The 288,358-nt window shown below is 43.0% G+C and overlaps 2 long non-coding RNA genes across 2 annotated transcripts; one reads left to right on the top strand and one right to left on the bottom strand.

The window, feature by feature from the left end:
• Positions 1–6,609: 6,609 nt before the first annotated feature.
• LOC132402443 (uncharacterized) lies at positions 6,610–29,560 on the bottom strand. Its single transcript, XR_009514899.1, has 3 exons — positions 29,405–29,560; positions 7,528–7,716; positions 6,610–6,823 (listed from the first exon to the last, which is right to left on the bottom strand). It is a non-coding gene; the product is annotated as an uncharacterized LOC132402443 (long non-coding RNA).
• Positions 20,853–197,074, top strand: LOC132402444 (uncharacterized). Its single transcript, XR_009514900.1, has 3 exons — positions 20,853–21,110; positions 188,846–189,025; positions 195,637–197,074. It is a non-coding gene; the product is annotated as an uncharacterized LOC132402444 (long non-coding RNA).
• Positions 197,075–288,358: the final 91,284 nt, after the last annotated feature.

Genomic DNA, 288,358 nt, shown 5'->3' on the forward strand with positions numbered 1-288,358 from the left:
AACTTCCTAAAAGCTGGTCGAATATATTTTATAAAGACACAAAATCTTCAGATGCTGGAAATCCAGAGCAATGCACAGAAAATGCTGGAGGAACTCAACAGGTCAGGCAGCATTTATGGGAATGAACAGTTGATGTTTTGGCCAAGACCCTTCTTCAGAACCGGAGAGGAAGGGGGAAGACGCCAGAATAAAAAGGTGAGGTGGAGGGAAGGAGGATAGCTGGAAGGTGATAGATAAAGCCAGGTAGGTGGGGAAAGGTAAAGGACTGGAGAAGAATGAATCTGACAGGAGAGGAGACTAGACCATAGGAAAAGGGGCACCAGAGGGAGGTGATAGACAGGTCAGGAGAAGAGGTAAGTGGCCATAGAGGGGACACGAAGTGTCAGAAATAAGGCGGATGAGCTTGAAGCCAAGGTGCAAATGGGTAACTATGATGTTGTTGGGTTAACGGAGACATGGCTGCAGGGAGAACAGACCTGGGAAATAATGTACAAGGGTATACGTGCTATCATACAGACAGAAACGTGGGCAGAGGGGGTGGGGTGGCCCTGTTGGTGAGGAATGAGATTCAGTCCTTTGCAAGGGGGGGACATAGGGTCAGGAAAACTGTGTAGATAGAACTGAGGAACAGTAAGGGCAAAAGGACCCAAATGGGTGTTGTCTACAGGCCACCAAACAGTAGCATGGATATTGGGTGCAAGTGGAATAGGGAGTTAACATTGGCATGTGGTAAAGGTAATGTCGCAGTAGTTATGGGGGATTTCAACATGCAGGTGAACTGGGAGAATCAGGTTGGTGCTGGACCCCAGGACAGGGAGTTTGTAGAGTACTTACGGGATGCATTCTTGGAACAGCTTGTATGAGAGCCAACCAGCGACAAGATTATTCTGGATTTAGTGTTATGTAATGAACAGGATTTGATAAGTGATCTTGCAGTAAAGGAGCCATTAGGAGGTAGTGATCATAATATGATAAGTTTTTATCTGCAATTTGAGAAGGATAAGGGCAGCTCGGAGGTGCCAGTGTTGCAGTTGAACAGGGGAAACTATGGAGCCATGAGGGAGGAGCTGGCCAAAGTTGACTGGACGGATAGCCTAGCAGAAAAGACAGTGGAACAGCAATGGCAGGTATTCTTGGAAATAATGCACAAGGTGCAAAATCAGTTCATCCCCCAGAGAAGGAAGTATTCAAAGGGGGGGAAAGGGGCCACAGTGGTTGACAAAGGAAGTCAGAGATTGCATAGCATTAAAAAAAAAGCAAGTATGACAGAGCTAAGGTGAGTGGGAGAACAGATGATTGGGAAGTTTTTAAGGAACAACAGAACTTAACTAAAATGACAATATGGGGAGAAAAAATGAGGTACGAACGCAAGCTAACCAGGAACATAAAGGAAGATAGCAAAAGCTTTTTTAGGTATGTGAAGAGAAAGAAGATAGTTAAGAGCAATGTTGGGCCCTTGAAGAATGAATTGGGTGAAATTGTTATGGGAAACAGAAATGGCAGAAGAATTTAATGAGTACTTTAGATCTGTTTTCACTAAGGAAGACACAAACAATCTCCCAGATGTATGGATGGGCCAAGGACATAGGGTAACAAAGGAAATGAAACAGTTTGATATTAGGAAGGAAACGGTGATGAGTAGACTGATGGGACTGAAGGCTGACAAATCCCCAGGTCCAGATGATCTGCATCCTAGGGTACTAAAGGAGGTGGCCCTGGAAATTGCAGATGCATTGGTAATCATTTTCCAATGTTCCTTAGATTCAGGATCAGTTCCTGAGGATTGGAGAATGGCTAATGTTATCCCACTTTTTAAGAAAGGAGGGAGGGAGAAAACAGAGAACTATCAACCTGTCAGCCTGACATTGGTGGTGGGGAAGATGCTAGAGTCCATTATTAAGGATGGAATATCCAGATAGCAGTGATAGGATTGGACCGAGAAAGTATGGATTTACCAAGGGTAAATCATGCTTGACTAATCTGTTGGAGATTTTCGAGGATGTAACCAGGAAGTTAGACGAGGGAGAGCCAGTGGATGTAGTGTACCTCAATTTTCAGAAGGCATTTGATAAGGTCCCACATAGGAGATTGGTGGGTAAAATCAAAGCTCAGGGCATTGGGGGGAAGACATTGACATGGATAGAAAACTGGTTGGCAGATTGAAAGCAAAGGGTAGCGGTGAATGGGTGTTTCTCGGAATGGCAGGTGGTGACTAGTGGGGTGCCACAGGGCTCAGTATTGGGACCACAGCTGTTTATGATTTATCAATGATTTTGATGAAGGCATTGAAAATAACATCAGCAAATTTGCTGATGATACTAAGCTGGGTGGCAGCGTGACATGTGATGAGGATGTTAGGAGAATTCAGGGCTGGGTGAGTGGGCAGATACTTGGCAGATGACGTTTAATGTCAATAAGTGTGAGGTTATCCACTTTGGGAGTAAGAACAGGAAGGCAGATTATTATCTGAATGGTGTAGAGTTAGGTAAGGGAGAAATACAAAGAGGTCTAGGAGTCCTTGTTCATCAGTCACTGAAGGTGAATGAGCAAGTGCAGCAGGCAGTGAAGAAGGCTAATGGAATGTTGGCCTTTATTACAAAGGGAATTGAGTACAAGAGCAAGGAAATCCTCTTGCATTTGTACAGAGCCCTGGTGAGACCACACCTGGAGTATTGTGTACAGTTTTGGTCTCCAGGGTTAAGGAAGGACATCCTAGCTGTAGAGGAAGTGCAGCGTAGATTCACGAGGTTAATTCCTGGGATGTCTGGACTGTCTTACACAGACTGGTTAGAGAGACTGGGCTTGTTCACGCTGGAATTAAGGAGATTGAGAGGGGATCTGCTTGAAACATATAAGATTATTAAGGGACTGGACAAGATAGAGGCAGGGAATATGTTCCAGATGCTGAGAGAGTCCAGTACCAGAGGGCATGGTTTGAGAATAAGGGGTAGGTCATTTAGGACAGAGTTAAGGAAAAACTTCTTCTCCCAGAGAGTTGTGGGGGTCTGGAATGCACTGCCTCGGAAGGTAGTGGAAGCCAATTCTCTGGATGCTTTCAAGAAGGAGCTAGATAGGTATCTTATGGATAGGGGAATCAAGGGATATGGGGATAAGGTAGGAACCGGGTATTAATAGTAGTTGATCAGCCATGATCTCAAAATGGTGGTGCAGGCTCGAAGGGCCAAATGGTCTACTTGTGCACCTATTGCCTATTGTCTAAGAGGGAGGGGGGAGGGAAAAATACAGGAAGGAGAAATCAAAGTTCATGCCATCAGGTTTGAGGCTACCTAGATGAAATATGAAGTGTTACTCCACTCTGAGGGTGGCCTCTTTGTGGGGATTGGCATTAATATGTTTGGCCACCGGAAAATTTCACTTTTGGCAGATGGAGTGAAGGTGCTTGACAAAACATCCCCCCCAATTTAGGTTGGGTGAATCATCATTCAGTTAGCCCTCTTTATAAATCATCTTCTGATTCAAGCCTATGGTCAGATACTCATTTATCTTCTCTAAATTTTACCCTCGTTCCGCACAACTGGGCAGTAAAGTGGTTAGCACAACACTATTACAGGTCGGGGTATGGGAGTTTGGAGTTCAATTCCAATGTCCTCTCTAAAGAGTCTGCACATATACATCTTATGGAATGTGTAGGCTTTCTTTGGGACCTCCAGCTTCTACCCACAATCCAGGGATGTGCCAGGTGGGTTAATTGGTCATTGTAAATTGTCCTACGATTAGGTTAGGATTAATCAGGGTTGTGAGGGGTTACTGGAGTAGTATGGCTTGAAGGGCCTATTCTGAGCTGTATCTCCAAATAAAAAAAAACAGGTTTTAGCTTCTAAACTTTAGAACAAGTACCAAACATTGAAGTAGCTCCAACAGAAATTATCACTCACAGAAGCTACTTGTTCCAATGGGAAGATCCTTTAAGAGTGCTCAATTTTATTTTACGTAGCAAACATGAAACAGACTTTTTTCAAACAACAATGGCATAAAAGGAAGGCAAGATCACTTGGTTATTATATGTTAATATGTCATGCCAAGTAATATGGTGGAAGAGAATTATAAACTCTTCATTGAACGCCCTCCCCCATACAGATATTTTGTTAATAATGAAGAGGCCAGTGTGGTATTTAAATGAACCAATCAGCTAACTGGGTGCTGTGGTAGCGTAGCAGTTAGTGTGACACTCTAACAGAGAGAGGGGTTGGAGGTCAGAGTTCAATTCTGATGTCATCTGTTAGGAGTCTGTACATTCTCTCTCTGCAACGCATGAGCTTTCCCTGGGTGCTCTGGTTTCCTCCCACAGTCCAAAGATGGATAGAAAGTTAATTGGCCACTGTAAATTGTCCTGTGATTAGGCTCGGGTTAAATTGGGGGTTGCTGGTTGGCCTGGCTTAAAGGGCCAGAAGGACCTGGTCAATCTGTAGGTAGAGGTAGATAGATAATCAAATAATTAATTAATCAATCTAGGACAGAATCTCTTTCTCCAGTTACCTTTTGGGAATATCATAGAGCAATCACGTGGAATGAGGCTTATTTTCCCCTGATGGGATTCCATTGAGACTTAGCAATAATCTCTGGGAATCCATGAAGAAGGCCGTAACTTTTTAAGAGGGGCAAGCCACGATGTCATCATTAAGTGACGAGAAGGCTAAAGAGTCAAGGTACAGTGCAGCTCGACTTCCTCCCACTATCTCCCTGGTGATCAGGACATAGAAGGCCCGGATGCACAAAGCCTAACAAATCTGAGCTTGGTCCTGGGAAACCCTGTCCATGCCAAATCTGGATCATTGTGCTCTCCTGACAAGGGCCTCAGTGTTCATTCAAAGACAGGCCTCAGACCAATTACCTGACTGGCCCCGACACAGGATGAGATATTGACCAATAACCTCCTGTCGTGTGCAAGGTAACACAATCTAACCAATTTCTCATAACTGAAATGCTTCAGTGCAGGCAGCATTCTGGTGAATCTTCTCTGCACCCTCTCCCCACACTATCACATCCTTCCTGTGCAATGGCCCCCAAAAACATAGCATGCAATAGTCCAAGTGTGGCTTAACCAATCAGAGAGCGACCTCACAAGTTGCACCACTGCTTCGTATGGACGTTGCTCCATGGCAGATGGGAAGGCTCTGCAATGGGCCGTCAAAACTGCCCAATGCATCACTGGCACCAGCCCACCTACCACCTGGTGCCGGGAAAGGGCCGGTATGAATGATCCCACCCACATGAACTGTTGTCCCACTCCCTTCAGGGAGGAGGCGACACAACATCCACGCCAGGACCACCAGACTTAAAAGCTGTTTTTTTCCCCAAGCAGTAAGGCTGATCAACACCACAACTACTTCATTATTTCCTGTTAGTCACCCTGTGTACAGCCCCTCATCACGTTATGGACAAAAATCAGATTCAGGATCTGTGAAATACAGTAGAACTGATCGTGGTTCCAAGCCAAGCATAAAGCACAGGAGAATACCATTACAGACAACACAACAGCACCCAACAATTTAGAAGACAACAGTGCAAACGGCCATGAGCAATCAACAATTCACATGTGAAAACATCAATAATCCAACTTAAGTAAATGTGAACAGATGAACAGACTCAATAACTATCACAGAACACGGAGAGCAGGAAAGACTGTCCAACGGGTGTTGTGCCGGGGCAGTTGGGGGTATTACACCTGAGTGAAGAACACCAGCTTCTTAGTTGAGAAGCTGCATAGCGACTGGAAAGAAGCTTTGGAGATGACGTGGAGTCCTGGTGGTGAAGGATTGTAAGCAATTTTGGTGAATAGGTGACTGCTAAGGTGGGTGGAGTCAACAGTAATTTTCCAGCTCCTGTCTTGGCTCTGGCGATGAACAGTGATTTTAACGTCTGTAGCTGTCAGACAGTGATCTTCTCCACTGAGTGGACCACTCACTGCTATGTATTTATAAACATTGTGTTTTAAAACATATTATTATTTGTTCTTCTGGGTAGTGGGGTGGGGATATGTCTCTACCAACGGAGGTGTAAAGCACTCCTTCCTTCTGCTAGCCTTAGGCCACCCTCGGGCAAGGTGTAGCACCTACTTACCCCCGATCAGGGTCATGTGAAGCCATGGGAACATGGTCGCGTGAGCGGCCGGTACATATCACAAGTCCTGATTATGTGACCACTATTTTACAATAGCCCCCTAATCACTGAGGTAGGGTATACAGGTCTGCAATCATATGGCTTATCCCTGCTGCCCTCTTGAATAAGTGAACAAGTTTACTCTTTCCAATCACGTGTATTTAATGTAGATGTTAAAATCTCCAGAGCCCCAACTCTTGCTACCCATAGAAGCCCAGGACATGTTTCATCAAGCCCTCAGTGATTTATCTATCTTTAGGATTCAAAAACATCTATCATCTCCTCTTTTTTTTAATGCTAATATGCTCTCAAACAGACGTTCCCACCGCAGACATGGACCACCTGGTTAATGGTGTAACCTTCAGGTTCCATTGGCTGTGTAAGCCTGGGGAAGGCAATCTCTGGCCCCGCCAAACGGGTGAGATTGAAATGTGAGTCCACCCCAAAACCCCTCTGTTTGTGTGGATGCTGTGAGATTTGTCACCCAGTTACAAATCAGTACCACAAAATAACAGACAGTACGCTGCATACAATTAAAGGATTTGGCTTTATAATTCTTAATTTGATTGCAGGGTTAGTGAAGAAAAAGCAAAAAAAAACAGTCTAACGTGCACAAGTTGAGCCTCACGGTTTCCCCTTCACCGATCCTCCATCGATTTCCACGGCCTTCGTCGGGTCACAGCCCTGTTCTGGCATCTTCTCTCTTCATCACCCAACAAACCAAAGACTCAGATTACCCTGGGGTCAGGCACACGGCACAAAAACCACCCTCCTCACATTCCAAAGCACCCGTTATATCTAACCATAACCCAAACACTGCTTCTACAGAAATACTATTACATTAACAGTGAAACCTTCCCCAGGGTGTTATGATGGTAAGACTCCCTGGCATACAAAAAGTTGAAATCCCTGCTCTAGAACATCACTGTCTCTCACTCTGAACTTTCTGTCCATTTACTGTTTCCTTACACACAATAATTTTGTTTCCCCACTGGACACTCAGTTCTCACCTGCAGCTCCAAGCAGCAGCTATACCCTGGCGTGTTGCCATGACAGGCAGGCTAAACCAGGTGAGGCTGGTCGGTGACCTCATAGAGTTAGAGATATGTCTGACGCAGACTGAGAAGTCAGCTTCCGGCCACCTGGGTGGCTGGGATCCGATGACCAAGGTGGTACTGCAACACTCCACGGAGAGCAAAGGGGCAGAAAACAACATGCTCATCCACAGCAACCAAGGAAGACCTCAGATTGTGATGCCAGCTCGTACCACGGCACCTGAACAGAGTAGAACTGCCCCAGTGCACCAGCTTTTCCACTTGAAACACTCACCAGTGCACAGTAGCATAGCAGTTGGCATGTCACTATTACAGACCGAGGCGTCAGAGTTCACAGTTCAATATTGCCTACCTGTAAGGAGTCTAGACGTCCTCCCCATGGAATGTGTGGGTTTCCTCCAGTTTCCTCCCACAGTCCAAACGCATAGCGGTGGGTAAGTTGATTGATCGTTGTAAATTGTCCCATGACAGGGCGAGGGTTAAATCGGGGTTGCCGGATGGTGCGGTTCAAAAGGGTAGACTGGCCTGTTCCATGTTGTATCTTTAAATAATAGATGATTAATTGATTAAAGTAAACAAGGCATCAAGACCAGATCAGTTAAATTCAGTACTTAATGCAAGAGCACAATTTGATCTATGCTTGTCACAACCAATGACACTGCCGTGGAGACAGGGCTCTCTCGCAGGTGGGCCACTGAAAGAAGATGGCAATCTCGCGCGTGAGAATCGCCACATTCCAGCCAAATAGAGTTTCTTGGTAATTGCATTTCCTTCCTTCCAATGATTTCAATCTTGAAATTTCAATCTTCATTGAAGCCTGCAAGAACAACACTCACTGCTTACCTTCATCTGTATTCCAGGAATCAAGATTAGTGATTCAGATAGACACTGTTAAAGGAGCAGTATTAATTTAATTCTTGGATACTGCTTTCAAGCTGCAGTGATGGTGTTAGTTTTCAAAGAATTTAGTTAGCTGACCTGTTGGCCTAACATTTATTATTTTCCTTTGTTATGTACGTTTCTAATTAAATCTCAGCGAACTGTTCATTCCATCTCTGTTTCTCTGTCTGCACTTGCAGCATCACTGTACTCCTGCCAATGCTGTTCGTAAATTCAACACAAGCATCTGATTGCTTGTGCATCTGAATTTCACTTCACTTTCTTTGAAATCATTTTCCCTTTAAACTCATATTAAATTGATTTTTTTTGAACACAAAGCATCCATTTTAGTTAAGCAACTTTTCAAAGTTCCGAATCAGAATTAATATCCATTATGTGGCCGCAGTACATTGCAATACAACAAATTTCCACAAGTATCCAATAAATATGATCTAGGTTAAGAGTTTACATCTGTGCTTCAAACATTTCTAATTTTAACATTTATCTGAGGGTAGGAAACAAGAGTCAAGTGATCTATTAAACCTTGGCATAAAGGAAATCCTTTAAAAATTAAGTAATCATATGAAGACCTTTGCAAAGATGGTACATACTTAGTTAGAAAACAAAGTAGGTATATGGAACTGATAGCAACGAATTGCATCTACTGATAGCTTATCAGGCCAAAGCAAAATACAGTGGAATCCAGTTAATTCGACATGTCGTGACTAATACATTTTGGCCCAGCTATCCCAATTAATGGAAGCTTCATGGAAATAATTAAAAAGGTATAAAAAAATAAAAGCTACCATTTAACTGAGTAACAAATTAAGTACTTAAATGAAATAGGAGAATTTGTGGGGAAGATCGGGAGTCTCGGATGGCATGTTGCTTCCCTGGTGCCGGGGTCCGAGACATCTCAGATCGGGTGCAGGTTATTCTTGAGAGGGAGGGCAAGAATCCAGATGTTGTGGTCCATGTAGGGACCAATGATGTGGGTTGGATGAGTGAGGGGGTCGAGTTTAGGGAGTTCAGGGAGTTAGGTGCAAAGCTGAAGAGCAGGACCTCTAGGGTAACAATCTCAGGATTGCTACCTGTGCCACATGTGAGTGAGGCAAGGAACAGAAAGATTATACAGATATACAGATTAATACGTGGCTGAGAGGCTGGTGAAGGAGGGAGGGCTTCAGGTTTTTAGATAATTGGGCTTTGTTCCTGGGAAGGTGGGATCTGTTCTGACGGGACGGTTTACAACTGAACTGGAGCGGTACTAACATTCTTGCAGGAAAGTTTGCTAGTGCTTCTTGGGGCGGGGGGGGGGGGGGGGTTTAAACTAAATTTGCAGGGGGCAGGGATCCAGAATGTGAGAGAGGATAGCGAGAGGAAGAAAAAAAGGACAGGTGGGGACTACACAGCTCCAGAATATTAAGTGTGTAGTAGAGAAAGGTGAGAAGGAACAAGTGATAAGGAGGCCACATATACAGAGGAATGGTCTGACAGAACATGGAGTTAAATGTGCAGAAAGAATAAGTAAATTTAGGAAGGACAACAAAATTCTAGGGGTGTATAGCCTGATGGGAGTTTGGGGAGCTGGGTTAAGCACAATAAGCAGCGATTCAAACAGAGAGAGGAGAAATGGGCTAAAAATTCTATATCTGAATGCACGAAATGTCAGAAATAAGGTGGATGAGCTTGAAGCTCACGTGCGAATGGGTAACTATGATGTTGTTGGGATAACGGAGACATGGCTGCAGGGAGATCAGACCTGGGAAATGAATGTACAAGGGTATACGTGCTATCGTAGGGACAGAAATGTGGGGTGGCCCTGTTGGTGAGGAATGAGATTCAGTCCTTTGCAAGGGGGGGACATAGGATCAGGAGAAGTAGAGTCTGTGTGGATAGAACTGAGGAACAGTAAGGGCAAAAGGACCCTAATGGGTGTTGTCTACAGGCCACCAAACAGTAGCATGGATATTGGGTGCAAGTTGAATAGGGAGTTAACACTGGCACGTGGCAAAGATAATGTCGCAGCAGTTATGGGGGATTTCAACATGCAGGTAAACTGGGAGAATCAGGTTGGTGCTGGACCCCAGGATAGGGAGTTTGTAGAGTGCCTACGGGATGCATTCTTGGAACAGCTTGTACGAGAGCCGACCAGGGACAAAGCTATTCTGGGTTTAGTGTTATGTAATGAACAGGATTTGATAAGTGATCTTGCAGTAAAGGAGCCATTAGGAGGTAGTGACCATAATATGATAAGTTTTTATCTGCAATTTGAGAAGGATAAGGGCAGCTCGGAGGTGACAGTGTTGCAGTTGAACAGGGGAAACTATGGAGCCATGAGGGAGGAGCTGGCCAAAGTTGACTGAACAGATATCCTAGCAGAAAAGACAGTGGAACAACAATGGCAGGTATTCTTGGAAATAATGCACAAGGTGCAAAATCAGTTCATCCCCCAGAGAAGGAAGGATTCAAAGGGGGGGGGGGAAGGGGCCACAGTGGTTGACAAAGGAAGTCAGAGATTGCATAGCATTAAAAAAAAGAACAAGTATGACAGAGCTAAGGTGAGTGGGAGAACAGATGATTGGGAAGTTTTTAAGGAACAACAGAACTTAACTAAAAAGACAATACGGGGAGAAAAAATGAGGTACGAACGCAAGCTAGCCAGGAATATAAAGGAGGATAACAAAAGCTTTTTTAGTTATGTGAAGAGAAAGAAGATAGTTAAGAACAATGTTGAGCCTTTGAAGAATGAATTGGGTGAAATTGTTATGGGAAACAGAAATGGCAGAAGAAATTAATGAGTACTTTAGATCTGTTTTCACTAAGGAAGACACAAGCAATCTCCCAGATGTATGGATGGGCCAAGGACATAGGATAACAGGGGAAATGAAACAGATTGACATTAGGAAGGAAACGGTGATGAGTAGACTGATGGGACTGAAGGCTGACAAATCCCCAGGTCCAGATGGTCTGCATCCTAGGGTACTAAAGGAGGTGGCCCTGGAAATTGCAGATGCATTGGTAATCATTTTCCAATGTTCCTTAGATTCAGGATCAGTTCCTGAGGATTGGAGAATGGCTAATGTTATCCCATTTTTTATGAAAGGAGGGAGGGAGAAAACAGAGAACTATCAACCTGTCAGCCTGACATCGGTGGTGGAGAAGATGCTAGAGTCCATTATTAAAGATGAAATAGTGGCATATCCAGATAGCAGAGAGAGGATTGGGCCAAGCCAGCATGGATTTACCAAGGGTAAATCATGCTTGACTAATCTATTGGAGTTTTTCGAGAATGTAACCAGGAAGTTAGACGGGGGAGATCTAGTTGATGTAGTGTACCTCGATTTTCAGAAGGCATTTGATAAGGTCCCACATTGGAGATTGGTGGGTAAAATCAAAGCTCATGGCATTGGGGGGGAAGACATTGCCATGGATAGAAAACTGGTTGGCAGATGGAAAGCAAAGGGTAGCAGTGAATGGTTGTTTCTCGGAATGGCAGGTGGTGACTAGTGGGGTGCCACAGGGCTCAGTATTGGGACCACAGCTGTTTACGATTTATGTCAACGATTTAGATGAAGGCATTAAGAATACCATCAGCAAATTTGCTGATGATACTAAGCTGGGTGGCAGTGTGACATGTGTTGAGGATGTTAGAAGAATTCAGGGTGACTTGGATAGGCTGGGTGAGTGGGCTGATACTTGGCAGATGACATTTAATGTGAATAAGTGTGAGGTTATCCACTTTTGGAGTAAGAACAGGAAGGCAGATTATTATCTGAACAATAGAGTTAGGTAAGGGAGAAATACAAAGAGGTCTAGGAGTCCTTGTTCATCAGTCACTGAAGGTGAATGAACAAGTGCAGCAGGCAGTAAAGAAAGCTAATGGAATGTTGGCCTTTATTACAAAGGGAATTGAGTACAAGAGCAAGGAAATCCTCTTGCATTTGTACAGAGCCCTGGTGAGACCACACCTGGAGTATTGTGTACAGTTTTGGTCTCCAGGGTTAAGGAAGGACATCCTAGCTGTAGAGGAAGTGCAGCGTAGATTCACGAGGTTAATTCCTGGGATGTCTGGACTGTCTTACACAGACTGGTTAGAGAGACTGGGCTTGTACACACTGGAATTAAGGAGATTGAGAGGGGATCTGATTGAAACATATAAGATTATTAAGGGACTGGACAAGATAGAGGCAGGGAATATGTTCCAGATGCTGGGAGAGTCCAGTACCAGAGGGCATGGTTTAAGAATAAGGGGTAGGTCATTTAGGACAGAGTTAAGGAAAAACTTCTTCTCCCAGAGAGTTGTGGGGGTCTGGAATGCACTGCCTCGGAAGGCAGTGGAGGCCAATTCTCTGGATGCTTTCACGAAGGAGCTAGATAGATATCTTATGGATAGGGGAATCAAGGGATATGGGGACAAGGCAGGAACCGGGTATTGATAGTAGATGATCAGCCATGATCTCAAAATGGTGGTGCAGGTTCGAAGGGCCGAATGGTCTACTTCTGCACCTACTGTCTATTGAAATATAGAACACTAGTTAATAGCTCCTTATAGTTATCGACAGAGGAATTCATCCAGTGCATGTGTTCCTTTGTTTGGCTATAAATGAACAAAATTAATGCAGACTCCTAGTGTAGATAATGGACTGCCTTCACATAATGCACCCTCCAAATCATCATTTTCATTGTAACATCTAAGATGATTGTCAACCCCTTCAAATTATTAGTTTCCAACTTCCTGAAACAGTGAAATTGTTTCATTTTCACTCCCGGTCATTTCTGATTGCTGAATGCTTGAAAACGCAGTGAGAGTCAACAGTTCCCAATTATATTACTGGTTATTTCTCGCCTAAAATCAGTGACAAAAAACACTTATCTTTGAACAAAAGCACATGCAACTGGCATAATTTTAAAACTGTTCACTCTAAACACAGTTCAGCATCAAATGGCCGCACAAGGGCACGTGTCCAACAGAAGTCAGAAACTGTTTGGCAACATTTGCCAGTCCCACCTAAGTGGTATAGTGTCCCAAATAAACAAGGAATCCCAGCTATTTTTCCTATGGTTCAATTAACTGGAATCCACTGTGGAGTCAATTTTGGGCTGGGATGCTCTGATGTTGGGTGTTGCAGGGATCACTGCTGTGAAACAATCATTAGTGATTTGAATACAGGGACTAGAAATAATATATCTGATGCTGATGACAGAAAGTTGCTTGGCACTGGAAGTTGTGAATATGATCCAAAGAGACATCAGGAGCGTATATACGGGCTATGAGAATAGGCGAGGACAAGGCAGATGGAATATAATGAGAAGAAATGAGGTCATCCCCTTTAGAAAGGAACAATGCCAAGGTTTTTCACTTCTATACCTTCTATGAGAAAAGAGCTGAAAACTGTCTGGATTGATTGTGAATATCATTTAAGTCCTTTTGAGAAATTTCAAGCCAATTTTCTAGCACTTATTTCTAACATTATTTAAGTATAAACCAGTAAACAGAGAAAACCTCGTTAGAAAATGAAGGAAAAAAGTGAAGATGGATGTATTCCTCCTTTCCTTTCTCCTATGGTCCACAGTCCTCTCCTGTCAGATTCTTTCTTCAGCCCTTTACCTTTCCCACCCATCACCTTGCCCAGGTGTCCCTCCTCCTTCCCTTTCTCCTATGGTCCACTCTCCTGTCCTGTCAGATTCCTTCCTCTCTAGCCCTTTACCTTTCCCACCCACCTGGCTTCACCTATCAATTTCTTACCCCCCCCCACCACCCTTTCATTTTGGGGTCTTCCCTCTTCCTTTCCAATCCTAATGAAGGGTCTTAGCCCGAAACACAGAAAAACTACAGGATCTTCGGCCCACCAAGCAATACCAAACATGTCCTTACCTTAGAAATTACCTAGTGCTACTCATACCTCTTTATTTTTCTAAGCTCTATGTACCTGTCCAGGAGTCTCTTAAAAGACCCTATCGAATAGATTTACAAGGATGTTGCCTGGATTGGGGAGCATGCCTTATGAGAATAGGTCAAGTGAACGCTGTCTTTTCTCCTTGGAGTGACGGAGGATCAGAGGTGACTTGAGAGAGGTGTACAAGATGATGAGAGGCATTGATAGTGTGGATAGTCAGAGCTTGTCCCCTGAAATGGCTAGCATGAGAGGGTATAGTTTTAAGGTGCTTGGAAGTAGGTACAGAGGAGATATCAGGGGTAAGTTTTTTTTTACACAGAGAGTGGTGAGTGAGTGGAATGGGCTGCCGGTGGCAGTGGTGGAGGTGGAAACGATAGGGTCTTTTAAGAGATTCCTGGATGGCTACATGGAGCTTAAAAAAATAGTGGGCTCTGGGTAAAGCCTAGGTAGTTCTAGGTAGGGACATGTTTGGCACAGCTTTGTGGGCTGAAGGGTCTGTATTGTGCTGTAGGTTTTCTTTGTTTCTATGAATCCACCTCCACCTTCATTGCTGGCAGCCCATTCCACACACTAACCACTCTCTGCGTTAAAAACCTACCCCTGACATCTCCTCTGTACCTACTTCCAAGCACCTTAAAACTGTGCCCTCTTGTGGTAACCATCTCAGCCCTGGGAAAATGCCTCTGACTATCCACGTGGTCAGTGCCTGTCATCATAATAAATAATAAATAAACATTGACTGTTTATTTATCTCCATTAATGTTGCCTGATCTGCTGGGTTCCTCCAGCTTTTTGTGTGTTCTGCTTTGAAGATGTACAGATTTTAACTACATATATTGCTCCAGGTTCCTAAACTCCTACTACCTGTAATGTGCTCCAAATGGCGTGTGTAGCTACTAGGCCTGGCGGAATTTTTTCTACTGACAAGAGAAGGGGCAAAGGCAGACTATTTGCTTTGGGCAGGTGGGGTGCACCAGCTCATCAGCCTTGCACAGCAGCTCGCCAAGGAGAAGGTAAACTGATTTTAAAGCGGCGCTGCCTTGCGGCCATACCCAACCATGGGAAGGGCTTTGGGAATAAACCCTGAGGAAGAAATCCAGAGCCGGGGTCCCTAAGGCAGTTTGACATTGTTCACAACTTCACTCTGGCAACCTCTGCGATGACATTGGTGCCAGGCTGTATTGGCACTTGCCCTTTCCTTGGACTACATCAGTGACGTGGACAGGGGAACCTGCTGCATGGGCACCAACTGGATCTTCAAATCTTCCTGCCCAGGCTTGCACCACCAGGGGTGTAAACCCATGATTTCCTGGGATTGATGGCTGCCTATTACTTTGCCTTGAATGAATTCAGTGATTCCACCTGCACAATCCTACAGGATGGAGAATTCTAAGACACAACTCTAAAAGTCAAAAAATTCTCCTTAACTCCACCTTATATTTTGAAAATATGCCCTCAAGCTCTAGAAATACTTGGCGGTCACTTTATGAGGTACACCCGAAGACCTGCTTATTAATGCAAATATCTAATTAGCCAATCACTTGGCAGCAACTCAGTGCATAAAAGCATGCAGACACGGTCAAGAGGTTCAGTTGTTGTTCAGACCAACCATCAGGATGGGAAAGGAATGTGATTAAGTGGCTTTCACCTGGAATGATTGCTGGTGCCAGATGGAGTGGTTTGCATATTTAGGAAACAGTTGAACTCCTGGAATTTTCACACATAACAATGTTTCGAGTTTATAAAGAATGGTGCGATAAACAAAATAAACTCCAGTGAGCAGCAATTCAGTGGGAAAAAAGGCCTTGTAAATGGAAGAGGTCTGAGGAGAAGGGCCAGACCAATTCAAGTAGATAGGAAGGCAACAGTAACTCAAATAAGCACACATTGCAGAAGAGCATCTACAAATGCACAGAACCTCAAACCCTGAGGCAGAGGGGCTTCAGCAACAGAAGGCCAGATTGGGTTTCATTCCTGTGCCTAATAAACTGGCCATTAAGTGTATACTTAATAGAGAAAACATCCTGTCAGCTTCTAGCTGTTGGATCTTGGGATCTACGATGCCAGGAATGAACAGTGAGGCTATGAACTCTTTGTGGGGGCTTTGAGGTTCATGTGTATCTGGATTACGGTTACTTTTCCTGCTGTTTTTGAGCACTTTAATGCAGACTGGCATGCTGCAGTGCAGAATGGCTCTGCGTGCGGCCTGCTTTGCTAAGTAGCGTGGTGCTGAAATGAATTAAACTGAATGCCACTGGACTCCTGGTTTGATGATTGATATACTATCTGTCGTTCATCACTTTTTGCCATTTGCGCAATTAGTTCTTTTTCTCATGCTTTCTTGAATGGGTCCTGTGGCGTTTCTTTGTTTTGTGACTGCCTGCGGGAGGGTGAATCCCAGAGTCGTATTCTGTATACATATTTCGAAAATAAATTTACTTTGAATCTTTGAATTTACCTTGGGATCTTCAGAAAATAGCTATCAAGAACATCACGTCTTCGTCCTCAACTCTATTGTAAATACCCCCCCAACCTTAATATCACAAGACACAGGAGCAGAGTTATGCCATTTGGCCCTTCAAGTTTGCACTGCCATTTGATCATCCTTCTCATTCACTTTTCATCTTAGGAATCAACTAATTGAACCTTCTTTAACTTACCCTCAATGAAAATTTATTCATCCACGAAGGTGGAAACCAAACCTATCCACAGTACTCCAGGTGCAGTCATTTTCCATCAGTAAGACAACGTTAAAAGATTCCCACCAATACACTAAGTTAAAATTATATTTATTATCACAGTATGTATACATTATACAAACTTGAGATTCATCACCTTACAGGCAAGGCAGCCACAATCAAAGGAGCCCAAAAGAACCCACTAAAAACAAAAGAAGATTGCCAAACACACAATGTGTAGAGAGAAAGCACAGATCATGCAAATAATAAAAGTAAACAAATAGCATTTAGAACAAAAGTGAATCCACAGACATGAATCCTGGAGTGGCCAAAGCAGGCCCACAGCCACAGTTCCACGTTGAGCCAAGTAATCATTGTGGAACAGCTGTTAGAACCAACCAGACCCTCAACATGCCTTTACAATTATACTGGCTCAGTGTTTAAACCAACCAAACATTGGGTCATTCCTTGCATTAGGACCTGGGCCCTGTTGCGTCAATATGCTTTATGCCTGGATACAGCTTCCACTTCTAGGCCTGTATCTGAACTTTCCAAATCAGCCTAGCACTTAAGTCAATCAAACCTCGTGCTCGGTTTAGGTGGACACGCCTTAAATCTGCCTCACCTCCATTCTATTCGGCACAACCTTTCCTCGAAATGCATTGACCCCGCCTTGACTTTGCCTCGAACAGTCCTTCACCTTGCCTCGACTTCGTCTCACACTTCCATGCTTCAACCCTCAACTCAGCCGCGTCTTTGCCTGGGGATTGTAGTCTGTGCTACAACTGAGGCTGCGCAGCTCCCTTGCTATCGGTGTTGCCAATGAAGCAATGAATTGTTTGTGCAGTATTCTACATTACCAATGTCCAACAGGTTCCAAGGCAGTCACTCGCTCTGTTTGTTGGTGGGCACACCGCCTTTGTGAACCAACTCTGATCACTTCCTGTAGCATGTCTGCCTTGAGCCCAGCTTCATCGCTGATAGGGTATACCTGTAGAACTGGATGTTCTTGATAACCAGCAGTGTCTTGTGATTGTAAAAAAAAAAGACATAACAGATGAACAATTGTAGCTTTGATTGGACCTGAAGTGACCGTTGTGACTGTGCACACTGCCATCCTACAAGAAAGAAAACAGCCCTCCTCACCATCCATCACACCTACAAAAAATGTTGCCAGAAGAAAGCAGCATCCATCATCAAAGGCACTCTCTCCATGCATATGATGAAACCAAAGGAATAGCAGAGACCGATACAAGTTGGCAGCAGCAGTGTCACAGGAGTTACCAGTCAGTGTTGAACTCAATGTAGGACTGTCTTAGGGACTCCAGCTCTGGATTTTTCCCTTGGGGTTTTCTCCTGAAGCATTCCCCATGAGTGGGTATAGCCACAAGGTAGCAGAGGTTTGAGATTAGCATAATCCTTCTAAATGAGCTGCCAAACATGGGTGGAGTCCCATCTGCCCGAAGGGACAGGTTTTAAGTCACCAGTAACCCGCCATTTCCCCTTCTCCTGTCAGCAGAAACAGTTCTACTGGGCTTAACAGCAAAGCCACACTTGAAGGCCAGGATTTGGACTTGGTTGTCAGAGGTTATTTCAGTCGCACGCTATTGGGAGCATTTAATAGGTGGTGGGAGATTACCCCCACTACAACAATCTTAAGGAACACAACATCAGTCAGTGATAATAAAGCCAATTCTTGTTCTGATTCATCTTTCATTCTGGTCATTTTATCTGCTAGATAAATCAATACAGGAAGGATGCAATGCAAATAGAAGCACAGATGTACAGAAGAGATCGTCATGAATGTTTTATAGGGCTGGATGCATGAAACAGCTAAGTATTACCAGAAGTGTTTCTAACTTATATCTCAGTGTTTCATTCCCAACAATGTACTTTAGTACAGTCTATACATAGATAGATAACACGAGCAACAAGAGATTCTGCAGACGCTGGAAATTCTGAGCAACACACACAAAATGCTGGAGGAACTCAGAAGGTCAGGAAACATCTATGGATGGGAATAAACAGTCAATGTTTTGGGCTAAGACCCTTCATCAGGACTGCAAAGAAATGGGTAAGAAGCCAGAATTTTGTGGAAGATTGAAGGACGGGCAGGGGTACAAGCAGGAAGATAAGATGTAATGGGAGATCATCCCCATTACCAGCCCTGGCTATAACAATCTAAAGGGATTTTTCTTTCTATAAATGTTTAAAATACACACAGATTTCATGCCATGTAAGTATTTCCTGCTCAGTGCAATGGCTGGTCCATGCAGCTGTACAAAAAGTATTGGAAATGCTGCTATTTAATTACTTGTTTATTATTGCTTGTTTCTTTTTGCATCTGCACAATGTAAGCTTTTCTGTGTGTAGTTTTTTATTAATTCTATTTTACTTCCTTGTCTTACTGTAAATGCCTGGAAGAAAATGAATCTGACGGTAGTATGTGGGGTGTGTACATCAGTCAATGACAGCAAGCATGCAGGTACAGCAGGCAGTGAAGAAAGCTAATGACATGCTGGCCTTTATAACAAGAGGAATTGAGTATAGGAGTAAAGAGGTCGTTCTGCAGCTGTACAGGGCCCTGGTGAGACCCCACCTGCAGTATTGTGTGCAGTTTTGGTCTCCAAATTTGAAGGAGGACATTCTTGCTATTGAGGGAGTGCAGCGTAGGTTCATAAGGTTAATTCCCGGAATGGTGGGACTGTCATATGTTGAAAGATTGGAGCGACTGGGCTTGTATACACTGGAATTTAGAAGGATGAGAGGGGATCTGATTGAAACATATAAGATTATTAAGGGATTGGACACACTGGAGGCAGGAAGCATGTTCCCGCTGATGGGTGAGTCCAGAACTAGAGGCCACAGTTTAAGAATAAGGTGTAGGCCATTTAGAACAGAGATGTGGAAAAGCTTTTTCACCCAGAGAGTGGTGGATATGTGGAATGCTCTGCCCCAGAAGGCAGCAGAGGCCAAGTCTCTAAATGCATTCAAGAGAGAATTAGATAGAGCTCTTATAGATAGCGGTGTCAAGGGATATGCAGAGAGGGCAGGAACGGGGTACTGATTGTGTATGATCAGCCATGATCACATTGAATGGTGGTGCTGGCTAGAAGGGCTGAATGACCTACTCCTGCACCTACTATCTAGTGTGTGTGTGTGTGTGTGTGTGCGTGTGTGCGCGCGCGTGCTTGCGTACGTACATATACATACATACACACACAGACACACACACCATAGAACTTGAATGGAATCAGCTCATTCTCCAGTCTGAGGAAGAGCTTAAGAAGAGGGTACAGAGGATATTTAAGAATATGTCACTGTAACTGTATCAGGATTGGGATGGTACAGTAGCGTAGTAATCAGTGTTACGCTATTGAAGACCAGCCGTCCAGGCTCAATTCTGCCGCTGACTGTAAAGAATTTACATTCTCCCCGTGATCGGGTGGGTTTCCTCCCATATTCCAAACAAGTACCAGTCAGTAGGTTAATTGGCCACCTGGGTATAATTGGGCAGCGTAGGCTTGTTGGGTTTGGAGAGCCTGTTGCTATGCTGCGTCTCTAAATCGGTGTTTCCCGACCATTTTTTATGCCATGGATACTTACCATTAACTGAAGGTTCCATGGACCCCAGGATGGGAACCTCCGCAAATTAAAACAAAAATAGAAAGGAGCATAAAATTATTAGAGGCCTTGATAGATTAAAAAGGAAAGATCTATTTCCATAAAAATGTGGTTATAGCCAGGGGCATTGTATTATGTAACTCACAGGACAATTAAAAAGTGATGTAGACAATATGTTTTCATGCAAAGGGTTGTATGGAGTATTGAAATGGAAAGTTGAAAGGGAGAGACACCACATGTAAACAATACTTGGATGTATACTCAAAGTCTCTTTTGAATATTGGACCTAGTGCTGGGATTATTTTGGATAGTACTTTTTCAACATCCAAGACATAAATATCTTACGGTTTGACAAAACTGGCTCAGTTCTGAACAGGGGACCAGAACGGAAAGCCTGGGTGTGCATTCACACACATCTTCAAAGGCAGCAGGGCCTGTAAAGCCGGTGATTAATAATGCACGTGGAGCCCTGAACTCATAACAGAAGGAGCAAGTGTAAAAACAAAGTAGTGAATCCAGATCAAGCAATGATTAACCATCCTACTCCGGTCACCACACTTGGGGAAGTATGTAAGGGGCCCAGAGAGGGTGCGGAAGAGATTTATGGAGAATGATGGAATTCAGCTGTAAAGTTAGTCTGAAAAAAAAAAATGGTTTGCTCCCTTGGAGAAAAATAGTTTGAGAAGAGATTTAGCAGAGATGTAGAAGATCAGAACTAATTTGGATAGAAGCTGTTCCCATTCATGGATGGCTTATAACCCAATGGATATGTAGAACAAATGAAGACAGTTGTTTTAACAGAGGGATGAACTCTAGATCTGCTTGCCTGCAAGGAGGTGAAATCAAAGTTCAAGGTAAGTTGTATTATCTATATTTCCATAAGCAACCCTGAGATTAATTTTCTTGTGGGCATACTCAATAAATCTATAGAAAAATAACCACAGCAGAATTAATGAACAATCATCCAACCAGGGCTTTAGTGCAGAAGACAGCAAACTGTGCAAATGCAAAAAGTAGTAAAAAATAATAAGTAAATCAGTAATGAATATCAAGAACATGAGACAAAGAGTCCTTGAAAGTGAGTCCATAGGTTGTGGGAATGGGGCAAGTGAAGTTGAGTGAAGTTATACCCCTTGGTTCAGGAGCCTGATGGTTGAGGGATAATAACTGTTCCTGAACATGGTGGTGTGAAATCAGAGCTTATTAGGAATGATCAAAAAAATTGTATCAGTATTAAGGGAAAATAATATGTCATGCTATGAGAAAGAGTGGTGGAATAAGTTAAGGTTAACTTATCAAGTGTACATTAAAACACACAGTGAAATGTGTTTTTTGCATCAAATCAGCTCTGCAAGGATTGTGCTGGGTGCAGTCTGCAAGTTTTGCCACACTTCCAGCACCAGCTTAGCAATGCCCACAACTCACTAACTCCAACACATGCATCCTTGGAATGTGTGCACGACTGTTGTAACATATGGTTATTTGAGGTAAAGTCGTCTTCCTGCCAGCTTGAACCAGTCTGGCCAGTCTCCTCTGACCTCTCTCTTTAACAAGGAGTTTTGACCTACAGAGCTGCCACTCACTGGATGTCTTGGTTTCCTCGCACCATTCTGTGAGCAGGGGACCCAATCTGGGGTCCATGGACTCCTCGGTTAATGGTAATACTCCACATCATAAAAAAAGTTTGGGAACCCCTGCTCTAGAGACTGTTGTGTGAGAAAGTCATAGGAGATTAGCAGTTTCTGAGATACTCACACCACCCCGTGTGGCACCATTCCACGGTCAAAGTCACATACATCACTTCTCTTCCCCATTCTGACTTATGGCCTGAACAACAACTGAACCTCTTGACCATGTCTGTATGCTTTTATGCACTGATTGTTGCCACATGCTTGGCTGATGAAGTATTTTCATTAAAAAACAGGTATACAGGTGGTACTTACTAAGGCGGCTGCTGAATGTAGTTGAGTTTCACACTATAAATTTGATCAACAAACGACAAGTTTCTAGTTATTAAAACTGTTTAAAATGATTTCCTGCTTACAAGGCCACTTTATATAGGTTAAGCAGAAAAAGTGAATGAATAAACCATCAGTTCACAGTAGAACGGGAACTCCTGCTGTCTATGTCACATTAAGTTGCCTAGTAATTTAAAACAGTAAAACACCCTAATTGTAAGATTAAAGTCCAAGTCCATCTTTTATGTCGTGAATAATAGGTCCATCTGAACTTCATTGTAAAATGCCAAGGGCAAATCCACACATTTGCAATGCAGGGATTCAAATAAATCTTGCTAGCTGGAACTTAGTGATGAATTCAAGGACTTTTTTGGAAAGCGCAGTTCAATCTTCGGTGCAGTATTTCCATTTTTGGAAGCATGTAGTTCTGAAATCTGGAAGCAGTTTATTACCAAGCCTCTCTGTTTTCTTGTTTATTGTCACCTAGCGTGCACATTAAAATATTTTCTGAATCTTGTGAGAGAAGCTTTTATTCAGGCACTTTGGGAGAATGTTTTGTGCATGAGCTTCAAGCCTGGGTGACAGAAAGTGTCAACAGCAAGGAAACAGATACAGCCCTAAATGTAAATCAAATGTGTTTTGGAAAGTCAAGATCTATGATCGAGACAGAAATTCAAGGTCATAAGACCATAGGAAAAAGGCCATTTGGCTCAGCGTTTGTTCCTCCATTCCATCATGGCTGATTTATTTTCTCTCTCAATCCCATTCTCCTGCCTTCTCTCAGTAACTGTTGACACCCTGACTACTCAAGAACCCATCAAACTCAACTTTAAATATACTCAATCAATTGGCCTCCACTGCTGTCTGTGGGAATGAATTCCACAGATTCACCACCTTCTGGCTAAAGAAATTCCTACTCATCTCTGTTCTATGGAGATGCCGTTCTATTCTGAGGCTGTGCCCTCAGCTCCTAGACTCTCCCAGAATTAAAAACGTCCTCTTCAATTCCATTTTATCAAGGCAAGTAGTTAATGTTGTTCAATTATTCATGACTCTGGAATCTACCGACCAGTGAGTCAGTGCTAGGGAAGTTACTGGAGAGACTTCTTAGAGATAGGATTTATAAGCATTTGGAAAGCTATATCCTAATTAGGGAGAGCCAGCATGGCTTTGTGCGGGTAAGTCGTGTCTTACTAACTTGATTGAGTTTTTTGACAAGGTGCTAAGGGTGGTTGATGGAAGTTGAACTGTAGATGTTGTCTATGTGGATTGTAGCAAAGGTGTTCGACAAGGTCCCTCATGGGAAGCTCATCCAGTGGACTGAGATTCATTGGATTCATAATGAATTGGGCACTTGGATCCAGAACTGCGTTGCACATAGAAGACGGAGGTTGGTGGTCAAAGGGACGTATTCTAGTTGGAGGTCTGTGATTAGCGGTCACAAGGATCTGTACTGGGACTTCTGCTTTTTGTGATGTATGTAAATAACCTGGATGAACATGTAGATGGGTGGGTTAGTAAGTCTGCAGAGGATATGAAGATCGATGGTGGTGTGAATAGCGTAAATGACTGGCAATGAATAGAGTGCGATATAAATCTGTTGCAGATGTGAGTGAAGAACTCACAGATGCAACTTAACCCCCTCAGATGTGAAGTGTTGTACCTTGATAGATCAAATGTAAAGAGACAGTACACTGTTAGGGATAAGATCCTCAGCTGTGTGGATGAAAAGAAAGATCACATTCCTACTTCATTATAACTTACATTAAATGCTTGCTCAAATATCAGGCAGCATCCATGGTGATGAATAAACAGCCAAGAACACTTGTAGCAGTGGTCTAGGCTGTTTATTCATTACCATGGATGCTGCCTGATTCCCCTGGAGGTACACATAATGGATAACATCACCTGATCCCTCACCACCACTTCTTTAGTCAAGAAAGCACAGCAGCACTTCCACTTCCTGAGGAGACTGAAGTGATCAAGTCTTTCCCACCTTCTAACCAATTGCTACAAGACCACCATTGAGGGTGTCCTGACCAGCTGCATCGTCGTCAGTTGTCCTGACAAATCGCATTATCGACTGGTACGGGAACTGCAAGGCTTGACAAAAGGATTGTGAGGACTGTTGAGAAGATCGCCCCATTAGAGATATTTACCAGGAGCGCTGCGTAGGGGTGGCACACTAGTCCAGTGGTCACCACAACAATTCCCGGTGCGGCCGTAAGGAGTCTGTGCATTCTCCCAGTGACCGTGTGCGGTTCATCCGTGTGCTCTGGTTTTCTCCCACAATCCAAAGCCACACCAGTTAGTAGGTTAATTGGTCATCGTAAATTGTCCGTCATTAGACAGGGACAACATCAGGGGGTTGCTGGGCGGCACAGCTTGAAGGGCTGGAAGGGCCTATTCCATGTTGTATCTCAATAAAAGAAAACAATGAATATAAAAAAAACACGAAAAGACCTCAGCACTGTCAGTAATTTCTCCCATCAGTCCAATAACTCTTTGACCCTACCATCAGGCAGGAGGAGGGACAAGAACTGTTAGAATGGGTAACAGCCTCTTCCCACAGGCTGTGAGACTACTGAACTCTCTGCCACCACCCCGGTCTCGTCACATATGAAGCACCAGTAACGTTATACTGCCTACTTTTTAACTTGTGTCATAAATGCACCTTATTGTTTGCTAACATGAGGAAATCTGCAGATGCTGGAAATTCAAGCAAAACACACAAAGTGCTGGTGGAACGCATCAGGCCAGGCAGCTTCTATAGGAAGAAGCACTGTCAACGTTTCGGGCCGAGACCCTTCATCAGGACTAACCAACAGGAAAGATAGTAAGAGATTTGAAAGTAGTCGGGGGAGGGGGAAATGCGAAATGATAGAAGACCGGAGGGGGTGGGATGAAGCTAAGAGCTGGAAAGGTGATTGGCAAAAGGGATACAGAGCTGGAGAAGGGAAAGGATCATGGGATGGGAGGCCTAGGGAGAAAGAAAGGGGGAGGGGAGCAGCAGAGGGAGATGGAGAGCAGGCAAAGAGTGATTAGCAGAGAGAGAAAAAAGGGGGAAGGGGGGAATAAATAAATAAGGGATGGGGTAAGAAGGGGAGGAGGGTCATTAACAGAAGTTAGAGAAGTCAATGTTCATGCCATCAGGTTGGAGGCTACCCAGCCAGTATATAAGGTGTTGTTCCTCCAACCTGAGTGTGGCTTCATCTTGACAGTAGAGGAGGCCATGGATAGACGTATCAGAATGGGAAATGGAATTAAAATGTGTGGCCACTGGGAGATCCTGCTTTCTCTGGCGGACTGAGCGTAGGTGTTCAGCGAAACAGTCTCCCAGTCTGCGTCGGGTCTCACTAATATACAAAAGGCCGCACCGGGAGCAACAAATGCAGTATACCGCACCAGCCGACTCACAGTTGGTCTCACTAACTGGATCCGACTACCAAGCACATCTTTCCCTCCCCCCACTTTCTGCTTTCTGCAGGGATCGCTCCCTACGCAACTCACTTGTCCATTTGTCCCCCCATCCCTTCCCACTAATCTCCCTCCTGGCACTTATCCTTGTAAGCGGAACAAGTGCTACACCTGCCCTTACACTTCCTCCCTCACCACCATTCAGGGCCCCAGACATCCCTTCCAGGTGAGGAGACACTTCACCTGTGAGTCGGCTGGTGTGGTATACTGCGTCCGGTGCTCCCGGTGTGGCCTTTTATATATTGGTGAGACCCGACGCAGACTGGGAGACCGTTTCGCTGAACACCTACGCTCGGTCCACCAGGGAAAGCAGGATCTCCCAGTGGTCACACACTTTAATTCCACGTCCCATTTCCATTCTGATAGGTCTATCTATGGCCTCCTCTACTGTCAAGATGAAGCCACATTCATGTTGGAGGAACGACACCTTATATACTGGCTGGGTAGCCTCCAACCGGATGGCATGAACATTGATTTCTCTAACTTTCGTTAATGCCCCTCCTCCCCTTCTTGCCCCATCCCTTATTTATTCCCCCCTTTCTATTCTCTCTCTGCTCATCACTCTTTGTCTGTTCTCCATCTCCCTATGGTGCTTCCCCCAACCCTTTCTTTCTCCTGAGGTCTCCCGTCCCATGATCCTTTCCCTTCTCCAGCTCTGTATCACTTTCGCCAATCACCTTTCCAGATCTTAGCTTCATCCCACCCCCTCCGGTCTTCTCCGATCATTTCGCATTCCCCCCCACCCCTCCACTACTTTCAAACCTCTTACTATCTTTTCTTCCAGTCAGTCCTGACGAAGGGTCTCGGCTCAAAACGCCGGCAGTGCTTCTCCCTGTCGATGCTGCCTGGTCTGCCAGCATTTTGTGTGTGTTATTATTTGTTAAATTATTTGTGTTAGTATTACTTTGTATGCTGTGTGTGAGTTGCATGTAGAGTGCTGCGCACCTTCACAATTAATTAACTGGAGGTACAGCACAGAATAAGCCCGTCCTGCCCCCCAGCAACCCCCACCTCAACACAGGACAATTTACAATGACTAATTCACCTACCTGGTACATCCTTGCACTATGGGAGGACACCAGAGCCCCTGGGGGATATCAGCATGTTCTACAGGGAGGACATACAGAGACTTCTTACAGGGGATGCTGGGATTCAACTCTGAACTCCAGCGCCCCAAGCTGTAATAGCATTGTGCTTACCACTATGCTACTGTGGTTCAACATGTACGCATTTCAACCTGTACACAGCTGAAAGGACAATAAACTTGAACTTGATTTGTTATATACACAATATATTGTGTGCATACTGCATATCCAGATAACGTAACACAGAATGGCAATGAAGATATATATATATTAGGGTTCAGTTCAATCACGCAGCCTATAATACTCCTTTCTCAACCATATCTCAACCGATAATGAACCCAAGAACTCTACTTCTTTTGCACTACTTCTTTAATTAATTAAAAAAAATATAATTATTGTAATTTATTGTTTCTATTATTGTGTATTGCAATGTACTGCTGCTGCAAAACAACAAATTTCACGTTGCTGCAGGCTTCGTGTCTACAGACACTTTTCCTCTGAATGCTATTTACTTACTTTTATTGTTGGCGCGATTTTGTTTTTTTTCTCTCTCTTTCTCTACACTGGCTGTTTGTCACTCTTTCTTAAAAATGGGTTCTTTTGGGTTGCCTTGTTTTATGGCTGCTTGTAAGAGATGAATCTCAAGGCTGTGTGATAAGTTTCTAGAGTCATATAGAGGTGCAACACAGGAGAAGGCCCATTGGCCCAGCTAGCCCATGCCAAAACCACTTGAACTGACTACTCCCCTAGATCTGCACCAGGACCATAGCCCTCCATACCCCTACCATCCATGTACCTGCCCAAACTTCACCTAATTGTTGGCATCATGCTCACAGTATGCATACTTTGATAATAAATGTACTTTGAACTTTGATACTAAACCTGATTCTGTTATTTTGATAATTGGCAAATTGAGAGCTACTCATGAATGATTAACTTTTTAGCTTAAGTGGAACTAGAGAATTGGATATTATAGTCTGGCAGATGGCTGACATTGGTCCTTGTTATTCCTAAATACTTGTCTTTTGAAGGAGATATGCGGAGGATAAGAGCAGGTCACAGTGACATTGACTATTATTTTTTGTTGAAACTTATTGGTGAATTCCAGCTGCTGTGCCTTGATAGAATACAAAACAAAACCTTTAAGAATATAAAAGTTACTTTTTCTTTCTTGTTTTGGATTTTAAAACAAGAGCCACTACAAAACAATTTGAGCTGGCACCCCCCCCCCCCCCACCACCGAAAACCTTGTAGGTTCTGCAAGGAGCATGTCCAATCTATCCTCAAATTTGGTTTTATTTATTACATGTATATCGAAACATACAGTGAACTGTGTCATTTGCACTAACACCACATACAACCAGGGGGGTGCTGGGTGTGGCCTACAAATGTCACCACACCAAGCAGCACCAGCATAGCATGTCCACAATGCTCAGAAAATGGCACAGAACAGAAGGAAACAGAACATACCGAGCAACAAATCAACATCAGCAAAAGAAACCCATATATATATATAATATATATACACACATGCACACACACCCACACATACACAAACATCACATATACACCAAACACACATACACAGAACACTACAGCAGAGTGCTGGCCTTTCAACCTGTTTTGTTGTGCTGACCTTTAATTACAAACTTTCTTACGGAGGATGCCAGAATTGAACTCTGTACACTGAGGCCTTGAAGTGTAATATCGTCATGCTAATCTTCTCCAAGATCAATCTACTTCCTCCCTCCTATATAGGCCTCCATTTTTGTATCATCCGTGTGCTTATCTAAGAGCTTCATAAATATTCTTAATGTGTCTGCCTCTGTCACCTCAACTGCCAGTGCGTTCCATGCACGCATCATACTCTGTGTAAAAAAAACTTACCTCTATACCTTTATCCAGTCACATTCAAATGATGACCTCTTGTATTAGGTTTTCCTGCCTTGGGAAAGTGTCTCTGCTGTTCAAAGCTTCTTATCATCTTGTACATCTCTGTCAAGAGACCTCTTATCTTCATTCCAAAGAGAAGATTAGAGGAGAGAGATCTGAAAGATTCCTGAGAGATAATTTCTTCACACAGAGGGTAGAGAGAAGCTGGAATATGTTGCCAAGCTGGATACATTCGTAACATTTAAACAGTGTTTGGAAACTCCTCATTATATTGTATGCCAATGGTTTGGATGACAAAGTTGATGGCTTTGTGGCTGAGTATGTGGATAGGTAGAGGGACAGGGAGCTTCGAGGAAGTAGAGAGGCTGCAGAGGCACTTAGACAGGTTAGGAGAATGGGCAAAGAAGTGGCAGATGGAGTACAGTGTCGGGAAGTGTGTGGTCATGCACTTTGGTAGGAGGAATAAAAGCATTGTCTATTTTCTAAATGTGGAGGAGAAAATTAAAGCAGTCTGAGGTGTAAAGGGAAATAGGAGTCCTCATGTAGAATTCCCTAAAGCAGGGCATGGCCAACCTTTTACATTCCATGCATCAATTTTTTTCACGCACGAGTTCAGATGCGCCATGCAACCCTTGTATCTCATTCAATTCTTGTAAAAATATGTTAATATAAACATATGTAGCATTTTTACATGATGTATTGATTTAGTATAAAAACAAGATAAGCATTATTTACCTTAATGAGAGTTTTGAGTCTGTTTTGATTTCACCAAGCTTTTAATGTTTGGAGTTAAATTAGTTACTGAGAGCAGAAGAGAATTCTTCAAATTTGAATCAGTCAATCGCGACCTCGTTTTGCTTTTAAGTCAATTTTGTGGCTGAAAATGCTTGTTCACATCTGTACGTCGTTCCGAAATGACAGATATAATTCTGGGCAAATTTTCTTAGCTCTGGAAAATGTTCACAGGGTAATGATTGCCAGAAGTTAATCATGTCAGAAGCATTTGGGACTGAGGGATGCTCATCAAATTTCATGTTCAATAATGAATTTGTTTTCAGGTCAATAAGTTTCATTTGTATGTTACTATCCATCTTCATGATTTTTTGTTCACTAAGTGAAAATGGGTTTATAAATGCAGGTATGCAGTCTTCTTCTTTAGCAAAATCATGAAAACAACTTTCAAATGACTTTTGCAATAACTTGATTTTTTCAATATATTTTGTAAAATTGCAATTATCTTCAGCACATTCACTCTACTCTTTTAAGTGCGGGAACTGGCTCAAATCCTCATTTTCTAACTGAGAGGTGAACAGTTTTAACTTCATCTTGAATGCATTGATATCATTTTTCTAAGCCAGGAAACAGTATGTTCTTGCCTTGGAGTTTCAAATTTAGATCATTGAGATAGCTGGTAACATCAACTAAAAATGCTAAATCAAATAGCCAATTGTTATCACATAAAAGGGTTGTTTTCTCAGGGAGCTTATTTTTCTCTTCTAGAAAATTATGAACAGTATTTTTCAGTTTCCAGAGTCTACTCAGAACCTGTCCTCCAGAAAGCCAGCGCACCGCACAATGAAGGACAAGATCGCCGTATTCCAAATCTAACATCTCACAATATTCTCTGAATTCACCTCTGTTTAATCCTCTTGCGCTAATCTTATTCACGCATTTCACAACCTGTAACATAACATAACGTTAACTGTTAACATAACATAACTGTTTTTCCACACAGTGACTCTTGGTGTATAATGCAGTGATGTTTTAGTAGAGGACGACCTAAAGTTGTCAAGCAAAATTGCAGTCCCAGCAGCTTTACCTATCATTAACAACACTCTGTCAGTACAAACATCAATGAGTTTATTAGAATCTAGTTATAGATTTTCTAGGCATGATTTTACTTTGTCAAATACGTTTGGTCCTCTTGTTTTTCTGTGAAGCAACAAGACTGATAAGTTCTTCAAAGATGCTAAAATTATCATCAATTCCTCTTTTAAAAATGCTTAACTGGCTACATTACATACGTCAGCAGATTTGTCCAAAGCTGAAGAAAAGAAAGTATAAGCATGGACAAGGTCTTTCAGTTACTCATGATACTCATGATCTCAGATACATCATGACGGAGTTCTTCGGTTTGTCTCGTAACTGGTGATTTGACAGAGCAATTTCGTCTACTATCCTAATATTTTTATCACCAAGACATCTTGCAAATATTTGGAGACAAGGCTTAACAATTTCTTCTCCATCAGAGAAAGACTTCCATTTTTTGGCCAACACTAAAGCAATTTCGTAGGATGCTTCTGTCATCCCCAAACTTTCACAACTTCTTTTAACAAATATATTTTGTTTCTTTTGATTTCTTCCTTTTTCTTAACTCAGACCCAAGCACTAGCTTCAGTTTTCCTACTATTTCAGTCTGATGTTGTGTTTTATAGTGTCTATTAAGATCATGTCTTCTTTTATGTGAGGAAGTGTTTTCACAAACAATGCACAATGGTTTTCCTGACGGACCTGCTATAAATAAGAACTCATTTTCCCACTGTTCATTGAATTCACACTTACTATCACTTTCTGCTTTCCTTTTGATCATTTTCTTTTGCACTGTGATGGCTGGCTGAACGTAAAAACAAGATGTAATTTTCGAAAAAGTACAAAACTGCAAATGTTCACAAAGGACGAACAAAGCACAACTCCATTGCGCACGAGTGTTAATTGTAAACTGACTGGCAAAAACCTGCGATGCACCGCTGGTGCAGGCACCTGGCACCTCAGGATCAAACAAATATCAAATGTGTATTGAACAGTTATGGAGCGACTGCAGAACAAGAGTCCTTCTTTCCTAGTTTGACTCACTGAACATATTTTAAAATTGAAAACAGATTAATGTGAAAGAAGATAACATTCACCAAAAGATGTGCACAAAATAATAAAATCGCTAAAAATAATTACTAAGTTTTAGATTTATTCTCAGTAAAACCCGTTTCTAGCTCTAAGCTACTTGAATTCTTGTTATAGATTTTTTTCCTACAAATTGGTTTTTGGTTAATACTTTTTGCATGAGTAGGCTTACTTTTTTTTATTATTATCGCTGGCATGCAATGCGCCACTTCTAATCATCCAATGCACCACTTTTGGCACATGCACCATAGGTTGGCCATCCCTGTCCTAAAGGTTTACTTGCAGGTTGAGTTGGTGATGAGGAAGGCAAATGCAATGTTAGCATTCACTTTGAGAGGATTAGGATACAAGAGGAAGGATGTGATGTTGAGGCTTTATAAGGCTCCAGTGTGACCTCACTTGAAAAACTGTGAACAGCTTTAGGCCCCTTATCTAAGGAAGGACTAGAGAGCCCTCAAAGGAGGTTCACAAAAATGACTCTGGGATTGAAAGGCTTTTCATATGTGGAGTGTTTGATGGCTCTGGGCCTTTACTTTCTGGAATTTAGAAGAACGAATGGGGATCATTTTGAAATCTATTGAATGTTGAAATTTTGAGATAGAGTGCACGTAGAGAGGATGTTTCCTATAGAACAGGGGGATGCCCATTTAGAACAGAGACTAGGAGGAATTTCTTTACCCAGAGGGAGGTAGATCTGTGGAATTCATTGCCACTGATGGTCAAGGAGGACAAGTCATATAGTGTACTTAAAGCAGAGGTTAATAGATTCCTGGTAACTCAGGACATGAAAGGTGATGGGGAGAAAGCAGGAGAATGGGGCAGAGAGAGAATTGGATTTGGCATAATGAAATTGCAGAGCAGATTCAATGGGCTGAATAGCCTAATTCTGCTCCAATGTCTTATGGTTTAAGATTCAATGATTCAAAGTACATTTATTATCAAGGTATGTATACAATATACATCCTTGAGATGTGTCCCCCTGCAGGCAACTGTGAGACAATAAAACAGCATGGTACCCATTCAAGAAAACATCAACCACCCAAAGTGTGGGGAAAAAAAAGACCAAATTGCAGAAACGGCTCAAAGCACATCAACAACAAAAATAGCAAATATCAAACCAGGAGTCAATTGGTATTCAGTATAGTTCAGTTCAGTGACGCCAAAAGAGTAACCAGAATCCAGGAGCTCACATATAACACAGTGCCATGTTAACGATGTATGCCATTCATGCACTTCTAACAGATGACTCAGAATGAAATATTGAACTAAATCATGCTTAATCAAACAATATATTCACAATATTACTCAAATATTAGTAAATTATTAAATACACCACACTCTCTGCCCACAGCCGCAGTTGTATAACCCTATTGACACGACGGCAGCTGCCTCTCGGAACATGCTCCAGTTTACCCTGCAGTGCAGTTATCCTGTTAGTGATTAGGCAAACCAAAGCCCTTAAGTTCAAATGTCTCCAAATTATAAAAATGAATTCAACAAATTTGAAAATTTTGAAGATAGTGGTAGAGGGATAAAAAAAAAGGCAGATGGGATTAATTAGATTAGGTAGGCTCCAAGCCCATAAGACAGGGGAGCAGAATTCAGCCATTCAGCCCATCGAGTCTGCTCCACAGTTCCATCATGGCTGATCTGCTATCCCTTTCAACCCCATTTTCCTGCTTTCTCCCTGTAACCTCTGATGCCCGGACTAATCAAGAACCTATCAACCTCTGCTTTAAATACACCCAATGACTTGGTCACAATACAGTGTGGAGTAGGCCTTTCAAGCCGTGACACCCCAGCAACCACTGACAACCCCGTTGAGCCCTGATCTAATCCTGGGACAATTGACATTGACCAATTAACCTACCTGGTAAATATTTGGACTGTGGAGGGAAACCAAGCATTGGGGGGGGGGGGACCCATGCATTCCACAGAGAGGAGGTACAGAGACTCTATACAGAACTTGCCAAAATTGAACTCCGAACTCCGAACTCCGATGCCCCAAGCTGTAATAGCTTCACACTAATTGCTGTGTTACCATAGTAATAACCACTCTCTCAACTGCTTAGTCCATCTGGACAAATTCAAGCCTAGAACATACGGCTAACTCTCTGCCTTCAGGAGCTGCCTTCCAGCTATGTAAATATTCAGCAAAGAAATCCGGCAAAACTGGGATGAAGGGTATCCTTAAATTTAAATAAGATATGTCATCAAATCATTTAGAATGCTGGGGTTAGTAATGTTCCTCAGAATTTGAGTGCAGACCAAAATGGCATCATATTCACTCCATATCTCTTCACTTGACTCACATCCAAAACCAGCATCTTTATCTATATGTCATCACTCAAATGAATTCCAGACAGAAATAAGATTCTTTTCAGTTCTTGCCAGCTGCTATGTTTAACTGCTCAGTAGTGTAAGTGGCAGAATGGTAATTTCCCCTTCCACACCTAACCATAATAGATTGAGATAATGTCTCCCTCAAGATTTATTATGTTATTGATACTGTTGGTAACTTCCATGAGCCTGCCGACTTCTGCACACTTGACCAAGGATCAAAGCTGTAAGTGGGGGTTGGATCTGAAATGATAGATAAGATAGGACATTCAGTGCAAATGTTGCAGCATAGGATTTCACTCTGGTAAAATCCAGAATGAAAAATTGTAAATGAGATTAAGTGCTCATGATTCAGTTGAAATATTTACTTTTCTGGATAACGTAATTGTTTACTTGTCTTCATTGTAGCATCTCAAACACCGTTGTCTTGGTTACAACAATATTTGTGTACACAGTGGTTTATGGAATTTAAAAAATTAGGAAAATAGGGTAGCTAATTTCCAGGGTAGGTTACGTCAGCTCACCAGCATTCTTTTGTAAGTCATGCACTGTAGTTAAACCTGCAGGAAAAAATTATCTCAATGTAAATCAATATTACAGCTGGCAATTGTTACCTTTACACCTAAAATTGACTAACTTGACTACCCCAGCACACCATGAGTAGCCACATGACTTTTCAAAGGAATTTTAAATGACTGCAAGCTGAGGCAACAGGAGAAAGTGTTGTTTAAACAAAGACACGACCAACACCATCTCAAGGACAATTTAACCACAAACTTCTGTAGTAAAGCTATCTGCAGAATTTAGATAAACACAAATAAAGTTTAATTCAACAAGCTGCTGTTAATCTTGCATCTTTACTCAGTATTGCGATCAGTCATGATTGCCCCATTGTAGGAAACATGTGGAAGTTTTAGAGAGGGTGCAGAGGAGAATTACCAGGATGCTGCCTGGATTAGAGAGCTTGTCTTATGAGAGGGTAGGTTGTACGAACTCTGACTTTTCTCTTTGGAGTGCAGGAGCATGAGAGGTAACAGTAGAAATATGCAAGGTGGTAAGAGGCTTACAATTGAAATGGATAAAGCAATTGTTATTACTAAGGAGAAGCTGCTTGGGAAGCTGGGAGATCTAAACGTAGATAAGTCACCGGGACTAGATGGACTACACCCCAGGGCTTTGAAAGAGGTGCCTGAAGAGATTGTGGAGGCATCAGTAATGATCTCTTAAGAATCACTAGGTTCTGGAATGGTTCCAGAAGAGTGGAAAATTGCACATGTCATTCCATTCTTTAAGGAGGGAGGAAGGCAGAAGAAAGGACAGCCATCCAGATCCAGATACAAACCTCAATGGAAAAAAAACAAACAAGGATTTATTTATAAGTTATATCAGGGTGGAGCAAGCACTGAGTAGATTGACATAGAATTCAATGACAAAGGCCATTACTGCTTCTAATTTATAATAATTGCTGGGATTCTTTAATTAATTGCAATGCTGTCAGTCTTGAAGAGAACCCTAAACTTGGACTTAGAGCAGATCAAAAACTACAAACATAATTTAGAAGCAAAATGTGGGAAAAAAATAAATATTCTCAACACATCATTTGGAGTGAGGAACAAATTTTCAGGTTGATGACCTGGGGTAGATTCTTGATTAGTTGTGGCATGAAGGGTTGCAGAGAGAAGGCAGGAGATTTGAGCTGTGAAGGAAAATGGATCAGTCATGATGAAATCGTGGAGTAGACTCAATGGGCCAAATGGCCTAATTCTTCTCCGCTGTCTTATGGTCTGATGTTACAGTTCTGGTCACCCCCATAACAGGAGGGATGTTCAGGCTTTGGAGAGGGTGCAGAAGAGGTTTACCAAGATGTTGCCTAGTTTAGAGGTTGGATGAATTTCATTTCTTTCCCTGGAGTGGCAGAGGCTGAGGGGAGATCAGATAGAGCTTTATAAGATTATCAGAAGCACAGATAGAGTTGGAAAACAATATAGTTTTCCCAGAGTTAAAATGTCTAATACCAGTGGGCATGTATTTAAGGTGAGCGAGGGTAATTTAAAAAGAGATGCAAGGGACAAGAATTTTTACACGGAGACTGCTTGGAGTGCAATTCCTGAGATGGTTACGAAAGCAGATAAATTATGGACTTTTAAGGGACATTTAGAAAAACACATGGATGTGAGGAAAATGGGAGGACATGATTGGATCTGTTTATTTTTTGATCCTTTGGGTTCTTCCTCAGGTCAGGAATGAAAACCAGTCTTAATTCCAAGATTTGTTTACTTTAGAGTACAAACAAACATTCAAACACTAAGCAAACCAAATAAAGAGCTGAGAAGTGATGCTATGAGTTGAATCGACAAGACAAAGAAATAAAGATGATGCCAAGAAGCCTCTGAAAAATTTATCACTTTTATAGATAAGTAAAGGAAATTCCTTAGATATGAATACACTAGTTAATAGGCTACATAATAAAACAATTACATCTCTTGGTTAATGTGTTAATACTTAGCCATTGAAAAATGAGTGATAAACTGTTAGTTCAACTGCCATATTGCTTTCTGCCAGTGAGTGTGAAAAATATATAGCATTTGTTAATAAGATTTGTTAATCCTATAAAATGTATTATTAAAAAAAACAGTGGTTTCCAACAATATGGCACTGTGTACACATAAGGGATTAGTTTTATTGCTAATTTATTTGCTTTGGCACAGCATTGTGGACCAAAGGGCCTGTTTCCGTGCTGTACTGTTCTAAGATCCATAAAGAATCAAATGGTAGGGTTGAAGCTGTAACATTGTGGTTAAGCTATCTTGGTGCCAGAATGTGTGACAACATTTGCTGGCTGCCTCAGCACATCCTTGGGTGTATTAGTTGTTAATGCCAACAGTGTATTTCACTGTATGGTTTAATGCACATTTGATAAGTAATCTGAATTTGAATGTCTACAGCAGGTCAAATGTGAAGAACAAGCTGTTGTCCATGTAGCAGCTTCACACTCCCCACACAGCTGATGAATCCAAAGGAACGGCAGAGACCGATACAGTTTAGCACTGGCACATTGCAGGAATTGCCAGTCAGCCTTGAATTCAAAGTAGGACTGCCTTATGGACTTTGGACAAAATGCTGGAGGAACTCAGCAGGCCAGGCAGCATCTACGGATATCATCAGAAGCGCCAACTGTTTACTCTTTTCCATAGGTGCTGCCTGATCTCCTGTTCCTCCAGCATTTTGTGTAATTACTTTGATTTCTAGCATCTGCAGATTTCCTCATGTTTATGGGCTTCAGCTCTGGATTTTTCCTTGGGGTTTATCCCTGAAACATTCCCCATCAGTGGGGTATATCCGCAACAAAGTGGAGAATGGAGATCAGAGCTTTTCTTCTCCTAGGTGAGCTGCCAACACAGCCTGATGAGCCCCGTCTGCTCTAATAACTGGGTTTAAGGTGCCAGCGACCCACCTTTCCCCTTAATCCTGGTTCTTCCTGGTTCAGTAGCAAAGCCAAATGTGAAGGCCAGGAGCTGGACTTGGTTGTCAGAGCTTATCTGAGATGCATGCCATTGGGAGCAGTTAATAGGTAGTGGGAGCTTATCCCCACTGCCACCCTGGCTATAGCAACTTGAAGGACCCTTAGTGGATTGAAAATTGAAGTAGGAGATTTTCAGCCCTTTACCTTTTCCACCTACTCCTGCCCAGCTTCCCACTTAATCACCTGTCCCCCACCCATTTCCTTCCCCTCACCTGGTCTTACCTCTCATCTGCTAGCTTGTACTTCCACTCTCACATCTTCTCACTCCAGCTTCTTGCTCCTTCCTTTCCAGTCCTGAAGAAGGGTCTTAGCCTGAAATATCATTATTTCTTATAAATGCTGCCTGACCTGCTGAGTTAGAACAGAACATAGTACAGCACATTACAGGCCCTTCGGCCTCAATGTTGTGCCAACCCTCAAACTCTGCAAGTTGCTCCAACTTCTGTCTGCGTTTCTCTGGATTTGCAGCATCTGCAGAATCTCTTGCAGTTATTTGGTATTCTGCTTTTCTTAAAAATGTTTAAGTTGCTTGTGGATTCAATAATGTATGAACTGGATAAACTGACAGATTGGTGTTCTGCTTGACTTGACTACAGTGTGTGTAAAAGGCCGGTGATTGTTGTTCTTTGTCTATATCATTGTTTTGTGATTTGGATGAGGATATATAAGATGTGGTTAATAATTTTGCAGCTTATGTCAAGATCACAGACTTGAAGAAGGTTGTTAAGAATTACAGGATGACTTTGATTTGTTGGGTATTTGGGAGAAGCGGTTGCAAAGTCAAACTAGGATAGTGCATTCACAGTGAATGGTACGATCCTGAGCAATGCTGTAGGACAGATGGATCTAGATAGTTCTAGAGTCATAGACTCAAAGAAAAATACAGCATAGAAACAGGCAATTCTGATGATCTAGTCCACGCTGAACCATTTAGACTTCTCCCATCGGGCTGCACTGGATGATAGCCCTCCATACCCCTATCCAAACTTCTCTTAAACAGTGAAATCAAGCTTGTATGCACCACTTGCTTTGGCAGCTCATTCCACACTCACAAGATCCTCCGAGTGAAAAAAGTTTCTCCAAATGTTCCCCTTAAAGTTTTTACCTTTCACGCTTAATGTGTACAAAATTAAGGGAGGGAAGTTCAGGGGAGACATCAGGGGTAAGTTTTTTTACACTGTGGGTTGTGGGTGCCTGGAATGACTTGCCAGGGATGGTGGTGGAGGCTAAAACATTAGGAGTATTTAAGAGCCTCTTGGACAGGCACATGGATGAAAGAAAATTGGAGGGTTATGGGGTAGTGTGGGTTTAGTACTTTTTTTAAGGATTATATGGGTCGGCACAACATGGAGGGCTGAAGGGCCTGTACTGTGCTGTAGTGTACTATGGTTAACCCATGATCTCTAGTTGTAGTGCCACTTAACCTCAGTGGAAAAAAGCCTGTTTGCATTTACCCGTACACCCTCTTAATTTTATAGACTCCTTTTTTAGACCAACCAACATTATTTCAGATTTTCTCTGCACTCTTTCAACCTTGCTTACATTTTTCCTGAGGCAGGTGACCAAAACTCCATACAATACTCCAAATCAGGCCTCATCAATGTCTTTTACCACTTCAACATGACTTTCCATCTCCTGTACTCAGTATTTTGATTTATGAAGGCCGATCTGCCAAAAGCTTTCTTATGACCCTATCTACCTGTGATGCTACTTTCAATAAATTATGGACCTGTATTCCCAGATCCCTTTGTTCTACAGCACTCCTCAGTGTCCTGCCATTCACTGTGTTAGACCCACCTTGGTTGGCCCTACTGAGCTGCAACACCTCACACTTGTCTGCATTAAATTCCATCTGCCATTTATCAGCCTACTTTTCCAGCTGGTCCAGATCCTGCTGCAAGCCGTGTTAGTCTTCCTCGCTGTCCCCTACTCTCCCGGTCTTGGTGTCATCCGCAAATTTGCTGATCTGGTTAACCGCATTATCATCCAGATCATTGATATAGATGTCAAAGAACAAAGGAGCCAACACCGATCCCCGTGGAACTTCACTCATCACGGGCCTCCAGTCAAAAAGGCAGCTATCTACTACCGCCTTTCGGCATCCCCCATAGAGTTGGAAACTGTCCGTGTATGTGCGTGGGTGGGAGTGAGGAATGGTGCTTGTTTCACTGATATTGTTTTGTTGCTTGTTCTGTTCTGTGTTGTTCTGCCGAGCCTTCTGGGCACGCTATGTTAGTGCCAGAAAGTGTGGCGACGCTTACGGGCGGCCCCCAGCACATCTTCAGAGTGTACTGGTTGTTAACACAACCAACACACTTCACTGCGTGTTTCCATGCACACTGGATAAATAAATCTGAATCCCATTCATCTGCTGTGAACATTAATCCCAGGCCAGGAAATCCTGTCAAACTATTAAATGATCACACAGTCCTGACATCTGACCCCACGGGACTGGGAAAAGTCTGTTCCAGCTGCAGCTGAGGAAACTGTGAGTAAGGATTCAGAACATGCTGGGCTCCTACTCCGCATCGCTCGTGGTTCCGGAGGCCATGACTACATTTATTTGCTTGTCTTTGATCAAAAGTCAAACAGAAAGAATTTGAGGAGCATGATCTGATGGAAAGTGAAATTGGATGCTTCACAGTTTGTGATCTCAAGCAGTTCTGTTCACTGAAGAATGTTCCTGATAGTATAACATACTATTTAGTGCATGAACAATTTGAGAGATTCAAGATTGTTTAATGTCATTTCCAGGACATAAGTGTAAGGAGAACAAAATAATTGTTACTCTGGATCTGATGCAGGACAGAAAAAACACACAGAAGATGAAGAACACAATAATAATAATAATAATTTTATAAGCCCACAATAAGCATAACTACATAGCTTATATACATAGATTGATTGTATGATAAAGAGATGGAGGGCTGTGAATTGAGTGACGGACAGGAAATAATAAAGTAGTGGTGGAGTTAGTGGGTGGAGGCGTTGATCAGTCTTACTGCTTGGGAAAGTTACTGTTTTTGAGTCTGGTGGTCCTGGTGCGGATGCTAAGTAGCCTCCACTCTGATGAGAGTGGGATAAACAGTCCATGAGCAGGATGGGTGGGATCCTTCATCATGTTACTGGTCCTTTTCTGACATCTTTTTGTATACATGTCCTTGACAGCGGGTGATGCATTGGGCAGTTTTGGCTACTTTATGTAGGGACAGACAACAAAATGTTCTCTGCAGCAATATCAGTATTTTTCAGTACAAACAGAAGAGGTGCTGCAAATGCTGGAAATCCAGAGCAACACACACATACTGCAGGAGGAACCCAGCAGATCAGGCAACGTCCATGGAGGGAAATTGACTGTTTCAGGTCAAAAGCCTTCATCAGGACTGGAAAGGAAGGAGGAAGAAGCCAGAATAGGAAGGTGGGGGAGGTTTACAAGATGGCAAGTGATAGGTGAGTTAGAAGGTTAAAGTGAGAAGCGGGAGAAAATCTGTGTAAACAAATATCAAACATCTTCAATAGATGCTGCCTGACTTGCTGAGTTCCTCCAGCACTTTGTTTACCCACAACAGGACAAATGATCCAATTGTCTTCCCTCTACCAGCTCTTCTTTCAAAAGCAAGTAAACAACTACATCCCACAGCAAACCTAGACTCATCTTATCAGAAACATTGCCTTTTTATATCATTAAGAAAAACTGGTTTTCGCCATTTGCCACTTCTGACAAGCAGATATTCTCGTGTTTGTATTTCCAGGATCTGTCCATTTCTGGAACAACTTCATTGTCATCACCAATTTTCATTGTTTCATCAAAAATCTCAAACAAGTTAAGCACGATTTGCTTTTTAAAATGGTTATTATCCAGATAATAGCATCCTCCTAGTCTTATCCTTGAAGAAGGCTGTACTAATATCAATTCTTAAATCTCACACACCACTCTTAGTATTATGGACATTGAAAGGTAATGGCTATTAGACCATTAAGATATAGGAGAAGAATTAAGCCTTTTATTATCCCAGTTATTATCAACCCACTCTGCATTCTCCCTGTAAAATTTGATGGATTTACTAATCAAGGACCTATCAAGCTCTGCTTTAAATATGCCCAATCACTTGGCTTCACCAGCAATCTCTGGCACTGAATTCCACAGATTCATCACCCTCTGGCTTAAGAAATTCCTCCTCACCTCTGTTTTAAAGGGTTGTTCTTCTGTTCTGAAGCTGCACCCTCTGGTCTTATACCGTCCACTATAGGAAACATTCTCTCCATATCCGCTCTGTTGAGACCTTTTAATCTTCAATAGGTTTCAATAAGATTCCCCCCCCCCCTTTCTTCTAAACTTCACTAAGTACAGGACAGAGCTATCAAATGCTCCTCATATGTTAACCATTTCATTCCTAAAGTAATTCTCACCAGCACATCCTCTCTTAGATAACCTAAAACAGCTCACAGTACTCCAAGTACAGTCTGAACAAAGCCTCACCATTACATCTCTGCTTTTATATTCTAGTCCTCAAAGTGAATGTGAACATAGCGTTCTCCTTCCCCACACCAGGTGTCACCTATCTCTATCCAGCTTGTACGCCTTCCCTCCCCCTCCTCATACCATCTTATCTGGCTTCTACCCCTTCCTTACCAGTCTTGGCAAGACCATAAGACATAGGAGCAGAATTAGGGCATTCAGCCCATTGAGTCTGTTCTGCCATTTCATCATGGCTGATCCTGGATCCCACTCAACCTCATACACCTGCCTTCTCGCCATATCTTCTGATATCCTGGCCGATCAGGAAATGATCACCATTCGCCTCAAATATACCCACGGACTTGGCCTCCACCACAGTCTGTGGCAGAGCATTCCACAGAGTCACTACTCTCTGGCTAAAAAAATTCCTCCTTTCCTCAATTCTATCAGAATCAGAATTAGGTTTATTATCACCGGTATGTGAGGTGAAATTTGTTAACTTAGCAGCAGCAGAAGAAAAATTAATAATAGTAATAATAAATAAATAAGTAAATCCTGTTCAGTATACTTTATACAGAATATGTATATTGAATAGATTAAAAATCATGTAAAAACAGAAATACCATATATTGAAAAAAGTGAGGTAATGTCTAAGGGTCGCCCCACAATTTTGAGGCTGTGCCCGTTCGTTCTGGATATCCCCACCACATCCACCCTAACTAGTCCTTTCAACATTCGGTAGGTCTCAATGACATCACTGCCCGTTCTTCTAAATTCCAGTGAGTACAGGCCCAAAGCTGCCTTTCATTCTTGGGATCATCCTTGTGAACTTCCTCTGGACTCTGCCCATTGGCAACAATGATGAAGGTTCTCGGCAGGAAACGTTGGCTGTTTACTCATTTCCATAGATGCTGCCTGACCTGCTGAGTTCCTCCAGAATTTTATATGTATTGCTAAAGATGTCCAGCAACTGCAGAACCTCTGGCAGTTTATGATCTGCCAGTCCCGCTCTCTTCACACATCCTTGTCAATCATTTCCTCTTCCCTGTCCATCCGCTCTTCTCCAGAACCGTTAATTATCTGGAAGCAGATGTGACAGCAGAGGAGGGAATCTGGAATGACCAACAACTTGTGAATCTGGTTATTATTGTCACCTGACAGGGACAAACTTCCGTTCACATGCCATCCAGATAGAACATACCAGTGGGGAGCTGGATAATCTGGGGCAAGGTTCACTCAGGAATGTTCTGGAATGTCTTGCTCCAGGGATAATCCCTTCCTCTTGGATGCTGGATGTAAGAGGGGTGCTGGTGTCGGAATGCACAAGTTAGGATATTCCGTTCCAGCTGGACAGGATGTTGGTGGTCAAAGTTGAGTTTATTGTCTATACCAGGTCCAGTAATATACAAGTGTGATGAAAGACCTACTTACAGCTACATCAAAGGCAGGTAGCATCAGATAAGTAGCATTCACAAGTAAAATAGCAATATAACACAAGTTATAGTGCAGGAACAAGCCCTTCAGTCCCAAATATCCTCAGTAGACCAGTTCCTTCTTCCTACACAATGTCCGTATAAAATGGATTCTTATTGTTACATGTACTGAGGTCCAGTGAACTTGGTGCATATTATCCATAGAGATCATTTCATTACAACAGTGCCTTGAGGTAGTACAAGGAAGAACAATAATAGAATGCAGAATAAAATATTACTATCACAGACATGGAGATGAAATGCATCCCAGCAGACAATGAGGTGTAGTGGTCATGATGGTGAGGTCAAGTCTATCTTACTGTACTGAGGACAGTACAATAATCTATAGATGCTGTCCTTGAGCCTCATAGTAAGCGTTTTCAGGATTCTATTACCTTCAACCCATTGGGGGAGGGAGAAGGGAGAATGATGTGCCCTTCAACAAGAGAAAATCTGCAGATGCTGGAAATCCAGAGCAACCCACATGAAATGCTGCAGGAACTCAGCAGGTCAGGCAGCATCTATGGGAAAAAAAAAAGGGTTTTGGCCTGAAACTTCAACTGTGCTTTTTTCTATAGATGCTGCTGGTCCTGCTGAGTTCCTCCAGCATTTTGTGTGTGTGTTGCTTTGTTCTGTGATGAGTAAGGTGGAGAACATTGGGGGGGGGGGGGGTTGATGAAAGAGGTCAGGGAGCAAAGGGCAGGTCCAGACAATATTTTAAGGGGAGAGAGAGGTGTATAAAGTTCAAAGCATATTTATTATCAAAGTACATACACTTACCTTGTACAATCCTGAGGTTAATTTTCTTGTGGGCATATACAATGAAGCTGTGGAATAATAACCATATCAGAATCAATGAAAGACCACACCAACTTTGTTCAACCAGATTCAGAAGACAAAAAACTGTGCAAATAGAAATAGACATAGACATAATAATAATAAATAAATACTTGTATTAAGAACATGAGATGAAGTGCCCTTGAAATAAGTCCATTGGTTCTGGGAAACTTTCAATGATCAGGCAAATGAAATTAAGTGGAAATATCCCTTTTTTGGTTTAAGAGCCTGAGGGTTGAGGGGTAATAAATGTCCCTAAGTCTGGTGGTGTGAGTCCTGAGGCTCCTGGGCATTCCTGTTGGTACCCCTTCCCCTCACAAGCCCACCCACCCTCCTGCCGATGACGTTACAAAGGGGTGTCTAGCTCTCTGCAATGTCACACAGCTGACGTGCCCTAGCAGCTAGCAGTGAGGTGAAGTTCAGGACATGTTTTCAGGGAGAGCCCGGAGAGAGAGGAGCATCTGAGAGCCTCTCTTCGTCCGGCTGAGGACCAGCTTGGATATCACCACATTAGACAGCAAACAAACTTATCTCTATTAGACCAAATATGAAACTGTTTTGTGATTCAGGAAGATGACAGATCCCTTCACCTGCCGCCTCGTTCTCAACAAACGAAGCTCATCTCAGTTAGACTAAAATGACACCACGCACAGAACTGGTGATTCAGGAGGACAGCAGATCCCTTCACCTGTCACCTCATTCTTCAATGCATGAAGGAATGTTCTCTTTTGCTGATCACGCTGTTTGACAGTGAGTTCTCTACCAAGGCTAAGCTTTGTGGGGAAATAAGAGCAGGAGGAAAAACTTCATCCCCTTGATTTTGCCCGTCCCCTCTCCTACACTCTCCGGGATTCTAATCATCTTCATCCAGGTAGTTAACTCCACCCCACAAAGGAACTGTCAACACCTTGGGACTGATTTGCATGCACTCTAAAGTCTGCCTCTACTACAGGCTTACCTGAGTTCTGGTCCAAGGCCAAAAAGTTACACGGCAGCTGTAGAAAATTCTGCTTGGACACATCTTTCATTTCTGGTCGTCCCTTTATAGGAAGGATGTGGAGGCTTTGGAGAGGGTGCAAAAGAAGTTCACCAGGTGGCTGTTTGGACAAGAGGGTATTATCCATCAGGAAATACTGGACAACTTGGGTTTTCTCTCTGGAGCGCCAAAAGCTGAGGAGATACCAAAAAGAAATTTATATGATTGTGAGAGGTGATGAAAACTCATAGATATGCACATGAATGTGCAGAGAATGGAGGGGTATGGACACTGCTCAGGCTGAAGGGATTAGTTAGTTAGCTGTTCAGTTACTATAGTTGAATTAGTTCAATACAACATCATGGACTGAAAAGCCTGTTGCTGTTTGATGTCCTCTAATGGGACACTGGGATTAAATTAACACACACAAAATGCTGGAGGAACTCAACAGGTCAAGTAACATCCATAGAAACAAATAGTCGACATTTCTGGCCGAGACCCTTCATCAGGCCTGGAAAAGAAGGGGGAAAATGCCAGAATAAACAGGTGGGGTGAGGGGGAAGGAGGCTAACTAGAAGATGATAGGTGAAGCCAGGTGCGTGAGAAAGGTAAAGGGCTGCAGAGGAAGGAATCTGATGGGTGAGGAGAGTGGACTCCAGGAGAAAGGAACCCCAGGGTGAGATGATAGGTAGGTGAGGAGAGGAGGTAAGATGCCAGAGTGAGGAATAGAAGGAAGAATGAGTGAAAAATATTTTTATTGGAAGGAAAAATTGATAATCATGCCATCAAATTGAAGGCTACCCAGACAGAATATAAGGTGTTGCTCCTCCATCCTGAGGGTGGTCTCACCTTAGCAGAAGAGCAGACCATCAACTGACATGTTAGAACATTAATGGGAATCAGAATTAAAATGTTTGGCCACCACGAAATTCTGCTTTTGGCAAACGGAGCGGAAGTGCTCAACGAAGCAGTGCCCTCAAGTTAAGTCAAGTTGCTTTTTAATGTCATTTCGACCATAAACTGCTGGTACAGTGCACAGTAAAATCGAAATAACGTTCCTCTGGCACCATGATGCTATATGAAACAACTCAAAACTACACTAGAATACAGACCTATATAAGATTACATAAAGTGCACAAAACAGTGCAGGGCAGTACAATAGTTAATAAATAAACAAGACAATAGGCACAGTAGAGGACAAATTTCAATATAATAATAAAGGACGTAGATGTCAGTCTAGACACTGGGTATTGAGGAGTCTACTGGCTTGGGGGAGGAAACTGTTGCACAGTCTGGTCGTGAGAGCCTGAATGCTTCGGTACCTTTTCCCAGATGGCAGGAGGGAGAAGAGTTTGTGTGAAGGGTACATGGGGTCCTTCACAATGCTGTTAGCTTTGTGGGTGCAGTGTGTGGTGTAAATGTCTGTAACAGTGGGAAGAGAGACACCAATGATCTTCTCAGCTGACCTCACTATCCGATACAGAGTCTTGTGATCCAAGATGGTGCAATTTCTGAACCAGGCAGTGATGCAGCTGCTCAGGATAATCTCGATATATCCTCTGCAGAATGTGATGAGGATGGGGGGTGGGAGATGGACTTTCTTCAGCCTTCGCAGAAAGTAGAGATGTTGCTGGGTATTCTCGGCTATGGAGCTGGTGTTGAGAGACCAGGTGAGATTCTCTGCCATCCAATTTGGTGCTCTTAACAGTCTCAATGGAGGAGCCGTCAATGTTGAGCGGGGAGCGGTCACTCCGTCCTCTCCTGAAGTCAACAACCATCTCTTTTGTTTTGATTTACGATGGGGATTTGGGATTAAATTATAAAACCATAAGACATAGGAACAGAATTAGACCATTCAGCCCATTGAGTCTGCTTTGCCATTCCATCATGATTGATCCTGGATCCCAGTCAACTCCCTACAAAGATTCAACACACTGAGACATTGTGCCCTGCCCTCTGACATCCAGTGAACAGTACTCAGTAAAACCAGTCTGCTTTACTGCATCATTTCCTGGTTATTTTTATATATTCCCCCAGTTTTCTCTTTAATCTCCCCTTGTGAGATTTGAGATAATACCAGCTCTCAGACCAATGTCAAACCTGTGCTTCTGAACACTGTGCACAGTTCTGATCCCCGTATCCCTGGGTCAGACCACGCCAGGAGCACAGTCCCGGCCAGCAAAGTGATTCAGAAACTTTCCAAACTCTTCCCACAGGGTTCCCAGTGCTGTTGTCCAGCAAGTTGTCCATCTGCAGTTAACCAGGATGAACAGCAAGGAAAGTGTATTAAAATGGGAAACGGAAGGAACATGCGCACCCATTGAATATCTGTTCCAGATACTGAGATCTGGGCTGTGGGGGAGTCAAATGTGAGCTAACTCCAGAAAGGTCTGGATTAAACCAATACCAAGAGTACCACGCACAGTTCCCATCTCTGAATCCTTCGGTCACTCCAACACAGTGAGCATCAAGCACGGTTCCAGCCTCCAAAAACCCGATTCAGACCTATTAGAGAACCAAACATTTTAATATTTTAATTAAACTTAATTTAAACAAGTCAAACATTTTAATTCTAACTCCCATTCCCATTTTGATGTGCACCAAGACGAGGCCATCTTCAGATTGGAGAAGCAGCAACTTATATTTCGGGCAACATACACACAAAATGTTGCCTGACCTGATGCGTTCCACCAGCATTTTGAGTGTGTTGCTTGAATTTTCAGCATCTGCAGATTTCCTCGTGTTTGCAACTTATTTCATCTGGGTACCCTCCAACCTGATGGCACAAATATTGATTTCTCCTTCTGGTTAAAAAAAAATCCCTGCACTCCCCTCTTCTTCTGTTCCTCATTCTGGCCTCTTACCTCTCACTGGCCTATCCTTCTTCATGGCTCCCCTCCTCCTTCCCTTTCTCCTATGGTCCATTCTTCTCTTGATTCAGACTACTTCCTCTCCAGCCTTTGACCACCCCCCTCCCAGCTTCCCTTTCACCTTCTAGCTAGCCTCCTTTCCCTCCTCCCACCTCCTTATTCTGGCAATTTCCCCCTTCCTTTCTAGTCCAGAAGATAGGTCTCAGCCAGAAATGTCAACTGTTTATTCATTTCCATTGTTGCTGCCCAACTTGTTGAGTCCCTCCAGCATTTTGTGGGAGAATATTGCATGGTTCCCAACTCTATATCCCCGGATCAGAACCACACTGTAGTGCTGCGTACTGATCCTGTCTCCGTGTCCCCTGGGTCAAATCCACACCAAGAGTACCATTCACTTGTGGGAATTCTGGAACAACTTATTTTTGTTAGGACTTTCTAACCTTGTTCTCCTCTCCCCCCACTCTCAGGATATGACATGCTACTCAGCCTAGCCTCGAGATCCGCGGTGTGGGATCATTTCCCAACTCAACTTAACACTCCCACTAGGCTGCTGCTGGGTGGCCATGTTGTCAGCGGGTGCATCCAGATCATGGTTTTGGATCGCATTGTGGTGCTGCTGGGATCCCATCCCATGCCCTGGTGGGGAGGAGGATGGTGTCTCTAATTGGCGCCTAGGTCTTGGTGCTAATTGCAACAGACCAGGTCTCTATATGCTTTCATCTTCATCATGATCCTCAGCAAATTCCTCTACGACGTGCACACACATACTGGAGTTCCAACATCTGTCTGCCGTTGTTATGGCAACTGGTCTTTGACTCCTGCCATGTAATGGGAGGGGCCCCACTGGAATGCAAGGGGGGGGCAGGAGGCTGAATCCAAAATTCTTCTCCCTCCCCAGTTCCGTACATCCAGCTGGTCTGCGTGCCCCAAAACAATCTTGAATACTGGGCCACCTTCTACCTCGCCAGAGGAATGGGGGCTTTGTGGAGGTCACTGAGGGAGTGCTGGCTGAAGGCCACAGCCCCCTGGCAGGCTGCCAAAATCACAGGTCACCATGGAGTCCAGTCACGAAGGGGCTGTTGTAGATTTTAAGAGGGCCGATGTGTAAGTGTTGGCAGCCGGATTGGAGCAGAGAGGGACCAATAGTGGAGATGGAGAGGGAGGACATAGCGGGAATGTGGAGGGAGAGGGGAGATAGAGAGGGAAAATAAAGCAGAAGGGGGATGGAGAGGGGAGAGGGGGAGGTAGTCGTGACAGAGAGGGGATATATAGTGGTAAGGTGATGGAAAGGGGGGATGCAGTGAGAAGAGAGATGGAATGGTAATGGCGATGGAACTGGGAGATATAGTGGGAAGGGGAGGGAGTGCTAGTAGTGATGAAGACAGGAGATATAGCAGAAAGGGGGAGGGAGCAGGAACGGGGATGAATAGGGGAGAGGGAATGGTAGTGGTGATGGAGAGGTAGGGAGAAGGGAGATGGAGGGGAGAGGAAAAGGGAAGAGGTAGCAGGAAGGTGGGTTGGAGAGGGGAGTGGGAGATCTGTATTAAACAATAAAATAATTGTTTTGAAGAAACAACCCTGCCTTTTGTCTCAGAGTTGAATGTATTTATAACTATCCCGCCCCTTTCTTCATTCCCATTCCTTCCACGGCACTCTCACTTCCCTCCGTCATTCCTGAGGAGCACCCTCCTTCCTTGCTGCCTCCTCCTTCTTCCTCCTTCCCTCTTGGCCACCACTCAGCTATGGGCAAGCACTGAGCGATTCTCCCTCTCTCCCTGTAAATAGTGAGGGGTGAGGGTAGGAAGTGGATAATTCTCCCCCCTCCTTCCCATGCCCAAGTGGACCAGAGAGAAAGGGGCGGAACAAAACTGAGGTGACGAGTATGTCCCAGATAATCAGCATTGTGGGGAAACAAAATATGTCCACAAAGAGAATCCGGTTCCCTTCTGCAGTCACTGCGGAGAGGCATTGTGGAGTACAGAAATGTCGGCATTCCAGTGATTTCCCAATGGATGGAGTAGGCTCTGGTGGCACAATGGAAAGAGATGAAGACCCAAAAACTGGACCCCAGACTGGAACATCTTCACCCCACAGGTCATTCCAGAGATGGAGCGAGAGAGGGAGGGAATGGGAATTAGGGAAGGGACGGAGGGCGAGAGGTAGAGAGAAGGAGCAGGAAATGGAGGAGGAAGAGTGAGAGGGAAAGGGAGAGTGAATGTTATAGTTATGGGGCCGAGAGTGAGGAGGCAAGAACGCACAACATAGATCATTGGGCCTGTTCCAATGCTGGACATCAGCACACAATGAATTATGAAACTCATCATTAAATATCTAACAAAGCTAAACACCCCTGCCTCCACAACGTCCACATCCCTCGATTCTCTGCACATTAGAGTGTCTACAATTCCGTAACCCTATCACCACAGACATATCGTCGTGTGCACACCCCTGGTCCCAATCTTCACCACCCGTCCCACAGTCCACAACACTTGGATCTCCTGTCCTCTCATTTTTAACTCTTTTTTATTAATTATTATTGAAGATCAACAAAAAAAGATACATTAAGTCAATATGTCATTATGTACAATAAAGGATTAAATTAGCAAATAACTGGTTAACAAAGCTAAGCAATGTATCAATAATAAGAAGAAAAATAAGGTGTTAAGAATATTTTTTGTTGAAAGAAAAAGGAAAAGAAACCCTACTAACTGAAAAAAGACAAGAACAGAAAAAAAAACCCATCGGGAGCACAACCCCGGAGCTATACATCGTACAATTTCCCAAAAAAAATCAATCCTCCAACTCAAATCCACTTAAACAAAAATCAGAAGGAAACCATATTAACTAACTCAAATCGGATGATAGTAGCGGGCGAATGAACCCCACCTTTTCTCAAAATCAAATCGAGGATCAGAAGTTCGACTTCTGATTTTCTCCAAACTAAGACATAGCTTCACCTGAGAAAACCATTGTATCAAAGTGGGAGCAGAAGCATCTTTCCATTTCAACAAAATAGCCCTTCTGGCCAGCAATGTAACAAATGCAATTACATGTTGGTCTGATGGAGAAATACCATGAATATAATGGGGAATTATATCAAATTCTTGTCCTCTCAATAAAGATAAAGAACAAAGGTTGGACCTCAATGAAGCTGGACCAGGGAATGAAAGTAAGTGAGGCTGAATCTCCAGCAAAGAGAACAACAATCACAAGACAGGAAATTATTCCTGTTGTCCAAAAAAACTAACATGCTAACATAGAACGGTATAGACTAGCATTAGGCTCTTTGGCCCACAATGCTGTGCCAGCCCTTTAACCCATGACAAGATCCATCTCACCCTTCACTCCCATTCTTCCACCCATGTGCCTGACAGGTTCCTAAATGTCTGTAGTGTACCTGCCTCTTCAACCACCTTTAATTTTGCATGATTGAATATAACTAACCATAACAAGTATGAACTTAAAGATTTATTGCTCTACAAAGATTTGCAAAACTGTTTAACTTTGCAAACCTTGTATGTTTGGTCCTTGTTCTCTTTCCTGCTGGGGAAGTGATTCATGTTAGATGAGTTACTGTGGCGTGGCAGTGTAGTGGTTAGCACAACGATTTACAGTATAGGGTTCATGGGGTCAATTCCTACTGCTGCCTGTAAGGAGTTTATACGTTCTCTCTATTTCCTCTGAGTGCTCCAGTTTCTTCCCACAGTCCAAAGATGTACCAGTGAGGAAGGTAATTGGTCTTTGTAAATTGTCCTGTGATTAGGCTAGGGTTACATCAGCGGTTTACTGGGCAGTGTGGTTCGAAGGGCTGGAAGGGCCTATTTTGCACTGTACCTCAATAAATTAAGTAAATAAATCTCTGTCCTGAAGGAAAAATCTCTCCTTTGGAGACCTCCTTGAATGGTCAGCCAGAACTGATTTGAGAGCTTAAAGTAAAAGAATGCTTAGGGGCAAGTAATTATAAGTGAAATTTGAGAAAGAGAGGCTAAAGACAGATGTATCAGTAATAAAGTAGAGTAAAAGGAATTACAGAGGCATAAGAGAGGAGTTGCTAGGAATTATTTGGAGAAGAACATTGGCAGGGATGATGACAGAGCAGAAATAGCTGGAATTTCTTGAGCAATTTGGAAGGCATGGGATATATACGTCTCAAAGAGGAAGAAGTGTTCTAAAGGTAAGATGACACAACCGTGGCCAACAAGAAAAGCTGAAGACAACATAAAAGCCAAAGAGAGGGCATATAAGAGAGCAAAAATTAGTGGGAAGTTAGAGGATTGGGAAGCTTTTAAAAACCAAAAGAGGCCATCTAAAAAAGTTATTAAGGTAAGGACGGAGTACAAAAATAAGCTAGCCAGTAATATTAAAGCAAATACCAAACGTTTCTTCAGGGCGGCGAGAGTGGATATCAGACTGCTGGAAAATGATGCTGGAGAGGTAGTATTGGGGAAACAAAACAGCGGATGAACTGAATTAGTATTTTGCATTAGTCTTCACTGTGGAAGTTTCAAGTATCAGGGATATAACTAGAGAACAAGTTCTTGGGAAACTAAAATCTCTGAAAGTAGATAAGTCACCTGTATCAGATGGTGTACACCCCTGAGCTTTGAAATAGATGGATGAAGAGATCAAGGAATCATTAGTAATAACCTTTCAAGAATTACTAAATTCTAGAATGGTTCCGGAAGACTGGAAAATTGCAAATGTCACCCCGCTCTTCAAGAAGGGAGAGAGATAGAAGAAAGGGGGCTATAGGTCAGTTAGTCTGACCTCAGTAGTTGGGAAGACATTGGAGTCAATTATTAAGGATTAAGTCCCAGGGTAGCAAATACAGCACTCAAACAGTTGCAGCTCAATGCACAGAGTATAAGAGATAAGATGGATGATCTTGTTATACACTTGCAGATTGCCAGGTGTGATGTTGTGGCCATCACTGAATTGTGGTTGAAGGATAGTTGTAGTTAGGAGCTGAGTGTCCAAGGCTACACGTTGTTTTGAAAGGGTAGGAAGGAAGGCAGAGGGGATGGCATGGCTCTGCTGGTAAAGAATGGCATCAAATCAATAGAAAGATGTGACATGGGATCAGAAGATGTTGAATCCTTGTCGGTTGAGTTAAGAAACTGCAAAGGTGAAAGGACCCTGATGGCAGTTATCTACAGGCCTCCCAACAGTAGCTGGGATGTGGACCACAGATTACAACAGGAAATAGTAAAGGTATGTCAAAGGGGCAATATTGTGATAGTCATGGGAGATTTCAACATGCACGTCGATTGGGAAAATCAGTTTGGAAATAGATCTCAAGAGAGTGAGTTTGTTGAATGCCGAAGAGATGGCTTTTTAGAGCAGTTTGTCATTGAGCCTACCAGGGGATCAGCTAAACTGGATTGGGTGTTATGTAATGAACTGGAGGCGATTAGGGAGCTTAAGGTAAAAGAACCTTTAGGAACCAGTGATCACCATTTGATTGAGTTCAACTTGAAATTTGATAAGGAGAAAGTAAAGTTGATGTTGTAGTATTTTAGTGGAGTAAGGGAGATTACAGTGGTATGAGAGAGGAGGTGGTCAAAGTAGATTGGAAGGAGCTGCTGGCAGGGATGACGGCAGAGCAGCAACGGCAAGAGTTTCTGGGAAAAGTGAGGATGGTGCAGCATAGATGTATTCCAAAAACAAAGAAATACTCAAATGGCAAAATAGTACAACTGTGGCTGACAAAGGAACTCAAAGCTAATGTAAAATTAAAAGAGAGCTCATACAACAAAGCAGAAATTAGTGGGAAGACAGAAGAGTAAGAAGCTTTTAAAATCCTACAGAAAGCAACTAAAAGAATCATTAGGAGGGGAAAGAGGAAATATGAAAGCAAACTAGTAAACAGTATCAAAGTGAGTAGTAAAAGGCTTTTCAAGTATGTAAAAAATAGAGAGATGAGAGTGGATATAGGACAGCTAAAAATGAGGCTGGAGAAAAATATCTGGGGTCAAGGAGATGGCAGGTGAACTAAATAAGTATATTGCATTAGCCTTCATTGTGGAAGACACTAGCAGTGTGCTAAATGTTGAAGGGTGTGAGGGAAGAGAAGTGAGTGCAGTTACTATTAAAAGGGAAAAGGTGCTCAAAAAGCTGAAAGACCTGAGGGTACATAAGTCACCTGGACCAGAGGAACTGCACCCTAGGGTTCTGAGAGGTAGCGGTGGAGATTGTGAAGGTATAAGTAATGATCTTTCAAAAATGATTGAACTCCGGCCAGGTGCCAGAGGACTGGAAAATTGCAAATGTCACTCCACTCTTTAAGTAAAGGCAAAGGCTGCAGAATGGAAATTATAGACCAGTTAGCCTCACCTCAGAGGTTGGGAAGATGCTGGAGTCAATTGTTGAGGATGAGGTGATGGAGTACTTGGTGACACAGGACAAGACAGGACAAAGTCAGCATGGTTTCATTAGGGAAAATCTTACCAGACAAACCTGTTGGAATTTTTTGAGGAGATTACAAGTAGGATGAACAAAGGGAATGCATGGATGTTGTCTACTTGGACTTTCAGAAGGCCTTTGACAAGGTGCCACACGAGGCTGCTTACCAAGTTACGAGCTCATGGTATTACAGGAAATTTTCTGGCATGGTTAGAGCATTGGCTGATTGGTAGGAGGCAGTGAATGGGAATAAAAGGATCCTTTTCTGTTTGGCTGCAAGTGACTAGTGGTGTTCCCACAGGGGTTGTTGTTGGGACCACTTCTTTTTATGATGTATATTAACTTAAATGATGGAATAGATGACTTTGTTGTCAAGTGTCTGTACTTGCTGGAATTTAGAAGGATGAGTGGAGATCTCTCTGAAACCTTTCAAATGCTGAAAGTTCTGAACAGTGTAGATATAGAAAGGATGTTTCCCATGGTAGGGGAAGTCTGGGACAAGACAGCACAGCCTCAGGATAGAGAAGCATCCATCTAAAACAGATGTGAAGAAATTTCTTTAGCCAGAGAGTGGTCAATTTGTAGAATTTATTACCGCAGGCAGCTGTGGAGGCCAGGTCATTGAGTGTATTTAAGGCTGAGCTTGATAAATTCTTGATTGGATATGGCAATGAATGTTATGGGGAGAGGACCTAGGGAGTGGGACTGAGGAAGGGAAGAAAGGATTAGTCATGATTGAATGGCAGAGCAGACTCGATGAGCCAAATGGCCTAATTCTGTTCCTATGATCTTATGATCTGATGATAATTTACAATATACAATTACCTTTTCTTTTATAATTGCTCTAAATGCATCCAGCCACCAACCATCAGGCTCCTGACCCAGCGCAAATAAGTTCACTCAGCTCAACACTAAACTGGGCATCACGCCACAGCTGTCTTCCATCGTAGTGTAAGTGATTAGTGCAATGCTATTACAGCTTAGGGCATTCTGGAATTCAGAGTTCAATCTTGGCATCCTCTAAGGGCTCTGTAAGTCCTCCCTGTGGGTTTTCTTTGAGTCCTCTCGTTTCCTCCTACACTTCAAAGATGTGGGTATTGGAAAGTGACCCATGCTTAGTTTAGGGTTAAATTAGGGTCTTCAGGGGTTACTGGATGGTTCGGCTTGAAGGGCTGTAAGAGCCTTTTCCATATAAATAGACAAACTGTTTTCACAACCTACGAACCAACCATTATCAGTATTATTATGTAGTATTATTATTTTTAATTTGCAGTTTCTCTAATTTTGCACATTGGTTGTTTGTTAGTCTTTGTGAGTAGCTTTTTATTGACTGTTGCATTTCAACTGTGAATGCCTACAAGAAAATTAATAGCAAGGTGAGATATAGTTCCTTTGATAATTAATTTATTTTGACCTTTGACTTATCTGTGCTATCATTTTTGTGTCTTTGCTGACATCTGGTGGCTTAACGATATTTTCTTTAACCATGCCAGCTCACTGGCATTATCTTGAGGTTAAGAAATCATGGCCAAGAAATTTCTCCTTTTTTTTTGGTGTCAAGTCAACATTGTGGGTCTGTGGACATAAAAAGTGAAACTTAACAGGCAAGGCCCATAAAAGAGGTTGGGTTTCCCTGAGTAACCATTGAAAACTGATGTTGGCATTTTCCGCATGGCATTCCTTAGTGATTTGGTGTAAACATTCACTGTTGTTATAACAGATCCCCAACGCACCCTCATCAATTAGATAACTCAACATCAGCAGTTTTAGATTGCCTGCAGACTATGAAATTATCTTAAAATAGGAGCAAGAGATTCAGAGATACGCACACAAAATGCTGGAGGAACTCAGGCAGTAATTTTGGAAAGGAACAAACAGTCAGCATTTCGAGCCAAGACCCTTCATCAGGAGTGCTTGCTCCTATTTGCTTTAAAAAGAGAACATTCTTTCCACAACTCTCCAGGTCACTCCTTATTTCCACTTATAACCATTCTATGACTCACAGTATCTATCAACGGACGCAGAGCATGAAACAAGCTGCAGTAATGTTACAACTGGTAATGAACCTGAGGCCTCCATAAGCCAGGGTTGACTATGGTTGCCGTGTCCTGGCTGTTTAGATATGCAAACCAGGGCAGTACAATATGGAGAGAAAGCTGTTGCCTATGTTGCAAGCTCCCCCTCCCCACGCATCTAATGAACCCAAGGGAACGGCAGAGTCTGATAAAATATGGCATAACAGCATCACAGGAGTTGTCAGCTCCAGCTCTGGATTTACTCCCCAAGCCTTTCCCATGAGTGGGTAGAGCCACAAGGCAGCAGAGCTCTGAGATCAGAGTTTTCCTTCTCCTCGATGAGCAGCCACCCATGGATGATGAGCCCCATCTGCCTGAAGCAAATGGTTTTAAGGTGCCGGTAACCTGCTGTTGCCCCTTCTCCTGTCAGTAGCTAAGCCACATGTGAAGGCCATTAGCTGGACTTTGTTGTCAGAGGCTATTTGAGATGCATGTCATTGGGAACATTTAATAGGCAGTGTGAGCTTATCCCCATAACCGCCCTGCAATAACAAACTTAAGGAACTAGTACTACAGATGATACTGCAGTGAGCTCAGAGAATGCTCCTAGATGGCCAGAAGGCCTTGGCCACACTGATGCAGGAGGAAGTTTCTTTATGAAAGGGAGGTCACATAAACACACTAGAGTTATAGCTGGATGCAGTAGTGTGGGGAACTACGTATACCTGTCTGGACACGCCCCCTGCTGACTGCTCCTGTGGCTCCTCCCACAGACCCCGGAATAAAGGCGATTGAGGCCTGAGCCCGGCCTCTCAGTCTCCAGGATGTAGTATGGCAGTCAACCACTGCTTGTTCCTTCTTCCAGTCAATAAAAGCCGATATCTCGCGTTTACGTCTCAGAGAGAGTTATTGATGGTGCATCAAATAGGCAAAATATGACCAAGGTCTTTGTAAGACATGATTGGAAGTGTTAAACACCTTCTCTGCCACCTCTATGATCTGAAAGAGCTTCTTGTTGAAGTTCAGGTCTTTTTCACTGCTTTTGCTCAAATGAGCAAGATGTACAGTGCCTCTGAACTGTCTTCACCCTCCTTGGAAGCTTTCCTGTTTTATTGTTTTACAACATTGAATCACAGTATATTTAATTTGGCCTTTTGTGCACTGATCAACAGAAAAGGGCCCTTTCATGTCAAAGTGAAAACAGATCTCTATAAAGTGATCTTAATTAATTACAAATATAAAACACAAAATAATTAATTGCTTAAGTATTCAACCCCTTTAAGTCAGTATTTAGTAGATGCACCTTTGGCAGCAATTACTGCCTTGAGTCTGTGTGGATAGGTCTCTATCAGCTTTGCACATTTGGATACTGCAATTCCTCCCCATTCTTTTTTACAAAACTGCTCAAGCTCTGTCAGATTGCCTGGGGATTGTGAGGAACAGCCCTTTTCAGAGCCAGCCATAAACTCACAATTGGGATTGAGGTCTGGACTCTGACTTGGACACTCCAGGACACTAACTTTGTTGTACTTAACCATTTTTGTGTAGCTTTGGCTTTATGCTTGGGGTCATTGTCTTGGTGGGGGAAAAAAAATCTTCTCCAAAGTTGCAGTTCTCTTGCAGACTGCATCAAGCTTTTCTCCAGGATTCCCTATATTTTGCTGCATTCGTTTTACCCTCTACCTTCACAAGCCTTCCAGGGCCTGCTTCAGTGAAGCATCCCCACAGCGTGATGCAGCCACCACTGCACTTCACGGTAGGGATGGTGTGTTTTTGATGAAGTGTAGTGTTTGGCTTATGCCAAACATAGTGTTTAGTCCGATGGCCAAAAATCTCAATTTTGATTTCATCAGACCATCGAGCCTTCTTCCAGCTGACTTCAGTCTCCCACATGCCTTCTGGCAAACTCCAGCTGAGATTTCATGTAAGTTTTTTTTTTCCCAAACAGTAGCTTTCTCTTTCCCATTTTCCCAAAAAGATGAGACTGATGAAGCACCAGGCAATAGTTGTTGTATGATCAATCTCTCCCATCTCAGCCACTGAAACTGATAACTCCTCCAGGTCTCCTGGTGGCTTCCCTTGCTAGTCTCCTTCTTGCACAGTCACTCTGGTTTTCAGCATTGCCTGCTCGAGGCAGATTTACAGCTCTGCCATATTCTTTCCATTTCTTGATGATCGACTAAACTGTACTCCAAGGAATATTCAGTCAACTGGAAATTTTTTTGTATCCATCTCCTGACTTGTGTTTTTCAATAACTTTTGCAGAGTTGCTTGGAATGCTCTTTGGTGTAGTTTTTGTCATGATTCTGACTTGCCAGCAGTTGGACCTTCCAGATATAGGTGTATTTTTATTACAATCAATGGACAGCACACAGGTCTCCAAAAACGGATCCCCATTTGCTTCTAAAACCAGTTGGCTGCACCTGTGATGATTTGATGGGTCATATTAAAAGGGGGGAGTGAATCAATTACTTTGCGTATTATATGTGTAATTAATTTAGATCGCTTTGTAGAAATCTGCTTTTACTTTGACACCAAAGTGCCTTTTTCCTGTCGATCAGTCAAAAAAGCTGAATTAAATCAATGTGATACAATGTTATAAAACAATAAAACACGAAAGCTTCAAAGGGTGGTGGGGGTGGCGTGAATACTTTTTATAGGCACTGTACATTGCTTCATCATTGATGGGCCAAGATCTCGGGACTTTTCACCTGATGCAATCTGAGAAAGCCTTCGCAATAGAGTTTAAAAAGATGGCACATCATCACTATCATAATGGTAATGAAGATTGATAACTAATATAATACCCCATATTTCTAATTAAATTAGAAGCTCCATGACAACTGCAAACTTTCCTGTGCCTGTGGCTCTGGTTTTAGGCACTTTTTGCATAATATCCACCACTCAGAAAAATACTTTGTCATTCGTAGGAGCTGAATTGTAACCATATAACCACATAACAATTACAGCACAAAAACAGGCCAACTTGGTCCTTCTAGTCCATGCTGAATGCTTACTCTCACCTAGTCCAACCGACCTGTACTCAGGCCATAACCCTCCATTCCTTTCCTGTCCATATGCCTATCCAATTTTTTTTTTTAAATGACAATATCGAACCAGTCTCTACCACTTCTACTGGAAGCTCGTTCCACAAGGCTACCACTCTCTGAGTAAAGAAGCTGGCCCTCGTGTTGCACCTAAACTTTTGCCCCTTAACTCTCAACTCATGTCCTCTTGTTTGAATCTCCCCTACTCTCAATGGAAAAAGCATATCCATGTCAACTCTATCTATCCCCCTTATAATTTTAAATACCTCTATTAATTTCCCCCTCAACCTTCTATGCTCCAAAGAATAAAGACCTAACTTGTTCAACCTTTCTCTGTAACTTAGGTGCTGAAACTCAGGTAACATTCCAGTAAACCTCCTCTGTGCTCTATTTTCTTGACATCTTTCCTATAATCCGGTGACCAGAACTCTACACAATACTCCAAATTTGTCCTCACCAATGCCTTGTACAATTTTAACATTACATCCCAACTCCTATACTCTCTGCTCTGATTTATAAAGGCCAACATACACAAGCTTTCTTCACCACCCTATCCACATGAGATTCCACCTTCAGGGAACTATGCACCATTATTCCTAGATCACCCTGTTCTACTGCATTCCTCCATGCCCTACAATTTACCATGAATGTCCTATTTTGATTAGTCCTACTAAAATGTAGCACCTCACACTTATCAGCATTAAACTCCATCTGCCATCTTTCAGCCCACTCTTCTAACTGGCCTAAATCTCTCTGCAAGCTGAAAACCTAATTCATTATCCACACCACCACCTACCTTAGTATCATCTACATACTTACTAATCCAATTTACCACCCCATCATCCAGATCATTCATGTATATGACAAACTACATTGGACCCCGTACAGATCCCTGAGGTACACCACTAGTCACCAGCCTCCAACCTAACAAACAGTTATCCACCACTACTCTCTGGCATCTCCCATCCAGTTACTGTGGAATCATTCCCTGACAGGAGATCCAACACTGCCCCTTCTCTAGCTGGTACCTCTATGTATTGCTGCAAAAAACTATCCTGCACACATTTTACAAACTTGGAGGAGAATTTTGGAGGACATAATAGGTATATATGGTGGTGGGGTGGAGCTACCTCTCTAACAAAGGAGGGGTAAGATGCTCCTTCCTTCTGCTAGCCTGCAGATCATCCTTGGGCAAGGTGTAGCACCTGCTTAGTACCCCCCTTCCCCAAATTAGGGTTAGGTGAAGCCACGGGAGCAGGAGATGGGTGGTGGTATGAGCAACTGGTATGTATCACCAAGTTCTGGTTGTGCACTGACACTATGTTGACAATCTCTGAAAAGTATTGATAATGGCTAGAGTCACGTTTCTTGTAAAGACACTGCCCAGAAGAAGGTAATGGCAGACCTTTTCTGTAGAAAAAATTGCCAAGAACATTAATGGTCATGGAAAGACTGTGTAACAGCATTACAGTGAAGGGATTTACAGGTACATGAGGGAGAACCTGGCCAGAATTAATTGGAAAAGAGCACTGGCTGGGATGATGGCAGAGCAGTGGCTGGAATTTCTGGTAGCAATTTGGAAGGCACAGGATATGTCTAAATCCCAAAGAGGAAGTATACTCAGACAAAGTTGACACAACCATGGCTAATGAGAGAAGTCAAAGCCAACAAAAGCCAAAGAGAGAGCATATAATAGAGTAAAGATTAGTGGGAAGTTAGAACATTGGGAAGCTTTTAAAAACCAACAGAAGGCAACTAAAAATGTCATTAAGACAGAATATGAAAGTAAGCTAGCCAGTAATATTAAAGAGGATATCAAAAGTTTCTTCAGATACATAAAGTGTGAAAGAGGCAAGAATGGATATTGGACCGCTGGAAAATGACGCTGGGGGGGGGGGGGTGGGTAGTGATGGGGGACAAGCAAATGCAGAAGAAATGAATAAGAATTTTGCATCAACCTTCACTGTGGGAAACACAGTCAGGATGGTGGAAGTTCCTGGTGTCAGGTGGCATGAAGTGTGTGAAGTTACCATTATTAGCGAGAAGATTCTTAGGAAACAGAAAGGTCAGAAAGTAGATAAATCACCTGGTCCAGACGGTGTACACCCCAGGTACGAAAAGAGGTGGCTGAAGAGATCATGGAGGCATTAGTAATGATTTTTCAATAATCACTAGACCCTGGAATAGTTTCAGAAGACAGGAAAATTGCAAATGTCACTTCACTCTTCAAGAAGGGAGAGAGGCAGAAGAAAGGAAACTAAAGATTGGTTTTGAGGGGATGATAGAAACATAGAAAACATGGAAAACATACAGCGCAATACAGGCCCTTCGGCCCACAAAGCTGTGCGGAACATGTCCCTACCTTAGAACTACCTAGGCTTTACCCATAACCCTCTATTTTTCTAAGCTCCATGTAGCCATCCAGGAGTCTCTTAAAAGACCCTATCATTTCCGCCTCCACCACCACTGCCGGCAACCTATTCCACGTACTCACCACTCTCTGAATGAAAAACTTACCCCGACATCTCCTCTGTACCTACTTCCAAGCACCTTAAACCTGTGCCCTCTTGTGTTAGGCATTTCAGCCCTAGGGAAAAGCCTCTGACTATCGACACAATCAATGCCTCTCATTAGGCCAGCTGGCCTGACCTCAGTGGTTGGGAAGATGTTGGAGCCGATTATTAAGAATGAGGTCTCAGGGTACTTGGAGGCACGTGATAAAACAGGCCATTGTCAGCATGGTTTCCTCAAGGGAATATTTTGCCTGACAAATCAGTTGGAATTCTTTGGAGAAATAACAAGCAGGGTAGACAAAGGAGAATCAGTTGATGTTGTGCACTTCGATTTTCAGAAGGCCATTGACAAGGTGCTACACATGAGACTACTTAACAAGCTACGAGCCCATGGTATTACAGGAAAGATTCTAGCATGGGTAAAGCTGTGGCTGATGGCAGGAGGCAGAAAGTGGGAATAAAGGGAACTTTTTCTGACTGGCTGCTGGCAACTGGTGTTTCACAGGGGTCTATGTTGGGATCGATTTTTTTTACTATATAAGTCAATGATTTGTATGATAGAATTGATGGCTTTGTTGCAAAGTTTGTAGATGATATGAAGATAACTGGAGGGTCAGGTAGTTTTGAGGAAGTAGAAGGACTTACAGATTAGTAGGATAAAGACAAAGAAATAGCAGATGGAACACAGTGATGGAAAGTGTATGTTCATGCACTTTTATAGAAGAAATGAAAGGCCTGGCAGTTTTCAAATACAAAAACGGAGACATAAAGGGCTTTGGGAAATCTTGTGCAGGATTCCCTAAAAGTTAATTTGCAGGTTGAGTCTGAGAAGAGGAACACAAATGCAAAGTTAGCATTAATTTCTAGAGGACTAGAATTTAAAAGCAAGGAAATGTTAAGATTTTATAAAGCACTGGTGAGGCCTCTCTTGGAGCACTGTGAGCAGTTTTGGGCCCCTTATCTTTGAATGGATGTGCTGAAACTGGAGAGGTTCAAAAGACATTCACGGAAATGATTCCAGGACTGAATGGTTTGTCATTAGTAGAGTGTTTGATGGCTCTAGGCCTGTATGTGCTGGAATTCAGAAGAGTGAGGTGTCATCTCATTGAAACTTATTGAATGGTGAAAGGCCTTGATAGAGTGGATGTGGAGAGGTTGTTTCCTATGGTGTAAGAGTCCTAGACGAGAGGATTCAGTCTCGGAATAAAGGGGTGTTGTTTTAGAATGATGAGGAGGAACTTCTTTAACTCGAGACTGGAGAATTCTTTGCCACAGGCAGCCGAGGAGGCCGAGTCTTTATGTATATTTAAGGCAGAGGTTGATAGATTCTTAATTGGTCAGGGCAGGAAGTTATTCGGGGAAAAAGCAGGAGACTGAGGCTGAGCGGAAAATTGCATCAGCCTTGATGAGATGGCAGTGCACACTCGATGGGCCAAATGGCTTAATTACGCGCCTATATCCTAAGATCTAATGGTTTTACGATTGTCCAGGCCATATGACATGGGCACATAACAAATGAGTTAATAGGTATAAGGCAAAGTTATGTTTTGAAAGTTCTGAATTATAGATAAGCATTGAAGAAACTCAGAACTTATGTTTAAATTCTAATGTAAATAATAATGTTCATTCAATATTGTGATTAACTTCCATTCTGAAATTCAAGTTCAGTATGTTGTTATTCAGCTGTGCACATATATACCACCAAACAAGACAATGTTCCTCTGGAGCAAGGTTCACAACACGGTGCATAGAACTCACACATAACACATTAAGTAATGTTAACACATATAAACAAACAATTCAGAAGGTGGATATAAGATACAAGTTGTAAAGAAAACTGTTTAACACTACTGGTGTTCCATACATGATGAGACCGTATAATGAGATTCTTATGTGATGGCAGTAGTTCAGTTGTTTTACAGTCTGGGGGAAGAAACTGCTACCCACCTTAACAGTGCTTGTCCTAATGCTATGGTATCTCCTACCTGAAGTAAGGGCATCAGAGAGATTGCTGGATGGATGGAAGGGAACATTAACAATGCTAAGGACACTGTGAATGCCTCTTTCATGATAAATATCTCAAATGAATTGAAGAGAGACCCCAATGATCCCCTCCACGGTCCTCACAATCCCTTGTAGGGGTTCTAAGGTCATTCAATTCAATGGTCAGCATGATGCTCCATTTTTCCATGGTAGATTTCCTTTTGACTTTTGCATTATACTTCCTGAGAATTTTTAAAACTTTGAGCTTATCGGGGAAACTGCTTGAGTAGGATTGTAACCCCAGTTTATTGAAAATTATGGAATTCTGATAGAGTTTTTTTTATTTATGCACTTGCTGACATAGAGTGCAGAACAGGCTCTTACTAATTGCGTCACACAGCAAAACTCAAACTAACCCTCGCCTAATCATGAGACAGTTTACCATCACCAATTAACTGTTACATTGTTGGACTGTGGGAGGAAATTGTAGCACCCAGAAGAATGCCATAGTGTCAGGGGCAGAATGTAAAAATTCAGAACAGTTAGCAGCAGGAATTGAACCCTAGTTGCTGAATCTGTGACTCATTGTGCTAATTACTACACTACTGTAGCACTCCATGGTGAATGAAAAAATCAAAAGCCTTCCAGTATATTACAAATCTGTCATCTCAATTTGACATGGTTTCCTTCCAATCAAAAATTAACAGAATGTGTTTGATTACTTCACACATTTGGCTATTGCGATCATTTTACAGATGTGACATCCTCAGAAGATATTGACCATGGATGCCATATTTACTGGAATTTATAACATTCAGATGTGAAAAGAGGCTGTGTATATTTGAATTATTTATGGAAGTTGATTGTTTTATATCACTCATCTTAATCTACCATTAAAATTACCACTGTTTATAAAGAACAAAAAAAGAATAAATTTTTGTGGAGATAATATTTGGAATAAAATTAGAAACAGGTGGATATAACATTAAATAGAGAAGAGGAACAAGCCCTTATGTCTACAATTTCTGCACCAAACATGATGCTAGTTTAAACTGACTATCTGCCTGCACAGGACCTACATGACAGGTCTGCACTGACAGGCACCTCCCAGTCTCTACCAAACCAACAGGAATCTCCTGTCATTCATTTCCAACTCATTACCTGCGGCCTATTTAAACCCAGCTCTCATTCACAATCCTTGTTCACTCATCCTGTGGAGTGTAAAATGTAGAGGAGGCTTGCATTACAAACACAGAACAGTGGAGACAATTTAGCAGTGAGCGACAACTGTAATAATAAGATGCAAAACAACAAGCCCCAAATGGCTATAAAAAAGGAGAAAACAGATACTTAACTCAAGGTAACTGAAAGTTACGAGTAACTGGTTGAGGTTGGCTGGTTCACTCAGACTTACATCTCTTAAATGTTACCATCATGTCTGCTTTCACTATGCTCCCAGGCAGCAAATAGTTGCTTGTGGGTCTAGAGGTGTAACGCTTGCTAAGTTGTGGCTGATAGTGTGGTGGTTAGCGTAATGCTGCTGTAGCATCAGTGATCTGGATTCAATTTGCACTGCTGTCTGTAAGGAGTTTATATATCTTCACCATGACCATGTGGGTTTCCACTGGGTATTTCAATCTCCTCCTACAGTCCAAAGAGTAGTTTAATTGGTCACAAGCGTTTAACTGGGTAACATGGGCTTATTGAGTCAGAAGTGTCTGTTACTGTACTTTCACCATCAGCATTGTGTGCCATGTCTTATGACATCATCATTGCGTGCCATGTCATAAGACATGGGCAACCATGGCCCCATTACCATGTTGGTTCTTGACAATTCTTTCCACAGAAGTGGCTTGCCATGGCCTTCTTCCGGGTAGTGTATATACAAGACAGGTGAGTCCCACCATTATCAATATTGTTCAGAGATTGTCTGCCTGGTGTCAGTGGTCACACAACCAGGACTTGCGATATGCACCAGCTGTTTGTATGGCCAATGTACAGCTGTTCCTGCTCCAATGGCTTCACGTGACCCTGATCGGGGGCTAAGCAGGGACTACACCTTGCCCAAGGGTGACCTGTAGGCTAGCGGATGGAAGGAGCACCTTACAACCCATTTGGTAGAGACATGTCTTCCACCTACTGCATCTCTAAAAAAATAAGGATAACTTTCAAGCGCCCCTGAATGGCAGGAATAAGATGGCTAATAGCTACTCTTATTTGTAATTGTTTGTTGCTTTTGAGGTTTTGGTTCAGTATTTTGATTTTTCACAGACAGAAATGGCTAATATGATGGGCATAACTTCAAGGCGATTGATGGAAGGTGTAGGGGGTATGTCAGAGATAGTTTTTTTTCCGCCCACACACAGAGTGGTGATTGTGTGAAACACAATGCTGGGCTGGTAGTAGACATAGATTCCTTAGACACATTTAACAAACTCTTAAATAGTGTCATGGATGATAGAAAAATGAGAGTAAGATGAGGGGTGATTGATAAGTTTGTGGCCTAAGGTAGGAGTCAATAGTCTCCTCTTACATGAGCACACTGAGTCCAGCGGTCGTGGAGCATACGGATCCCTTCTTTGTAGAAGTGGTCCACAGCAGGGGTGATTCATAAGTTCATGGTCTAGGGTAGAAGGAGGTGAGTTATTAACTTCAAACTTTCTGCATTATCATTCAAAGAGTTGAACTGCATGTGCATGTAATGAGAGCGCCTTGGACCTTCAGGTGGTCCACAGCAGGGGTGATTGATAAGTTTGTGGCCTAAGATAGAAGGAGATGAGTTATATAGCTCTTGTTACATGCAGTTAATCTCTGAATGAAAATGCAGAGTTTGAAGTTAATAACTCATCTCCTTCTACCTTAGGCCTCAAACTTATCAATCACCCCATGCTGTGGACCACCTCTGGAGGTCCAAGAAGCCAACCTCTACAAAGAAGGGGTCCGTGTGCTCCACGACTGCTGGACTAAGTGTGGAAATGTGGGAAAAATAAAGCTGCTAGGTTTTCTAAAATTGATTCCTTCTACCTTAGGCCTCAAACTTATCAATCACCTCTCGTACAGGAGGAAGGGATTAGATTGACCTTAGTGTATGTTAAAATGTCAGCACAACACTATAGGCCGAAGGGCTTGTACTATGCAGTAGTGTTCAATGTTTTATGTTCTACTGAGAGATTAGTGCCTACATAATTAAACACTGTTTTCATAAATTCCCTAACTTGTAACTTTGAATAATGATTATTTTTCCACTTCTATTTTTAGTAAAAACTGATCTAGAAATATGTATAAAAAATCTTAGCCTTCTGTAGGTTTGAACTTTTTTTTAGAAGTAGGCTGAAGAACGTGCATTACTGTAGCACAGTTAAATGACCACAAATTCTCTCAAGAAATCACCTGCATTGCATCCAGATCATGCCCTCTTTTCAGTGCTACCATCAGGGAGGTGGTACAGGAGCCTGAAGGCACCCACTTAATGATTCAGGAACAGTTCCTTTCCTTTCATTAGATTTCTGAATGTACCTCAGTATGTTTGCTCCAATTTTGCAGTAATATTTTATATATCTTTTTTCATAATTTAATTTAAAATAATATTTTAAGTATGCATTGTACTGCTGCTGTGACATTAAACTTGATTCTGGCAATCATCATCACAGAATGAGAATGGAGATCCTTCAAGGACAAGTTGAATGGAATTTTCCCTGGGCAGATAATCAAACAGGGAAAATAACTATTAATTTGCTTGTTTTGGATTCTTTGAACTACAAGAGCTTGTGAAATGATGGATGGATGAATTCCCACGGGAGTAGGTTGAGCAGATATCTCATTTCTTATCATTAGGCAATTATGGAGTATAGAGTTTTGCAACATAGACACTGGCCCTTCAACCCTAGCTTGTCCAGACTAAGATGTCGCTTGCACTCTCAGATAGTGTCATTGCCTTTCCAAATGTACTAATTCCTATCTCTTTGGGTTTTCTCCAACAATCCCTTTACCACAATGCAAGGCCCACGAGCCTCTAGTTACCTAGAGTATCTCTACTGTGGCACCCTGTTGGTTGGGGTTGACCATGGATATTGCAGCCTACATGTCCACATGACACAGCCAATAAGCAAGCAAAGGCACTGTGATATGGAGAGCAAGCTGTCGCCCATTCAGCAGGCTCCCCCTTTCCACACAGTTGATGAATCCAAAGGAACGGCAGAGACTGATACAGTTTGACACTCATGGCATTGCAGGAGTTGCCAGTCAGCGTTGAACTTAGGGGCACCAGCTCTGGATTTTTCCTGAGGGTTTACTTCTGAAGCTCTCCCCCCCCCCCACCCCATGAGTGGGTATGGCCACATGGCAGCGGAGGTTTGAAATCAGAGTTTTCCCTCTCTTAGGTGAGCTGCCAACCACAGCTGACAGTGACGATGTTTCTGGCCGAAACCCTTCATCAGGAGTGATGAGGTTTCGGCCCGAAATGTCGTTATCACCTCCTCCCATAGATGCTGCCTGGCCTGCTGAGTTCTGCCAGCATTTTGTGTTTTTTATTCGAGTGTAAGTACATTGTTTCTTGAAAGTGACAACTGAGGTAGATAGGGTGGAGAAGGCAGCTTTTGGCAAACTGGCCTTTCTAAATCAGAGCACTGAGATTAAACGTTAGGAGGCCATGATATGGTTGTACAGGACGCTGGTGAGGCCACACTTGAAGCCTACACTAACTCCATATTCATAGATTCCATCAGTATTCAAGAAAAAAAGCCTTTTGAATTTTAGGTTTAATATACTGATCAACAGAAGCTCTGCATAAAGAAATTTAATCTCTGTATTGTTATTTTTAATCAGCGAATTGTTTTGTTATGAATCCCCTCTCGCTGCAAAACGGGAACACCTCTTTTTCCCTTATTAGGGAGAGCAAGCGAGCCTCAGATGTTGTATGTCAAATTACCAGGTGAATGAGTAGTCTTTGTGGTACTGCAAGTCTGTGTCTTTATTGATGCTTGTTGCACACTTGACTTAGTGGAGGGTTCTGATACATTTTTGCTGGGGGGGGTCATTGGTTTGCTGCCTCTTGTGTGTGGGAGGGGAAGCTGGGGTGACTCTGGGGTTCTAGCATTTCATTGTCATTCATTCTTTGGGGCACTCTGTTTTCATGGATGTTTGCAAAGAAAAAGAATGTCAGGATTGATATTGTATACATTTCTCTGACATTAAATGTACCTATTGAAATCATTATTTTATATTGTTCTTCCTGAGTAGGGTTCCAGATCCCTTTGTTCTACCACACTCCTCAGTGCCCTACCATTCACTGCGTAATGATCTGATCTGTATGAACAGTTCACAACAGAAGCTTTTCACCGTTTCTGAGTACACTTGAATTCAATTGAATTGACTTTATTTCTTACATCCTTCAGATACGAGGAGTAAAAATCTTTATGTTACGTCTCCATCTAAATGTGCAGTGTGCAATCATAGTAATTTATAATAAATAGAACAGTCAATGTAATACAGAGTACACTCAAATCAGCACGAGTTCATCAGTCTGATGGCCTGGTGGAAGCAGCTGTCCTGGAGCCTGTTGGTCCTGGCTTTTATGCTACGGTACTGCTTCCTGGATGGTAGCAGCTGGAATAGATTGTGGTTGGGATGGCTTGGGTCCCCAATGATTCTACGGGCCCATTTTACACACCAGTCTTTGTAAATGTCTCGAATCATGGGAAGTTCACAACTACAGATGTGCTGGGCTGTCTGCACCACTTTCTGCAGAGACCTGCAATTGAGGGAAGTACAGTTCCCATACCAGGCAGTGATGCAGCCAGTCAGGATGCTCTCAATTGTGCCCCTGTAGAAAGTTCTTAGGAATTGGGGGCCCATACCAAACTTCAACTGTCTGAGGTGAAAGAGGTGCTGTTGTGCCTTTTTCACCACACAGTTGGTGTGTACAGACCATATGAGGTCCTCAGTGATGTGGATGCTGAGGAACTTGAAGCTGTGCATTCTCTCAGCCCCAGATCCATTGATGTCAATAGGAGTTAGTCGGTCTCCATTCCTTCTGTAATTCACAACCAGCTCCTTTGTTTTTGCGACATTGAGGGAGAGGTTGTTTTCTTGACACCGCTGTATCAGTGAGATGACTTCTTCCCTGTAGACCACTTCATTATTGTTTGAGATGCCAATTAATGTAGTGTTGTCGGCAAATTTAGTTAGCAGATTGGAGCTGTGAGCAGCAATAAAGTCATGCGTATACAGGGAGTAAAGGAGGGGACTCAGTATGCAGCCCTGAGGGGCTCCTGCATTGAGAGTCAGAGGGTTGGAGCTGAGGGAGCCCACTCTTACAACCTGCTGGTGATCTGACAGGATCCAGGATCCAGCTACACAAGTCAGGGTCAAGGCCGAGGTATCTGAGCTTCTTGTCAAGCCTGGATGGAATTATGGTGTTGAATGCTGAACTGTAGTCCAAGAACAGCATTTTCACATAAGCATCCTTCTTCTCCAGATGTCTAAGGACGGTGTGTGGAGCTGTGGCTATTGCTTCACCTACTGATTGGTTGTGCCCGTAGGTGAACTGCAGGGGGTTCAGTCTGGGTGGTACTACACTGCAGATGTAGTCCTTGACCAGCCTCTCAAAGCATTTGCTTATTATTGAGGTGTATTTGACAGGACGCCAGTCGTTCAGGCATGTTACCTTGGTCTTTGTTGGTACAGGGACAATGGTGGGTAATTTGAAGCAGGAGGGCACTCTACACTGGGAGAGACAGAGATTAAAAATGTCAGTAAACACATCTGCCAGTTGTGCTGCACGCACCCTGACTACTTGCCCTGGGATGCCGTGTGATCCCGCAGCCTTGCGACCGTCCGCCCGTGGAAACACCAGCGTTCCTCAGCCTCAGAGATGGCCAGGTCGCAGGTTGAGGCGGTGGCTTTCCTCGGAGGCTCAGAGTTAGCGACATTGAACCGAGCGTAAAAGTGATTGAGCTCATCTGAGTGAGAGGTCGCGATGTTGGCGGCATCACAATGCTTGGTTTTGAATTCTGCGATGGCCTGCAGCCCTTGCCACAAGTCACATGCGCTATTTGTTGTGAATCTTGACTCAATCTTCTCCCTATATTGTTGCTTTGCAGCCTTGATAGCTTTCGTTTTCTTGAGCTCCTGCTGGTGATACAAGTTCGATGTTGCACTGTAAGGGCTGCTCACACAGAACTATTGATCCAGGGTTTCTGGTTTGGGAAGACTCTGACCTATTCTGGGGGACAGCATCATCGATGCACTTCCCGATGAAGCACGTGACTCCATCTGTGAACTCAGAGAAATCATCATCATGGAAGACGTTCCAGTTGACGTCATTGAAGCAGTCTTGCTGCATGGAGGCCGATTGGTCATACCAACAGTGGACGGCCCCTTGTTTCAGCTTCTGCCTGTATGTTGGCAGAAGCAGGATTGAAGAGTGATCTGATTTTCCAAAAGCTGGGCGAAGGAGAGCTTTGTAAGTGTTGCGGAAGGGAGTGTAACAGTGGTCAAGTGGGTTATGTCCACAAGTGCTCATCTGGATGTGCTGACAAAACTTCAGAGAGACTTTTTTCCGCGACGCTCGATTAAAGTCACCAGTGATGATGAGGGCAGCCTCTGGACACTTGACAATAATAAACCGATTCCACTTGTAATTCTTAACTCTCTCCTGAATTTTTACCAGCTTGTAGTGAGACTATTGCTCCTGATTCTGGACATTTAGTCCACTTATTTTTGATCATCAGCCAAATCGCAGTCCACCCTCTGCTATGCTATCCCATCGTCTGATGGAGGAACTCAGCTGATCAGGCAGCAATGAATAAACAGTCGACAGTTTGGTTTGAGACCTTTCACCAGGACAGAAAGGAAGGAGGAACATGCCAGAATAAAAAAATGGGGGGGGGGTGGAGGGAGAGGGAAAAGTAGTAAAAAGCTGTACTGTTACGATCCAGCAACAATGAATATATAATTTAGACAGGTTAAAACATTTATTAAACATTGCTAAAAATACCCAAAAGTAAACAAATGACTAACTTAACCGGAAGTCGGCTGCTATACGGCAGCTCGAACAGTTCTTAAAGCGAGAAATGCAAACTCAGTTCTTTGTAGTATTGTAAAAAGTCCAGATGATTCACACGGTCACTTAGGAGAGATTTTCCTTGAAGTAATAAATTCTCTTGCGTGACGTTGCTGCTGATCCCAGCCAAAGTACGCCTTGTCCGAAGGATTTACGGTGGAGGAAATAAAACGGCTTAAAGGCACTGACCTTTCCTTGGCGAATAACTCACTGCCCCAGTCCTTTCTGCTCTTAAAGCAGGGACTAACGTGGGTGCAGGTTGCTAATTCCTTCTGAATGAAGATCAGATACGGTCAAACCTAATTCACTGCCAACATCATCAACTTTCCTCAATCCTGCAGCTTCCTGAACTTCGATAAATCTTCACTCTACGACTGGACTTTAACTGGCAGTGATTTTCAGAACTGCTGGCACAACGATTCTTACAGTAGAAATTAAAATTCCACTTTTAAAATGAAACTGTGTCATAAAATCAAATACGCAGCAGAACGGAGTCACCGACGAATTAAACCACAAGCTGACCTGCGTCACAGGGAGGGGTTCTCCTTTTATACCCTGTTGAAACGGGCTATCACATGACCTCTCACTGGTGGGAAAATTACATCACTCCACCATCACAAGACCATTACATCATGCCCAACAGAGCCTCAACTACACCATGGTCATGTGACAGTCACAAGATACCCACGGGGTAATGTAACAGTACTTAATAGGTGAAAAAGGAAAGAGGCTGGAGAAGAAGGAACCTGATAGGAGAGGAGAGTGAACCATGGGAGAAGGGAAGGAGGAGGAGCAGTAGGGGGAGGTGATAGGTGTGGAGACGAGGTAAGAGGTCTAAGTTGGGAATAGAAGAGGGAAGGGTGAGGGAAAGAAAAATTACTAGAAGGGGAAGTAGACGTTTATGCCATCAGGTTGGAAGCTACCTAGATGGAATATGAGGTGTTGCTGCTCCACTTTGAGAGTGGCCTCATCATGGCAAAAGAGGAGAATCTGATCTGTGACAGTCCTTCTACAGAAAATAAATCCACTAAAGCACAATATTCTAGTAGCAATCTCATCACATCCACTTTCATCCCACTGAAAATGGTCTTCCTGTAATTAATTGCTTTAATTTGGATTGCTCTGTTGTTTGGGATTGCAAGAGAGTATCTGTACAAGACATTAAAACATGTTTTGGAGGAGGCAGATCAAAGAAAATTATGGCTGGATCCTGGGCTCTGTTCCAGGAGTTTTAACAATGGTTTGAAGATGCCTGCAGCTGGCTCTGTTTGAAAGAAAGGTTAAATGGGGATATATATTTGCATTTAAACTTGTCAGCAAAAATAATGAGAACATTTTGAAGTTTGTTTGATATTGCAAAGAACAGGGAACCATGGCCTGCCTGGTGAGAGGTCTGGACTGACAATCCAAGTTGTGCAAGTTAAAATTCCAACATGGCATCTGTGGAACACCTCAAACACGTGCCAGATGTTGCACTTTGGCAGAACAAATGCAACAGGAGATGATTGAGCAAAGGGAAGGATCCTCAGATATACTAATGTACAGAGTGGTATTGGGATGCAAGCCCCCAATTCCCTGAAAGTAGCAACACAGCTGTACGTGGTGGTAAAGAAGCCATACGGTATTCGTGCCATCAGTAATTGGGGCATAGAGTGTAAAAGTCATGAGGATGAGAGGTGACATGATAGAGTGCAACAGATGATAAGAGGTATAGATCAGGTGGACAGCCAGAGACATATTCCCAGGGTGGAAATCATAATTTATTTTAATAATTTTTAAAGTGATTGGAGGAAAGTATGGGAGGGGTGGGGAACGTAGGTAGGTTTTTGACACAGTGTTTGCTATGAGGAATCAGGTTCACAGGTTTGGGAATTGAGACAGAGTACACAGTTTATGAATAAGCACATTAACCATTTATTTTCAAACAGTAAAACATTCAACCAAACATCCAAGTCTTCCTAAGCTACAAAAATTCATTAACACTTCAAACTTAACAGGTACCTTATTAAGTTTTCCTCAAGTTCAACAATTATAGAACTAAACTTTCAACGGGTAAGTTGTGCGAATGGACTCTCCTAGATCTGAAGTACACTGTCCCAGTGGCTCTTCAGCACTGGTCACAGCCCCTGAAGACACAGGATAGCAGGCCAGCATCTCATATACCCCTAAGCCACCTGCAACCAGACAGCGGTGCAGCGGCTGCATTCTTTGAATGGGAAAGAGTTGCTGCATTCTTTGAATGGGCCAATCAATGACTCTCACAGCAGAAATAGCCTTTGACCAACCAGTAAACTAACCCTTCACATTACGGAGTAGTGGGTGCTTGAAGCACACTGCCGGGTATGGTGGGACAGATTCATTAGGGGCATTTGAGAGATGCTTCGGTAGGCACATGGATGATAGACAAATGGAGGGCTATGTGGGAGGGAAGGGTTAGATTGAAATTAGAGCACGTTAAAAGGTCAGTGCAGCATTGTGGGCCAAAGGGCCTGTACTGTACTGCAATATTAGTTGTTCTATATACTAGTTTGGCCACTTTGGTGTATCTTGTAGTTCTGGTTGCTAGACAGGTTGAATTTGGGGGCTTTGGAGAAACTTCAGAGAGGTTCACTAGATTAATGAGTGTGCTAGTTACGTGGTGGTGGCATCCGTCGGTCTCGAGAGACCATGGATCTGCGCCTGGAGTTTCCAGGGCGCAGGCCTGGGCAGGGTTGTATGGGAGACCAGCAGCTGCCCAAGCTGCAGGCCTTCCCCTCTCCATGCCACCGATGTTGTCCAAGAGAAGGGCACTAGGACCCAAGCAGCTTGGCACCGGTGATGTCGCAGAGCGATATGTTGTTAAATGTCAAGGACACAAACACGCTGCCTCAGCTGAGGCTCGAACCAGTGACCTTCAGGTTACTAGTCTGATGCCTTGCCCACTAGGCCACACGCCAACATGTGCTAGTTATAGGAGGGAGAAAAAGCATGGATTGTTTTCTGAGTTTTGCAATTGAAGGGAACTGTAGTATATTTAATATTTCATTTTATTAGTGTTTATTGACATGCAGCAGGGAATAGGCCCGTTGAGTCACATCGCCAATCACTGGACAAGTTAAATGAGCAATTAACCTACAACTGGTACGTCTTCAGACTGTTGAAAGAAACCAGAGCAACCGGAGGAAATCAACGTGGTCACGGGGAGAATATACAAATTCCTTACAGGCAGCTGCGGGAATTGAACCCAGGTCACTGGAACTGTAAAGCCTTGTGCTAACCACTACACTATTACTTCAGTAATATTTGAGCAATATTGTAAATATATTGTTTGAAGTATTCTTTGCTTGTTTACATAATGGAAGTGGACTGCAGACTGCAGCAGAAAATGGAAAAGGTATGTCAGACAGGCAACGTTATGATAGTCGTGGGAGATTTCAACATGCAGGTTGAATGGGAAAAGCAGGTTGGTCATAGATCTTAAGGGAGTGAGTTTGCTGAATTCCTACAAGATGGCTTTATATAGAAGTTTGTTGTTGAGCCTGCTAGGGGTTCAACAATTCTGGATTGGGTGTAATGTGATGAACTGGAGGTAATTTGGGAGCTTAAGGTAAAAGAACCCTTAGGCAAGCAGTGATCACAAAATGATTAAGTTCAGCTTGAAATTTGATAGGAAGTAAAGTCAACATAGCGGTATTTCAGTGGAGTAAGGGTACAAGAGAAAAGTTGACCAAAGTAAATTGGGAGGAGCTGCTGGCAGGGCTGACAGCAGAGCAGCAATGGTGAGAGTTTCTGGGAAAAATGAGGAATGTGCAGGACAGATGTTTTCCAAAAATGAAGAAGAAATACTCAAATGGCAAAATAGCACAACTGAGGCTGACAACGGAAATCAAAACCAATGTGAAAACAAGAGAGGGCATACAACAAAGCAAAGATTAGTGGGAAGATAAAGGATCGAGAAGCTTTTAAAAACCTACAGAGAGAATCTAGAAGAATCATTAGAATGGAAAAGATGAAATATGAAAGCAAGCTAGCAAACTTTATCAACTTGGATAGTAAAAGCTTTTCAAGTACATAAAAAAGGGAGAGACAAGAGAGATACAGGATGCTAGAAAATGAGGCCAGAGAAATAATAATGGGGGCCAAGGATATGGCAGATAAACTAAATAAGTATTTTGCATCCATCTACACTGTGGAAGACACCAACAGTGTGCTAGATGTTGTAGTGTGTGAAGGAAGAGAAGTGAGTGCAGTTACTATTACAAGGGAGAAGGTGCTCAAAAAGCTGAAAGACCCAAGGGTACACAGGTCACCCAGACCAGATAAACTGCACCCTAGGGTTCTGAAAGAGGAAATCTTAGAGACTGTGGCAGCATTAGTAATGATCTTTCAAAAGTCATTGGACTCTGACATGCTGCCAGAGAACCGGAAGAGATGTACAGGAGAGATAGGTCAGATAGTTGAGTGGCGTTGTGAGAGAACCCCGAAGTTAATGCCAGTAAGACCAAGCAATTGTTTGTGGACTTCAGGAAGGGGAGGTTGGGAGAATTTGTATCAGCCCTCATCGAGGGGACAGCAGAGGAAAAGGTGAACAGCTTCAAGTTTGAGGGTGCCAACGCCTAGAGTCATAGAATTATAGAACACTGCAGCATTTCACCCATGATCTCTAGTTCTAGCCTCACCTAACTTCAATGGAAAAAGCTGCTTGCATTTACCTAATCTATACTCCTCATACTTTTGTATACCCCTATCAAAATTGTTCCACACATTACACTATCTATCTGTATTGCCATTTTCAAGGAACAGAAACATAGAAAACCGACAACAGAATACAGTCCCTTTGGCCCACAAAGCTGTGCCAAACAGGTCCTTACCTATCCAAGAGTCTCTTAACCACCTATTGTATTATCCTCCACCACCTATTCCATGCACTCACCACTTACTGCGTTAAAAAAACTTACCCCTGACATCTCCTCTGTACCTACTTCCAGGCACCTTAAAACAGTACCTTCTCGTGCTAGCCATCCCAGCCCTGGAAAAAAGCCTTTGACTATCCATACAATCAATTCCTCTCATTATCTTGTACACCTCTATCATGTCACCTCTCATCCTCCGTCGCTCCAAGGAGAAAAAGCCGAGTTCACTCGACCTATTCTCATAAGGCATGCTCCCCAATCCAGGCAACGTCCTTGTAGCAAATGCTCCTCTGCAGCATTTCTATGGCTTCCACATCTTTCCTGTAGTGAGGCGACTACAACTGAGCACAAAACTCCAAGTGGGGTCTGACCAGGGTCCTATATAGTTGCAACATTACTTCTCGATTCTTAAGCTCAGTCCCACGACTGATGAAGGCCAATGCACTGTCGGCCTTCTTAACTATAGAGTCAACCTGCACAGCAGATTTGAGTGTCCTATGGACTCGAACCCCAGGATCCCACTGATCCTCCACACTGCCCAGAGTCTTACCATCAATACTATTTTCTGCCATCATATTTGACCTACCAAAATGAACCACCTCACACTTAACTGGGTTGAACTCCAGCTGCCACTTCTCAGCCCAGTTTTGCATCTTATCAATGTCCCGCTGTAACTTCTGACAGCCCTCCACATTATCCACACCACCCCCAACCTTTGTGTCATCAAATTTAATAACCCATCCTTCCAGTTATTCGTCCAGACCAGTTATGAATATCACGAAGAGAAGGGGTCCCAGAACAGATCCCTGAGGCACACCACTGGTCACCGGCCTCCATGCAGAATATGACCCATCTACAACCACTCTTTGCCTTCGGTAGGCAAGCCAGTTCTGGATCCAAAAGGCAAGGTACCCTTCGATCCCATACCTCCTTACTTCCTGAATAAGCCTTGCATGTGGTACTTATCAAATGCCTTGCTGAAATCCATATACACTGCATGTACTGCTCTACCTTCATCAATGTGTTTAGTCACATCCTCAAAAAATTCAATCAGGCAATTCAGGAATGCTTGATCCCTCTGTTCTACTGTACTCTTCATTACCTCACTGTGCAAGTCCCACCCTGGCCTGTCCTCCCAAAGTGCAATACCTCACTTGTCTGCATTCAGTTCTATCTGCCATTTTTCAACTTATTTTTCCAGCTGGTCCAGATCCTCTGAAAATTTTGGTACACTTCCTTACTGTCTACTGCACCCCTAATCTTGGTGCCGTCTGCAAATTTGCTGATCTCGTTAATCACATTATCATCCAGATCACTGATATTGATGACAAACACCAAAGACCCAGCACCGATCCCTGCGGCACTCCACTATTTAATAAGACAGCCATCTACTACCACTCTCTGGCTTCTCCCACAAAGCCAACGTCTAATCAAATTCATTACTTCATCCTGAATGTCAATCTTCTTGACCCAATTCCCATGTGGAACCTTGTCAATGCCTTACTAAAATTCCATCTTGACAACACCCACTGCTTTGCCTTCAGCAACTTTCCTGGTAACCTCCTCAAAAATCTCTAAGATTGGATAAACATGCCCATCACGGAAAAAGCCATGTTGACTATCCCTAATCAGTCCCTGTCTATCTAAATACTCATATCTGGTCACTTAGATACCTTCCAATAACTTTCCCGCTGTTGATGTCAGGCTCACCAGCCTATAATTTCATGGCTTATTTGTAAAGCCTTTCTGAAGCAGTTGAGCAGCATCTGGTACCCTCCAGACCTCTGGAACCATACCTGTGGCTAAGGACATTTTAAATATTTCTGCTATGGCCGTGCAAACTCTGCACTGGCCTCCCACAGGTTTTGTCAGGCTTTGGGGATTTATCCACCCGAATTTGCCTCAAGACAGCAAACACCTCCTCCTTGATAACCTGTATGTGGTCCATAACCTCTCTGCTGTTTTGTCTCACTTTAATAGACTGTGTCTACCTCCTGAGTAAATACATGTGCAAAAGATCCATTTAGGAACTCCCCCATCTCTTTTGGTTCCATGACCATATGACCATTCTGATCTTCCAGAGAACAATTTTGTTCTCTTCCGGAGAACAACACTCCTTGCATTGAAACAGACACAACTCAGACATTAGTCATGTCATGTTCAACCTTCCAATTCCTGATTTTGTATGTTGGCTCAACAACATCTTTCTCCACAACCACTTCACTATCTGCTCTAGGCGCTCTGAGGATGAATCCTGGGTTGAACATATTGATGCAATTACAAAGAAAGCATGCCAGAGGCTACATTTCATTAGGAGTTTGAGGAGATTTGGTATGTCACCAGAGACTACAACAGATTTCTACTGATATACCATGGAGAGCATTGTGATTGGTTGCTTCACCATCTGGTATGGAGGGGCCACTGCACAAAATTGGAAAAAGCTGCGTGGGGTTATAAGTTCGGCCATCTTACACAAAGTGCTGGAGGAACTCAGCAAACCAGGCACCATCTATGGAAAAGAGTAAAAAAGTCGACATTTCGGGCTGAGACCCTTCAGCAGGACCGAACAAAAAATGTGCGAAGTCAGGGTAAGAAGGTGGGGGAAAAGGGGAAATAAATACAAGGTAGTAGGTGATAAGTGGAACTGAAAGAGGGTGAGTGATGAAGTAAAGAGCTGGGAAGTCAGTTGGTGAAATAAATGAAGGATTGGAGAAGGGAGAGTCTGATAGGAGAGGTCAGAAGGTCATGAAATAAAAGGAAGGAGTAGGAAGGCCATTGGGAGGTGATGGACAGGTCAGGAGATAAGGTGAAAGAGGGAAATAGGAATGGGGGATAGGGAGGGTAAAACCACTGGAATTTTGAGAAATCTATGTTCATGCCATCAGGTTCGGGGCTACCCAGGTGGAATACACAGTGTTGCTCCTCCGACCTGAGTGCGGCCTCATTATGGCAGTATAGGAGGCCATGGGCTGACATATTGGAATGGGAAGTGAAATTGAAATGGCTGGCCACTGGGAGATCCCACTTTTTCTGGCAGTTGGAGCGTTGGTGCTTGGTGAAGCCGTCTCCCAATCTACGTTGGGTCTCGTCAATATACAGGAGGCCACAATGGGAGCACCAAGATACAGTAGGCAACCCCAACAAACTCACAGGTGAAGTGTCGTCTCAACTGGAAAGACCGTTTGGTAGTGTGGTGTAGGGGCAGGTGTAGCACTTGTTCCGCTTGCAGATATAAGTGCCAGGAGAGAGATCAGTTGGGAGGGACGAATGGACAAGAGAATTGCATAGGCAGTGATCCCTGCAGTAAACAGAAAGCTTGGTGGGGGGAGGGGTGGAAGGAAAAGATTTGTTTGGTGGTGGGTTCTTGTTAGAGATGGTGGAGGTTAAGAAGAATTATTTGCTGGACATGAAGTCTAGTGGGTGATAGGTGAGGACAAGAGGAATCATATCCCTGGTGGGGTGTTGGGAGGATAGGGTGAGGGCATACATGTACGAAACGGAAGAGATGTGGGTGAGGGTGGCTTTGATGGTGGAGGAAGAGTCACCCCTTTCTATGATGAATGAGGGCATCTCTTCAGCTCTGGAATGTAAAGCTTCATCCTGAGAGAAGATGTGATGGAGACAGAGGAATTGAAAGAACGGGATGATGTTTTTACAAGGGTAGGAAGAGGTATAGTCCAGGTAACCGTGACAGTCTATGGGTTTATAATAGACATTGGTAAATAAGCAATCTCCAGAGATAGAGACAGAGAGATCAAGATAGGGGAGGGAGGTGTCAGAAATGGACCAGGTAAATTTGTGCGCAGGGTAGAAGTTGGAGGCAAAGTTGATGAAGTCGACAAGATCTGCATGGGTGCAGGAAGCAGCACCATTGTAATTGTCAAAGCAGCATAGGAAAAGTTGAGGAAAAGAGTCTATGGCTTGGGACATAGACTCTTCCACATAGCTGACAAACAGGCAGCCGTAGTTGGAACCCATGCAAGTGCCCACGGCTAAACCTTTTGTTTGACAGAAGTGGGAAGTGCTAAAGAAGAAATTATTGAGAGTGAATACCAGTTCCGTCAAATAGAGGAAAATGGTGGTGGAGAGGAACTAGTTGGGTCTGGTGTCCAAAAAGAAATGGAGAGCTTTGAAGCCTTCCTGATGGGGGATGGATGCGTAGGGATTGATCATTGACAGTAAAAATAAGATGATCAGGGCCAGGGAACTTGAAGTCATTGAAAAGATCAAGAGTGTCACAGACGTAGGTAGGAAGGGACTGAACCGGGGGGATAAAACTGAGTTGAGGTATGCAGAAGCAACTTCGGTGGGGAAGGAAAAAGCAGAAACAACAGGTCTACCTGAACATGCAGGTTTGTGAATCTGCAGATGGGAGGTGTGGGGTGAGGGAGCCATGAGTTTGGAAGCAGAGGAGGAGAGATCCCCAGAGTTAATTAGGTTGGTGATGGTGTGGGAGACGATTGGCTGGTGCTTCTTAGTGGGGTTCTATTCGAGGAGTAAGTAAGAGGAGGTGTTTCACAGTTGTCAGTCCACCAGACTACTTCAGCAACCCCCCCCCCCTTATATGCAGGTTTGATGGTGTTAGGATTAGTGCAGAGAGAGTGGAGAGTAGAGCGTTCGGAAGGAGTGAGGTTGGAATTGGAGAGAGGAATAGTGAATGCAGGCGGTTGATGGTCCGTCGGCATTTAGCAATGACAAGATCCGGAGCAGGCAGAAGATCAGAGCAGCATGTCCAGGAAGAGGAAGAGGGCTGAAGATGGGAGAAGGGGTCATTGGTGTGAGGTGGAGAGTCCCTGCCAAAGTAGACACAGAGATAGAGGTGGCTGAAGAAGAGCTCAGCGTGGTGGTGGGTGAGGAACTCACTGAGGTATGGGCGCTGGGAAACTAAAGTGAGACCTCTTACTGAGAACAGAATGGCGGGTGTCTAGAATAAGAACATAAGACACAAAAACAAAATTAGACCATTCGGCCCAGTGACTCTGCTCCACCATTCCATATTGGCTGTTTTATTATCCCTCTCAGCCCTATTCTCCTGCTGTCTTCCTGTAACCTTTGATGCCCTGACTAATCAAGAAACTACCAAACTCCACTTTATATATGCCCAATGACTTGGCCTCCATAACCTTCTCTGGCAACAAACTCCACAGACTCACCATCCTCTGGCTAAAGACATTCCTCCTTCTCTCTGTTCTAAAGGGATGTCCCTTTGGTCCTAGACTCCCCCACTATAGGGAACATCCTCTCCACATCCACGCTCTCTAGGCTTTTCAATAGCATTTAAAGAGACCTGCACTTTTTATTATAAACTCCAGTGAGTATAGGTCCCCAAAGCCAACAAACGCTTGTCATATATTAACTATTTCATTTTCAGGATTATTCTCATGTACCTCCTCTGCACTGTCTCCAGTTCCAGCACATCTTTTCTTACAAGGGCCCCAGAACTGCTCACAATACTCTAAGTGCTGTCTGACCTATGCCTTCCTTACAAAGCCTCAGTATTACATCCTTGCTTTTCTATTCTAGTTGTCTTGAAATGAATGTTAACATTACATTTTATGTTCCTTACCAACCTTCACCATTTCCATCAATTGCACCAGTCTCATATTTATTCATTTATTTAGAGATTCAATGTGAAACGGGCCCATCTAGCCCAACACTGCCCAGCAATCCCCCAATTTAACCCTAGCCTAATCACAAGGCAAATTACAGTGACCAATTAACCTACTGACTGGCACATTTTTGGACTATGGAAGGAAACCAGAGCAGCCATTGGAAACCCACTCTGTTCATGAGGAGGATGTACAAAATCTTCACAGATGGTGCTGCAATTGAACTCTGAACTCCGATGCCTAGAGCTTTTATAGTTTCACATTAACTACTCTGCTTCCATGGCAACGCCCCCCTCCCCCCAACACATGCTCTTTTGTTTACTGCAGGGAGAACTCTCTTTATGACCCCCTCCTTCCCTACTCAACCCTCCTGTCCTGTGACAACAGTAGGAGGTGCAATAGTTCCTACATATTTTCCTTCAGAATCAGGTTTGACATCACTGACCATTGTTATGAAATTTTTTGTTCTTTGGCAGCAGTATGGTTCAATACATAAAAAAAGCATGTTATAAGAAATGTTGTACATTAAAATAAATGGATACATAGATAGATAAATAGTGCAAAAAGAGCAAATCGTGATGAAGTGCTCATGGTTTCATGGTCTATTTCTAAATCTGACGGCAGAAGGGAAGAAACTGTTCCCAAAAGGGAGCTAGGGCTTTACTCTCTGGAGAGGAGGAGGATGAGAGGAGACATGATAGAGACATGAGAGGTAGATAGAGTGGACAGCCAGCGCCTCTTCCCCAGGACACCACTGCTCAATACAAGAGGTAAGGGGAGAAAGTTCAAGGGGGATATTAGAGGAAAGTTTTTCACTCAGAGTGCTCGGTGCGTGGAATATACTGCCCGAGTCAGTGGTGGAGGCAGATACACTAGTGAAATTTAAGAAACTGCTAGACAGGTATGTGGAGGAATTTAAGGTGGGGAGTTATATGAAATGCAGGGTTTAAGGGTCAGCACAACATTGTGGGCCAAAGGGCCTGTACTGTGCTGTATTGTTTTATGTTCTAAAATGTTGAGTGCATCTTTAGGTTCTTGCAGCTTCTCCTTGATGTTAGCAATGAGAAGACATGTCCTGGGTGATGCGTGTCCTTGATGATGGATGTTGCTTTCTTTAGGCACCATCTTTTGGAGATCTCCTGGATGCTCGGGAGGCTAGTACCCATGGCTGAGCTTACAACTCTGCTGCTTGTTCTGATCCTGTGCAGTGGCTTCTCCATTCCAGACAGAAGTGAAACCAGTCATCAACACCATCCAGACACCACAACAGCCAATTGCTTGCACCAAAATTTCTGCAGCAGCTTATCTGATCCTCTTACTTAGAAATGATCCTCTTACTTTGATCCTCTTACTTTGCAATGTACCTACAACACACATTAGAACATCGAACATAGCACAGGAACAGGCCCTTCAGCCCATAATGTTGTGCGGAACCAATTAACTTAGTAATCAAATAGCCAACTAAACATCCGTTCTGCCTATTCAACGTCCATAACCTTCCATTCTCCTCACATTCATGTGCTTGTTTAAACGTCTCGTAAGTATCCCTAATGTATCCGCCTCTACTACTACCCCAAGTAGTACATTCCAGGCAGGCACCACTCTGTGTAAAATCTTGCCCCTTACGTCTTCTTTGAAATTACCCCCTCTCACCTTAAATGCGTACCCTCTGGTATTAGGCATTTTAACCCTGGGAAACAGATACTGTCTGTCTACTCTAACTATGCCTCTCACAGTCTTATAAACCTCTATCAGATTTTTGTCTCAGCCTCCACCACACCAGAGAAAACAACCCACTTTCAGGAAGCTATGAACTTGGACCCCAAGGTCCATCTGCTTATCAACACGGTTCAGGATTTTGCCCTTAACAGTGCAGTGTCTCTTTACATTTGACCTACCATGGTATAACTCTTCATATTTAGGCTGGGTTAAAATTCTTCTGCCATTTGTCTCCACATATCTCCAAATGATGTACTACACAGCATACAATTTCATTTTTGATGAAGGGTCGTGGGCTGAAATGTCAACTGGCTATTCCTCTCCAATGTTCCCCCAACATGTTGCGCTTATTGATCTAGGGGTGGAAGTATGGCTTAAGGTGGTGTTGAACTGTGAATTCCATTGAGGATGTGGCTGAGTTTTCCTTTTTTTTTAAAAAAAGTGAATTGTTGGGTTTGTGGAGATGATTTGGGGGATCGCGAGGGGAGTTAGGGGTCACATTAGGGCTTTAGGTACAGGGATGGGGGGTGAATTAGAGGACAGGCCAGAGTCTTAAGTCTCCATTTCACACTTGAAGGACAGTGACATAGACATCTATGGACACGGTCAGAAGGGTCCAGCTGGATGTCGGGCTGGCAGATCAGCATGTACGAAGGCTGGTGGCTCCTTCAGGGTCAGCGAGTAGTCAGCTGGTTACAGAGTCAGAATTCCATGTAGTCAGGAGGAATGAGTTTTGATGACACCCTGGATTCACGAATCAATGAGTACAGAGCTCAAGGTATAGTGTTTGGGGTCCTGTCATCAGCAAGTCTGGAGTTTGAGGCCCATTGTTCGGTGACTGGGTGGTCCTGTGACTGATGCAAAGAATTGAGGCTTGTGAGTCAGATCAGAATTCTGAAGGCGAATCTCTGCGAGTTCCCTGGGGCAGGTCAAAGGTCGAATATCGGTGTGGCTGCATCTCAGTTCGAGTCTGAATCCGAGTCTGCTGCAGGCCAGAGGCTGGAAAAGATGGAGTATCTTGAGGTTAGAGGACAGTTTATGTGTGTGGGTGAGTCCGGGCTTATTTTGGTGTTATTATATTGTTGTGTGTTGCATTCTGTGTTGTACTACCAAGCATTGTGGGCATGCCATGTTTGTTTTGGAATGTGTAGCGACACCTAGGGTCTGCAGTGACACAACACATCCTTGGGTGTATCAGTTGCTAACACAAACGGCGCACTGCACTGTAAGTTTTAGTGCACATGTGACATAAAACATCTTGAATCTTGAAATAAACAGTTGATATTTCAACTCGAGATACTTCATCTGGACTGAAGCGGAGAGGGAAGATTGCCAGTATAAAGTGAGGGGAAGGCCTGGAGCACCAGTTAACCAAGGGAATCCACGCGAAGAAGGGCAAGAAGCAGATGCAGGATGGAGAATCTGATGATAACATGGTGGAGGAGAGTGGAGAAAGGATCTTACAGTAACTTAAATAAAGGTGAAGTGTAAGGACTTTGCATATTCAGACTGAGAATCATACTCAAAATGCTGGGGGAACCCAGAAGGTCAGGCGGCATCTCATGCTCCTCAGTCATCTCTTCTCTTCCTCTCACCTGCCCATCACCTCAGTCTGGATCCCCTCCTCTCTCCCTTTCTGCCATGGTCCACTGTCTGCTCCTCTCAGATTGCTCCTTCTCCAACCCTTTACCTTTTCCATCTATCACCTTCCAGCCTCTCACTTTATCCCACCTCCCCCTCACCTGGGTTCACCTATCACCTTCTAACTTGTGCTCCTTCCCCCCCCACCCCACAATCTTCTTATTCTGGCTTCTTCCCCCTTTCCTTCCAGTTCTGATGAAGGGCCTCAGACTGATACATTGACCTTTGATTGCTCTCCATAGATGCTGGCCGACCTGCTGAGTTCCTCCAGCATATTGCATGTGTTGCTCTGGATTTCCAGCATCTGTAAAATGTTTTGTTCCTTGTTTTATCCTTCTTTATACTGCACTAATGCTCTAACGTACATTGTTGGAAATGAAACACTTTGAGATACGAGTTAGAAACACTTCTGGTAATATTTAGCTGCTTCGTGCAACCAACCCTATAAAACTGTCGTGACAATTTCTTCTGTACATCTGTGCTTCCTTTAATGTTGCCGTCCTTCCTGTATTGATTCATCTAGCAGATAATATGAACAGAACTAAAGATGAATCAGAACCAGAATTGGGTTTATTATCACTATCTGATGTTGTGCTTCTTAAGGTTGTTATAGCCAGAAGTCGAAGGTGAAATATGCTGCCAGTACCTACTAAATTCTCCCAATAGGAAGGGGCCTCAAATAGCCTCTGACAACCAAGTCCAGCTCCTGGTCTTCATGTGTGGCTTAGTTACTAAGCCCAGCAGAACCATTTCTACTGACAGGAGAAGGGCAAAAGATGGGTTAGTGGCACCTTAAAACCAGTTGCTTCGGGCAGATGGTGCTCGTCAACTCATCTTAGGAACAGCGAAACTCAGCTGCCTTGCTCCAGCTGTAAACCTCGAAGAAAAATCCAGAGCTGGTTTCCTGCGCTGAGTTCAACACTGACTGGTAACTCCTGTGATGCTGCTGGTGAAAAACAGTATTGGTCTCTGCTGTTCCTTTGGGTTCATCAAATGTGTGGAGAAGGGGAGCCTGCTACATGGGCAACAGCTCGCTCTCCGTATCATACCACCCTGGTTTGTGTATCTAAATAGTTGGGATGCAACACAATGGTTGACCCTGACTGATGGAGGGCTCACATGTTATGAAATTTGTTATTTTACAGCAATACAGTGAAGTACAAATGTTACTATGTTACAAGAATATAAAAATTAAGTTGTGCAAAAATGTGAATGTAAAAGCTCAATTTCTACAGTTTTTAGACCATAAGACTTAAGTTTTGTAACTCAAAAACATATAAAACTAATTGCAAGCATGAACAATGAGCCAGGAATACTTCATTGAATACTTCATTTTAACTTCTGTGAGGTGCACGTCTGACATAAAAACTTCACGATACTGTATATGCAATTCATGCAATTCTGCATATAACCTGTAATGAATTACTTACAAATATAAAGGATGCTTACTCAAACAATATTACTGAAACATTAAATACACCAAGACCATAAAGCACGAGAACAGAACCAGGCCATTCAGCCCATCAAGTCTGCTCCGCTACTCTCTCATGGCTGATTTATTATCCCTCAACTTCATTCTCCTGCCTTCTTCTTGTAACCTTTGATGTCCAGACTAATCAAGAGCCTATCAGCCTCCACTTTAAATAAATTAAACGAGTTGGCCTCCACAGCCGTTTGTGGCTATGAATTCCACAGATTCACTACCCTTTTGCTTCTTGTCTCTATTCTAAATGTCTCCATTCTGAGGCTGTGCCCTCTGGTCCTAGACTCCAACTACAGGAAACGTCCTCTCCATATCCACCCTATCTAGGCCTTTCAATATTTGATAGGTTTCAATGAGATCCCCCAAAATTGTTTTAAACTCCAGTGTGTACAGGACTAGACCTATCAAACGTTCTTCATATTTTCTCCAGCCCATCACCGCTTCTAGGGCATTCATCACTGACTGCAACCCTCTTGAGGTCTTTGACCTGCTGTTGATGTTTCTGAAGTACTGGATTTTTTTTTTTTTAAAATGTGGTTGCTAGCCCGTGTCCAATCCTCCTCCTGCCACAGCCAGGCTGGCACAGTCTGTGGAGGAGGTCAGTTTGCCAAAGTTCAACTTTATATCAAAATACATACATGTTGTCATATACAACTGAGATCCAAGCACAGTAAATGCGAGAAACCCAGTAAAATCAGTAAAAGACCACACCCACCAGGACAGGAAAAAAAACCTAATGCGCAAATGTAAAAAGAGGAAAAAAAGGAAATAATAATAATAAATAAATGTCGAGAACATGAGAAGTGCGTTCATAGGCTTCGGAAACAGTTCTGTATAGGGGTGAGTGAAGTTATGCCCTCTGGTTCAAGAGCTTCACAACTGAATAAAGAAATATTTCAACACTTCATTATTATTTTAGAAACAAAATTAATTATTTACCAACTGTTTCTTCCACATGAAAGAGTAGTTTCTGTAGTAGCTATTTGTTTCGTATAATCCTTAAGTTTTTTTTTTAACCGGCACATTTTCACTCTGCTTCCCTTTATGTAATCTGATGTAGGAACTATGGAAACAGGAATGTGTCTTTCAGTCATTTGGTTAGATTACGCTTTGACTCTTTCATATCCTTGCTCCCCCTCTCCTGATACTTAAATACCATCTGCAAGTATCGCCTGCTAATCTTTATCTTGACTGTTCAAGTTTAATTGTCATTCAGCCATACCCATGAACAAAGACAAGTGACATGGCATTCCTCTGGGGCCAAGGTGCAAAATACAACACCAACAGTCACACACAGCACAAAGGTACACTCATAGTTACAACAGCAGTAAAATATCTCGTCATAAAAAAGATATCATCCAAGGCCCTGACTGTCATGGCTTGTGTATTCTGATCAGAATCGAGTTTGCTATCACTGGCATATATCGTGAAATTTGTTGTTTTGCATCAGAACATGAAAATATATTAAAAAAGCAGAATTACAGTAATAGATATATAAATAAATATATTTATTAAATTAAATAAGTAGCACAGAAAGAGAGAAAAATGTCTGCGGTAGTGTTGACAGATTCAGTGTCCTTTCAGAAATCTGGTGGCAGAGGGGAAGAAGCTGTTCCTGAATCATTGAGTGTGTCTTCTGCCTCTTGTATCTCCTCCCTGATGAGAGGAGAGCATGTCCTGGGTGATGGGGATCCTTAATGATGAAGATGGTGCATAGGATGTCGTCCTCCAACAGCAAGCATTGACAATACTCCTAAGCATGTTTGAAACACAAGCATGTCCCCAGATAATATTATAGTTAAAGTTAATTTATTATCAATGTATGCAGTATACAACCCTGAGATTTGCCTTCCCCACAGACATTCATGAAACAAAGAAATATTAAGGAAAACCGTTCAAAAGAAAACATTAACCCCCCCATGCGCAAAAAATCAAGTCACGTCACTTTATTGTCATTTCGACCATAACTGCTGGTACAGTGCATAGTAAAAATGAGAATGTTTTTCAGGACCATTGTGCTACATGACACAGTACAAAAACTAGACTGAGCTACGTAAAAAAAACACAGAAAAAATCTACACTAAACTACAGACCTACCCGGGACTGCATAAAGTGCACAAAACAGTGCAGGCATTACAGTAAATAATAAACAAGACAATAGGGCAGTAAGGTGTCAGTCCAGGCTCTGGGTATTGAGTCTGATGGCGCAAACAGCAACAAAAAAAAACTGATCGGAAACAATAGAAAACAGAAAAAGCATATTTCAATACAGGTCAGTACTATTAGGTATTAGTAATATTAGGTAAGTGACCAAATAATTGCTCAAAGAGATATATGTTAGAACATTTGAAGTGCACCATGAGCTTAATTGCCTACACCAGGTGTATTGCTTTCACTTTGAGCTTATTATAACTGTGCAAGTGAACTAAAAGTGAATTTTTGCAAACCACTCCAATACCCACTGCAAGATTTATTTGCACTCGGTGACCCATCCCTCACTAAGCAGCCCAGACATGTGGTATAAAAATAATTAGAAAAAGAATGCAAGTGCTGAAAAACAATAAATTGGTTAAAGCTCTTCTGATGCATGGATTCCACCAACTCCTTTGATCTTTCAACACCAGATTGCACAGACTTCAAAGAAGCTCACAGATTGTTAACTGATAGCAGAGCAGAAATGGCACTTTGGAGTCACCACATAAATTAGAAGCAAACTTCAGAATTATAGAACTATTTTAAAGCATCAAAATGAGAGTTATGTAGACCCAGGGAAAAGAAGGCCCTTGATTTGGTCACAGGTCAAACAGTGCAAGTCCACAGGTATACTCTTGATGGGTCACAGCATAAAACTTCCTCCACATAGCCTCAACAAATTGTCTTAGTGTAAACTCCCTCAGAACGCTCCCTTCTTCATCTTTGTGACAGTTTCTATTCTTAGGTTAGCTGAGTTATTGGAAAAAGCATGCCAATTAGCAGTAAATATAATAGACTACCAAGAAACCTACATGGGTCTGTGGTTAATACTACAGACTACCCAGGAGTTGGTTTGCATCTGGCCAAAATAATTATGAGAAACCTTAACTCTTGCAATCAGCAGAAGGAAAATGACATCACTTCATTGGTTTGGAGCAGATTCAAACATCGGAGACACAGTTTGAATCAATTGCACCACCTAGTGCTGGAAAAACATGCTTCCCTACTGCAGGATTCTTGCAGAGCACCACTTTTAGTATGATGCACGATACAAAACCCCTGAAAAATAACTTATTGGTAAAAAAAATCAGGATCCACTACAAAGTTCAGAAGTTTGATTTTCATACCAACTGTTAATCTGTAACTGTTGGGCAATAGAGGAACGCCCAGATATCGGGTCATAGAAAGCTACAGCTCAGAAACAGGCCCTTCAGCCCATCCAGCCCAAGCTGAACTATTAAAACTGCCTAGTCCTATATGGATAGAAGTACCTGGGAATGTGAAAGAACATCAGCTTCTGAATTTTCATTTTTGTTCATGACCCTATTTTCCACTGTGGTTCCAATTGTATTTGGATTTTCAGAAGGCCTGTAACAGAGGCTGCTTAACAAATTAAGAGCCCATGGTGTTACAGAAAATATACTATTATGGATAAAGCAGTGCTGATTGGCAGGAGGCAGAGAGTGGGAATAGAAGAAGTCTTTCTCTGGTTGGCTGAACTTGACTAGTCATGTTCCAGAGGGGTCCGCGTTTGGACTGATTCTTCGTAGTCAATGACTTGGATGATGGAATTGATGGCTTTCTTGCAAGTTTATGGATGATACAAAGATAGGTGGAGGGGCAGGTAGTTTTAAGGATCCAGAAGAACTTTGACAGATTAGGAGAATGGGCAAAGAAGTGACAGATGGAATACGTTGTTGGGAAGTGTATGGTTATGCACTTTGGCAGAAGAAATACAAAGGGTGACTAATTTCAAAGCGGAGAGAAAATACAGAAAAACAGATGCAAAGGGATTTGAGAGTTCTCATGCAGGATTCCCTAACTGTTAATTTGCAGATTGAGTTGGTGATGAGGAAGATAAATGTGATGTTAGCATTCATTTCAAGAGGCTAGATTATGAAAGCAAGGATGTAATGTTGAGGCTTTATAAAGCACTGGTGAGGCCTCATTTGGATTATTGTGAGCAGTTTTGGGCCCCTTATCTTAGAAAGGATGTGCTGACATTGGAGGGAGTTCGAAAGAGACTCACAAAGATTATTCCAGGATTGAACAGCTTATCATATAAAGAGTGTTTGATGGCTTTGGACACGTATTCGCTGGAATTCAGAAGAATGAGGGGGTGACCTCATTGAAACGTATTGAATGGTGAAAGGGCCTAGATAGAGTGGATGTGGAGAGGATGTTTCCTATGGTGGGAGAGTCTGGAACCAGAGAACACAGCCTCAGAATTGAGGGGCATCTTTTTAGAATAGAGATAAGTAGTAATTTCTTTAGCCATAAAGTGGTGAATCTGTTGCCACAGGAGGCTGTGGAGGCCATGTCTTAACCTATATTTAAGGCAGAGTTTGATAATAGACTCTTAATTGGTCAGGGCATGAAGTAATAACGGGGGCAGGAGGCATGAGATTGGGGCTGAGAGGAAGAATAGATGAAATGGTAGAGGAAACTTGATGGGCTAAGCTAAATAGCCTAATTCTCCTCCTTGGTCTCATGGTCAATGAAAGCAGATTTTTCACAGCACTGTGGATGGTGCTGCAAGAACTCAAGATATTGAAGCTCACCACTTTAAACCATTATATACAACACTCCCTAGAACTGTAAACACCGATGGTTCTGCAGATGCTGAAAATCCAGAGTAACACACAAAATGCTGGATGAGCTCAGCTGGTTAGGCAGCATCTATGGAGAGGAATAAACAGCAGACATTTCAGGCCAAAACCCTGCAACTGTTATTCCAACATTTTGTGTGATATTAATTGCTAGAATTCATAAAGTAAATATGAAGCAGCCTATGCAAAAGAACATCAAACAGTAAGTATAATACAGGCTCTTCAGCACACAATGTTATGCCAACCTTTTGACCTACTGTAAGATTAATCTAACCCTTCCTTCACACATAAGCTCATGGATGAAAGAAAAGTGGAGAGCCATCTCAGAGTTTCTTAAATCCCCATAATATATCTGTTCTAGCACCACCCTGGCAGAGTGTTCCACACAACTACCACACTGTGTAAAAAAAATAAACTTACCTCTGATATCCCTCCATTTTCCCCTTTCCTGTCTGTGGATTGTCACCTTGTCGTGGTGGAGAAGCTTGTGTGGTCCTGAGAGCGATGCCGTCTGAAGCTATGCACCTGGTAGGGTCACCCATGGCGGTGAGGTCGAGGGTGAGGTCCCTGACAAAGAACAGTTCAACCATTACCTGAACAGTGGAACAGGCAGATGAAGTTACTTCAAACTCAATGGCTGTGAAGGCAGATGAAGGCTACAACAAATCCATCAGCTCCAATTGTCATAGTTTCCATGCCATTGGAATCAGTTGGTTGATTTGTGAAGTATCGTGTGCTTCTTGGAGTGCAACATCAAGTATGCGTTAAACAAACATATGCACAGGCGTTTTGCTCTGTGATAGATCGACAGAATGAAGACCATCATCCTCGACCTCGAGGGATAGCCACGACGATTCTCCCCTCTAACTACTTCTTGCATGCTCCCTCGTATTACTGATTTCCACTCCCAGAAAAATATCTTTAGCTGTCCACTTGATCGATACACAGTGACCACTTTATTAGTTACCTCCTGCACCCAATAAAGTTGCTACTGAGTGTATGTTTATAATCTGTGGCTGTAGCCCATCCACTTCAAGGTTCAACATGTTGTCCATTCAAAGATGCTCTTCTACACCCCATTGTTATAATGTGGATTTTCTTTTTGCTTTTCACACCATTCTCTGTAAACTCGAGACTGCTGTGTGTCAAAATCCCAGGGGGTCAGCAGTTTTATGAGATACTCAAACCATACCATTTGGAACCAATAAACATCCCACAGACAAAGTCACTTGGATCAAATTTCTTTCCCATTCTAATGCTTACTCTGAACAACATGTGACTCTCTTAAGCTTATTTGTATGCTTTTATGCATTGAGTTGCTGCCACATGATTGGCTGATTAGGTTTATAGATTAACAAGCAATTGTACAGGTGTACTTAATAAAATGAGCTGTGGACAGAGGTTTAAATTAAGGATCATGATTGCTCTGTTTGGAAGTGATTGTGGGACACACAATTGAAAGGGAGACATTTATATGAAATTTAGTAAAAGGTTACTGCACTTTGGAGGAGAGGAGGGCCCAGAAGGCAGGAAGTTAGAATTACTCACCTTAGACTTGGCCATACTGGTTTAAATGCCATATTGTTTAGACTTGGTAAGCATGTTTAAGGTGAATGCAGGCAATGTTTATATTTTATTATTATTAGCATTATTTTGTCTTGGGGGTCATGAAAGTGTATGTTAGCATCAACCTCCTGAATTCTCCTAACACTCCACTTCAGTAGGTGGTCCTAATGCATCTTTTTTGTTAGTCTGGCAATGGCCAATAAAAAGCCATCGAAGAAGAAGAAGGAGGAGCGTCCACTGAGTGTGTAGAGTCAAAGGAGCTTTGGTCCCAATTTGTCCATGATGATTGTGATATCTATCTCTGCTAATTCCAATTACTTGGATTAGGTCTACATCCCTCACTTATCATCTACCACATGCTTTGACCCTCTGCTCTGTTTCTAACCACCTCATACAACTTCTATGTGAAAACTTGTCCCTGAGATCTCCTTTAAATTTATACGGATAAATAGATACACAAGCAATAAGTACATTATAGTTAAGTCTTCCTAAATCATGAATGATACAAATGTCATATAAATGAAACAAACCTCCATTTTCCTTTTATTAACCAAGGTTCCCCTTCCTTATCATCATCAGTTCTTGCCTGATGACTCTCAGCTTTTATTGTTTCATCTAAGGGGGTGGCAAGGTAGTTTAGTGGCTACCATGATGCTTTACAGCAGCAGTGATCCTAGTTCAATTCCCACCACTGTCTGTAAGCAGTTTGCATGTTCTCCCTGTGAGGGTTTCCTTATCAAAGTACTCTGCTGTACTTTTCTATGATACATTTATTAAAGTACAGAATTGTGCAGAAGTCCTGTAATAGCCAGGGTGTTTAAGTCTTTTGCATAGTACTGCATCAATTTTATGTATTGCTGCCACAAAAAAAAGAAATTTCATAACACATGAGCAATGATAAACATGATTCTGATATGGGTCTCTATTGTGAACTGAGAGTGGGAAGGGGGCAGGGAGAGAGGGATCATGGTTGGGAAAAGGGGAAGGGAGAGGGGAGGGAATGGGAAACATCAGAGTGATGTTCTGTCATGATCGAGAAACCAGTTGTTTGGAATCAACTAACCTTGCCTGGTGTCTCAGGGCAGGCTGGGCCCACCACCCACCTCTCCCTGCACTCCTTCTCTGCCACCTGTCCCATACACCTCCTGTGGCATCTACCCTACCCTCACCATTCCCAACATCCTTTGCTCCCACCAGATTTACAAACTTGCTCTCACCATCTCACCTGAGATTCATTTTCTTGTGGGCACTCACAATAAATACAAGAAACACAATAGAATAAATGTAAGACCGCACCAACAGGATGGAACAATAACCAATGTATATAAGATAAAAGTAGGCATCTGTTAATCACAAGAGACCATGGATTTGCACCTTAGAAAGTTTCCAGGGTGCAGGCCTGGGTAGGGTTGTATGGGAGACTGGCAGTTGACAATGCTGCAAGTCTCCACTCTCCACATCACCGATGTTGTGCAAGGGCCGATACAGCTTGGCACTGGAGTCGTCGCAGAGCAATGTGTGGTTAAGCGCCTTGCTCAAGGACACACCACACTGTCTTAGCTGAGGCCCGAACTAGCGAACTTCAGATCACTAGACCAACGCCTTAACCACTTGGCCAGGCGCCACATAAGATTAAAAATGGTGCAAATAAAAAAAAGATAATAACAGTAATAATAATAATAATCAGAAACAATCCAAAACATTATAGGATTTTGTAGCAGTTTAACTTAATCTGATTACTTACACAGGCATAAGTGGAAAACATCATCTACCAAAATCTTGCTTTAAAATACAAACTCATAAAAAACACCATACCTCACTGTAAATACAACCCTGGTCCAGGTTTAGAGACTGAGTTCCACATATTATATTATGACCAATCCATTATTACAGATAGGATAATTCATAATAAATGCCTGTATATAATATTAGAGGCTAACCAAGCAGGAATAACTTAATAGAGATAGGCATTCCATGTACACATCCAGAAATCAATAAGAGAAACACACCAGAAAAATGCTGAATTAAAAGAGGAAGTTGAAAGATTCTGGGACATGAACAAGTTATATGTACATTGCCCCAACAGTAATATCTACAATTGGTGTCATCCCACAATAGTCATTAAACAATTAGGGCTACACAGCAATATTTACAGTATCTAAATCTTCAGAAAACCACAATACTAAACATCACTAGAATAGACCGAAAGTTGCTACCAATTGAGAAAAATGGGAGCTTTGCTATGCTTGGAACTCAGAATTTACCAGATTAAGCTGAGAAAAAAAAATATAAAAATAACTGAACAATAAATATCAAGAATATGAGTTGAAGACTCCATGTAAGTGATTCCATAGTTTTTAAGAACATTTTAGTGTTGTGGTGAGTGGTGTTTTCCCCTCTGGCTCAAGAACCTGATGGTTGAGGGGCAATAACTATCCCTGAACTGAGTGGTGGGAATCCCAAGGCTCCTGTACCTGCTTCCTAATGGCAGCAGCGAGAAGAAAGCATGATGTGGGTAGTGATACCCTCCCTGAGTACTGCCATATGCATTCCCTGATTGGCAGTGTAACTCCTCTTACCTTTGTACCTGTCTCTGTCATGTGGGAAAGTTCTATCCTCCAGAATATTGACCTGATAGTACTGCCTGTCTCTCAGCCACATTTCTATGGATGCAATTATATCATAAACCTTTGTGCTGATGCATGCCACAGGGCAAATGCCTGACTGCAAGGCTCTTTGCATTAAGGTAAATGCACTCAAACTGTAGAAATTGGCTGAAAAAATGCCAGATGGAATTTACTGCAGACAAGGGTGAGGTGTTGCACTTTGGGAGACCAACCAGAGTAGATCTTACATTGTGAATGGTAGAGCACTGAGGAGAGCAGTGGAGCAGAGGGATTTGGGAATACAATCCATAATTCCTTCAAAAGGTCATTACAGGTTGATAGGGTTATAAACAGAGTTTTTGGCACATTGGCCTTCATAAATCAAAGTACTGAGTACAGGGGTGGGGAAATTATGTTGAAGTTGTATACCCCAAATTTAGTGAGGCTATATTTGGAATATTGAGTGCAGCTCTGGTGACATTACTGGCCTCATGCCACCTGGAAAGATATCAAGAAGAGTGAAAGAGCACAGAAAAAAAATTACATGGAAGTTGCCAGGACTGAGGCCCTGAGTTATCGTGAAAGGTACAGTAGAATTAGTTAGGATTTTATTCCCTGGAGTGTAGAAGAATGAGGGGAGATCATTTTTAGAGGTATAGAAAATTATAAGGTGTAGAAATAGGGTTAATGCAATCAGGCTTTTTAAACTGTGGTTGGGTAAGGCTGAAGCTAGAGGTTGTTGGTTAACGGTGAAAGGTGTACTGTTTAAGGGGAGCATGAGTGAGAACTTTTTCACTGAGGGGATGCTGCAAATATGGAGTGAGCTACTAGCGGAAGCAGTGGATGCAGGTTTGATGGTAATCTTTAAGAGAAGTTTGGATAGGTACATGAATGGGAAGGGTATGGAGTGTTACCATCCAGGTGCAGGTTGATTGCTCTAGGGCCATAAGATATAGGAGCAGAAATGGGCCATTCAGCCCATCGAGTTTGCTCTGTCATTTCATCATGACTGATCCATTTTCCCGCTCAGTCCCAACTTCCTGCTTTGTTCCTGTATCCATTCATGCCATGACCAGTCAAGAAGCTATCAGCCTCTGCCTTAAATATACTCAATGCCTTGGCCTCCACATCCACCTATGGCAAAAAATTCCACAAATTCACCACTTCCTGGCTAAAGAAATTCCACCTCACCAACATTATAAAAGGATACCCCTCTATCCTGAGGCTATGTCCTCTGGTCAGGTTCCAATGAGTTAACCCCTTATTCTTCTGAATTCCAGTGAGCAGAGGCCAAGAGCCATCAAAAACTCTTGATATGACAAGCCTTTCAATCCCCGAATAATTTTTGTGAGCCTTCTTTGAACCCTCTCCAATGTCAGCACATATTTTCTCAGATAAGGGACCCAAAACTGCTCACAATACTCCAAGTGAGGCCTCACAATGCTTCTTAAAGCATTAACATTACATCCTTGCTTTTATATTCCAGTCCTCTTGAAATGAACAGTGGTGGTCTTTCTCACTCCTGACTCAACCTGCAAATTAACCTTTAGGAAATCCTGCAGAAGGGCTCTCAAGTCCCTTTGCACCTCAGATTTCTGAATTTTCTGTCCATTTAGAGAAAGCATAAGTGTTTGGCACAAACTAGATGCATCGAAGGGCCTGCTGTAGTGTACTGTGACTCAATGACTCTGCCATCTCTATCAGGCTTCCTGATCTGTGTCTGTATTTTCTGCCCATTTGGTCTTCCTGCTCTATTTTCTCCATTAACTTTTATTTTTCCACCTGCTGATCTCTTACTATGGGTCTTAATCGCCTGGTTTAATAGTTCAAACTCTAATCCATTAGGCATTTCTCAAATGGTAGAAGAAAGTCAATAACTATCCAATTACTTATCTTTCATATGATCCAAACTTATTTTGTCCAGCTGAAAAGTGGAAGGGTATTAATAATTTGATCAAGGTAATGAGGCTAAGATACAACAGATGGATTTAAATGTGAAGTAATGAACTCACAAAGAGGAAACATGTGTTCACACTGGGTCTTTGAAATGAAAAGCTCATACTGATAAGCCTAATGAAATACAGGAAAGCATCTTGAAGACATTTGATCATGCATTTGAAACAGATCGAAGGGCACATTGCACATGCTATGAGTAGGATTCAAATCTGGAGTCTTCGAAGTGACATATGCTCAATATATGTTAGATGATAAGACATAGGAGTTGAATCAGGCCATTTGGCTCATAGATCACCGTTATTTCATCATGGCTGATTCATTATCTCTCTCAGCCCCAATTTCCTGCCTTCTCATCATATTCCTTCATGTCTTGACTAATCATCTATCAATCTTTTCCTTAAATATTCCCAATGACTTGACCTCCACAGCCACCTGTGGCAATCAATGCCACAGATTCACCACCCTCTGGCTAAAGAAGTTCCTCCTCATCTCTGTTTTAAAAGGACTCCCCTCTGTTTGAGGCTGCGACCCCTGGTTTAGACTTCCCACCATAGGAAACATCTTCTCCACATCCACTCTGTTGAGGCCTTTCAATGTTCAAAGGGTTCACTGAGATCACACATCACTCTTCAGAATTCAAACAAGTACAGGCTCGGAGCCAGAGCCATCAATCTTCGTATGACACGATACACCTCCCGTACCTAATAAGGTGTCTACTGAGAGTATGTTCATGGTTTTCTGCTGCTGTAGCCCATCCACTTCAAGGTTCAACATGTCTTGTGTTCATAGATGTTCTTCTGCACACCGCTGTTGTAGCATGTGTTTGTTTGAGTTACCGTCACCTTCTTGTCAGCTTGAAGCAGTCTAGCCATTCTTCTCTGATCTCTTTCATTACAAGGTGTCTTAACGTACAGAACTGCCACTCACAGGTTGTGTTCATTTATTACATGATTCTCTGTAAACTCTAGTGACTGTTGTGTGTGAAAGACCCAGGAGGTCTGCGGTTTCTGAGACCACCCCATCTGCCCCCAGTAGTCATTCCGCAATCAAAGTAAATTAGATCACATTTTCCCCTCATTCTGATGCTTGGTTTGAACAACAACTGAACCTCTTGACCATGCCTGCATGCTTTGATGCATTGAGTTGCTACAACATGATTGGCTGATTCAAAATTTGCATTAATGAGCAGTTGTACCTAATCCACTGAGAGATTGTCTCTGGAAAGGGTAAAAGGGATTCAAAGCTATTTAATTATGAGGAATCAATCATTGAATCGACGGGTAGGTTTACAAAAGTAAAAAAGGCTAACTTGAACATATATAACAGGCACAAAATGCTGGAGAGATTGCAGGTCAGGCACCAGAGATGGAGAGGAATACAAAGTTGATGTTTCAGGCCAATACCCTTCATCAGGACTGGAAAGAAGATCTGATAGGAGCTTATCCATATGGTGGGACTCATACTGATCTCAGCTGCTAGTGATTTTTATACAATGAAAATCCAAATTAGAAATTATTACTTCATTATTTCTATTTCCATTTACTTACACTGGACTGTAACATATCAAAAGTCATTTGGCTCAGTCAGTCCAGTTGTGTTAGATTAATAAGTGAGTGATCAAATTAGTAACAGATTTGCTGACAGTTTTACCCCAAGCACGAGGCCTCTAACTCTGGATTCTCCGATGACAGGACTCGAAGCACGAGGCCTCTAACACTGGATTCTCCGATGACAGGACTCAAAGCACGAGGCCTCTAACACTGGATTCTCCGATGACAGGACTCGAAGCACGAGGCCTCTAACTCTGGATTCTCCGATGACAGGACTCGAAGTACAAGGCTTCTACCTCTGGACCCACTGACACACATATCTAGGGTTGACTTCGCATTGCCACACCCTTTCCCCAACTGATCTGCTGGCCTGACCACTGACCACATCCACTTCACTGGCCTTCGAATACAGAGCAGGTGTTTAGACTCTGGCCTATCCTCTTATTCACCCACCTCCCTGCCTCTGTCACTCTGTCTGCAAAACCATCCCTATGAACCTAATAAACAAAAGAAAACAACAATGACTGCAGGCAAATGCATCATTTGCTTCAAAGCAAACTATCAAAGATCGTGTGGCGGGTACCCCACCTGCGCCATCACTCTTCTGAAGCCGGCATAGCCTGCCCACGACTTACTAACCTAAAGCGGTATGTCTTCCAACTGTAGGAGGAAACTGGAGCACCCATAGGAAACCCGCACCATCACAGGGACAATATATAAGCTCCTTACAGACAGCAGAGGGAATGAAGCCCTGATCATTGATTGCTGGTGCTGAATTGAGAAATGCTCAGCCGGTCAGACAGCATATTCGTAAAGTGAAACAGGTTTGCATTGGTTTCTCTTTTCACAAACATTCCCTGATCTGCTGAGTGTTTCTAGTACTTTCTCCTTTCATTGCTTCAGATATCGAAGAGCTATTACAAGAAAGAGTCTCATGGGATACCCAGTGAACTGGTATATTGGACTCAAGATTAGCTTTTGCTCATGGATGACAACGGGGGTTGATGGAAGAGTGTTTCCATGACTGACGATCGACTTCGGAATTTCAAAACTTGCTCCAAATTTTCTCAAGGATTTTTATCAAGTCTAGAATTCATCGTCTGCTCATTGATACGTACAGATGTCCATAAGGATTCAAAGATTCAAAATACATTTGTTATCAAAGTATGGCTGAAAGATTGCAACCGGGAACTTAATGTGCAAGGATACACATTATATCGAAAGGACACGTAGGAAGGCAGCAGGGGCGATGTTGCTCTGATGGCACCAAAAATGAAATCAAATCATTAGAAAGAGGAGACATAGGGTTGGAAGGTGTTGAATTGTTGTGGATAGCACTATGGAAATGCAAAGGTAAAGAGACCCTGATAAGAGTTGTATACAGACAAAACAGTAGTAAGAATGTGGTCTACAAATTACAATGGGAGATAGAAAATGCATGCTAAAAGGGCAATGTTACAATGGTCAATGCAACAGTGTTTCAATAGTCAATATGCAAGTAGATTGGAAAAATTAGGTTAGATTCCAGGAGGGGGAATTTCTAGAGAGCCTACAAGATGGCTTTTTAGAGCAGCTCATGGTTGAGCCCACTGGAGGATCAGCTGTTCCGGATTGGGTGTTGTGCAATGAATCAGAATTGATTAGAGAACTTAGGTTCTTGAGTCAAGTGATCATAATATGATCAAATTCACCCTGAAATTTGAGAAGAAGCTACAGGCAGATGTATCAGTATTATAGTGGCATAAAGGGAATTACAGAGACATGAGAGAGGAGTTGGCCAGAATTGATTGGAAAAGAACACTGGTGGGGATGATGGCAGAGCAGCAATGGCTGGAATATCAGGAGCAATTCAGAAGGCACAGGATATATACATTCCAAAGTGGAAAAGTATTGTAAAGGAAAGATGACATGACTGTGGTTAACAAGAGAAGTCAAAGCCAACAGTAAAGCCAAAGAGAGGTCATATAATAGTGGGAAGTTAGAGGGAAACTTTTAAAAATCAACAAAAGGCAACTAAAAAAGTCATTAAAGAAGTAAAGATAGAATACAAAAGTAAGCTAGCTAATAACATTAAAGAGGATACCAAAAGATTCTTCAGTTACATAAAGTGTAAAAGAGTGGCAAGAGTGGACATTGGACCATTGGAAATTGAGGCTGGAAGGTAGTAAAGAGCGACCAGAGAATGGCAGATGATCTGAATAAGTATTTTGCATCACTGTGGAAGACATTAGCAGTGTAGTGGAAGAAGGCATGAAGTGTGTGGAAGTTACCTTTACTAGAGAGAAGGTTCTTGGGAAACTGGAAAGTCTGAAGATGGATAAATCACCTGGACTGAATAGTGTACATCTCAGTGTTCTGAAAGAGGTGGCTGAAGAGATTATGGAGGCTTTAGTAATGATCTCCCAAGAGAATCACTAGATTCTGGAATGGCTCTGGAAGAGTGGAGGTGGATATGATAGGGTCTTTTAAGAGACTTTTGGATAGGTACATGGAGCTTAGAAAAATAGAGGGCTTTGGGGAAATCTAGTAATTTCTAAGGCAGGGACATGTTCAGCACAACTTTGTGGGCTGAAGGGCCTGTATTGTGCTGTAGGTTTTCTATTTTACTATGTTTCTATGTTTCTAAATTACAAATGTCACTCCACTCTTCAAGAAGGGAGATAGTTAGAAGAAAAGAAACTATAGGCCAGTTAGTCTGATCTCAGTGGTTGGGAAGATATTGGATTTAATTGTTAAGGATGAGGTCTTAGGACACTTGGAGGCACATGATAATAGATTATGTTTCCTTAAGAGAAAATCTTAACTGATAAATCTGTTGGAATTCTTTGAAGAAATAACAAGCAGGATAAACAAAGGAGATTTGGTTGATGTTGTATACTTGGATTTTCAGAAAGCCTTTGACAGCCCCACACTTGAGGCTGCTCAACAAGCTGTAGCCTATGGTACTATGGGAAAGATTCTAGCATGGATAAAGCAGTGACTGATTGGCAGAAGGAAAACAATGGGAATAAAGGGAACCTTTTCCGGTCGCCTGCCAGTGACTAATGGTGTTCCACAGGGGTCTATGTTGGGACCAATTATTTTTACATTTTCTGATTTAAGAAAACTGATTACTTTGTTGCAGAGTTTGCAGGCAATATGAAGATAAGTGGAGGGGCAAGTAGTTCTGAGGCAGTAGAAGGACTTAAGTAGATTAGGAGAATGGGCAAAGAAATGGCAGATGGAATACAGTGTCAGGAAATCTAATGGTCATGCACTTTGGTAGAAGAAGTGAAAGGGTTGACTATTTTCTAAATTGAGCAAAAGTATGGAAAAAAACAGGTGCAAAGAGATTTGGGAGTCCTTGTGCAGGATTCCCTAAAGGTTAATTTGCAAGTTGAGTCTATGGAGAGGAATGCAAATGCAATGTTGGCATTCATTTCAAGAGGAGTAGAATATAAAAGCAAGGATGTAATGCTGAAACTTTATAAAGCACTAGTGAGGTGTTATGTACCCCTAGGGTTCACATTTTCTGTGGACAATCACTTTAAAATGTCGGGAGAATGAGACTGGCTTTTGGACACTGTTTGAGCTGTTACAAAGAGAGAGAAGGAGGTGTCCAACACAATGAGAGAGAGAGAGACAGAAACTGCTCGAAAGATTAACTTTGTGGTTTCTCTGAAAGTCGTTTACCTTTCCACAAGGACACTTGTCTGTTTGTTGAAGCTCTTACAGAGAGAGGAGGGCAGAGCAGTTTGATGGACAGCTAGTGTTCAGCGTGCTGAAATAAATACCAGGTCCGCTGCTGGACCCGGACACTCACGGTTTTGGACACTGGATGAGCTTTGTTGTGCCCACAGGAAGGTGGGGTTTTTGGAGGATCGTTCAGGAGAATCGATCAGTGGCTCTCGCAGTGCAGAAAAGGTGTGACCAATGGGGAGTTACTTGTGTGTCCAACCTTGGTCTGGGTTGATAAATCTACCACAGAAGAATGGTCACCTTGGTTACGGTCACAGTTGGTGACTTTAAAGGAAGAGAAGAGGGGAGAGGAAGGTTTGAAACAGAAGAAACCTAGTGACAAAGAGGTCACCATTTGGACTCTCTCCTCTGTAGCCCGTAAGGGTGTGTTTCAATTCCATTCGAATACGAGGGTGTGACTGTCACGTAGTTAATCCACAGGAGTGGGTTCTGTGGTGGTGGGGGGGAAACCTTTGTGATTACAACTGTGTGTTACCCTTGTTTGGGTGTGGTAGTTCACTGAAGAAAGGCACCCCAGTGGCAAATCACCGTAGGAGTTACTTCGTATGTCGTGGAACTGGATAAGTGGCTATCACATTGCGTGTTTGGGGAAACCTTGTGTGAAAACTACCTGTGTGTGATAATCCGGGCCTGGGTTGGTAGTTTTACCACTTGAAGATGGTACCTCAGTGATAAACTACTGTTGGTGATAATCCATACGTGGATTCTGTTCGAGTATCCTGTGGCCACCACTTTGGGATGACCCGTAGCTGAATTTGGGTGTGGTACCACTTGTGTTAAAAGGATATTTGTTGAAGATATTTGTCAGTGGTATTCGTGTGTGGAGTGGAACAACTTCAGAAGATAAAACCTACTGTTATTGTTGTTTTGGAATATCAACATAATTGCCTTCTCACAACATATGCCTTTGGATTACAAATCTCTCTCTTTTACCAACAACAGCAACCTCATGCATTGAACTGACCTTTCTTACATATCATCGTAAGACTGTATCCATTTACCCCTAGGTTTGAAAGAGCCTAGTTTTGTTCCTCTTTCCACACTTGTGTATATATATGTCATTGCTAACCTGTTTAAGATATTTAGATTTATAGTACTGTAATGTGTAGTGTACTAATAAACATTATTAGTTTGTAGCAATACCAGACTCCAGTGCGTTCTCCATTTCTGTGGGTTCTTTAACCCGGTCACGGGGTACGTGACAGAGGCCTCATTTGGAGGTTTGGGACCCTTATCTTAGAAATGATGTGCTGAAACAGTGAAGGGTTTAAAGGAGGTTCACACAAATGGTTCCAGGATTAAATGGCTCATCATATGAAGAGCGTTTGATGACTCTTGGCCTGTATTCACTGGAATTCAGAAGACTGAGGGGTGACGTCATTGAAAGCTATCAAATGGTAAAAAGCCTTGATAGAGTGGATGTGGAGAAGATATTTCCTATTGCAGCCGATCCTAAGGCCAGAGGATATATACTGAGAATAGAGGGGCGTCCTTCTAGAATGGAGATGAGGAGGAATTTCTTTATCCAGAGACTGGTGAATCTGTGGAATTTGTTGCCACAGGCAGCTGTAGAGGGCAAGTCTTTATGTTTCTTTAAGGCAGATGTTGATAGATTCTTGATTGGTCAGGGCATGAAGGGGTATGGGGAGAATGCAAGAGATTGTGGCTGAGAGGAATATTGGATCAGCCATGCTGAAATAGCAGAGCAGACTCGATGGGTCGAATAGCCTAATTCTACTCCTATATCTTATGGTCTTATTGTATGCAGAATACAACAATGTAGTTCATCTTCCTGCAGACAACCAGAAAGCAGAAAGCACCATGGAACCTGCCCAAAGAGTACATGAATCACCCAACATAGAAACAAAATTTCTCAGATGGCAAAAAATGAGTAAATAACTCACAGAAAATTGTGTGTATGTTGCTTTTATAGCCTTTTAAAAACCTGTTCTGCCGTGTAACAAATAGAGGTGATTTAAAAAAATGTTGCATGATAGGGAAACTTTATGGCAATTTTCATGCTCAGCTGCCCAAATCCATAAGATACACCTGAAAGTATTCAGGAAGCAAATCGACTTGGGCCTAGATTTCACCGCCTATCCCAAAGCTGCTCTTAATTTCTCCAACTTGGCTCAGTGCCCAGAGCGATCTAACATTGTGCCTGGGCCAGTTATACAGGCATCGGAACTCCTCTGCCTCGACTTCTCCTCTCCGAATGTCACTTCTCCTGTGTCGAATCTGCAACGTCCCAGCACGGTTCATGCGAATTCACTTCACCTTTACTCGCCACTTCATTGTTTGTGGTGATAATTTACCACGATTTGCTTTGAAAAGGTGTTACTATTAACGTTCTTAGTCAAATTTCTTGCTTTTTGAACTGCCAGTAAGTTGTCACACGCATTTTAAACCGGGAGTTTCTGACAGATCTTGAGATGCAAGTACATAGGTCTGAAAATGAGAACACACACGGACAGACGGAGTGGTAAAGAAGTTGTATAGCATGGTCAGTAAGCTGATTAGATTAGAGTTATTTGTCAAACGTACATCAAAATATCGAAACATACAGTGAAATGCATCTTTTGCATCAACCACCAACACAGTCCGAGTATGTGCTATGGGGCAGCCCACAAGTGTCCTCAGGCTTCTGGCAACAACATAACATGCTCACAACTTACTTATCCTTACTAACTGGAATGTCTTTGGGATGTGGGAGGAAAATAGTGCACCTGGAAGAAACCCATGTGGACACAGGGAGAACATACAAACTCCTCATGGACCGTGGTGGGAATTGAATAATTGCTTCCTTATAGGAAGGAGATGGAAACTTTACAGAAGATGCAAAGGAGATTTAGCAGGACACCACCTGGACGGGAAAGTTTTCTGAGGAAAGGATGAGCGGAGTAGGGCTTTTCTCTTTAGATTGAAGGAGTATGAGAAGTGACTTGATAGAGGTGTAGAAGATAAGAGGCATAAATAGAGTGGACAGCCAGAGAACTTTTTCCCAGGGTGGAAATGGCGAATACAAAGGAAAATCATTTTAAGGTGATTGGAGGAAAGTATAGGGGTATGTCAGAGGGCATTTTCTTACACAGTGTTGAAATGCATTGCTGGGGTGATAGTTGAGGTAGATACATTAGCGACATTTAAAAGACTTTTAGATAGGCACATATATGATAGAAAAATGGTTTGTTATGTGTGAGGGAAGAGTAGATTAAAGGGTCAGCAGAACTTTGTGGGCTGAAGAGCCTGTGCTGTTCTATGTTCTAGTAATGGAAGCAGAAGTATGGGAAACACCACCATGTGGAAGATGCCATCCCAGCCACACAACATGGAAACCTAACATAGAAATACTGAAATCTAAAACACATTACAGGCCCTTCGGCCCACAATGTTGTGCTGACCATGTAACCTACTCTAGAAACTGCCTAGAATTACCCTACTGCATAGGCTTCTATTTTTTCTAAGATCCATGTAAAAGAGTCTCTTAAAAGACCCTATTGTATCCGCCTCCACCACCTTCACTGGCAGTGCATTCTGAATCAGAATCCGGTTTACTATCATTGGCATGCGCCGTGAAATTTGTTAACTTGGCAGCAGCAGTTCAACGCGATACATAATATGGAAGAAAAAGGAAGTAAGTAAGTAAATAAATAAATTACAGTATATGTATATTGAATAGATTAAAAATCATGCAAAAACAGAAATAATATATATTAAAAAAGTGAGGTCGTATTCCTGGGTTCAATGTCCATTTAGGAATCAGATGGCAGAGGTTTAGAAGTTGTTCCTGAATCACTGAGTGTGTGCCTTCAGGCTTCTGCACCTTGAAGATGTCCTGGGTAGTCTGTAGGCTAGTACCTAAGATAGAATTGACTAAATTTTTGATCCTCTGCAGTTTCTTTTGGTCCTGTGCAGTACCTCCCTCCCCCCACCCCCATACTAGACAGTGATGCAACCTGTCAGAATGCTCTCCACGGTACATCAATAGAAGTTTCTGAGTGTTTTGTTGACATACCAAATGTCTTCAAACTCCTAATGAAGTATAGCCACTGTCTTGCTTTCTTTATAACTACATCAATATTTTGGGACCAGGCTAGGTCCTCAGAGATCTTGACGCACAGGAACTTGAAACTGCTCACTCTCTCCCTTTCTGATCCCTCTATGAGGATTGGCATGTGTTCCTTCATCTTACGCTTCCTAAAGTCCACGATCAGCTCTTTTATCTTACTGACGTAGAGTGCAACGTTGTTGCTGTGACACCACTCAACTAGCTGGTATGTCTCGCTCCTCTACGCCCTCTCATCTCCATCTGAGATTCTACCAACAATGGTTGTTTCATCATTAAATTTATAGATGGTATTTAAGCAATGCCACACACCCAACACTCTCTGTGTGAAAAACTTATCTCTCACTTCCCCCCGTACCTACTTCCAAGCACCTTACAACTATAACCCCTTGTGTTATCCATTTCACCCTGGGGATAAAAACCTCTGGCTATCCACACGATCAATGCCTCCCATCATCTTATACACCTCTATCAAGTCACCTCTCATCCTCCATCACTCCAAAGAAAACAGGTCAAGTTCATAGACAGATAGATAGATAGATACTTTATTCATCCCCAGGGGGAAATTCAACATTTTTCCAGTGTCCCATACACTTATTGTAGCAAAACTAATTACATACAGTATTTAACTCAGTATAAATATGATATGCATCTAAAAACACTCTCCCAAAACGCATTAATAAATAGCTTTTAAAAAGTTCTAACCTATTCTCATAAGGCACACTCTCCAATCCAGGTAACATCCTTGTAGATCTCCTCTGCACTCTCTCTATAGTATCCACATCAACTTCCTGACTCAGGAAATACATTACCATTCCTTCACTGTCACAGGGTCAACGAAGTTCAGAAAGGTTCAAATGTTCATTTAATATCAGAGAATGCATACTGTATACAAGGTGAATGTTGTACTCTGCACAGATATCTATGAAACAGAAAGCTCAATAGAAGGAAGGAGAGAAACATCAAAGAGCTGAGGGCTCTCCCTCCCCCTCACTTTGCACAAGCAGCAGCCAAAGCATTGGCTTGTAGGACTCCTGGAAAAAAATCCTGGAGCTCCCTTCCTCAAGGACTTGAGGACTGCAGCCAGCGCATCACCACTTTCTCATGGCTACCTGGGAATCGGCAATTAAATTCTGGTTTTGCTTGTGAAGCCTATACCCTTGAATGAACATACACTTAGTGGCCACTTTATTAGGTACAATAGACAATAGGTACAGGAGTAGGCCATTCAGCCCTTCGAGCCAGCTCCACCATTCACTGTGATCATGGCTGATCATCCACAATCAGTGCCCTGTTCCTGCCTTCTCCCCATATCCCTTGACTTCGCTATCTTTAAGAGCTCTATCTAACTTTTTCTTGAAAACATCTAGAGAATTGGCCTCCACTGCCTTCTGAAGCAGAGCATTCCATAGATGCACAACTCTCTGAGTGAAAAAGTTTTTCCTGAACTTCGTTCAAAATGGCCTACCCCTTATTCTTAAACTGTGGCCTCTGGTTCTGGACTTCCCCAACAGTGGGAACATGTTTCCTGCCTCTAGAGTGTCCAATCCCTTAATAATCTTACACCTATATACCTGCTCATTAATGCAAATATCTAATCAGCCAATCATGTCACATTAACTCAATACTTAAAAGCATGCAGGCATGGTCCAGAGGTTCAGTTGTTGTTCAGACCAAACATCCAAATGGGGAAGAAATGTGATCTAAATGACTTTGACCATGGAATGATTGTTCATGCCAGACAGGTTTGCACATCTCAGGAACTGCAGATTTCCTGGGATATTCATGCACAACAGTCTCTACAATTTTCAGAGAATAGAGAAAAACACAATAAAATAACATCCAGTGAGCATGGATGAAAACACGTTGTTAATGAGAGTGGTCAGAGGAAATTAGTCTGATAAGCAGGTGACAGTCACTCAAATAACCACACATTACAACAGCGGTGTGCAAAAGAGCATTTCTAAATGCACAACACATCAAACCTTGAGGTGGGTGAGCCACAGCAGCAGAAGACCACAAACATACACTTCATGGCCACTTTATCAGGTACAGGAGGTATCAAATAAAGTGGCCACTGAATGGATGTGTACTTCCAAATTCGGCTTTCCCAAAGTTCTGTACAGTCTCAGCAAGTTGTCTTGTAACAGAGACAGATAAACCATCCCACATCATGACATTGTTATCATCTTCATGATTAGTGATACTTTTATATTTACTTTGTGCTTCCTCTGAATCATCGCATCACTAAACAGTAACATATATCAGCTTTTTCTTGTTTAAAAGAAGCTTCCGTTCTTGCCAAAGTATTCTATTCCTTCTTTTCAGTCTTGAAGAACATGAACATCAATTTCTCCTTCTGGTAATTTTTCCCATCCCCTTCCCTTTTCTTCTGTTCCTTGCTACGGCCCTTTAGCTTCGTGTCTCATTGCCTATCACCACCCCTGGTGTCACTCCTTCTTCCTTTTCTCAAATAGTCCATTCTCCTCTCCTATCAGAGTCTTCCTCCTCCAGCCCTCTGCTTTCCCACACACTTGGCTTCACATATTCCCTACTAGCTTGCCCTTCTTCCCCTCCCCACTATTTAGTAGATCAGAACTCTTCAGAAATAGAAACACAGGAAAGTCAGACATTTTTAAGAAGCTTACTCCACAATAGTTTGACGAGCTCGGCCTTGAGCTCTTCAAAACTAGTCCTAATAGATAATAGATGATTATCAGTAAAAATGATGCCTTACTGGTCACATACTAATCAGTAAAGTATCATTGATACTTTATCAATGATTTCTTGATAAAAGGTCTTCAACCATGTGGACTTTTTTGCCTCCTCCCTTGCTTTGTCAAGCACCTTTTCCCTGTCTGCTGTGGAAGACAGGATCTCCCATTGACTACTCATTTCACTTTGATGTTCCAGTCCCAGTCTAATAATTCTGTCCATAACCTCTTTTACTGCCATGATGATTCTAAGCTCAGGTTGGAGGAGTAGCAGCTTATAGTCCACCTTGGTAGCCTCCAACTTGTTGCCATTGACATTAATTTCTCTAATTTCTGTTAACTGCTCCCCCTCCCTCCTTTTTGTTCTATTCCCCATTACAGTTACCTTCTCACCACTTCTCTTCTCCTTGGCTCCTGCTTGTTCCCCTCCTCTTTCCTTTTCTTCAAATGGTCCACCCTCCTCGCCTATTAAATTTCTTCTTATTCAGCCCTTTACCTTCTCTACCTATCCTCTCCAAGCTTCCTCCCCCAGCCACACCCCTCATATCTGGTCTCAGCTACCAGCTTGTGTTCCTCCCCCTCCTCCCACCATCTTCCTCTTGCTTCACCCACTTCCTCTCCAGCACTGAAGAAGAGTCTCCACCCAAAGCATCAACCTTGTATTCCCCTCCATAGGTGCAGATTGACTTGGTCAGTTCCGTCAGAATTCTGCATGTGCTGCTCCAGATCTCCAGCATCTGCACGATCTCCTGTGTTTAGATGCATATAGTCTGGCCTGAAGTTTGATTCAAAATGTGCTGACAGTGGAATCCACAGAGCATCCACGGTCAGCAGATGGCAATTATTTAAGATAATAAAGGCATCTGTAGTGGTTTTGGGAACTTTAAGTGGCTCTGGGGAGGTCTCAGTGTTGTCATTGTAACATATGTGGCCTTACTTGTTATGTTTTGTAACCTCAAAACTTTAAACTAATTCAAAGGAAGACGCAGGAGTCTGAAATATGAGGCTAACTTTGTGTTTACTTCAAGCAAAACACGCATGTAGCATCATGTGGTGGTGCCATGTTGTACACTATGCAGCTCAAGCATTTTTACATATAACTCATAATGAATTATTTAAACAAGCAAGAATGCTTATTCAACTAATATACATATACAAGGTTACTCAAATGTTACTGAAATATTAAATACACAACACTTCCAAATAGCCATGCAGCATTATTGAAAGGCTTAGATAGAGTGGATGTAGAGAGGATGCTTCCTGACGTGGTGAGTCCAGGACCAAAGGGCACAGACTCAAAATAGGAGGAGCCCCATTAGAGCAGGGATTCCTAACTTGTTTAATGCTGTTGGTGCAAAAAAAAAGTTTGGAACCATCCCTCCCCCACCCCACCACATTAGAGGGAGCAACTTTTTCAGCCGGCAGGTGGTAAATATGTGGACTTCATTGTCAGTGGCAGCTGTGGAGATCGAGCCATTGAAGTGGAGTTCTTGATAAGTTCTTGATTAGTCAGGGTGTCAAAGGTTATGGGGAGAAAATGGGAGAATGGGATTGAGAGGGAAAATGAATGGTGGAGCAGACACGATGGGCCGAATGGCCTACTTGTGCTCCTATGTCATATGGAATGCCATTGAGCATGTAACATAGGAAGGAACATACAAGCCTGCTTACAAAGGACAACAGGATTGAACTCCAAACTCCGACGTCTCCACGCTGTAATAGTTAGCACTAGCCATGACACCACCATCCTACAATACAATCATGAAATAATGCATCAGTGGGCCCAGAAAGGGAGCTAATAGTTCAGGTTCAAGGTTACTATTTTGAGACTTGAGTACCGAATCTGAAATCTGGAAGGTGAGAACCGTTGACCTGAGACCTGAATGTGAATCTCTGCGAGTCCACTGGGCTGGTGAATCTGTGGAATTCATTGCTATAGATGGCTTTGGGGGCCAAGTCATTGAGCGTATTTAAAGAAAAATTTGATACGGTCTTGATTAGTTAGCACATCAAACGTTAAGGGGAGAAGGCAGGAGAATGGGGTTGAAGAGGATAATAAATCATCCATGATAGAATGGCAGAGCAGACTTGATGGGCTGAATGACCTAATTTGTTCCTAGGTCTAATGGGTTAATGGTCTAATGACTGAGATTGTTATTAGTGCCTCTGAAATGACAGTTTGTACTTGTATCTGGTAAATTCAGTTTATGCTGGGAGGACTTTGCACATCCACTGATATCATTTGGTGCACTGAAGACCGTAGTGCCTGGGTCAGATTTCTGGAATTATATGACAATGCCCATCCAATCAATGGAAAACTCATTTTCTATTACGTGATCAAATTCCTGGACAGATGTATTCTCCATGTGAGAAAATTGATTAAACTCTCTTCCCTCTGCTACCATCAGGAAGGAGGTACAGGAGCCTTAGGTCCTACACCACCAGGTTCAGGAACAGTTATTACCCCTCAACCATCAGGGACAACTTCACTCACCTCAACTCTGAACTGATTCCACAACCAATGAGCTCATTTTTCCAGAATGCAAGAGATTCTGCAAGTTCTGGAAATCCAGAGCAACATTCACAAAATGCTGGAAGAACACAGCAGGTCAGGTAGCAGTTATTGGATGGGAATAAGCATTCAATATTTCGGACTGGGACCATTCACCAGGACTCATGATGTCCTGATCAATGGTCTTGGCCTGAAACGTCAGCTGTTTCAGATTCTGCAAGGCCTGCTGAAATTTTCCGGCATTTTGTGTGTATAACCCACTTCCAAGGACTCTGTACAGCTCATTGTCCCAGTTCTATTTTTTATTTGCAAATTTGTCTCCTTTTGCACATTGATTGCAGTCGATCTTTATTTATGTTTAAGTTTTTCTTAAGTTCTATTCTGTTTCTTTATCTCCCTGTGAACAACTGCAATAAGATTGTGCCATGGTAGCGCAGTAAGCTAGTTCGATGCCATCACAGCTCAGGGTGTTAGAGATCAAAATTCAATCCCAGTGCTATCTGTAAGTGGTTTGTACGTCCTTCCCTTGCCCATCTGGAGCTCTGGGTTCCACCCACAGTCCAAAGACATACTGGTTAGTAGACTAGTTGGTAAATTTGTAACTTGTCTATGATTGGGGTCAGGATGGACCATTGCTGTCTAGATAAACAAGCCTGGGCAGTACAATGTGGAGAGCAAGCTGTCGCCCATGTAGCAAGCTCCCCCTGTCCATGCATCTGATGAACCCAAAGGAACGGCAGAGACCGATACAATTAGCACCAGCAGCACCAAAAGAGTTGCCAGGGCCTCCAGCTCCATACTTTTCCCTCTCCATGAGTGGGTATAGCTGCAAAGCAGCAGAGGTTTTCTTTTCTTCGACGAGCTGCCACCCATGGTTGACAAGCTCCATCTGCCTGGTTGTAAAGAGCCAGCAGCTTACCTCTGCCTCTTCTTCTGTCAGTAGAAGCAGTTTTGCAAGGTTTGGAAGTAGAGTCACATGTGAAGGCCAGCATCTGGGCTTGTTTGTCAGAGGCTATTTGAGATGTATGCCATTCGGAGCATTTAATAGGTAGTTAATTGGGAGCTTGTCCCCATTACCACCACCAGTCATAACAACATTAAGGAACCTGACTTGTGATTATGCTCGGGTTAAATACGTGGGTTGCTTCACAGTGTGGCTCACTGCGTTGGAAGATTCTATTCTGCACCGTATCTCTTAATAAAAAGAAAATATAATAAATAAAACATAAATCTAAATTTGCATATGGTAAATATAAGTACTTTGACAATAAATTTTATTTTGAACTTTGAGAGATGGGCAATCATTGATTCAGAGATGGTCTTGTCCGTGTGTTAATGGAGACTTAGCCGCACTATTCACCTCTTGATAGGCAATTACTTTGAAATTACTGCCAGAAGTGAGTTCAGCAAAATGCAGAGTCAAAGTTCAGTGAAACATAGCAGATGGCAAATATATCACATGTAACAACTATTCGTGTCCTTTCAAAAAACAAATGACTCTCTAACCACTTGCAAGTCCTAAGCTAAACGCCAGATTCATTCTTTGCTTCTGGGAGTTCCTATTACTGTTAATCCGGCCATTACTCATGGTAAGACAGAGAGACATTTGGGGCATTTTAAAAAGGAATCTGTCCAACGAAGGAAGAATAAAAAAGATCAGAAAAATGGAGCAGACTCCCTTGTTTCCTTTCATATTTTCCAGTCCGCTAAACCTCGCGTAGTTTCTTTTCTATCCTATTACCTTGCACGCGGGGACATGGAGTCATAGAGCACTGCAGCACCAAAACAGGCCCTTGGGTCCATCTAATCCATGGCAGCCTAGTCACATTTACCTGCAGCTTGACCTCTGGCCTCCATACCTCCCTCATCCATGTATTGCTCCAAACTTCTCTTCTCAGGGCGCCTTGGTAACATGGTGGTCAGCACGACGCTATTACAGCTCACCACATTCTGGAGATCGGTGTTCAATTCTTGTGCCGTTTTGTATGGAATCTCTGGATTTTCTCCAGATCCTCTAGTTTCCTCCCACAGTCCAAAGACATACTGGGTGGGTTATTGGTCATTGTAAATTGTCCCACAATTAGGTTAGAGTTAATTGTGTTTGCCAGAGTTTGTTGGGGTGACATGACCAAAGGACCAGAAGGGCCCTCTCCACATTATATCGTTAAATAAACAGTAAATAATAGGTTATTTAATAGATTCTAGTGATTACCCCACTGTTTAACTGGTCTGCATGATGAGGGAAAGGGGGTGTTGAAAAGACTGTAAGACCATAAGAAATAGAAGCAGCATTAGGCCATTTGTCCCATTGAATCTGCTCCACCATTTCATCATGTCTGATTTATTACCCCATTCAGTCCCATGCTCCTCGTAAGCTTTTATGCCAAATAAATTTTTTTCCTTCCAAAAATACTTTATTCAGAAATATCACAAAATAAAGTTATTTACATAGAAAAAAACATTCATTAAATCTGAGTCCTTACACAATAAATAAATTTATTTACAATAAATTATGCATTGGCTCTCTGTTCCTATTCAAATTAAAGATGTTTACAATAAAACATTCATTGACTCTCAAACTTTAGGTGAGGATTAGAGACTTATTTACAATAAAATAAAAATGATTAATGATAAACATCCAAGCGTTGATTCTCATTCCTTTACCAAAGTTCCTTTTACAGTCTATACATTTGCAGCCACTCCCGGGGCACCATGTTGATTCATCTATCCACACCACTGATTAGGGGTATTCTCCTCCCCTCCTGACCCCTCCCGCTCCCGTGGGTGATGAACCTTAAACTGTGGTCCTTCCCCACCAGGCCCTTGCTGTGGCTGCACCAAGTTTGAGTGCGTCCCTCAGCACGTACTCCTGCAGCCAAGAATGTGCCAGTCAGCAGCATTCCCCCACGGACATCTCCGTGTGCTGGTAGACCACCAAGTTTCGGGCCGACCAAAGAGCGTCTTTTACCGAGTTGATGATCTGCCAGCGGCACCGGATTGCGTTCCCGGGAACAGCCCGTAGATCAGAGAGTCCTCTGTCACGCAGCTGCAGGGGATGAATCTCGACACTGCCCCTTCCAACCTCCTCCACACCTTCTCCGCGAAGCCACAGTGTGCAAAGAGGTGGGTCACCGACTCCTCCTCACTGCAGTCCTCCCGTGGGCAGAGGGGTGTTGAGACAATGTTCCGGGCGTACAGAAGGGATCGGACTGGGAGGGCCCCTCTCACCACCAGCCAGGCGAGGTCTTGGTGCCTGTTTGTGAGGTTTGGAGATGAGGCATTTTGCCAGATGAACTGGGCAGTCTGCTCAGGGAGCCACCCCACTGTGTCCATCACATCCTTCTCTTGCAGTGCCTGCAGGACATTACATTCCGAGCACTGTCTAATACCCTTGTGGTCAAATGCGTTGACCTGGAAGAACTCTTCTACAAAGGACAGGTAAGACCAGCTGACGGGGCGTTGCGTGGGAGTGAGGCCAGACCCATCCTTTGTAGCCAGTGTGACAGGTAGAACCTGGGCACGTAGTGGTACTTGGTGCCCACGTACCTGGGATCCACACACAACCTGATGCAGCCACACACGAAGCTGGCCATCAGGGTGAGGGCAACTTTAGGGACGTTCTTGCCCCCATTGTCCAGGGACTTGTGCATGACAACCTGTCTGACTCACTCAATCCTTGAGCCCCAGATGAATCTGACGACGGCTCCGGTGATTTCCGAGCTGCAGAAGCGGGGGATGGGCCACAGCTGCGCCAAGTACAGCAGCCCTGAGAGCACCTCACACCGGATGGCTGAATAAAATGTTCATGTTCCAGTGGAAGTGAAGGGCATTTTAGAATACCTAGAGCATACTAGATTGTCTATTGTGACACTGGGTGCCCTAGAACCATTCTAGAACATTCAGTGTCATAATGGACACCAGGAGCCTCTTCTTGGATGCAGGTCAATATTGTGTGAGGACTAATTGTCTTTCATTTCCATCAGTTTCTCCTTATTATCGAATATAATTTCTCCTGTCCCAATCTGTAAAGTATTCACAAGAACGTTTGCTAAAGATATTTCTCTTTACGCTGTGCATGTGTAAGTTCCTCTGAAACTCCACTGTTCTCTTTGTCAGTGTTCTGTCTCCCTTTCGCTGAACTTTGACAGTTTCCACATCCTCAGGAATCCACTTTTTGGCAACATTATTGAGCCTTTTCTTTGATCTTATAAGCTCTCTTGTTGGCCATGGTTTGATCATATTCCTTATAACATTTCTTGTGTCCAAAGGAGAAAATAGATTTTTGTTATGAGCTATTGATTAAATGATAGCTAACATTTATACAGTACATCTTGATGTGGTTCTTTAAATACTGTTGTGAATTCATAGCTCATGCCTTCTCAGTTTCTTTTGTTTAGATTTAAGACGCCAACAAAAGTGAAGTACATTCATCATCATCATCGTTATCTGCCATGTCATTGGACGTGGGCAATCATTGTCTTGTGGCCATGATTATTCTTGGCGATTTTTTTTACAGAAGTGATTTGCCATTGCTTTCTCCTGGGCAGCGTCCTTACAAGACCGGTGACCCACTAATTATTGATACTTTTCGGAGATTGACTCCCTGGTGTCAGTAGTCGCATAATTGACTTGTGATCTGCACCGGCTGCTCATATGACCATCCACCACCTGCTCCCATGGCTTCATGTGACCCTGATTGGGGGTGGAAGGGAGTAAGTAAGGTGCTATACCTTGACCAAGAGGGACCTGCAGGCTAGTGGAGGAAAGGAGTACCTTACACCTCCTTTGCTAGAGACATATCTTCACCCTGCCACCCAAATAATCTATACGGATCCTGAAAAATAATAGAATATATTCTAAATATAGACTCTATATACGTATAGAAAAGACAAATTAAACAAACCTATATTTTTATTCCTGTTTGCCTGTCTGTCTTTATCATCCAATGTGGCTAAAATGTGCTAAAATAGAAACAATTCAATATCTTTCAAAAGGGCCAGTAATGTGACAAATCACTGAGGTGTTCCCCGTTTTTTTTGGAAAGTATCGGCAGGTCACAGTATTGTACTGAATGCTTGAAACCCCCTCACCAGGCTCATTGCCAGCTCTGCTAACAGCCACAGGACTGAGTGGTGAGAAGGCCACCTTTCCTAAACTGTGGGCATCTAGGATCGGTATGATTTGGGGTTCAACTAAACAAGAATGTCATGATTTTTCCAATTAAGTAAACCTTGATTTGACCGAAGGCTGCATAAATATTGCCCGTACACAATTGTCATTTGGCACAAAATAACAGATAGAAACATAACACATAGAAAACCTACAGCACAATACAGGCCCTTTGGCTCACAATGTTGTGCCGAACATGTCCCTACCTTAGAAATTACTGGGCTTACCCACAGCCCTCTATTTTACTAAGGTCCATGTAGAGTACCTATCCAAAAGTCTCTTAAAAGACCCTATTGTATCTTCCTCCACCACCGTTGCCAGCAGCACATTCCACTCATTCACCACACTCTGAGTAAAAAACCTACCCCTGACATCTCCTCTGTACCTACTCCCCAGAACTTTAAGCCTGTGTCCTCTTGTGGCAAACATTTCAGCCCTGGGAAAAAGCCTCTGACTATCCACACGCTCAATGCCTCTCATCATCTTAGACACCTCTATCAGGTCACCTCTCATCCTCCTTTGCTCCAAGGAGAAAAGGCCGAGTTCACTCAACCTATTCTCATAAGGCATGCTCCCCAATCCAGGCAACATCCTTGTAAATCTCCTCTGCACCCTTTCTATGGCTTCCACATGCTTCCTCTAGTGAAGCAACCAGAACTGAGCACAGTACTCCAAGTGGGGTCTGACCAGGGTCCTATATAGCTGTAACATTACCTCTTGGTTCCTAAATTCAATTCCACGATTGATGAAGGCCAATAAACTGTACAACTTCTTAACCACAAAGTCAACCTGCCTAGAAGCTTTGAGCATCCTATGGACTCGGATCCCAAGATCCCTCTGATCCTCCACACTGCCAAGAGTCTTACCATTAATACTATATTCTGCCATCATATTTGACCAACCAAAATGAACCACTTCACACTTATCTGTGTTGAACTCCATCTGCCACTTCTCAGCCCTGTGTCAACGTCCTGCTGTAACTTCTGACAGCCCTCCACACTATCCACAACACCTCCAACTTTTATGTCATCAGCAAACTTACTAACCCATCCCTCCACTTCCTCATCCAGGTTATTTATAAAAATCATGAGGAATGAGGGTCCCAGAAATGCCTCACTGAAATCTATATACACTCCATCTACTGCTCTTCCTTCATCAATGTATTTAGTCACATTCTCAAAAAATTCAATCAGACTCGTAAGGCACGACCTGCCCTTGACAAAGCCTTGCTGACTATTCCTAATCATATTATATCTCTCCCAATGTTCATAAATCCTGCCTCTCAGGATCTTCTCCATCAAATTACCAACCACTGAGACTCACTGGTCTATAATTTCCTGGGCTACCCCAACTCCTTTTCTTGAATAAAGGAAGAACATCTGCAACCCTCCAATCCTCCAGAACCTCTCCCATCCCCACTGATGATTTAAAGATCATCACCAGAGGCTCAGCAATCTCCTCCCTTGCCTCCCACAGTAGCCTGTGGTACATCTCATCTGGTCCTGGGGACTTATCCAACTTGATGCTTTCCAAAAGCTCCAGCACATCCTCTTTCTTAATATCTACATGCTCAAGGTTTTCAGTTTGCTGCAAGTCATTACTACAATCACCAAGATCTTTTCCCATAGTGAATACTGAAGTAAAATATTTATTATACCTCTGTTATTTCCTCTGGTTCCATACACACTTCCCCACTGTCACACTCGATAGGTCCTATTCTTTCACGTCTTATCCTCTTGCTCTTCACATACTTGTAGAATGCCTTGGGGTTTTCCTTAATCCTGCCTGCCAAGGCCTTCTCATGGCTCCTTCTGGCTCCCCTAGTTTCCTTCTTAAGTTCCTTCCTATTAGCCTTTTAATCTTCTAGATCTCTAACATTACCTCACTCTCTGAACCTTTTGTAAGTTTTTCTTTTCTTCTTGGCTAGATTAATTACAGCCTTTGTACACCACGATTTCTGTACCCTACCATAACTTCCCTGTCTCATTGGAACGTATCTACACAGAACTCCACACAAATATCCCCTGAACATTTACCGCATTTCTTCCCTACTTTTCCTTGAGAACATCTGTTTCCAATTTAAAACTCCAGTTTCCTGCCTGATAGCTTCATAATTCCCCTTACTCCAATTAAAACGCTTTTCTAAATTATCTGTTCCTATCTCTCTCCAATGCTATTGTAAAGGAAACAGAATTATGATCACGATCTCCAAAATTCTCTCCCACTGAAAGATCTGACACCTGACTAGATTCATTTCTCAATACCAAATCAAGTACAGCCTCTCCTCTTGTAGGTTTACTGACATACTCCATTGTATCAAGAATCCTTCCAGAACACACCTAACAAACTCCACTGCATCTAAATCTCTTGCCTATGGAGATGCCAATTGCCATTTGTGAAATTAAAATCTTCCATCATGACAACTCTGTTATTATTACATCTTTCCAGGTTCTGTTTCCCTATCTGATTCTCAATATCCCTGTTACTATTGGGCGGCCTATAAAAAACACCCAGTAGAGTTATTGACCCTTCCTGTTCCTAACCTCCACCCACAGACACCCCGTAGACAATTCCTCCATGGCGTCCACCTTTTCTGCAGCAGTGACACTATCTCTGATCAATAGTACCATGCCCCTACCTTTTTTGCCTCTCTCCCTGTTCTCTCTGAAATCCAACACTTGACGTAACCATTCCTGTCCCTGAGCCATCCAAGTCTCTGTAATGGCCATCACATCATATCTCCAAGTACTCATCTACGCTCTGAGCTCATCTGCTTTGTTCACAACACTGCTTGCATTAAAATAGACACATGTCAAACCTTCAGTCTGAGCGTGTCCCTTCTCTATCACCTGCCTATTCTCTCTCACACACTGCCTTCAATCTTTCTCTATTTGTGAGCCAACCACCTCTTCCCCAGTCTCTTCAGTTTGGTTCCCACCCCCCGATAATTCAAGTTTAAACTCTCCCAGGTAGACTTAGCGCACCTCTCCGTCAGGATATTGGCCTCCTGGGATTCAAGTGCAACCTGTCCTTTTTGTACAGGTCATACCCACCCCAAAAGAGGTCCCAATGATCCAGAAATCTGAATCCCCACCCTCTGCTCCTATCCCTCAGCCACACATTTAGCCCCTACCTCATCCTATTACTATTCTCACTGTCACGTGGCACTGGCAGTAATCCTGAGATTACTATCTTTGTGGTCCTGCTTCTCAACTTCCTTCCTAACTCCCTGTAGTCTTTTTTCAGGACCTTTCCCTTTTCCTACTTATGTCATTAGTAGCAATATGTACCATGACCTCTGGATGTTCCCCCACCCACCTCAGGATATCTTAGACGCGATCCGAAACAGCCCGGACCCTGGCACCTGGGTGGCAAACTACCATCTGAGTTTTTTTCCTGCATCTATGGAATCGCCTGTCTGACCCCCTAACTATAGAGTCCCCTATTACTACTGCCTTCCTTTCCCTACCCTTCTGAGCCACAAGGCCAAACTCTGTGCCAGAGACACAGCCACTGTTGCTTCCCCCAGGTAGGCTGCCCTCCCCCCAACAATACTCAACCAGGAGTACTTATTGTCAAGGGGTACAGCCACTGGGGTACTCTCTAGTACCTGACTCTTCCCCTTCCCCCTCCTGACTGTGGCCCACTTGTTTGTCTCCCATGGCCCCGGTGTGACCACCTGCCTGTAACTCCTCTCTATCACCTCCTCACTCTCCCTGACGAGGCGAAGGTCATCAAACTGCTTTTCCAGTTCCCTAACTTGGTCCCTTAGGAGCTGCAGCTCGGCACACACCAGGTGCAGATATGGCCGTCCGGGAGGCTGGGAGACTCCAGGACCCCCCACATATGACACCGAGCACAGAAAACCGGCCTCACACACATACTTCCTCCTTTTCACAAACAGCACAGATAAACCTACCTTGCCTCGTCCCGTTACCGCCTAAGCCCATTGAGCCAAAACCTTATCACTCTGTTGCCTCTCACTTCACTGCCCGCTGGAAATGGCTGCCTTCTTTGTAAACTTTCACGCTCTGCTGGCTGACGTCACGTGCTTGCGCAGTCTGGCCTCTCTGTTACCCTGAGCAGTAAAAAACTCCCTTCGCTCTGAAAAATAGGCCATTCACTTACATCCTTCTTGCTCTGAATCTGCATTGAAGAAAGTCTATTTACAAATTTCAGCTTTATCAAACAGTTAGTAGGAAAAAGTCAGGGAATAAAAGGGCCCATTTACGTTGGTGCAAATTGGTAGAATTCATCTTGAAGCTGTCTTTCAGTCAAGCTCTGGACCTGCAATCTACGTGAAAGCACACACCACGTTCCCACCTTCATTCGAAATCCATCTCGATATGGGCCCTTCCTTCTTGGAGCTATTCATCTGCACAAAGCACCTCGCGAGCGGGGACACGTCTTCCCACCGTATCATCAGCCGTCTTCCCTCCTGTCCTCTCTGCGGCTCCCACCAAAAAAAACCCGCAAGCCCCACTATCCATCACAAATCTCTTTTGAACTCTCAAGCTTTCTCACAATTCCGCCATCCTGATTGGCTGACGTAACATTCCCAAATTGAACATCATAGCCCCTTATCTTTAACCAAAAACCCAAACGTGCCATCAGCAGGACACACTGTTTTTACAGAAAGCTACTAAATGAAATACCCTAAAGCATCAGCAGTAAAAATCATGACCAGGGTATTACATGCTATTGTAATTTATCACATGTCATAGCAATAGAGACTTCAAAACTGGTAAATTATAATTCTCCCATGAATTATCTTGAGTCATGATAAATTGTAAACATTATTGAATAAATGTTTTTCATCATTTGATTGGGGAATGTTTTTATTCATTGATGAGGTGTATTGCTCATCTACAGTTGATCTTGAAATGCTGTTACTACAAATGCCTACCTGAAGTGCTGCAATGTCTGTAGCAAAAGTTGTTTCACAATGATCACACTTAGAGTCAAAAAGTCATACAGCACAGTAAAAGGCCCTTCGACCCATGTGCCAAACTGTTATTTGACCTAGTCCCATCAACCTGTACCTGGACCATTTCCCTTGTCCCTTTTCATCCGTGCGCATCCACATCTTACATAAATGTTCCACATACCACTGTGTGCTGTATCCAAAGCATTTGCAACCCTGTCAACCTCCTGAGAAGGCAGTAGTCTGTCATTCGGTTAAATTTTGCAGTGACATATGTGTGGTCACGTGACCAGCTCTCACCAGTTTGCACTCCATTTTACTTCAGTGCCATCTGGCACAGTGATGACATTTTCAGCCAAGTACTCCATCACTTCTGGTGAGAGATGATTTCCGGTTTCTACTCTCTTCATGAACATGTGCTTCAAGATCACCCTGAATGGACTATATTAATGTGATTTGCTTTCTTGTTCTGGTCTGGTTTTGCCAGAAGAAATTACTTCTCTCAGTGCAGCCTAGTCCAGCACAGTAAAAGCCCTCCCCACCAACGAACACATCTGCTGAATAAAGAACACTGCCACAAGATAGCAGCATTTGTCATCAAGGACCCCCACCATTCAGGCCATGCCCTCTTCTCTCTGTTGCCATCGGGACGGAGGTACTGGAGCCTTAGGTCCCACAAATCCAGGTTTAGGAACAATTATTACACTTCAACCATCGGGCTCCTGAGCTAGCATGGATAAGTTCACTCACACAATACTCAACTGATAACTGAACACAACCTCTGGACCTGATAACTCATGCTCTCAGGGTTATTTATTTACATACTCCACTTATTTTTATTACGACTTTGTTTTTCTATTTGCACAGTTCGTCTTCTTTTGCACAGTGCACGTTTGTCAGACTTTGTGCGTAGTTTTCCATGGACTCCATTGTCTTTCTTTGTTTTACTGTGAATACATGCAAGAAAATGAATCTCGGGAGATTACAAACACAAGAAAATCTGCAGATGCTGGAAATTCAGAGCAGCACGCTCAAAGTGCTGGAGGAACTCAGCCCGCCAGACAGCATCTATGGAAAAGAGTAAACAGTCAACATTTTGGGCCAAGACCCTTCACCCGGACTCAGGAAAGTATTGGTGACATATAAGTACTTTGATAATAAATTTACTTTGAACTATTTGAACTCGCTAAATGGATTGTATATATTACAGGATCAGATTTATTATTGCTGACTTATATGACATGAAATTTTAAACACATGACATTCTACAGATGTTGGAAATCCCGAGCAGACATGAAATGCCACAGGCAAAATCCTGGAGGAACGTAGCAGGTCAGGCAGCACCTATGGAAAGGAATAAAGAGCGAATGTTTTGGGCTGAGCACATGCAGAATCTCTTGTGTTCTGACATGAAATTTGTGGTAAATGTGCAGTACAAAAACATAAAATTGCTATAAGCTGCAAAATATATAAACAGTGCAAATGAAAAGGAATAATGTTGTAGTGTTCACAAGATCATGAAGGTTATCCTAATGCTTTACAGCACCAACTGTGAGACTGGGGTTCAATCCTTACTGCTGTCTGTAAGGAGTCGATGCTTTCTTCCTGTGTCCAGTTGGAATTCGTCCAGGTGCGCTGGTTTATTCCCACATCCTAGAAAGATATATAAGTATGTTTAATTTGTTGGGGGCTTGCTATATTGGCACCGGACTCTTGTGGGCTGCCCTCCACTCTGGGTTAATTGGAAATAATTTGGATAATGTGTAGCTCAGGTGGTTGATTTCTGGGTTGAGTTCTTCTCCAACCTTGGCAATTTACTTGCATTTCACTGTACATTGCAATGTTTCGATGTACATGTGACAACTAATCTTTAACATGAGTTTCTGCAGCTGCTGGAAATCCTGAGCAACATACACAAAATGTTGGGGGAACTCAGCAAGCTGGGCAGCACTATGGAAAGGAATGAACAGTCAAAGTCTTGGGCCAAGACCCTCAATTGAAACTAGCTAATCCTTCGAAACTTTAAATCTTTATGGACCAGTCTGAAATGCAGAGGTGAAGAAGCTGTTTTTTTAATTTTTGACTGTGAGAATTGAGGCTCCTATACATATAGACTGATACATCATAAATAATCATAGTTGAATATAATTTAGTCTTCTGAGAAAATGGGCAGATATTCATTTAATTCATTGGCACTTTTTTCGATTCTCACAGTATGCCACATAAATTAAATATTTGGAAACATCTGGAAACAGCAAAATTCTTGAGTAGTACAGTAGTTCCCACACAGCTGATTCGTGGTGCCTCCTGAAATTAGATGCCTTGCTTCCTCAGTAAGCCCACACATTGAAAACTGTTGGCTTTAAACAGGCTTGGCTAGAATCCCATGGAGGATTGATATATTGTACCTACCGTTTGACGCTTTGCACATTTAAATTTCAGTGTGATCAGCTAAAGGGGCTTAAAATGTGAGCATGGATTGCACTCAGTGATCTGACTTCTCAAAAGCTGAGAGTGAATCCTTCAATTCCTCCTGTTTTGTCCTCCGGCATTCTCCGCACTTCTTTCAGAATGCTGACACTGTATGCTCACCACGGTAGCGTAGCAATTAACGCAATGTTGCAGCTTGAGGCATCAGAGTTCAGAGTTCAATTCCAGAGATTTGTACATCCTTCCTCTGAGTGCTGGGTGCTCTGGTTTCCTCCCACAGTCAAAGATGTATCAGATGGTCAGCTAATTGGTCATTGTAAATTGTCCTGTGATTAGGCTGGTGTTAAGTCCGCAGGTTGCTGGGCAACATGCTCATTGTGCTGAAACGGCCTGTCCGCACTGTATCCTTAAATTAAAAAAAGGCTTTCACCTGGCTGCCTCATCTTTCAGCCGGACACAATTAAAGTTCAAAGTAAGTTTATTATCAAAGTACATGATTGCCACTATATACTGTATGACATGAATATTCAACTTCTTGTAAGCATTCTCAAGAAATCTATAGAAAAATCATCATCATCAGCGATCACTCGAAGTCGAGTATGATTCTTCTGGTGGTTGATCTGGTCACTTGTGGGTCTTGGGATGACTGAAGAGGTCAGTCTGTGACCCACAAGTCCGATTGCAGTGTTGGCAGGTGTAGGTCATTGAAGTGGTGGTGGCCATATCTGCTTGGGCTTTTCCCAGTCTCTCCTTACATTGAAGCCATTTAGTCTCAGTGGCATGATGGAGGAATTCTTCGAGCTGTGGAATCCCCTCTTAGACAGTCCTTTTCAGCTTTTCCTATCCATTCAGGTTGATGTGGTATTTCCTCAGGTGGGTCTTGATATTGTCCTTGATCCACTTCTTCTGCCCTCCAGGAGTGCGCTTTGCCCTTGAGTTGGCTGAACCGGAGTTGTTTAAAGAGGCGGGAGTCAGGCATATGGATGATGTGGCCAACCCATCGCAGTTGGTGTTGAGTTGTGATTGTGGTATGGTTAGCTTCCTCCAGGATCTTGGAGTTAGTACGCCTGTTCCTCCAGCTAACTCTCAGAATCTTTCAGAGGAACCTTTGATGGTAAGTTTCTAGGGATTTTATGTGCCTGCTGTATGTTGTCGATGACTCCACTCCATACAACAAGAAGGGGAGGACTATAGCTTTATAATTCAGAAGCCTAATTTTGGTCTTGATTTCCCAATCTTCAAAAACCCTCTTTCTCAGTCTGGCAAAAGCTATATAAAAATAACTATGACAGAATCAATGAAAGACCACACCAACTTGGGCATTCAACCTTAGTGCAAAAGACAACAAGCTGGACAAATACGAAAAGAAAGCAATAATAATAACAATAAATAAGCAATAAATGTCAAGGGCATGAGATGAAGAGTCCTTGAAAGTGAGCCCATTTGTTGTGGGAACATTTCAATAATGTGGCATGAAGTTGAGTGAAGTTATCCCCTTGGTTTAAGAGCTTGATGGTCATCCTAAGGCTTTTGCACCTTCTTCCTAATGTCAGCAGTGAGAAGAAAGCATGGCTTGGGTGCTGAAGACCCTGATGATGGATTCTGGTTTTCTACGACAGCATTTCGTGTAGGTGTGCTCAATGGTGGGGTGGGCTTTACCCGTAAAGGACCGGATAATTAGTAGCATATTGAAAATATTGGAAGGAAGGAAGATTTAAACTAATCCCAGAGATGCGAATCTCTGATTCCGAGGAAAGGGAGTAAAACTTAGCAACAAACAACAGACTAGAAGGTTGTGCTGCAAGGATCAGTGAAAAATTTTTGTGAGGTCTGCCTGTAGTCATATGCACAATATTTTTCACCACTAGGAATGAATTCCCACTGCTGTCTGTAAGGAATCTGTATGTTCTCTTCATTACCATGCGGGTCTCCTCTGAGTTCCCTTTCACATCCCAAAGACATACAACTGGGATAAGGGTTAGTCAGTTGTAGGCATGCTATGTTGGTGGTGACACTTCTGGGCTGTCCCCATTGCAATCATCAAACTCTGTTGGTGGTTGATAAAAAATGACGCATTTCATTATTCTGATGTTTTGATACATGTGACAAATAAAGCTAACATTTTATCTCTGCATTCCTGAAGTAATTCATTGATATCGTGCACTAATACATGAGAGTTTGATTACTTAATTATTTGTACATGATGCACACATAAAAATCTTAAGACCACACAATGTTAGGAGCAGAATTAGACCTTCTGTCTCCTTGACTCTGCTCAGTTAATTGATCATGGCTGATTTATTACCCTTCTCAACTCCATTTTCCTGACTTCACCCGTAATCTTTGATGCCCTGACTAATCAAGAACCTATGAACCTCCGCTTGCAGTAATGAATTCCACAGATTCACAACCCTCTGGCTAAACCCTCCTCATCTCTGTTCTAAATAGACACACTTCAATTCTGAGGCTGTAGATCTGGCTCCAGTCTCCACTGTATTCTCTCCACATCCACTTTATCTAGGCTTTTTAGTATTCGATAGGTTTCAATGAGTTACCCCCACATTCTTCTGAACTCAAGTGAGTACAGGCCCAGAGATATATTCAATGGTAAGGAATAAGGAGCTGATGTCTCAGACCGAGACCCTTTATCAGGACTAAACAATAAATCTTTCTCTTTTTATCTGCTTGGGAGTCATGGAGTCATTAAAAGATACAGCAAGGAAAGAGTCCACAGTATCTGCACTAACCATCAGGCACTTTCCTTAGAAAGGATGTGCTGAAACTGGAGATGGTTCAAAGGAGGTTCACATAAATTATTCCAGGATGGAATGACTTGTCATATGCAGAGTGTTTGATGGCTCTGGGACTGTATTCACTAGATATCAGAAAATTGAGGGAGACCTTGTTTAAACCTATTGATAGGCCTTGATAGAGTGGGTGTGGAGAGGATGTTTCCTATGGTAGGAGAGGTGAAGACACAGCCTCAGAATATAGGGTCGTCCTTTTAGAGTGGAGATGAGGAACTGCCACAGGTAGCTGCATAGTCTAAGTCTTTATGTATATTTAAGGCAGAGTTTGATGGATTCTTGATTGGTCAAAGCATGAAGGGATTTGGGGGATGGGAGGAGATTGGGGCTGAGAGGAAAAATAGATCAGCCGTGGTGAAATGGCAGAACAAACTCGATAGTCCAGATGACCTAATTCTGCTCTGATCTAATGACCTAAGGGTCTTATTCTACTCAAACATATTTCATTCTCACTATATTCTCATCATCAACCCCACCACTCAGCTATGCAAAGAGTAACTTAGTATCACATCACTCCCCACTGTGCCTTCTCTCTGCTGACATTCAGAAAGAAGGTACAGGAGCCTTACGACTCACATCACCAGGTTCAGGGCTAATTATTACCCCTCAGTCATCAGGCTCTTGAATCAGAGAGGATAACTTTACTGAACTTCATTCACCCCAACACTGAACTTTCCCACAAACTATAGACTCACTTTTGAGGATTCTTCATCACATCTTCTTGACATTACATAGAAACATAGAAAACCTACAGCACAATACAAGATTGACCCATAATGCTGTGCCGAACATGTACTTACTTTAGAAATTACCTAGGGTTACCCATAACCCTCTATTTTTCTAAGCTCCAAGTACCTATTCAGAAGTCTCTTAAAAGACCCTATCGTTTCCACCTCCACTACCCTTGCCAGCAGCCCATTCCATGCACTCACCACTCTCTGCATAAAAAACTTACCCCTGACATCTCCTCTGTACCTTCATCCGAGCACCTTAAACTTGTTCCCTCTCGAATTAGCCATTTCAGCCCTGGGAAACAGCCTGTGACTATCCACATAATCAACACTTCTCATCATCTTATACCCCTCTATCATGTCACCTTTCATCCTCCGTCGCTCCAAGGAGAAAAGGCCGATTTCACTTGAACTGTTCTCATAAGGCCTGCTCCCCAATCCAGGCAATGCTCCACTGCACACTTTCTATAGTTTCCACATCCTTCCTGTAGTGAGGCAACCAGAACTGAGCACAGTACTCCAAGTGGGGTCTGACCAGGGTCCTATATAGCTGCAACATTACCTCTCGGCTCTTGAACTCAATTCCACGGTTAATGAAAACCAAGATTGTTGATGTATTGATTTATTTTTACTCACTTTTATATTTGTTCAGTTTGTTGACTTTGTACATTTGTTGCCTTCTGTCCTGTTTGGTGTGCTCTTTCATTAATTCTATTATCGTTCTTGGATTTACTGAGTATGCCCACAAGAAAATGAATCTCAAGGGAGTATATGGTGACATATGTGCAATTTGATTATAAATTTAATTTGAGCTTTGAAAACTCTCCATTTTCAGTATACTTGCAGGAGACTCTGTCTCAAAAGGGCACAACCATTATCCAACATTTCCGCCAACCAGGCCAAGCCATCTTCTCACAGTTACCATTACGCCCAAAGCCTGAAGTCCTCACATCACCAGGTTCAGGATCAGCCCCCTTCTGATTCGGGTATTATCCTAATCACTAGAGTTAGGCTACACGATGACCACTTTGAACACTTCAATGTGAAATGTTCATTTTTTAACTCTAATGGTGTTCTTTTTTGTAAACATTGCAGTTATGCTTAATTTATGTTTTTTTGTGAATGATGTTTATCTGATGCTATGTGCCTGTGATGCTGCTGCATTTAGTTTATATTCTCAACTAATCTTGACTTTTCAATATTAGCTTTATTCATCACATGTACATTGAAACATGGAAGCTCACAGTGAAATGCATTGATTGCATCAATGACCAACACAGTCCGAGGATGTGCTGAGTTCAGCACCCAAATGTTGCCATTCTTCTGGCAAAACTCACTAACTTTAACCCATACATCTTTAGAATGTGGGAGGACACCCGGGCAACTGGAGGAAACCCATGCGGTCACGGGAAGAATGTACAAACTGCTTATAGACAGTGGCAGGAATTGAACCCCAGTCCCTGAACTCTGACACTAAATAGCATTATAGTGACTGTTGCTTTGACAATTAGGTTATCAATCCACACACCTTTGGGATGCAGAAGCAAACTGAAGCTCCTGGAAAAAAGCCTATGCACCACAGAGGTGCAGTGGTGAGCATGACTGCTTGGAACGTCCTGGAGTTTGGAGATAATTTTCAGCACCCTCTGTGTGGAGTCTGTATGTCCCTCCCATGGGGTGTGGGAGGATTTTCTCCAGCTATTCTGGTTTTCCCCCACAATCCAAAGACGTACCAGTTAGGTTAAGTGGTCATTGTGAATTGTCCCTTGATAAGATTAGGGTTAATTGAGTTTGTCAGGGGTTTTCAGGGACAGCACAGTTTGAAGGGTTAAAAGGACCTACTTTGTGCTGTATCACTAAATAAATAAACAAACAAACAAATAGGCAAATAAACAAATATGGAGCAATGCACACTGAATGCTGGAGTAACTGAGCAGGCCAGCAGTATCCATGGAAAGAGTAAACAGTCGACATTTTGGGCCGAAACCCTTCTTCGGGGTTGAGGAGTAAGGGGGGCAGATACCTGAATAAAAAGGTAGGGGCTGGGGAAATAGACTAGCTGGAAGATGAGAGATGAAATGGATGGGAAAGGCCAAGGGCTGGAAAAGAAAGGATCTGACAGGAGAGGAGAGTGGACAGTTTACGATGGGTTTTACCAATGTTGTGGAGGCCCTAAGGGAGCACCGGACACAATAGATGACCCCCTCAGATTTGCAGGTGAGGTGTTGCCTCACCTGCAAGGACTGTTTGGGGCCCTGAGTGGAGGTGAGTGAGGAGGTGTATGGGCAGTTGTAGCCCTTGGGTTGTTTGCAGGAGGGAGATTAGTAAGGAGGGACAAACGCACAAGGAATCATAGAAGGAGTGACCCCTGCAGAAAATTGGGTTGCTGGGGAGATAAGTACATGTTTAGTGGTAGGATCCCTTTAGAGATGATTGAAGTTGCGGAGAATGTTGTGTTGGAAATCAGGACAATGTGCAAACTCCACATGCTCAAGATTGAGCCTGCGTCACTGGAGAAATGATTCATAGAGAAGATCAGCACAGAAATGGGCCCTTTGGCCCATCTAGTCCATTCCAAAACTACTTAAATTGCCCACTCCCATCGATCTGTACTGGGACCATTGTCTTCCATTCCCCTACCGTCCATCCAAAGTTCAATGTGAGGCGGGAGCTCAACCAGCTGGATCGATGTGCTCACAACGAAACTGTTTATGCAGAAACATATTTGTCCCACGGATAAATACTACATTCTCTTCAGCTTTAAATCTTGCATTGTGTGCCCTTTGGCTTTTCTGGTTGCAGGAGAAATCACAAACAGAGATGAGGGAATGAGTTTAAACGAATAAATCATTAAAAAAATATGGAAGCTTTCATGAATTTCTCTTCCAACTCTAGTTTCCAGCCATAACACTGAAAGTAATTATTCATTCCTAAAATGTTTCCAACTTCATGGTCTTTTGCTGTTGGGACATTGAAAGATACTATTCTTCTGCAATGAGCGTATTAAGGACAACAGAGAAAGAGCCATGTGCAAAGAACTCAGCAGGTCAGGCAGAATCGATGGAGGGGAGTAAACAGTTGATGTTTCACGAAGAGACCCTTCCTTGGGATTGCAAAGGAATGGGAAAAAGGTAGGGGGGAGAGGGAAAGGGGGTCAAGGTGAGTCCAAATGAAGGAGAAAGTAGGTGGGTGTGGAGGAAGGGGGTGAAGTGAGAAGCTGACAGCTGATAGGTAGAAGAGTGACACCAGGAGGTGATAAGTGGAAGAGTTAAAGGGCCAAAGAAGAAGGAAGAGAAGAGTAGATCATGGGAGAAAGGAAATGAAGAGGGGCACCAGAGGAAGGTGTTGTTTTTAACTTGAGCCCCATTCTTCCTGCAACTCTTAAACACTTTCCCAATTGAGAACCTGTTGATCTCTTCCATAAATATACCCAATAACTTCACCTCCACAGTTGTCTGTGGCAAAAAGTTCCATAAATCCATCACCTTCTGGCTGAAGAAATTCCTCATCTCTGCTCTAAAAGGGCATGAAAGGACTAAGAGGAAGGATGTGGAAGCTTTAGGGAGGGTATTGGGGAAATTTACCAGGAACTTCTTAAGGGTATTTTACTAGGATGCTGTCTGGATGAGAGAGAAAACTCTTATGAGGATAAGATAGAGCAAGCTAGGGCTTTCCCCTTGGCAGTGAAGGAAAGGGAGAGACGGTACTTGATAGAGGTGTACATGTTGATAAGAGACACAGATAGAGTGGACAGCCAAATACTTTTTTCCCAGGGTGGGCATGGCTAATATGGGAGAGCATAATTTTAAGTGATTGGAGGAAAGTGTAGGGTGGATAACTGAAGTAAAATTTTTACACAGAGAGCGAGATGTGTGGAACGTGCTGCCCCCAATAGTGACAGGGGCAGATACATTGCGAATATTTAATAGATAGAAAATTGGATGATAGAAATATTAGCAGCTTGGTTATGAATGTCAGAGGAATAATTCGTTAGCTTGCGAATGACATAGAAATTGGTGGTGCGTAGTGAAGAAGGTTAGCTGAGGCTATGTAGGAGATAAATAAGATGGAGAGTTAAAAGGACCATTAGCAGATGGAAGTTAACCTCAGCAAATACAAAGTGCTGCATTGTGAGCACTAAATAATGTTGATGAACAGATGGATTATGGGTTCCAATTCCATTGTTCCCTGCAAACAACAACAAAGTTAGAGCAACACACAGAAAAAACTAGGCAGGTCAGGTAGCATCGATAAAGTTAATAAGCAGTCAATGTTTCAGGCCGAGACCCTCCTTCAGGACTGGAAAGGAAAGGGGAAGATGCCAGAGTAAAGAGGTGGGGGAAGGGGATGGAGGATAGTTGGAAGCTGATAGGTGAAGCCAGCTGGGTGGGAAAGGTAAACGGCAGGAGAGGAAGGAATCTGGTAAGACAGGAGAGTGAACCACAGGAGAAAAAGAAGCAGGAAAATTCGTAGGGAAAGGTGAAAGACAGGTGAGAAGAGGTAAGAGGCCGGAGTGGTGAATAAGAGAAGAGGGGAGGGGAGGGAAATGTTTTAACTAGACAGAGGAATTGATATTCTCGCCATCAGGTTGGAGGCTACCCAGATGGAGTATTAGGTGTTGCTCCCCTACCTTGAGGGGGCCTCATCTCGATGAGGACTTGCCTTGATAGGCTGGGGCACAGAGTATAAGAGCCAAGTCATTACGTGGAAAGTTATAAAACATTTGTTAAATTGCATTTAAAGTATTAGGCAGAAGACAAAGGAGCAAAATTAGTCCATTCTGCTCATTGAGTCTGCGCCACCAATCCATCCTGGCTGATTAGTTTTCCTTCTCAACCCCAGTATTGTACGTGGATGTGGCTGTTCTGGAGAGAGTGCAGGGCAGGTTCATAGTCATTGAGAACTCTAGCACTAACAGGTACTTTGGCCCATCTAGTCCATGCTGAGCAATTGCTCCACAGGCCCCATCGACCTGCTCATCAGTATGGTATCTAGACTGGAGGATTTTAGTTGTGAGTACAAATCGTATAGTCTGCATTTGTCTACATGGAGGGCTGTTCCAGGAAAGCAGCACCCATCATCAGGAACCCCTACCACCCAGGTCAGGCACTCTTCTTGCTACCACCATCATGAAGGAGTTACAGGAGCCTCAGGACTCACACCACCAGGTTCAGGAACAGTTATTAACCCTCAAACATCACGCGCTTGAACCAGTTGGGATAATTTCATTCAACTTCACTTGACCCATCACTGAACTGTTCCCACAATCTATGGACTTACTCTCGAGGGCTTTTCAACTCATGTTCTTGATATGTAGTGTATATTTTTTTCTCTTTTGTATTTGTGCAATTTGTTGTCTATTGAACAATTCTGTGCTTGTCCATCCTGTGGTGTATGGTCTTTTATTTATTTTATTATGGTGCTTGGATTTACTGAGTATGCCCACAACGGAATGAATCTCAGGGTTTTATATGGTGAATTATTTGTACTTTGATAATAAATTTACTTTGAACTTTCAACTTTGACATGACAGAGACATATAAAATAGTCAGAAATGTAGATAGGTAGATAGAATTGGTTTTTCCCGTAGGAAGGCTATCAAAGAAAGGCTTCAGGTAAGAAGAAGGAGTTTTGAGAAGATATGAAAAGGGAAGTATTATTTTTACATAAAGACCTATCCAGAACTTGCTGCCAGAGGAAGAGAATATTTTGTAGGCTCTTTGGCCCATCAGTTCTGCTGCACTATTCCATCATGGCTGACTTATTTACCATCTCAAACCCATTCTCTTGCCTTTTCTCTTTCATCCCCTGACTAATCAAGAACTGATCAACCTCCACCTTAAATATGCCCAATGACTTGACCTTCACAACCGCCTGTGGCAGCTACCCTCTGGCTAAAGAAATTCCTCCTCATCTCTGTTCTGAATGGACGTCCCGCTATACTGAGGCTGCACCTTCTGGTCTTAGACTCCTCCACTACAGGAAATATCCTCTCCATGTCCACTCTATCTTGTCCTTTCAACTTCTAATAGGTTTCAATGAGATCCCCATGTCATTCTTCTAAACTCCAGTGAGTACAGACCATCAACCAGTCCTCATATGATAACACCAATATGATAATATTTACACAGGAGCTTGAACAAGCAATACATAAAAAGTAAACACAGGAGATTCTGCAGATGCTGGAAATCTTGAACGATGCACACAGAATGCTGGAGGAACTCAGCTGGTCAGGCAGTATCGAATAAACAGTTGCTGTTTCTGGTTGAGATGATTAAGGATAAAGGTTTTATGTAGATAAAGCGTATGAGAGTACATTGGCAAATTAATTAGCATGGGTTTGGCAGGCCGAAGGGCCTATTTTAAAGCTGATTGCTCTATGTATCTGTGGCTATATGACTTCTAATTACATACTTGGAAATCTAACACCAAATTATCAGCATCAGGTTTAATATCACAGACATATGTTGTGAAACTCATTGACTTTGCAGCAACAGTACATTCCAAAATAAAAGAGAAAAAAACCGTGAATTGCAGTAAGTGTGTGTGTGTGTGTGTGTGTGTGTATTACATGCAAAATAGTTAAATTAAGTAAGTTTTTGAGGCACTGCTCCTTGATGATGTCCTAGATACTATGGAGGCTAGTGCCCATGATGGAGCTGATTATGTTTACAACTCTCTGCAGCTTATTTCAACCCTGTGCAATAGCCACACACCCCACAGCAGACAGTATTATTCTCCATCACCAAGCATATATCCTTATCCTCACTATCATCTCCCTTACTTAGCGATCCCCTCCCCTGGTATTCTTACACAAACAATATTTATTTTATTCTAAATGACCCTTGTTTGTCACAAAATATCAGCGTGTACAGCCTTGCCCCAAAGTTAACCAGGCAGGCCCAAAGTAATGAACTTCAACATATGTTTTCACACATTGAAGAATTTCCAGTTCTCTATTTCTTTTCTTGCTTGGCACTTCTTTTAAAGGCACTTCTCAGTATTCTCCTGAGGAATTCCAGATAATTAAAGGCATTTGTAAGCCTCAAATTATAATTGTATCTGAAGTCAGCTGAAGGTCAGAAAACTACTTTGAACTTTCAGATTCCAAAGTCATTGACAGCAACATAAATGCAAAAGAATCTCTGTGTCGGTAATTGAGTGTGATGCCTGGCAAATAACTTCTAGAGTGGAAACTTTGAGTCAGGCCAGATAAAACTCAACAGTAAATCTCCCATGCAGTTGTACAAAGTAAAAGAGAATTTAGAACAACAAACATTTCAATCTATTTTGTGCCTTTATTTATTTAATTAGAAATGCAGTGCAGAACAGGCACTTCCCACTCTTCGAGCTGCAACATCACAGCAATGCCTAACCTCATCACAGCGCAATTTACAATGACCAATTCACCTACAAACCGGTACATCTTTGGACTGTGGGAAGAAACTGGAGCACCCGGAGAAAACCCACAGAGTTCGCAGGGAGGATGTGGAGACTCCTTACAGAGGTAGTGGAATTGAACTCTGCGCTCTGACGCCCAAGCTGTAATAGTGACATGACAGCTGTTATGCTACCGTGGCTTTAGGTCGATTAGACATTGTAAGGTCAGAATCAGGTTCTGTATCACTGGCAGATGTTGTGTAATTTACTGCTTTGCGGCAGTGGTACAGTGCAATACATAAAAAAAAACTATAGATTATAAAAAGAAATTAACTTGAATAGGTGGAGCAAAAAGAGCACCAAAGCTAGTGAGTAGTGTTCATGTGTTCATTGTCCATGCAGAAACCTGATGGTGGTAGGGAAGAAGCTGCTCCTAAAACATTGAGTGTGTGTCTTCAGACTCCTGTACCTCCACCTTGATTGAAGTAATGGCACAAGGACATGTCCTGGGTAATGGGGGTTCTTGATGATGGATGCTGCCTTTCTGAGGCGTCTCCTTTTGAAGGTGTCCTTGATGCAGAGGAGGCATGTGTCAGGATGTGTCCAAGGTGATGGGGGTCCTTAATGGTGGATGCTTTCTTTCTGAGAAATCATCTTCTAAAGGAGTCCTCAGTGTCGGGGAGGCTGGTGCCCATGATGGAGCTGGCTGAGTTTACAACTTCCTGTGTGGCTTTTTCTGATCCTGTGCAGTGGCCGTTCCATACCAGATGGTAATGCAACTGGTTTGAATGCTCACCCTTTCACGAAGAGCATGAAAAAACCTGCAGATGCTGGAAATCCAAAATAGAAACGGAAAAGGTCTGTCAGGCAGCAACTATGAAGAGAGAACCTGAGGGAAAATTTAAATATTTTTTTGTCAATGCACATCAAGATGTAAAGTAAAATGTGTACTTTAGGTCAAACCAGTGGTGGGAATCAAACCATGATCTTGTTAGTTCTTAAGCATTATGCCCACCACTGCACTACTGTGCTGTCCTTTTCAGGTCCGAGACCCTTCAACAGATCTTTACTAAGCCAAGATGACATTCAGGCATATGTGTAAAAGCTTGTCCAGTGAGGTACTTTGTAAGAAGAGATGGATGGAGTCAAATGAAAGGGTTAAAGATGAAATTCCAGATTTTAGACTTTATTACACCGAAGAGTGGCCAAAAGGATTCAAGATTCAAGATTGTTAAATGTCATTTCCAGTACACAAATATGAAGTAGAACAAAATAATTGTTACTCTGGATCCAATGCAGCATAAAAAAAACACAATAAGATAAAGAGCACAATAAAAATAAAAGCCAGAATAAGTATTGTTGTATTGTGATCAAAGAGACATTGGGGCTAGCGGATATAGTAGTGCTTTATTCAGCTTTTGAGTATACAGGCATCATATTTGAGACACTGTTGGAAGAAGGAGCCTGCCCAACCTGATATTACAGGACATTTTTATATGCAAAAGATCAAAGGTAACCACAGGACAATTCTATAGTTACAATATATCTACAATGCTTCCTTTGAATTACATATAGTTTTCACACACCTCTTTCTTCACACCCATTTTCCAACCGCCCAAAATGAATGTTGACCCCCACTGTGTCTAGGCTGTATTCATGCATATACGAGCAACTGAGGTCATAGTGGCGTGTTCTTTGCCTGTGGTTCCCCCCAGCTCACAGCTCCAGGAAGCCCATTGTCCTGAGCTTCATTTTAAGTTCAATCTGCAATCCACATTCAAATCTGAAGAATCACTGTTGTTGAAATTACTACACAGATTTTCAGGAGCTGAAAATATCAGCATCTCTTTTAATTCGGATGAAATTATGAGGCCAAGTATCGCCCACTTTTCATGAAACGTCTGTTCGATGAGGTGAGTTCTGGCAATTCTGTGCAGACATTTATTAAAGAATTTAACATGAAGGAAGTTCTTTGGTTCATTGCTTGAGGGTGGGAGAACATAAAAACTTTAACACCAAAGAACGGCTGGCATAAGTTGTGGCCTGCCTTGATGTTTGATCATGCACTCAAAGAAAAGCTCGACGATAATTGTACAGGATTCCGTGTACCAAAGGAAAAAGCAGTTGTTCATGACTTGCTTGTGTGTACAAAAAGTGTTACAGGACCTACTTTCAAAGATAGATTAAGTAGTCTCAGTGAAGGAAATCTATGGGAGTGGATGATTGTCAACAATGAAACACCTGCTGTGCATCACCTTACGGACCCGGAAATGATGGACAGTGTTCCGAATACTGACAAAAATTCTACAAATGATGAAGACGGCAGCGATGATGATAGAACAGGTGGAACTGAAAGATTGACAAGTTAATTGACAAGTTAATTGACAAGTTATTTGATCAAAGGGTTAGGGAAATGTATCTTCATGACGGAACAAGAATTAACAAATTTTTATTTGATGCAAGAAAAATTACACAGGGAGAGATCAAAGCACAATGAACTATTTCACTTGGGTGGAATGTTTAAAATGATAACTGAGAAGCAGCATTTTTTGTAAGCACAGTAATTAATAAATTTACATTTATTTTTGTTTAATTAATAATCCTTTTTAAGTTTCTAAAGTCCATTTTTGCCATTATTATTGTGTGACCTCTTAATCCGGCAAAAACATCAATTCGAGTATGCCGGAAAATTGGTGGTCAACCTGTATTTGTAATATACCATAACTCCAGAATATGTCCTAACAAGTAAAGGTACTTAGATTGTATGTTCATAAAGTGATGCTCGGCAGAGAATTGCTTCTACATAAGGTCACTGACAGGAAGTCATAAAGTAGTGGTGGTTGGCGGTGTGCAGGGTTGGGTTAGTTGGTAGAGGTGTTGATCAGCCTTACTGCTTGGGGAAAATAATTGCTTTGGAGACTGGTGGTCTTGGCGTGGATGCTACGTAGTCTCCTCCCTGATGTGCATGTGCAGACTGGTGAGATCCTTCATGATGTTACTGGCCCTTTTTCCAGCACCTTTCTCTATATATGTCCTCGCTGGCTGTTCGGCTGCTGCCGGTGATGTGTTGGGCGGAAGTTAGTGTTACCAGATTTAGGTATAGTGGTTATATTGTAAGGCTGGAATACATTGAAAATACAGAGAGAGGGCCAAAATCAGGGAAGGATATATAGAGACGAGAGAATCCAGGAATTTGAGATGCCAGGAGTCAGAGTGGACAGAAAGATAACTGGTTTTGTATAAGCATAAGGTGGGAAAGTGGCCAAGTGGGGACTGAGAAAGGATGCCAGCATTTCTGTAGACTGCTTTTTGTTCCTGAGGTTGTTAGTTTCTTTTTTGAATTGCCACGGTCTTGATAATGAACAATGAGGGCTATAATAGAAAATGGGCTCTGGAGAGATTGCCGTGAGAAAATCGATCCAAGTTATGACAAAACAGTGGTAGTTAGGCTGCAAGCCTCTGGACAGCACTTGAAAGAATCAGGTTTATTATCACTGGCATATGCTCTGAAATTTGTTGTTTTGTACGGAAAGTTGACTCTAAATTACCATATCATCGTTGTTACGTGCCATGTTGAATGATGTGGGCCCTCATGGTCCTCTTTCCATGACCATCATTGATCTTGGCAAACTTTTCCACTGAAGTGATCTACCGTTGCCTTCTTCTGGGCAGTGCCTTTGCAAGACGGGCGACCCCAGCCATCATCAATAAAGAGACAGAGAGCCTTCATCAGGGCCCCTTCAGTTCCCCTGCAGTCCAGATGATGAGTCGCAGCCCAAACCAGCGACCCTCTATCCCTCCTCATAGAGGAGCTACCTGACTTGTTGAGTTGCTCTGGCATTTCTATTTACCGAAGAGGTTATGATTGTGGCTGCATAAATCCCATCCCTCCCCTGCCACTCCTGACCCCCTCCAATGCTGACGTGGGAATGAGAGCTGTGTGCACAGCATCCTCAATAGCCTGCAAACCACACACTCCAGCTGCTTTAATCATGCTAACGTAAAAGCAGTCCTGCCTAAATTCTACTGGCATGTTGACTTTTCTACCAGAGGCGTGAAAACATTAGACCTGGTTGAGACCAACAACTCTGCTGCATACAAAGCTGCTCGCTACGCCCACCTTGCGCATGCTGACCATAACATTTACATACAAGCCCACTGATTAAACGACCTGGCACTACAGTATTGTTTTGAAATCACAGACTGGGTGGGGCATGTTCTGGAAAGTGGCTACATCACATAAACATCGATGAATATGTGAGATCTGTGACTGGCAAAAAAAGAGAAGTGCACTGGGAACTTCATCAATATCTGAGCTTGAAGCTCAGATGAAAATGGGGAACTATGATATTGTTGGGATAACGGAGACATGGCTGCAAGGGGATCAGGCCTAGGAATTGAGTGTACCAGAGTATACGTGCTATCGTAGAGACAGAAATATGGGAAGAGGGGGTGGGGTGGCCCTGTTGGTGAGGAATGAGATTCAGTCCTTAGCAAGAGGTGACTTGGGAACAGGGGAAGTAGAGTCTGTGTGGATTGAGCTGAGGAACAGTAAGGGTAAAAATACCCTAATGGGTGTTGTGTACAGGCCCCCAAACAGTAGTGTGGATATTGGGTACAAGTTGATTAGGGAGTTAACATTGGCATGTGCTAAAGGTAATGTAGTCGTTATGGGAGATTTCAACATGCAGGTGGACTGGGAGAATCAGGTAGGTGCTGGACCCCAGGATAGGGAATTTGTGGAGTGTCTAAGGGATGTATTTTTGGAACAGCTTGTGCTTGAGCCAACCAGGAACGAGGCTATTTTGGACTTGGTGATGTGTAATGAACAGGAATTGATAAGTGATCTTGAAGTAAAGGAGCCATTAGGAAGTAGTGATCATAACATGATAAGTTTTTATCTACAATTTGAGAGGGATAGGGGCAGATCAGAGGTGTCAGTGTTGCAATTAAATAAAGGAGACTACGGAGCCATGAGGGATGAACTGGCCAAAGTTAAATGGGCAGATGCCCTGGCAGGAAAGACAGTGGATCAGCAGTGGCAGATATTCTTGGGCATAATACAAAAGATGCAAATGCAGTTCATTCCAATGAGAAGGAAGGATCCAAAGAGGGGGAAGGGGCCACAGTGGTTGACAAAGGAAGTCAGAGATTGTATAGCATTAAAGAAAAAGAAGTATGACAGGGCTAAGATGAGTGGGAATACAGATGATTGGGAAAGTTTTAAGGAACAGCAGATCTTAACTAAAAAAGCAATACGGAGAGAAAAAATCAGGTATGAGCTCAGTCTAGCCAGGAATATAAAAGGGGATAGCAAAAGCTTTTTTAGCTATGTGAAGAGAAAGAAGATAGTTAAGAACAATGTTGGCCCCTTGAAGAATGAATTGGGAGAAATTGTTATGGGAAACAGGGAAATGGCAACAGAATTTAATGCATACTTTAGATCTGTCTTCACCAGGGAGGACACAAGCAATCTCCCAGATGTATGGATGGGCCAGGGTCATAAGATATCAGAGGAATTGAGACAGATTGACATTAAGAAAGAAACTGTGATGAGTAGACTGGTAGGACTGAAGGCTAATAAATCCCTGGGTCCAGATGGTCTGCATCCGAGGGTTCTAAAAGAGGTGGCTCAGGAAATTGTGGATGCATTGGTAATCATTTTCCAATGTTCCTTAGATTCAGGATCAGTTCCTGAAGATTGGAGAGTGGCTAATGTTGTTCCACTTTTCAAGAAGGGAGGGAATGAGAAAACGGAGAACTATCGCCCTGTTAGCCTAACGTCAGTCGTGGGGAAGATGCTTGAGTCCATTATTAAGGACGAAATAGTGGCACATCTAGATGGCAAAAATAGGATTAGGCCGAGCCAGCATGGATTTACCAAGGGCAAATCATGCTTGACTAATCTGTTGGAGTTTTTTGAGGGTGTAACAAGGATGTTAGACGAGGGTAAGCCAGTGGATGTTGTGTACCTAGATTTTCAGAAGGCATTCGATAAGGTGCCACATAGGAGATTGGTGAGTAAAATCAGAGCTCATGGCATTGGGGGCAGGGTTTCAACATGGATAGAAAACTGGTTGGCAGATAGAAAGCAAAGGGTAGCAGTGAATGGGTGTTTCTCAGACTGGCTGGAGATGACTAGTGGGGAACCACAGGGCTCTGTAATGGGACCACAGCTCTTTACGATTTATGTCAATGATTTAGATGAGGGCATTGAAAACTATATCAGCAAGTTTGCTGACGATACTAAACTGGGTGGCAGTGTGACATGCGAAGAGGACGTTAGGAGAGTACAGGGAGACTTGGATAAGCTGAGTGAGTGGGCAGATACTTGGCAGATGTCATTCAATGTGAATAAATGTGAAGTTATCCACTTTGGAAGCTGGAACAAGAGGGCAGAGTATTGTCTGAATGGTGTCGAGTTAGGTAAGGGAGAAGTGCAAAGAGACCTAGGAGTCCTAGTTCACCAGTCAATGAAGGTGAATGAGCAAGTGCAACAGGCAGTGAAGAGGGCAAATGGAATGTTGGCCTTTGTTACAAGGGGAATTGAATACAAGAGCAAAGATGTTCTTTTGCATTTGTACAGGGCCCTGGTGAGACCACACCTGGAATATTGTGTACTGTTTTGGACTCCAGGTTTAAGGAAGGACATTCTGGCAATTGAGGAAGTGCAGCGTAGATTCACTAGGTTGATTCCTGGGATGGCAGGGCTGTCTTACGCAGAGAGATTGAAGAGATTGGGCTTGTACACGCTGGAATTGAGGAGATTGAGAGGGGATCTGATTGAAACGTTTAAGATAATTAAAGGATTTGATAGGATTAAGGCAGGAAATACATTCCAGAAGTTGGGAGAGTCCAGTACCAGAGGGCATGGATTGAGAATAAGAGGTCAGTTATTTAAAACAGAGTTGAGGAAGAGCTTCTTCTCCCAGAGAGTTGTGGAGGTGTGGATTGCACTGCCTTGGAAGACGGTGGAGGCCAATTCTCTGGATGCTTTCAAGAAGGAGCTGGATAGATATCTGATGGATAGGGGAATCAAGGGATATGGGGACAAGGCAGGGACTGGGTATTGATAGTGAATGATCAGCCATGATCTCAGAATGGCGGTGCAGACTCAAGGGGCCAAATGGTCTACTTCTGCACCTATTGTCTATTGTCTATTGTCTATTAAACACATCTCTGCGAGGGCAAATCAGAAGCCATGGTTGAGAGCAGAGGTCCAGGCGCAGTTGAGATTTCGGGATGCTGCCTTCAGATCAGCAAGAGCTACATTTTCCTACACCACCAGGAAGGCAAAACAGGGTTATCACAAAGAATATACAGCCATTCTGTGACACCAGAGACAAGAGGTGCATGTGGCAGGGCATTCTGACCATAACAGCTTAAAAGTCTACAGACTTTTAACATCTTAAGTCAGCAAGCTGTTTGTTATGTCTCCCCTCTCGGTGTGAAATGGGGACACCCCTTTTTCCTTTATTAGGGAGAGAGAGAGTCTGTGGTATGTTGAATTACCGGGTGAACGAGTAGACTTTGGGGTGCTGCAAGTCTGTGTCTTTATTGATGCTTTGCTCCACACTCAAGTGCTCGGTGAGGGGGGGGTGGTGATGCCTTTTTGCTGGTTTGGGGGGGGTGTCGTTGCTTTGCTGCTGCTTGTGCATGGGAGGGGGGAGCTGGGGGGCTTTGGGATTCTAACGTTTAACTTTTGTCAGAAACACACTGAGTCTCAGCAATTTGCAGAACGGTAAACTTTATTTTTCGAGTCTGCAGAGTCGGACCCAACCAGCTCCTGCTAGATTGAGTGCCGAATTACACTTTGCACAGTTTTTTATACCCTGCTTGTTTACGACTTTGTGAGTTGCACCCATGTGAGGTGCAGACATTCTTCCTTAATCTCATTACAAAATTACAAATGTGATTACCCTTTGGCCCACTTATCAGCCTCAGCGCATTAACACCGTTATTGTTCAACCGTTAAGCATGTCTTCCCGTTACCCGTATCGCTTCTTTAATCAGCAAGCTATTGTTTCATCCTGATTTTGCAAATTGGTTTATACGTTGCCCTGCAAGTTGCTTTGCACGTTCTTTCTGTGTCAGCACATTCTAAATGGACTCCTTAAGAACCGTCTTTAATTTAATCATTTCTCTCAACTTTCATTCATTCTTTGGAGCACACCTCTGTGTTTATGGATGCCTGCAAGGAAAAAAGCATTTCAGGATGTATATTGTATACATTTCTCTGCCATTAAGTGCACCTATTGAAACAAGTCCACCCTATGCATCAATGACAGTGACACCTCCCTTTCTGACAAGGTGAATGTCTTTGACGCTCACGGACCTATGTGCCGGAGAGGAAGATCCCCCTTCTCCCCAAGGAGCAGGCACCCTGTCTGTCCACAGATGATGTGAGGAAGACCCTAGTTAGGGTAAACTCATGAAAAGAGACAGGGCCTAATAACGTGCTGTACCTGGTCAGGTGCTAAGGGACCGTGCAGCCCAGTTAACTGGGGTCCTAACAGACCTCTTCAATATCTCTCTGAAAGAGTATGCTGTCTACTCAGGCTTCAAAGTGGCCACAATATCCCTGTGCCCTAGAGGGCAAGAGTAACCTGCCTCAATGATGACTGTCCAGTGGCACCACCTTCAGTAATGAAGTGCTTTGAGCAGCTGGTTATAGATCACATTAAAACCCTTGTTTCTGCTTCATTCACCCTTTCCAGTCAAAACAATCCACTGATGATGCCGTAGACTCTGCCCTGCGTTCCTTCCTGGCCAATCTGGAAAATAGTGCCTCATAAGCCGGGATGTTGTTTCATGACCATCTCAGCGTTTAATACAATCCTCCTTCAGAAGCTGGTCAGCAAACTGTCCTCATTGGATCTCAACACCTCTCGCTGTAAGTGGGTCCTCGACTTCTTGACCGAAAGTTTCGTCAGTCTGCGTTAGCAGAAGCATCTGTAGCTCCATCACAGTGAGCACCAGGATCTCCCCAGCATGCTCAGCCCACTGCTGTTCGCACTGCTGATGTATGACAGGACGGAGTTAGGAAAGAAGTTGAGAAGCATGACCTCAAAGGTAGTGATCTGGGGATTACTGCCTGAGCCACGTGATAGGGAGTTTAGGAATAGAATGAGGTAGAGGATAAATGTGTGGCTGAGGGATTGGAGCAGGGGGCAGGGATTCAGATTTCTGGATCATTGGGACCTCTTCTAGGGCAGGAGGGACCTGTACAAAGAGGATGGGTTGCACTTGAATCCAAGGGGGACCAATACCCTGGCAGGGAGGTTTGCAAAGGCTATTGGGGAGAGTTTAAACTAGAATTGCTGGGGGGTGGGAACCGAACTTAAGTGACGGAGGAAGGGGCAGTTGGCTCACAAATAGAGAAAGCTTGGAGACAGTGCGAGAGGGAGGATAGGCAGGTGATAGAGAAGGGCCGCACTCAGACTGATGGTTTGAGATGTGTCTATTTTAATGCAAGGAATATCATGAATAAAGCAGATGAGCTTAAAGCGTGGATCAGTACTTGGAGCTATGATGTTGTGGCCATTACTGAGACTTGGATGGAGCAGGGGCAGGAATGGCTACTTCAAGTGTCAGGCTTTAGATGTTTCAGAAAGGATAGGGAGGGAGGCAAAAGAGGTGAGGGGCATGGCATTGTTGATCAGATATAGCATCATGGCTGCAGAAAAGGAGGAAGTCATGGAGGGATTGTCTACAGAGTCTCTGCGGGTGGAAGTTAGAAACAGGAAGGGGTCAATAACTCTGCTGGGTGTTTTTTATATACCACCCAATAGTAACAGGGACATCGAAGAGCAGATAGGGAGACGGAAAGGAGTAATAATAACAGGGTTGTTGTGGAGGGAGATTTTAATTTCCCAAATATTGATTAGCATCTCCCTAGAGTGAGGGGTTTAGATGGGGTAGAGTTTGTTAGGTGTGTTCAGGAAGGTTTTTTGACACAATAAGTAGATAAGCCAACAAGAGAAGAGGCTGTACTTGATCTGGTATTGGGAAATGAACCTGGTCAGGTGTCAGGTCTCTCAGTGGGAGAGCATTTTGGAGATAGTGATCACAATTCTATCTCCTTTACCATAGCATTGGAGAGGGATAGGAACAGATAAGTTAGGGAAATAATGGGAAATACAAGACTATCAGGCAGGAACTTGGAAGCATAAATTGGAAACAGATGTGCTCAGGGAAACGTACGGAAGATATGTGGCAAATGTTCAGGGCATATCTTCATGGGGTTCTGAGTAGGTACATACCAAAGAGACATGGGAAAGATGGTAGGGTACAAGATCTGTGGTGTACAAAGGCTGTTGTAAATCTAGTCTAGAAGAAAAGAAGAGCTTACAAAAGGTTCAAAAAGCTAGGTAATGATATGAATCTAGAAGATTATAAGGCTAGCAGGAAGGAGCTTAAGAATGAAATTAAGAGAGCCAGAAGGGGCCATGAGAAGGCCTTGGCGGACAGGATTAAGGAAAAGCCCAAGGCATTCTACATGTATGTGAACAGCAAGAGGATAATATGTCAGAGAATACACCAATCAAGTGTGACAGTGGAAAAGTGTGTATGGAATCAGAGCAAATAATGTAGGTACTTAATGAATACTTTACTTCAATATTCACTATGGAAAAGGATATTGGAGATTGTAGGGATGACTTGCAGTAGACTGAAAAGCTTGACCATGTAGATATTTAAGAAGGAGATGTGCTGGGGCCTTTGGAAAGAATCAAGTTGGATAAGTCACCGGGACTAGACAGGATGTACCCTAGGCTACTTTGGGAAGTGAGGGAGGAGAATGGGGAGTGTCTGGCAAAGATCTTTGCATCATCAATGAGAATGGGAGAGGTTCCAGAGGACTAGAGGGTTGCGGATGTTGTTCCCTTATTCAAGAAAGGGAGTAGGGATAGCCTAGGAAATTATAGCCTAGTGAGTCTTACGTCAGTGGTTGTTAAGTTGATGGAGAAGATCCTGAGAGGCAGGATTTATGAACATTTGGAGAGGCATAATATGATTAGGAATAGTCAGCATGGCTTTGTCAAGGGCAGTTCATGCCTTACAAGCCTGATTGAATTTTTTGAGGATGTGACTAAACACATTGATGAAAGTAGAGCCATAGATGTAGTATATATGGATGTTAGCAAGACATTTGTTAAGGTACTCCATGCAAGGCTTATTGAAAAAATAAGGAAGCATGGGATCCAAGGGGGCATTGGATCCAGAACTGGCTTGGCCACAGAAAGCAAAGAGTGGTTGTAGACGGGTCAAATTCTGCATGGCGGTTGGTGACCAGTGGTGTGCCTCAGGGATCTGTTCTGGGACCCCTGCTCTTTGTGATTTCCTGGATGAGGAAGTGGAGGGATGAGTTAGTAAATTTGCCGATGACACAAAAGTTTGAGGGTGTTGCGGATAGTGTGGAGGGCTGTCAGTGGTTACAGCAGGACATTGATAGGATGCAAAACTGGTCTGAGAAGGGGCAGATGGAGTTTAACCCAGATAAGTGTGAGGTGGTTCATTTTGGTAGGTCAAATATGATGGCAGAATGTAGTATTAATGGTAAGACTCTTGGCAGTGTGGAAGATCAGAGGGATCTTGGGGTCTGAGTCCATAGGACACTCAAAGTTGCTACGCAGGTTGACTCTGTGGTTAAGAAAGTGTACAGTGTATTGGCCTTCATCAATCGTGGGATTGAGTTTAGGAGCCGAGAGGCAATGTTATAGCTATATAGGACCCTAGTCAGACTCCACTTGGAGTACTGTGCTCAGTTCTGGTTGCCTCACTATAGGAAGGACATGGAAACCATAGAAAGGGTGTAGAAGAGATTTACTAGAATATTGCCTGGATTGGGGAGCATGCCTTTTGAGAATAGGTTGAGCGAACTCAGCCTTTTTTCCTTGGAGCAACGGAGGATGAGAGGTGACCTGTTAGAGTTGTATAAGATAATGAGATGCATTGATCGTGTGGATAGTCAGGGGCTTTTCCCCAGGGCTGAAATGGCTAGCATGAGAGGGCATAGCTTTAAGGTGCTTGGAAGTAGGTACAGAGGAGATATCAGGGGTAAGTTTTTACGCAAAGTGTGTGGAATGGGCTGCCTGTGGCAGCGGTGGAGGCGGAAACGATAGCGTCTTTTAAGAGACTCCTGGATGGCTATGGGGAGCTTAGAAAACTGGAGAGTTATGGCTAAAGCCTAAGTAGTTCTAAGGTAGGGTCATGTTCAGCACAGCTTTGTGGGCTGAAAGGCCTGTATTGTGCTGTAGGATTTCTATGTTTCTATCCAGCTTAAACTGAATCATCAAGTTTGCCGATGACACAACAGTAGTTGGGCTCATCAACAAAGACAATGAGAGGAGATAGAGAGGTTGGTAAAATGGTATGAGCACAACAATTTGAGTCTCAATGTGGACAAGACCCAAGAGATGATTGTGGACTTTAGGAAGGTGCTGGCTGACTTCTCCTGCCTGCACATCCATGCCTCCTCTATGAAGAGGTTTAGAAGCACCGAGTTTCTGGGAGGGCACATCATATGCAATCTGACCTGATCCATCCCTCAAAACCTGTTTGGTCAGGAAAGCACAGCAGCATCTCTACTTCCAGCTGAGACTGAGCTAAGCAAGGACCCCTCATCCCACCCCATTCTAATCAATCTATAGTGTCAATATCGACAGTATCCTAGGCAACTACATCGCCGTCTGGTACGAGAATTACAAGGCATCTGACTGCAAGTCTCCAGAAAGGATTGCGAGAGCTGCTGAGAGGATCTTCAGTGTCTCTCTTCCACCCTTTGGAGATATTTATCTGGATTATTGCCTCAGCAGGGCCCTTAGCATTATCAATGATCCCACCTGTACATCTGCTCATTAATGCAAATGTCTAATCAGCCAATCATGTGGCAGCAACTCAATGCATAAAAGCATGCAGACATGGTCAGCAGGATCAGTTGATGTTTAGACCAAACATCAGAATGGAGAAGAAATGTGATTTAGGTGACTTTGACCGTGAAATGATTGTTGGTGTCAGATGAGGAGGTTTGATTATCTTAAGAACTGCTGACCTTCTGGGATTTTCATGCACAGCAGTCTCTAAAGCAGGAGTTCCCAACCTTTTTTCAATGCCATGACTGTTATCATTAACTGAAGGGCTTGTGAAATTCAGGTTGGGAAACATTCAGAGAGTGGCGGTTCTGTGGGTGAAAACAAATGTTAATGGGAGAGGTCAGAGAAGAACGGTCGGACTGGTTCAAGCTGACAGGAAGGTGACAGTTACTCAGATAACCATGCTTTGCCACAGTGGCGTGCAGAAGAGCATGTCTGAACACATAGCACATCGAAACTTGAAGTGGATGGGCTACAGCAGCAGAAGCCCACGAACTTACACCGAGTGGCCATTTCATTAGGTAAAGAAGATACCCACTGAGTGTATTAAAATAGGTTTTTCTATTGACATTTTGCCCAGATGACTTTCTTATGTGTATGTTGACCACAGTCCAGGGGAAACATTGGTGAATAGTGTGCTCCAGTTGTTAGTAATTAATATTTTCTCGCTGTTCAGATAATGCCAGGCCACAGCACAGATGATTTTATCATTAGGGCTCCTGTAGTTAGCCTCAGGGTTGTAGCAGGATTTCCTTTCTGTAGCCATGGGAGTCCAACAACAGGCTTTCATTCTCGTTCAGCCAAGATAATCAAGGGAAATACAAATACAGAGATACAGATTACAGACCTATGCACAGGGATATAGATACATCGATAGACAGACTGCTTGCCTCTAAACCATTCATTTCAATTTTACAAACTAAAAGGGATAAAATTTCAATATCAAGCTTTACATGGCATTGAATTAATCTTACACACTCCCTATTGAAATAAAAGAGACTGCAAAAGTTTACATTGTAAAAAAATGAATTTTAATATTAGAATGACAGAGTCTACTGCCGAGATGAGGCCACACTCAGGTTGGAGGAACAACACCTCATTTTCTGTCTGTGTGGCCTCCAACCTGACAGCATGAACATTGATTTCCAGAACTTCAAATTCAAGTTCAAAGTACTTTTTTTGTGAAGTACGTATGCAGTATACAACCCTGGAATTCAACTTCCCCACTGACAGAAACGAAACAAAGAAAACTGTGGAACCTATTCATGGAAAGGCATCAAACCCCCACCACCCAACACACTAGAAAGCCACAAGTCATGCAATTAGAAAAAATAACGAGTGGAAAACATAAAATTTAATCCGCTAAATTGGAAGAGTCCAGGCATAATCAGTTCAGCTCAGTTCTAGTTCTACGTGGAGCTGTGTCATTTGTTATCTGCAGGCTGCCCTGATCAAAATTGTCCAAAATATCAATAAAAAAAGATGGCTAAAAACCAGTGATACATCATAACATGTACTACAGAATCCAATCCACAGACTACGTCAATAAAACTTTGTCCAAGACACTGGACTCTGGCACCATTCTCCAACAGTATTACGGGCGAGAGAGAGCATTCAGATGCAGGGACGATCCTTCAGCAGCAGTGAGACCATCGCGTGCAGATACCTTCCTCCGGCAGCAGTGAGCGACAGACGATGCTGTACACCCACTCATCTTCCACTCTCACCTTGATGATCTTCCTCGATAGTTTAATCGGTGACATTGGTGAGAAATGGAGTCAATCATGGGCTCCTGGCCTTGAGCCTCGAGGCCGCAGCTTTCACTTTGGAGAGAACAAATTCCCTGATCACTCACTGCCAAAATATAGCTCACAGGCATCAACATTAGCATTTGAAAGAAAAAGAAGATTGTAATTTTTACACCCTTCCCCTTCTCTCTTTTTCTATTCCCCATTCTGGCTCCCCTATTCCTTCTCTTCTCCTCAGCTGCACATCACCTCCCTCTGTTGCCCCTCTCCTTCCCTTTCTCTCATGATCCACTGTCATCTCCTATCAGATTCCCTCTTCTTCTGCTTTTAAAACTTTTTTGCCTATCACCTCCAAGCTTCTCATCTCATCTGCCTTCCCTCACCTATGTACCTGCCCCCTCACCTGGCTTCACCTATCACATTCCAGGGTACTTCTTTCCTTCCTCCCATCTTCTTATTCGGGCTTCTTCCCACTCTCTTTCCAGTCCTAATGAAGGGTCTCGGTTAGAAATATCGACTCTTTATTCCTGTCTACAGATACTGCCTGACCTGCTGAGTTTCTCCAGTATTTTCTATGTGTTGCTATGACAGTTAAAGTGTTATCTTTACTTTACTTTATTGTCACCAAACAATTGATACTGGAGTGTACAATCATCACAGTGATATTTATTTCTGCACTTCGTGCTCCCTGAAGTACAAATTGAAATAAATATGATAAAAAATTTAAATTATAAATTGTAATTAGAAGATAGAAAATGGTAAGTAAGGTAGTGCAAGTCAGGTCCAGATATTTGGAAGGTATGGCCCAGATCCGGGTCAGGATCCATTCAGCAGTCTTATCACAATTGGAAAGAAGCTGTTCCCAAATCTGGCCATATGAATCTTCAAGCTCCTGTACCTTTCCCCGGAGGGAAGAGGGACAAAAAGTGTGTTGGCTGGGTGGGTTGTGTCCTTGATTATCCTGGCAGCACTGCTCCGACAGCGTGCGGTGTAAAGTGAGTCCAAGGATGGAAGATTGGTTTGTGTGTGTTCATGATCTTCTGCAGCTTCTTCCAGTCTTGGACAGGACAACTTCCATACCAGGTTGTGATGCACCCTAGAAGAATGCTTTCTACAGTGCACCTATAAAAATTAGTGAGGGTTTTAGCGGACTGGCCAAATTTCTTCAGCTTTCTCAAGAAGTAAAGGCGCTGGTGGGTCTTCTTGGCAGTGGACTCTGCTTGGTTAGACCAAGTCAGGTCACTTGTGATATTCACTCCAAGGAACTTAAAGCTTTTGACCTGTTCCACCTGCGCACCACCGATGTAGATGGGGTTGTGTGGTCCGCTACTCCTTCTGAAGTCAACAACCAATTCCTTCATCTTGCTGACATTGAGGGATAGGTTATTGTCTTCGCACCATGCCACCAGTTTCTTCATTTCCACTCTGTACTCTCTTTACAATTTCAATGAAGTTTCATGATCATAAAGTTCCTATTGGAAGCTGTTAGTGAACTAAACTGTCAGATGGTCCACTCTTATCCAGGCCAACTATCAAAATAACAGGTTGGGGAAAGAACATTATTTACTGTGCAATTGAACTGAACCCTAATATAGCCAGAGTTTGATAGACTGTGTGTCAAATCTATATGCTGAAAACACTCAGTGGCCACTTTAATAAGTACCATAAGACCGTAAAATATAAGAGCAGAATTAGGCCATTTGGCCCATAGAGTCTGCTCTGCCATTTCATCATGGCTGATCCATTTCCCTCTCAGCCCCAATCTCCAGCCTTCTTTCCATAACCCTTCATGCTCAGACCAATCAAGAACTGATGAACTTCTGCTTTAAATATACCCAAGAACTTTTTACCATATGGCAGGACGGCATAGTAGCTTGGTGATCAGCATAATGTTTTACAGCACCAGCAACAGAAAATTCTGGTTAATTTCCCACTCCTTGTCCGTAAGGAGTGTATACGTTCTCCTCATGATCCCATTGGTTTCATCCAGATGCTCTGGTTTTCAAGTTCAAACACAATTCCTTATAAAAATACGTTTATGTTCAAAAGTTTAAATAAATTTATTATCACGGCGCATATCCAACCCTAAGCTTCATTTTCTTGTGGGCATAGCTAATAAATCCATAATAGAATCAATGAAGGACCACTTGGGCTTTCAAGCAGTGTGCAAAAGACAACAAACTGTGTGAATCCAAAAAGTAAAAAATAAGAATAAACAAATAAATAAGCCATAAATAACGAGAATGTGAGATAAAAGTGAGTCCATGGGTTGTGGGAACAGTTCAGTGACGGGATGAGTGAAGTTGAGTGAGGTTAACTCCTCTGGTTGAAGAGTCTGATGGTTGAGGGGTATTAACTGTACCTGAACCTGGTGGTGTGGGACCTGAGGTCCTGCAGCTTCTATTTGATGGCATAGCGGGAAGAGAGCATAGCCTGGATGGTTGGAGTCCTCGAGGCCGGATGTGTTTTCCTGTGGCATTGTTCCTTGTAGATGTGCTACAAGGTGGGGAGAGCTTACCCTTTGATGGAGTGGGCTGTGTCCACCAGCTTTTATTGGCTTTTCCATTCAAGGGCTTCAGTGTTTCCATACCAGGCCATGATGCAACCAGTCAGTATACTCTCCACTGTGCAGTTACAGGTCTATAGAAACCTATGGATTGTTTCTTCCCATATTACAAAGATGTATGGTTAGGGTAAGGATTAGTAGGTCGTGAACATGTTATGTTGGTGCTGGAAGCATTATGATGCTTGTGAGATGCCCCAAACACATCCTCGGACTGTATTTGGTCATTGACAGAAACGACACATTTCACTGTGTGCTTCGATGTTTCAATGTACATTCGACAAATAAATCTAATCTTTAACCTTTAAATCTTTACCCTTTAATACTTTGAAGAAACCAAGTATAGGATGGATGGATCAAAGAAAGGAATTAGGAGGGTTGATCAATTCTTGTTTCCATGCTTTCCAGATTCAAGAGTTCCATAATACAAGAGATTCTGGGCATTGATATCTCAGAAATGAGAATTGCAAAGTTGCAGAAAAGCATCACGTCAGGTTGAAACAAAATAAGAAAAAGTCTCACTGGAATTGGAATCGGTTTATTATTGTCACATGTACCAAGATACAGGGAAAGGTTTGTCTTGCAGACTGTTCATACAAATCAGATCATTACACAGTGCATTGACTGAGGTAGAACAAGGTAAAACAATAACAATGCAGAATAAAGTATAAAAATTACCAAAAAATGTGCAGTACAGATAAACAGTAAATAATAAGATCAAAATGAAATAGATTGTGATGCCAAGAGTCCATATTATCATACGAGAGCCTGATAACTGTAGGATAACTGTCCTTGAATCCGGTGGTATGTGCTTTCAGGCTTTTGTATCTTCTGCCTGATGGGAGAGGGGAGAAGAGGTGCTGGGTTGAAACTTTAATTAGATTGACTAGTTTACCAAGGTAGTGAGGAGTGGAGATAGAGTCCACTGAGGGGAGGCTGGTTTCCATAATGTGCTGAGCTGCACCCACCTCCCAGTATTTTGGAATTGCTTTATTATTGTCATATTTTCCGAGATCCAGTGAAAAGCTTGTCTTGCATACCATTCATACAGATCAGATCATTACACAGTCCTGGAGCAAAACACATGTGACCAGTTACTCTCCAAATAGCCACAAACACGTTTCAAGAACATTGTCCAAATAGTTGGACAAACAATATTTGTGCCAAACAATAAGTTTTTGGCTGGATATAATCTGAAACAACAAAGCATTGGAATATTGTCAGCAGGCTTTGGGCACCTTACCTCCGAAACGATGTGCTCTCATTGGAGAACATTCAAAGAGATCTATGAAAATGATTCTGTGATTGAAAGGCTTATCATATGAAAAGCATTTGATGGCTCTATCCCTCTACTCAGAGGCCTCGATAGAGTGGATACAGAGAGATTATTTCCTATGTTGGGAAGGTCTAGGACCAGAGGACACAGTCTCAGACTAGAGGGACGTCCATTTAGAACGGAGATGAGGAGGAATTTCTTTAGCCAGAGTGTGGTGAATCTGTGAAATTCTGTGCCACAGGTGGCCGTGGAGGCTAAGTAATTTAAGACAGAGTTTGATAGATCCTTGATTAGTCAGGGCATGAAGGGTTAGGGGAGAAGGTAGCATATTGGGGCTGAGAGGGAAATGGATCAGCCATGATGAAATTGCAGAGCAGACTCGATGGGCAAAGTAGCCTAATTCTGCTTCTATATCTTGTGGTCTTATTGTCTTATTATTATTAGAACTAATACTTTCAATGAAGTGATTATGTAGTTCTTAAAGAGATCTATTATGTTGATGGGTGTTTCAATGATTTTTTTGGAACTTATCTCCATCACACTTTTCACCAACATATACTATTGTCATAGAGTGCCAGATTAGAAGACAAAAATAGGCTTTTCAAGCCTACTTTCCCGTTTAGTGTGATCCTAAGGCACCAGAGCAGAATTGGGCCATTCAGCCTATCGAGTCTGCTATACCATTCCATCATGGCTGATTTACTTTTTCTCACAATCCCGTTCTCCTGCCTTCTCCCCTTTGATGACCCGACTAATCAAGAACTTAATAACCTCCATTTTAAATATGCATAACGACTGTGTTGTAGCTCTTCACACCTGAATCCATTGACAGACAAGAGAAGCTCGTTTATCTCAGCTGACGTCTTTATTGCCAGATGCAGAATAACAGAGAGAGTGTCATCGCTCGGAGAGTACTCTTTCAGTCTCTTACAGACGGGGGACGTGACCATCACACACCCCAGTTACAGTCAGGGTGACCCACAAATGCACAAGTGAAGAACTGTATAACCCAAGCTAAAATATAACAATAAATGAACTTGAACATCCCACCATAATTCCACAAAAGCACTTTAACACAAAAACAATGAATAGTGCTGGCTGATAGGAATGCTGGGGCAAGCCGTTAACCACACCTCCCAGGTCACCACAATATTTTTGTCTTTTATTTTCATGATAAACTTTATATCTATTTTTAAGTTTGCACTTTATCCAATTGTAAAGCACTTTGAAATACATCGCCTGTGTGAAATGTGTTTGATAAATAAGTTATGATTATTATTATTAATCAATTTACCAAGTTAAAATTTAACTTAATAGTATCTTTAATTTCTCCCTTTAGTTATACACAAGTCAGTTATTGGCTATAGTCTACAGATTGTAGAGAAATACTGTAATATTGTGGATATGGTGAAAATTGATTCGATTATGTTAGATGAGATCACTTTATTGTCATAAAGTGAAACATATCATGTGCTGGGAAAAGCCTGAAAGTGCCAATATAGCATGCCTCTAACTGACCAACCCTAACCTATACAGAAACTTGGAGAAACTGGAAGAAACTTGGAGCACCCAGAGGAAACCACAGGACAAACACACAAACTCCTTACACACAGCAGCAAGACACTGAATCCTGATCTTCCATTCAGGGGTTGGCACTCTAAATTGTTTTGCTGGCTGCTACACTACAGTGCTGGAGGATGTACAGGAAAGTCCGGTTAAGAAGGCATGTAGTCCACTCTCCAAAGGGAACCAAGGAAGGGATGACAATCATCCTCCAGTTTCCCCCAGGGGTTAGAAAATAGAAAGTTTCACACCCTTGCTCAAGAAAGCCCTAAAGCAGATTCATGGTAAACACTGGCCAATGCCTAAGGTTTAGAAACAATATTCTGCAAAGCTAATAGACAGCTGGAAAGGTTAGGAGTAATTATCTGAGAGCCAGCAGAGATTTGTGACAGGCGACTCATATTTGACCAAACTCTGATGATTTAATAGAAAAGATTAAGAAAATTATACATTGCTTAAATGAATAATAAGGAGGCATTTCTCAAAAAAAAAACACATAAAAGGTTGGTTAACAAAACTGAAGCTTATGGAATAGAAGAATTAATACCAACTTGGGGAAAATTAATTTGGTTTAAGCATAGAAAATAGCGAGGCATGGCAAAAGAAAAAAGATGGGAACATCAGATACCATCTATAGAAAGAGAAACACGAAATGTTTCAGGTCAGTTCTTCTGACAAAATGTCTCTGAAATCAATAGATAACTGTTTAACATGAGTGATTCTGTAGATGCTAGAAATCCAGAGCAACACACACAAAATGCTGGAGGAACTCAGCAAGTCAGGCAGCATCTATGGAAATGAACAAAAAGTCTGCATTTCAGGCTGAGACCCTTCTTCAAGATGGAAAGGAAGGGGAATATGCCAGAATGAAAAATTAGGTGGAGAGAAATGAAGATTAACTAGACCAGTGGCTCTTAACCTTTTTTATGCCATGGACCCCTTTGTCAGTCCAGTGAAGCCTATGGACCCTTTCTCAGAATAATGTATTTAAATATATAAAATAAAATACAGAGTATTGTAAAATCAACCAATTATATTGAAATGTAGTTATGAAAATATTTTTAAAAATAAATTTGTGATACAGTAATATATGTTCTTGCTTATTAGCACATCAAATAACTACCTTAACTTCAATGCAATGATGAGCATACTGTAATTGATATTTTGAGATATTTGTAACAACTGTAATGTGATATGGAAATATGTGTGATTTCTGTTGGTGTCAAAGTCACAGGTACAGATAATACTACTGTGGTTTATTGCCTACTTTCATAATTGAAAGAAAAACTAAATTTCAGTTAGAGGTTAGTGAAAATAAATATATATATTTTTTTCCAATCATTGTTCACGGATTCCCTGGAATCTCTTTACGGACACTTGTAAGGCCCATGGACCCCAGGCTAAGAACCCCTCGACTAGAAAATGATAGGTGAAGTCAGGTGGGTGGGACAGATAAAGGGGTGGAGAAGAAGGAATCTGATTGGAGAGGAGAATGGACCATGGGGAAAGGGAAAGAAGGGGTAATCGGGGGAGGTGAGAGGCAGATGAGGAGAGAGAAGATGGGGGCCAGAATGGAAAACTGAAGAAGGAAGAGGAGGGAGAATCAGGTTGAAGGTTGGCCAGACGAAAGTGAGGTGTTACTCATCCAACCTGAGAATGTCCTCATCGTGGGGGCAGAGGAGACCATGGACTGAGATCTTGGCTGGCTACTGGGAGATCACCACGCTTCCGGCACAACCACAGTAAATCCACTGCTCACTAACCCTAATCCTGACATCTTTGCTATGTGGAAGGAAAATGGAGGACCTGGAAGAAACCCACATGGTCATGAGGAAAACATGCAAGCTCCTTACATACTCCGGTGGGAATTGAACCATGATCTTACAGCTGGCACTGTAAGACGTTACGCTAACCACTACGCTATGGTGCTACCAAAGGAATTATGAGATGATACTTCTTAGAAAAAGGAATGGGACTTGGAGTTTGGACTATAACAGACTTCTAAATAGTTTGCAGGGAGAGAAGAAGCTGTAGATCTAAATGCATAGATCTTTGAATGATTGGACATATAGACGAGGTTGTTAGCAAGGCAAATGAGATCTTTGCATTCATGCAGAGGCATACAGAGAGCAAAAATGGGAAGTTATGCTGAACTTCTGTAAAGTTATGGTTAAGCCACAATTACAGTATTGCATCCAGTTCCATTATAAACAGCAAAACTTGGACTCGGTACCCACTCAGTTAGATACACTTGTAGACCTATTTGTGATTGTTAATATCTTATTAGTCAATCATATGGCAGTGACTCAGTGCATAAAAGCACACAGCCATACATGGTCAAGAGGTTCAGTTGTTGTTCAGACCAAACATCAAAAGGGGGAAGAAATGTGATCCAAGTGAGTTTGACTGTGGAATGAGAATTGCTACCAAATGCGGTGACTTAAATATCTCAGAAGAAGCTAATCTCCAGGAATTTTTAAAAACAACAGTTTCTATAGTTTACAGAGAATGGTGCAAAAAAAAGACATCCATTGCTTGGCAGTTCTGTGGGTGAAAACGCCTTGAAATGAGAGAGGTTAGGGGAGAATGGCCAGACTGGGTGTAGCTGACAGGAAGGTGACAATAACTCATATAACCGTATGTTACAATAGTGGTGTGCAGAACAGCATCTCTGAATACACAACAATAAAAATAAACAACCGGGCAAGGTATAAAACCTGTAATTACATCCCCTATTTTTTTTCATTACTTTTGGTTTCCAGATATATAGAAATTATTCAGAATGGGCATCTTTCCATTACATTGAAGATAACATGCCACCTCTTCTAATAAAGTGGCCACTGAATGTAAGGATGGGAATAAACAGCTGATGTTTTGGGCCAAGCCCCTTCTTTTGCAAAACAGCTTACTTTGCTGTTGTTGCTTTGTTGCTCGTTGTGTTTTGATGTTGTTCTAAACAATTGTGGACACGCCCTGTTGGCACTGGAATGTGCAGTGACACTTGTGGGCTGCCCCTGGCACATTCTTGGGTGTGTAGGTTGTTAACACAAGTAACGCATTTCACTGTATGTTTTGATGTGGACGTGATAGGTAAAGAAACAAACCTGAACTTGGAATGGTTTTCAGGAATGGAACACTGTTGGACTGGATTGCCAGTACAAGAATCAAAAAGGGAGATTGTTTGCTTAATTATAAATAATAATTTTCTCTTTCTTCAGTAAATTTCTAGTCTCTTATCATACCAAATTGTTTAGAATATAGAACACTATAGCACAGTGCAAACCCTTCGATCCACAATGTTATACTGACCTACTAACCTAATCGAAGATCAGTCTAACCCTTCCCTCTTACATTGCCCTTCAATTTTTCTTTCATCCATATAGTACCAGATGACTGAAGGGTGGCAAATATTATCCCAATGTTCAAGAAAGGGAGTTGGGATAACCATGGGAATTATTGACCATGGCTTGCTGGTAAATAGTTTGAGACAGACTTTCAGGGCCAGGGTTTTATGAGCATTTGGAGAAGCATAGTCTGATTAGGGATAGTCAGCATGGCTTGGTCAGGGGCAGGTCGTGCCTCATGAGGCTGATTGAGTTCATAGCCATGGAGTCACAGAGCACTACAGAACAGAAATAAGCTAACTGGCCCATCCAGTCCATACTGAACTATGATCCTGCCTAGTCCTATTGACCTGATCTTGGAACACGACACTCCATACCCTTCCCATCCATGTACTCCTCTTAAACGCAATTGAACTCGGCTCCACCACTTCTGCTGGCAGCTCATTCCACACTCTCACCACATTGAGTGCAAAAGTTTTCTTTAAATATTTCACCTTTCACTCTTAGCCTGTGACCTCTTGCTTTCATCTCACCCAATCTCGGTGAAAAAAGAAGCCTGCTTGCATTTACCTATAGCCCCTTATAATATTTTTCCAACTATCAAATCTCCCCTCATTCTCCTACGCTCCAGGCAAACTTTCCCTATAGCTCAGGGCCTGAAGTCCTGGAAACATCCTTGTAAGTGTTCTCTGCACTCATTCAGTCTCATTGAAATAGTGCAGAGAATGTGACAGGAGATTCTGTTTTCCTGTTAATGTGATGAGCTACCAGAACAGCTTCTTGCTTCCAAGCACATCGGCTCTGAGGGGAGGTAGGTTGTGGATGGAAACATGTCTCCAGGCTGAAATTTTAAAATGTAACGCTAAGTAAAAATGGCAATAATCAAAGTTACTTAGGATATAGAGCTTCCAGCAATGAACAAAGGACTGCTGAAGTGTAACATATAAATCTTTAAATATTCCAAATCAGCTTTGAGAAATGAACAGCCGCTGTGGGTATCATATCTCCAGGAAACAGTGAGCTAACCCCAATGTTTCCCATAACTTCAGCCCAGTTACAGAATCAGTAACAGACTAAGTATGCAGCTCACTCTTGCTGAAGGTGAGACAAGGATGTGGTTTGAGTTAAAGAGTTTAGTTTGGAAGTGATATTAATGAATACATTTTGAGACTTGTCAGGAGATTCCATTGAGTTTTAACTTACTGAAGGTGTAATATCTCCAAGTTCTCAAGCCTCTGGTTAGTTTAGAGAACCTTGTAAATAGAATTATAATAAATTTATCCAAAAAAAAGCATCCACACCAGGACCACCAGACACAAAAACAGTTACTTTCCCCAAACAGTAAGACTGATCAACACCTCCACCCACTAACCCACCCCTCCACACCCCCAACCAATACTACTTTATAATGTTTTGTACAGACAATCCTGTGCCTCTCATCACTTTATGGGCATACAATCAATCTATGTATATATGCTAAATATTTAAATTTATTATATTTTTATATTATTATCGTGTTCTTTACCTTATTGTGTTTTTGTGCTGTATTGTATCAGGAGTACAATTATTTTGCACTTGTCTACAGGAAATGGCATTAAGCAATCTTGAATCTTGATCTTATGGAACTAAAAAGCTCTGGCAGAACTGATCTTGGTGATACCAATACTCAGAAACGTTATCCTTCTGTTTAGATTGTGTTAATTAATTATATAACACTTAAGGGGGGGGGGGGTAGAAAGAAAGATCAGTAACATGGATGAAACTCTTCAATCCCATCATGAAGCTGTGATTGGATGCTGTAGTGTGAAGGGAAGGAGACTATGGTTCAGTTATAAGGGTCAATGAAAAGACAACATGACTAAATGATCTTATGGGCATATACCATACTGTACAAAACTCTTAGCCCATTGATGCACTATCAATAACTCTGAGACATGGGTTAAGGTAGGCTTTTATTGGCTGGAAGAAAGCACAAGCAGCAAGTGACCATCACACGACATCCTGGAGACTGAGGAAGGGTCTGTGGCTCCAATCGCCTTTATACTGGGGTCTGTGGGAGAAGCCACTGGAGCAGTCAGCGGAGGCGGGGGCGTGTCCAGACAAGTATATGTAGTTCACCACACCCATCACAAGGAATCTGTGGGTGCTGACATTTCAAAGCAACACTCTCAAAATGCTGGAGGAACTCAGAGGTCCTGAGGAAAGGTCTGGGCCCAAAAAAGTCAACTGTTTACTCTTTTCCATTGATGCTCCCTGGCCTGCTGAGTTCCTCCAGCATTTTGTGTATGTTGCTAAGGTACCCATAGCTAGGATGCCTAAGACTTCTGCACATTATTGTATTTGTCAGGGTGGAGTGGTGTCATATATAACTAGGGTGCCTGAGACTTTTGCACAGTCCTACATTTGTCAACCTGGAGTGGAGAGCAAGATTGTAGTTCTGGCAGGAGCAAAGGACGTTGGGAATGTTGAGGGTGGGGTGCCACGGGAGAGATGTGAGACATGTCGCAGAGGAGTGCCGGGGTGGTGAGGGGCGTGGGCAGACACACCCAGCTCTGAGACACCAGGCAAGGCCATTTGATTCCAAACAATGGGTTTGTTGATCATGACAGAATACGTCTTTGGTGTTCCCATTCCATTCTCTCTCCTTTCCCCTTTTCCCAATCATGATTCCCCTTCCCACTCTCAGTTCACAATAGAGACTCTTACCAGAATCAGGTTTATCATCACTGACATATGTCATGAAATTTCTTTTATTTGTGGTAACTGTACAGTGCAATACATAAAATTACTGCAGTACTGTGAAAAAGACTTAGATACCCTAGCTATATATATATATGTGTGTGTATGTGTGTGTGCTTAAGACTTTTGCAGTGTGCTGTATGATCATTGGATAATGACAGGGCTGGTCCTGCTGCACATCACTGTTGCCTCTAAGACAATGTCAGCCTTGAACCCTCTCTGTAATTTGTCAGCATCTCTCTGGCCCTACACTTATCTCTGGAGCATCTGGACTGTAAAGACAACTATGTTCGATTATTATTGATGATATTGAGTATTCAGCTCCCCCCCCCCCAGAAGTTTTCATGTTTTATTGTTTTACAACATTGAATCACAGTGGATTTAATTTGGCTTTTGTGACACTGATCATCAGAAAGGACTCTTTCATGTCAAAGTGAAAACAGAGCTCTACAGAGTGATCTAAATTAATTATAAATATAAAATACAAAATAATTGATTGCATAAGTATTCACCTGCTTTAATATGACACACTAAATAATCATTGGGGCAGCCAATTGGTTTTAGAAGACACGTAATTAGTTAAATGGACATTTCTTTCTGGAGACTTGTGTGCAGTCAAGCTGTTTCAATCGATTGTAGAAAAAACACACCTGGAAGGTATCTGGAAGGACCAACTGCTGGTGAGTCAGTATCCTGGCAAAAACTACACCATGAAGACAGAAGAATACTCCAAGCAACTCTGCAAAAAGGTTATTGAAAAGCACAAGTCAGGAAATGGATACAAGAAAATTTCCAAGTCACTAAATATCCCTTGGAGTACAGTACCGTCAATCATCGAGAAATGCAAAGAATATGGCACAGCTGTAAATCTGCTTAGAGCAGCTGTCCTCAAAAACGGAGTGACTGTGCAAGAAGGGGAACCAGTGAAGGAGGCCACCACAAAACCTTTGACAACCCTGGAGGAGTTACAAGCTTCAGCAGCTGAGATGGGAGAGACTGCATATACAACGACTGTTGCCCAGATGTTTCACCAGTTGCAGCTTTATGGGAGAGTGGCAAAGAGAAAGCCACTGTTGAAAAAACTCACATGGAATCTCAGCTGGAGTTTGCCAGAGGGCATGTGGAATACTCTGAAATCAGCTGGAAGCAGGTTCTTTGGTTCTATGAAACCAAAATTGAGCTTTCTGGTTATCAGACTGAATGCTATGTTTGGTGTAAACCAAACACCACACATCATCAAAAACACACCATTCCTAGGGTGAAGCATGGTGGTGGCTGCATCACGCTGTGGGGATGCTTCACTGCAGCAGTCCCTGGAAGGCTTGTGAAGAAAGAGGGTAAAATGAATGCAGCAAAGCACAGAGAAATCTTGGCGGAAAACCTGATGCAATCTGCAAGAGACTTTCGGCTTGGGAGAGGATTTGTTTTCCAGCAAGACAATGACCCCAAGCATAAAGCTGAAGCTACACAGGAATGGCTTAAAAACAACAAAGTTAGTGTCCTGGGGTGGCCAAGAAAGAGTCTAGACCTCAATCCAATTGAGAATTTGTGGCTGGACTTGAAAAGTTCTGTTCACTCTTGATCCCCACGCAATCTGACAGAGCTTGCACAGTTTTGTAAAGAAAGTGGGGAGATTGCAGTGTCCAGATGTGAAAAGCTGATAGAGTCCTATCCACACAGACTCAATGCTGTAATTGCTGCCAAAGGTGAATCTACTAAATGCTTACTTGAAGGGGGTGAATACTTATGCAATCAATTTGTGATTATATATTAAATATATCACATATTATATTTGCGAATAATTTAGATCACTTTGTAGAGATGTTTTCACTTTGACATGAAAGAGTCTTTTTCTGTTGATCTGTGTCTAAAAAGCCAAATTAAATCCATTGTAATTCAATGTTGTAAAACAATAAAGCATGAAAACTTCAGGGTGGGGGGGGGGTGAATAATTTTTATAGACACTGCATATTTTCAACTTCAGTACTATAATCTCCACTTTCAACACTGTAATGTATGGATCTATTTCTTTTAGAGCAATAGCTCACCTTATTATTACATATGGACTAATAGCTTACCTATGCACATTGATCTGTTGTCCACACATGCACATTGATTTTCTCTTGTTGCAATGTGAATACACCAGTTAAAGCCATCTCCTGTGCATGTGTTTTTATTTTCAATGATATGTAGTTGTACAGACACAACAAACTGGCAATGATTATGAGCCTGATTGTTAGTGAATATCACCAACTGCATCGAAAATTATGAGACGACGGACTTTGGCGAGAGACAGTGAGAAGAAAGAACTAATTAGTATGGAGAACGCCACCATGAATGCTAACTAAGAGCATGTGATTAACTGCACAGTTTACAGTGACAATTGCACAACTGGCAAAGTTAAATGGGAAAATAATGTGACGTTGGCCTTAACTCGGAAAATTGATGAATTTGATAGTGCTTAATGAGGACTGTGAATTGTATATCGAGGGGATTGAACTGTATTATAACGTGAACAATGTGGATGAGCCAAAGGAAGTCTTCATGCTTCTTAGCTAAATGGGTGCTAAAATGAACAGGCTTTTATGCAACTTAGTAACTCCTGAAAAGCCATCAAACTTTGACAATATTGCTACAATTTTACAAAATCACTTCAGCCCTAAACCACTGGTAATAGCTGAGAGAATTAGATTTTATGAAAGGAACCAGTCAAAGGATGAAAGCATTTTTGAATACATTGCAGAATTGAAAAAAACTTTCCCAGTACTGTGACTTTACAAATGGACTTTCTGATGCATTAATGGACAGGCTTGTATATGACATGCATAGTCAAAGCACTCCAACAAGGTTACTATCAGAAAGAGACCTAACCTTAGAATGGGCATTGACCATTGCAATATTGTTAGTGACTGCAGAAAAGGATGTGGCAGAACTATAGGAAAAGAATTTAGAATGTGAAATGCACAAAGCATCCCTGGATGGTGCAAAAAATACAAAAATGTTATTGATGTGGCAAATCCTCCCATGATGCAACTGACTGTTGGTTCAAAGAAACTGTTTGCAGAATGTGTCGCAGACAAGCTCACATAGAGAGAGTGTGCAAGTCAGACAAAAAGCACACCCAAAGAGAAAGACCACACTGAGTGAAAAGTTTCAAACACAAAGCTGAACAAATGCACAAAGTGACTAAATGTGAAACCATATCAGACGACAATGTCTGACAAAGGTGAGCTGCTATGCGTAAAACTGCATAGCATTACAGAAGCAGGTCGTGAAATCATATGGATCACAATAGGCGTGTCTGGTGTAAAACTGAAAATGGGGCTGGATACAGGGTCAGCTTTGTCTGTAATTTCAGTGGCTAACTACAACAGACTGTTTTCAAAGCTCTCATTAGAAAAGACCTCAGTGACGCTGAAGGCCTAAATCGGCAGAAAAGTGTCTTCCAAAGGCAAGCTAAATGTAAATGTGAAGCATGTGGCCAAATACAGCAGTTAAGACATTATGCATTGAAAAGTTGAGGGCCAGCACTTTTTGGATGTGAATAGTTGAGAAAAATCCAACTAGACTGGCACACAATCAGTGCTCTCAGTCTGTCATTAATGGCCAACTGTAGTCTAAACAGTAGCACTAACCAAACACTGTCACAGCTGCTTAATGTTAATGAGAAAGTGTTTGTGAAGGGTATTGGTAAACTCAAAGACACGAAGGTCAGAATTGAACTGGATGAAGCAACAACACCAAGATTCCATGAAGTGCATCCAGTGCCTTACACATTACTCCCTCAAGGGGATGCTGAACTATAGCACTTGGAGTCATCTGGCATTAGTTGAGTGGAGGGATCGGGCCATGCTCTATCGTCCTGGTGATCATGATAGGAAAGGCTGGAACTGTTTGCATATGCATGGATTTTGAAGTGAGCATCAGCCTGGTGCTGCATGCTGTGCAATATTCCCTGCCACAGATAGAAGACATATTTGTATCTTTGGTAGGCAGGAAAAGGTTTTCAAAGATTGACTTGTCACAAGCATATCTGCAAATGAAGATTGATGAGTCAGGCAGGAAGTTCCTCACAATCAACCCACACAAGGGACTGATCCAGTATAATTGTCTTGTCTTTGGTGTTGCGCCAGCTCCAGCAGTTTGGCAAACAGCAATGGACCAAATGCTCCAAGATGTCCCAGAAACACAATGTTACTTTGATGACATCATTGTGACTGGTAAGAATGATGAAGAACACATCCAGAACCTTGGTAAAGTGCTTACCAGGCTGAATGAGTAAGGTCTGTGTGCAAAGAGAGAGAAATGTGAATATTTCAAGAATGAACTCTCATAGTGTGGACATGACTTTGACAAACATGGCTTACATAAGTCACAAGAGTGACTACAGGCACTGAAGCAGTGCTACAGGCACCCAGACCAGAAAATGTGTCACAACTCAGGTCATAATTGGGCCTTGTAAACTACTGCCTCTGGTTTCTTCCAAACATTGTTACAGTGCTGCATCATTGATTGCACTGTTACAGACAGGAGCAAAGTGGCAATGGTCAGAAAGATGTGACAAAGCATTCAAGGAAACAAAGTGACTAATAACATCAGATGAACTGCTCACCCAAAATGACCCATCTGTGCCAATCAGACTGACGTTTAGCCACTCACAATGAAAGATAGATCTGAATGCCCAATCATATTTGTGTCAAGATCACTGACAAGCATAGAAAGCAATTATGCACAGATTGATCAAAAGGCCCTTATTCTAATATGGGGAGTGAAGAAGTTCCACCCACAAAAGTTCCCTCTAGTAACAGATCACCAGCCTCTTGTGTCCATTTTCAATTCCAGGAAGGAAATCCCAGTAATGATGTTTGTGAAGAAAAGGCATTTCAGGATGTATATTGTATACATTTCTCTGACATTGAAACTTTGAACTGTTGACTGCCACCCAGTTGCAACGTTGGGCACTTTTCCACAGAGTTCACTCTTATGACAGTGTTCAAGGCTACCAACCAACACAGTCAAGATGAAGAGTCTTGCCTGGAGCTACGTATGGTGGCTGGGAATAGATCGACAGATTGAAGGTAAAGTTTAAAATGCACCCCCACTGGTCCTGTTACACCTGTGAGAGTGGCAGTCATCACCATGGCAAAGAGTACATATTGTCTTCACTGGGCCATGGAGTCCATGAATGTTTCTGATTGCTGTGGATGCTCATTCGAACTGGCCGGAGGTTATACCTATGAAGTCAACCACATCAGCAATGACTGTCTCCACTGTTAGGACTATCTTTGCCAGAAATGGCTAGTGAATGACATCGGACCACAATACACATCAGAAGAGTTTAGACTATTCATGAAGAAAAATGGAATCAGATATTTGAAGTCAGCTCCTCACCACATAGCAATGAATGGATTTGCTGAAAGGTTTATCCAAACCTTCAAGAAGTCCATTAAAGCGATGGACAAGGAGGACATTTCTCTACAGCACAAGGTAGACAATTTCCTTTTTGTGTATTGGAACTCTGTTCATGCGATGACGAATTAAACACCTGCAATGCTGTTCATGAGCAGGAATCTGAGATCTTGCATAGACCTCCTGAAACTAGATCTATGGAAGGAAGTACAGGATAAACAATTCAGCCAGTTGCCAGGTGAATCAGCAAAGAGCTTTGAGGTTGGGCATGAAGCCCCAGAAGACAAATGGTCACACAGTTGGAATAGCTACAAGGACTGGACCGCTGATGTACACAGTGGATATTGGAGATCAGACACGGAAACAGCACGTGGACCAGATACTGGATGCCCATCCAAAGAACACACCTAAATCGACTGCATCCAACACGATGGACACATTACAGCCACTGGAGTTACCTCACTAAAAGCAACGTGGCACTTGGAACAGAGAAAGTTAGCTTTGACAAGACACCAGACCAACCTGATGTCACTCCACAGTCCAAAGGTGCTATCCTGGAAGAAGCAAAATGCCACCCAAAAGATTGAATCTTTGGCATAGTGAAATTAGTTAGGGACTGTTATTGTAAAATCATGTTTATTTGAATATGGTTTGTTAAAGGGAAGTTGAATGTTCTGTAACATTACAGTTTTAGATTACATTAATAAAGGAGGAGAGAGCATAATGTATGGATCAATTTCTTTTAGAGCAATGACTTATGTATGGACTGATACCTTACCTATGCACACTGATCTGCTCTCTCTCTCTTACTGCAATGTGAATACACCAGTTAAAGCTACCTCTCCACGTGCCTGCTTTTATTTTAATTGACATGTAGTTGCACATACACAACAAATGCCATACTGTAATTCCCTCCCTCCTGACCCATACACCGTTCCCCTCACCTGGTTTCACTGATTACTTGCTAGCTTGAACTCCTCTCCCTCTCCCCACCCACCACAATTGTATTCCAGCTTCTTCCCCCTTCCTTTCCAGTCCTGATAAGGACTCTCATCTCCGTTTGTTTCCCTCCATGGATACTGCCTGATCAACTGAGATCCTGCAGCATTTTGTGTGTGTTGTTCTGTTCATGTGGATGCTGACCTTGGTGACTGGCATGCTGCCAGGGCCAGTCACAGTGATACAGGGGTGTGCCAAAGTTATGCAGTGTCCTGGGCTCCCATAGTTCAGTGCCAGCAACATTTTCCAGCAGCTGCATAGAGTCATAAAACCCTACAGCACAGAAGTAGGTCCTTTGCCCCAACTAGACCATGTCAAACTGTTATTCTTCCTTGACCCATCGACCATACCTGGACCACAGACCTCTGTTTTTATCTGCGTTCTTTTCTTAAATAGTGCAGTCAAACCTGCATTTACCACTTCCACTGCCACCTCGTTCCACACTCTCATCATTCTCTGAGTGAAGAAATTCCCTTACATGTTCCCCTTAAATATTTTCCCTTTCACCCTTAACCTATGATGTCCCGTACTTGACTCACCAAATCTCAGAGCTTGCATTTACCCTAACTATACCCCTCATAATTTTGTATCATCATGTGACGTGTTGTATGACATATCTTTTCGTGACCATGATTGTTCTTGAAAAGTATTTCTGCAGAAGTGGTTTACCATTGTCTTCTTCTGGGCAGTGCCTTTACAAGATGGGTGACCCCAGCCATTATCAATACCTTTCAGAGATTGTCTGCCTTTCATAGTGGTGCTTAACCAAAACTTGTGATAAGTACCAGCTGATCATACGACCATCCACCACCTGGTCCCATGGCTTCATGTGACCCTGATCGGGGGGCTAAGCAGGTGCTACACCTTGCCCAAGGGTGACCTGCAGGCTAGTGGAGGGAAGGAGCACCTTTCACCTCCTTCAGTAGAGACGTATCTCCATCCTACCGTCCCAAATATTGTATAATTCTGTTAAATCTGTCCTCATTCTCCTATGTTCCAGGGAATAAAGTCCTAATCTTCTTAACCTTTCCCTATAATTCCACTCTATCCTTCATATAATTCAGTACATTTCTGAATATAACAACAAAAACAGTCGCTAGGTAGAGCAAATTGTTTTCCATTAAGATTATGTTACTATCAAGTGTATATCTTTAACACTGTGAAAATCTTAGAAACAATGGAACCATGAAAGATGAAAATCTGCCAAGGTTAAAGTCGTTTATTGTAAAATGCAGAATCAGAATCAGCTTTACCATCGCTGACTCTCTGAAATTTGCTGGTTTGTGGCAGCAGCCTTACAGTGCAATATATAAAAAATGCTATAAAATTACAGCAAGAAATTTTAAAAAATAAATAAGTAGCTCAAAAAGGGAGCAAATATTGCAGTAGTATCCATGGATTCTTTTTCTGTTTGGAAATTTGATGGCAGAGGGGAAGAAGCTGTTCCTGAATCGCTGAGTGTGTGTCTTATAGTTTTTTATGCTCTGTGTTTTTGCCTGATCTTTCTAATTTTTTTGTGTGCATTAGAAGGGAAGTTGGGGGTTGATGTTCCTGTACCATTTTGTTCATTTTTTGTGTGGGGAGAAGGGATTTGGGAGTTGATGATTGTGCATCTTTTTTTTTTATTTTCTTGATTTTGTGAGTATCAGGAGAAGAAGAATTTCAGAGCTGTAGCTTTTGATAATAAATGAATCTTTGACCCTTTTGAAACTTCGGGCTCTTTTATCTCCTCCCTTATGGTAGCTATGAGAAGAGGGCATGGCCTGGGTGATGGTGGGTGTGGGGGTTTAATGATGGATGTCACCTTTTTGAGGCTTCTCCTTTCAAAGATGTAGTCGACAGTGTGGAGGCTAGTACCCAAGATGGAACAAGTTGAGGTTACAACACTGCAGCTTTCTCTGATTTTGTGCATTGGCACCTCCATATCAGATGGTGATGCAACCAGTTAGAATGCTCTCCACGGTACATCTGTAGAAATTTACTCGAATCTTCAGCAATATACTATATTTCCCCACAAAATCCTCAAAAAGGCCTGTGTCAGGCAGTAGAATGGTCCTCCTATGAGATGCGGGCTGTCAGTGTTCCTGAAGGGATCCCTGATGGCCACATCTGCATGAAATGCACTCAATGTCAGCTCCTGACTGACAAGGTCAAGGAACAGGAGCTGGAGCTAGATACATTCAGGACCATCCAGGAGGCAGAAAACTTCAGAGATGAAAGTTTTACTGAGGTGTCAGCAGATGATAAGAAGATAGGTAGAGTGTCAGGTAGCGTTAAGGGAGCAAGGATTCTGTGGAAGTGCCTTGCAGATATGGAGAATGGGCAAAGGAATGATAGATGGAATTGGGAAGTGTATGCCCATGCACTTTGATAGAAGGACAATATTCTAAACACGGAGAAAATTCAAAGAGATTTTGGAGTCCTTGTGCAGGACTCCCTGTAGGTTAACTTGCAGATTGAGTTGGTAGCTATGAAGGCAGATGCAGTCTTTGCATTCATTTCATTAGGACTTGGTATATAAGAACAGACATGTGATGCTCAGGCTTTATAAGGCATTGGTCAGACCACACTTGAAGTGTTGTGAGCAGTTTTGCTATGAGCAGTGAGCCCTTTAACTTAGCACCTAACTCCCTGAAATGCCTCTGCAGAAAATCGTCACTTGTCCTACTCATGTCATTGGAACCTACATGGACCAGGACCTTTGGCTGTTTGCCCTCCCAGGTAAGAACGCCGAGGACTTCAGTCTGAGATATCCCAGACCCTGGTACCTGTGAGGCAACATACCATTCTGGAATCTTATTCTCGCCCACAGAACTCTTGTCTGCTCCCCAGACTAACGAATCCCCTATCACTACAATGTGCCTGTTCTTCCCCTGTCCGTATGAGTCACAGAGGCAGGCTCAGTACCAGTTACTGATCACTGTGACACTCCTCTGTTAGCTCACTCCACCCCCCCAATAGTATGCAAAGTAATATACCTCTTGTTGTGGGGACAGTCACTATAATACTATACACTGGCTCCTTAACCCCTTTCCCCTTCCTGACTCTCCAGTTTCCGGTGACCTGCGCCTTAGTAACTACCTCTCTGTATGTCCTATCTATAACTCCTTCAGCCTCCCGAATGATCTGGAGTTCATGCAGTTCCAGCTCCAACTCCTTAACTTGATTAGTTGGAAGCTACAGCTGGATGCACTTCTCACAGCTGTAGTGGTTAAGGACACTGGAGGTCTCCCTGCCTTCCTACATCCCCCAAGAGGAGCATTGCACTACCTTGGCAGATATCTCTACTGTCCTTGCTGAGCAGATATAAAGAAGAGTAAGCTGGAAACTCGAGATTTTCTGTCTTTGCTCTCTCTGAGTGAAGCCTTTCTTTGTTGAAGCCTTGAAGAGCGGAAACCACCACTCTGACTCTGTCCACTCAGATGACATTTCATTCTGACACTTGTCGGGCTGCCCCCAGCACATTCTTAGATTGTCTTGGTTGTTGATGCAAACGATGCAGTTCACCGTATGTTTCACATGATAAATAAATCATCCTGAATCTGTATCTGACTGGATACTTCCACCCTGGTATGACTTCTCCCCTGACCACATGAAATACCTTATCTTAAAACAGACAATTTTTCTGTTAACTCTCCACATTACATTTCTATAATGCTTTCATAATTTCCAGATTTCCTAAATCATTTGGCATCAATGAAGTAATTTAAAAAAAAATTGTAGTAATTGTTGTAATGTCGGGAAATTGGTTATGAGTCATGAGGAAAATTGCAATATCTACAAGGAATTCACTTGGAATGCATTGACAGCCAGTATTAATATTTGTCGAGCTTTATGTCCACCGCAAAACTCTTAAGCCCTCAGCCCAAAAAAATTGTGGCTCATTGGAGAGCGGAGTTCATTAATATTGTGGGACTTGTTGGATTGGACAGAAGAATTACTATTTTTCTTGTAGTTTAACTTCCTTGTGCTTGTTTGTATTTTATATAATCACCTATATAACATGGGCAGTGAGTTTTTCAACAGTTACAGCTACCTCTGTATTTTTTTCTGGAAAATTCTTGGTTTCAGTGGCTTGAATCTGGCTATTTCATTGGTTAATGCTATTGATGGAATTTATGGTTATCAGTAGTCTGGTATAAAAAGGCACACCTTCTTTATTCTTTCTTCCCCTGCCCTTTCCCTTTTTTGGTTCTCTCTCCGATTTTTCTCCTTTCTATTCCTTTGTCCCTGTAACACTTAACAAAACAATTTTTGTGCCCCATTTTTAATTTACAACAAACCTTTAAATCGCAATAGCAAAGGGATCTAACAACTTCCTTTGCCAAAGCTATTCTTACAGGAGTTATCCCAGAGCAAGAATCAATAGAAAATGATTGAAAGTATGATTTTCTTATGGGATTTATCCAGACTCAAAGTTAAGAACCTAAATCTACCGTCTCTGGAAAGGGTAGAAAGTCGGAAAAAAAATGTTTTTGGGAAATGGACACCACATTTAAAGAAACCTCCGCATAAATCATAAATAATTCAGGAAATGGTGGTTGGGCAGCGGGGAGTTTGCAGTCAGAAGCAAATGGGATTTAATACTGGCACACAAAAGAAAAGTCTCTTGTAGTTACAAAGTAACTTCTGTGGCCTCAGGATAATTCAATGCACTTTACAGGCAATGAAAATGTTTGAAGCTGTAAATCAGAAATACTGCATCTAGTTTACACTCAGCAAGCTTCCAGGAGCAGTAATGTGATAATAATGAAATAATCTGGAATTTAACAATGTTAATTGAGGGATAAATACTGATCCTGAGAGTTGACTTTCTAGAGGGCAGTGATGAAAAGCCAGTGGTTGTGGTATTAGTTAATAAAGAGAGATGGTTAAATGAGATTATCCAGCATGAAGTTGGGCCAGTTAGATAACCATGCCCTTACCAACTGAAGGGCAACCATTGATAAAAAGTCCTGAAGAAGTGTCTTGGCCTGAAACTCTACTGTTTATTCCTCTCCATAGATGGTGCCTGACCGTTGAGCTCCTCCGGCATTATGTGTGTGTGTTGCATCCTTGACAAAAATCGTGAGCCTACAGCCCCCCAAAATGTTGTGGCTCATTGGAGAATGTTCATCAATAAAGTGGGACTTATTGGATTGAGCTGTAAAATTATATCTTTTCTTGTGATTTACCTTTCTTATGCTTGCTTGTATTTTTATACAATCACATGTATAACATATGATTGTTCACTGAGTTTTTTCAATGGTTACAGTTACTGTATTTTGTTGGAAAATTCTTGGTTTCAGTGGCAGGTGTCACATAACTTGAATCTGAATATTTCATCGATCCCTTTACATCCGTATTAATCCAATTATTCAACATTTGATCAATATCCTTCTGTGCTTAGGTAATTCAAGTTCTCATCTATTTTCCTCTACTTTTGAAGAGCAGGGTGCCTCTACTTTCTTAGAAGTTTGCAAAGATTCAGTGTGTCATCTGAATGTTAAGAACTCATGGCGTTACAGGAAAGATATAAAACAAAGTTCCGTAAATGTGTAGAGGACAGTATATTAACTGGCTGCGTCACAGGATGGTATGGAAATACCAATGCTCTTCAACAGAAAAACCAACAAAAAATAGTACATATGGCCCAGTCCAGCATGGGCAAAGCCCTCCCAACTATTCTGCTCTTCTACAAAGAGTAGTGTGAAGGGAAGCAGAAACCAATCAAGGACGTTCACCAGAAGGTCTATGCGCTCTCCTCACTTCTGCCATCAGGGAGAAGGTACAGAAGCCTCAAGAGTCACACCACCAGGTTTGGGAACAGCTATTGCCCCTAAAATATCCAGTTCTTGAACCAGTGGGGATATCTACTCAACTTCACTCACACCAATGCTGAGCTGTTCCCATAATCTATGGACTCATCTTCAAGGGCTCTTCATTTCATGCAGTTTCCTTTCTTTTGCACATTGGTTGTTTGTCCATCTTTTCACTGATTCTGTGGTGTTTCTTTGTATTTACTGTGTTCGCCCACAAGGAAATGAATCTCAGGATTGTATATGGTGACATATATGTAGTTTGATAGTATATTTACTTTGAATTTGTACTTTGATCTACACAAATTTTAAAGGCTATCAACAATTCTGTTTCCACTACTCTCCCAGGCAGTGTATTCCAGATATTCAGGTTTAGATTTATTTGAAACTCGTTCACTGAAACATACAGTGAAATGCTCTATTCGTGTTAACAAGCACGCGAACCTTAAGTCAGTGCTCCACACATTCCATCAGTATGTGGACTTTGCAATGAGGGGGGAGAACGTATTGGACCTGGATTACACAAACATCCCTGACGCATACCGGGCAGAGCCCCCACCTTGGATACTCAGACCACATCTCTGTTATGCTAATCCCAGCATACAGACCACTCGTCAGGCGCTCCAGACCAGTTCAGAAGCAGGTGAAAACCTGGCCTGCAGGAGTCATCTCTGCTCTTCAAGACTGCTTTCAGAACACTGATTTGTGCATGTTCAGGGAGGCTGCAATCGATGGCGGCTCTACCAACTTAGAGGACTACACAGCATCAGTGACCAGCTACATCAGCAAGTGCATTGATGATGTTACTCTGTCCAAGACCGTCACTATACGTGTCAACCAGAAGCCATGGATGACCGCAGAGGTGCCTGCGCTGCTGAGGTCCCATGATTCTGCCTTCAGAGCAGGCGACAAGGCAGCTTTAACAACCGTAAGGGCCAAACTGTCCCGAGCCATCAGAGGGGCAAAGTGTGCACACGCCCGGCTAATCCACAGTTACTTCCAGGACAGCGGTGACATGTGACGCATGTGGAAGGGCATCCAGGACATCACCAATTACAAGACAACATCACATGACTGTGTGGGTGATGCCTCCCTCTCAGATGCGCTGAATAACTTCCATGCCCAGTTTGAGGCAGAAAATGACTTGGTGGCGAGGAAGTCCACCCCTCCTACGAATGACCAGGTGCTGTGTCTCTCCATGGTCGACATGAGAAGAACCCTGTGCAGGGTCAACCCAACGAAGGCTGCTGTACCGGACAACATCCCTGGTAGAGTGCTCAGAGGATGTGCAGACCAGCTAGCAGATGTTCTCACTGACATCTTCAACATCTCCCTGAGCAGCGCCACCATTCCAACATGCTTCAAGGCCACCACCATCGTCCCCGTGCCAAAGAAGTCTTCAGTGTCCTGTCTAAATGACTACCATCCCGTTGCACTCACATCCATCATCATGAAGTGTTTCGAGAAGCTTGTCATGAGGCATATCAAGACCCTGCTGCCCCCCTCACTGGACCCTCTGCAGTTTGCATACTGTCCCAACCGCTCAACAGATGACACCATTGCCACCACACTCCACCTGGCCCTAACCCACCTGGATAAAAAAGACATATACGTTCGGATGCTGTTCATAGACTTTAGTTCAGCATTCAACACAATCATCCCTCAGAAACTGATTGGCAAGCTGAGCCTATTGGGCCTGAACACCTCCCTCTGCAACTGGATCCTAGACTTCCTGACCAGGAGACCTCAGTCAGTCCGGATCGGGAGCAGCATCTCCAACACCGTCACACTGAGCACGGGGGCTCCCCATGTCTGTGTGCTCAGTCCACTGCTGTTCACTCTGCTGACCCACAACTGTGCTGCAACAAACTGCTCGAACCACATCATCAAGTTCGCTGATGACACGACCGTGGGGGTTCTCAGCAGCAAGAACAACGAGTCAGGTGCTGCGGCTAATGGACTGGAGCCGAGCCAATAACCTGTCTCCTAATGTGAACAAAACAAAAGAGATGGTTGTTGACCTCAGGAGGGCACGGAGTGATCACTTCCCGCTGAACATTGACGGCTCCTCGGTACAGGTCGTAAAGAGCACCAAATTTCTTGGTGTTCACCTGGCGGAGAATCTCACCTGGTCCCTCAACACCAGCTCCATAGCAAAGAAAGCCCAGCAGCGTCTCTACTTCTTGTGAAGGCTGAGGAAAGTCCATCTCCCACTCCCCATCCTCATCACATTCTACAGGGGTTGTATTGAGAGTATCCTGAGCAACTGCGTCAATGCCTGGTTCGGAAATTGCACCATCTCGGATTGCAAGACACTGCAGCAGATAGTGAGGTCAGCTGAGAAGATCATCGGGGTCTCTCTTCCTGCCATCACAGACATTTACACTACACGCTGCATCGGCAAAGGAAACAGCATAATGAAGGACCTCATACACCCCTCATACAAACTCTTCTCCCTCCTGCTGTCTGGGAAAAGGCTCCAAAGCATTCGGGCTCTCACAACCAGACTACATAACAGTTTCTTCCTCCAAGCTATCAGACTCCTCAATACCCGAAGCCTGGACTGACACCTTGTCCTACTGTCTTGTTTATTATTTATTGTAATGCCTGCACTGTTTTTGTGCACTTTATGCAGTCCAGTGTAGGTCTGTAGTCTAGTATAGCTTTCTCTGTGTTTTTTTTATTACGTAGTTCAGTCTAGTTTTTTGTACTGCATCATGTAAACCATGGTCCTGAAAAACTATGCACTGTACCAGCAGCAATGGTCGAAGTGACAATAAAAGTTGACTTGACTTGAACCAGCACATCCAAGGTTATGCCAGGGACAGCTTGCAAATGTCAGCAAAATTCCAGCACCAGCATAGCATGCCAGCAATCAAAACATCGGGTGTGATGGTAGTGTAGCAGTTAGCGCGACAGTATTACAGCTCAGGGCATTCCGGAGTTTGGAGTTATTTCTGGCAACGGCTGCAAGGAGTTTATATATTCTCCATGTGACTGCATGGGTTTCCTTCGGGTGCTCTGGCTTTGGTCCCACAGCCCAAAGACGTACTGGTTAGGAAGTTAATAGTTAGGAAGTAAGTGATCCTGTGATGAGACTAGTGTCCAATAGGTGGGGTGCTGGGCAGTGTAGCTCATTGGACCCAATGGGTTCGTTCTGCACTGTACTTCTCAACGCTACCTGTCACTCCACTTATCTTTGTATTGTTCATAAACCTGGCCACAAAGCCATCAATTCCTTCATCCAAATTTTGACATATAGCATGAATAGAAGCAGGCCCAACACCAATCCTTGTGGTACACCACTATTCACCGGCAACAAACCAGAAGTGGCCCTTTTATACCCACTCTTTGCCTCCTGCTAGTCTGCCGATCGTCTATCCATGCTAGAATCTTTCCTGTAACACCATAAGTTCTTAACTTCTTAAGTAGCTTAATGTGCGGCACCCTGTAAAAGGCTTTCTGAAAATCAAAAGAAACAACCTCCAGCAACTCTCCTTTGTCCATCATGCCTGTTATTTCCTCAAAGAATTCCAACAGATTTGTCAGGCAAGATTTTCCCTGAAGAAAACCATGCCGAACTTGGCCAATTTTATCTTGTGCTTCAAGTAACCTGAAACCTCACCATTAATAATGGACTCCACTCCACCATCTTCCCAACCACAGAAGTCAAAATAAGTGGTCTATAATTTCTAGTCATTTGCCTCCATCCTTGCTTAAGGAGTGGAATGACATTTGCAATCTAGTGCTTATTGAATGATCACTATTAATGCCTCCACAATCTCTTCAACTACCACTTTCAGAACCCTGAGGAGTAGTACATCTGGTCCAGGTGACTTACCTACCTTAGACCTTTCAGCTTCCCAAGCACCCTCTCTTTAGTGTTAGCAACAACGCAATCATATTTCTGGCATATTGCTAGTCTTCACAATGAAGACTGACACAAAATTCCCCTTTTTTTAAGTACTCCTTTTTTTTAAGAAAGGAAATGATAAAACCAGTTAGCCTGACCTCAGTGGTTGGGAAGATGTTGGAGTCAATTGTAAAGGAGTATTAGGTGACAACAAGCAAGACAGCACCATGTCCTTAAGGGAAAATCTTGCCTGGCAAACATATTGGAATTCTTTGAGGGGATTACACATATGATAGATAAAGGGGATGCAGTGGATATTGTATAATTGGACATTCAGAAGGCCTTTGACAAGGTGCCACACATGAGGCTGCTTACCAAGTTAAGAGCCCTTGGTATTACAGGAAAGTTACTGGCATGGTTAGAGCATTAGTTGCTTGGCAGGAGGCAGTGAGTGGGAGTAATAGGATCTTTTTCTTGTAGGCTGTCAGTTACTAGTGATGTTTTGTAGGATTCGGTGATGGGACCACTTCTTTTTATGCTGTATATCACTGATTTAAATGATAGAATAGATCGCTTTGTTGCCAAGTTTGCAGATGATGTGAAGATTGGTGGAGGGGCAGGTAGTGTTGTGGAAACAGGTAGGCTGAAGAAAGAATTAGACATATTAGGAGAATGGACAAGAAAGCGACAAATAAAATATAATGTTAGAAAATGCATGGTCATGCATTTTGGTAGTAGAAATAAATGTGCAGACTATTTTCTAAATGGGGAGAAAATCCAAAAATCTGAAATGCAAAGGGACTTGGGAGTCCTTGTGCAGAACACCCTAAGGGTTAACTTGCAGGTCGAGTAGGCAGTAAGGAGGCAAATGCAACATTAGCAAGAGTTCTAGAATATCAGTGCCAAGGGTGTGAAGCTGAGGCTTCATATAAGTATTGTGAACAGGTTTGGGTTTCTCATCTAAGAAAAGATGTGCTGGCTTTGGAAAGGGTTCAGAAGAGGTTCACAAGGATGATTCAAGGAATGAAAGGGTTATCATACGAGGAACATTTGAGGAACTTGCAGGAATTTAGAAGGATAAGGGGGGATTTCATTGAACCCTTTTAAATGTTGAAAGAGTCGACAGAGTAGCTGTAGAAAGAATGTTTTCAATGGAGGGGGAGTCTATGACAACAGGCATAGCCTCAGGATAAAGGAGCATCTATTTAAAACAGAGATTAACAAAATGTCTTTAGCCAGATGGTGGTGAATTTGTGGAATTTGTTACCACAGGCAGCTATAGAGGCCAGGTTGTTGGGTGTATTTAAGGCAGGGATTGACAGGTTCTTGATTAGACATGGTATGAAGGGTTATGGGGAGAAGGCTATGCAGAGGTACTTAGGAGAGGAGAAAATGATCAGGTATGATTGAGTGGCAGAGCAGATTTGATGGGCCATATTCTGCTCTTATGTCTTATGGTCTTATAAAATAGTTATTAAACTTGTCCGCTTCTTTTTTAATCTCCCATTACCACCTCATCAGTGTCATTTTCCAACGGTGCGATATCCACATACGCCTCTCTTTTACTCTTTATATATCTGAGAAAACTTCTGCCATCTGATTTTATACTGTAGGCTAGCTTGCCTTCATATATCACCTTTTCATTCCTTATGGCTTTTTATTCAGCTCCTCTTGATTTTTAAACACTACCCAATCCTCTACTTTCCAATAAGTTGTGATATATTATATGTCATCTCTTTTGCTTTTATGCTGTCTTTGACTTTTCTTGTCAGCCACAGTTGCCTCATCCTCTGTTTAGAATATTTTTTCTTTTTGGGATGTTTCTATCCTGCCCCTTCCTAGTTGTCATGAAAAACTTCAGCCATTGCTCTTCTACCTTCATCCCTGCCACATGCCCTGCCAAACAACTCTGGCCAGCTCCTTTCTCAACATAACCGGAATCAGGTTTATCAGAATCGTAATTTCCCCTTACTCCACTATAATACTGACACATCTGACTTTACCTTCTCCCTTTCAAGCTGCTGGGTGAGTACCAACATATTCTGATCATTGCCTCCTAAAGGTTCCTTTACCTTCAGCTCCCTAATGAAATCTGGTTCATGACACAACACTTAATCCAGAATTGCCTTTCCTGAATGAGCTGCTCTAAAAAGCCATCCCATAGACATTCTGGAAACCCCTCTCTTGTGACCATTACTAACCTGATTTTCCAACTCGACATACATATTGAAATCCGCCATGATTATTTTAACATTGGACTTCTTTACATGCCTGTTCTAACTCCTGTTGTAATTTGTAGCCCACATCCTGGCTGCTGTTTGGAGGTCTCCATATAAGTACTGTCAGAATCTTTTTATCATTGCAGTTTCTTAACTCTACCCACAAGGATTCTATATCTTCTGATCCTATGTCACCTCTTTCTAATGATTCAATTTCATTTTTTGGACCTTCTCCAACCCTTTGTCTATCTGCCTGTCCTTTCAACATGATGCGTGTCCTTGACTGTTAAGCTCCCAACTATGATCTTTCAGCCTTGACTTACTGATGCCCACAACCAATCTCTAACTGCGCAGCAAGATCATGTACCTTATTCTGAAAATAGCGTGCATTCATATATAACACCTTTAGTTCTATTTTCATCAGTCTTTTCAATTTTGTCTCTGTGTTACACTTCATCTCATCCTACCAACTGCAATTCCGTCCTATCAACCATCTGTCCTTCCTGACAGTCCAACTATACACTGTATCTACTTGTATAGCACCTGTCTCATCCTCAGCCTTAGCACTCTGGTTCCTATCCTGCTGCCAATTTAGTTTAAACATTCCCAAGCAGCCCTAGCAAACTTACCTGCAAGGGTGTTCCTGCCCTTTGAGTTCAGGTGTAACCTGTCTTTTTTGTACAGGTCATACCTTCCCCAGAAGAGATCACGATTATGCAGAATTCTGAAACCCTTCTCCTTGTACCAATTCCTCATCCATGGATTCATTTGCCAAATCATCCTACTCTTACCTTCTCTGGTCTGTGGCATGGGCAGCAATCCAGAGATTATTTCCATTGAGTCCTACTTTTCTGCGACCTACTTATCTTCTTATATTCTCCCTTCAGGACCTCACTCCTTTGCTTACTGCACCATTGGTATTACTATATACTACCACTTCCAGCTGTTCACCATAACCTCCCAATTTCCATAATAGGAATCTGATGGTCAAGTTTTTTACACAAGCCGTGGTATGTATGTGGAATGAGGTGCAGAACTGAATAAGAGACCTCTAGAGATTACAGGTAGTGAACTTTCAAAAGTGTATGAAGGTGATTGGGGATATGAAGCAGTTATCATCTGCTATTAGCTTCCGATGTTTTTGATCTAAGGTTCTTTCAGAAGTCAAGGAAGTGGCACAAAACTTGTTGCTTCATGATCTTTCATTAAGCATTAATTGAGGAGAGAGGATTGGAAACTGCCAATAGCAGCAATGTAATAAAAAAGACCAAAGAAGGGGAAAGAATAAAGTTCAAAAATGTCAAACTTACTTGTTCAACTCTTTTTATACCATAGATAAAAAAACACTTCATTTCCATTCAAATTTGTAGATAAGAGTTACCCAATCAGATAGCCCGTATTCAAATAATGCTACACCAGAGCAGCTTCCCGAATCGTGCAATGAATTGTAACCACAAGGAGACACATTGAACAATTGCACGTACATATCGCGACCACTAGGAAACATGTTATGCACCTCTATTCATGACACTAAACCAAAAATAACCATATAACCATATAACAATTACAGCACAGAAACAGGCCATCTTGGCCCTTCTAGTCAATGCCAAATGCTTACTCTCAGCTAGTCCCACTGACCTGCACTCAGCCTATAACCTTCCATTCCTTTCCTGTCCATATACCTATCCAATTTTACTTTAAATGACAATATCGAACCTGCCTCTACCACTTCTACTGGAAGCTTGTTCCACACAGCTACCACTCTCTGAGTAAAGAAATTCCCCTCATGTTACCCCTAAACTTTTGCCCCCTAACTCTCAATTCATGTCCTCTTGTTTGAATCTCCCCTACTCTCAATGGAAAAAGCCTATCCATGTCAACTCTATCTATCCCCCTCTATCCCCCCCTCAACCTTCTACGCTTCAAAGAATAAAGACCTAACTTGTTCAACCTTTCTCTGTAACTTAGGTGCTGAAACCCAGGTAACATCCTAGTAAATCTTCTCTGTACTCTCTCTATTTTGTTGACATCTTTCCTATAATTCAGTGACCAGAACTGTACACAATACTCCAAATTTGGCCTCACCAATGTCTTGTACAATTTTAACATTACATCCCAACTCCTATACTCAATGCTCTGATTTATAAAGGCCAGCATACCAAAAGCTTTCTTCACCACCCTATCCACATGAGATTTCACCTTCAGATTATTCCATTATTCCTAGATCACTCTGTTCTACTGCATTCTTCAATGTCCTACCATTTACCACATATGTCCTATTTTGATTAGTACTACCAAAATGTAGCACCTCACACTTATCAGCATTAAACTCCATCTGCCTTCTTTCAGCCCGCTTTTCTAACTGGCCTAAATCTCTCTGCAAGCTTTGAAAACCTACTTCATTATCCACAATGCCACCTATCTTAATATCATCTGCATACTTACTCATCCAAGTTACCACCCCATCATCCAGACCATTCATGTATAATAACTGTTGTAAAACTTGGGAGTCACACTTTTCTACGCTTACACAGAACTGTTTTCCAGATAGAGCCTTGACGTGGAAAAATCATGGAGGTAGCTCTTTGCCAATGACCTTCTCTTGGTCAGGGGGCCCGATGAAGGGTCTTGGTCTAAAGCATGGAATTTTTATTCCTCTCCATCGAGGCTGCCTGACCTGCTGAGTTCCTCCAGCATTTTATATCTGCTACTCTGGGTTTCCAGCACTGGCAGAATCTCTTGAGTTTTTGATCTGGGGTTATACTGACCCTATTCAATATCTGCTTACACTCACACTGTGTTACAAATTCACAGAATGTATCTCTACCAGCCTTAATCAATGACTCCCAAATTCCATAGTTTAGGGCCATTTTTCACTGACATTCTACATATTTCTATGTCTGACCGCATGCTCTGGACCACATAAGTGAATTCTTGATTTTATTTTTGTGGATTTTCTTAAATGTTCTTGGTGACTCACTCCTGGCATTGATTACTGTGTCTACCTTCTGCCAATGTTATCCTACCTCAGCTCTGGATGCCCTTAAAGAGAGACATTAGCTTGATTTGTCACATACACATCAAACATCAAAATATAGAGTGAAATGCATTGTTTGTGTCAAATCAAACCAGGAGTGTGCTGGGCACCCCGCAGTTATTGCCACAATTCTGTCACCAACATTACAAGTCCACAACTTGCTAACACTAACTGTAGGTCTTTGGAATGTGGAAGGGAACTATGAAGCACATGGAGATCACACATACTCCTTATAGACATTGACGGGAGTTGAACCCCCTCCATGTAAAGTGATTGCACAAACTGCTATGCTTCCATGCTATTCCAGAATTACTGGCCACAAATCTTTACCTCTAGCTCACCAGATTATTGTGGACAATCCCACTAAATCTAGGAGCTCACTCCTTGCCCAGCTGACCATCCATCACAATTAATAAAGTAGGGTATTCAAGGTAATTTCTAGTGACAATCTGCTTTGGTGGACAGGTACAGCATAAGACCTTGGGTTGTAATGACAATTAGCAAAGCAATTAGGTCCATTTATGTTCAGTATTTGAGCTATAGTTCCTGTACTGTCATAGACAGAATAACGCTATGAAACAAATTCCTATACATAGACTTTGGCAAGGCCTTTCATAATGTTCCGCATAGGAGGTTAATCAAAAAGATTCAGTCACTTGGCACTCATAATCAAGAACTTTGTGCAGGAAGCCAGAGAGTGGTAGATGCCTGCCTCTCTGACTGGAAGGAATTCTATGACTAGTGGTGTGTCACAGGGATCAGTGCTGAATCTACTGTTATTTGTCATCTGTATCTACGATCTGGATGATAATGTAAACTGAATCAGCAAACTTCTGTATGACACCAAGATTTGGGGTGTAGTCAGCAGTAAGGAAGAGTATCAAAGCTTGCAGCAGGATCTGGACCAGCTAAAAAATGAACTGAACTTGGGAGATGAAATTTGATGCAGTTTATGTGAGGTGTTGGGCTATCAGAGGACCAACCAGGGTAGAATTTATGCGGTGAGTGGTCGGGCACTGAGCAGAGTGGTAGAACAGAGGGATCTGGGTATACAGATACTTAATTCTTTGAAAGTGGCTTCACAGGTAGATAAGGTCATAAAGAGAGCTTTTACCACATTGGCCTTCATATCAACATATTGAGTACAAGGAGTTGACATGTTATGTTGACACTAATGAGGCCTAGTCTGGAGTATTGCATGCAGTTCCGGTCATCTACTAACAGGAATGATATCAATAAGATTGAGAGAGTACAGAAAAAACTTACTAAGATTTTACCAAGACGACCTGATTTATAGGGATGGGCTGAATAGGTTAGATCTTTATTCCTTGGAGCATAGAGCATGAGGGAGATTTGAGAGAGGAATATAAAATTCTGAAAAGTATACATAGAGTAAGTGCAAGCTGGCTTATTCCACATAAGTGGATGAGACTAGAATTAGAGGTCATAGCTTATGGGTGAAAGCTGAAATATTTGGTGTACAAAGGCTGTTGTAAATCTAGTCTAGAAGAAAAGAAGAGCTTACAAAAGGTTCAAAATCTAGGGAATGATATGAATCTAGAAGATTATAAGGCTGTCAGGAAGGAGCTCAAGAATGAAATTAGGAGAGCCAGAAAGGGCCATGAGAAGGCCTTGGCCGACAGGATTAAGGAAAACCCTAAGGTATTCTACAAGTATGTGAAGAGCAAGAGGATAAGATGTGAGAGATTAGGACCAATCAAGTGTAATAGTAGAAAAGTCTGTATGGAACCGAGGGAGATAGCAGAGGTACTTAATGAGTATTTTGCTTCAGTATTCACTACAGAGAAGGATCTTGGCAATTGTAAGAATGATTTACAGTGGACTGAAAAGCTTCAGCATGTAGATATTAAGGAATAGGATGTGCTGGAGCTTTTGGAAAGCATCAAGTTGGATAAGTCACCGGGTCGGAACGAGATGTACCCCAGGCTCCTGTGGGAGGCGAAGGAGGAGATTGCTGAGCCTCTAGTGATGATTTTTGCATCATCAATGAAGATGGGAGAGGTTCCGGAGGATTGGAGGCTTGCAGCTGTGGTTCCATTATTCAAGAAAGGGAGTAGGGATAGCCCAGGAAATTATAGACCAGTGAGACATACTTTAGTGGTTGGTAAGTTGATGGAGGAGATCCTGGCTGGCAGGATTTATGAACATTTAGAGAGGCATAATAGGATTAGGGATAGTCAGCATGGCTTTGTCAAAGGCAGGTCATGCCTTACGAGCCTGATTTAATTTTTTGAGGATGTGACTAAATATATTGATGAAGGAAGAACAGTAGATGTAGTGTATATGGATTTCAGCAAGGTACTTGATAAGGTACCCCATGCGAGGCTTATTGAGAAAGTAAGGAAATATGGGGTTCAAGGGGACATTGCTTTGTGGATCCAGAACTGGCTTGCCCACAGAAGACAAAGACTGGTTGTAAACGGGTCATATTCTGCATGGAGGTCGGTGACTAGTGGTGTGCCTCAGGGATTTGTTCTGGGACCCCTACTCTTCGTGATTTTTATAAATGACCTGGATGAGGAAGTAGAGGAATGGGTTAGTAAACTTGCTCATGACGCAAAGGTTGGGAGTGTTGTGGTTAGTGTGAAGAGCTGTTAGAGGTTACAGCAAGACATTGATAGAATGTAAAACTGGGATGAGAAGTAGCAGATGGAGTTCAACCCAGATAAGGGTGAGGTGTTTCATTTTGGTAGGTGAAATATGATGGCAGAATATAGTATTAATAATAAGACTCTTGGCAGTGTGGAGGATCAGAGGAATCTTGGGGTTTGAGTCAAAGCTGCTGCGCAGTGACTCTGTTTAAGAAGGCATATGGTGCATTGGCCTTTATCAATCGTGGAATTGAATTTAGGAGCTGAGAGGTAATGTTGCAGCTATATAGGACCCTGGTGAGATCCCACTTGGAGTACTGTGCTCAGTTCTGGTCGCCTCACTACAGGAAGGATGTGGAAACCATAGAAAGGGTGCAGAGGTGATTTACAAGGAAGTTGCCTGGACTGGGGATCATGCCCTATGAGAATAGGTTGAGTGAACTCAGCTTTTTCTCTTTGGAGCGAAGGAGGATGAGAGGTGACCTGATAGAGGTGTACAAGATGATGAGAGGCATTGATAGTGTGGATAGTCAGAGGCTCTTCCCCAGGGCTGAAATGGCTAGTATGAGAGAGCGCAATTTTAAAGTGCTTGTAAGTAGGTATGTCAGAGATAAGTTATTTACACAGAGAGTGGTGAGTGTGTGGAATGGGCTGCTGGTGACTGTGGTGGAGGCAGATACAACAGGGTCTTTTAAGAGACTTTTGGATAGGTACATGGAGCTAAGAAAAGTAGAGGTCTATGGGTAAGCCTAGGTAATTGCTAAAGTAAGTACATGTTCATCACAGCATTGTGGGCCGAAGGGCCTGTATTGTGCTGTAGGTTTTCTACGTGTCTATGTTTCTATTTAAGGGAATCTGAAGGGGAACTTCTTCATTCAGATGGTGGTGAGGGTGTGAAATGAGCGGCCAGAGGAAGTGGGTTCCACTTAAGAGAGGTTTAGGTAAGTACATGGATGGGAGGGGCATGGAAGGCTACGGTCCAGGTGTGGTCAAGCAGAATCACAGTTCAGCATGGCCAAGATGGAATGAAGGGCTTGTTTCTTTGCTGTAGTTTTCTGTGTGCTGCTAATGCGGAATGCTGCATTTCCGATGCACAGCTATTTTGGTGGATGGCAGGGGAGCCGTGTGGCCTCCGTTGTAATGAGGACTGGGGTCTCAAGTTGCAGTGTCGACTGTTTTCAGCCACCAAAAGTGGGGGTAGTGGAGACCGTGCTCTCACCAGAGGTGGTGTGGCTGGAGTTGGCGCTGCCTCCGGTGTTCGCTTGGCTGTATTGTGTTCAACAACAGACTGACACAACATTCATGCACTCAGGGACTGCGACTATATTTTTTTATATGACTGTATTTTATAGATATCTTATACTGTGTCTTATGCTGCGTTTGACTTTTGGTACTGCATTTTGCACTTTGGTTTTGCACAGAAGTTTCATTTGGCTGTATTTAAGTGTGTGGTTGAATGACAATTAAACCTGAACTTGACTCTATAACTAAGACATCCACCTGAAATATTAATTCAGATTCTGTCTTCGCAAGCTCTGCTGAGTTGTTGAGTGGCTACAGAGTTTTCTGTTTTTATTTCTTGATGTTATCTCTTTGGTCAATGTTTGGAAGAAGGCTGCAATGTTTTCCGGAGCCAAGTGGTGCCGGCAAAACTCAAACTGAGCAACTTGAGCAGTGCATTATTGGTGAGAAAGTATGGATAAAGATAAAGATTAGCTTTATTTATCCCATATAGTGAACTCCGTCATTTGCTTCAAATCAACTTAGAGAGGATTGCGCTCGGCAGCCGCAAGTGTCACGGTGTTTCCAGCACCAACATAGCATGCCCACAACTCGCCAACGCTAACCAGCACATCTTTGGAATGCGGGAGGAAACCAGAGCACGTGGAGGAAACCCATGAAGTCACAGCAGAACATACAAACTCCTTACAAAGAGCAGTGGAAATTTACCACCGACTGTTGATTGCTGGCATTGTAGAGTGATGCGTTAATCACTCTGCTACCCTGCTGCCCATGCTGCCTGATAGCATTGTTGAAAACAACTCTCATCAGCTTGCCAGGCTGGTTGGGTGGTAACTAGCTGGAGTGGACTTGTCTGACTTTTTGCAAACAGAGCAATTTTCAGAATCAGAGTCAGGATTAAAATCACTGGCATATATCATGAAATTTGTTGTTTTCAGCAGCCATGCATTGCAACAGATAAAAATTTTTAAAACTATAATTACAATAATTAAGTTAAATAAGTAGGGCAAGAAGAGAACAAAAATAATATTGAGATAGTGTACATGAGTACATGTCCATTCAGGAATCTGATAGTGGATGGGAAGAAACTGCTCGTAAAGCATTGAGTGTGTGCTTGAAGACTCCTGTAGCTCCTCCTTGATGGTAGCAATGAGATGAAGGCATGTCCTGGGTGGTGGGGTTCCTTAATGATGGATGTCATCTTTTTCAGGCATCACCTTTTGAAGATGTCCTGGATTCTGTGGAGGTTGTGCCCATGATGGAGCTGGACGAGTTTGCAACTTTCTGCAGCCTGGAGACCCTGTGGTCCTTCCTCCTGGCACTCTTTACCATTGAAACTATTGGCAGTTTTTAAAAAAAGCCATAAGGGTGGAAAAGGTTAAGTTTAAAGGTAAGCTAGCCCCACAACATCAAAAGGTATACCAAAAGTTTTTTTCAGCTAAGACCTGATATAGAAAGAGTAAAAGAGATGCAGCAGTGGATATCATTCTGCTGGCGAGGTAGTAATGGGGGGACAAGGAAGAAATAACAAGGGAAAGTTGGTGGATGTTTTGACCTAGGATTTTCAAAAGTCCTTTGACAAGGTTTTTCTGGTTGGCTGCTGGTGACAAGTTCCACAGGGGTCGATGTTCGGACCACTTCTTTTTACACTCTATGTCAACGTCTCGGATGATGAAATTGTTGGCTTTGTGGCTTAGTTTGCGGAAGGTACAAGGATAAGAGGAGAGACAGGTCGTGTTGAGAAAGCAGGAATGCTGCAGAAGGACTTACATTACAAGAATGGGCAAAGAAGTGGCAGACGGAAATGTAAGGTCACGCACTTTGGTAGAAAGAATAAAAAGGTAGACTACTTTCTAAAAGGGAAAACATTCAAAAATCCAAGGTGCAAAGGGACTTGGGAGTTCTTGTGCAGGATTCCCTAAGGGTTAACTTGCAGGTTGAGTTGATGGAGAGGAAGGCAAATGCAATGTTAACATTCATTTCAAGAGGATGAGAATATAAAAACAAGGATGTAATGCTGAGGTTTTGTATGGTCTGGGTTTAAATCCCAGGCATGTTGCACTGAAGTCTCCGCTGTAAAAATTCCACGGTTAGTGAATCTGGAACAGTTTCAGTCCAATTCCTGGTGTTTGAACTAAGTTAGAGTCAACAGTTAGGATCAGTTTAAGCCAAAAAGCTGGCGAGCCCTCACTTGGAGAATTGTGAGCAGTTTTGGACCCCTTATCTGAGAAAGGATGTGCTGACATTGGAGACGGTTCATGTAAATGATTCCAAGAATGAAAGGCTTATCATATGAGCAGCGTTTGATGGCTTTGGGCATGTACTCACTGGAATTTAGAAGAATGAAGTGGTGGCGGTGGGGGGTTACATTGATGGCTATTGAATGTTGAAAGGCCCAGCTAGAGTGGATGTGGGGAGTTTATTTCCTATTGGGGGGAGAGGCTAGGACCAGAGGGCACAACCTCAGATACTTATAACAGAGATGAGGAGGAATTTCTTTAGCCAGACGGTAGTGAATCTGTGGAATTTGTTGCCACAGGTGGCTGTGGAGGCCAAGCCTTTGGGTATTTTTAAGGTGGAGGCTGATAGATTTTTGAAAGGCTACGGAGAGAAGGGAGGAGAATGAGGTTGAGTGGGAAATGAATCAGTCATGATGAAATAGCAGATCAGACTTGATGCGCTAAATGGCCTAATTCTCCTCCTATGTCTTATGGGCTTAGGGCTTTTACTCCATGTGGAAGGAATGAAATTGGCTAAAGATGTATCCTCAATAATGACTGTTACTTAGTTCCGACTCACCAGGAACTGGACTGAAACTGTTCCAGATTCACTAAGTGTGGAATTCTTGCAGCAAAGACTTCCATGCAACGTGCTCTGGATTTAAACCCAGATATTGTGGTAGCACTAATTTCCTGAAGTGGCCATTTTGTTAGTACAGCTTCCTGACCAACTTAAGAAGTGCCACGAGCAGTTAGCCAGGATTCCAACCACAGGCTTCCTCCTCGGAAAAGCAGCCTCTTGTTCAAATAAGTTTAAATAAACCGATCCTGAATGGAGCATTGTTCAATCTCAGTGTAACTCCGTGGGTAACACTACATGTTAACCTTGGTCACTGACTTCGACAATTTTAACAACTCAAGATACAGATCAGTTTTATTTGTCACATATACGGTACATCAAAACATACGATGAAATTCATCATTTGCATCACTGACCAGCACAGTCTGAGGATGTGCTGTGTGCAGCCCTTAAGTGCCACCATACTTCTGACACCACAACTTGCTAACCCTATTCTGTGTGCCTCTGGAATGTGGGAAGAAAAGCGGAGCACTCGGAGATCACAAAGGGAAGTACCAACTCTTTTCAGGGAGCAGTGGGTATTGAATCCCGATCACCGATGGCTGGTGCTGTGAAGCATTATGTTAAGTGCTGTGTTACCGGGCCACTCCTAATGATGTAATGATTAAATTCTGACAGGCAAAGAGGTGGTATGAAGATGGGTCTCAGCCAGAAATGTTGACTGTTCATTCTTTTAGGTGCTGCTTGACCTGCTGAGTTCCTCCGGTGTTTTGTGAGTGTCTTGCAAAAGGAATTCATGCTTTTTTGCATATGGTCTTTCAAAGTACAAAGTTACAATGCACATAGTGTGAAATACATTTATTTATTATCAAAATATATACAGTGGTGCTAGAAAGTTTGTGACCCCCATAGAATTTTCTCTATTTCTGCATAAATATGACCTAAACTGTGATCAGTCCTAAAACTAGATAAAAAGAACCCAGTTAAATAAATAACACAAAAACTTTATACTTATTATATTCATTTATTTAGAAAATCATCTGATATACATGCATTTCTTGGAAAATGTATGTGAGCCTTTGCTTTCAGTAGTTTGTGTGATCTTCTTGTACAGCAATAACTTCAACCACATGTTTCCAGTATTGCTGATCAGTTCTGTACGTTGCTTGGAAGAATCTTAGACCATTCCTCCTTACAAAACTGCTTCAGCTCTGGGATGTTGTTGGGTTTCCTTGATCAAACTGCTTGCTTCATGTCCTTCCACGCCATTTCTACAGGATTAACCTCAGGATTTTGGCTTGGCCTTCCAAAACACAGGTTTTCTTCTTTTACAGCCATTCTGTTGTTAATTTACACTTGTCTTTCAGATCATTGTCTTCATGCATTATCCAGCTTCTACTGAGCTTCAGGTAACGGACTGCTACCCTGACATTCTCCTGTAAAATGTTTTGATACAATTTTGAACTCATTATTCCCTCAACAATTGCAAGCTCTCCAGGCCCTGAGGCAGCAAAGCAGCCCCAAACCATGATGCTCCTTCCACCATGCTTCATAGTTGGAATGAGGTTTTGGTGCTGGTGTCCTTTTCCCTCCAAAAATAACAATGTGCAATTCTGCCAAAAAGTTCAACTTCTGTTTCATCTGTCCACAGAACATTGTCCCAGAGGTGTCGTAGAACATCCAGGTGGTCTTTTGCAAACTTGAGATGTGTAGCAATGTATATTTTGGAGAGCAGTAATTTCCTCCTGGTGTCCTTCCATGAGCACCATTTTTGTTCAGTGTTTTTCTTATAGAGTTTTTCTTAATTTTGCAAAAGACCACCTGGATGTTCTACAACACTTCTGGGACAATGTTTTCTGGACACACGAAACAGAAGTTGAACTTCTTGGCAGAAATACACATAAACAGAGACTTCAGCAAGTTCTAGGGATTTCTGCAGGTCTTTGCTGTTACCCTTGGTTTCTTTTTCACCTCCTTCAGCACTGTACGTTGTGCTCTTGCTCTCAGTAAGAGTAGCAACACTCCTTCATTTGTAGACAATTTCCTTTACTGTTGACTGATGAACTCTCAGCTCTTTAGAAATGCTTTTGTAGCTTTATCCAGCTTCATGCACCTCTACAATTCTTCTTCAAAGGTCCCCTGAAAGTTGTTCAGATCGAGGCATGGTGCACATAAACAGATCTTTTTTGAGAAGAGCAGGCTCTGTCAGTAACATGGCTTTGTGAGTCTTTTTTATAGGGCAGGGCATCTCTATAACCTCCACCTCAAACCTCATACCTCACGTCATTGATTGGAACACCTGACTCCAAATAGAAGGTGTTACCCCAGAGTTCACATACTTCTTCCAACAAATACATGTATTATTGGTCCAATCACAAAGAAAAGATAATCCACAGATACTGGAACTCCAAGCAACATCCACAAAATGCTGGTGGAAACTCAGCAGGTCAGGAAGAATCCATGGAAAAGAGTACAGTCAATGTTTCAGGCTGAGATCCATCATCAGGACTGGAAGAAAAAAAGATGAGGAGTCAAAGTAAGAAAGTGGGGGAGCAGAGGAAAACCTCAAGGTGATAGGTGAAATGGGGAGGGGGATGGGTGAAGTAATGAGCGGGGAAATTGATTAGTACAGGCCAAGGAAGAAAGAAAAGGGGGAGGAGCACAAGAAGGAGGTGATGAGCAGGTAAGCAGATAAGCTGAGAGAGGGAATGGGAATGGGGAATGTTGAAAGGGGGGGGTGGGTGTATTCCCAGAAGTTCACAAAATCGATGTTCATGCCATCAGGTTGGAGGCTGCCCACACAGAATATAAGGTACTGCTTCTTCAACCTGAGTGTGGCCTCATTGGAACAGTAGAGGAGGTCATGGACTGACATGTAGGAATGGGAATGGGGACTGGAATTAAAACAGGTGCCACTGAAAGATCTGCTTTTTCTGGCGGATGGAGAGTATGTGCTCAGCAAAGCAGTATCCCAATCTATCACCAATGTACAGGAGGCCACACTGGGAGCACTGGGTACAGTAGATGATCCCAACAGACTCACAGGTGAAGTGTCACCCCACCTAGGAGGACTGTTTGGGGCCCGGATTGATAGTGAGGGAGGTGTAGGGGCAGGTGTGGTACTTGTTCCGCTTGTACGGGTAAGTACAAGGAGGGTGATCAGTGGTGAGGGATGAACAGACAAGGGAACTGTGTAGGAATGATCCCTGCGGAAAGCAGAAAGTTGGGGAGAGACAAAGATGTGCTTGGTGGTGGGATCCCATTGGAGATGGCGGAAGCTATGTGCAATTATGTGTTCGCAGCAGAAGCTGGTGTGGTGATAGGTGAGGACAAGAGGAACCCTATCTCTGGTGGGGTGGTGGAAGGATGGGGTGAAGGCAGGCATGTACGAAATGGAAGAGATGCAGTTGAGGCCACAATTGAAGGTGGAGGAAGGGAAGCCCTTTCTTTGAAGAAGGAGAAGACCTCCTTAGTTCCCGAATGAAACCCCTCATGGAGCAGATGCAATGGAGATGGAGGAATTGAGGGAAAGGGATGGCATTTCTGCATGTAACAGTGTGGGAAGAGGTATAGTCCAGGTTGCTGTGAGAATCAATGAGTTTATAATAGGCTTCAGTAGATAAGCTATCTCTAGAGATAGAGACAGAGAGATCGAGAAAGGGAAGGGAGGTGTCAGAGATGGACCAAGTAAATCTGAAGTCAGAGTAGAAGTTGGAGGAAAAGTTGATGAAGTTGACGAGCTCCACGTGGGTGCAGGAAGCAGTGCCAATGTGGTTGTCAATGTAGAGTAAGAAAAATTGAGGAGCGATGCTAGTGTAGACTTGGAACGTAGACTGTTTCATGTATCTGACCAACAGGCAGGTATATCTGGGATCCATGCAAGTTTGAGTGAAATGGGAGGAGACAAATGAGAAATTATTTAGAGTGAAGACAAGTTCCGCTAGATGGAGGAGAGTGGTGGTGGAGGGAACTGGTTGGGTTTGGTGGCCAGAGAGAAATGGAGAGCATTGAGCTCTTCCTGGTGGGGGATGGAGGAGTATAGGGACTGGATATCCATGGCGAAAGTAAGATGATCGGGGCCAGGGAATTTGAAATCATTGAAAAGATCAAGAGCATGTGAAGTGTCACAGATGTTGGTAGGAAGGGACTGGAGCAGGGGGTATTAAACTGAGTCAAGGTAAACAGGTAAACAATGGCTCTACTTGGACAGACTGGTTTGTGAATGTGGGGTAGGAGGTAGAAATGAGAGGTGAGGGTTAAGGGAACCATGAAGTTGGTGGCAGTGGATGGGAGATCCCCAGAGTTATTAAGGTCAGTAATGGTGTGGGAGACAATGGCCTGGTGCTCCTTAGTGGAGTCCTGTTTGAGGGATAAGTTAGAGGATGTGTCTAGCAGTTGTTGAGCTCAGCAAGGTAGAGGTCAGTCTGCCAAACTACTACATCACCCACTTTATCTGTGTGTTTGATGGTGAGGTTAGGATTAGAGAGTGGAGAGCTGAGCATTGGAAATGGAGAGAGGACTGGTGAAGTCAAGATGGATGATGTCCTGTCGGCAGTTGGCAATGAAAAAGGTCCAGAGCTGGCAGAAGACCAGAGTGGAGTATCCAGGAAGAGGAGGAGGGTTGAAGATGGAAAAAGACTCCATGTCAAAGAGGTAGGCCCAGAGACAGAGGCAGCGGAGGAAGAGCTGAGCGACATGGTGGGCATGGAACGCACTGAGGTGTGGGTGCAAGGGGACAAAGGTGAGGCCCTTACTGAGGACAGAATGTTCTGCCTCAGAGAGGGGAAGGCTGGGGGGGATGGTGAAGACCCTGTTTGGATGAGAGCTGGGATCAGAGGGGGGAAAGCGTTGACTGTGTCAAAGGAGGTGGGTGAGATGGGGTGTTCATGGAAGGTAGGGTGAGAGGAAAATGTAATACTGGATCATTTTTCTCAATAAATAAATGAACAAGTATAATGTTTTTGGGCTATTTATTTAATTGGGTTCTCTTTATCTAGTTTTAGGACTAGATCTGATCATATTTTAGGTCATATTATACAGAAATAGAGAAAATTCTGCAGGGTCCACAAACTTTCTAGCATCACTATAGATGAAGATCAGACCACATTTTATGAGTAATGAATACAGTTAATTGCAAAGGGGTCACAAACTTTTTCTTGCAACTGTATGCTGTATACAATCCTGAGATTCATCTTTTCACAGACAGGCACAAAACAAAGCATGGAACTCGTTCAAAAAAGCACATCAATTTCCCCTCCTATGTGCGAATAAAGAACAAATCAACAAAAAACAAGTGAAAAACATAGAATATAAAACTCCAAACCACAAAGTCATCAGAACAGTCCAGGAATGTTCAGTTCAACTCAGCGTATAATGTTCATTAACTGCAGGCCGCAGAGCCCGTCCACTCCGAGCAAAACCGTACAAAATATCAACAGAAGAGGACTGAGCAGAAACCGGAAACACATCATAACATAAACCACAGAGTCTAATCCACAAACCACAGTGATTAAACTTTGCCCAAAAACCAAGACTCTGGCACCATCTTCCAGCAGCTTCGAGCGAGAGGGACTGTTTCACCGCAGGCACCCTCCTCCCACAGCAACGAGTATGAGGGAGGGAGACAGACAGGTCAGATGGTGCTGAGAGTGCGCTTGCCTTCTGCTCTTGTCCTCACTGATTTCAATCTTCCTCAGTGAGATCGGCAGTAAATGGAGTCGATTGTGGGCTTACGCCCCACCTCCACACACTTCGCTCGAAACCTCACTGAACTCCCTTGGAGCAATTTGACTGAAAACACACCATCAAAGTGAAGATCACAGGCTCCAATCATACCAATAACATATTTGAAAGAAGAAGAAGTAAAAGAAGTGAACTAAGTAGTTTTGTGAACTGTCTGACGGACATCATCTTTGGTCACAGTGTTTGCTGGCACTATCTTCAGCAGTATTAAAAATTGCCATGCCGTTGGTGAGGGGAAAGGGGACCTTCAGGCAACAAAGAATCCTTGCATTGCTCGGGTTACTTCAGTGACTGAATTTGGTCTCAGCTGAGTTTCTGACTGGCTGGGAGTGTGAATCATAGGTTTTAGTTTCAAAGATCAGACTGTTCTGTCTCTTACTTTTCACATTAATCTTGAAGTAAAATACTCCCATAGACAGATGCAAGATAATTTTGGGCTTTTCACCGACCACAGTCAACTGTTTAACTGGGATTCCAGATGTGTGCGTGCCGCAAACCAGGCTCTGTGCAAGGCTGGAAATTCTGCCCTCAGATGGACACTTTAAATGATGTTATGCATGGACCCCGTGCTTTCTCACTTCAGTCCCACTGGCTAACTTCCCATTAATGTATACGGATATTTTGTAGTCATATAGTCATCAAGATACAGAGCACTTTGGCCCATCTGTACTGTGCTGAACTATCACTGCCCATCAATGATCTAGAGAGAATTCTATAAAAATCCAGTAGTTTTTTAGTTATTATCACATACTTAATGCTTTCAGAACAGCTTCTTCCAATTCTTCCCCTCCACCGTCAGATTTCTGAACAGCCAATGAACCTATCAGCACTTCCTCACTATTGTTACTCTGTTTTTGCATGATTCATTTAATTATACATCTGTACATATATTTCTTACTCTATCTACTGTGTCTGTATTTCTCATTGTAATTATTGTACATTTTATGTATTGCCCTGCACTGCTGACACAAAGCAACAAATTTGGACAACATATGCCAGTGATATTAAACCTGATTCCGATTCACTGATACCAGCTTTTTATTCTAGATGTCATTCATTAATTTTAGCTTATCAATTGTTATTATGGATTTGAACTCTTGTTTCTTGATCCCATCACCACAGTACTCACACTCATCTGACTCGGATACAGGGCTGCCACCACAAACAACCAACAACTTAGTACAACTTTATTCTGAAGTGTCTTTATTCTTAAAGTCGCACTTAAAAAAAAATGATGACTGCACATTGTGCCAAGTTTAGCCTGCAAATTTGTGTTATGGTCCATTAGCTGAACCATAGACTAACAACACCGTGAAACTTGACAGTGTGGTTAAGAAGGTGTGTGGTGTGCTGGCCTTCATTAGTCAGGGATTGAGTTGTAGAGTCGTGAGGTAATGCTGCAGCTCTATAAAACCCTGGTTAGACCACACTTGGAGTATTGTGCTCAGCACTAGTCACCTCATTTCAGGAAGAAATTTGGAGCTTTAGAGAGGGGGCAGAGGAGATCTACCAAGATGCTGCTTGGAGTAGAGAACATGTCTTTTGAGGAGAGATTGAGTGAGCTATGGCTTTTCTCTTTGGAATGAAGGACATGCAAGGTGACTTGATAGAGGTGAACAAGATGGTAAGAGGCATAGATGGAGTGGATAGCCAGAGGCATTTTCCCCAGGACGGAAATGGCTAACACAAGGGTGCAGAGTTTTAAGGTGATTGGAGAAAAGTAAAGGGGAGGATTGTCAGAGGTACGTTCTTTAATCAGAGAGTGGAGTTTGTACAGAACACCCTGTCAGGTAGAGAAAGATACATTAGGGTATTTAAGAGACACTTAGTTAGGCACACAGAGGGAGGGCAATGTGAGAGGATAGGGTTAGATTGATGTTTGACTATTGAAAGGTGAGCACAACATCATGGGCTGAAGGGCGTGACCTAGGCTGGACTGTTCTACGTTCTATCCTTGCTGTGGGTCCCCAATAATGATTCATTTAGCCCAAGTGGAAAACCTATTTCACTTCGTGATGACGTGTGGAAATCCTCTATATTTACCAGATAGATGGTCAAATAATACATACAAACAGTTATTAACCTTCAACCATCAGGCTGGTGAACCAGTGTGGATAACTTCAGTCACCACAACTCTGAATAGATTCCGCAACCTACAGTCTCATTTACAAGGACTTCACAACTCATGTTCTCAGTATTATTTTTAGTTGTATAGTTTGCTTTCCTTTCGACATCGATGTTTGACAGTTTTTTTCTGATTATGTGTAGTTTTTCATAAAACTATTGTATTTCTTTTTCCCCATAAACGCTTAAAAAAAAAGAATCTCGAGGTTAGCTGAGAGGTGATAGAGATGGAGTTCAGCCCAGATAAGTGTGAGGTGGTTCATTTTGGTATGTCAAATATAATGGCAGAATATAGTATTAATGGTAAGACTCTTGGCAGTGTGGAGGATCGGAGGGATCTTGGGGTCCAAGTCCATAGGACACTCAAAGCTGCTGTGCAGGTTGACTATGTGGTTAAGAAGGCATATGATTATTTGGCCTTCATCAATCGTGGGATTGAGTTTAAGAGCCGAGAGGTAATATTGCAGCTATATAGGACCCTGGTCACACCACACCTGGAGTACTGTGTTCAGTTCTGGTCACATCACTACAGGAAGGATGTGGAAACCATAGAGAAGGTGCAGTGGAGATTTACAAGGATGTTGCCTGGACTGGGGAGCAGGCCTTATGAGAACAGTTTGAGTGAACATCCTCTGCACAGCACCATCCAGAGACAGAGAAGCAGCTTCAGCGGCAGGTTGCTGTCAATGCAATGCTCCTCAGACAGGATGAAGAGATCATTACTCCCCAACGCCATTCGGCTCTACAATTCAACCACAAGGTGCAAGACATGTTAAAATGCCGGGTTGAGGACTGAGCTTAAATTACCACTCAATGCACTTTAGTAACTATTTAAGAACTTTTTAAAAGCTATTTATTAATGCTTTTTGGGAGGGTGATTTTAGATGCATATCATATTTATACTGAGTTAAATACTGTATGTAATTAGTTTTGCTACAATAAGTTTATGGGACACTGGAAAATGTTGAATTTCCCCTTGGGGATGAATAAAGTATCTATCTATCTATCTGAATTCAGCCTTTTCTCCTTGGAGCGATGGAGGATGAAAAGTGACCTGATAGAGGTGTACAAGATGATGAGAGACATTGATCGTATGGATAGTCAGAGGCTTTTCTTAGCGAAGGGCTAAGACCCGAAGGGTCTTTCAGTACTGACGAAGGGTCTTGACCCGAAACGTTGACTGCTCCTTTTAATGGATGCAGTCCGACCTGCTGAGTTCATCCAGATTTTTTGTATGTCTTGATTTGACCACAGCATCTGCAGTGTACTTTGTGTTTACTATTAGTAAAAGTCAGCATGGCTTTGTACGTGGTAGGTCATGTTTAACTATTAGAGTTTAATAGTTTAATAGAGTTTAATAGAATCTATTAGAGTTTTTTGAGGAAGTTACCAGGAAAGTGGATGAAAGGAAGGCAGTGGATGTTGTATACATGGACTTCAGTAAAGCCTTTGACAAGGTCCCGCATGGGAGGTTAATTAGGAAGATTCAGTCGCTAGGTATACATGGTGAGGAAGTAAATTAGATTAGACATTGGCTCAATGGAAGAAGCCAGAGAGTGGTAGTGGAGGATTGCTTCTCTGAGTGGAGGCCTGTGACTAGTGGTGTCACAGGGATCAGTGCTGGGTCCATTGTTATTTGTTATCTATATCAATGATCTGGATGATAATGTGGTAAATTGGATCAGCAAAGTTGCTGATGATACAAAGATTGGAGGTGTAGTGGACAGTGAGGAAGGTTTTCAAAGCTTGCAGAGGGATTTGGACCAGTTGGAGGAATGGGCTGAAAAATGGCAGATGGAGTTTAATGTGGACAAGTGTGAGGTATTGCACTTCGGAAGGTCAAACCAAGGTAGAACATACAAGGTAAATGGTAGGACACTGAGGAGTGCAGTAGAACAGAGGGATCTGGGAGTACAGATACATAATTCCCTAAAAGTGGCATCACAAGTAGACAGGGTCGTAAAGAGAGCTTTTGGTACATTGGCCTTTATAAATCAAGGTATTGAGTATAAGAGTTGGAATGTAATGGTGAGGTTGGATAAGACATTGGTGAGACCGAATTTGGAGTATTGTGTGCAGTTTTGGTCACCTAATTACAGGAAGGATATTAGTAAGGTTGAAAGAGTGCAGAGAAGGTTTACAAGGATGTTGCTGGGACTTGAGAAACTGAGTTACAGAGAAAGGTTGAATAGGTTAGGACTTACTCCCTGTAGTGTAGAAGAATGAGGGGAGATTTGATAGAGGTGTATAAAATTATGATGGGTATAGATAGAGTGAAAGCAAGCAGGCTTTTTCCACTGAGGCTAGGGGAGAAAAAAAACAGAGGTCATGGGTTAAGGGTGAAGGGGGAAAAGTTTAAAGGGAACATTGGGGGGGGCTTCTTCACACAGAGAGTGGTGGGAGTGTGGAATGAGCTGCCAGTTGAAGTGGTGAAAGCGGGTTCACTTTTGACATTTAGGAAAAACTTGGACAGGTATATGGATGAGAGGGGTTTGGAGGGATATGGCCCAGGTGCAGGTCAGTGGGACTAGGCAGAAAAATAGTTCAGTTCAGGCAAGAAGGGCCAAAAGGCCTGTTTCTGTGCTGTAATGTTCTATGGTTCTATGGCATCCCAGGACGGGTACTCAAGATGTGCACAACACAACTGGCAGTTGTGTTTACAGACATTTTTACTCCCTCCTTCTCCCAGTGTAGAGTGCCCTCCAAAACATTTGCCATTGTTCCTGTACCTAGAAAGAACAAGATAACATGTCTGAATGACTGATGTCCTGTTGCACTCACCTCAATAATAAGCAAATGCTTTGAGAGGCTGGTCAAGGACTACATCTGCAGCATGCTACCACCCCTACAATTCAACTACCGACACAACCGATCGACAGACAATGCAATAGCCATTACTTTACATACCGTCCTCACACACCTGGAGAAGAAGGATGCTAATGTGAGAGTGCTGTTCTTGAATAACAGTTCAGCATTCAACACCATAATTTCCCCTAGGCTTGACCAGAGGCTCAGAGATCTCAGCCTTCACCCTGCCTGTGTAGCTGGATCCTGGACTTTCTGTCAGATTGTCAGCAGGTAGTAAGAGTGGGCTCCCTCACCTCTGCCCCTCTGACCCTCAACACAGGTGCCCCTCAGGGCTGTGTCCTAAGCCCCCTCCTTTACTCTCTGTTTACCCATGACTGGGTCACCAACCACAGCTCCAATCTGCTAACTAAATTTTCTGATGATACTACATTGATTGACCTAATCTCAAATAATAATGATGCATCCTAGAGAGAAGAAGTCATCACCCTGACACAGTGGTGTCAAGAGAACAACCTCTCCCTCAATGTCACAAAAACAAAGGAGCTGGTTGTGGACTACAGGAGGAATGGAGTCAGGCTAACCCCTTATTGACACCAATGGATCTGGGGTTGAGAAGATGAACAGCTTTAAGTTCCTCAGCATACACATCATCGAGGATCTCATGTGGTCTGTACGTACTTGGCTGTGTGGTGAAAAAAGCACAACAGTGTCTCTTTCACCACAGACAGTTGAAGTTTGGAATAGGCCCCTAAATCCGAAGAACTTTCTACAGGGGCACAACTGAGAGCATCCTGACTCACTGCGTCCCTGTCTGATACAGGAGCTGTACTTCCCTCAATCACAGGACTCTGCAGAGAGCAGTGCAGACAGCCCAGTGCATCTGTACATATGAACCTCCCTCTATTCAGGACATTTATAAGACAGGTGTGTAAAAAGGGCCTGAAGGATCATTGGGGACCCAAGTCACCCCAAACACAAACTGTTCCAGCTGTTACTATCAGGGATACGGTACTGCAGCAAAAAAGCCAGGACCAACAGGCTTCGGGACAGCTTCTTCCACCAGGCCATCAGACTGATTAATACACGTTGATACGATTGTATTTCTATGTTATATTTACTGCCCTGTTGTACTTTCTATTTATTATAAATTACCATAAATCGCACATTGCACATTTAGATGGAGACATTACGTAAAGATTTTTACTTCTCATGTATATGAGGGTGTAAGTAATAAAGTCAATTCAATTCAATTCTGATTCTGAGTAAGCCCTATAATCTCTGTGGGGTGATTAATGACATGCTGGAGGTAAAGTCATATGGAAAACTTATATTGTTAAAAATATAAAAATAGGATCTGTTTCATTCATCATATACGTACATTTACATGTATTAGATTAGGAATTCTTTGTGGTGCGTTGACACAACTCTCCAAGAAGACCACAACCCCATCGTGGTTTGGAGGCTTGCGAGCCTCAGTCACTTGGCTGGAGTCAGGGGCTAATGCTTTGGCTCCCTGTAGGGTCACTCATGCCAAACAGGGCAAACAGCAGAGGCCAGACTAAGAGTAGTCCACCAGTACTCCAGGTTCAGGAGTTCAGCTCAGGGCTAACAACCCTGACTGGGAAGACAAAACTTTACAGAAACAGCAATGAAGAGTCCTTCTATATCTGAATGCAATGGTATTCCTGAGTCTTCACCCGGGCCTTACATGACTGGCAGTAGTGAAATCTAAGAGGAGATTACTGGCTCGATGGGGGAAGCTGTGAATACCGCCAAAGAGTCAGTAAACAACATTCAACAATTATAAAGAATGAAGAATTGTATAAAAATACAAAAGGTGATGTCCTCCTAAAATAGGAAGAGGAAGAGAAGAAGCAGATTAGAAAGTCAGTTTGATTTGTCACATGTACATTGAAAAATCGAAGCATACAGTGAAATGTTTTATTTTGCGTCAATGACCAACACTGTCCGAGGGTAGTGCTGGGGCAGCTGGGAAGTGTGGCCATGCTTCTGGTGTTAACATTCAAGCCCTCTCAGAGCATGAGAGCGTTGTTTGTTCCAGAAATAACAAGGAAAGAAAGATGGCTCAAACCAGGATGGTACCAGTAAATGTTTGTACAAAAAGAAGAGCATCCTGCTGAAAAGTCTATCAGCTGAGTTCATTGAAAGTTAAAGAGAGCAGCTGAAAAAATAAACAAAAATAAGCAAAATGATGAGAGCACATTGTCCAGTGGACATGCCAATGAACATGTCAGATTCCATGCTGTCCACATCAGATTCTCAACATCCCTCTCAATCCCCAAAGTTCAAGTAATAGAGTATTGACAAGAAAACATTGTGTAGACACGGTTAGGGTCAGAAATGTGTACCGTATAGAAATGTGATTATCATTCCATGTTAGAACATAGCACATTGAATGTTACAGCACAGTACAGGCCATTCTTAGAGTTTCTTAAATGTCCCTGAAGTATCTGACTCTACCACCTAGCCAATGTGTTCCACACACCCACCACTCTCTGTATGAAAAATTTATTTCTGACATCTTGCCTGTACATTCCTCCAATCACATTAAAATTATGCTCCGTTACGTTACCCATTTCTGTTTTGGGAAAAAATCTCAGGTTATCTACTCGAGCTGTTTCTCTTATCGTCTTGTACTTCTCTATCAAGTCACTTCTAATCCTCCTTTGTTCCAAAGTGATAAGCTCTAATTCACTCATTCTATACTCATAATTCATGCTCTTTAATGCAAGTAGCATCCTGGTAAATCATCTCTGCACCCTCTCTAAAGCTTGCACATCTATCATATAATGAGTCAAGCAGAACTGAACCAGTGTGACCTAACCAAGGTTTTATAGAGCTGCAATATTACTTTGCAGCTTTTGAACTCAATCCCCTGACTGATGAAGGCCAACAGAACATACAGCTTCTTAACAATGATGTTGATGCCCAAGTTTTTGCCCAGCTACAATAATCACAAGTTTTTTAACCATAAGAGATTCTGCGGACACGGGAAATACAGAGCAAATGCTGTTGGACTTCAGCAAGTCAGGCAGATTCTATGGAAGTGGATGAAAAGTCCGTGTTTGGGCAGAGATACTTCTTTCTGCTGAAGGGTCTTGGGCTGACCTCACAGTCCCTCGTGCACTTTGTGTGTGAATCCCACATTCCTTGTCTAAGTGCCTGTCTAAATATCTCTTAAAAGTCAGGATTGTATCCAATTCTATCAGCCCCTTTGGCAGCGCTTTCCAGATAACAACCATTCTCTATCTTATAAACTTTCTCTCTGATTCTCATTAATATTTCTTCCTCTCACAGAAGCCTCTGCCTTCTTGTTTTTGAGACTCCTGCTTTGGAAAAAAAAGATTCTGACTCTTTATAGTTTTGTATACCTCAAGCAGGTCACCACTCTATGTTCTTCACTCCAGAGTAAACAATCCTGGTCTATCCATTCTCTCTCCATAACAAAACCTCCCAATTGAGGCAACATTCTGGTGAATCTCTTCTGCTCCCTTGTCAGCTCAGTCACATACTTTCTATAGTGTGGTGACCAGAACTCAGAACTCCACACAATATTCCAAGTCTCTACAACTTACTTTCTCAGCATTATCTGTCTATCTATAGAACATAGAAATCTACAAGACATTACAGGCCCTTCGGCCCACAAAGTTGTGCCGACCATGTAACCTACTCTAGAGACTATGTATAAAGTGTATAAGCTGATGAGGATAGCCAGGTGCTTTTTCGCAGGGCTAAAATAGCCAACATGAGTGGCCATAGTTTTAAGCTGCTTGGAAATAGGTACTGAGGGGACATCAGGGGTAAGTTTTTCACACACAGAGTGGTGGGTGCATGGAATGCACTTTCGGCAGTGGTGATGGAAGTGGATACATTAGGGTCTTTCAAGAGCCTCAGATAGGTACATGGAACTTAGAAAAATAGAGGGCTATGCACTAGGAAAATTCTAGGTGGTCTCTAGAGTAGGTTACATGGTCGGCACAACATTGTGGGCTGAAGGCCCTGTAATGAGCCGTAAATTTCTATGTTCTATGCCCCCTCATGTTAGCCATTTCAGCCCTGGCAAAAAGCCTCAGGCTATCCACGTGATTAATCTTATACACCTAATTATCTTTTTATTTGTTGTTTAATTTGCACAGTTTGTCTTCTTTTACACATTAGTCATTTTTCAGTCTTTGTGTGCAGTTATTCATTGATTCTATTGCATTTCTTCATTCTACTGTGAATGCCCATGAGAAAATGAATCTTTAGGTTGTATATGGTGACATGCATGGATAATAAATTTCCTTCAAGCTTTGAAGACTGGTCAGAGTGCTTTGTAAACTTGCAACATAGCATCCTAACTTTTGTAATCAAATGCCCAGCCTCTGAAAACATATGTCTTCTTCCTATGTTCTTATTTTCAGGGAACAATGGAATTGACCTCTAAGGTCCTTCTCAAAGTCAAAGTCAAGTCAGATTATTATTTAAGTGTGTTTATGTGAGCATATACTACCTGAGATTCATTTTCTTGTAGGCATTCACAGGAAAATTAAGAAATACTATACAATTTATGTAAGACTATATATAATCCAAGGTTGACAAAAGAAAAAAAAACTAATTGTGCAAGTAAAAATTATAAATACGACTGAGAACATGATTTGTAGAGTCCTTGAAAGTGTGCTCATAGGTTGAGAAATCAGTTCAGTGCTGAGGTAAGTGAAGTTATTCAACTGCTTCTGGAGATGGATGTAGGATAATAAGTGCTCCTGACTTTGGTGGTGTGGGGCCTAAGGCTCCTGTACCTCCTGTCTGATGGTAGCCGTGAGAGAGCGTGACTTGGATGCTGGAGCTCTTGATAATGGATGCTGCTTTTCAGCGACAGTGCTCCTTGTAGGTGTAGATCATTCAAAGGCATCCCTCAGCACATTACCATTCACGGTATGTGTCCTACCTCCAAGAGAACCACAACCTTGTCGTCGTTTGGAGACCTGTGATCCAGAGAACCATGTTGGCTGGCCTCAGGGCCGTGTGCCTTGGCTCTTGGTTAGATCACCCATGCCAAACATGTCACAAGGATAAAGACCAGACTAAAAGTGGTCCACTGACTCTCCAGGTCTAGGGATAATTTTCCTGCTCAGGACTAATAACTCTGATTGGTAAAATAAAATTGTTATGGAAACAGCAATGAAGAATCTTTCTACATCTGAGTGTGATGGTATTCCTGAGACTCCGTCCAGGACTTGTGTGACTGACAGTGGTGAAAACCAAGAGGAAGCTGCTGACATGATGAAGAAAGCCCTGAACACTGCCAGAGATTTGAGAGGCAGGATATTCCACACAGGTAACCATGCTGACCATCCCTAATCAATTCCTATCTTTCCAAGTGAAGATAAATCAGGGTGCTCCTTGTCTGGCCTCCTCCACATTGCTGAGAACTGAAGTCGACTCAGAAACCATTGCTCCATCTGTCACAAAAAGCAGAATTTCATAATGGCCACCCATCTCAGTTTGGCTTCTCATTCCTATTCTGTTAAGTCCATCCATGGCCTCCTCTATTGCCATCTCATAATCCATCTGGACAGCTTCCAATCTAATGACTCGAACATCAATTTCTCCAACTTCTGGTAGTTTCCCCACTGTCCCCCTTCTCCCTTTTCCATTCCCCATTTTGATTTCCCTCTCAACCGTCCTCTTCTCCTCACGTGTCATCTTCACAGTCTGGTTCCCCCTCTCCTTCTTTTTCTCCGTAGTCCACTCCTCTCTCAAATCAGATTCCTTCTGATTTTATATCTTTGACCTAGTACCTCCCAGCTTCTTACTTTATCCCCCCTCCACTTCCCCATCCACCAATCCCCTCACCTGGTATCACCTATCACCTGCCAGCTTGTACTCTTTTCCTTTCCCCTACCCTTTCTAATTCTGGTATTTTCATTTCCAGCCCTGATGAAGGGTCTCAGCACAAAATGTTGACTATTCATTCCCCACCATCAACGCTGCCTGACCTGCTGAGTGCCTCCAGCACTTCCTGTGTGTTTCTCTGGATTTCCAGCAGCTGCAGAAATTCTTGAGATTCTATCCTGTCCATTAGATTTTTTCCAATAGTTTTCTGACCAGACTCAGGGACAATTTGGTAATTCTCTGATGGAACAAGTTTAGTTTGTTTCATTACATTCATGGTGCTATTCAAATTTCTGTTACAGATATGATGCGACTACACTCTCATTGTCAACTCCCTGCTTGGAAGTTCTCTGGACTGTTCGCCAACTCGGCATCAGTCAAGCCTGGTCTTTATCCACTGAAGGCAGAAGGATCACTGTAATGTCCTAATAAAGATCTGATGATTGAGTTTATCAGAGGGTATGATAAAGTGAGCACATGAGAACCACACAGTCGTGTGACAAGGAATGGCCAAGGTTCATCGTCAACAATTTCCCACACAAAGCTTGCAGATTGGTGGTGTTGTGGTTAACGAGAAAGGTTGTCTAAGGCAAGAGGTGGATCAGATGGACAGTTAGAAAAATTTCCAATTCAGGGATTTGGCCAATTGAAGTTAATTAACAATGAAAACCTTCATCATTTAGCCCTTGCAAAGACTCTCCATCAGCTAGTCTTGGAGAACTTTGGGAAAAAATTGTGCTGTTAATCACGGGATGAAGGGTCTGTATTGCTCTGTAATTTTCAAATGCGGTGTGGTAGCGTAGTGGTTAGCACATCACTTTATATTTCCAGTAATCCAGGTTCAATTTCCACTGCTGCTTGTAAGGAGTTAGTATGTTCTTCCCGTGACCGCAAGGGTTTCCTGTGGGGGCTCTGGTTTCCTCCCACAGTCCAAAGATGTCTTTCTAGCTGTTGCTCTACTTCCCATCCATCCCATCTTCAAGTATTTATATTTCGGGCCACTATAATACTTCTGTCACTCTGTTTTCCTGTTTTGTCCTCTGTTTCTTCTGCCATCCAGGACAATCCCTCTTTTTGCTGCTGGTCCTGAGGCTTCCTGTACCTTCTTCCTAATGGCAGCAGGCTCTTGAATTACTGGGGGTAACTTCGCTCAACTTCACTCACCCCAAAACCAAACTGTTCCCAAAACCTATGGACTCATTTTCAAGGGCTCTACGTCTCATGTTGCCGATATTTATTGTTCAGTATTTGAATGTTATTATTATTTCCTTTTTCTCTTTCTTTTTGTATTTGCATTATGGTTGTTGTCTGTCCTGTTGGGTGTGGCCCTTTCATTGATTCTATTGTGTTTCTTGTATTTATTGTACTTGCCAGCAAGAAAACAAATCTCAGTGTTTTATATGGTGATATACATGTACTTCAATAATAAAATTACTTAGAACTTTGAACTTTGGAATGTAAGTGTGTATCAGCCAAATTGTCAAAAATAATAATGACCTGTCAGTGATACAGCCAGCAAAGGAATCATTTCATCATTCCTACATTCAGTTCAGATTCCACACTTAGTGGCTACTTCATTAGGTACAGGTCAGTACTTAACAAAGTGAACAAAGCCCAAGGTCGCCTTCTGCTGCTGTAGCCCATCCACTTTCAAGGTTTGATGTGCTGTGCAAACACCTGTGTTGCAGATGTGATGCTCTTCTGCAAACCACTGTTGAAACGTGTGGTTATCTGAGTTACTGTCATCTTCTAAAGCAACACACACAAAATGCAGGAGGAACTCAGCGGGCCAGGCATTAGCTACGGAAAAGAGTAAACAGTCGATGTTTCAGGCCGTGACCCTTCATTAGGACTTCAAGAATCTGCAGATTTTCTTGTGTTTGTGATTCTATTGTCACCTTCCTGTCAGCCAGTCTGGCCGTTCTCCTCTGACTTCACCCATTAACCAGGTCTTTTCATTCAAAGAACTGCAGCTCACTGGATGTTTTTTTTTTGTTTTTCACACCATTCTCTGTAAACTCTAGAGACAGATGTGTGAAAATCTCAGAAAATCAGCACTTCCTGACATATTCAAATCATTCTGTCCAGCATCAACAATAATTCCAGTCAAAATCACTGAAATCACATTTCTAATGTTTGTTCAGAACAACAACTGAACCGCTTGATCATGTTCGAGTGCTCTTAAGCGTTGAGTTGCTGCCACATGATTGGCTGACCAGATAGTTGCATCATCAGCTGTACCTAATAAAATGACCACTGAGGGTCTAGCCCAAAAAATAACTGGATCTTCTCAATGAGCTCAATTCTTTCAAATAGTAGCTGTAGAAATATGCAAAATAACTTTTCATTTTAAGAATAATATCCTGAATTTCTTTTAATATCAAAGGATTCATCCTTGCATGCTGACATTTTATTCACAGTTTAGTCATCCATCTGGGTGTTGGGGTGGAGATGCGTCTCTACCAGAGGAGGTATTAAGCACTCCTTCCCTCCGCTAGCCTGTAGCTCACCTTTGGGCAAGGTGTTACAACTTCTTAGTCCCCCAATCAGGGTCATGTGAAGCCTTGCAGCAGGTGGTGGATGGTTGTATGAGCAGTTGATGCACAACACAAGTCCTGGCTATGTAACCATTGACGCCAGGCAATCAAGCACTGAAGAGTATTGATAACGGCTGGAGTCACCTGACTTGGAAAGACATTGCCCAGAAAAGGCAAAGGCAAACGACTTCTGTAGAAAAATTTGCCCAAAACTATCATAGTCAGGGGACCATGATCACCAAAGTCATCAGACACAGCACATAATGATGATCCAATTACAAACAAGAGAAAATCTGCAGATTCTGGAAATCCAAGCAACACATACAAAATTCTGCAGGAAGTCAGCAGACCAGACAGCATCTAGGAAAAAAGTACAGCTGATGTTTCAGGCCGAAACCCTTTGACAGGACACGATGATGATGATGTTCCTTTTTGCGATTCCCAAAAATCTGTTCTGGTTCTTTGTCTACCACTAGCATTTCCCATTATATACAAATAGATGGCTTTTGATTAAGTGTCTTCCTTAATTTTGAATCTCTTCTGAGGCTACCGGCCAGGTACAGATATCGATTTTAACCGATGTTTCGATGACAAACTCTGCCATCTTCATCAGGGATGATGCCTAGGCGCATCTAGTCTGATGGTATATATACCCCCATTGTCCATCCCTCTTGGCTGGATGGTCCTCAACCAATCAGGTCTCTGCTGTCCCACCTTTACAATCGAATTCCAGTTCTTACTTAGTGCGAGACCTTCATCTTCATTAAAATTCTTTTCCTGTAGTTTTATTTCAATGGCTTCCTTCACCAGGTGGTCCCAAAAGTAATTGCCATGGCACAATAGTTTTGTGCTGTCGAAGTCAATCCTTTGGCCATTCAAATGCAATGCTCTGCTACCACCGATTTCTCCAGATAAACCAAACCAATATCCCTCCTATGCTCCTTGAGATGAGGCTTTCCACTGTCTGTTCGATACAAGTTGCTCTGAATTCACTGGGAATACTGTTAACGTCAGCCATCCTAAATCACAGATCATCTTTGACTCCCGTGAGCTGAGATTTGAGCTTCCTTACAGGTTTGTGGATGTATAAATCTGGTATTTCTTCAGGACCTTGGCGATCTTTCCAGAAACAGCGGAATATAGGGAAGACAGGCAGTAGCGACAGGTTCCCATCAGCCCTTTTTAAGGGCCCTATTGATTTCCTTCACCTTGTAGCCATTCTGTAGGAATGTCATGCAAAACTGGTTACTGTGAAAAATCAGTGGTAAAAGAATATTGCATTTACAATGGCCATAGGATTGACTTCAATGGCACAGAACTTCTGTGCCACGCCAGTGTTTTTTAGGACAGCTTGGTGAAATAGGCCATTGAAATAAAACGAGAGGAAAACTATTTTAACATAGATGAAAGTCTTGATCTAAGTAAGAACTGGAATTAAATGATAAACAAGGTGGGACAGTAGAAACATGATTGGTTGAGGACTAACCAATCAGGAGGGATGGATGACGAGGAATAAATACCACCAGATTAGATGTGCCTAGGCATCACTGCTGACAAGGATGGCAGAGTCTGTCATCGAAATGTTGGTTAAAATTGACACCTGTACCTGGTTGGCCGCCTGAAAAGAGTTTATTCATCATATATGCCAGGAAAGCACTAGATCCTTTTTCCTTGACCTAGTTTGTTTCTTTTATCTTTCTTATTGAGTCCTTCTGTTGAACATTATGAATTGTTGTTTAAATATCACTGCACATTTACTGACCTTTACACAGGCTTATTTTTTTTTAGTCCATTTAAGATTTATTTTCCTTCTTTCACTTGCAAATTTCTACAGATGTATTGTGGAGAACATTCTAACCGGCTACATCACTGTCTGGTATGGAATGGACCACAGCACAGGATTGAAATGAGCTGCAGAAATTTGTGAACTTAGTCCCCTCCATCATAGACACTGGCCTCCCCAGCATCCAGGACATCTTCAAGGAGGGATGCCTCAAAAGGTGTCTTCCATCACTAAGGACCCCTATCGCCCAGGACATGCCCTCTTCTCATTGCTTCCAACAGGGAGGAGGTACAGAAGCCTGAAGGCACACACTCATCGATTCAGCAACAGCTTCTTACCCTCTGCCATCTGATTTCTGAATGACCATTGAACCCATGAACATTACCTCACTACTTTTTTTTTTCTCTTTTAGCACTACTTATTTAACTATCATAATATATTCGGTAATTTACAGTTTTATTATTATGTATTCAAATGTACTGCTGCCACAAAACAACAAATTTCACAACATATGTCCATGATATTAAACCTGATTCTGATTCTAGTTCTGAAGATTTATGTGGAGAATAATATAATCAAACTAAGAGCTCTATTTAACTGTTTGAACTTGTTTGAATCCTGTGCGTCTTATTTTTAAGATAACTTTTTTAAAAATTCTTCTTGCTTCTCTTTTAATATTTTTATATCTGTGTACTTGTAATGCTGTTGTGACACTGTAATTTCCTTTGGGATCAATAAAGTATCTACCTTACTTGGGACTTGATTATACAGAACGTTAGTTCACACAGAACTTGAATCCAGGTCTCAGTGATGATTGGAACAGGGCTGAGAGAAGAAAAGGATCAGTCATGACAAAATGGAGGAGCAGACTCAATGGGCCAAACAGCCTAATTCTGTTCCCATTCCTTATCGTCTTACGGTCCTAGAAAACACAGGAAACCTGTGTAGATTGAAATCAGACTCTAATCACTTAAGAACGAGAACCATAAGGAAGTTGCAGTCACATAATGAGTGTTATGAAAAACCCAGTGACATCTTAATAAAAAGAGCAGCCATTAAACCACTGTAATAAACTCAAATAAATGACATTCAGGTCCGTTGAGTTTTGCTGCAACCCAGAGCCCCTCGCTGGTCAGGAAGGATCTTGCCAACTTCAGGAGGTTGATATCAGGACTCTGTCTGAAATCCTACCTATGTTATGATTAAGATCCCATTATATCTACCTTAATACCTTGAAATACAAAGTTACATGGCAGTGTAGCAGTTAGCATAGCGCTAATACAGTTCCAGCTGTAAGATCAGGGTTCAATTCCTGCTGCGACCTGTAAGGAGTTTGTACGTTCTCCCCATGACTGTGTGGGTTTCCTCAGGGTGCCCCAGCTTTCTCCCCTGTTACAAAGAGGGTTAGTAAAGGCCATGACATATTGGCACCAAAAACATGGTACCACTCATCCCCAGCACATCTTCGGACTGAGTTGGTTGTTAACACAAAGCAACACATTTCTCTGTAATTTTCACTTTTTCGACGTGCATGCGACAAACAATCTGTATCTCTTTAAAACAGTTGTTCTGTAGTGAGTGCAATGACATGCAGATCGACAGCAGATGCAGCTTTGTTGACACTTTGCTCAGGACCATCTGTTCAACAGGAAATAAAATGTCAGGAACACAATCTCTTTACGAAGATCCCCACTTAAGTCGACATTTTTGAGCAAGCCTTCACTGGTCTTGGAGAAAAGTTCCGGAATCTTGTCCAGCTCCTTTACATTTCTTGACCAAGCTATTCGGAGTGTTCACTTTTCGGTGGTGTGTTATTTTTTTGAGCTGATTTCATATCTGCGGGTGCCTTGGAATAGCTAACCTGACTAAGTATGCTACAAGAGGGATGGCATGGCTATCTAGTAGCCAGAGACAAGTTATTCAACTCACTTAGTAACCTAAATGCCCTATAGCCCCATGGTAATGCAGTGGTTAGCACGACGCTATTACAGCTCAGCGCATCGGCGATCAATTCCGACATTATCTGTAAAAACTCTGTACATCTTTTTGTGAGCGCATGGTTTCTGCCGGGTGCTCCAGTTTCCTCCCACAGTGCAAAGGAATTCCAGTTAGTAGGTTAAATGGTCATTGTAAACTGTCCGGTGATTCAGCTATAGCTAAATCGGTGCAATGCTGGGTGGTGCAGCTCGTTGGCCTGGAAAGCCTATTCTGTGCTCTGTCGATAAATAAATAAACAAACAAAGGAATTAACAAAACCGAATAACTTCCAGTCCACTGCCAGAAACTCCCTGGAGCATTTATACATATGCTTCACTTCTGCTGTCTGAGGTTGAAAAGCTTCAAAGGTACATTTAATGTCAGAGAAATGTATACAATATATATCCTGAAATGCTTTTTTCTTTGCAAGCATCCATGAAAACAGAAGAGTGCCCCCAAAGAATGAATGACAGTTAAATATTAAAACCCCAAAGTAACCCCCCGGCTCCCCAGCCTCCCACCCGTAAGCGGCAGCATGCAATGATCCCCCTCTCCCCCATGAGCTAAAAAAAAGCATCGGCAACCACCAACAAGCACTCCAGCATGCATCAAGCAACAGCAAAGACACAGACTTACAGTATCCTAAAGACTACCCATTCACCCAGTATTCGACAAACCACAATAAGGGATAAAGAGGTGTCTCCGTTTCACAGCGAGAGGGGAGACATAACAAACAACTTACTGGTTTACGATGTTAAAAGTCCGCTGCGTCACTTTTTTCGAGCTCTCTGCCCAAACAGCTCCGGTCTCTGGGAACACAACCGTAGATCTTCCGACTCCCACGACACACTGATCTCCTGCCATGACACCAACCTTAAACCTGCTCATCTCCAGAGCCGTGAGATCTCAGCCCTCCGAAGGCAAGTAAAACTCTTAGGCCATGCCCTTGCCATGTCAAATAACGGCCAGTCGTGAAACCCCGAGAGCGGGTCCCATTCCCGCAAAGAACCGAAGTCAGTGTGTAACTCCAGGTCAGGGTCTTCAAAAGAACCCTGAAAGGGAAAAAATAGAGTTATTGAAGATGGAAATAGAGCTGTTTCCAAAGATGCAAGCAAAGGAGTTGTCATTAGGTGCCATTGTCTCCTCCTAAGTTCCTGCCTGTTTCAAAGAAGCCATCTATTTTACTAGTGCTCAAGAAAAGGACAGTGACCTGCCTCAATGACTACCATTTGGTATAACGTACATCAAGTGTAAAGATAGATTTGCTTTATTGGATTATAAGACTATAAGATGTAGGGGCAGAATTAGGCCATTTGACCCATTGAGTCTGTTCTGCCATTTCATCGTGGCTGATCTAATTTTTCTTCTCAGTCCCAATCACCTGCCTTTCCCCCGTATCTCTTCATGACAAATCAAGAATCTATCAGCCTCTGCCTTAAATATACTGTACATAATGACTTACCCTTCACAGCTGCCTGTGGTAACAAATTCCACAGATTTCAGGCTAAAGAAATTCCTCCTTGCCTCTTTTTGAAAAAGACACTCCTCTATTCTGAAGCTGTGTTTTCTGGTCTTCGACTCTCCCACCAAAGGAAACATCCTCTCCATGTCTACTCTATCGATCCCTTTCAACACTCAATAGGTTTCAATGAGATCACCCCTTGCCCTTCTAAATTCCAGCGAATAGAGGCCCAGAACAATTAAACACTCTTCATATGGCAAGGCATTTAACCCTAGAATCATTTTCATGAACCTCCTTTGAACCCTCTCCAGTTTCAGCACATCCTTTCTAAGATAAGTACCCCAAACCTGCTCACAATACTCCAAGTGAGGCCTCACCAAAGCTTTATAAAGTTTTGACATTACATTGTTGCTTTTATATTCTAGTCCTCTTGAAATGCAAAGATTGCATTTGCCTTCTTCACCACCAACTTGGCCTGCAAACTAAACTTCAGGGAATCCTGCACAAGGACTCCTAAATCCCTTTGCTTTGCAACTCAGATGTTTGTATTTTCTCTCTATTTAGAAAATAGTCAACCCTTCCATTTCTTCTACCAAAGAGCATGACTTTCTGACTTTCCATCTGTGACTTCCTCTAAAATGTCTATACTGTCCTGATAAAGGATCGTGGCCCAATATGTTGATTCCTCTCCAGTAAAATATACTGTGGGCCTCCCCCACAAAGCCCTTGTGCTGGCTGCACCAATCTTCAGTGCGTCCCTCAGCATGTACTCCTACAGCCTGGAACGTGCCAGATGGCAGCATTCCTCAATGGACCTCTCAATGTGCTGGCAGATCAACATCTTTCAGGCAGACCAAAGGGCATTTTTCACGGAGGTGATGATCCATTTCAACATTTGATAGCTTTCAATGAAATCAGCCCTCATTCTTCTAAGTTCCAGTGAATACAGGCCCAGAGCCATTACACCCTCTTCATAAGGCAAATTGCCTTTGGTCTGCCTGAAAATAGTCAACCCTTTATTTCTTCTACAAAAGAGCATGACCATACACTTCCTGACACCGTATTCCATCTGCCACTTCTTCTAAAATGTCTACGTCCTTCTGTAGCCCATCTATTTCCTCAAAACTAGCTGCCCCTCTACCTATCTTTGTATCATCTGAAAACTTTGCACCAAAGCCATCAATTCCATCATCCAAATCATTGACATATAACGTAAAAAGAATCAGTCCCCTCACAGTTCAGTATGGAACAACAGTAGACACCAGTGGCCAGTCAGAAAAGGCTCCCTTTATTCCCACTCTTTGCCTCCTGCCAATCAGCCACTGCTTTATCCATGCTGGAATCTTTCCTATAATACCAACGGCTCGTAGCTTATTAAGCATTCCCAAGTCTGGCACCTAGTCAAATGTTTTCTGAAAATCCAAGAACACAACACAATCCAATTCTCCTTTGTCTATCATGCTTGTTACTGCTTCAAAGAATTCCAACGGATTTGTCAGGTAAGATTTTCCTTTGAAGACACCATGCTGACTATGGCCTATTTTATCATGTTCCTCCAAGTACCCGGAAGCCACATCCTTAACAATCAACTCCAACATCTTCCCAACCACTGTGGTCAGACTAACTGACCTATAGTTTCTTTTCTTCTGTCTCTCTCCCTTCTTGAAGAATGGAGTGACATTGGCAATTTTCCTGTCTTCTGGAACCATGCAAGAATGTAGTGATTCTTCAAAATAGTTACTAATGCCTCCACAATCTCTTCAGCCATCTCTTTTAGAACTCTGGAGTATACACCATCTGGTCCAGGTTAGTTATCTATCTTCAGCCCTTTCAGTTTCCCAAGAACTTTCTCTCTAGTAATGGTAACTTCACTCACTTCATGACCCCTGACACCACAAACTACCACCATACTGCTAGTGTCATCCACAGTGAAGGCTGATACAAAATACTTATTCAGATTGTCCACCATTTCCTCGTCCCCTACAGTATCATTTTCCAGTGATCCAATACCAATTCTGAGCAACACACACAAAATGTTGGACGATCTCAGCTGGCCAGGCCATAACTATGGAACAAAGTATTGAAGACATTTCAGGCCAAGACCCTTCATCAGGAATGTACTCTTTCCCATAGATGCTGCCTGGCCTGCTGAGTTCCTCCAGCATTTTGTGTGTGTTGCTCGGGTTTCCAGCATCTGTAGATTTTCCATTGTTTGTGATCAATTCTGAGCCTCTCTTTTCTAATGTATGTATCTGAAGAAACTTCTGGTATCCCCTTTAATATTATTGGCTGGCTTGCTTTCATATCCCATCTTTACCTTCTTAATGACTTTTCAATTAACTTCTGTTGGCATTTAAAAGCTTTCCAATCCTCTGACTTCCTATTAATTTTTGCTCTATTATATGCCCCCTCTTTGGCTTTTGTGTTTGACTTCCCTTGTAGCCATGGTTGTGTCATCTTTCCTTTAAGATATTTCTTCCTCTTTGGGATGTACATATCCCGTGCCTTCCAAATTACTTCCAGAAATTTCAACCCATTGCTGCTCTGTTGTCATCCCTGCTAGTGTTCTTTTCCAATCAATTCTGGCCAACTCCACTCTCTTGCCTCTGGAATTCGCTTGACTCCACAATAACACTGATACATCTGACTTTAGCTTCTCCTTCTCAAATTTCAGGGTGAATTTGATCATATCATGATCACAAGTGTTCTTTTACCTTAAGCTCTCTAATCAATTCCGATTCACTGCACAATGAATATGTGCATTGAAATGCATCATTTGTGTCAAATCGTATCAGTGAGGATTTTACTGGGCAGCCCGCAAGAGTCACCACACTACCAGTACCAGCGTAGAATGCACACAACTCACTAATCCTAACCATAAGTATGCCTTTAGAATATGGGAGGAGACCCTTACTGTGATGGGGAGAATGTGCAAACCATTTATCAACAGTGGCAGATTTTAAACCCCAAGCGCTGATTGCGACAACCACTACAATACCATGCTGCTCCTTTATGCTACCTCCAAGAAATATGATGTGGCGTGAATTACCTTCTCAGAGATGATCTGCATCCACTTAAATCTGGCTGCAAGTCGACAGTGGATGCGATTTCTGTGGCTCTTTGCTCTGGACCATCTGGACAACAGGAACGCAATCATCAGGCAGCTGTGCATTGACTACAGCCGGATTTTCATGACAATCACCCCGTCCAACCTCACTATCAAGATTGAAGACGTGGCCATCTGTACATCCCTCTGCAAATGAATCCTCAACTTCGTCTTTGGCAGGCTTCAGTAGGTGAGGGTTTATGACTACAGCTTTTCCTCGCTGGCCATCAACACAGGTGCACCTCAACTCTGTGTGCTTAGACCCCTGCTTTACACTCTGAACACACATGACTGTGTGGCCAAATGCAGTGCCAATGCCATACACAAATCTGTCGACAACACCATTATTGTTGGACGAATCACAGATGGTGATGAGTCAGTGATCAGGGGTGAGGTCGGACACCTCTTGCTCAACTTCAGTAAGTCCAAATAATTGAACCCTGACTTCAGGAAGTGGGAAGGGGAGCAAATGTACACCAGTCTGTGCTGGCAGATTGGCAGAGGAGAGAGTCAACAACCCTAAGTTCCTGGGCATTAACATCCTGTCCCGGGGAGAGGACAGAGGCACAATCACAAGGAAGGCACAGCTGTGTGTTTCCTTTCTTCAAAGGATAAGGAAGTTCAGTTTGTCACTGAACACCCGAACAAACTTCTACAGAGGTTCTGCTGAAAGCGTTCCGACTGGTTGCTTCATGGTCTGGTACTGCAAATTCACAAACAGAACACAAAAAGCTGCAGTGAGTAGTGAAATCAGTCCAACACATGTTGGAAACATCCTTTCCCACCATAGGCAGTATCTACAGGAGGCATTGCCTCAAAAGGGCAACATCCATCATCAAAGATCTCAGCATCTGGGCCACACAAAACTCAAAGCTCGCAGTAACTTCTTTATCAAAGTACATATGTGTCACCATAAGCAAACCTGAGATTCATTTTCTTGCGGCCATTCACAGTAAGTACAAAGAAACAACAAAAAATATAATAATAATGCATAAATAATTTAAAAAAAACATTGAGAACATGAGATGAAAATCCTTGGAAGTAAGTCCATAGCTTGTAGGAAAAGTTCACTGTTGAGGTGAGTGAAGTTATTCCCTCTAATTCAAGATCCTGATGGTTGAGGGGTAATACCTGCTCCTGAGATTAGTGTGGGTCCTGAGGGTCCTGAACGTCCTTTTTGATGGCAGCAGTGAGAAAGGAGCACGGCTGGGATGGTGGGGCCCTTGATGATGGAGGCTGCTTACTTGCGACAGTCCTCTGGGTAGATGTGCTCAATGGTTGGGAGGGCTTTACCCATACCATTGGACTGGGCCACAGCTACTATGTTTTGTAGGCTTTTTCATCCAAGGGCTCCTTTCAGCTACGACTGGGCAGGAAGTGCATAAGCCTGAAGACACAAACTACCTACATTTGTCTGCCCACAATTCGAGCAAGATGCGATAAGCCCAGTTCCAGTGAAAGAAATAATTAAATCTATCCTTTTTTTTACAAAATCACAAGGACTTGAATGTTTAATTCTTTTTTGTTATATTATGGTTTGAGATTTTGACGTATCACATGCTCAGCTGGCCTGCAAAGCTGGACCGAGACAATTACCATGTCTGTTTAATATTCAGTGTGTTTAGTCTAGTATGTTAGTTTGGCTTGGTGGAGTGCTTATAGAGGAGTATTGGCATCATCCACAATGTCAGCCAGTATATTGAGTAATACCTGGTGGGTTCATTTGATTATTCCTAAGTAAGCTTCCATTTCTGGAGCAATTTACTTAAGCTTTTGGAAAGATGTACACTTTTGGGAATGTTACTAATGGAATTAGAAAAAAAGAAAGCATCAGAATTCGAGATGCAAGGAAACAAATATTTGAAAGGGTACACAAGGAGTTTGCAGCTGTTGGCGTAAAAACGGAGTGGGAAAGAACATCAGTGTGGTAGTGTGATGGCTTAAAGTAAGTATTGAGAGTTACAATAATACCCCACAAATGTCCGAACTATGCAGAAAAATAAATGTAAAAGCTAAATGCAACGCCACAATAGGCCGTCTTTCCCAGTGGTTGCTGATTTTACTTCCACTTCCCGTCTCCACTCCGACATGTCGGTCCATGGCCTCTTCTGCTGTCACGATGAGGTGACTCTCAGGTTGGAGGAGCAACACCTCATATTCCATCTGAGTAGCCTCCAGGCTAATGATATGAAGATGGATCTCTCCTTCAGGTAAAAATAAATTCCCTTACCTTCCCCTCTTCCTCTACTCCCCACTCCAGCCTTTTACCTAATCTCATCTGTTTATCATCACCCTCCTCCTTCCCTTTCTCTGTTGGTCTGTTCTCCTCTCCTATCAGATTCTTTCTTCTCCAGCGCTTTACCTTTCCCACCTACGTGGCTTCACCTATCACCTTCTAGCTACCTCCTTCTCCTCCCCCCAACCCACCATTTTATTCTGGCATCTTCCCCCTTCCTTTCTAATCCTGAAGAGGGGTCTCAATCTGAATCATCAATTGTTTATTCCTCTCCATAGATGCTGCCTGACCTACTGAGTTTCTCCAGCATTTTGTGCGTGTTGCTCTGGATTTCCCACATGTGCAGAGTCCGTCATGTTTATAATCACTTATTCCGTTCCCCATTCTGGCTTCCCTTTTACCCCTCCTTTCCTCTTCACCTGCCTATCAACTCCCAGCAATTTCCATCTTCCTTTCCTTTCTCTCACGTTCCACTGTCCTCTCCTATCAGATTCCCTGTTGTCTGGGCCTTTACCTTTTCCCTTTTAGTTGTTAACAATGTATTTCACTGTATTTTTCGATGTACGCATGATAAATAAATCTGAATATGGACCTGAGTCTTATGCCATTACGTTCTTTTGAATGAAATTTACATGCAGAACTGTGTAATGCACAAGTCAAAGTGCTACAACAAAACCACTAATAGCATCTAGCATCCCGGCTGAAATGAAAGAGGGAATATATTCTGCATTTTGTTGCTGTTCAATACTATATTCTGTACTCTGCTGTTCTGTTTAACATTTGTACTACCTTCAATCAGAATCAGAATCATTAGGAATATATATATACCATACTGCGCAAAAGTCTTAGGCTCATGTGACAGGATTCTATAAAGCGAAGATGCTTTCAATAATAACAAAGTGAAAAGTTTATAAATATCGAACAATTTACTATAAAGAGCAGTAAACAGTAAAAAATTAAATCTAATCAACAGCTGCTGTGACTACCCTTTGCGTTTAAAACTGCATCAGTTCTCTTAGGTGCACTGTCAAGCAATTTTATAAGAAAATCGGCTATTATGTTGCTTCAGTCCTCCGTACCTCCGCTTTGTGGTAACAATGAGAAGATGGCACATCCTGGGTGAAGGAGGGTCCTTAATGATGAAAGTTGGCTCCTTGAGGCATTATCTTTTGAAGTTGCCCTCGATGCTGGGGAGTGCAAAAAGAAAAGAAAACAAGTGAGGTAGCATTCAGAGGTTCAGAAATCTGATGGTGCTGGGAAATCAAATGTTTTTAAATGATCTGTATGGACAGCATGCAAAAGTCTTTCACTGTACCTAGGTTATCTTATTCTTATTACGTGCTCTGTCATGTGCGGGCGATCATGGTCCCATGACCCGGCAGAAATGGTTTGCCATTGCCTTCTTCTGGACAGTTCCTTTACAAGACGGGTGAGCCCCCCAGCCATTATCAACACTCTTCAGAGATTGTCTGCCTGGCATCAGTGGTCGCATAACCAGGCCTTGTGATCTGCACCGGCTGCTCCTACGACCATCCACCACCTGCTTCCATGGCTTCACGTGACCCTGATCGGGGTTGGGGGAGGGGGCTAAGAAGGTGCTACATCTTTCCCAAGGGTGATCTGATGGTGAGCGAAGTGAAGGTGTGTTTTACACCTCCTTTGGTAGACATATCCCCACCCTGCTACCCAGGTATCTTCGTACATGTGACAATAATAAACCAATTACCAATGGCTAAAATAGCATGAAAAGGATGAGGCACGTATGAGACTAACATTTCAATCCCCTTTCATTAGAGTGATTGAAGGCCCACTGCTATAAGTACTGTCTTTACAATTACTGAGCAAGCAGCTTTTCAGAGACAAAGTGTCAAGATTGAAAACTTGTACAAAAATAGGAAATGCTAGAAATATTTAATGCATGAAACAACATTTGTAAATAAAAGAAAAAGTTATTGTTTCAAGTCAAGGTTTCAGAAAGCAGCAGTTTCTCTGTTATAGAAGTCAAAGTTCAAAGCGAACTTAATATTAAAGTGTCAGGGTGACTGAAGTTATCTCCGCTGGTTCAAGACCCTGATGGTTGAAGGTTAATAATTATTTTTGCACCTGGTAGTGTGGGATAGAAGGCTCTCGTATCTTTTCTCTGATGATTGCAGTAAGGTAGTGAGAAGAGAGCATGGCCTGGATGGTTGATGTCCTTGATGATGGATGCTGCTTTCTTGTGGCAGTGCCCAAAGCTGGGGAGGCATTTTGCTCTGATGGACTAGATTGTGATATTTCACTTTCCCATTCACTGTGGTGCTGCAATCCACAAGGCAGGGAATCTTACCGCTAACAATATTGGAAACCACTTCACTACACCAATTCTCTGCAGCATTCAGACTTCCGTCATCAGTATTGAATTGAATTGACTTTATTTCTTACATCCTTCACGTACATAAGGAGAAAAAATCTTTACATTACATGTGTCTAAATGTGCAATGTGCAAGCATAGTAATTTATACTAATTGATTATAAATAGAACAGTCAATGTACCATAGAACACATTCAAATCAGCGTGAGTTAATCGGTCTGATGGCCTGGTGGAAGAAGCTGTTCCAGAGCCTGTTGGTCTTGGTTTTTATGCTGTTGCAATGTTTCCCGGATGGTAGCAGCTGGAATAGATTGTGGTTGGGGTGACTCAGGTCCCCAATAATCCTATGGGCACTTTTTGCACACATGTCTTTGTAACTGTCCTGAATCATGGGAAGTTCACAACTACAGATGTGCTGGGCTGTCTGCACTATTGTCTGCAGTATCCTGTAATTAAGGGAGGTACATTTCCCATGCCAGGCAGTGATGTAGCCAGTCAGGATGCTCTCAATTCTGCACCTGTAAAAAGTTATTAGAATTTGGGGGCCCATACCAAACTCCTTCAATCGTCTGAGGTGAAAGAGGTGCCGTTGTGCCTTTTTTACCACACAGGCGGTATGTACAGACCACGTGAGATCCTCGGTGATGTAGATGCTGAGGAACTTAAAGCTGTTCACCTTCTCAACCCCAGATCCATTGATGTCAATAAGGGTCAGTTTGTCTCCATTCCACCTGTAGTCCACAACCAGCTCCTTTGTTTTTGCGACATTGAGGGACAGGTTGTTTTCTTGAAACCACTGTATCAGAGTATTGAGGGGAGTTATTCAGATTTCCCCCCTGTACTAATAAGCAAACTTCAAAACCTGGGCCTCTGTACCTCCCTCTGAAACTGGATCCTTGACTTCCTCACCGGGAGACCACAGTCAATGTGGATGTCACTCCACTCTTTAAGAAGGCATGGAGGCAGAGAAAATGAAGTTATAGGCCAGTTCACCTGACTTCAGTGGTTGGGAAGATGTTGGAGTCTATTATGGATGAGGTTTCAGTTCTTGGAGGCACATGATAAAATAGGCCAAAGTCAGCATGGTTTTCTTGAGGGGAAATCTTGTCTGACAAACCTTTTCGAACTCAGTGTGGAAATAGCAGGCAGGATAGACAAAGGAGAGTCAGTGGATGTTGTTTATTTGGATTTTCAGAAGGCCTTTGACAAGGTGATGCACCTAAGGCTGGTTAACAAGATTAAAGTCCAAGGTATTACAGGAAAGATACTAGTACAGATAGAAGATTGCAGGAGGCAAAAAGTAAGAATAAAGGGGGCAATTCTGGTTGGCTGTAGGAAACGCGTGATATTCAGCAGGGTTCGGCTTTGGGACTGCTCGTTTTATGTTATATGTCAGTGATTTGCATGATGGAATTGATGGCTTTATGGTCAGACTTGCAGACGATAATGAAGATAGGTAGAGGGCTGAGTAGCACTGAGGAAGCAGGGAGTCTGCAGAAGAACTTGGACAGATTGGGAGAATGGACAAAGAAGTGGCAGATGGAAATGTATGGCCATGCACTTGAGCAGAAACATTAAAGGCACAGACCTGAGTTTCTCAGCTGGGGCTCTGTGAGAGATTGTGAGTAAAAAAAACAATGGCTTTTTTTTAAACTTAGTGCAATGCACGATGCACTTGCAGTGATGGGCAGTTCCCGAGCAGCCCCATTAACAATCTCGTTAGAGGACTCTCATCCCGTATGACAGTGAGCAGTCGGACCACATTCATTCTCAGCTTTTGACGCCAGATAGGAGAGCCCGTTAATAATTGGTGAGCGCTATATTTTAAGGAGGAGAGGACAGTAGGCTGATAATTGGTGAGTGCTATATTGCACGGAGGGGAGAGCGGCAGGCTGTTGAGGAGTATGAAGTGCATTTGCCAAGCATTGAATGGAAAGCCCATCTTGGGCTATGACGTCAGCCTGTCCCTCCTGAATCACCTCCTCCAACTTCCCCTTATGCGCTGCTAACTGACATATGGAAGCAAAAAAACTTTACCGATGTAGTAGAAAGGTCCAGTGTGGCAATTTTTGAAGAAGAGGATGAGATGGAAGAGGAGGCTTCTAGGCCTGGGCCTACTGACTGTTTTGATAAGGTTAATGACGAAGAATTACAATCTTCTGAGTCATTTCACTGCACTAGTGCAACAATGGACACAAAAAATGTCTGTCTTTACAATGAAAGCTACTTATTAATGGGTTTTCCATGGACTGGTGATCCAAGTTGTCCTGTTCCATTGAGCCCAGTCTCTGGCAAACAACTTACTACTGTAGCAATAGCTCCAGCAAAATTGAAAAGGCACTTATCTGCAAATTGCAGGCATATGACCCGTAAAAGGGCTGATTATTTTAGACCGCTGTTGAAGTCTCAAAATAAACAGTTTAAGCCTTTTGAAAATAATGTCACAGTCAGTGAAATGGTCAGGAAGCAAGTTGTTTAGTAGTTTTAATACCAGTTCATGAGAGAGTGTTTAAAAAGCTGTGAAAACCAGGACAAAGAGCACACCAATCTCCTGCTATATATAGAAATCCCGGTGGCTTAGCAGAGGAAAGTTCTCAACAGGGTGTTTGAACTGAAAGGTGAATTGCAGAAGAATTTCAAGAAAATAGTAGGCCTGATTTTGGTGAGTGCTTTGAAGATGAAGAATGGCTGTAGAAACTAGCCTACTTAGCAGACATTTTTCATCGTAAGTTAACCGAGTCTCTGCAAGGCGCGGGGGAAAATGTTTTGACTTCAAGTGATAAGATTCTTGGATTTAAAAAGAGACCGAATTTTTGGAAAAATCATGTTGGAAAAGGAAATGTTGAAATGTTTCCACTGCTGCTTGGGCTTGAGAGTGAGGAAGGGTATGCAGAGCAAAATTGAACAGATTTTTTCTCCCTTTCAGTACAAGTGTATGACTGGGTGAGGGGCCCTTTCTCTGTGTCTTCTGCTCAGACTAAGAACTTGACTTTGAGAGAAGAGGTAGAGCTTTGTGAGCTGCACTCCGATCATACACTGAAGATGAGACTTACTGACAAGTTCTGGAATTCTCTGAAAGAGTATCCTGCCATCCATAGGAAAGCAATAAACATTTTGTTTCGGTTTTCAACTTCTTACATGCGTGAGCAAGCTTTTTATTGTTTTTAACAAGCATCAAGTGAAAGAATAGAAATCGTCTCACACGACGTGCTACATATGAGGCTGCTTACCAAGTTGATAGCCTATGGTATTACTGAAAAGTTACTGGCATGGTTAGAGCATTGGCTGATTGTTGGAAGGCAGCCAGTGGGAATAAAAATATCCTTTTCTGGTTGACTACCAGTGACTAGTGGTGTTCTGCAGGTGGTGGTGTTGGGACCACTTCTTTTTATGCTGTATATTAATGATTTAGGGGACGGAATTAATGGCTGTGTTGCAAAGTTTGCAGATGATATGAAGATTGGTGGAGGGACAAGTAGGCTGCAGAAGGGCTTAGACAGATTTGGAGAAAAGGCAAGAAAGTAGCAAATAAATACAATGTTGGAAAATGCATAGTCATGCATTTTGATAGAAGAAGTAAATGTGCAGACTATTTTCTAAATGGGGAGAAAATCCAAAAGTCTGAGATGCAAAAGGACTTGGGAGTCCTTGTACAGAACACCCTAAAGGTTAACTTGCATGTGGAGTCGGTGTTGACGAAGGCAAATGCTACATTAGCATTCATTTCAAGAGGTCTGAATATAAGAGCAGGGATGTGATGCTGAGGCTTTATAAGGCACTGGTGAGACCTCACCTTGAATATTGTGAACAGTTTGGGCTCCTTATCTAAGGAAAGATGTGCTGGCATTGGAGAGGGTCCAGAGGAGGCTCACAAGGATGATTCTGGGAATAAATGTGTTATTGTATAAGGAACATTTTGTAATTTTGGGTATGTACTTGCTGAAATTTAGAAGGATGAGGGGTATATCACTGAAACCTTTTGGATGTTGAAAGGCCTAGACATCAGAATCAGAATCAGACTTTAATCGCCAAGTACCTGTGCACATACAAGGAATTTACTTCCGGCAGATGTTGTCTCTCTGCTCATAACAATAATAATGATAAATATAAATGAAAATATAGATTATACATACAAGTAGTGCAATCCAAGTAATAGTTAGCCTACAGTTAACCGGCAGTTAACTGTTCAGCAAAGTGACCGCAGTAGGGAAAAAACTTCTCCAGTGCCTATTAGTCTGGAGGGATCTGAAGCGCCTACCAGACGGAAACAGTTCAAACAGTCCGTGCGCAGGATGGAAGGAGTCCTTTATGATGTTCCCCGCCCTCTTCTTCAACCTGGAAGAGTACAGGTCCACAATAGAGGGCAGGGAGGCTGCAATGATGTGCTCGGCAGTCCTCACTGTGCGCTGTAGTCTGGTTCTATCCTGCTTGGTGGCATGGTAGATGTCTAAAGGATATTTCCCATGATAGGGTAGTCTAGGGCAAGAGTGCACAGCCTCAGGACACAGGAGCATCCATTTAAAACAGAGATGCTGAGACATTTATTTAGTCAGGAGGTGGTGAACTTGTAGAATTTATTACCACAGGCAGCTGTGGAGGCCAGGCCGTTGGGTGCATTTAAGGCAGAGCTTGATAGGTTCTTGAGTGGACATGGCATCAAAGGTTAAGTGGAGAAGGCCAGGGAGTGGAGCTGAGGAAGGCAAAAAGAGGATCAGCCATGATTGGATGATGAAGCAGACTCCATCATGGCCAAATGGCCTAACTCTGCTCCTATGTCTAATGGTCATTTCAGTTGAATGTGAATCTACACATGCTTATCTCAAGTTCGACCAAGTGAGAAATTAATTATGTTTATCTTATGTTTTAGAAATTTATGAAAGGGAAAGAAAGAGATTAATTTCAAGAAAGGTAATCTAAAAATTCATTCTCTACTCAAAGGTGCATTGACAATTATTTTTAGATTATTCTATCTACAACTTTTTGATCATGGTAATGTACTGTGAGCTGTAGGTATAATAATTTTTATGCAGAGGTTCCCAGAGACCTGAAAACTATTTCAAGGTTTACTCCAGGGCAAAAAGGTTGAGAAATTCTGATATAGACTATTTACAAAATAGGGAGAAAATTCAGAAATCAGAACTTGGGAGACCTCGTGTGGGATGCCCCAAAAGGTTAACTAGCAGGTTGAATTGACGGCGAGGAAGGCAAATACAGTGTTTGCATTCATTTAGAGATGACTAGAGTATAAAATCAATGATGTAAAACTGAGGGCTTATAAAGTGTTGGTCAGCTGCATGAGGAGTGTCCGCAGCAGTTTTGGGACTTTTACTGAAGGAAAATGTGCTGGCATTGGAATGGATTCAGAGGACGTTCACAAGAATGATTCATAGAATTAAATGGTTGAGGTATAAAGAGCACTTGATGGCTCCAGGTCTGTACTTGCTGAAGTTTAGAAGAATTGGGAGGGATCTCACTGAAAGCTATCAAATAGTGAAAGCACTAGATAGAGGTTTACTCATCTGTGTGCTGAACTCAGGCTGTGGCCCACAACTAACGGGCTCTTGAATTGGCTGCATTGATGCCTGGTTTCATGTCTGCGGACTCCGTTTTGTGAATGTCCGTTCTGAATGTTATTTCCTTACTTTTATTGTTTGCACAATTTGTTTATTTTTCTGCACAATTGGTGCTTGATGGGCTTTGTTAATGGGTTCTGTTGGGTTTCGTTGTTATGTAGCTGTCTGCAAAGAGAACGAATCTCAAGGTCGTCAAGAGAGTGGTGAGTGCACGGAATAGGTTGCTGGCGGCGGCAGTGGAGGCGGAAACAGCAGGGTCTTTTAAGAGACTCCTGAATGGATACATGGAGCTCAGAAAAATAGAGGGCTATGGGTAAGCCGAGGCAGTTCTAAGGCAAGGACATATTCAGCACAGCTTTGTGGGCCGAAGGGCCTGTATTGTGCTGTAGGTTTTCTATGTTTCTATGTTGTATAAAGTGTATATACTTTGATAATAAATGTACTTTGAACTTTGAGTGATATGGAAAGGATGCTTCCTATAGCGGGGAGTTTAGGACTAGAGGGCACAACCTTAGAACAGAGGGATGTTCATTTAGAACAGAGATGAGGAGGAATTTCTTTAGCCAGAGGGTGGTGTATCTGTGGAATTCATTGCCACAGATGGCTGAGGTCTTATGATTGGAAATTGCATCTCCTTCTTGCTGACAATGAATGCAGATTCACCTCAAGGATACGTGTTTACCCAGTGATCTACCCTCTCTCTATAGCTATGACTGCATCACGAGACAGAGCTCAAACACCATCTATAAACTTGCCAATGACACAACTATCATAGGCAGAGTTTCAAATAGTGATGAGGAGGTGTACAGGAGTGAGATAGATCAGCTGTTTGAATGATGTCACAATAATATTGCACTCAAAGTCAGAAAGAACAAGGAATTGATTCTGGACCAGAAAGGGGGAAGTCAAGGGAACAAACAACACACGTCTTTAAGGAATCAGAAGTGGAAAGGAGGAGGAGTTTCAAGTTCTTGGATGTCAACAACTCCGAGGATCTATCCTTGGCCCGACATATTGATGCAATTATAATGAAGTCATGACAGTAGCTATATTTCACTAGTGTTTGAGGAGATTTAGTGTATCATTTAATACTCCAGTAAATTTCTACGGATCTATCATGGAACACAGTCTGACGGGTTGCGTCACTATCTGGTTTGGGGCGGCTACCACACAGGATCAGAAAAGCTGCTGAGGGTTGTAAACTCAGCCAGCTCCATCATGGGCACAAGCCTCCCCAGCAGTGAGTACACCTTCAAAAGGCGATGTTTCAGAAGGCAACAACTATCACAAAGGATCCTCCCCACCACTATCCCCCAAGACATGCCCTCTTCTCATTACTACCATGAGGGAATAGGTACTAGAGCTTGAGAGGATCGCTTGGGACTCCCTCCCACACTTACTGGGAGTGTTATTGATGAAGAGCCAAAAGCATTGTTGAGGATCCCTACCAGCAATCCCATAATCTCTTTGACTCACTACCATCGGGAAGGAGGTAGAGGAGCATCAGGATTAGGACTGCCAGACTGAGTAACAGCTTTTTTCTTCAGGCTGTGAGACTAATGAATACCCTGGCACCATTGAGGTCTCGTCACTAGGACAGCCAGCAGTTACTGTCTACCTGTGCTGTGAACTACATGCATTCTGAATTATATTTCACCAATTTATTTATGATAATATTTTGTTTTATGTGCTGTGGGTGATATATATTTTGTGGGTGGTTCATGTTCTGGAGATATGTTGTTTCGTTTGGTTGTATAAATGTACAGTCAGATGCCAATAAACTTGAACTTGAAGGCATATATTCTTCTGCTCCACAAGAGATTTCTAAATGATCCATCAACTCATGAACACTACCTCCCTATTTTGCTCTCTTTATGCACTATTTATTAATTTAGTATTATGCTTTTTTATTGTAATTCATACTAACTTTTATGTACTGCTGCCACACAGCGACAAATTTCATGATGTTGGTCAGTGCTAATAAACCTGATTCCGAGTGTGAGTCTATGTTATGTCTTCTAGCTGATGCCTTTCCCATGCTGGTTATAACTGCAAAATTTCTTCCGAGGATGACCTACTACAAATCCAGTGTGTCCACAAATCTTGTTTCTGTAAGCAATGTATATGCCTCCATAACACTGCTAAGGATTCATCTTGGAGGTTATGCTCAGGGACCTTTAAACTGAATCTCATTGTTTTTGCTTATTTTCAACTTCAAGTTCGTTTATTGTCATTTCAGCCATATACCTGTATATGCCAAACAAAACGACACTGCTCCAGACCAAGGTGAGACATAACTCAAACACACAACATATAAAGTAATATTACAACAAATAAAGTGACAAATAATAAGGAGTGTTTACAACAGAAGTTCAAGAGTAAACAATATAATGCCTCTCGCTCCTCATGTGTGATGAGACCAGGGTGGTGGCAGGGAGTTCTGTAGTCTCACACAACCTGGGGGCAGGAAGCCCTTCCTACCCTAACACTCCTTATCCTAATGCTGTGCTACCTCCTGCTTGATGGTAGGGGGTCAAAGAGATTGTTGGATGGATGGAAAGGTTAATTAATAATATTAAGGTGCTGCAGATGCTCTTGGTAAATATCTCAGATGGGTGGAAGAGGGATCCCAATGATCCTCTTGGCAGTGCTAGCAATCCTTTATAGGGAATTGTGGTTGGATAATTTAAATGTTGAAAAGAACAGATAGGTGGATGTGGAGAGCACATTTCCTCTGGTGGGGGTATCCAGAACTAGAGTGCACTGCCTCAAAATTGAGGGGAGACTTTTTGAATAGAGGTAAAGAGGTGTTTTTTAGCTGGAGAGCAGTGAATCTGTGGAATGCTCTGCCACAGACTGCAGTGGAGATAAAGTCCATGCGCATACTTAAGGAGGAAGTTGATGGCTTCTTGATCAGTCAGGGCATCGAAGGTTATGGTGAGATGGCAGGTATATGGGGTTGAGTGGGATCTGGGATCAGCCATGATGGAATGGCAGAGCTGACTTGATGTGCTGAATGGCCTAATTCTGCCCCTATGTCTAATGGTTTTATGGTATTAATGTCCGTATCAGACAGTGGTGTAGCCGGTCAGATCACGCTCAGTGGTGCTCAGGTACAAATTGTGGTGTTGGGGAGCCTTACCTGCCTCAGTCTCCTCATGAAGTGGAGCTGTTGCCATGCTTTCTCGACTGAAGAGATGGTGTTGGGGGCCTTGGTGAGATTGTCCATCATGTGTATTCCCAGAAACTTTGCATAGGTGAACCCAATAAATGATTCAAGCTACAATTCACATTCAGATTTATCACATGTACATTGTTTGCATTAACAACCAATGCAACCTAATGACGTGCTGGAGCAGCCTGCAAGTATTGCTACTCATTCTGCTGACAACCATGTTCAGCCGAGCAACAATCTCAGGACAAGACAATTACATCAACATAAGCCTTTTCCCACCCTCCCTCACACAACAGAAGAAGGCTTCTAACCTCTGGACAGACTTCCAATCCTTGGCCCAGGACGCTCAGACTCAGTCATCATGCCTTCTACCTCCACTTCCTGACCTGGATTCATAGCCTTGACCTCCAGTCCGCTTAAGAGCAGTTTTGCTTGGCTGGGTGGTTGTGTCTGGTAGTTTGGTACTTTGCTGTCACTTCTGCAAGGTCTGGACATTTCTCTCTCAGGTTGTGGGAGGCTTGTCTTTGGAGTGTGTATCATTTTGGTTAGATGCTCCACATTTTGTGTGGATGAGTGAGCACTGGATCATCATCTATAGAGTCACAAAGTACAAAAGCACAGTAACAGGCTCTTTGGACATTCCAGTCCATGCTGAACTTTTATTCTGTCTATTCCCTTCGAACTGCACCTGGACCACAGCCCTCTATACCTCTCCCATCTCTGTACCTATCCAAATTTCGCTTAAATATTGAAATTAAATCTACTCTCACTGTTCTCTTGTTCCACACTCTACCACCCTCTGTGAAGAAATACTTAACCCATGACCTCTTGTTCTATTCTTACCTAATCTCAGTGGGAAAAAAAAAACCTACTTATATTTACCCTGTCGATACCACACGTAATTTTGTAGATCTTTATCAAATCTTCCCTCATCCTCCTACACTCCACAGAAAAAAGTCCTAAGCCAGTGGCCAGCACAGAAAGCTTATGTTTCCAAAGAACATTAATTGGATCTAGTAGAGAGCAAATAATGTGTGGGGTAATATTCGCAAATGGTTTTATACTACTGAGGCTTCTTCTCAGGAATTTGAAGCCCTTTGCTGGTTGGAGTCAACCATGGTTTTTGCACTCCAGTGGTCTACATCATACACAAACCAGCAGGGAGGCCTGGGCAGTATGATATGTCGAGCAAGCTTTTGCCCATGCAGCAGGCTCCTCCTCTCCATGTAGCTGATACCTCCAAAGGAACGGCACTGACCGATACAGTTTTGCACCAGAATCGGTACAGTTTGGCACAGTAGTTGCCAGTCAGCTTTGAACTCAATGTAGGAGTGCATTAGGCAGTCCAGCTCTGCATTTTTCCTCCCAGTTTACTCTCAAAGCTTTCTCCATGAGTGGGTATAGCTGCAAGGCAGGAGAGGTTCGACATCAGAGTTTTCCTTCTCCTAGACGAGCTATCAACCACAGCTGATGAGCTCCACCTACCCAAAGTGATTGGTAGGTGCCAGTAACCCACCTTTGCTCCTTCTCCTGTCAGTAGAAACTGTTCTTCCAGGCTTTGTTGCTAAGCCATACGTGAAGGCCAGGAGCTGGACTTGATTGTCAGAGACCATTTGAGGTGGATGCCATTGGGAGCCTTTAATAAGTAGCGGGAACTTATCCCCACTACCACCCCTGCTATTACATCCATATGGAGCCCCAGAAAGTATACATAATTCAATTTTATGATGACTAAGAACCTTTCCTGAGTCTTGTTCAAAGCTTAATTATTCCCACAGCTTGATTCCTATTTTTCATCTTGTAGACTGATTTCACCATCAATCACAATCCTTTCTTTCTGCTTCCAGAGGAACCCTGACCCAGCACATTAGAAATTGCCTAATATCCTAGCTGGTGATACTTGGAAAGGAAAAAGGTTTCCTTATAATCTGGGTCATTTCATCAAGTGCAGTTTCTCATTCCAACTTGTGACAGAACTTCTTCTTTAACTTGGGGTACTTTGGTAGCACAATAGCAGTCAGCGCAGCACTATTAAAGCTCAGACTGTTGGAGTTCGGAGTTCAATCCCAACATGCTCTGTAAGGAGTCTTTGTACATCCTCTCCATGGAATGTGTGAGTTTTCTCCAGGTCCTCCGGTTTCATCCCACAATCCAAAGATATACCAGGTAGGGTAATTGATCAATGTAAATTTTCCATGATTAAATTAAGCATAAACAGCAGTTGCCTCTAAGTAACAATCAAAGTTGACGCCATTTGATCTCTGGTAATCTATTTTCTATTTTAAAATTAGTTTTTCCAAGAATTTTCTTCAACATTGTCCTATTGAGTGTTAAATTTACCTGCTCATTGAAAGCCTTTGCATTGTGGGAGGTGGAGACTTGTCCGTGTGAGGAACACTTCAGCCGCTCCCATCAGCTGCCATTTAGCTGATGACACCATGGCACCAGTAGTCTTTACATTTGGACTGCAGTAACCACGCATCCTCTTTTCACTCTCCGGTCGCCATGGACCAGGTAGACAAGGGTGCCGCGGAAACGTTAAACACTGGAAGTGTGCTCCTGTAAAAAGGGCCCAGGTGCCCACTTTAATTTGCCACTGTGTAATTGTTCAGTACCTGAGTTGGCCTGTCACTTTGCATGCTCAATTTAGATCTGTATCTGTAATCAAGTTTGGCTTAAAGAGTTACTCAACATTTAGTGTCAATTTTGTCTTGTAAATAAACTTTTAACCGACTTACTGGTAGTGACTGATCTCTGGCCCCACTTCCTGAATCCATGAACCTGATTTCCCACAACAAATACTCACTCACAAACTGTTCAGTGAGTTAAATTTGCGCATCCTGAGTTTGGGAGCTAGCTTTATGCAATTTCTACATTAACACACATAAAATGCTGGAGGAACTCAGCAGATCAGGCAGTATCTGTGGAGAGGAATATACAATCGACATTTCAGGCTGAGACCATTTAAAAGGACCGGAACAGAATCAGAATCAGGTTTATTATCACTGGCATGCATCATGAAATTTGTTAACTTAGCAGCAGCAGTTCAATGTGATATATAATCTAGAAGAATAAATCAATCAATCAATCAATCAGGTACAATATATGTATATTGAATAGATTAAAAATTGTGCAAAAACAGAAATAATATGTATTTTAAAAGTGCGGTAGTGTCCAAGGGTTCAATGTCCACTTAGGAATCAGATGGCAGAGGAGAAGAAGCTGTTCCTGGATCGCTGAGTGTGTGCCTTCAGGTTTCTCTACCTCCTACCTGATGGTAACAGTGAGAAAAGGGCATGCCCTGGGTGCTGGAGGTCCTTAATAACGGACACTGCCTTTCTGAGACACCGCTCCTTGAAGATGTCCTGGGTACTTTGTAGGCTAGCACCCAAGATGGAGCCAATGAAATTTACAATTCTCTGCAGCTTCTTTATGTCCTGTGCAGTAGCCATCCCCAGCCCCCCATACCAGTCAGTGGTACAGTGATGCAACCTATCAGAATGCTCTCCATGGTACATCTATACAAGTTTTTGAGTGTATTTGTTAACATGTCAAATCTCTTCACTCCAAATAAAGTATAGTCGCTGTCTTGCCTTCTTTATAACTGCATTGATACGTTGGCACCAAGTTAGGTCCTCAGAGATCTTGACACCCAGGAACTTGAAGCTGCTCACTCTCTCCACTTCTGATCCCTCCATGAGGATTGGTATGTGTTCCTGCATTTTACCCTTCCTGAACTCCACAATCAGCTCTTTCGTCTTACTGACGTTGAGTGGAAGGTTGTTGCTGCGACACCACTCTACTAGTTGGCATATCTCGCTCCTGTACGCCCTCTTGTCACCATCTGAGATATAATCAACAATGGTTGTATCATGAGCAAATTTATAGATGGTATTTGAGCTATGCCTAGCCACACAGTCATGGGTACAGAGAGAGTAGAGCAGTGGGCTAAGCACGCACCCCTGAAGTGCACCAGTGTTGATCATCAGCAAAGAGGAGATGTTATCACCAATCCGCACGGATTGTGGTCTTCTGATTAGGAAGTCAAGGATCCAATTTGCAGAGGGAGGTGCAGAGTCCCAGATCCTGCATCTTCCCAATCAGGATTGTGGGAATGATGGTGTTAAATGCTGAGCTATAGTCGATGAACAGCATCCTGATATAGGTGTTTGTGTTGTCCAGGTGGTCTAAAGCCATGTAAAGAGCCATTGAGATTGTGACTATCATTGACCTATCGTGGCGATAGGCAAAATGCAGTGGGTCCATGTCCTTGCTGAGGCAGGAGTTCAGTCTAGTCATGACCAACCTCTCAAAGCATTTCATCACTGTCAATATGAGTGCTACCGGGTGATAGTCATTAAGGCAGCTCACATTATTCTTAGGCACTAGTATAATTGTTGCCTTTTTGAAGCAAGTGGGAAGTTACTCCCGTAGCAATGAGAGGTTGAAAATGTCCTTGAATACTCTTGCCAGTTGGTTGGCACAGATGTTCAGAACCTTACCAGGTACTCCATCAGTACATTCCGCCTTACGAGAGTTCACCCTCTTTGAAAACAGCCTAACTTTGGCCTCTGAGACACAGATCACATGGTCACTGGGTGCAACAGGGATCTTCACAGCTGTAGTTATATCCTCCCTTTCAAAGCGTGCGTAGAAGGTGTTGAGCCCATGTGGTAGTGAAGCATCATAGCCATTCATGCTGTTGGGTTTCACTTTGTAGGAGGTAATGCCTTGCAGACCCCGTTAGAGTTGTCGTGCTTCCGATGTCGTCTCCAAGCTTCTTTGAATTTGTCTCTTCACCCCTGAAATAGCCTCCACATTATATCTTGTCTTCTGGTACAGATCTGGATCCCCAGTCTTGAATGCCAAAAATCTAGGCTTCAGCAAATGAAGTTCCTCCTAGTTCATCCACAGCTTTTGGGAAAAGGGAAGATGCCAGGATAAGAAGGTGGGGGAGGGAAAGGAGTGCAAGCTGGCAAGTGATAGGGAGACCCAACTCCCTCTGTTTCCTCTCTTCCTTCACTTTCTTCTATGGTCCACTATGCTCTCCTATCAGATTACTTCTTTCTCAGTCTTTCACCTCTTACTCCTATCATCACCTTTCATCCCTCTTCCCCACCCAACAACCTTCCCTCTCACCTTGCCTCACCTATCACTTGCCATCTTCTCATCCACCGTCTCCGAATCCTCTTAACTTGCCTTCTTTCCCCTTCCTCTCCAGCCCTGATGACGGGTCTCAGCCCAAAATGCTGACTGTTTTTCTTCTCCATAGACTTTGCCAGACCTGCTGAATTCCTTCAGCATCTTGTGTGTGTTGTTCTGGATTTCCCACATTGTATTGCTCCCAGGTTGGCTTCCTCAAACTCTTGACCTCTCCCTCCTGGAGGATTCCCTTCACCAAATGGGTTGCAGTATTGGTCTATGAAGTTGTCGTATACTTTCAAGGACCGCTGGCAATTGGTAATTAACATCAGTTTTCCATGCGAGGTAAAGAGAAATCACTTGTTCCTATTTACTTAGAAAGCACTTCACACTGAACTTGCCAAAAGTCTTAAGTGATCATTGGAAAGAATTCTAAGCAATTCATATCAATTATTCCATTGAATAACTGTTTTTGTATGTGTGAGTGTGAGAGGGTGAATGTGAATGTGTGTGTGAGCATGCACGTGTGTGTGAGTGTGAATGTGAGAACATCTGTTTCTGTGTGTGTGTGAGTATGTTTCTGTGTGTGCATGTGTGTGTGCTAGCGTGTGTGTGTCCATATGTGTGTGTGTGTGTGTGTGTGTGTGTGTTTTCTCCCTTTCTGCTACATTTTTGTTGTACTGACTGAAAGTCATCTTGTTCTTTGTGTAAAAGCTAGGCTTTGATAAGCTTTTGAAAGCTGCACAATGTCTGTGAAATGCTCGATATTGAAAACCTCTACTGAGCTACTGAGAGGTCCTCTGAATTTGTCATTTGCTTTGAGCTCAGCTTTTTTTTCACAACATAACTGGACACAGATTTTCCATTAAACACTGTCAGTGGTAGATGAGTAAACGGCTGCTGGGACAGCGGCCAGGGCATGAAGATTCCAGATCATAGTCTCAGCCAATAGACCAATTAAGACCAAATGTTTTGGAGAGACAGAGAGAGAGAAAGAGGAGGAGGGAGAAATCCAGTGAGAGTGCTGAAAATCCCACCAGGCACCAAGGCCAGTCATTAGGTTTGAGGCAGGAAAGTCAATCCTGGGTTTTCTCATAGTTTCCATGAGAATGATCCAGCGAAAGGCCAGTCCTGCCCTGGTCTCCAAGTACTTATCAAACTGCTCCCTACAGCTACCTTGTGGTACATGATCTCATCACTGAAGAACAACAATAAAACACATGGATTTATACGCGTGGTATGCAACAGCGATGATCATTATTTTTATAAAGGCATGATTATTAAAATAAAAATGTAACTTTGAATGTTTAAACACTAGAGGTTTTGAGTCAAAAGTCAGGAAGTTATGTTGCAGCTTATAAAAGAAGTCTATTTAAGCTGCATCTGGAGTATTACATACAGTTCCTGCTGCCCTATTATAGGAAATGATGTGGGGGCTTTGGAGGGGCTGCAGAAGAGGCTTACCAGGATGTTGTCTGGATTGGAGGGCATGTCCTATCACAAGAGGTTGGACAAACTTGGGTTGTTTTCCCTGGAGCAGCAGAGGCTGAGGGGAGTATCAGGGCATCTAGAGGAGGATAGACTCAAAAGCAGCTCAGTGGAGATGATATAGTAGTTAATGGTAGTTTACAAAGAAATTGTAAAATAAAAAGCCACACGGGGCCATGAAGCAAGAATGAACAGACACTCAACCCCACAGGCATGAAGGTAATTGAAAAGTAGAACCAACTGGTTGAGGCTAGCTGGTTCGATAAGGATTGTGGATGAGAGATGGGTTTAAATGGGCTGTAGGTATTGAGTTATAAACACGTGGCAGGTGATGATTGTTACCTGGATAAAGTTGTTAACTTTCATTCCTGGAATCATCCTTGTGAACCTCCTCTGGACCCTCTCCAATGCCAGCACATCTTTTCTAAGATGGGGGGCCCAAAACTGTTCTCAGTACTCAAGATGAGGCCCCACTTCAGCATCTCATCCTTGCTCTTGTATTCTAGACCTCTTGAAATGAATGCTAACATGCCATTTTCCTTCCTCACCACCGACTCAACCTGCAAGTTTTGCACTTCAGGGTGTTCTGCACAAGGACTTTTGCATTTCAGATTTTTGGATTTTCTCCCCATTTAGAAAATAGTCCACACGTTTATTTCTACTACGAATGTGCATGACCATGCATTTTCCAACATTGAATTTCATTTTCCATTCTCTGACCCATTCTTCTCATCTGTCTTATTCCTGCTGCATCCTACCTGTTTCCACAATACTCCCTGGCCCTCCACCAACCTTTGTATCATCTGCAAACTTGATAACAAAGCCATCTATTCCATCATCTGTATCATTTATATACAGCATAAGAAGAAGTGGTCCTAACACTAACCCCTGTGGAACACCACTAGTGACTGGCCGCCAACCAGAAAAGGATCAATTTATTCCCACTCGCTGCCTCCTATCAATCATCCAATGCTCTAACCATGTTAGTAACTTTCCTTTAATACCATGAACTCTTAGCTTGGTAAGGAGCCTCATGTGAGGCATCATGTCAAAGGCCTTCTGAAGGTCCAAATGTACAATAACCACTACATCCCCTTGATCTATCCAACCTGTAATTTCCTCAAAGAACTCCCTTCCCAGTCGAACATGTACTGCACACCCCATGCACGACAACATGAGCCCACCAACCGGTGAACCATATACACTGGAGCACCTTTCACTATCCTTGATTTTGAAGTTGCAGGGTCATGTGGGTTGACTGTCAGGACTTGATGTAGGACATGTGGTAGGTAGGTGTGATCCTGAGGAATGGTGGCAGCTGGAGATGGCAACTGATTGGGATGATGTGATGGGTAGTCTTATAGGGACCAATAAACCGAGGCAAGAGCTAGCGGGAGTCAGTGTGAAGGGACAGATGTGGGTTGAACAGCCAGGGGGAGACAATGGTGTTTAAGGCTGACTCCTTTGCTTGCACCTTTGTAAACAGCTCTATTTCCATCTTTAATATCTCTATTTTTCCCTTTCAGGGTCTTTCTGAAGATCCTGACCAGGAATTTCAGTTCTTTGCGGGAATGGGACCCACTATTGAGGTTTCACGACTGACCTTTATTCAATATGCCAAGGATGCGACCTAACAGATTAGCTCACCTTCGAAGTTCTGTGATCTTGTGGCTTTGGAGCCGGACGGACTGAGGGTTGGTGTCCCGGTAGGAAATCGATGTGTCGTGGAAGACGGAAGATCTCTGACTGTGTCCCCACAGACACGAGATCTTTGGGCACAGAGCTTGGAAAAAACAGTGCAGTGGAATTTTAACATCATAAATCAGAGAGTCTGCCCTCTTGCTGAGAAATGGAGATGGCTCTTTCTCCCTTATTAGGGAGAGAAAGAGGGGTACTGCCAGTCTGTGCTTTGCTGCATGCTTGAGTGCTTGATGGTGGGTGCTAATGCTGTTTCTGCTGGTGGGGGAGAGGGGATCATTGCTATGCAGCTGTTTATGTGTGGGAGGGGGAGGTGCGGGGGTCTGTGGGGTTCTAACATTTAACTGTCGTTCATTCTTTGCGGTCACTTCTCTGTTTTCTTGGATGGTTGCGAAGAAAAAGCATTTCGGGATGTATATCGTATTCATTTATCTGACATTAAATCTACTTTTGAAACCTTGAAGCATGACCCCAGGGCAGACTACTTTGGCTGGGCCGCGATAGCAACTGGCCTGGTAGCAGAAGGTTGTGGCCTCTTCTGAACATTCCAGCACTGGTGACCAAGGCCATGGCAGAGGGGACCTCCACCGTTGGCTCCTTCTGTCGGGATCTATGGCGACCATGAAGTAGTTCAAAAGGAGACAAACCTGTGGCAGAGGAGGTGTAAAGACTATTGGACAGAGTGGTCCTCAGCAAATGCTTCTTCCATGGGGAAGTGCTAGTGGCAGTGAAGCAGCACCGGAACTTCTCCATTTGCTGATTGGTTCTTTATATTGGACCAGTGGTCTGTGCATGATATGTGGAAGAAGCTCACTGAGGTATGGGAGAAGAATGGAAGCCTCACCAGAAGCGCAAGACGAATTGGAGGCTCCGGTCTGACGGAAGCCTTGGAGGTGAACTACGTGTTGAGAGTTACCATCTCAGCTGCAGACAGAACTTTGAGGAGGATATCAAAATGGTGGAGAACCGGTCCACCACTGTGGCCCCATCAGAGAGTGGCAGACCCATGATGAAATCCATGCCAATGTGGGACCATGGGCGTTGGGAGACTAGTAGCGGCCAAAAGAGCCCAGAGGGCTGCAGGTTGGAGGATTTGTACTGGGCACATTGAGTGCAGACAGTGAGAAGCTGTCTGGTCATGGTGGAGCAGCAGACCCAGTATCACAGAAGGTCCAAAGTCTATCGTGCAACTGGATGGTGAAGAAGGGTGAGCAGTGAGCCCACTGGAAAGCCTCAGAGCACGAGGCCGCCGGCACATCTGTGCGGTTGTCAGGTATGTCAGCTGGAGCAGGGTCCTGCAGTAGGGCATGGCAGATCTTGTTCTCAAGATCGCAGATAATTGAGACAACTGTGAGGAGGGGCAGCGGGTCAATCCCATTTCATCTGGGTTGAACTGTCAGAACAGGGGATCCAGCTGACGTGGGTTGAGATCTCAGGTTTATAGATATGAGGTTCTGGTGGTCAGTTCAGATCAGGAAGAGCTCAGTGTTTCCCATCACCCAATGTATCCATTCCCCCAATGGTGAGTAACTTCTTTTCCCCTACTACGGAATGGTACTGTGTAGATTAGAATTTACAGGCAAAGAAGACATGAACGTTTGTCTTCCCGTCTGGTCCTCACTGGGAAATGCTGTCCTCGGCACCCATGTCGACACCAGATGTGTCCACCTCTGCCGCAAAAGGTTCAGAGGTTTTCAGAGGGAAGAGCGTGGGAGCAGTGGTGAAGCATCTCTTCAGCTCCTCAAAAGTGTTGTCCACGTCAGCAGACCGAGTTACTGTGAGTTAGATGAGTTGGTGCGGGAGGTGAAAGGAGCAGTAATTAGGCAATAGTTCCTGATGAAACGACAGTAGACATTGGAGAAGCCCAAGAAGTGTTATAGTTGTTCGAGAGAGTGCTGTTGGAGCCATTTAATGATGGCATGCACCTTCTCTGTGTCCACGGTTATGCCTTGGGGTGAAACAACATAACCCAGAAAGGAAATGATTGGGGTTTGCAACTGGCATTTCTCTGACTGCAATAGAGTTGGTTTTCAGGAGATGATGAAGGACTGAGCAGATGTGACAGTTTGGTCTTGGGGGTGCTTGGAGAAGTTGAGGATGTCTTTGAGGTAGCTGAATGCTTACCTGTGCAGCATGTCTCAAAGGATCTCATTGATGAAGGCTGGACTGTTGAAAAGTCTGAAAGGCATCTCCAAGTATTCACAATGACCAGAGGTGATATGAGCATCATCTGCCAGTCATCCCCCTGGCGGATGTGCTTCAGGTTCTGGGCACTCTGTAGGTCCAGTTTAGTGAAGATCTGGGACCCTTGGAGTGTTTCCAATGCACCATCTATCAAGGTGAGAGGGTAGCAGTTCTTCAGTGCAGGGATTTTCCTTTCTGACAAAGAAGAATCCTGCACTTGCTGGGGACAGGAAAGCCAAACTATAGCACTTCAGTAACGTAGTCATACATGGCTTGGATCTCAGGCACAGAGAGCGAAAACAGAAGAGCTCAGGGAGGAGTCAATCTCACAGTCATGTGACCTGTGAGGTGGCAAGGAACTGGCTTCCCTTTTACTGAAGGGGATGGTTAAGTTATTATATTCCGGTGGGAGCTTGGTGAGGTTGAGGGCTTCTTCCTTCTCCACAGGTCTATGGGGTTACAGTCAGCTGAGGATGCAGCAGGTCCATCCAGCAGGTGGGCCTCCAACTCAGCTGTGATCCAGATTGACCAGGCTAAGTGAGGTTTGCCAGGAGTAACCGAAGATGAGACGGGTGTTGTGTGAGTTAATCAGGAGGAACTGGATGGACTCACGATGCTCTCCAATGCTCATGTACACAGGCCGTGGGCATGCTCCGATCATCCCAGATCCAAGGGATGTCCATCAATGGCCATGATGCAGAAGGGGTGAGAGATGAGGGTCTACAGCCTGAAATGCACTGGAGTAATCCAGCACTGAGCGTCAGCCTTGATGCATGTGAAGTATCCAACCCACAGCCTCCCTTCCACTTCCTGGATTGTCCTAAACACTGCATCTGAGCGGTGTATTCTTCATACTTATTGCAAATGGTGGTTTTATTGTCTCAGTTAACCCAGGTTGGAGCTCGCCCAGTCAGGAGAGAGTAATCTTGGCTCAATTCACAGATTACAGAGATGGCTGGAGCTGGAAATGTAAAATGCTCTGGGACAGGAAGTTGCAACATCCGGTTGGGGATCCATCAAAGTATTCAGGCATCAGAATATGGGGCTTCGAGGAAGGAGGTTGACTAGCGTAGGGTTGCTGTAATGGGATGGAGGGTTGATTGAGAGATGGTTTCCTGCTGGTTCTGGATCACATGCTACTGTAGACAGATGACTTCCTTTTGGCAAGCGTACTGTGGCAGGTCCATTGTTGGTTCACTCATCCTGCCAGGAATTGTAGAGATGGCTTGACCCAAAAGCAATGCATTGGAGACGATTTAGCAGTCAATGTTATCTTCCTAATAAATTTCAAAACACCAACCCATGAGGGACCATAGAACAAGGGAGAACAGGTACTTAGCAGCAAAGGCAAAAATGTAATTGAAAAGTAGGAGTAGCTGGTTGAGGCTGGCTGGTCCGACGGGTGTGGATGAGTGCTGGGTTTAAATAGGCTGCAGGTGATGAGTTAGATGAGTGGCAGCTTCCTCCAGTTAGCTGGGTGGAGATTGGGAAATGCCTGACAGGGAAATGTCTAATACCATATGGCATGCAATTCAGGTGAGAGGAAGTTATTTCAGAGGAGAGGTGGGCAGCAGGTTTTTCACACCGAGAGTGGTGGGTGTCTTGAATATGATGCCTGGGGTAATGGTAGAGACAGAAACATTAATGACTTTTAAGAGATGTTTGAATAGGTAGGCACACAAATTTGAAGAAAATGGAAGGATATGGACATTGTGTGGGCAGAAGAGATTAGTTTAGTTGGCCATTTGATTACTAATTTATTTGGTTTAACACAACGTTGTGTGGGGAAGGACCTGTTCCAGAGCAGGACTATTCTATGTGCTATATTGTGCAGATGTTGGAAACCCAGAGAAACGCACACAAAATGCTGGAAAAACTCAGCAGATCAGGCAGAATCCATGGAGAGGAATAAACTGTCGACACCTCAGGCTGAGATCCTTCTTCAGAACTGGAAAGGAAGGCAGAGAAGACAGTATAAGAAAGTGGTGGGAGGGGAAAGAGTACAAGCTGATGTCAGGAAACGTAGAGAAGGCTTGAACCAAATGCAGAGCAGCTGAGATGATTTAGCAGAGAATAATAACATCAATAATGAATTGCAAATAACTGTAAACTGGTCATCTCTGAGGCTGAAGTACACAGATGTTTCCAACGAGTGGACTGTCGCAAGGCTGCAGGATTGGACGGCATCCCAGGGCGAGTACTCAGGATGTGCGCAGCACAACTGGTAAGTATGTTTATTTGTAATCTCTCCCTCTGTCAGATCACCAACAGGAGGTAAGAGTGGGCTCCCACCCCTCTGATTCTCAACAGAGGAGCCCTGCAGGGCTGTGTCCTAAGCCCCTTTCTTTACTTCCTGTATACCCATGACTGTGTTGCCACCCACAGCTTGATTCTGCTAATTAAATTTGCCGACGACACTACATTGATTGGCCAAATCTCAAACAACAAGGTGGTCTACAGGAAAGAAATAATCTCTCTGACGCAGTGGTGTCAAGAAAACAACCTGTCCATCAATGTCACAAAAACAAAGGAACTAGTTCTGGATTACAGAAGGAATGGAGACTGGCTAACATCTATTGACATCAATGGATCTGGGGTTGAGAGAGTAAACAGCTTTAAGTTCTGCAGCATTCACATAACTGAGGACCTCATGTGGTCCATACACACCAGCTGTGTGCTAAAAAAGGCACAACAGCACCTCTTTCACCTCAGATGGTTGAGGAAGTTTCGTATGGGTCCCCAGTTCCTAAGAACTTTCTAGAGGGGCACAATTGAGAGCATCCTGACTGGCTGCATCACTGCCTGGTATGGGAACTGTACCTTCCTTAATTGCAGGGTGCTGCAGAGAGTTGTGCAGATAGCCCAGCACATCTGTAGTTGTGAACTTTCCATGATTCAGGACATTTAAAAAGACAGGTATGTAAAAAGGGCTCGAAGGATCATTGGGGACTTGAGTCACCTCAACCGCAATCTATTCCAGCTGCTACCATCCAGAAAACGGTACCACAGCATAAAAGCCAAGACCAGCCCGTGCCAGGACAGCTTCTTCCACCAGGCCATCAGACTGATTAACTCACACTGATCTGAGTGTACTTCTATGCTACATTGACTGCTCTATTTATTATAAATTACCATGACTGCACATTGCACACTTAGATGGAGACGTAATGTAAAGATTTTTACTCCTCAGGTATGTGAAGAATGTAAGTATTAAAGTCAATTCAATTCAATCAAAAAAAGGAGATGCCACAAGGGGTCACAAGAACGAGAGAACAGAGACTCAAAACAACAATGCAAAAAGGTAACTAAAGGCTAGGAGCAAGTGGTTGAGGCTGGCTGGTTTGATGGGTGATCAAGGACTATGGATGAGAGCTGGGTTTAAATAGGCTGAAGGTGATGAGTTAGAAATGAATTGGAGGTACATGCCTGTGCAACAAGGTGGTTACAGGTGAAGCCAGGGGTGGAGAAAGGTGTTACCTTAAATGCTTAACCTATGCTGATCACAACTTGATAACATAAAGGCACACACGCAATATTTTAGGAACAGCTGTTTCTTCTTCTCCGTCATCAGATTTCTGAATGGACCATGAACATTATCTCATTGTTTTTACTCTCTTTTTGCACTGCTTATATATATTTCTTACTGCAATTTATAGTAAATTTTATGTAGGCCACCATCAGGGTGAAGGAGCAACACCTTGTATTTCGACTGGGTAGCCTCCAACCTGATGGCATAAATATTGATTTCTCCTTCCAGTAAAAAAAATTCCACCCCTCCCCACTTCTCTTAGTCCCCACTCTGGCCTCTTACCTCTTCTCACTTGCATATCACCAACTCTGGGTTCCCTCCTCCTTCCCTTTCTCCAGTGGTCCACTCTCCTCTCCTTTCAGAGTCCTTCCTCTCCAGCATTTTACCTTTCCCACACATTTGGCTTCACCCATCACTTCCCAGCTTTCCTCCATCCCCTCCCTCTCACCTTTTCATTCTGGCATTCTTCCACTTCCTTTTCAGTCCTGAAGAAGGGCCTTGGCCCAAAACATCAACTGTTTATTCATTTCTGTAGATGCTGCCTGATCTTCTGAGTTCCTCCAACATTTTGTCTCTTTGCATTCTATAATATTGCTTCTGGGATCTGACAGGAAAATTCACCCCCACAGGTAGAACAATAAACTCAAACTGAATTGAGAGTTAGGGGGCAAAAGTTTAAGGGTAACACAATGGGGAATTTCTTTACTCAGAGAATGGTAGCTGTGTGGAATGAGCTTCCAGTAGAAGTGGTAGAGGCAGGTTCGGTACTGTCTTTTAAAGTAAAATTGGATAGGTATATGGACAGGAAAGGAATGGAAGGTTATGGGCTGCATGCAGGCCGGGGGGACTAGGTGAGTGTAAGCGTCAGCACGGACCAGAAGGGCTGAGATGGCCTGTTTCCATGCTGTAATCGTTATATGGTTATATATGGTTATACAGTGAAATCTCTGTCTCTATGTAACAACAACTATCTGCTCTAAAGGAGGGAAGAAAGGACAACCCTTACGTTGGTGATATCTTTTCCTTAACCACAGTCATCATTGATCCAGTTGCTCAATAAAACAGCACTGAAGAGATTTATAGACTCAAGAGATTCTGCAAATGCTGAATATCCAGAGTAATACTCCTAAAATTCTGAAAGAACTCAGCAGTTTCAGATGCTGTAGGTCAGACAGTATCTATACAGAGGAATAAACAGTCCACGTTTAGTACCAAGATCATTCATCGATCCTAATTATTCCTCTCCATAAGTACTGGAGATATTTATTTTTATCAATTATGTGCATTTCTGGTCACCATAATATTAGAAGGCAATGATTGCACTGGAGAGGGCGTGGAGCGCCTTCTTCTGTAATGTAATATTTCATGACTTAATGTTCTCGACGTACCGTGGAGGGTATCCTAATGGATTGCAGCACTGCACGGTATGGAAAAATGTCCAGGAATAGAAAAGTCTGCAGGAAGTCATTGATACAACCCCTTACAGGCAAAAAAAACCCAAACTAATGAGCACAGTTGCAAGGAGCTCTGCCCAACAAAAGCAGCATCCATCAAGATTGCCCACCATTCAGCCAAAATTCTTTTCTTGCTGCGGCCACTGGGAAGGAAGTATAGGAGCCTTAGGTCCCACATCACCAGGTTGAGGAACAGTTATCACCCTTCAATCATCAGGCTTCTGAATTATCGTGGATTACTTCAGTCATCTCAACACTGAACTGATTCCAAAACCTATGCGCCAAAGGTTTAAAAAGGAGAGGAACTTTTCAACGGTCATTTAAATCGGAGCAAGAGGCAGAGAGTTAAGAAGTATAAGCATCTCGGAGAGAAGCCATTTTTTTTAACTGATCGGGGAAAAGAGGCTAGACCGTGCAGGCACGTGACGTAGTGCGCCAAAGGTTTAAAAAAAAGTCCGCCATATACAGCGGCCATCGTCGGAGTGGACTGAGTCAGAGTGAGACGGCTTCGGCGTGAACAGGCAGAGGCAAGGGTAGGGTCCGGTAAGTTTTGCTTTGTTTTGTTTAGAGTAGACCGAATGCCAGGCAGGATGTTGGAATGCTACCCTTACAGGATGTGGGAAGTCAGCGAGACGCCTGGTGTTGCTCACAATGACACCTGTAAGAAGTGCATCCAACTGCAACTCCTAACAAACCGTGTTAGGGAACTGGAGCAGGAGCTGGATGACCTCTGGATCATTCGGGAAAATGAGTTTATAGATAGTAGCTACAGGAAGGCAGTTACACCAAAGAAACAGCACACAGGTAATTGGGTTACTGTCAGGAGAGGGAAGGGTAAAGGGCAGGCAGAGCAGGGTTCCCCTGTGGCCATTCCCCTCAACAACAAGTATACCGATTTGGATACTGTTGGGGGGGATGGCTTACCTGGGACAAGCTGTGGAAGCCGGATCTCTGGCATTGAGTCTGGTTCTGCAGTGCAGAAGGGAGGGGGGAAGAAGAGGAGAGTGGTAGTGATAGGGGACTATGTAGCTTGAGGTACAGACAAGAGGTTCTGTGGTTGCGACAGAGACTCCAGGATGGTTTGTTGCTTCCTGGGTGCCAGGGTCAGGGACGTCTCTGATTGTGTGCACAACATTCTGAAATGGGAGGGTGAGCAGCCAGATGTCATGGTACACACTGGTACCAATGATGTAGGAAGGAAGAGTGAGGAGGTCCTGAAGACTGAGTATAGAGAGCTTGGTAGGAAGTTAAAAAGCAGGACCTCGAGGGTGGTAATCACTGGATTGCTGCCTGTGCCACGTGCCAGTGAGGGTAAGAGTAGGATGCTCTGGAGGATGAACATGTGGCTGAAGAACTGCTGTAGGGGGCAGGGTTTCAGATTTCAGGATCATTGGGACCTCTTCTGGGGTAGGTGGGACCTGTACAAGAGAGATGGGTTACACCTGAACTACAGGGGGACCAACATCCTTGCAGGGAGGTTTGTTATTGCTGTTGGCGGGGGGGGGGGGGGGTTTAAACTAGATTTGCAGCAGGATAGGAACCAGAGTGCCAGAGTAGACAGTACAGCGGGGGTGAAAATAAATGATGTTAAAGGTTCTTGCAAAGTCACAAATAGAAGGGTTGTGTGTGGTGGTAATAATCTTCTGAAGTGTGTCTATTTCAATGTGAGGAGTATTGTGGGGAAGGCTGACGAGCTGAGGGCATGGAATTATGACATTGTAACCATTAGTAAAACTTGGCTACAGGAGGGGCAGGACTGGCAGCTTAATGTTCCGGGGTTCTGACGTTTCAGACGTAATAGAGGCCGAGGGATGAAGGGTGGGGGGGGGGAGGGAGGTGTAATTGCTAGTCAGGGAAAATGTTACAGCAGTGCTCAGGCAGGACAGATTAGAGGGCTTGTCAACTGAGGCCATATAGGTGGAGCTGAGAAACAGGAAAGGTATGACCACATTAACGGGGTTGTATTATAGACCACCCAATAGTCAGCGAGAACTGGAGGAGCAAATCTGCAGAGAGATAGCAGACAACTGCAGGAAACATAAAGTTGTGATAGTAGGGGATTTTAATTTTCCACATATTGATTGGGACTCCCATACTGTTAAAGGTCTAGATGGGTTAGAGTTTGTAAAATGTGTTCAGGAAAGTTTTCTAAATCAATATATAGAGGTACCGACTAGAGAGGATGTAATGTTAGATCTCCTATTAGGAAACGAGTTAGGACAGGTGACAGAAGTGTGTGTCGGGGAACACTTTGGTTCCAGTGATCATAACACCATTAGTTTCAACTTGATCATGGATAAAGATAGATCTGGTCCTTGGGTTGAGGTTCTAAACTGGAAAAAGGCCAATTTTGAAGAAATGAGGAAGAATCTAAAAAGCAGGGATTGGGACAGGTTGTTCTCTGGCAAGGATGTCGTTGATAAGTGGGAGGCCTTAAAAGGAGAAATTTCAGAGCGCAGAGTTTGTATGTTCCTGTCAGGGTTAAAGGCAAAGTGAATAGGGATAAGGAACCTTGATTCTTTAGAGATATTGGAATTCTGATAAAGAAGAAGAGAGTGATGTATGACATGTATAGGAAACAGGGAGCAAATAAGTTACTTGAGGAGTATAAAAAGTGCAAAAAATACTTAAGAAAAAAAATCAGGAGGGCTAAAAGAAGACATGAGGTAACTTTGGCAGTCAAGGTGAAGGATAATCCAAAGAGTTTCTACAGGTATATTAAGAGCAAAAGGATAGTAAGGGATAAAATTGGTTCTCTTGAAGATCAGAGTGGTCGGCTATGTACAGAGCCAAAAGAAATGGGGGAGATTTTAAGTGTTTTTTTTTGCGTCTGTATTTACTAAGAAAACTGGCATGGAGTCGATGGAAATAAGGCAAACAGGTGGTGAGGTCATGGAACCTACACAGATTGAAGAGGAGGAGGTGCTTGCAATCTTGAGACAAATCAGAGTAGATAAATCCCCAGGACCTGACAGGGTATTCCCTCGGACCTTGAAGGAGACTAGTGTTTAAACTGCAGGGACCCTGGCAGATATATTTAAAATGCCGGTATCTACGGGTGAGGTGCTGGAGGATTGGTGGATAGCTCATGTTGTTCCGTTGTTTAAAAAAGTCTCTAAAAGTAATACGGGAAATTATAGGCTGGTAAGTTTGATGTCGGTAGTAGGTAAATTATTGGAAGGAGTACTAAGAGATAGGATCTACAAGTATTTAGATAGACAGGGACTTATTAGGGAGAGTCAACACGGCTTTGCACATGGCAGGTCATGTTTAACAAATCTATTAGGGTTTTTTGAGGAGGTTACAAGGAAAGTGGATGAAGGGAAGGCAGTGGATGTTGTCTATATGGACTTCAGTAAAGCCTTTGACAAGGTCCTGCATGGGAGGTTAGTTAGGAAGATTCAGTCGCTAGGTATACATGGTGAGGTAGTAAATTAGATTAGACATTGGCTCAATGGGAGAAGTCAGAGAGTGGTAGCGGAGGATTGCTTCTCTGAGTGGAGGCCTGTGGCTAGTGATATGCCACAGGGATCAGTGCTGGGTCCATTGTTATTTGTCATCTATATCAATGATAGTGTGGTAAATTGGATCAACAAATTTGCTGATGATACAAAGATTGGAAGTGTACTGGACAGTGAGGAAGGTTTTGAAAACTTGCAGAGGGATCTGGACCAGCTGGAAAAATGGGCTGAAAAATGGCAGATGGAGTTTAATACAGACAAGTGTGAGGTATTGCACTTTGGAAGGAAAAATCAAGGTAGATCATACAAGGTAAATGGTAGGGCACTGAGGAGTGCAGTAGAACAGAGAGATCTAGGAATACAGATACAAAATTCCCTAAAAGTGGTGTCACAGGTAGATAGGGTAGTAAAGAGAGCTTTTGGCACATTGGCCTTTATAAATCAAGGTATTGAGCATAAGAGTTGGAATGTTGTGGTGAGGTTGTATCAGGCATTGGTGAGGCCGAATTTGGAGTATTGTGTGCAGTTTTGGTCACTGAATTACAGGAAGGATATTAGTAAGGCTGAAAGAGTGCAGAGAAGGTTTACAAGGATGTTGCTGTGACTTGAGAAACTGAGTTACAGAGAAAGGTTGAATAGGTTAGGATTTTATTCGCTGGAGTGTAGAAGAATGAGGGGAGACTTGATAGAGGTATATAAAATTATGATGGGTAAAGATAGAGTGAATGCAAGCAGGCTTTTTCCACTGAGGTGAGGGGAGAAAAAAACCAGAGGACATGGGTTAAGGGTGACGGGAGAAAAGTTTAAATGGAACATTGGGGGAGCTTCTTCACACAGAGAGTGGTGGGAGTGTGGAATGAGCTGCCAGATGAAGTGGAAAATGCAGGCACACTTTTAATATTTAAGAAAAACTTGGACAGGTACATGGATGGCAGGTGTATGGAGGGATATGGTCCAGGTGCAGGTCAGTGGGACTAGGCAGAAAAATGGTTCGGCACAGCCAAGAAGGGCCAAAAGGCCTGTTTCTGCATTGTAATGTTCTATGGTTCTATGGACTCATTTTCAAGGACAAAACAACTCAAATTCTCAGTATTATTTTTATATATATACTATTTGTTTTCTTTGCCCATTGGTTGTTCTGCCAGTCTTTATCAATATAGAATTTTTCATAGGGACTATAGCATTTCTTTACTTTCCTGTAAAAGCCTGCAAGAAAATGAATCTCAAGGTAGTATGTTGTGACATACATTTCGTAGCTACTAATCAGCCTATCTTGTGGCAAGAACTCAATAAATAAAAGCATGCAGGCATGGTCAAGAGATTCAATTGTCATTCTGCCCAAACATCACAATGACAAATAAATTTGATCTAAGTGAGTTTGACCATGAAAAGATTATTGGTGCCAGATGGGATGGTTTGAGTATTTCAGAAACTGCTGATCTCTTGAGATTTTCATGCACGAGGGTCACTCATGTTCACAGAGAATGATGCGAGAAACAAGAAAACATCCAGGGAGTGACAGTTCTATGGATGAAAATGCCTTGTTAATGAGACAGGGTGGATGGAGGAGAATGGCCAGATTGGTTCAAACTGACAGGAAGACAATTTTATCTCAAGTAACGATGTGTTACAGCAATGGTGTGCAGAAGAATATCTCTGAATGCACAGCACATTGAAACTGAAAGTGGAAGGGCTATAGCAGCAGAAGATCACAGACAAGCACCCAGTGGCCACTTTATTAGAAACATAGAAAACCTACAGCACAATACAGGCCCTTCAGCCACAATGCTGTGCCAAACATGTACTTACTTTAGAAAGTACCTAAGGTTACCCATAGCCCTCTATTTTTCTAAACTCCATATACCTCTCTAGGAGACTCTTAAAAGACCCTATTGTATCCTATCATTTATTAGGTACTTCCTACAGCTAATAAAGTGTACATGTACTTTGATAATAAATTCACTTTTACTTTGACATGGTCTTTCAATAGCCAAGTCCTTGTTTTTTCAGGTGCAACACACCATAGTGAAGCTGAGTGAAATTAACCATCAGGCTCTTGAACCAAAGGGAATAACTTCACTCAACTTCACTTGCCCCATCATTCCCATAACCTATGGACTCACTTTCAGGGGCTCTTCATCTCATGTTCTTGATGCTTATTGCTTATTTATTTAATATTATTGTTTTTCTTTTTTGAATTTTGACAATTTGTTGTCTTTTGTACTCTGGTTGAATTCTCAAATTGGCCTGTCTTTCATTGATTCTGTTCTTGTTACTAGTCTATAGATTTTTTTTATGCCCACAAGAAAATGAATCTTAGGGTTGTAGGGTTGTATATGTACTTTGATAATAAACTTACTTTGAACTTTGAGCACAGCAACACTCACGGTCCAGACTCTGGCACCTGTTCAATTATTGTTTGAGTGAGAGAGGAGAGAAATGTCAGTATCACCAATGCACTAGTGACTGTTGGACTGGCCACTCTCAGATCTGCTCTGTTACTTACATCAGCAATCCAAGTATTTTGCAAGAAAATCATCTTGGCGTATCTAAAACTTACTAACCCACTTACTCATCCAAGTTGTTTATAAAAATCACAAAGATGACATCCTTGTGGCACACCACTGGTTACTGCCCTCCAGGCAGAATATGATTCATCTACAACCACCCTCTGCCTTCTATGGGCAAGTCTATCTGTATCCACACAATCATGTTTCCCTGGATTGCATGCCTCCTGGATCTCTGAATGAGCCTACTATGGGGAACCTTAACAAACACCTTTTTAAGATACACATCCATAGTGTGCACATCCATACACATCCACACCTTCAACAGTGTGCTTTGTCACATCCTTCCTAGGATCAGGCAATCTGAACCTAACACAATACTCAAAGTGTGGTCTAACCAGGGTTTTGTAGAGCTGTATCATTACCCTGAAGCTCTTGAACTTTAATCCTCTGACTAAAGCAGGCCAACATACCATATGTCTTCATACAAACCTATCAACTTGTGTGGCAGCTTTGAGGGATTTATGGATGTGGATCCCAAGATCCCTCTGTTCGTCCACACTGTTAAGAATCCTGCCATTAGCCCTGTATTCCGCCTTCAAATTTGACCTTCTAAAATGAATCACTTCACACTTTTCTGGGTTGAACTCCATCTTCTCTGCATCCTGTCGATGTCCCATTGCAACCTACATCAACCTTCTACAATATCCACAACTACACAAAACAATGGATAGAATTGAATACCAGAATCAAAGTCAGATTTAATATCACCAGCATACGCCATGAAATTTGTCTTTGCAGCAGCAGTACAATGCAATACATAATAGGTGTAGTGAGACTGCTAGCACGTTGAGATGGTGCTGAATCATTGTAGATAAAACTTAGTAACTGCAAGGGTAATAAGACCCTGATGGGAGTTGTATACAGAACCCCAAACAGTGGTAAGGATGTGGTCTACAAATTACAACTGGAAATGAAAATACATGCCAAAAAGACAATATTAAAATAATCATGGGAGATTTCAATATGCAGGTGGGTTGGGAAAATCAGGCTCGTGTTGGATCACAGGATGAGGAATTTCTATAATGCCTACAACAGCTTTTTAGAGCAGCTCATAGTTGAGCCCCATAGGGGACCAGCTATTCTGGATTGGGTGTTGTGAACCAGAATTGATTAGAGAGCTTCAGGTAAAGAAATCCTTAGGAAAAAGTGATCATAATATGATAGAATTCACCCTGCAATGTGAAAAGGAGAAGCTAAAATCAGATGTGTCAGTATTACAGTGGAGTAAAAGGAATTACAGAGGCATGAGCGAGGAGCTGGCCAAAATTGATGGAAAAGAACACTGGCAGGGATGACGGCAGAGCTGGAATGGCTGGGATTTCTGGAATAAATTTAGAAGGCACAGCATATATACATCCCAAAGACGAAAAAAGGCAAGATAACACAATCATAGCTAACAAGAAAAATCAAAGTCAACATAAAAGCCAAAGAGGGGGCATATAATAGAGCAAAAATTAGTGGTAAGTTACAAGATTTGTAAGCTTTTCAAGAGGATACCAAAAGTTCCTTCAGATACATAAAATATAAAAGAGACACGAGAGCCAATATCCAACCACTTGAAAACGGTGCTGGAGAGGTCATAATGGTGGACAAGGAAATGGTGGACAAATTGAATAAGTACTTCGCATCAGTCTTCACTTTGGTAGACACTATCAGGATGCCAGAAGTTTGAGAGTGTCAGGAGGGGAAAGCTGCCATTACAAGGGAGAAAATTCTTAGGAAAGTGAAAGGTCTGTCGTTAGAAAAGTCACCTGGAACAGATAGTGTACATCCCAGGGTTCTGAAAGAGGTGACTGAAGAGATTGTGGAGGCATTAGTAATGATCTTTCAAAAATCAGTTGATTCTGGCATAGTTCCAGGGGTATGGAAATTTGCAAATGTCTCTCCACTCCAAGAAGGGAGAGAGGCAGAAGAAAGGAAATTATAGGCCAGTTAGTGTGACCTCAGTGGTTGGGAAAATGTTGGAGTTGATTGTTAATGATGTGGTTTTGAGGTATTTGGAGGCACATGATAAAATAGGCCATTGTCAGCATATTTTCCTTAAGGGAAAATCCTGCCTGTCAAGTCTGCTGGAATTCTTTGAAGATATAACAAGCAGGATAGACAAAGGAGAATTGGTGGATGTGGTGTACTTGTATTTTCAGAAGGCCTTTGACAAGGTGCCACACACGAGGCTGCTTAGCAAATTATTACAGGAAAGAGACTAACATAGATAAAGCAGTGGCTGATTGGCAGAAGGCAAAGGCTGGTTGCCAGCAACTCATAGTGCTCCACAGGGGTCTGTGTTGGTACCATTTTTTTTACATTATATGACAATGACTTGGATGGTAGAATTGATCATTTTGTGGCCACATTTGTGAACGATATGAAGGCAAGAGAAGAGGCAAGGTAGATTTGAGGAAGTAGAGAAGTTACAAAAGGATTTACATAGATAAGTAGAATAGGCAAAGAAGTGGGAAATGGAATACAGTGTCCAAAAGTGTAAGGTCATGCACTTCAACAGAAGCAATAAAAGGGCAGATTATTTTTTAAGTGCAGAGAAATTTCAAACATCAGAGGTGCAAAGGGACTTGAGTGTCCTTATGCAGGATTCCCTAAAGGTTAATTTGTAGGTTGAGTTGGTGATGAGGAATTCAAATGCGATGTTAGTATTAATTTCAAGAGAACGAGAAGGCAAAGTTGAGGCTTTATGAAGCGCTGGCGAGTCCTCAACTGGACCATTGTCACAGAGTCATAGAGAAGTACAGCACAGAACCAGGCCATTCGGCCCATCTAGTCCATGCCAAAACCATTTAAACTGCTTACTCCCATTGACCTGCACCAGAACCATAACCCTCCATACGCTACCGTCCACGTACCTATTCAAACTTCTCTTAAATGTTGAATCTAACTCACATACGTCACCTGTGCTAGCAGCTCATTCCACACTCACACGACCTTCTGAGTGAAGAAGCTTCCCCTCATGGTCCTGTTAAACTTCTCATCCTTCATCCTTAATCCATGATGTCTGGTTGTAGATACACCCAACCTCAGTGGATAAAGTGCTTGTATTTACCCTATCTATACTCCTCAGAAATTTGTGTATCTACATCAAATATCCTCTCGGTCTTCTATGTTCTAGCGAATACAGTCCTAGTCTATTCAGTCGATATAACTCAGGTCCTCCTGACCTGGCAGAATCCTTGTAAATTTTCTCTGCCCTATTTCCACTTGTTTACATCTTTCCTGTAGGTAAGTGACTAAAACTCCACATTAGGCCTCACCAACATCTTATACAACTTCAGCATAACACCCCATCTCCTGTACTCAATATTTTGATTTATGAAGGCCAATGTGTCAAAAGCTTTCTTTTTGACCTGTGACACCACTTTCAATGACTTACGTTCCTGTATTCCCCGATCCCTTTGTTCTACCACACTCCTGAGTGCCCTACTGCTCACTGTGTAGGACCTGCCCTCATTGGTCCTCCCAAAGTGGAAAACCTCTCAATTGTTTGCATTAAATCGCATCTGTTATTCTTCAGCCCATTTGTCCAGCTGATGCAAATTCCTCTGCAAACCATGGTAGCCTTCCTCACTGTCCACAACATCCCAATCTTGGTGTCATCTGCAAATTTGCTGATCCAGTTAACCACATTATCATCCACATCATTGATATAGATAAAGGACCCAGCACCAGCCACTGCGGCACACCACTAATCCAGTCAGAGAAGCAACCCTCTACTACCGCTCTTCGGCTTCTCCCACAAAGCCAACATCTAATCTCATTTACTACTTCATCCTGAATACTGAGCAACTGAACCTTCTTGGCAAGCCTTCTGTGTGGGACCTTGTCAAATGCCTTACTAGAGTCCATGTAGACAACATCCACTGCGTTGCCTTCATCCACTTTCTTGGTAATCTTCTCACAAAACTCTGAGAGATTGGTTAGATCTGGCATACCATGCACGAAGGCATGCTGACTGTCCTTCATCAATCCATATCTATCCAAATATTGTACTCATGTATCCCTTAGGATACCTTCTGAGAGCTTTTTCTCAACTGATGTCAGGCTCACTGGCCTATAGTTTCCAGGTTTCTACTTAGACCCTTTTTGCAGAACAAAACAAGATTGGCTATCCTCTAATTCTTTACCACGTCTCCTGTCGCTAAAGTTGTTTTAAGTATTCCTACTAGGGCTCCGGCAATTTCTGCACTTGACTTCCATAGGGTCCAAAGGAATCCCCTATCAGGCTCTGTTGATTTATCCACCCTGATAGCAAACACCTCGTCTGTAATCTGTACAGGGTCCATGATGTTGGTGACACATTGCCTCTGTTCTATAGACTCTGTGTCTATCAGCCGAATAAATACAGGTGCAAAGAATACATTTAGGATCTTCCCCATCTGTTTTGGCTACACATGTATTATCATTTTGATCTTCCAGAGGACAAATTTTGTCCCTAGTTATTCTTTTTCTCTTAACATATCTGTAGAATCCCTTAGGATTCTCCCTTACCTTGTCTGCTAGAGCAACTTCATGCCTTCTTTTAGTCTTCTTGATATCCTTCTTAAGTATTCTCTTGCATTTCTTGTACTCCTTAAGGACCTCCTACTTGTGTTTACCTGCTATTCTTTTTTCTCTTAACCAGGGCCTCAATGTCTCTTGAAAAGCAAGGTTCCCTACAGCTGTTATCTTTATGTTTTATTCTGATGGGACATTCAAGCATACTCCTCTCAACATTTCATTTTTGAAGGTCTCCCACTTACCAAGTACACCTTTGCCAAGGAAACAGCTTGTCCCAATCCATTCGCTAGATCATTTCTGATACCATCAAAATAGTCCTTTCTCCAATTTACAATCTCAACCCATGGACCAGACCTATGTTTTTGCATACTTACTTTGAAAATAATGACATTGTGGTTACTGGATACAATGCGTTCCGCTACATAAACTTGAGTTACCTGCCCTGTCTCAATCTTTAATAGCAGATGAAGTATCGCATGCTCACTCATCGGGACTTCTACGTACTTATGAAGGAAACTTGCCTGAACACATTTGACAAACTCTACCACATCTAGTCCTTTTACTGTGTGGGATTCTCAGTCAATGTGTCATCATCGTCATTATTTTGCATCTGGAATTTCATTGTGTGGAAAATTAAAACCATCTACTATAACAACCTTATGTTTCTTGCAACAGTATGTGATCTATTTACAAATTTGTTCCTCTAAATCCTTTAGATTGTTGGGTGGTCTGCAATATAGCCCTATTAAGGATCCACCCAAAGCATCTCACGAGTCAAGTTCTCCAATCTGTCCTGTGACAGTTTCTCTGACTAGTCATGTCACCCCTCTTCCTTTACTCCCTCACACTCTGTCACGTTTAAAACATGGGAACCCCAGAATACTAAGCAGCCACTCTTGCCCCTCCTGCAACCAAGTCTCACTTCTAGCTGCAATGTCATATTTCCAGGCATTGATTCATGTCCTGAGCTTATCCACTTTTCCTACTATAGTTCTTGCATTAAAATATATACAGCTCAGGGCACTAGTCACACCGTGCTCAACCTTTTGATTCCTGAGGTCCTTCTAACATCTACCTCCACAACTTGTCCACTAGTTGTTCTGGCACTCTGGTTCCCATCCCTCTGCAACTTCAGAGTAAACCCCACCACGCAGCATTAACAAACCTTCCTGCTAGGATATTACTAATCTTCCAGTTCAAGTGCAAACCATCTCTTCTGTACAGGTCTCACCTTCTCTGGAAGAGAGCCCAATGATCCAAAAGTCTTATGCCCACCTGCCTACGCCAACTCCTCAGTCAAATATTAAACAGCATGATCTTTCTAGTTCTAACCTCACTAGCACATGCATGGGTAGGAATTCTAAGATCACAATCCTTTGCCCCTTACCCCCTGAACTCCCTATACTGAATCTTCATGGACTGCGACCACTATCTGTTCACCCTTTCACTTAAGAATGCTAAGGACTCAACCTGAGATGTCCTGGACCCTGGCACCCGGGAAGCAACATACCATATGGGAATCTTATTCTTGCCCCCAGAACCTTCTGTCCATTCCCCTGATTAATGAATCCCATATCACCACAGTGTGCCTCTTCTTCCCCTTTCCTGTCTGAGTCACAGAGGCAGACTCAATACCAAAGACTCAACCACTGTAACTCTCCTCTGTTAGGTCATCTCCTCAGCAGTGTGCAAACTGGCATACCTCTTGTTGAGGGGGATGGTCACACTAGTACTATGCAGTGGCTCCTTAATCCTTTCCCCTTCCTGGCTGTCACCCAGTGTCCTATGTCCTGCAGCTTGTAACTACCTCTCTGTATGATCACCCATTCGGCCCCTGAATGGTTCGGATTTCTTCCAGTTCCAGCTCCAACTCCTTACATGGTTTGTTAGAAGCTGCAGCTGGATCCACTTCTCACAGTTGTCGTCATCAGGGACACTGGAGGTCTCCCTACCTACCCACATTCTGCAAGAGGAGCATCCAGCTATCCTGCCGGGCATCTCTACTGTCCTAACGGAGCAGATGTAAAGAAGGGAAAAAAAAACTTAACCTAGTTTGTTCTCAGTCTGTTTTCCCTGACTGAAGCCTCTTTTTGCTGAAGCCTTGAAGAGTTATGGCCTCAAGATCACCACTTAAACGGTGACAACTACGCCTGCCTCTGCCTTCCATTAAGTTGTTCTTGCTAAACAATCTCAGACGTGGACTGGTCACTAGACTAAGCTCTATTACTCAGCCACGATCCACTGCTGCCTTGTTCTACTCAGGCAGTGGACCTGAGTGAAATTGCCTCCTCTTAAACTCCCAGTATCCAGATTGGTCGCTGGTCAAAGCTCAATGTGAGCAGCTTTGGGCCCTTTATCTACAAATGGATGTGTTGACATAGGAGAGGGTTCAAATGAGGTTCACAGAAATGATTTCAGGATTGAAAGACTTGTCATATGAAGAGCATTTGATGGCTTGGGGCCTGTACTCACTAGAATTCAGAAGAATGATTCAAACCTCATTCAAACCTATTGAACATGGGAAGGCCTTGAGTGGATGTGGAGAGGACTTTTCCTACAGCAGGGGAGACTAACACTAGAGGACATAGCCTCAGACTAGTGGGGCATTGTGTGTGGGGCATCTTAAGGATGGGATTTATGAGTAATTGGAGAAACCTAGTCTAATTAGGGAAGCCACCATGACCATTCACTATAACAGTGCTGTTCTGCAGGGAACTAGGAGCCCTGCTCATTGTGATTTTTATAAATAACTTGGACAAGGAAGTGGAAGGGTGAATTAGTGAGTTTGTGAATGGCATGATGCAATGAAACAGCAGCTTCACAGGCCCATAAAAGCGGATAAGCAGCATTTGCAAGAAAAACAAACATAAATGATTTCCTATAAGAAAGAGTACAATTAGAACAAAAATTTCAAAGTCAAAATTAATGCATGGTAGTTAATTTGTCATGGTTGGGGTTGTGCTGGTTGAAGTGAGATAGCTGTTCTTGAACATGGTGCTGTAGGACCTCAGGCTAATGGTAGATAATAGAGGCTGGCATGGCCTGGATGCTGGATATCTTTGACAATGTTATCTTTTTTGATTTTTTTATTTGGAGATACCACACAGTAACAGGCTCTTCCAGCCTGCACCACTCAATTACACCCGTGTGGCGAACTAGACCTACTGACCCACACGTCTTTGAAATGTGTGTGGAAACCAAGGCACCCAAAGGAAACCCACACGGTCACAGAGAGAATGTACAAATTTCTTGTAGACAGTGGCAAAATAAACCCGGGTCACTGATGACATAATAGTATTATGGCACTTAATAAACAACATAAAGCATAAGACTATAAGATATAAGGGCAGAATTAGGCCATTTGGTCCATTGAATCTGCTCTGTCATTTCATCATGGCTGATCCAATATTCCTCTCAGCCCCAAATGGATGCTTCCACCCCTTTCTGAGGCTTTGTCCTCTGGTCTTAAACTCCGCCACCAGCAGAAATATCCACTCCACATCCACTCTATCAAGACCTTTCAACATTTGATAGCTTTCAACAAGATCACCCCCTCATTATTCTGAATTCCAGTGAGTACAGGCCCAGAGCCTGGACCCGGGATCAACCCCCCGCACATGTGATGTTGCAATACATTGACCACTAATTAACATGTAACACCAATTGTGTAATTCAGTCTTCAAAATACTAGTAAAGAAGAATGATCTTGACCAATAAAATAATGACTAAGGGGATACACTCACTGCTCAGAGCACAGACGTCCTATGGTGTGAGTGTTTCTCGTTAGTCTCTCAATGGCAATTCAAATCTCAATCCAATCTATTGTCACTAACATACTTTATTTGGTACACCTGCACACCTGCTCAATAATGCAAATACAACAAGAAGTCATGGGTTAAGGGTGAAATGTTTAAGGGGAACGTGAGGGGGATCTTCACTCAGAGGGTGGTGAAAGTGTGGAACGAGCTGCCAATGGACGTGGCTGATGTGGGTTCAATTTCAACATTTAGGAGGAGAACAGCAACCCCCGACACCTTAACCTAACTTTCTATTTACAGTCCCTGACATCTTACTCCCCTCAAAACTGTCCCTCATCCTAACCTGAATCCTAACTTCCCATGCTGTCTCCCTCCCCCCCCCACCCCCAAAACCATCCCTATGAATCTCTAAGACATAGATTTGTGGTTAGGAGTAAGAGATCTGGGGTATTCTAAAGGGGAACTTCTTCACTCAGAGAGAGCCAGAGACGTTGACAACATTTAAGAAGTTTTGTGAATTATTTAAGAGGGAATGTGAAGGGAAACTTCTCTCAGACAGTGGTCAGAGTGTGGAATGAGCAAATGATGGATGCAAGGTTGGTTTCGACATTTAAGAGGAATTTGGATAGGTACATGGATGGAAGAGCTATGGTCCGGCTGCATGTCCTCAAGGCTAGGTATATTAATGGTTCAGCATAGACTAAATAGGCCTACGGCCTGGATCTGTGCTATAGTGTCCTATGGCTCTAAGACTCTATCTGATCAGTCAATCATGGAGCAGTGACTGTGTGTAAAAGTATGCAGAGATAGTCAGGAGGTTCAGTTATTGTTTAGACCAAGCACCCTGATGGGGGAAAAATGTGATTGATGTGATTTTGACCATAGAATAATTGCTGGACAGGCTGGTTTGAGAATCTCAGAAACTGCTGATCTCCTGTGATTTTCACACACAACAGTCTCTAGAGTTTATGGATAATGGTGTGAAAAACAAGACACATCCAGTGAATAGCAGTTCTGTGGGTGAAAACGCCTCAGTGATGAGAGAGGTCGGAAAAGAATGGCCTGACTAGTTCGAGCTGACTGGAAGGTGACAGTAACTCAAATAACCACACGTTACAACAGTGGTGTGCAGAACAGCATCTCTGAATTCACAAAACGTTGAACCTTGAAGTGGATAGGCTACAGCAGCAGAAGGCCACGAGAAATATACTGTATGCTGTGAAATGCATTGCTTCATGACAGTTGTACAGTGCAATACCTAAAAATCAATAAGAATAAATAAAAATATACAAGCAAAACAATGAAGTAGCATGCATGGGTTCATTGTCCATTCAGAAATCTGATGGGGGATGGGAAGAAGCTGTTCCTAAAATGTTAAGTGTGCTGATTTCAACCATCCGTACCTCCTACTTGATGGTAGTAATGAGACGAGGACATGTCATGGGTGGTGAGGGTCTTTATTGATGGATACCACCTTCTTCAGAATGTTTAGAAGATGTCCTCGAATTTGGGGAGGCTAGGGCCCTTGTGGAGTTTGCAGAGTTTACAGCCCTCTGCAGCTCCTTTTGATCCTGTGCATTGGAGTCTTCAACCAGTCAGAATGCTCTCCACAATAGGCCCTCCATTGATCAATGTCGACCATGGATGTTGCGTCCTAGCTGTCAATGCAAGCCGGGGCAATAGGATATGGCGAGAAAGCTGTTGGCCATGCAGTAAGCTCCCCCTCCCCACGCAGCTTGTGACTCCAAGGGAGTGGCAGAGATTGACACAGTTTGGGCCAATGGCATTGAAGGAGTTGCCAGTCGGTGTTGAACTCAATGTAGGTCTGCCTTGGGGACTCCAGCTCTGGGTTTTTCCTTGGGGTTAGCTGCTGAAGCCTTCCCCATGAGTGGGTATAGCCACAAGGCAGCAGAGGTTTGAGATTAGAGTTTTCCATCTCTGTGGTAAACCATGTATACCTGTCTGGGCACGCCCCTCTGCTGACTGCACCTGTGGCTCCTCCCACGGACCCCTGGATAAAGCCAATTGTGTCACTGCTGCTCCCTCAGTCCAGGGCGGTCATCCAGCATGGATGTGGTCCATTTTACTGCTAATAAAAGCCTTTCAGTATTTACTCTACTTCCAGTCTTTTGGAGATATTGATAGTGCATCAGTCTCTTAGATGAACTGCTGACCACAGCTGCTCAAAGCAACTGGTATTAAAGTGCCAGTAACCCGCCATTTGCTCTTCTCCTGTCGGTAGAAATGGTTCTGTCGGGCTTAGTAGCTGGACACACATAAAGGCCAGGAGCTGGACTTGATTGTCAGAGGCTATTTGAGACATATGCCATTGGCAGCATTTAATTGGTAATGGGAGCTTATCCCCTCTCCTGGCAATAACAAACTTAAGGAGCCATGTTACTTTTGTTCCTAAAATGGGGCAGCACTGTAGAGTAGTGGTTAGCACAGCGCTTTACAATACAGATGACCCAGGGTTCAATTCCCGCTGCTGCCTGTAAGAAATTTGTATGTACTCCTCATGAACATATGGGTTTCCTCCAGCTGCTCTGGTTTCCTCCCATGGTCCAAAGTTGTACTGATTGGTAAATTAACTGGTCATTGTAAATTATTAAAAGGAGGACATAAATAATCTTCTGGAAATAGTAAGGGACCGAGGGTCTAGTGAGATGGAGGAACTGAGGGAAATACATGTTAGTAGGGAAGTGGACATGTTAGTAGGGAAGTGGTGTTAGGTAAATTGAAGGGATTAAAGGCAGATAAATCCCCAGGGCCAGATGGTCTGCTTAAGGACGTAGCCCAAGAAATAGTGGATGCATTAGTGATAATTTTTCAAAACTCCTTAGATTCTGGATTAGTTCTTGAGGATTGGAGGGTGGCTAATGTAACCCCACTTTTTAAAAAAGGAGGGAGAGAGAAACTGAGGAATTATAGACCGGTTAGTCTGACATCGGTGGTGGGGAAAATGCTAGAGTCGGTTATCAAAGATGTGATAACAGCACATTTGGAAGGAGGTGAAATCATCGGACAAAGTCAGCATGGATTTGTGAAAGGAAAATTATGTCTGACGAATCTTACAGAATTTTTTGAAGATGTAACTAGTAGAGTGGATAGGGGAGAGCCAGTGGATGTGGTATATTTAGATTTTCAAAAGGCTTTTGACAAGGTCCCACTGTTACGTACCCCGTAACTGGGTCACTTACCAGCAAAGATAGAGAGGTCCATTGAAGTCTGATGGTACTATTTCTAACAGTATTTATTGATAAAAATACACAAAAATAATATCAATGCAAACATACAGATAATATACATTGTCAATACTAAATCTAAAAGCGCGGGCATAATAATAATCAATAAGAAATAGCTCTATCGTTGTCTAGGGGGATAATGTATTGTCCGATGGAAATATAAAAGTCACTCAAGTTCATTCAAGCTGCAGCTTTTTGGTTGGAGAGAAAGACGGAGGTTTAACTTGCCCATTCCTTTTATGATGTCAATCCTTCGAGAGTCGTTGGGGGCTTATTTCCCCTTTGTGGTTAGCTAAAGCTGTGCTTCTGTGGTAAAGGCCCACCAATTCCGAGGCAAATGGAAAAGGACGCACGTGGGCTTTTCCACCGGCTTTCACTATTATGCTGTTACAGGAGTTCTAACATTTCTTCTGGTGCATCTGCAGGGGCTGTTCCCCAGACCCTCTTTTATCCTGACTCACAGGGTCTCAGATGTCAATCAGGTTGGGATGATGCAATCCCTCCACCAACCCCCCTCGGTTCATTGCCTGGGGGCTTCGATGAATGGTACAGTATTCAATACACAATTCCGTCTCCAAGAGACAATAGCTGTTATCACTGGTTCTGCCTTTCGGAGGCCAGGACACATTCCAAACTCTTTGTGGATTCTGCATGTCTTTCTCTCATTTCCTGGGTCTCCTGACCTGACTTAATAGTGATCTTGTGATTCTCAAAAAAGAGGGGGCCACTGACGTAACACCACACAGGAGATTAGTGTGCAAGCTTAAAGCACACGGTATTGGGGGTATGGTATTGATGTGGATAAAGAATTGGTTGGCAGACAGGAAGCAAAGAGTGGGAGTAAACTGGACCTTTTCAGAATGGCAGGCAGTGACTAGTGGGGTACCGCAAGGCTCAGTGCTGGAACCTCAGTTGTTTACAATATATATTAATGATTTAGATGAGGGAATTAAATGCAGCATCTCCAAGTTTGCGGCTGACACGAAGCTGGGCGGCGGTGTTAGCTGTGAAGAGGATGCTAAGAGGATGCAGGATGACTTGGATAGGTTAGGTGAGTGGGCAAATTCATGGCAGATGCAATTTAATGTGGATAAATGTGAGGTTATCCACTTCGGCTGCAAGAACAGGAAAACAGATTATTATCTGAATGGTGGCCGATTAGGAAAAGGGGAGATGCAACGAGACCTGGGTGTCATTGTACACCAGTCATTGAAGGTGGGCATGCAGGTACAGCAGGCGGTGAAAAAGGCAAATGGTAAATTGGCATTCATAGCAAAAGGATTTGAGTACAGGAGCAGGGAGGTTCTACTGCAGTTGTACAAGGCCTTGGTGAGACCGCACCTAGAATATTATGTGCAGTTTTGGTCCCCTAATCTGAGGAAAGACATTCTTGCCATAGAGGGAGTACAGAGAAGGTTCACCAGATTGATTCCTGGGATGGCAGGACTTTTATATGAAGAAAGGCTGGATCGACTAGGCTTATACTCATTGGAACTTAGAAGATTGAAGGGGGATCTTATTGAGATGTATAAAATTCGAAAGGGATTGGACAGGCTAGATGCAGGAAGATTGTTTCCGATGTTGGGGAAGTCCAGAAAGAGGGGTCACAGTTTAAGGATAAACGACCGAGATGAGGAAAAACTTCTTCAAACAGAGAGTGGTGAATCTGTGGAATTCTCTGCCACAGGAAACAGTTGAGGCTGGTTCATTGGCTATATTTAAGAGGAAGATAAATATGGCCCTTTTGGCTAAAGGGATCAGGGGGTATGGAGAGAAAGCAGGTACAGGGTTCTGAGATGGATGATCAACCATGATCATACTGAATAGAGGTGCAGGCTCGAAGGGCCGAATGGCCTACTCCTGCACCTATTTTCTATGTTTCTATGTTTCCTTAACATCTGCCGGATGATGCTGAGGATGTTCTATGAGTCTGTGGTGGCCAGTGCTATCATATTTGCTGTTGTGTGTTGGGGCAGCAGGCTGAGGGTAGCAGACACCATCAGAATCAACAATCTCATTCGTATGGTCTGTGATGTTGTGGGGGTGGAAATGGACTCTCTGACGGTGGTGTCTGAAAAGAGGATACTGTTCAAGTTGCATGTCATCTTGGACAATGTCTCCCATCCACTCCATGATGTACTGGTTAGGCACAGGAGTACATTCAGCCAGAAACTCATTCCACCGAGATGCAACACTGAGCGTCATAGGAAGTCATTCCTGCTTGTGGCCATCAAACTTTACAACCCCTCCCTGTGAGTGTCAGACACCCTGAGCCAATAGGCTGGTACTGGATTAATTTCCACTTGGCATAATTAAATTATTATTATTTAATTATTTATGGTTTTATATTGCTATATTTCTACACTATTCTTGGTCAGTGTGACTGTAACGAAACCCAATTTCCCCTGGGATCAAAAAAGAATGTCTGTCTGTCTGTCTGTCTGTCTGTCTGCCTGTTCACTCAACTGCACTTACCCCCTCACTAAACTGTTCCCATAACTTATGAATTCATTTTCAAGGACTCGTCATCTCATGTTCTCAATGTTTATTGCTTATTTATTTACTAGCATTATTTTTCTCTTTGCACATTGTTTGTTTGTTCTCTGTATGGTGTGGTCTTTCATCCATTCTATTCACTCTTCGTCAGGACGACGGGTCTCGGCCCGAAACGTCAACATCGCTTCTCCCTATAGATGCTGCCTGGCCTGCTGTGTTCCACCAGCATTTTGTGTGTGTTGTTGGAATGGTGGAGCTGTCTTGAAGGGCCAGATGGCCTCGTTCTGCTCCTCTGCCTTAAAATGTTATGGTCTTATGTGGCATGTCAGACCAAGACTGAAATCAATTAGGTGTTGGTATTTGCCTATAAGGAAGTTAGAACTGCTCTGTAGTTGGCATTGATGGGTCCCAACTGAACCGGCAGAACAACAGCTCGAGTAAAAATGGCTTGTTTCTGTGGTGTAGTGTGAGTTTATAATTCTCAGTAGAGTCAGTCAGAGGTCTTAGAGACGTTGACAACTCCTTCCCTCGGAAATACAGCAAAGATGATGATAAAAGTAATGTGGTTACAAATCCAGCCCAGTTGATTGTTGCAGAAAAAATGTTTGTACTGAAAGTTCTCTGCACCATTATCAGACAGGAAATATCCTGATTTAACGTCACTTTATGTGAGTATCGCTGCCAAGAACACAGTTTGTTTATCATTCCCATTTGCCTATGACCTCACTTTTAAAAGATACGCAAGTATACGAGTTATCAGAGGCAATGGCCTATTCAGCTCCTCAAGATGCTTTGCTGCTTCATGCAATCAGGGCTGCATATTAGCCTTTCACTCCTAACTTCAAAAGGTGATGTCTCAAAAAGATGACATCGATCATTAAGGACCTCCATCACCCAGGACACGCCCTCTCCTCATTACTACCATCAGGGAGGAGGCACCAGAGCCTGAAGACACACATTCAATGTTTTAGACGCTGTGTTTTCCCCTCCAACATCAGATTTCTGAGTGGACCCTGAACTCACGCACACCACCCCTTACTATTTGTGCTCTCTGATGAAGATTTTCACTTGCTCAGCATGGTGATCTCAATGCTTTACAACACCGGTTGTAAGATCGGGGTTCGATACCCGCCACTCACTGTAATGGCTTTGTATGTTCTTCCCATGACTGTGTGAGTTTCCTCTGGGTGCTCCGGTTACCTCCCACATTCCAAAGTCAAGCTGGTTAGGGTGAGTGAGTTGTGGGCATGTTACGTTGGCATTGGAAGAGTGGTGGCAATTGCAGCACAATCATCGCTGATTTGATTTGATGCAAATGATATATTTCCCTCTATTTTCAATGCACATGTGACAAATACAGCTAATCTTTCTCTTCCTTTAGATTAGATTCAATTCTATTTACTTATCAAGCATACATCAGAATATACAGTAACATGCATTACTTGTGTTAATCAACACACGTAAGGATGTGCTGGGGGCAGCCCGCAAGTGCCACCAGACTTTCCGGTGCCAGCGTAGCATGCCCACAATGCTCAGTGGGACAACACAGAGCAGACCAACATACAATAAGCAACATCAACGACAGCAGCAAGGCAAGCATCTTCCCCTTACACCTCCACAGTTGTGCATCTCACCCCAAGATTGGCCACTTTTGGGTCTCTGACCGCTAGGCCTTGGCCCAAGCCCCAAACTTGCAAACATCAGGTCTCTGATCTCTGGACTCACTGACCTAGGTGCTTCCCCAGACATGCTCTGACCTGAAGACTGACTCCTTGCCCTAGCTCTCCACTTACGGCCCCTGACCCCTCACTCCCCTTCATCCCTGTCTCAGATCCTAAACTGACTCCTAACTTCCCATGCTGTCCCCAACATCTAAAAGAAATTTGGATAGGAGGGATATTGTCCAAGTGCAGGTCAATGGAAACAGGCAGAATATCAGCTTGGCATGTATTAGATGGGCCAAAGGGCCTGTGTCTGTGCTGTTGTGCTTTATGATGTTATGACTCTAAGAATCTAGATGAGCGCTTGATCAGCCTGAGCATAGGCGACTACAGGCCAAGTGTCAGAAGATGGGATTGATACAGATGGCTTGCACACATCTAAATCACACTTTGGTTTCAAAACAAAAATCGCTTTAATTCTTGCTTAGAAGTTGAAGGCTCCTTTTCCTCATATCTTTCACACGTTGCAAATGTCCTCTCTACTACTTTATTAAACCACTTCAGAATTTTAACGATCGCTATTATATTGTTATAAAGAATAAATACTTCTGCTCAGGCTTGGAGGGGTTGTGTGATCTGTTATTTCCTTGAGCTGTCAGTGAGGAAGAACAGACCACGCACTAAAAGAGTAGTCTGGCAAAGCTTAGCACTATTTTTTTCCAAAAAAATATATTGCAATTCAAACCTTCTCAAAAGTGACTTTGAATGGTTCCTTGAAATGCCTAAAAAATCGGTAGACAGACAATATTTTTTCCCCAGGTTGAAATGTCTGTTACCAGAGGGCATGCATTTAAGGTGAAAGGGGGTAATTTGTGAGGGCCAAATTTTGTTACATGGATATGGAGGGTGCCTGGAATGTACTGCCTGCGGTGGTGGTGGAGGCGGAAACATTAGAGACTTCTAAGAGACATTCAGATAAGCCCATGAATGTGAGGAGAATAGAAGGATGGGGACATTGTGAATGTTGAAGTGGCTAGTTCAGTTTGCTACTCGATTACTAATTCAATTGGTTTGGCAGAACATTGCGGACTGAGGGCTGTGTTCCTGTGCTGTTCTATGTTCTTCCCATTAGAGATTTTCTCCTTGCACTATTCACCCCGTAGCTTAAAACCAAATGATCTTTCATGATCGGGGTGGCATGGTAGAGTAATGGTTAGCACAATGCTTTACAGTACGGGCAACTTGGGTTCAATTCCTTCCACTGCTCGTAAGGAGTTTGTAGGTTCTCCCAGTGACCGTGTGGGTTTCCTCTGGGTGCTCCAATTCCCTCCCACATCCCAAAGACCTACTGGTTGGTAGGTTAATTGGTCATTATAAATTTTCCCGAGATGAGGCTAGGAGTAACTTGGGGTTTGCTGGGCAACAACAGCTCGAAGGCCCGGAAGGGGTTGTTCCGCACTGTATCTCAGTTTAAAAAAATTCTGAAAAGAGAGTCATTATAATCTGAACTGTAACATGTTGAGTTCAGAAGCTGGTTTAACTTTGGCCTCTGTCCCATCTCCACAAAGTAAAAACACATGAAGCAATTAAGAACAAAGTTGAGATTTCAAAAGCAACTGAATGCATTACATTCCTCAGCATACACTGTACTTTTTCCATGAAGAATAGTGGCGGTTATGAACATGAGGTATTGTGCAGGGTAGAAACAATGACAAGGAAAGGATACCCCCCTCTACAACCTTCTAAGAAGGCTCTAAACACAAGAGATTTGTTAAATACTGAAGATCCAGAGTAACACACACAAAGTGCTGGAGGAACTCAGCAGGTTAGGCAGCATCCACGGAATGGGATAAACAGTCAAGGTTTTGGGCCGAGACCCTTCATTGGAACTGGAAAGGAAGGGGAAAGGTGCCAGAATAAAAAGGTGTGGGGATGGGAAGGAGGACAATGGGGAAGGGTTGCAAAGTGAGAAACTAGGAGGTGATAGGTGGAAAAGGTGAAGGAATGGAGAGGAAAGAATCCTATTTCCTTCTGGGTAACCTCCAACCTGATGGCATGGATATCAATCTCTCTAAATTCCAGAAATTCCCCCGTACCCCTCCCTTCCCTCTTCAACTGCTCCCCACTCTTTCTCCCCTCTTACATCTTCTCTTCTCCTCATCTGCCTGTCACCATTCCCTGGTGGCCTTCCTCCTTCCTTATCTCCCGTTGTCCACCCAGCTGTTTTGTCAGTTTCTTCTTCCTTCCTTTCCAGTCCTGAAGAAGAGTCTCGGCCTGATCCACTGACTGCTTATTCCTCTCCATAGATGCTGCCTGACTTGCTGAGTTCCTTCAGCATTTTGTGTGTTTCAGTCCCAAGATTCAATCCACAGCTACAGGTATTAGCCAATTTTTCTGGAGAGTGTACGCTCAGGGGAAGGCAGCTTAAGATCTCATTTGAACAAAGTCATTAGCAAAATAAATTAATTATTTTTGAATCCATCAGTCAGCAGACCGATTCAGATCCAGCCCAACAGTCAGCAGCCCTAGCATATCCAGCAGGCTTTAATTTAGATTCTGGAAGGAATAGAAAATTCTTTGAAGTCAATTTTCCTAATTTCTTTATCCTCATTCCAGTGTTGTGCCCCAAATCCCTCCATTCTGCCCCAAGCTCAGAAACTTACTTGTCTCTGGTATAGGCCAGTTATTACCTGAGAAGAGTCCAGTCAGTGATCAGAAACAGGTTATTTGCTCTGGCTTGTAATACCTGCAAAGCCGCTTCCTACAGCGATTTGTTTTCATCAGGACCAGCATGTAAGTCCCATCACAAAAGAAGCACTCCCACCTCTACTTTCCTAGAAGTTTGTGCAGATTCAGAATGTCATCTAGAATTCTGACAAACTTCTATAAATGCAGCGTGGAAGATATCCTAACTGGTTGTACGATGGCTTTGAAAACGCTGATGCCCTTGAATGGAAAAGTTGACCTGTCACAGGCTAAGACCCTCCCCAACACTGAGCACACTTACAAGTAGCATCCATCATTAAGTACCTCTAACATTCTCTGTTTTCTCTGCTACCAATGGGGAAGGAGGTACAGGAGCCTTAGGTTGTGTACCAGGTGGTTCAGGGACAGTTATTACCCAAGAACCATCAGTCTCTTGAAACAGCGTGGAAAACTTCACTCATCCCATTAAGGAACTGATTCTACAACCTATGGACTCACTTTCAAAGACTCTACAATTCATGTACTCAGTATTATTTATTTATCTATCTATCCATCTATCTATCTATCTATTTGGATATTTATTTATTCATCTATTTGTTTGTATTGTATTTACACAGCTTGTTGTCTTTTGCACACTGGTTGTTTGTCAGTCGTTGTGAGTAGTTTTTCTTTGATTCCATTGTATTTTTTTTTTGTTCTACTGTGAATACCTGCAAGAAATGGATCTCAGGGTAGTACATGGTGATATTCGGTGGTAGAGTGGAGATACGTCTTTACCAAAGGAGGTGTAAGATGTCCCTGCCCTCTGGTAGACTCCAGGACACCCTTGGTGCAGGCGTAGCACCTGCATAGCCCGACCACCTCCCCAACTATTGGGGTCATGTGAAGCCATGGGAGAAGGTGTTGGATTGTAGTATGAGTAGCTGGTGCATATCAGAAGTCCTGCTTATATGATTACTGATGCCAGGCAGACAATCTCTGAAGGGTATTGATGAGGTCACCCGTCTTGTAAAGGCACTGCCCAGAAGAAGGCAAATCACTTCTATAGAAAAATTTGCCAAGAACAATCATGGTCATGGAAAGACCATAATCTCCTACATCATACACAAAACAACTGGATAGGTATATGGACAGGAAAGGAATGGAGGGTTATGGGCTGAGTGCAGGTCGGTGGGACTAGGTGAGAGTAAGCATTCAGCATGGACTAGAAGGGCCGAGATGGCCTGTTTCCATGCTGCAATTGTTATATGGTTATAATGACACATAATGAATGAATGATACAGTAACGTATACATACTTTGATAATAACTTTACTTTGAATCTTCAACTTTGAAACTTGAATAGCGAATTTTGGGATCTGGATACATGGTTCCCTAAAAGTGGCCATACAGGTGATATAGAAGTTATAAGGCATGATTGACTTCATTAGTTGAGTGATTGAAAGCAACAGCTGGGAAGCTAAGATATAATTCTATCTGAAACTCTGGTTAGGCCACATTTACAGCATTACATTCAGTTCCATTTTCCATGTTATAGGAAGGATGTGGAGGCTTTGGAAAAGGTGCAGAGAACAGTTACCAGAATAATACCTCGACTGGAGGACATGTCCTTTGAGGAGAGGTTAGACAAGCTGGGGCTGTTTTCTCTGTAATGGAGGAGCCTAAAGGGAGATTTGTCAGAGTTCTGTACAGTTATACAGGGCATAAGTTTCATGTTTCCAAGCGTCAATAGTGGAGGGCAGTGAGGCCTGGAATGCTCTGCCATGGGTAGTGAAGAAGGCAGAGAGCAGAGGAGTGTTTACAAGAGGCAAATGGGATATGCAGAGAAGAAAGGGATATGGTCAATGTGTGATGTAGCAGGATTTCGATAAATAACGAGTCACTGGTTTAATGACTTCAATGCGACTTTTTCTCGTTTGGCAGTATACACTTGAAGGTTTGATTTACAATATATAGAACTTGAACGTTTGATTCTACAGGGGTTGTATTGAGAGCATCCTGGGCAGCTGCATCACTGCCTGGTTCGGAAATTGCACCATCTTGGATCACAATACCTTGCAGCGGATAGTGAAGTCAGCTGAGAAGATCATTGGGGTCTCTCTTCCCGCCATTACTGACATTTACAATACACGCTGCATCTGCAAAGCAAACAGCATTATGAAGGACCCCACACCTCCCTCATACAAACTCTTCTCCCTCCTGCGTTCTGGGAAAAGGCACCGAAGCATTCGGGCTCTCACGACCAGATTATGTAACAGTTTCTTCCCCCAAGCTATCAGACTCCTCAATACCCAGAGCCTGGACTGACACCTTACTGCCCTATTGTCCTGTTTATTATTTATTGTAATGCTGCACTGTTTTGTGCACTTTATGCAGTCCTGGGTAGGTCTGTAGTCTAGTGCAGTTGTTTCTTTTCTCTCTGTGTTGTTTTTTATGTAGTTCAGTCTAGTTTTTGTACTGTGCCATGGTCCTGAAAAACATTGTCTCATTTTTACTATGTATGGTACCAGCAGTTATGGTCGAAATGACAATAAAAGTGACATGACTTGACTTGACTTGATGTGATGGACTTAAAGGCCTGTCCTTTGCTGAACTTTTCTGACTACTATGAATATTAAGCCTGTATGATTGGCTCCTTTCTACCATCAGGCCAATGTTAACACATCTAACACCTGGGCCAGTGAAAGACCCTGGGAGTTTCATAGTTCCTTACCTCTATTGAGATACTGTGGCCAGTTGGATTATCATGTGACATTGGTCTCCTCCGGATACAAGTGACTGATATTTTCATATGATATGCCCACAGTACGCAAACAAAGGTTATAACCAGAACAAGAAATCACCAGTTAGGATTGAACATAAAGAAAGGGTATATGTAGTCACACAGAGTTTGAATCTTTGGAATTTTCTCACCCAGAGGTTTCAAACTTTCACTTATTTTATGTATTTAAGACTGTAGGAACACGTTTTTGAGTAATAAGGTATATGCTTGGGAGACTATTGCTGTCACTCATACTGGATACCTCCTGCATCTAATAAAGTGGTAACTGGGTGTATGTTTGTGATCTGCTGCTGTAGTGCATCCACATCAAGGTTCAGTGTGTTTCTGCATTCAGAGATGCTCTTATGGACACCAGTATTGTAGTGTGTGGATACCTGACAGCTAATGTCACCTTCCTGTTAGCTTGAGCTGGTCTGACCATTCTCCTCTGACCTCCCTCTTTAACAGTGCATTTTTGTCCATAGAATTGCCAGTCACTGGTTGTTTTGTGTTTTGCATCATTCTTTATATGCTGGCTGGTGGCCTAGTCCATGCTGGACTTCAGGGTGAGTGGTCCCAAGTTCAAGTCCTGCTGGCTCCATCCGTGCCTGGGTTGAGTGTCGAGCTAGCAACTCGACCTCGTAAAAAAAAACCTGGAGAGGGATGGGCTCTGCCAGGGTTCAGGTGCCCAAGACACGCCGTACGATGAGCAATCACCAAAAGATCGGTGCATAAAACTTGTCATGGCAGCTCCCCAATGACTCTACCAGGAGTTAAGGGTACACACACACACACACACACACACACACCATTCTTTATAAACTCTAGAGACTGTTCCACACACACACACACACACACACCATTCTTTATAAACTCTAGAGACTGTTCTGCATGAAAATTTCAGGAGATACTCAAACGACCCCATCTGGTTCCAACAATCATTTCACAGTCAGAATCATTTAGATCCCATTTCTTCCCCATTCTGATGTTTGGTCTGAACAACAACTGAACCTCTTGATCATGCTGGCATGTTTCTACGCATTGTGTTGCTGCCATGTGATTGCATTAATGAGCGAGTGTACAGGTGTTCCTTATATACTGGCTGCCTAGTGTATGTTTGTGAAACTATTGAAATAAAGTTTTAGCCATGACTTTTTGAATGTTCAAACATAAATGAGGGATCTAGTGATGGGCTACAGACAAGCTAAAAGGTTAACTGCAGCAACAGATACAAAATGCTTGAAGAACTCAGCATGTGCAAAGCAAGAAGTTCAAAAGTACAAAGTGCATTTATTTTTAAGGTATGCATACTTTATATGACCTTGAGATTGATCTCCTTACATGCAGCCAAAAATCAAAGAAACCCAATAGAAACTACTAAAAGAAAGACTGACAAATTTCCAAAGAGCAGAAAAAGAAACAAATCATGCAAACAATAAAAATCAGCAACTAACATTCAGAACTGAGTTCACGAAAGTGAGTCCATAGCCACAAAGCCAGTCATCACTGTAGCTGATCCAGCAGCCTGTTAGTTCAGTGCAGAGGCAGTAAATCTGGTGGAGTACTGGGCTGAACACTGGCCTGAATTTTCAAACTCACCTGGCACTTAAATCATCCAAACCTTGCATTGTTCCTCATTCTCAGACCTGGGCCCTGTTGCTTCATTATGTTCTTGGGCCTGGCACCTGCTACTTTGATTCAGCCCAAATGCAACCTTTCCAATTTGGCCCAGCACTTAAATCAATTGAATCACAGGTCCTTCCTCACTCTTAGGACAGGCTACATCTATGTAGGAGAATAAGCAGTTGATGCTTCTGGCCTAGACCCTTCATCAGGACTGGGAAGGAAGGGGGCAGAAGCCAGAATAAGAAAGGTGGTGGGAAGAGAAGGAGTACAAGTTAGCAGATGATAGGTGAGACCAGGTGAAAGGGGAAAGTGTTGATGAAGCAGGAAACTGGAAGGTGATAGGTGGAAGTGGAAAAGTGTTGAAGAAGAAAGAGTCTGATGGGAAAGGATGGTGGAGCATGGGAGAAAGGAAGGAGGAGGGGCAACAGAAGGAGGTGATGGGCAGTGAGAAGAGGAGGGATAAGGGGAACCAGGAGGGAGAATGGAAAAAAAGAAAAGGGCGAAGGAGGAGAAATTTCTAGAAGTTAGAGAAATCAACATTGTTGCCTTCAGTTTGGAGGCTAGCCAGTTGGAATACGAAGTATTGGTCCTCCAACCTGATTGTGACCTAATCATGTCATTATAGGAGGCCTTGGACCAACATATTGGATTGGAAATTGGAACAGAATTGAAAATAACACTAGTGGTGGATGAATCTATAATAAAGTCATTAAAATAATTCAAATATTTTAATTTATGTATTATCAATCATTATAATTATTAAACCATTAGAATGTACAGTACCTTTCCAGTGACAGCCTCTAAGGACCTGGTTTGGCTGTCAAACATTAAGAACGCACTGCGAATGCTGTGACCAACAGAGAACATTCTTGTAACGAAACCACAAACAGATGTCAAGCTCACTCTTTGTGGATGCGAAGATTCCAGTGCCCGCTTCATGTGTCAGGCACATGGCGGTTGGAGCAAGTTCAGCACGAAAAGCGCATGGCCAATGTCTGCTGAGCTGGACTTTTAGATAGCTTACTCCAGTTTTCACAGCCTGGCCTGCAAGCTTCATTAGTCATTGTGCCAGGCGAGATTGAGACATTAAGTCATCCCTTCCATCACCGACGTTCACTGCAGCTTTGAACATATTGTAAATTTGCCAGTAATAAATTGCCCATGAATTAAACACTGCACATGATTCAATGCCCAGTTTAATTCATATAAGAAGATAGAACAGAACACATTACAGACCCTTCGACAAACAGTGTTGTGCTGTCCTTTTAACCTACTCCAAGATCAGTCCTACCACATTCCAACTTTTTTTCATCTATAAGCCTATCTAAGAATCTCTTAAATGCCCCTAGTGTATTTGCCTCTTCCATCACCCCTGGTAGGGTGTTTCATGCACCTGCTACCCTCTGGGTAAAACACCTATCTCCAACATACCCAACATACTTCGCTCCAGTCAACTTAAAATTATGTCCTTGTGTATTAGCCTGGGAAGAGGTCTAAGGCTCTCCACTCATCAATTTATACAACTCTATCAAGCCATCTCTCACACTGCTTCACTCCCAAGAGAAATGCCCTAGCTTGCTCCCTCATCCAGTCAGTTTCCTCTGCACCTTACTTAAAGCTTCCACAACCAGAGGGCACCAGATCTGACTACAATACTCCAAGTGTGATCTGCAACATTACCTCATAGCTCCTGAACTCAGTCCCCCACCTAATGAAGGCCAACACTCTAAATGTCTTCTTAAGCACCCTGTCAATTTGTGTAGCAACTTTGAGGCATCAATGGATGTGGAACCTATGATCCCTCTGTTCCTCGGTATTTCAATTAATCCCACCATTAATATGTTATATTCTGCCTGGAGTAGGGATTCCTTATCTTTTATATGCATGGAGCCCTACCATTAACTGAGGGGGTCCTTGAAACCCAGATTTGGAATTCTTGGTACCCTTAGAAACTAAGCAGGCCAGGCAGCATTTATAGAGGTTGAAAAAGCAGTTGACTTTTTGGGTGGAGACCCTTCATCTGAACCAGATAGACTACATCCACAGCTCTACCTTCATTGATGTGCTTTGTCATGTCCTTCCTATAATGAGGACTCTAGGATAGAACACAAATCTCCAAGTGTGGTCTAACAGGATCTTATAGAGCTGCAACATCAGCTTGTGGCTCTCAGACTTGATTCAGCGACTAATGAAGGCCAACACATCATTTGCCTTCAGCTTTCTAATCAACTTGAGTACCAACTTTGAGGGATCTATTGACACGGACAGCAAGGTCCCTCTGTTCCTCCTCAATGCTTGGTATTCTGCCATTAACCCTGTGCTTTTCTGACATTTTCAAACATCCAAAGTGAATCCTTCACACTTTTCTGGATTGAGCTCCATCTGTCACTTTTCATCCCAGCTCTGCATCCTATCAATGTCCCAGTGTAACCTTTGAGAAGCATCTTCATTGCCTGCAGCACTACCAACCTGTGTGTCATCTGCTAAGGTTTAATACCATTAGCCGAGGGGGTCTGTGGATCCTAAGCTGGGAACCCCTGCTCTACATTATCCCTTGCATTCTGAGGCTGTAGGAAACATTGTCTCTACATCACTCTATCCAGGCCTTTCAATACTTGATAGGTTTCAATGAGACCACTGCCATTCTTCCAATTTCCAACGAGTAGAGGTCCGGAGCCATCAAACACTCCTCATGCATTATCCTTTTCATTCCTGGAATCATTCTCATGAATTTCCTCTACACCTTCTCCAATGCCAGCATATCTTAGATAAGGGGCCCTAAACTGCCCACAATACTCCAATAATCTGATCAATACCTTATAAAGCCTCAGCGTTACATCCTTGCTTTTATATTCTAGGCCTCTCGAAATGAATGCTAGCATTGTATTTGTCTTTCTTACCACTGACTCAATCTACAAGTTTACCTTCAAGGAATCCTGCACTAGGACTCTGAAGTCCCTTTGCACTTCTGAACTCTGAATTTTCTCCCTGTTTAGAAAATAGTCTACACCTTTATTCCTTTTACCAAAACTTATTGGATGTTGCCTATTTACATCATTGTCCAAATTTAAAATGACTCCCAAAGGAACACAGTAAAACATCATTGAAGGAAACTATTTTCAATGGCTTTGCCTGAGGAACAATGAAATCTAAAAGTATTATCAAGTCCATCAAATGCAGCTAACCTAACCCCAACGTTGAGTTGAGATTGCTCAGTCTGAAGTCCTGGAGGAAACCCAGAGCACAGCAATGTTCGTTTGGAAAGCAAAACTTTCCTTTCATCTGAACTTCCTTGAAATACAGAAAGGCCCCCAGGCATCATGAAGCGTACTCTCCAAAGAGAACTCTGTGATTGCTACAGTAACGTGTCAGCCAGAGAGTGACACGTTTAGGTTTCGCTTTATCCAACCATCATATATTTACAAAAATATTATAAAAATCCCTGTCAAATTCTTTTCCTGATGGTGAAATAAGATATCTCTGTACACATTCCTTATATAACAAAGGATTCATTGCTGTAAATGTAAAAATATTTCTCTTTTCGCCATATTAACCTTCTGCCTTTGCATTAATCAGCTTTATTCTAGATTATGTCTTTAGGTCAGTTTCAGCTTAGTTTGTTTTATTTTATTGAGATACAGCATGGAATAGGATCTTCTGGACCTTCAAGTCAAGCCTCTCAGCAGTCCCTGATTTAACGTTAACCTAATCACAGGACAATTTACAAGGACCAATTAACCTACCAACTGCTCAATTTTGGACTGTGGGAGGAAACCAAAGCACCCTGAGGAAACCCACGTGGTCATGGAGAAAACTTACAAACACCAAAATAGGCAATGGCAGGAATTGACACAGCTTGCTAGCACTGTAAAGCATTGTGCTAATCATTATGCTACAGTGCCATTTTATTCAGATATCCTCCCATTGCATCTAACAAATTTGTGGACAAATTAAGAACATAGAACATAGTCAGCAAAGTATGGGCCTTCATCCCATGATGTTGTGTTAACCGTTTAATCTACTCCAAGGTCACTATAACCCTTCCCTCCTATATAGCCCTCCATATTTCTTTCATCCATGTGCCTACCTGAGAGAGCCTTAACTGTGTATCCACCACTCTCAGTATAAAGAGGGTACTTCTGACATTCTACCATACCTTCCTCCAAACACTTTAAAATTATGTCCCCTAATATTAGATATTTCTGCCTTGGGAAAGTATCTCTAGTTATCCATTTGTTCTATCCCTCTGATCAGCTTGAATACTTCTATCAAGTCATTCCTCATCCTCTTTCACTCCAAAAAGATAAGCTCTATCTCACTCAACCTAACTTCATAGACATACACTCTAGTCCAGCAATTTCCTCTGCACGCTCTCTTGGGAGAATGTTTGCTATTACAAGAGAAAAGGCTGCTGCTTCTTGAGAAATGGAAAGCTCTGAAGGCTCTATAAGGCACAGGGCAGATCACACTTGGGGTATAGAAAGAGTTTTGGGCCTCTTATCTAAGAAAAGTTGTTCTGGCATGGAGAGGGTCTAGAACAGGTTCATGGGAATTATTCCTGGAATGAACATACACTCAGTGGCCACTTTATTAGGTACAATTGTACACCTGCTCATTAATGTAAATATCTCATCTGCCAATCATGTGGCAGCAGCTCAATGCATAAAAGCATGTAGGCATGGTCAAGAGGTTCAGTTGTTATTCAGACCAAACATCAGAATGGGGAGGAAATGTGACCTAAGTGACTTTGGCCATGGAATGATTAATGGTGCCAGATGGAGTGGTTTGATTATCTCAGAAACTACTGATCTCCTGGGATTTTCAAGCACAACTATACCCAGAGTTTACAGAGAATGATGGAAAATCAAAACATAACATCCAGTGAGTGGGTGAAAATACCTTGCCAGTGAGAGAGACCATAGGTGAAAGGCCAATCCGATTCAAGCTGACAGGAAGGCAACAGTAACTCAAGTAACCACGTGTCTGTTACAACAGTGGTGTGCAGAAGAGCATCTCTGAATACACAACCTGTCAAACCTTGAAGTGGATGGGCTACAGCAGCAGAAGACCACAAATGTACAGTCAGTGATCACTTTATTAAGTACAGGTAATACCTAATAGAGTGCCCACTGAGTGTATGACATGGCATTAGGCCTTCGAACACATTTAACCATTGCTGTTATTGATGCTCCACAGTAAACATCTCTTTATCTACTCCTACTGACATACACTCCAAAACCTTTCTCTGCTTGTGTTTTCCCTAGCAAATATTTCAACACATCTGTACTATTCATCTTATTATTAGTTTTTTTTGCGAATTCCACATTCTCTTCATTATCTTGGTAAAGAGATCGCTTCTGAATTCCCTGTTTAAATCTGTTGTAGCAGAAAGAATAGTGAGGACTAATTAACTAGAAATTAGTGACGTGGATTGTGCTAACATGGTTACAGGGATCCAGACAAATGGTGGGACATGGGATGTAGCTGCAATGGCACACCAGTCTTCAAAAAATCTACTAATTGAGTAAATAGTGTGCACCCATTGTTGTAAAAGAAAACTGGATTTACAATTCGACCTGTGGATAATTATTTTATTCTGTAATCAGGACCAGGTCTGTTACTTAATTAAGTCTTGTGTAGCCACCATACTGTAATTAAAATATAGTTTTACTGGTAATCTCATCAACTGAGAATGTAAAAGCTGTACCAAATTCATGCTCAGGTAGATCAGTATTTATTTATGTGCACATGTATGTATGTATGCATTTATTTATTTATTTATTTATTGAGATACAGCATGGAACAGGCCCAGCAACCCGCAACTTAACCCCAGCCTAATTCCGAGACAATTTATCATAACCATTTAACCTACCAACCAGCTCATAGTTGGTCTGGGGAGGAAACTGGAACACCTGGAGGAAATCAACAATGAGAATGTACAAGCTTCTTAAGGGCAGTAGCTGGAATTGAACACGCGTCACTGGTACTGTAAATCATTGGCGGACCACTATGCTACCATGACACACCTGGTCTCCTGGTGGGCACCAGTTTATAATAAATCACCCTCTATTTTCAGCATCTACTCTGTGTGGCCTTTCAGCTTGCTCCTACAGCATTATTTGTGATTATTATGTCTGTGGTTACTGCTTAGGAACTTTCCACGTGGCTTTTATCTAAATAATTTTGGAAATGGTTTTCTAAAATAGTCTACATGAGGAAATCTGCAGATGCTGGAAATTCAAACAACACACACAAAATGCTGGTGGAACACAGCAGGCCAGGCAGCATCTATAAGGAGAAGCACTGTCGACGTTTCGGGCCTCCAAGCTTCTGCTCTTCCATGACAGTGACCCTCTGATGTTAGAGATTGATTCAGATCACGTTAGTTATAGAGTCATAGAACACTATAGCACAGCAACAGGCCCCTCACCTACCTAGTCGGTGCTGAACTAATAATCTGCCTAATCCCTGAACCATAACCCTCCATTCCTCTCCCATCTCTGCACCTATCTAAATTTCTCTTAAATATTGAAATCAAACCTAGACCCTCCACTTACGCAGGCAGCCCATTCCACACTCTCACCATCCTCTGAGTGAAGTGGTTCTCCTTGTTTTCCCCTTAAACATTTCACCTTTTACCCTTAACCCATGATCTCCAGTTCTAGTCTCACCCAACCTCAGTGAAAAAAAAGGCTGTTTGCAGTTACCCTATTTACAACCCTCATAATTTCACATACCTCTATAAAATCTCTTCTCCTTCTCATTCCCCTGCATGCTAGGGCAGGGTTTCTCAGGTGGGTTCCGCAGAACTCCAGGGTTCTGTGAGAGGTCCCTCGGGGCTCCACGAGATATCATGATTGTTTTTTGAATTTTGTGCAACATGCAATGCTGGTGCTTGCAATGATAGTCCGTGACCAAGCAAACCCATTAACAATCTCATTAGAGGTCTCTCAGCCCAGTGCGGCAGTGTGAAGTAGGACCGTGTTTGTTTGGTTGAGATCATTTCCAGTTTTGACGTGAGATAGGGGAGGTTGTTGATAATTGGTAAGAGCTGTATTACTCTGTGGTGAACTACATATACCTGTCTGGACACGCCCCTCTGCTGACTGCTCCTGTGGTTCCTCCCACAGACCCCTGTATAAAGGCGATTGGAGGCACTGCTCCCCCCTCTGTTTCCGAGATGCTGTGCTCCATTTGCTGCTAATAAAAGCCTATCGTTCATCTCCCGTCTCCGAGAGTTTTTGATGGTGCATCAATTTTATTAGCAGCAATTTTAAAACATGGAGAGCATTTTACGACCCGACAGATTGGATATTGACCCTCAATCTCTGGAAGCCTGCATCGCTTTTGAACTCTGGCTTGCATGCTTCGAATTGTACCTGGAGGAGATTTGAGTGACGGAGCCTGCCACGATGCACAGAGTTCTCCTCTCCAGGGTCAGTCCACGGGTCTACTCCCTGGTCAGGGACCTGCTGACCTACCAAGGGGCACTGGAAGCCCTCAAAAGACAATACCTGCGGCCGGTGAACACCATCTACGCAAGACATCGCTTAACGACACGGCGGCAGCGGGCCGGAGAGTCGAGCGCTGAGTTTGTCCGGGCCCTACAGGCACTCGTGCGGGTCTGTGACTGCAGGGGACTGATGGCGGAACAGCATGCGGAGCTGCTAGTAAGAGATGCCTTCGTTATGGAGATCAGGTCAGTGTAAGTGCACCAGCGGCTGCTGGAACACGCTGATCTTACCTTACATTCGGCGATTGAGCTGGCCGACACGCTGGAGGCCACTCTGCACGATGCTGACACTGTCCAGGCTTGCAATCTCCCGCCGGCCCCGTGGACGCTGCAGACCCGGCAACCCGCCAGCGAATCGACCACGGCTGCTGCCAGTCGCAAGTCCGTGCGGTGTTATTTCTGCGGACTCGAAAAGCACCTCCGAAAATGCTGCCTGGCCCGAGAAGCTACCTGCTCCAGCTGCAGAAAGAAGGGCCACTTCACCAAGGCCTGTAAGTTGAAACCACGAGCGGGGTTGAATAGCGCTGCGTGCAAGGCATGGGGGTCGCCATCTTTGTCGCTGCCATCTTGCCTGCCCGCCGCATGCGAGGCATGGGGGTGGCCATCTTTGTTGGTGCCACCTCGCCCCACCCCCAACCCACAGGTGCTTACCGGGCACCAAGATGGTGATGCAACTCTGGCCTCCGTGACCCTCGACCAAAGCGCTCCACACCAGCTCGCAAGGTCAATGATGGACATCCTGGTGGAGGGGCACAGGACTAGCTGCCTGTTTGACACGGGCAGCACTGAGAGTTTTATTCACCCGGACACAGTGCAACACTGCGGACTCGTGACACAGCCAGTAAGCCAAAGGGTCACCATGGCTTCTGGGTTGCATTCCACAGACATCCGGGTGGGTTGTGTAGCGACATTGATGGTGCAGGGCACAGAATATCGGAACTTTGCGTTACTGGTCATGCCTCAACTGTGCGCCCCTGTGCTATTGGGGCTCGACTTCCAGAGCCACTTGAAAAGAGTGACAATGGAGTATGACGGGCCCCTCCCACCAATCACTGTCAGAAATCCTCAGTTTTGTGGGACTTCGTTATATACCCCGCTACTGACCACACACACACACACACCGACCCGCACATCCCACCCAACCCCATGCCAACGGCTGCACTACTGATACCACCTGCAGCCTCTCCACCCACAAGATCTCTCCCCGACCACTGTTCGCCAACCTGACCCCCGACTGTAAACCTGTGGCAACTAAAAGCAGGAGGTACAGCACGGGGGACAGGGCCTTCATTAAGTTGGAGGTGCAGTGGCTGCTCAGGGAGGGCATCATTGAGCCAAGCACAAGTCCTTGGAGGGCCCAGGTGGTCTTTGTTCGGACCGGGCAGAAAAGTAGGATGGTCGTGGACTATAGCCAGACCATCAATAGGTTCACGCAGCTTGACGCGTACCCCCTACCCCGCATCGCAGATATGGTCAACCAGATAGCTCAGTACAAGGTGTACTCGACAATAGATCTGAAATCCACTTATCACCAGCTCCCCATCCGCCCAGAGGACCACCCCTACACCGCCTTTGAGGCAGACGGCAGGCTCTATCACTTCCTGTGCATCCCCTTCAGTGTCACAAATGATGTCTCTGTCTTCCAGAGGGGAATGGACCGGATAGTGGACCAGTACCAACTGAAGGCCTCGTTCCCATATCTGGATAACATCACCATCTGCGGTCACGACTGGCAGGATCACGACACCAACCTCCAAAGATTTTTCCAAGTGGCCAAAGCTCTTAACCTCACCTATAACAGGGACAAGTGTGTGTTCGGAACCACCCGACTCGCTATCCTTGGGTATGTTGTGGAGAACGGGGTCATTGGCCCTGATCCCGACCGTATGCACCCCCTGTTAGAACTCCCTCTTCCCACCACCCTCAGAGCCCTCAAACGGTGCCTGGGCTTCTTTTCCTATTACACCCAATGGGTCCCCCATTACACAGACAAGCCCCGCCCCCTGGTCAAGTCCACCACATTTCCCCTCTCTGCCGAGGACTGCGCAACCTTCAGCCGCATTAAAGGGGACATTGCCAAAGCAACAATGCATGCGGTGGCCGAGACCATTCCCTTCCAAGTAGAGAGTGACGCTTCTGACTTCGCACTGGCTGATCAGGCAGGAAGGCCGGTAGCATTCTTCTCTCATACCCTTAAGGGCCCTGAAATTCGGCACACTGCGGTGAAGAAGGAAGCCCAGGCCATAGTGGAAGCTATTAGGCACTGGAGGCACTATATCGCCGGCAAAAAGTTCACCTTGCTGACCGACCAGCGCTCGGTTGCGTTCATGTTCAGCAACGAACAGTGGGGTGAAATCAAAAATGATAAAATTTTGCGGTGGAGAATAGAACTCTCCACCTACAACTATGACATCCTGTACCAGCCTGGAAGGCTCAATGAGCCCCCTGATGCCCTATCCCGGGGAGCGTGTGCCAGCGCACAGCTCGACCGGCTATACGCCCTCCATGCAGATCTTTGCCACCCGGGGGTCACCCGATTTTATCATTTCATGAAAGCCCGGAACCTGCCTTACTACCTTGAGGAGATCAGGACAATGACCAGGAACTGTCAAGTCTGCGCTGAGTGCAAACCGCACTTCTACCGTCCTGAAAAGGCACAACTTATCATGGCCACCCGCCCCTTTGAGCGACTGAGTGTTGACTTCCCTCCACTGACCACAATGTCTACTTTCTCAACATAATTGATGAGTACTCGCAGTTCTCCTTTGCCATCCCCTGCCCCGATACCACTGCCTCATCCGTCTTAAAGGCCCTGCGCCAGCTCTTCACTCTGTTCGGATATCCCTGCTATATCTACAGAGATAGAGGGTCCTCCTTTATGAGTGACGAGCTGCGTCAGTACCTGCTGGCTAGGGGTATTGCTACTAGTAGGACCACGAGCTTTAATCCCCGGGGAAATGGACAGGTGGCGAGGGAGAATGCCACTGTGTGGAAGGCCAAACTCTTAGCCCTTAGGTCAAAGGGATTGCTGGTCTCTCGCTGGCAGGAGGTCCTCCCCGAGGTGTTCCACTTCATCCGCTCCCTGTTATGTACGTCCACCAATGCCACCCCTCATCAGTGACCCTTTTCTTTTCCCAGGAAGTCTGCCACTGGGACCACCCTACCGGCTTGGCTGATGTCCCCAGGGCCAGTGCTGCTCCGGAAACATGCGAGGAGCAATAAATACACCCCGATGGTCGAGAGGGTTCACCTACTTCATACGAACCCCCAGTATGCCTACGTGGTCTTACCTGATGGGCGGGAGGACATGGTCTCCGTCCGCGACCTGGCGCCTGCAGGAGCACCAGAACCCTACGCCGAACACTCCACGGTGACTATGAACCCCGTACCCACTGATGCATATACGCACGAGACACTGCACACACCAAGCCCTACACAGACTCCTCACGACACTCCTATACCGGGCATCTCGTACGCATATATACCAGGCGCCTTGCTCACGCGTGAGGGATCACTGATGCCTAACAGGCTGGCACCTCAAGTCAGGCCGGAGCCAGCACAATCACCACTGGCACCTGTGCAATCACAGCCGGAGCTACGTAGATCACAGCGAAAGTCTCGACAGCCTGATAGACTTAACCTGTAAATATACTTATAAGAAACTTCGCCCCGTGGGGACTCTCTTTTAAAACAAAGGGGGGGGGGGGGTGAATGTGGTAAACTATGTATATCTGTCTGGACACACCCCTCTGCTGACTGCTCCTCTGGCTCCTCCCACAGACCCCTGTATAAAGGCGATTGGAGGCACTGCTCCCCCCTCAGTCTCCGAGATGCTGTGCTCCGTTTAGCTGCTAATAAAAGCCTATCGTTTGCCTGCCATCTCCGAGAGTTATTGATGGTGCATCATACACAGAAGGGAGAATGGTAGACTGATGGTGAGTGCTGTATGAACAGAGAGGAGAACGGTGATGGCATGCTTGAAGTACATTTTCTGAGCATTGACTGGACTTGCCCAACTTTGGCTGTGACATCAGCATCTCCCTCCCAGATTACCGACCCCACCTTCCCCTTACGTGCCACTAACTGAGGCATGGGAACAAACAAACTCTGCTGGTGTAGTAGGAAATTGGAGGGAAACTTTCATCCTAAAGATGGTCCAATGTAGCGATTTTTGAAGAGGAGGATTCTAGCCGAGTCCCTGATAAGGTTAATGATGAAGAACTACAATCTTTTGAGTCATTTCACTGCACTAGTGCAACAAAGGCCACAAAAAATCTGTCTCTACAATGGGAGTGACTTATCAGTGGGTTTTGCATGGATTGCTGATCCAAGTAAAAAGGCTCCAGAAGCAGATTATTTAGTAGCAGAACTTATTACACAGAAAAGGAAAAGTCACACAGTTGGTGAGAACCTAATAATGCCAACATGTAAAATTGTAGTGAGTAAAATGCTAGGACAAGATGCAATATGAGAAATTAAAAGGTTTTGCTCGGGAAGAGCTTCTTCCCTGAGGCTGTGACCCTGCTGAACCTCACATCACAGCGCTAAACAGTATTGCACCCATATTGTACTGTCTCAGCACTTTTATATTTGTGTGCTATAACACTTACTTTTTATTCGCAGTTATTTTGGAAATAAAACTATTCTTTGCATTTCTGGTTAGATGTTAACTGCATTTCATTGGCTTTGTATCTGTACTTGGCACAATGACAATAGAGTTGAATCTAAGCTACTCTAATCAAACAGTATGATAAGTTAATGTGTTGATGACGTGTCACATGATGCTTAAGAGATTTTGTGCAATAAACTGAAAAGCAACATCTTCTCTATCCAGACTGATGAGATTTCATCAATAAATGTCATATGGTAGCATTTCTAAGATTTATAAATGATGGTGAAACTCAAGAAAACTTATTCTGTTGCAATGAGCTGCCTGAAACAAGCAAATACCGATATATATTCAATGGTTTGTCGTCATATCTGGAAACAAAGGGACTGTCTTGGAGGAACTGTGCTGGCATCTGTACTGATGGTATCCCATCAAAATTTGGCTCAAAAAGAAAATCCTGACATTAACACAACACACTGCTTTCTTGAAAAAGAGGTGCTGATGTCAAAAAATTTTGGAGATGAAATGAAAAAAGTTCTGGATGATGTTACAAAAAATGGTTAACTTTATTAAACAAAGAACAGTTCACTCGAGAATGTTTAAAAAAAAAACTGTGTGAAACCTGGACCAAGAGCACAGCAATCTCTTGCTACACACAGAAATCTGGTGGCGTCGCAGAGGGAAGTTCTCAACAGGGTGCTTGTGCTGAAAGATGAATTGCAGGACTATCTGAAGAAAAATAGTAGG

This window comes from Hypanus sabinus, chromosome 12 (genome assembly GCF_030144855.1).
Source record: "Hypanus sabinus isolate sHypSab1 chromosome 12, sHypSab1.hap1, whole genome shotgun sequence".
NCBI lineage: Eukaryota > Metazoa > Chordata > Chondrichthyes > Myliobatiformes > Dasyatidae > Hypanus > Hypanus sabinus.